The sequence below is a fragment of the Apus apus genome, chromosome 2 (assembly GCF_020740795.1).
Source record: "Apus apus isolate bApuApu2 chromosome 2, bApuApu2.pri.cur, whole genome shotgun sequence".
NCBI lineage: Eukaryota > Metazoa > Chordata > Aves > Apodiformes > Apodidae > Apus > Apus apus.
In genome coordinates this window covers 88,782,218-89,070,575 of record NC_067283.1, presented here as the reverse complement: position 1 = coordinate 89,070,575, position 288,358 = coordinate 88,782,218, and the positions used below count along the sequence as shown (strand labels likewise).

The following is a 288,358-nucleotide window of genomic DNA, read 5'->3' as shown; positions in this document are numbered from 1 at the left end:
CACTAGGTTTAAGTAATGTTGTCTCAAGAGTTCACCCCAGAGTAGAGAGATGTATATGCTATAAAGAAACAAAATTTATTTCCCCACTATGAGCACTCACCTTGCAACAGCCAACATAATGCATTTACTCTCCGTGCAGAAAGGGGAATGTTAAAAGCAGTGACAAGCTGCTCTTGAACAGTTGCTGTTCACTCCTCCGGAGGCAGATGAATATCTCCAACCAGTTTTGTAAATCAAAATCATTCAGGCATAGTCCTGACTACATTTACCCATGTATTTCAATGCTAATCCAGACAAGTTTTTGACCTCCTTCAGGGTTATGGAGAGGAGAGGGATAAACTGCAGCAACTGCAAATCAAACATGCTTCAAATCCTTAGAGGGAAAGCTTTGCACCCTTGCAAACCTCTTTATAATTATAGGTCTTCGTTTCCTACTTGATACAGGTTTACATTAAAAATTTACGTAGCCAGATGCTGTAAATATATATCAGTACATCAGTGCTCTTGTAAGAAAAAATAAACCATTGCAGATATTCCACTGGGAAAGCCAGAGTATATGTTTCAAGATCCCTAAAGCCAAGAAATTCTCATCTGCTTCATTTAAGAGGTAAGATATTTGTTTTTGCTCTAGGAGGCAGAGGCACTAAATCAGAAAGGAATTAGGAGGACTCCATCTTGCAGGACTCAAGGGGATTCTGCATATGTTGCACACAATAAACTCAAATTTAGCACTTTGTAGTGTTGTTTTCTGTTGTTCCCAGGCTGCACCCTGCCTTGATTGAGACACAGCTACCTCTGCAAATGGCACTTTGGGTTCTGTGCCAGGGAACAGTAATGGTAATGACAGGTCTCATTGCAAAGATACAGTAAGGTTAATAAAAACCCAGGTGACGAGATCCTAAACTGTTGTCAAGCTCAGTTGTGTAAATAGTGGTGTAAGGCTCCTGAATTACTGTTTTTCATTATGGCTATTAAAGACAATGAAGGTCAGCAAGGAAGAATAAGCTGATATTCTCCATCTCCTAGAGACTGCTGCTTTGTGACTGCAGTGCAATACAGTCTCCTAACTCTTTTCCTTTTACTGCTTTATTAAACTGAGTTTCAGTGGTTAAAAACATGAAGTAAAACCAATTGTAGTGGTTATTTGCTGTAGGTGGCAAGGTGTTGCCAGCAGGGAGAGCTATTATCTGATAAAAGTCTTGTTAAAAACATGGTAAGAAAAGGTCAGGGACTGCCCTGCACTGGACACAGCCAGTTCCCACCACTTCTGTGGTGGACCCATCAAGCCCATCAGCTTTGGGTGGCCACACTGGATACAGCACAACTCCCTGCACTGCTTAAGGTGGGACATAGAGAAACCAGATGTGATGTTGAGCTTGGGAAAAAAATGGGTGTGTGGGTAAGGAGAAGAAGTTGTTTTAAATTTTTTTTCTTTGTTTCTCAGTACCCAAATCTGTATTAATTGGCAATAAATTAATTATCCCCAAGTGAAGTCTGCTTTGCCTGTGATGGTAGCTAGCAAGCAGTCTCCTTGTTTTTATCTTGACCCACAAGGTTTTTCATCCTATTTTGTCCCCTCACCCGCAGTTAAGCAGAGGGAGTGAGAGACCGGCTGGGTGGGCAGCTGGCTGCTGGCCAGTTAGCACAGGAGAAAATATAGGAAGTTAATTTGCTGAGTCCTTTCTCATTCCAGTCCTACATCTGACACTCCTCCCGCACTGTGCGTCATGCTTTACTCAAGTCCCACCACTAGTTTTTCAGCACCGCTGCCTCAGAGCTCGGAGAAGTCGGATTTCTCAGAACCATAAAGGGAAGAGGAATAATCTGATCTGCCTGTGACAAGGGTGGGGTTTAGGAAGGACCTGCCAAAAGCTGACACGTAGGACATAATGGGGCAGAGAATAAGTGATGCTGTGCACATAGCAGCTAGGGAAGAGGTTTTCTGTGTGGCTGGCACAAATATAAGAGCCTGCCATCAGCTGGCTTGAGGTCCGTGTTCCTGTTCACTGGTAGTGTAGTGGATGTACAGTCAAGCCTTATAGACAAAGTGCCATATTTTGTATCTAAATACTTATTGTATTAAGAAATCCTATATGTGTTTAAAAAATGTATGGGAAGGAGAATAATTTTGATTTAGCTGCTTATCTGCTTGGTATTTTTATAAAAAATAATTGGTATCACAAAAAATTAGTTTTACAATCCAACATACTGTTTTCATACAGACCCATCCAGCTTTTATGTATGGTTTTCCTGAGTCCATTTATTCCACATGATAATGCGTTTGCACATGTTACAGTTGATTGGGGTTTATTGTTAGTTTCTGAGTTTCATTAGAAGAATAGACTGTGACAATCAATTGAGTTACAGTTGATTGGGGTTTTTTGTTTGTTTGTTTGTTTGTGAAAGGTTTTCATTAGATGAATAGACTGAGAGGGGATCTTATTCATGTTTACAAATATCTGAAGGATGGGTATCAAGAAGTGTGGGCCAGTCTCGTTTCATTGGTGCCCTGTGACAGCACGAGGGGCAATGGACAAAAACTGGAACACAGGAAGTTCTACCTCAGCATGAGGGAAAGCTACAGTGAAGGTGACGGAGCACTGGAACAGGCTGCAGAGTCTCCTTCTCTGGAGACTTTCAAGACCTGTCTGGATGTGTTTCTGTGACCTGCCCTAGGTGATCCTGCTCTGGCAGGGGGGTTGGACTTGATGATCTTATGATTACTGATAGCTTCCTGTGAGGTGTCATGTTTCTGTGTGCTAGCTTTTCAAGTGGACTTGCCAATACAGCATTTATCAATATAGAAAATGAAGACATGTTCTGAAATAATTACACAAAGCAAATGACAGACCCATTTTTCCTGAGAGGACCTTTTTGGAAAGAGTTTTTTGCTGAAAACTTGTAAACAGGTTTTCATATACAAGCTCTTAGCTGTTTTGCATCTCCTCCCATTTATTTGCTTTGACAAACATTGCAGACTCCCTGCTGCAGAGAAAGCTGGGAGCCAGTTTCTATGGGCAGGGAGTTCATTGTGAACATTTGTAGTTCAGTGGATAGTTGCTCTTTGAGTGGAAATTGCTTGCCAGAATCAGCTACTGACCATCAGCATTTATTTTTATGGTGTATTTTAAAGAAGAATTTAATCAGAAATAGATTACTCTATCAGGTACATTTTTGACACATTGAGGGCAATATCAGGACATACTCATCCAGGAAGTGAAGAGGGATTAAGACAAAGCTTGGGTCAATATTGACCTCAAGGGGTGATTAAGTTTGTTATTAGAGAGAGAGAGGGAAGTTTACAGATTGACTTTCTATCTACTAAATCTAGAAGGGGGTGAAAAATTTGTCAGTGTGAGCTCCAAGGTGATTTCATCTCTTCCTTTGCTTCCAAGCATAAACAATTTATGATTTAAAGTTAGTGACAAATAGATTACTTAGCTGACCAGATGATTAGCTAGGAGGGCAACTAAATTAATTGAGCCATGTTCAATGTTGTATTCTTCCAACTTACTTGGCAGATACTTTAAATATATCCTCTCCTATGAATAATCTGGCACTGTGAAATGCTTCCACCTGTGAGTTATGAACCCTTTATTCTCTACCTACATCTGTGGAGATATCAGTGTGAACCATTAGTGGAGCAGATGATGTCCCATCCAACACGTGGTGTTTCACACTCCTGTTTGGGAATACTTGGTTTAGCATTAGACCTCCATGCCCTATAGATAAGAGTCCCTGCCATGGAGCTGGAGTCTACAGAAGTGTAGCATGAGATATGTACTGGCTTTTTGCACAGGTAAAATCACGAACAGGTGAATATCTGCTACCACAAATGCAAGCATCTGGATCACTCAGTAAACTCATTTGAGAAAAAGAAAAACAAAACACAAGAGAGGAGATGGGAAGTAAAAAAGAAAAGTACTTACTGAGGTGGTCCAAAGCCATGATGAAGATGATGGGCCAATGTAACTTGCTGTGAGTAGTTCTCATAGCAGAGTTACAAACTCTACTCATTCAGTGAGATGGAACATATTTGACAAAACTCTTTGATTATTTGTTTCAAAACTGATGTGTTAGCAATAATCATGTCATCTTGATTCCTATTCCTATTTTAGCAATGATTATATGAGATTATTGCTTGGGACATTTTTATTTACTGACTTTCTCTGAAAATCATCTAGCAGAAAGCCATCAGCAGTGCTCTGTGATCTTACCTGGGTGCTTAAAGATGGGGTAAAATACTTTCTGAGGTTCCTATAAACATTGCAGTGCTGTGGCAGGATCATAATTTTATGGCAGAAGAGTACCTTGTGTGTCAGATCTATTCACAAGTATAAAACACAAATTTACTTTCAATATTAAAGCCTAAACAATCCAGGGTAGGTTTTGGTATCTCACCACACTGGAATTCCTGGCCTCACTTTTAGAAATAATGAGGAGTTTAGCTGATTTGAGGGAGGCTGAGACTTCAGGTACCTCTTCCAGTAGCACCTGTTAGCCAAGTTGCCATCCTTGTCTGGACGTGCCTCCCTGATCTGTGCAGACAGCAGCAAAACTTATGAGATCATCATAGTTTAACTGTGAATCTGAGCCCTGTATTTCTTGTCAAAATAGCCCATTAGTTTCTTTTGTTGTCCAGGAGCTTTTGACAATGTCACTCTCTGTGCTGCTAAATAGATAAAAACATGGAAGCTTAAAAGCTGCACAACACTTCATGTAGCTCCTGTCTGGAAAACCTTAAAAATCACAAGAAGCATGTCAGAAGGGCCATTTCAAATAAGCATTAATATTGCCCAGTAAAAGTAATTTCCATCTCAAGAAATAGAAAGTAGGTGTTCACTTCATAGATGAGGTTTTTTTTTTTAATTAAGCTCACCATATCATTCCGGGAATGTAAGACCCAATTTTGCCTTCCTCATTCAAGGTCTAATCAAAACCTGTAGAGACAACATTGTGTTATTTGTGTTCCTAGAGATCTGAATGCACCTCCCTTAACTAATGGGCTGGAAGGTTTTATAATGATGTATCTTGATTTCCTATTAGTGGTCATAATGAAGTTAGCAAGACAATGGATTAAAGAACCATGGACTTTCCCAAAGTATAAGCAGAGGGCTTGCGTTGCCTTTGCAGAGTGAGACTTCTGATGCAACTTGTAGAAACACTAGTACTAAATATAAAAGTGGAGCACAGAAGGTTTTATTTGTCATCTTTGCCTGACACGAATCTTATTTTAATTTTATACTTCTTCAAGTGAGGGTCTAACCTAAGCAAATTCTCCGGGTTTCTCCTGCAGTTAGGGAAGAATGGTGGTTAGTTTCAGATAGCATTTATTCTCATCTGAAACAGCTGAGAGTGCCTGTGCCTAGAGCACAGATAGGCTACATGGACTATAGGGAGGAGGGCAAGTAACTTAAGAGTTAGGTGCCTATTTTTTTGACATCTGTAAATCCAAGTGGGATCCATCCTAGCCCAAAATCAAGGGCTTCTGATATAAAATTATTGGAGACAAACACACTGCAGGGTAAGACAGAAAGCATTGCCTACTGCAGTTGGAAACAAATTCTAGAAAGAAAGAAAGAGAAAATCAGAGTGGTTGTGTATAGTGCAGAACATAAGGCTCAGCCCCATCCTTACACACAGACGTCCTGCATTGTTTTAGGTTCTACAAACTACCTAAGCTCAGCTGTTCCCCCCAAAGTGTGTGGATCTCCTTTGAGTCCTGATTCATGTCCTGTCAGTCCTGTCCTTGCTGGATGGATAGTCCTGTACCTATCCAGGAAGCTTTGGAACATCTCAAAAGGCAATAGAACCCTCTCTTTAAATCACTGAATCCCCTCCACAGTATGCTCTATCAGCAAACTACCCCATCTTCAATAGCCTGAGCTCTGGGAGGCTTTGCAAGCATGGAATAGGAGGAGTTATACCAATAGTGTTTGAAACACAGACCCAGATGAGGCTTACAGATGACAGAGAATTGAGAATTTCCAAAGTGTCTATTATTCTGGCACTTCAAGTAAGATGCAAACCATTTTTTTTCCTAAACACAGAGAGTTTCACTTTCATTTCTGTGTCAACAGGAGGTGCCTCCACAATAGCGTTGGAAATCCCAGATACAGCTGCAGCTTGTATTCACGTCTAGTAAGGGATTTAGGCTGAAAAACGAAACTGTGCGTAAGAGTGTCTCTCATCATCTGTCAGAAAAAGCCACATTGCAGCAGGATGCTGAAAAAATGGGATATACTGAGTGAGAGGCTGTGGGAAACCAAAATACCTCCACCATTCTCCTGAACCTCCTGTCCTTCTCATTGATCAGTGATTGGCAATCCTCAGATATTTTTGACACCTGCAATACCATAAAAGAATTAGTAAGTGCTATCTTCCTCCAAAGAAGGTGATTGGAAAAATTCCTGCTGATTGGAAAAAAGGGAACATAACCCCTCTTTTTAAAAAGGGGAAAAAGGAAGACCCAGAGAACTACAGGCCTGTCAGTCTCACCTTTGTGCCCAACAAGATCATGGAGCAGATCCTCCTGGAAAGCCTGCTAAGGCACATGGAAAATAAAGAGGTGATTGGTGACAGCCAGCATGGCTTCACTAAGGGCATGGTGTGCCTGACCAATCTGGTGGCCTTCTACAACAAGGCTACAGAGATGGTGGATGGTGGCAGAGCAACTGACATCATCTACCTGGATTTGTGCAAGGCATTTGACACTGTCCCACATGACATCCTGTTCTCCAAACAGACAAGGCATGGATTTGACAGATGGACCACTTGGTGGATTAAGAGATTGGCTGGACGGCCACACCCAGAGAGTTGTGGTCAATGGCTCAATGTCCAAATGGAGGCAGGTGACAAATGGTGTCCCCCAGGGGTCAGTATTGGGACCAGTGCTGTTTAACATCTTTGTTGGAGACATGGACAGTGAGATTGAGTGTATCCTCAGCAAGTTTGCTGATGATACCAAGCTGTGTGGTGTGGTTGATACCCTAGAGGGAAGGGATGCCAACCAGAGGGACCTTGACAGGCTGGAGAGGTGGGCCAGTGCCAACCTCATGAAGTTCAACAAGGCCACATGGAAGGTCCTGCACCTGGGTCAATGCAACCCCAGGCACAAATCCAGGCTGGGAGGAGAGTGGCTGGAGAGCAGTCCTGAGGAGAAGGACTTGGGGGTGGTATTTGATGAGAAGCTCGACATGAGCCACCAGTGTGTGCTGGAGCCCAGAGAGCAACTGCATCCTGGGCTGCATCAAAAGAAGTGTGGCCAGCAGGGCCAGGGAGGTGATTCTGCCCCTCTGCTCTGCTCTGGTGAGAACCTGCTTGGAATACTGTGTGCAGTTCTGGTGCCCTCAGCAGAAGAAAGATATAGACCTGTTGGAAAGGGTCCAGAGAAGGGCCACCAGAAAGATGATCGAAGGGCTGGAGCACCTCTGCTATGAAGACAGTCTGAGAGAGTTGAGGCTGTTCAGCCTGGAGAAGTGAAGGCTCCAGGGAGACCTTATAGTGGCCTTCCAGTACTTGAAAGGGGCTACAGGAAAGCTGGGGAGGGGCTTTTCACCAAAGAGGGTAGTGATAGGACAAGGGGTAATGGTTTTTAACTGAGAGAGGAGAGATTTAGGTTAGATATTAGGAAGAAATTCTTCACTCTAAGGGTGGTGAGGAACTGGAATGGGTTGCCCAAGGAATTTGTTGATGCTTCATCCCTGGAGGTTTTTAAGGCCAGGTTGGACGAGGTTTTGTGCAACCTGGTCTAGTGGTAGGGTTGCCTGCTCATGGCAAGGGGGTTGGAACTTGATGATCTTTAAGGTCCCTTCCAACTTTAATGATTCTATGATTCTGTTCTATGATTCTATGAAAACTGGCCCTATTTTTCTCTCCCACGTGTAAGAAAAAAAAAGGAAATTATGTTTTCTTTTTTTTGGTTTATGCCTTTTGTAGCTTGTCTTTTCCCAGGCCAAACTAGCTGATATTATTTCAAGTTCACATCAAGTCACTGAAAGAAGAATAAAAGGTAAACAAAAATTATTAGAGAGCTAAAAAGTGGAGAAAGCAGCAGCTTTGGAAGTTCAGCCTGTGCTTGAAGGCACTTTGGTTCTATCAGTACACAGACACAGACACACATTCCTGTTCTACTGAGATGAGATAGCAGCAGCAGAAGCAAAGAAGAAACTTCAGAGAGATTTGCTATCAAAAACACCAGCATTGGAAAAAATGTCACAAGAACACTCAGGAAAAGAAATCAAACCAAAACCAGATCCACTGCTTAAAACATTTATCAGAAAGAGCCAAGCCAGGCAGGCTTGTGTTATAAAGTTTGTCCCAAGATTAGAAAAGCTTTTGAAATGTGAATTACATACTAGGTGGCATCTACTGGTACATCATTAGTGCCAGGAGGAGCTGTGTGGCTTTTCTTGAGCCATAGGCTTTTACAAAGGTTACTTCCCCAGAATCTCCGCCTTCCTTCATTCTGCATTTCTTGCTCAACCACCAGTGATGGAGAGACACAGGTGACACTGCAGGGGCATCTGTGGCTCACTTGATCATTTGTAGTGACTAATATCAGCAAGATCAGTGAATGCCACAGTTGCCTGTGAAGAGCAAACTGCAGTTCTCCTGCCCTGAAACTGAGATCTTCAGGGATAAGCAGCAAATTATTGCAGTCCCTGGCACCCGTTGCTCAGGAGCACACCCACACACATGCTAAGTCACTTGGGTTGCAGGTGACTGCAGTGTCTGTCAGCTGGATATGTTGAACATGAGAATGAAGTCGAATGTTGTGTTCCTGCAAGGAGCAAACCAACCAGCAGATCTTCTCATCCCAGAGCTATGGAAGATCTAGTCTGGACCCAGATCAGTGCTCAATGACTCACCAGTTTCTAAACACTTGCCAATTTCTTCTCTTTTCGGTTTGTTTTCCTTTAACTGTGTGTCAAAGTACTGGAGCAGCTTGTTGCTCTGCTACGATTGCCAGCTGCTCAAGTATACATGGCACAAAAGCAGTTTTGGTGCCTGGGTGGGAAAATATTGTTGGCTGTATTGGATACTGGCAGATGGCAATTTCCCTCTTTCTGTCATCACATCACACATTTCCAGTGAGGTGTTTTAGCTAAAAAATGAAAATAGACCATGTGCTTTAGGTAACCTGAGTTTGTTTGGAAATTTGAGTCTCTTTCCTTGACTTCTTCATCCATCGTTGTGTCACTTCAGTTACCCAGGCACATGGCTTCAGCCCCCAGCAAGCACATTATCTGGGGACAGTATCAACAGCCACCTGGTAAGTGCCCTTGTCACTTACTAGCTTTCACCATTCCGCTGTGCTTGTTTCTATTTCACTTTGATGAAAAATGTCTTCTTGCAGTATTTATTCCTTCAGTGAGCCATGCTGTTTGCATGTCCTGTGCTGAGTCAGAAAATAGTAATATGTAAGGCAATTGTATGCAGCTGACTGTGCTAAAGGGCCAAGATACTCACCAAGTAAAGAACTACAGTGGTAGAAAGTGAGGGGCTATGATCCCACTGTGCAGATGAGGACAACCTTTTGGTTGAAACAATAAGGGCTTGAAGCAACAGGACAAGATGTAATGGCTGTAAACTGGAAGAGGGGAGATTTATGTTCGACCTTAGAAAGAAATCCTTTAGTGTGAGGGTGGTGAGACACTGGCTCAGGTTGCCCAGAGAAGTTGTGGATGCCCCCTCCCTGGAAGTGTTCAAAGTCAAGTTGAATGGGGCTCTGAGCAACCTGGTCTAGCAGGAGGTGTCCCTGCCCATGCAGGGGGGTTGGAACTAGGTGATCTTCAAGGTTCCTTCCAATCCAAGACATTCTATGATTCTATGGTTCCCCTCAGGCAAAGCCTGGCAAAGAGAGATAGAAGTGGAACCCTGCACAAATGCTTGTGTCCTCCTCACATATATGACTCTTTCAAATCCATACACTACAGTGCTGGGCCTTAAACACAATGTCTTTGCTCTAATTTAGTGCCTGAAGTCAAGGAATTGCCCTTCTAGGAAGTTATGGGGTTATTACAGCTCATGTGAGTCATCTTGCATTACTAGGTCAGCAATAGGGTAGGACAGCAGCCAGTGGGGCAGCACCGTGGTGGCACCTCATGGGCAGCTAGATTCCTGTGAAACTTGCCACACAGGACCTGCTCACACTGGTCACAGCATAAAATTCCTGCAGACTAGGAGCTGTGAGACCTGAATAATGGTCCAGCTCATAAATAACTTAAAATATAATTATGTTATGTTTTTCATTTGTCCTCCATTCAAGGCATTTCCTTTTCTCTCTCATTTAAAGATGACTGGAAATAAATAAATAAATCTGTAAATATTTTTTTTCATGTCAGACTTCAGTTTTGTCCAAAATTTTGTGTTCTTTCTTGGCCAGATAAAACCAAACACTTCATTTTATTTCAAGTAGCTACAGTAAATTTTCACATTATTTTTATGACTTCAACCAGTATTTTGTTTCTGTAAAAAGGAATTTTTTTTTTCCATTATAAACGTTTTATCAATTTTTTCCCCTGTTTTATCCCACTCTATGTGCCGTTCTTTTCCAGTCACCCTGACAACAAGAAGACTAAATGCTGAGCATCAAAAGGCTGCTTCTTTCATACTGTGCTATGAAAGGTCTCCTCAGCTAGCTGGAGTGATTACTGTCGGGGTGATTATTGCCTGATGACCAGATTGTTCTGCATCTAAAAAGAAGGTACAAGTATTCTTTTGTGGCCATTCTCCTTAATGAGTCTACTCAGGATGCAGCTGTCTTTGGTGATGTTGTGTTATCGTTGAAGATCTCTGACTTGTCAAGTTTTCTGCTTTGAAATATTTGGATTTTTCTGAGGTTTTAGCTAGGTTAAGATTTTTTCAATTTTCAGTGTGCACTCACTAACCATCCCTTTACCTTTTTTTAATTCTGTGTTCTGTAGATACATATGGCAGCTTACAGCAAGACATCTTTTGTTGACAATCTGTTATATTCCCTATATGTAATAAATGTTAATCCAGATCTAGGAGAACTGGACCCAGCTGTTTAAGGTGTGGTCAGGTCAATTTTTAAAATCTGTGCCAGAACATGCACTCAAATATGAATAAAATACAAATTAAGCAGTTGGACTTTCAAGAATGAAACCAGATACAGAAAATATTCATTATCACTCTATTGGTATTCCGGATGTGTATAAGCATATAACGATACTGGCTCAGGTTACCCAGAGAAGTTGTGGATGTTCCCTCCCTGGAAGTGTTCAAGGCCAGGTTGGAAGGGACTTTGAGCAACCTGGTCTAGTGGGAGGTGTTCCCTGCACATGCAAGGGATTTGGAACTAGATTATGCTTAAGGTCCCTTCCAACCCGAACGATTTTATGATTCCATGAAAATAAAAAAAACACTAAACAAGGCTTTCAAAATCGTGACCATAATACAACAACAGCAACATATATGGGAGTTTTGAAAGCCTCCTTGCTGCATGTGGCAAGTCATAGGAGAATGAAGTGAGCTGTAAAGAAACAGTTTTCTATTTAATTTTTTATATTTATTTAACCCAGCTGTTTATTGTAATGAACCATAGATGCTATCAATGTATAGGAATGCAGCCGAACATGGATTTAATTGCCCAGGCAGAAAAGCTTGCCTGTTTCTAACTAGGGAACATTATAAACATTTCCATGAGATCAAATCCTGTTTTTTTTAGATGGCTGGTATGAGGCTAGTGCTGGGGCACCCTGTGATGCATGTGGAAGAGAGATGGCAGGTGGCTGGCAATTAGGAAGAAGCAGGTTAGGTGAAGCTGTGGACCATCATCTAAGTAGGTTATCCAGGCCTCCTAGAGCCTCCTGAGGGCCTGGCCACACTTCCACTGCAGTGCTGCTCTGTATTCAGGACAACAGCCTATTTAATGATTAGCATCTGGGGAGGACAACCATGTCCCTTGGTCTCTTTCTGACTAACCCCAGGAGGCTGACGTAGTTTTGGCAGTCAAGGAGTGGCAGCTGACTCACTGTGATGCTGGGAACATTGGGGAGAACATGGCAGGGACACCTTAGGGTGGCGGTCCCAACAGCTTCTCCCCATAGCTCCGACAGCTAACTCCAGCAGCACGTCCTGGCCAGCCACAGTGTTTTTACTACTGACACTTTTATTTTTAAAGTTTGATCTATGATCAAGCACGAAGTCCTAACCCCCACAAACAATGCATGATTAACGTCCCAAGCAGGGCAGACTGCTGTAAAATTACTGATTGCATTTTCTGTTTGAAGATCCTCATTTAGTGAGTGAAGTACCTGCCACTGGGATCCCTGATACTCCCATCTGGACTGAGGCAGGGTAAAGAGCAGAGGGCAATAAACTTGTGAGGGGGAAAATGAAGGATGAGGGACTTTGGGAAGTATTAAGTGTCTAAACAGAAAAAGGAAAGAAAAGGCATTTTTTTTTAAATGGTGTAACACTCTCGCACAATTACTTTTTCCACTGTTGTCTTAAGGATAAGCTGCTGTCACAGCTGTGTACAAAATTGAGCAAGACCAGGTTTTTGTATATATACTAGAACAGAAGTCTGATCAAACATTAAGTTTCTTTTCTAATTTAAACACAATTTATTTAGCCCTTTCTTTGGCATTTCATTCTCTTAAACAAAAGAGTTTGTTGTTGCATTATTTATAAAAGCCAAGCAGTTGCCTCTGTGTTTCTCACTCACTGTGGTACAAGCATGTGTGTTACAGCATAACCTTGGTACAGGCCTCTCCTGCTATGTTGGGGAATGGGGTCAGGTGTTTTTCCCCTGGGGCTTTGAAACACAGATGTCTCACAGGGACCAATTCAGATTATTTTCTAATGTTTTCTACAGCTGAGCAAAAAGAAGAAGTGTGACTGCTCCCAGACATAGGACTCTTCAACCCCCCCAAAAAACTTAAGCTCAAACCTCACTGGGGAAAATGAGAGTGAAGCTGAGCCGTTTAATGTGACTTTCTGACTCCACAAAGAAAATGCTATGCTTATACATTCCCCAAGCAGCAAAATGTAAGGGTTTGACAGTTTTTTGTTGTGATTTTATCATAGTTCTTCTGCTATGCCTCATAATGGTGAGAGTATCTTCATTTGTTTACTTAAATGTCCATTGAAACATGTATCTAGCAGACAACTAAGTGTATTTACATTCATGTTCTCTTGTATCAATTCTCTTTTTTTTTTCTGTGAGAACTGTAAACAAAAGCTGGCACAGCATTAATAAGCTACTGTCTGTGTAATTAATATTAAGAAGAGATACATTCCCCAAAGGAACACATAATTCTTTTCATTTCTGTTTATGACAGCAGGTTGCTAGTAAACAAATCTATGTTTATTTTGCTCTGTGTAACCTGTGCACTGGTATTTCCAAACAGGGCTCACTCTCACAAAGGCTTGCTACCATAGCTACCAGGCTACGTGTTCTTAGAGCAAGAACTGTCCTCATTTACTCCTGTAGGGGAAGGTCATTGTTGTGGCCATAAAGAAGCAAGGTCTCAATATCTTACCTAACTGAATGAAAAAACATGATTTAAACATGGCAGAACATTTTAAGAAATAAGAATGTTATCGAGATATGTTGTGATTATTAGTTATAGCATATAGGTTTGATACACAGGAATGCCTAACCTCAGGATTATACCTGTGCCTTGCTGCCCTGCTGTAGCCCATTACTTTTTATAGTGTTGAATAACAGCTGTGCCACTGCCAAAGTGCTTCTTATAACTTTCTGGCAACTTGCATGCTCATGCAAGAATTCTAGAGTCAATAATACATGTCAGTCAAACCCAGCTTTTGCCTTTGTGAAAATAAGCAAACTTAAGCAACAAGGCTGGGAGGTGCCCTTCAGGCACCCTGGGAGTGAGAGGGTGGGTAATCAGTGCTCATATCACTTGGTCCTCTGCTGCAGCCTCTGCTAGCAACCTCTGAAGAAGCTGTGCCTACCTTTTCCCTCAATTCAGGGTGTTAAGGATGAGTAAAAGTGAATGAATAGTGTTTATCTGGACATGGAATACTTATAAATACTGAAGCAGACACAGAAAGCTTAAAAGCAATATATTAAAGGAAAATTTAAATGCAGACTACATAGACAGATTTTTTTATTATTTTTTTTTAATATCAAGAAGTCACTTCTATCAATAAAATTGATCTGTCTGCCGGTCAATCTCAAGATATTAAAAATGCGATTGTAAATATATTATATTGAGACAGCATCTGGTATTTCCGAAAAGCAAGGCAGGGCACAGAGCCAATGTGTTGCAGGACTTTTGTGAGGATGCAGTGCTTGTAACTCATGGATGATGATGGTCAAAGCTTTTGATGTGCTGTTCTACCCAGAAGAGAATCAATATTGGCTTGACTGGGGAAATAACTGTTTCACCCCACATAATTTCATACTGCAAAATCATCACACTGGTCTCCTTTCAAAGGATATTTTCTTCATAGGGGTTGTTCATTGAAGCTTTGCTATGCTGACATTACTGATATTAAAATTAGAATCATAGATAGAATCATAGAATGGTTAAGGTTGGAAGGGACACTAAAGATCATCTGGTTCCAACTCCCCTGCCATGGGCAGGGGCACCTCCCACTAGACCAGGTTGCTCAATGCACCATCCAACCTGGCCTTGAACACTTCCAGTGAGGAGACCTCCACAACTTTTTTTTTTTTTTCCCCTTTCTCTGCCTCCAGTGAACTTCTGGGAAGATGTCTGAAAAGGATAAGAACTTAAATCTGAAGCCCTGAAGGGGAGGGGAGGAGAGGGCCTTGCTTCCATTGAGCTGTCCTGCCTTCCTGAGATGAGAAGGGGTACCCAAGACCTTGCAGAAGATGGCCTGTCCCACTACCACCCAGGCCCTTCCTTTCGATCATCCCCAGAATCAACCCCGCCGCTGGCCTCAGATACACCACCACTTCCTCCTGCCCATGCCTCACCCATCTGGATACTGTGGGATGCTGTGTCACGGGCCCTGCTAAAGGCTGACAGGCTACATGGCAGTCACTGATCTCCTCTTGTCCTGCTAGGACTGTCACCTCCTCAAAGCAAGGCTCATGTTGGTCCTGGCACATCTTGTCCTGGTGAAGCTGTGCTAGATGTTCAGTGATGTCATCTTTAATAGAATCATAGAACGCTTAGGGTTGGAAGGGACCTTAAAGATCATCTAGTTCCAATCCCCCTGCATGGGCAGGAACATCTCCCACTACCATCAGGTTGCTCAAAGCCACATCCAATTTGGCCTTGAGCACTTCCAGGGAGGGGGCATGCACAACTTCCTTGGGCAACCTGTAACAGAATCTCACCACCCTAACACTAAAGAATTTCTTCCTAATATTTAACTTAAATCTTCCCTCTTTCAGTTTAAAGCCATTACTCATCCTATCATTACAAACCCTTGTAAAAAGTCCCTCCCCAGCTTTCCTGTAGAACCCCTCAGGTACTAGAAAGTAGCTGTAAGGTCTCCTTGGAGCTTTCTCTTCTCCAGGCTGAACAACCCCAACTCTCTCAGCCTGTCTTCACAGGAGAGGTGCTCCAGCCCTCCGATCATCTTCGTGGCCCTTCTTTGGACTTTCTCTGACAGCTCCATTTAGTTCCTGTGTTGAAGGCTCCAGAACTGGACACAGTAGTCCAGGTGGGGTCTCACAAGGGTGAGGTAGAGGGGCAAAATCACTTCCCTTGACCTGCTGACCATGTTTCTTTTGATGTAGCCCAGAATATGGTTGGCTTTCTAGGCTGCAAGTGCACATTGCCAGCTCATGTTTAGCTTGGACTCATTATTTACTAATGCAACACTATGCACTTTTTCAGAAGGCTGATTTGATGGTTACTCACAGGCTTGATTCTGCATCTTCTAACACCACCAGTAATCAGCAAATAACTCCCCTGGCAGTACTGGTACCATACACTGGTTTGTGCCTGTAGCACCATGAACTAGCACTTGTGTATCTTCTTATTGCTGCGCATCATCATCTCGGTTTACCTCACGGATATTGATCTACCAGTAAAATGATAGAAAGGTGGAAGACTACAAAACAGTTTGTGTCAGAGGACTACATTTTTATCTTACCAGCCTGTCACACGGTGTCCAAGTATATTTCTAATACTTATTCTCTCCACTGTCCCAAACATGATTCATTAAGTTTAACGATTCTTCTGTCTGCATGCATTAGTCATCCTAAGCTGCATTAGTTCAACTCCAGTGTATTTAAGGACTTATCATTAATTAAATACAGTTCATACTGAAACCTGTAAATGTAAAGTCCAATCTAAGGACTATTAATAATTGTCAGATCCTTGTGAAAATTATAGAAGTACATCTGTATTTCCTCCCCCCCTACCCCCTGCACCTGACATCCTTGAGGGGAATGCAATTTCTCCATCAAGTGTTATCTGAAGAGAGATGGATGTGAGTCCTCTGGAGCAATTTTTGCAAGCTGTGTCTTGCACCACAGGGGCCTGAGAGTCACATAATCCCTTACTCTGTCTGCTGTCTCACTTCTGTGTGTCTTCTCAAGAATAGCTTGCATGATACTGGGAGCTGGGTTTCTCTCCTCAACTTTCTGGAAATATCAAGTACCCTTCATTATGGGCTTTGTGTTTTCTGTGCTGGCATTGTGGTTTCAGACATAATTTTGCCACATCTTGTACATGGAGGGGTAGTGTGTGGCAACTCTGCTTCTCCTGCAGTTCATCTGCAAGTAGCTGGTCAGGCCAAGCATCACATCTGGCTTACAGTGGGCGTTGCATCCGCTTTCCAGCTAGAGAAACAAAGGTAACTGTGAGGCAGAGAGTGGTGGGGAGGAAACCAAACCAACAGCTTATCAGATCACTTCTATGCTTCAGCCCCAAAGATTTCCTATCTTCCATTCAAATAATGCAAAACTTTTAGGAAAAAAAATGGTTCTTCCAAGTATATTAAGGAGAATACTTAACCTAGGTCACTCTTAATCTTGCTGTGGGCTAGCAGGACGCTCCTTTTCCTGGCCATGTTTTCCACTGCAGTGGGGAACACTTCCCAGCAGATTTATGCCAGTGAAGACTCTTCCACATAGAAGGAACCAATGGCAAATAAGTTGGCAAAAGAATAACCAGCAACAAAACCTAGGAAAATAAGATGTTTTCATGTCTGGTTTGTATTCCCTCCCCGCCAAATCCCATCACATATAGATGTTTTGTTCGGACAGCAGATGAATGTATGAGTGTTAAAGTTCCCTGTCTACTTGAGGACAGTTTGGTGGAGCTTTGTTTCTACTTTCAGAATCAATATCAATATCTCTCCTGTACCACACTGCTCATTTCTGTTGGCCATCAAAGGTTTACCCAAACAAATAGAAACATATGTATACACAAATCTAAACAAATATATATACAGTAAGAAAGAAAAAAAGTATATTAAAAAGCAATAAATTATAATTAATGCCATTTACAGGACATATACAAACATTTTTATCATAAGATCATTAAATATTAAAGTGTGGCATTTGCCAGTGATTCATATATTAGGTATGTGTGTACACTCCAACCAGAATCAAGCAGGCTCCCTTTTCAAATAAGGAAAACTTTGCCTTTCTTTGCTGTGTATGCCATAAAGTGTAAAATTCCTTTGTTTACACTTCCTGCACTACTTCAGCTTGAACAAGAACTTTTGATTTGTTGTTCAGTTAGAAAATTGGTGTCTTGTTTGCTTATAGAAATATTACTCTTGATTTAACTTAATAAAAGACATAGTCTATTAAATCTAAGTATCTTCACATTATGGAAAAGAAAGCAAAATAGTCTATTAAATCTAAGTATCCTCACTTTATGGAAAAGAAAGCAAACAGTTTTTTGAGTAGCCCATTACAAATCCGTTCTTAATTAACAAAATATTGTTAGTAGATTTTTTACTAACTTTTGTATATGTGAATTTTATTCTCACTGTTGAAATAACACATCCATTAAGTAGTATATAAATAAACAAACCTTTGATGAAAGTCTAAAGTTCCCATAGATTTTGTGAAACAAACCTCAAGCACATTTGGCCTTTTATTGTCACACGTAAAACTTAGGCCCAAAAAAGAACAGATGATGAGACAACAGAGAAATACAATTGCTGTCACTGAGAAAGTGTTTAAGCTGCAAAGACTGTGAATGAAATAGATTTGACAGAAAGGAAAAATGAAACATTGATGTAGCACCAGGAAAGAAGAAATATGCAGTAAACAACTTCCTGAGGATACTAAAATGTAGTAAATGAGTTTTAATATGGTCTATTTATACATTTTTCATCTTTTTATTACAGTTTTGGTTATGATTTAGCTTCCAGGCCATTTCCCTCCAAAATCAGACAAACCACTTCATAGACTATTTCATAATAAATCTGACCAGGAAAAGTCTTCAGTGAATAAGTTGGTTTAAAAATATTCTTCAGTGGATGGTATTTGTTTTGGTGGTTGTTACTCACTGCTTCTCAAAGACCTTAGGAATTCATTAACACTTTTTCAGCTAGTACTTTTCATCTTTTAACAGCTCCTTTCTTTGTGCCGTGGGTACATGCATGTGTGGGAGTATGCAGAGAATGTTTTAAAAAAAAAATTAGAAAATATTAATTAATCCAAGTGCTCAACAGAAATGGCAAAGTAATCCCACTCTTTCTAAATATGTGATGTGATATCTAAACAAATTTGCTCTTAGAGATACCGTTTCCCTCTTCCACCACCATCACCTTATAACATATTTTGTTTTTGTGGGACTTACCTTGCAGAAATCTTTTCAGATCTTGCTGTTTGCCATTGATCCACGTTTGCTTGGTGAATCCCATTTGATCTTCATCTGATCTCCATAATCTACCCTGCACTTGCCTGCCACCCAGGGTAATTTATCTCTAGCTCCTATCTGTCTCCCGATGCTCCTGTCTAGTAGTAATCTGTCTCTCATCTCCATGTCATTGTTTTTCTTCTGGGCTTTCGTTCCCCCCAGATCATTTCTCCCTGCAACCCTCTTTCTTGTCAAAATCTTTCCTCTCCTCTCTACCCAGTGGCTCCTTGTCTTCCTCTCCCACCAGTTTTAGCTTCTTCTTCCACCCTTTCCATCTTAGGCAGGCCAGGCCGACCAACAGTTGTTGTGTCTTGCTTGACTTCTTCTGCAAGTCCAGCCCTTGTCCCATCTTTTCTTAAACCAGAAATTTCTTTGGCCAAGGGTGCCTAGGATGCATGGAGAGCTTGGAGATTGCCTGAAGCAGGCACATGGGAAGTAATGGAAAGAAAGGTTTTATAATGGGACTTGTGGAACAGTCTTTGTAACAGGATAAGAACCAGCATTTGTATGTTTATAAATTAATTTCTAGAAATATTTTTCCATGATTTCTCAATTGCCTGTATTTTTTTGCTTCTTGGAATAGCATTGCACAACTGTATGTGTGCCCACTGATTCAAACACAAGGGGATGTTTTTGAAGGGACTAGAAATGCTGTTAAGCACACAGGTACGTACATACAAACATGTGCATGTGCTTAATCCTGATTAACTCTTTTAAACAATAATGATGTGGTTTTGGTGTAAGTTTTTATGATAATTCACTGTTTTTTTTATTTATTCAGGTAGTTTCGCTCTGCACCTAAGCTATGACAGATATCTTATATGATGGTAGTTAATTGTGCTCATCCACCAGAAATGCTGATTGAAAATTAAAATGTTCCTGTTCATTTCTTTCTGGAGATATGCACATTGAAGATTAATAGGTTCATTTTTACTAAGTACATTAAAAAATGGCCCTTGTTATCATGTCAAAATGCTTCAATTAATAGTTCTGTGACTAGAAATCCTACCTGAAATGGTTACTTCTTGTTTTAATGGGTGTTCCACTTTAGCCATGATCAGCTCCCTAACAGTCCTGGTAGTTGAACTTTATCTTCATTAGCAGTTAAATGAAATGAAGAAAAAAAGATCAAGCTAAACGCATGTAAATCTTCTCTGAAAATACGCTGAAGCTCATTGAAAGTGAGGTAAATCCATTAAGCAAGGGGTGAACTGCCTTATGAGGCCTTCATGTTGATGAAGACAATTTGTGCATTTTCCTGGGAAAGGAAGAGCAGAGGAGGGATGAGGGATCCCACAGCATGCTGCATTAGAAGAACAGATGAAGGGTGTTGTCATTTTAGCACATCCCACTGCAATATGTTGGTGCCTGTTGAGTGAGTTGAACAGAGGGCAAGGCTAGTTAGGCTGTCCTTGTTCCTCAGTCCCCTCTTCCTGGTCTCCAAGGCTGGCCTCAAGGAGCACTGTGAGCAGGCTCTTATTGCCTCTCTCCTCTGCCTCCTCTCTGGGGAAGTGACATTAGCACCCCCATTCCTTACAGAAATGGAGCATGGGGCTTGAGAGGCAGAGCATGTGCCAAAGCCTCCTGAGAGGAAAAGACCGTGCAAGGCAGGAGTGCCCTGCAGTTGCCCTGGGCTACCTGACAGTGAGAATTGCCCAGCTGATATGTAACAGGGAAGAGAAAAAATGAGGCTGAGATTCACCAGTCTCCCTGCTCCTTCATGGCTGGGGGAAGTTGTATCCCAATTTCACAGGCTCAAAGGCTGGGATTTGTTCACTTTTCCTTCTCTGCCGAAGCTCCAGGGGAGAAACTGTGACTGGGAGGGATTACTAGAAAGACACTGTCTGTAAGGCAAATACATCAGAGAAATATGACCTAATTTCACAACCCACTGAAAATCTGGAGCCCTCCTGAGCACATAGGTGTGGCATTGACAGTTTGGGCTTTGACCCATCCTGCTCTCCATAGTCTGACCGGGTTAGGCTGGGGAGAAGGGAGGATTATTTGACATAGCCACACATTTAACCTTGGGGACAGCGTGGCTTTGACCTTGAACAACAGTTGACAGCAGACGGTTTCATTTCAATTTAATCGGCCTCTTCTCCTTGCAATCTGAATGTTGGGTGTCTTCAGCAGCCATTCATTTCTGCCTGAATTAAAATGGAGTTAACATGGCACATTCTCCCAGGCAGATGCCAGTCCAAAGGCTGGATTTGGTGTGTTGGGTATGCAACAATAGACTCTGAAATCATTACCCTGGGACAACGTTTAGTCCCAGACATCATGTGTTTCCAAGTATTTCCCAGTTTGTATACCTCATATCCTGCAACACGGTCACTGTATTCTTGTGCCAAACCAGGAATATTGGTGGATGAATGGAAATAATTTTGTTGTTCTTCGGATTTCTCTAGCTCAGTTGCATTACAGTCTTACATTAATAGAATTTTTACCAGAAATATAATTCTTATGATTGAAATTAGATTATTATGTGTGAAATGTCTTCTTTTGCTGCAGTAAGTCTGCCTGTTGGCCACAGACAAGGGAAATCGGGAAGAGGAAACCCCCTTCTGAGTTTCAGAATCAAAATAGAGAACACCTGAAAAAAAATGAATGTGTTTCCAGATTTTTATGGTTTGCCCTCAGCTCTAGCATTGGGAATGACAGTCATGCATCAGGTAGAAGCAAAGTCAGGTAAAATATCCTGAGTACAAGACAGAAATGGGTTTGGTAACTTCATTTGAAATTACAGCAAACCACTCAGAGGGAGCATGATACATCTTTGCAAATGTTAAATATTTTACAGTTCAGAGCATCTTTCTTCTCTATATGCACATGAGCCACAGCTGTGAAAAAGTTACATGCCTCATGTTCAACATTCCCCAACTGGCAAGTTTTTAATTACATTAACATTCACATTTGTTTGCTTTCATGTTAGAATAGAACATGTTCCTAAAATTAAGATTAATTTTCATCGTGCCAAAGTTCTGAGTTTCACAGGATTTCTGCAGTCATCATTCACAGTACTTGCCAGGAAGTAATAGTGAAAGCAATTCCAGCTGTTGGTATGGAAGTCTGGCAGCTGATGAGGAATAATTGCACCATCTTTTGAGAAGAACTATGTAGTGCTAACCCACTGCCTTGATATGTATAACTTTATAAAACTTTTGTTTAAAATTTGAAGTAACAGTATGATTTCCAAAAACCATAGTGCATGTTTTATTTCTAATTATTGTCTTCAGTCATTAAAATAGCTGTAGGTAGAGAAGCTAAGTTGCTATAAATTGAAAAAATAATAATTGAAAGTTGTGAGTTCTGAGAACTCTGCTCAGTGGTATAATTTGGGCAGAGTGGGTTCATGATTTACACTGACAATAAAGAAAAGGACTTAAAATACTGTAGCTGCTTTATTAGTGTAGTTATTAATTTATTTTTTATTATGAATATGAAGAAAGATATATTATCTCATAAACTTCCTTTCCTAAAGACTGTGCAATAACTGAGTGATGAACAAAGTGGCTGCAGTCGGTAGGAACAGGAAAAATGTTATGCAGAACAGGATAATGAATGCCTTGAATTGAGCAGCAACATCAGAGACTGTGCATTGCTCTTGTGGCTTTCAGACTTCCTATGCAACTACTTTCCAGTTTCTCCTTGTGTCTTGCTCAAGATGTATTACAGGCAGCTTAGCACGCTCTTGAATTCCAAGTAACAGCAAAGCAGACCAGGTAACAGAATGCTTAACAACTACTACAACAACTCCATGTGTTGATGGATGATGAGCATCTGAGCTGCTCTTTCAGCCACTGTGAGATCTTTCTAAAATATAGCTATTTGCTGTAATTTTTTTTTTTTTTTTTTTTTTTTTGTCAAGGAGGAAGTCTAAATGCCCATGGTGTTGTCTTAAATACCCAATCTTTTCATGGTGAGGAGAAGGCTAGTGACACCATGTTCTGCTAAGGCTTGGATGTGCTGTCAGTGAAAAGCTCATACTTCATTCCAATGACACTGAGGCCTTTTAGCTGCTGCTATGGGGTTTACTTGCCCCAAAGCCAAGCTTAAGCAGACGCAGGCTGTCTGTGTGGAGGTATGAAACCCCACACAGCTCAGGCAGCTTTTACCCCAATAATCATATGTTACTGCCCTGCACCAGCTTTTGTTCTGAGATGACTGAAATGTAGTTCAGGTCCTAAATTACTTTGCCCAGATATGCTCCAGGTGAAGAGAACAGTGCTGCAGGCAGTTCTACTGGAGCTGCTTGCACATGTTAACCCTGTCCCTTGTGAAGCAGAAGCTCATGATTCCTGTGCTTGCTCTGTATGACCCTTTGCCAGAATTAAACTCCCACAAAGGCTTCATCCTGGGGGTGTAGGTGCAAAGCAGAGACACAGCACAAGGAAGTCAGAAAGAAGAACACCAAGGAAGTGGAAAGACATGGCTGCAGTATCAAGTTGTGTAATAGAAGGAAGGCAGAAATTGAACATGTTCCTGGATCAGCCTTGGGAAGAAGATAGCTTAATTTCCTTGTCATAGAACAATTTAACATCATGCTTTGTAAGTGTAGCTTGGATTTTACCTGTTGTTCTTTTCTATGTTGACATGTACACAGGCAAAACCACAACAACATGGTTGTGTTTCAGACATAAATCTTAACTGGCTCTCATTTCTTGACAACAGTCAAGGTCAGCGCCTATCCACTGCTGTTTCATCTCTGCTGCTTCGCTAATACAACTTGTGCCTATCCAGCATCCTCTAGAAAATACAGCACTGTTCAGAAGAGGTTTGTGCTGCCCTGCAGCATGTCCCCTGATTTGTATGGCTCCCATTTGAAAGCTTTCAGTAAGATTCTTCTCTGTGTATTTGATTTCCTTTGGCCCACAGACACCAGAGAACTTCTGTCTTTCCAGGCTGACCCCTCAGCAGGCAGTCTAGGTATTGCTCTGCACCAAACAAACCCCTGTCAGAAGGGGTGCCCCTGCCCTTGTGTTTTCCTGCTCCTTTACTTGCATTGCTGTGAGGCAGGCACAGAGACCTGAAACCAGAAGTTGGAAGAGGGAATAAGACATCATCTGCAGCAGCAACAGGGACTTGGCTCAGCTAAATCTAACATAGAAATAACACCCTCCGTATTGATGCAAGGTTTCATATTGCCCGATAATTAGCACAATTGGTCCATTTGAGCTATTAGGTTGTTTGCAGGGCGAGGTCACACCCTAACAATATGAAGTTCAGTTTTTGATCTGTCCGTTACAGATAACATGCTGGCTTATGACTATCTCACCAATTATCTTCCATCAAGTGTGCTCTGTTCATGCCTAACCACTGTACCAACGTTTCACTGCTGTCACAGCACTGCAGCCCTTGTTACTGTCAGGGACTGCTGAGCTTATTGACACTAATGGACTTCATCACAGCCCCATCTGAAATTCAGCAGTTCCCATGCAAAGGGATTGCCAGGACTGCCTGGATGAGAGCTGACTTTCAAAGCCCACTGCTAGATCAAGATTGGTCTGTGCTGGAAGCAATCTCAGCTGCTGGCTGAAGATCATTTTGTGCTGCTTGCAAGGAGGAAAGAGATTTATAGGGAAGTTGTATATCTTGAGCATTTGGACCGAGGAGAGAGTGAGACAGTAAAGCAGACATTATAAAATCATAACTTTATTAAGCAATTTAGGAGTAATTAACAGCTTACAAGAAGAGCAATTAAACTTTTTCAGGTGCCTCTGTTTTTAATTTGCTTGTATCTGGCAATGAAAACATATAATAATTCGGGGAGAGGGGACATGACTGACAGGCTTGCATTATGAGTTGCTGGAATAGCATAAATGTTTGATCAAGGCTAGTTTACTTAGGTTAAAAAATTGTAAAACATGCTGACTTCATAAAACCAGTCGTAAGCATTGCATGCGTGTAGAACACAAAATCTCTGTATCTTGGAAGGCCCCTTGAGCCTACAATCACAAACTGGTATCATTTGCCCGTGTGAAAAGGCAGCCAGCACAGTTTGTTTGAGACAGATCTGCCCAGAATCTCTTATGGTTTCTCAGAAATGCACTTATTTAATTCCTGGAGCCTGTTTTGGTGAATTAAATTTACTTTAAAAGTATGCCAAGGAAAATGAACATAAAGTATAAAATGCTCAGTGTAACAAGCTGAGAGAGATGGGTATATTATATTTTCCAGAAAAAATTTGGATTCAAGCACATACCACAGACAGGTAAGGTCTGAAGAGCTAAAACTCATATACATAGATTACAAGCTGTTCATGTACTGCAGAAAACTGTTGTAGATACCTAATCAGTGCATCCAAAAATATTGTCCACTTTTCATATCTAAAAATGCCAGTACAATGTAGGAACCCGCCCCAAGGCAAAGGAAAGGAATTTTCTGTAAACCGGTTCCTTTTCATAAGTGATTTGGATGAGTAGAGTGAGTTTTAGTATCTGATCCATTACTGGCAAATAGATGAGCTCCAGCCTTCAGGATAGTGGAATGTTTTTGAAATCTTCCAGCCCATCCCTGTTTGCAACAACATTAAGGTTTTGGTTTTTTACTCTCCTCTTTTTAAAAAATTAGTACAGTTTTTTCCTTTGCAAAAGGACCAATACTGTATTACAAACAGTAATTGCTTCAGTGAGACATTGACTGTGAATGTAAATGCAAAGACACTGAAACTAATGTTTGTTCCACTTGATTGTATTGGTCTGTTAGATTTATTATTGATTTACAACATTCCATCTTCATTTCTCTCTTTTCAGTTACTGTACCACAAAAAGGTTCCCCTCCCCATCTATTATGTCATTACCATCCTCCAAAATGGACTCAACAGGCAAGCTGTACCCCAAAATTAATGTCTAGTGGCAGATAATAGCACAGAGTAGTTAGTTAGTAAACCTTATAATTGTGGCTTGGAAAACTGACTGCTGAGCCAAGCCATGTGGCCTGAAGCTATAGAGATACAGATTTCTTTGCTTCCAACAGCTGGTGAGCACTGAGCAAGACAACTACAGAAAAGATCATTTTTTCAAAAGCCTTCAGCTTGTTATGTTGGGGGGATAACAGAAAGACCTGCAAAATCAGAATTTGTTTAGTAGCCTAATTAATTGCAAGAGGGAATAAAATCCTGGATTCCTGCTGACTTTGGTGTTCAGCGAGGGTCTGTGATCTTGGACGGATCAAGAGTGGAAGGTAGCACTATGTTAGTGCCAGATTTAGCAGGATCCTGCCTGGTGCTGCAAAGAGTAGCAAAAGTGATGAGTTAATTCAGGTGAGACCCTTTCTGCTCAGCCACCAGCGAAAGGCCAAAATCATTAACGGAGAGGAACTGCATGGCCAGATGGTATTGCCTGAGTTATAGGGACAGCTTTGGCCAGCATACATCTAACACTGGGACTATGCTGCTCTCAACCCAAACCACAAGATGGTCTAACCTAGAGGAACAGAAAAAAATGGAGTATGAGACATTTCTGTGTTGAATGTCCACCCTAGTTGCAGGGGAGACAAATTAATGAACCATTCTTGCTTGATAGACTTTTCATTAGTATTTGTCATCAAAGGCATATCCTGCTGGTTAGGTTTTTGCTAGTGTTGATGCAAAAACTTATTTTACCTTTGTCAGACAGTAAATATGATGATAGGATTTTCCCATGCTGCAAGGATGCCTCAGACTAACTTGCTTGCATTTACTTGTTTGGAGACAGGGGGGACACAACCTTAGCTGACATAGACTGGCCATTTTCAGAAGTGAGACAGAAATTCTGGAACTTTTCTCTGAAAAGCTCTGTCATGTTACTAATCATGGACCAGATTAGTCCTGTTCACTGTGTGTAAAAGGTTTTTTCATACCTAACCTACAGTGGAGTTGAGAAAAATCACCTCTGACAGGATGGTTAGTTGGAGAACCACGCCTGGATGGGACTTTCTAGCAATGATGTCATATAAGGCTTTGGTTTAGAAGGTGACCTTGTGCTGTTCAGCATAAATTCACTTCTTGGCTAACACTCCAGCTTTACTTCACTCTTTGAATAATGTTAAGCTGTAATGACTGGTGTCTGGATTTTCCTCTCACAGTGTTGCTCTTGTTGACTGTATGTCCTGAAGACAAGTTTCCTTCCTACCTCATTTTACTGCGTTGCACTTAGCAAGGTTATTTTTTAGAGTCTGGGGTTGGCTCAACACCTTTCCGAGAAACTGCAGGAGGGCCACTCAAGAGGGAACTGGTGGCAAAAGTTCTGCTGATGTTCTATGCAAAATTGTTGTAGAGCACACCTCGCACTGAGATGCCTTTGTAGTCTTTGTGCAATGAGGGAGAAAAATATAACTTTTTTGTCTCCCTAGGTAATGGCAGATTTTAGGTAATACAGCACTCATGAGGAGGGGCAGAGGTTTGATTTGCTTACTTTGGTATGAATTTCCAAGCTAAATGTGCTTTGGTTGGAGTAAGATGTACCTTTTTCTTTTTTTTAAAGGAGGTTGACACCTCTTCACACCATCCAGGTTATATCTGAATTCTGTGGTTCTGAGACTTTGTGCCACCAAAGTTAGGAGTTATTAGAGAGCATCTGTTGTTCATTTAATTGCTGGCCCAGTGCTAAACTGTGACGGAAGCGTATAATCAGATTGTTGAAGATCACAACCTGCTGGAAAAGGCAGCCTGTCATGTAGGAAGGTCAAGGAAATGGAGAGGAGCATTGAGAAAGTTACACAGAGAAGGAATTCAACTCCTAAATCTCGGTTACCTCAGAAAATTATACCATACCCCACTGATTAAAAACAGAATACACAGAGCAAACAGTTTGCTGCAAAATCCATTGTCAGCAGAGAGTTACCCTTAAGACTGTATTTTCCTAATTTCTGAGATAATTGCAAAACTCAAAGTGTTTATTTTTAGTATACTTCTTCCCACCAAAGAAATCCCTTAAGAACAGGAAGTAACACCTGTTTATATAGATGAAATTAGTGCTGATTGCAGTAATGCTACCTGCCAAACTGCTACGTAAAGCTTGCTGGAGTCTCACAAATTGACATCTATTTGTAACTCAGTGGCCTCTGAAGGTCTATGAAGTGACACATAGCATTATGGCAGGAGTACCAAAATGTCCTCAAATTTCTTGGTATAAGAGAGAGAAAAGGCAGTGAATGTTTATCCACTTTCTATGATTTATAACATATCAGACAATACAACATGATTTTTATTATGAAGAGTTGATTGCTGGCAAATCAAATTCTATTATGCTGTACTGGACACCAGTATCTGTAACAAACTGTGGAAAAAAATCCTGGATAAAGGAATGCAAATGGGCATACAAAAACAAAACAGAAAGATGTGGCACATAGAAACAAGACAAAACACATAAAGCAGTAATTTTGAGGAATCTGCTGGCTCTCCAGAACTCAAACAAGAGAACGTCCTGCCACCTGTATGGCCTCAGCCATGCACCTCTGTGGGTCACACTGAAAGCTTGAGGTCTGAAATCAGGCACTGGATCTTTATATTGCACATGTTACTTTTTGCCAGTTTTTAACAAAATAACTTTCATGATTTCACTGTGCATCTGCTGCTATCATGGGGCTAGGATTCATGCTGGAGGGGAGCTTAAGGAAGTAACATGCACAGCCATCTGCCAAGAGTTAATGCAGGCCAGCAAAGGCAGCCGTATGGGCAGCATCTCTGCTCCTCACCCACTGCAGTTTGTTGCTCAAAATCCATGAACAAGCTGAAATCAGCTGTGGTTTATGTCATTTTTGGGTTTCAAACTTCTGGGGCTCTGGGAAAGACACACTGCCTCTGCCACTGGGGCAGTAACGCCTGGTAGAGTCACCAGCTTACGTGCCTAAAAGCCCTGAAATCACAGCCACCTCAGTCTCCTGAGACTGTGAGGCAGAGCCCCAATGCTCATGTGTTGTACAACACAGATGCTGGCCCAAGACCCACAGTGATCTGTAGGAGTGAATGACATACTGAGACCGGGGACAGGGCATGAGAAAAGCATCCTGAGGTACTGTAACCATGTTGGAAACCAAAAGCCGTAGGGCAGGGACAGATGGGGAGACACACACATTGTCCTTGCTAGCTGAGTGGATGTGCTGGTGTTGCCAGTGAAGTCTGGCCAGCAAAGCCATACCCAGAGGAAGCAAGCAGACATGACACAGGTCATCTGGCCAAGCAAAAAGCGCTATGCTGCTCCAGGAAGGACCCTGCAATCCTCCAGCAACATATGTTCATGCTCAGTATATTTTGCTCATTTGTTCTATGCTATGCTATAAAAGTAGTGCTGCAATCCATAAGTAGCAGTGTATTACCATACAGATAACCTCTGACAGATGCTGGCATAGCAACAAAGTGGGAGGCAGGATACTGCTACAGCTGCAGCAGGGAAAGGAGGCAGAAGAGAGGGGACTGTGCTGAAGTCAGTTTTCTTTTCCATTAGGTGCTAGGGAGGTAATCTCTGCCAGGAAGCTGTAAGGGGGGAATCCTCTAGGCAGCCACAGCCCTACCAGCAAATCTGCCTGTGCTGCTTTACCCTATATTTCTCCACATCCATAAACTGATCTTAAAGGCACCATTTGGCAAACAGGCTGTGGTCATGTGGGAGTAAAAGAAACAGTGGGTCATGCACTCATGCATGCCAGTGGCAGAGGAAAGGGTGCATATATGCTTTGAACTGAATGTTTCCTCTTCAGACTGGGGAAAATAAAGAAAGGAGCAAGCTCTCCTGGGTTGCAAAGTGTGGCAGCTCTGTAAGGAGGAAGTCTCCAAAGATGGTGCTTGAACACTTCCCAAAGCCACTTTCCTAACAGAGGAAAAGAGCTCCCGCAGCATCTAAAGACAGGGAGGGAAATCTCACAAAACATGCACTGTGCCCCCCTGATCTCTGGACATTGTGCTTCTCCAAAGCCAGGTTGTAGCGCGACGTTTGGGTGTCTAGGTCACTCTGGTCACACCCTTGCTGATGAGCAAGGTCTCTGTGAGGTTTCAGACCAATTTGCCTCAGACCGGTGGGATGGCCAAAAGCACTCTAAGTTTGAGGTTACTGATCTGTGAGCTGTTCTTTCTGTCTTTCAATCAGCAGCACTGAAATGCAGCTTCTTTTCTCATAGGGGCTTCAAAGGGAGATTGGCAACCTGAGATGTACAGTAGCAAGCTGCCTTAGCACCAACTCCTCTTATCTATTTTCTGAAGAGGAGAGCTGGTTTGAGTTAGTTTATGGCCTGTGTTTCTGGACCAGAGATTACCTTCAGCTCTGTCACTTTGACATTATGCTTTTCTCTTCTGTGAGACATTTGCTAGCAACAAACAGCCTAGTGTTCCCTCTGCATGAAGCAGGTAGGATCCTGTTCCTTCCAGGTACAAGCCCAAATGAGACTCATTTAATGATTCTAGGTAGATCTTAAAACATTGACGGTTTTAGAGGGAAAAATCAGTGTGTAGTTGCTGTTATGGAGACAAGTGAATCTGTAGCTGAATTATTTTTTGCTCTACAGAACCTCACAACTTCTTACAGCAGGATACCTCCTTCCAGAATGTGGACTGAGGGCAGGCAGCTCAGATTAACTAGGCTATCTTTGCCCTGGAAGCAAATGAACAGTGGTAGTTCATCTCCAGCTGCTGTAGTGGAAACAAAGAATCATTTCATTACTTGCAGAGCTTTTGCATATATGTTTTCTCCTTGTCCCTAGCTCTCATTTAGAGTCAGACCTCCTTGTGTTGTTACAACTATTCATTGGGAACTGAAATTAAACCTGCAACCAATTTTAAAATAATTTTGTGCTGCCAAAAAGCCCCAAAGATCAGTAGCAACAGGACAAAAAGTGAGCTTTGCGGCTCGTAATTCACAAGAACCTCTTTGCCTTGGAGAAAAGACCTTTGTGCATATCCTTCCTACACCAATGAGTTAAGAACATCTATTCTAGCCTGACTGAGGAGCTGCAAGTCACCTGCAATCAGCTAATTTTGCACCAGTCAAGTCAGCCAAAGCCTTAGGCACTGACCAGGTGCTACAGGGCAGGAACTCCATCTGCTGTCTAGAACACTGTCATGTTATCTTATTAAAAACCTCCTGAGCTGAGCAGGAGTTGCTCACTGGTAGGGTTTTGCTTGGTTTTGTACATTTCTTTTGTTTTGCAGTTACTGCATAAAATGTAATAGCAGTCCTGAAAGTCCTCATTAATCAAAGGCAACCTCTCAGCTGAATGCTCCCAGTGACACTACAGACTTTTGCATCTTCTCTGTTTTGGTTAATCTTAATCTCTTTTCCAGCAAGTTGGCAGAGTTTCGCTTCCACAGGGAGCTGCACGCTCCTGATTAAGTTGCTGTTGTTGGGAACAGGCTGGGCAATGATGTGATAGAGAGCAGCCCTGCAGAGAGGGACTTGGGGGTACTAGTGAGCGAAAAGTTGGACACAAGCAAGCAATGTGCACTCGTAGCCCAGAGGGCCAAACACATCCTGGGCTGCATCAAAAAAAACATGGCCAGCAGGGAGAGGGAGGTGGTTCTGCCCCTCGACTTTGCTTTCGTAAGACCCCACTTGGAATACTGTGTCCAATTCTGGAGTTCTCAACGCAACAGGGACATGGACCTGTTGGAATGAGTCCAAAGAGGGGCCACAAAAATTATCAAAGGGCTGGGGCACCTTTCCTACAAGGACAGGCTGAGAGAGTTGGGGCTGTCCATCCTGGAGAGGAGAAGGCTCTGGGGAGACCTTATAGCGGCCTTCCTGTGCCTAAAGGAGGCCTACAGCAAAGCTAGGGAGGGACTGTTCACAAGGGTGTGTGCTTTTAAACTAGAGCAGGATAGATTTAGGCTGGACAGAAGTTCTTTACAGTGAAAGTGGTAAAGCACTGGAACAGGTTGCCTAGAGAAGCAGTGGAGGCCCCATCCCTGGAAATATTCAAGGTCAAGCTTTACAAGACTGTGAGCAGTCTGATCTAGTTAAAAAGGTCCCTGTGCACTGAATGGGGGGATGGACTAGTTGAGCTTTAAAGGTCCCTTCCAACCCCAGACATTTAATGATTCTATGAAGGTCTAGGGGCATGGTGAGGGACAGTGCAACAAACAGCTGCCACCATTGCTCTCCGTGGCAGTTGCTGGTTTATGTGCTGTGCCCTATCCCATCAGATCATGTCCAGAACACTCAGGCAATGAAGACTGGAGGCAGCTCATCCCTTCCCATGGGCAGAAGCACCCTCAGCTCTCAGATTTTACTAAGTTTCAGCAGAAACAAAATGTATGATCACAGCTCAGCTGAGAGAGGAGCGCCTTGTGGCATGGAGTAATGCCCACTCTATGAGCAATTTTTTGAGTCAAAGTAGACCCAGGTACCTTCAAGGCAGTGACAGCCAGGGTGTCAGAGGTTTAGTTTTGGCTGTAGCTGGAGTTTAAGTGCTGAAGCCTTTGTTGGTTTTCATTTGTTGGATAAAATGCAAACCCTGTCCCTGTTCCCTTTTGGACAAGTGTGCATCAAAGCACTACTTTGTGAATAGTCAGACCTTTGTGTGAAGCACATCCACAAAATATAATTCAGTGGTAAACTGTGTGTGCTTAGGAGCTAAAGTGGTGAAAATGCCCGATAGGCATAGCTTAAAATGAACTATGCTCCCTCAGTAGTTGCCGTATGCAACTAATCAGGTATTCTTCATTTTCTGTTACAAGATTTCCTGGTTTAATTTTCTCTTTGCTGCTGAAACCTATTAAAAGAAAATGATGGAGAAAGCCATGAGAACTTATAGGTATAATGTTCAGTTGTTTCCATAATCACAAGAAAATAAAGTCCAGAGGATTATGTAATAAAAAAAATATTGAAGAAAATCTGAGCATTGTCTCTAGCTTAATGAATATTAACAGAGTTGACAACAATATTTCTTGTTGCTGGTACTTCATAATGTGATGGGGACTGCATTATGCACAATGTAATTCTGGTGTAGCTTTTTTAATACACTTTTAATGAAGAAATTTAGATCTCCTTGTTTTAAATGAGTGTACTTTTCACTTGCAGATAGAAAGAAAAGGGAGGGAACGACTGGGGGAAGGGAGGAAAAGAGTATCTTCTATGAGAGAATGATGAGTATAAAGGGACCTTTTATAAAATGGGACATTTGAGGCTTCCATGTCTTTTTCCACTAGCCACACAGTCTAACCAACACAGTTCCTAAAGAAAAGACCTTCTAGTTTGAAATCTAGTTTCAAACACTTCTCAGTGAGAACACATTCAGCTGCTGTTTCTTTTTGAAAGATGCTTTTTCAGATCTTCTCACAACCATGTTGTCCATTGGCTATATTCCTGCAGACTTAGGGCTCTGCAGAGACCCAGGGACATCTAAATGCATAAGGTAGTTACTTCTGATTTATTCCTTTGGGCTAATGTAAGCAGGAAACTGAATAAAAAATGTTTGCTGGATTTTTAAAATAAGATTCAAAAGGGATTTTAGTTATAAATTATATTTTTAATATAAAAAAAAATCTAGACCAAATGTTGGTCTTTTTTAGTAGCTTCTTTGTCATTGCTGTGAGTTTTACAACAGGGGCAAGATACACAAAAGTGGAAAATTCACACTGCATTGCCCTCTCTGTTGGAACTGTTGTCTTCCATTATATAAATCACTGAAATTAAGTGTTGAAAGACTGGGTGGGTAGGAAAGGCCGTCTTTTTATTTTAATATAATCTATTATCCTTTAGTTCCTGTTACACATAAAAAATATGTAGGTTAAGATCCTTTCTGAATCTTTTCCCAGAAGTATCAATGAGAAGTTGCTTTTTTGTGTCTTGGTCACCCCAGCTGTGGAATAAAGCAGAAGTCTGCTGCAATTCGTATTCTGTAATATCTTATGCTAATTAATCCCAACCCCAAACAAAGCAAAGCAGAGAGAAGCAATGAATTAAAATAATAAAATTAATGTTTATGCAAATAGGAAAGAACATTCACTAGTGGTTGGCAGGATTAGCAGACAGCTCAGTTTTTCTCCTCCCTGTATCCCCTTTTGCTTCCCTGTTTTATTAATCTTCTCATTTCTTCAGGAATCCTGGATTAAGAGCAAAGCACAAATACAGCTGCTTAAGTACATTGACTGCATGCCTGTGTCCTCAAGCTCATATGGGGATGCTTCATTATGGCCTGGTACATGCTTATCTCAGACAGAAAACTCCTAGCCAGAAGGATGTTTTGATATAAATAACTGTGCGTTATGATCAACCCCAACCATTTTTGCGAGTCTTCCCTGGGAAATAAAAATGAAATATCTGTATTTACTATGTTTTTTTTCTCTTTTATAGACCCAAGTGACTCTGTAGGTGTATTCACAAAGGGACACACTTGAACAGACAACACAAGCCTAGGAGACCAAGCTGGTGTTCCCAAACCTCAAGGAGACTCCTCAACACACTGCCTTCAGGGTAATCCTATTCTCATCTCCTCCTTCCTTCTTCCACACTTCATGGAGGGATTTAAGGGTGTTTAGGTAGCTAATGAACACTCAGGCAATAAAATATAACTAAAAGAGCTTTCTACACTGAGATTGTTACGGATTTAGCCATCACTCCATTTCTTCCTGCAAACCTATCCAAGGCACTGCATCTGCAACCTTGTATGATGTATCTCTCCTGGACAAAGCTAGTGGTGACAACCTGTGTGGATGAAGGGCCACCTATTTTAAAGATGGAGGAAACCTGGATAGCAGAATTTTAAATAACATAATTCACAGCAGAAGGGCCTTATGATTTAAATTCCGAGTACTTCCATTCAAATCAAACAATCCAAGGAAAAAGATCTAGGAAGTGTTTAATGAGATTGTACAGTCAGGACATACCCCAAGAGGAAAGTCCCTTCCCCAAAGAACTGAGTGCAGAAACAGTGTCCTTTGCACATATGTGGGTGGTGCATAGTGCTTGAGGTCCTGATCACAGTTGCTGACACTGCAATATAGCACTTGAAAAATAATATGAGCATGTCTCAGTTGCATAGCTCTGCTCTGCTCTGTCCTGATGTTCAACAGCCATTCTAGCTGATGCAAGTGCAAATTCACAGTGAATTGAAGAGATTGGGACAGAAAAGATCTTTGCCTTGCAATTTTGGGGAACCCAGCAAACCCTGCTTCTCCTATCTTGCAAATGACAGATGTTTTCAAATGTAATAGACTTAAAATGTCAGGTGTAATCAAGAGTGAGACTGTGAATGCAAATGAACTGTTTTGATAAGTGCAATCTAAATACCAAAGCTAAATTACAGCTTCTCTGTCACTGCAGTACTGCTGTGTGAGGAGAAAGCAGCACTAAATCCTGGGAGGTGAGCAGAGGATGCATATCTTCTCATTGCAGCCAGAGTAGAGGCATCTTTTGAAACCTGGGAAGGCAAAGGATCTCCATTAGGTATGGTTATCCAAGAAATCAGGGAAAGCTCTGATAAAAGTGCATGGCAGTTGAACTGAAAAGAAAAAAAGAAATAAATCCATTTCCTGATGTTCTCTTTAATTACAAAATATTGTGTAGCATGCCTTCCCTGGATGGAAGACACTTTTAATCTGAATGAGAAATAAGTGGTCTCAGATTCTGCAAGAGGAGGCATAATACAGAAGCAGGCTGTCTGGTCCTTCTGCTTGACATGTCCCAGCTATTCACCAGAACCTGCCTGTTTCTTTTTTGCATCACTGAATTACTCAGGCTGTCTTCTGGAGACTGCCTTCTCCCCTACTGCCACTTTGAAACAACTACTAATACTTTATTTTACTTTAGAAAGGCAGTCTTTCACAAATGCAGAGATGGAGGCTTCTAAATTATTCAACCACTCTATGCAAATAGTAACTAATTTTTGCAGTGCCCTGGTGAGGTATGTAATTATATGTTATACTTTCTGACAGGCAGAGACATTAAGTTTGAGTCATTGACTCTAGCCCAGAGGAGAACTTTGAACTAATTTTTTTCCTGGGCTCAGGTGAATTTCGGAATAAAGCTCTAGTTTGATCATGATGAAGTTTTTTGGTTTGTATTTTTGTCTCATCAAGAAACTAGACTTGGAAGAATATCCTTTGGCTGAGCTGCTAGAATGTGTTCATAAATGATTCATTTGGACCTTTCACAGTCAAAAATGACACTGGGAGCACCATGGAAATAATTGTTTGAGGGTAGATGAGTTACGTGGGTTTCATTGCGAGTAAAGACAAAAATCAATTCTGTCACTCACCCGAATGTTATCCTCCTTGTCTAAAATGCTATTGTTACATCCTCTATAAGTAATCTGGCTGGATCAGTCCAGCTATCCTGGTTTAGGGTCTTTCTGTAGATGAGGCAGCATGGTTTGAGTGTGTTAGAACTGTGTAGATCTGGAGCAATCAGTACCCATGTTAGGTGCAGGCCCTCAGTAACTCAAAACTGGCTTGTGTTCTGAAACAGATTTTGTATCTGTTCCAAAATCTGCCACCTACAACAGTTCAATTATCTTGTGAATGACTCACTGAGTTCTTGTGTCAGTGAGCTCCCATTCTAAGAGAACAAAAACCTGAACTCTTTCCTTCCATGGCTTTCCTGTCCCCTTTCTATCTTCTCTCTGCCATTCCTTAACTTACTTCCCTTAGATCTGTCCCCACTTGTTTGTGTCTGTGCTGACCTTGCCCACTCATCACATTTGCATGCTTACCATCACCCTGAACCTGTTCTGCATTATTTACGGGTGACAAGAATTGTGTACGGTGCCCCAGGGGCAGCAACTCAGGGGCTAGACAGCAGTGCTATGAAAAAAGCACCATGTCTTCTCCATCATGACATCTTGCTAAACGGCTGATCTTTAGACCATAGGTGGGGTGGGCTTTCACTGGAGATGTCAAAATGTACTTGCTAATGATGGCCACCAGCCATACTATTTGATCTCTGAGTACCTGGGAATAGCTATCTTCATCCCTGAGCACATCCTACTCTGACAACACTGACACTTACCACTACAGGCATCATCTTTAGCTTCAGAAGAAAGCAAGAATCACAGTCATAAAAAAATAAGGGAACTTGCGTAACTTGTCCTGCACTACACAAAACCTTAGCCTGAAAAGTACTCCCAGTCTTATCCTCACAAGGACTCCAGAGCTAGAAAAGTCTTGAACATTTCAGAAAGAACTTTTCATATTCCTTGGCAGGAACATACATTTTTTTCCATGTTTTAAATGCTCATCTAAAAAAACAAAAACAAAAACTCAACAGCATTTCCTAATGAAATGCTGTACAGATTGAGAGCAATTCTTTGCTTTAAACATCCTATGAAAGATCCTGGTTTTTTTAGAGGTGGAGAATATCAGGCAGAAGAAGATGAAGCAATTTGAGAAAAGCCACTCAAAGCCTACTATGACAAATGAGAATCAAACTGAGAACTGTGATATCCTCCTGCTTTTCTGATATGCTCTTCACTAAGCCACTCAGTAGCCACACTACAGTTCTGCTTGTTTATTGTAAATACAGTGTTTAGAAAGCTGAAATAAATTCTTCTGGTGATTAATGCATGTGTGTACAAGCAGTCATGACACATATCTCCTTAGACTTTTTTTTACACATAGAAAACTGCCATCTGCTAACTGGGCAGGTACAGAACCATGATTTTTGCTTCAACATAGCTAGGGTTTATGTTCGAAGCCAGTGTACAGAGAAATGTGCTCTTGCTATAGTGCCCCTCATCCTAGATCTCTAAAATGAAGGATGGAGGCTTCCACTCCAGTATGGCAAGGCTTTCCCCCTATTATAAAAATGCAAACACAAGTACCGTTTAAGATGACAGTCTTATCAAATGGTTCTAAGCCATCCTTTTTTGGTTTTCAGTTCCCATTGACAAAATAGGATCAAAGATCTGGCTGTGACATAGCAACCAACAGGTTAACACAACTAAATATTCATTTTCAAATTCAACAGGTCATGTGGGTCATTATAATAATCCAGGGCTTTAGGAGCGCATTGAAGAGAGGACCTCAGGAGAGGCCTCACACACGACAACTGAACTCATTCATCTGATTTTGTTGGAAGCTCCACAACACATTTGCTGATTTAACAAACACTTTGCTCCTGCTGGCTGGGTTCACTGTTCAGCACAGGTGCTATTTACCTCTGAAATGCCTGATGACTACCAATCAGACTCAGGGAGAGGCACATTCTCTGATAATAGATCAGTGTCTAAATGTGTCAGCAGCTCAGCAATTTTAGCTCTGCATACTTGAGTCTGGCCATACTAACACTGGAAATAAAGGTTCAGTTACTAGATTTAGAGGACTTAGCTAAGACAAGTAAGAGCATATCAATCAAACACAACTTTGCCACTGCAGCCAAGGACTAATTAGCTCTTGGATGGTGATTGTCCCCAGTACTGCAGGTATTCTTCCAGTGATGGGTTTACCCATCTGGCTTCCAATAGCATTCTCTCACATGTGCTGCCACTATCTGAGCACCTCTGTGAGTGTGCACTTGCTACAAGATCTTTCTTTGGACCTATGTCCCAGGGCCACATATAGAACTGGGAACATCATCTGTAAGCAAGGATCACAGAGCTCTCCTTTTCCATACAATCAATTTTCATCCTGGCCAGAGGATAAATAGAAAGCAGTACATAAAATGACTGTGACTTATGAGTAAAATATCTTAAGCATTATGAAAAAGATAGAAATCTCATTTGAAACACATCTGTAGAAAAGATAATTATGCTATGGAGGTTTGATAAGTCCAGACTTGTGCAGTGGTACACCAGCTCAATGTGGTATTCTTGTGGCTTTAGCTATTTACATATATCTAACTTGGCTCAGGCCAGAAAACTGAGGAACTTCAATTTGTTTAAAAAATTGGGAGTCTGAAACTTTCGCCTCTGAACAGAGTGAAAAGAAAATTGTTTTGCTTAGAGAAGAGCCTATAGGCAAAAGGGTGTGAGTATCTCCACCTGAGTACAAACACTAACCTGGAAATTACTCTATGTACAAAACTCAGCTGAATGTGATGATGCCATAAACAAGTCTGGCTGTGGAGCCCACAAGACACATACTTATCAAGAAATATCTCTATCTCCTCCAAAAAACTATCCTATTTAATATAATTAACCAAATATTTATCAGTCTAAAAAGAGATCTAAGAATTTCACCTTGGGTCTCAAGAGAATGCTTTAATCCATGAGCACTGTTTGGTATGAATCTGAGCCTCTTTCACCCCCAACAATCTCCTTCAGCCTTAGTAAGCCTTCCAGATCAATATAATGAGTAAAATGAAGATTTCCATGGAAAGTTGCTGTTTCACCTACTGGAGAGGATTTCTTGGAAAAGACTTACAAAATAACTCCAAAACAGTATTACTTCATTACTGCATGAGAATGTAATCTATTTTGGTGGCCTATTTTCATAAATATACTTGGGTAGACCACAAAAGAACCATGAGGTTTTTTTCCCAATTGCTTTTTCTGATTTTGCTTAGATTTTATACACAAAGGGTAGCTGAGAAATTCCTTGTGCTATATTTCCCTCTGCAGAGATTTGTTTTTTCCAACTCTAAGCTGCTTCTGAAAGGACATGAGCAACCAAACCTGGAAAATACTGAAATGCTGCCCCTACAAAAGGAAAATCTTCTACTAACATAAAACAGTTCTAAACATCACAAAATCTCTCAAAAGAAGTATATAGTGTCCTGATGAGTCCATCTGACTTAGTATGGCACTGGGAAAAGATGACCAGAAAACAGAGTCCCATCATCCTGTCATGAATGGCACTACTGTTTTATGAGCTCTGTTTTACAGTGGTTTTGTATCATCTTCCAAACACTGTACAGGATGCTTTCTAACAAACAAACAAAAGTGAGACCTACATAAATGAGATGGAGATCTTTAGGTGGCCTTTCTCAATAAACTGTAGGATTCACAAAAAAAATATTACTTCCACATAGCATCACAAAACCATAGCTTTTTCCTCCTAATTACGTTCCTAATTGTGCCCAAAAGAAGGATGCAAAATCAGGTGGATGAGGTTATCAGGGTTAATAATGGCGGGTACAAAGAGTAAGAGGCAGCAGAAAGGAGGAAGGAAACTAACTGTGAGAAGGAGTAGAATTGTTTGAGAAATCGTAGTATAGGTAGCACAGGAAGAATAGTAAAAGTAGTAAAGAACTGCAGAAATGCAGAAAGTAGGCTTTGGAATAATCTCTAAAATCCTCTTTGTCTAAAGCAGATAAAGTGCTTGGAGAAGGTATTTCACAATATCTCTGCAAGTCCTTAGTCTCAAATCTTAGGAGCAGAAGGAAGGTATGTTCCCCACATATAAAATGGATGTAGAGAAGTGAATACGGAACAACCCCTTGGCTATGTGTAAGGACTGCTCATGTAGGCACCAAAATAAATTAAAATAGACCATTTACCACCTTTGCAAGAACAGAAGGTAGGATTGCTTCTCATATAGAAGTCAAGGCTCAGAAGTTACAACTCCACAGCTGTGGCAAATTATGCAGAATTAGAATGTGCTTGTAGAAAAAATATTAACAATTACCAACTCTTTCAAAGTCTTCTCTCTCCCCTTCTCTTTCATTAATGTTTCTTAATTAGACTATTTTCAAGTGTGGTCACTAGTTAATGAGAACCTTCAAAAGAAAACAGGGCTAAATTGATGAAGATTGTAAAAAAATGTCTAATTTATTTTTTATTTCTTTTAGTTATTTGAGCCAAACAAATGGATATTTTCCCTACTTATTTTAGAAAAGTTAGTTGTCTCAGAATGAGTACCAGCAGACAAACAAGAAGACAGCGTTTCATATAAATGCACCCACACCCAGCCAAGATTTTGTTCTCAGCTACTCAGCACGGGCATATTAGTTCAGGATCATCAAAAGCAAATCATATCATAGCAAGAGTTCATAACAGAGTTGTAAGTATTAATCACTTGTCCCTTTAAGCACTTTCCCAATTTTGCAAATGCAGAGCTACCTACCAACCTCGTATTCCCTGGTGCACATCTTTATGAACAAATCCATTTACAGTGCTCTTGCTGCCCGTATATGAATGACTTAAATTCTTTAAGCAGGTGTGGATCGGAGCGTTACTGACTAAAGCACACAGAGCAGTGAAGGGAAGCTTTTTATTCCCTGGAGACATTTTGATTGAAGGAAGCCCAAGAGGTATAATGCTGAGGGGCACAGAATAGGCACAGTTTCTGCCACGGGAATACATCCTAAAGCAAATGGATTTACAAGAATTTGAGGGGGAGGAGAGGAGAAAAAAAGGTAAGGTACATGGCAGGAATTAAACTCCCAGGAGGGTGCTGCTGATGTAAAGGGCAGCAGGGAAGAGTGGGGCATCAGTGAAAATTTAGAAAAGACTGGAACAAACATGGTAGAGAACATCATAAGGATGGAAACCTAATTGAACGCTTTGAAGTTACATTTAAAGTTAGACAGAAAATGGAAAACTAGTTTGTGAGCCTAAACTTACCTACGAAATGAAATGGAAAAGTCAATGATGGAAAAGGAAGGGAATCCTTGATGCAGCTCAAATGTCTCAAATGTTTGGTGGTACCACATAAGAAGTTGATGATGGATCCCCTGCTACCAAACCTTGCCACATAAACATAAGAGTGACTTGCATGGATCCCATGCACCCTGTGTGATGTATGTGACAATCCCAGAAAACCACACCTGGAAGCAGTGTGCCAGCATGTAGCAGCTCCACAGTACGTGTGTTGTATTAGAGAGGTCCTAAGAGTAGTCAGGGTGGCTTGCAGCTTGGAAAACCAACTCTCTCCTGAGGTGCATCAAAAGAAGCATGATCAGCAGGTCAAGGGAGGTGATTCTGCCCCTCTACTGCACTCTCATGAACCTCACCTGGACTACTGTGTCCAGTTCTGGAGCCTACAACACAGAAAGGACATGGAGCTGTTGAAGCAAGTCCAGAGGAGGGCTGTGAAGATGACCACAGGGCTGGAGCACCTTTCCTGTGAAGACAGGCTGAGAGACTTGGGGTTGGTGAGCCTGGAGATGAGAGGGCTCCGGGGAGAACTTATAGTGGCCTTCCAGTACCTGAAGGAGCCTACAGTAAAGCTGGGGAGAGGCTTTTTGTAAGTGCACATAGTGATAGGATGAGGAGTATTGGCTTTAAACTGGAAGAGGGTAGAATTAGGTTAGACCTTAGGAAGAAAACCTTAAGTGTGAGGGTGGTGAGACAGTGTCACAGAGAACAGGTTGCCCAGAGAAGCTGTGGATGTCCCCTCCCTGGAAGCATTCAAGGCCAGGCTAGATAGAGCTTTGAGCAAGCTGGGGTAGGGGGAGGTGTCCTTGCTCATTCAGATGAGTTGGAACTAGATGATCTTTAAGGTCCCTACCAAACCATTCTCTGATTTTATGAAGCAGGGACTGCTTTTATCACAACTCAAGCAGAAAAAAAGGAGCAGGCAGGTATTACCTCATCTATATTTGTTGGACCCTGACATTACTGCCATTATAATAGCTGGCATAAAATGCAAAGAGCATCACAGGGTGCAAGTGTCTCCGTGTCTGCCCTGAGCAGTGGGGCACAATGATTAGGATCCTTTGGGGAATGTCAAATTTTGTCTCATTAGCTTGGCTTGCAGGGCAGGCAGTTCAGGTATGAGAAATTGTGGTGGCAAAATACAGGAAGGGCAAAAGACATAGCATGTCACTTTTCAGAGGGATTGTTAGTCATAAGGTAAGATGAATATCATCTGTCAACTTGACACTTTTCTATGCTTTCCTACATATATATAATGTATGTATACATAAATATATAGGTAATCTCTCAAATGCTTGGTTATAATTCAACCATTTTTTAGAAAGTTTCTTCCCTGGTACTTTGCATGTTTTATTCCCAAGACAAGAGAAAAGAGGTGGAAACAAAACTGTTCTCAATACATATCAGATCAGCCCCTTCAGTTTCTTTGTTATGATAATGGGTAATTACAAGGGAAAAAAATAATAAAAAAGTAAGATGAAGATTGCTCCAAGTATCTTCCCTACATATGATCTGCCAGCAGCCCACCTTTCTATGACATCTATACTGGAGGTTAGAACAGGTCACATGAACTCCCTGAACAGCCATGAGCCCTGGGTCTCTGCTCCCCCTTTCCCCAGCACCTGGGAAAAATGACAGCAGTATTGAGACCCAAGACTGCTGGAATAGGATTCAGTGGAAGGCAGTTCCTTGACTTTGTATGTTTTCCCTTCTGTTCATCTCAATGGACTTGAAATGTGTGACAGCACATTTAAGCCCAGTGAAACCATCAGGAAAGCTTTTGGCCAAAATCAAAAGCTTAAAGAGGGTTAGCCCCTCTCAGGGAAGACTTAGAGGCTGCTCAGAGAGGTTGTGGAGTCTCGGTTTCTGGAGACATTCAAAGCCTGACTGGGCATGTTCGTGTGTGATCTTCTGTAGGTGATCCTGCTCTAGGAGTGGGGTTGGACTAGATGATCTTCAGAGGTCCCTTCCAACCCCAGTCACTGTGATTCTGTGAAGACTCACTGCCTGGGTGTCCTCTGATGGTGCCAGACAGATCCTTAAGCCCATAAGGATGAGAGTGGCTGCATGCAGCTGGTGTAGGGCCTTGCATACCTATCACCATGAACGGGACCTTCAGAGCAGTCAAAAAATCCTACCCAGCTTCGTGCCCAACCACCATGCTTCAGCAGGGTGCTCCCTGAGTGATCCCTGTCCTACACTGTCCTCCTCTCTGAATGTCCCTGAGAGGTACTTAATCTCTTGCAGGCACGTTTCTCACCAGCCTTAGGTTATGGTGCATGCACTAACTATCTAATTCAGAGCTGGACTGTGTGTACCCAGTTTCTGTCTTCATCCGAGCTTGAACCCTTGGCTGCAGTTACAAGGTTCACTGCTGGCTTCCCATCACTGCTGCTGACACTCCCCAGCCTGCAGGCAAGCAGCAAGCTGTGCTCCCAGCAATGCGGGGGAACTGCTCTGACCAGTGCCCGGGGGGCTTCGGTGGCAGCGAGGAGGGCAAGGGGAAATGGCTAAGATCTGACGAAGGGCTGTTAGACCTATTTCCCCATCTGCTTGATTATCTGGTTGCCTTCCTGGCTACCTACCCTTGCCTAAATGTGTGCACACATGCATATCTGCACACAAACACAGACATTTCAAGCTCAGATCAGAGGGCTGCTATTGAAACCTTGGATATTTATTTTTTTTTTCCTGAAGTAAACAGGTGATCCATAACAGAGAGGTTAGATTTGGATAAATTAGATGTAAGCCAGACATGAGGCAGTTTTCAGAACAGAACCAAACATTTTGAATATGGTCCTGGAAAAAGGCAAAATATTCCTATTTCAGAAAATTATTTGCTAACACTGCTCAAGGTAGTTGCAATCTGATCCAAGGATAGCCTTGCCTCTGTTTCCTTCTGAATGCTTTCGGGATCTTGCTTTCTATCTTAGCAAAATACATGTGCTTATGTATGACCATTTTATACTGTTGTGTTCTTGGGCTTTTCTGTCAATTATTAAAAAAAAAACCAACCAACAACAAAAAAACCCCCACTAACTTGAAGCATATATCCTGCTGAATTTGAGTGCTTGACAGTGTGTATAGGTGTGCTGAAATAAGAATGCAGGCTCCCAGAAAATGTAAAAGAGAAATTCCTGCACACTTTATGATACTGCACAAACAAATCTGCCAACAGGCAATAAATCAATAATGTTGTTAACTACTGAACCTTAAACAAATATATTTCACTGTTAACCAGGGGATGTGTGAACTCAAATGCAGTCACAGATCCTGCAGCACCATTTCACAGGACATTGTGTTTGTCCGTGGTAGCTTTAAATAGCTTCAAAGGTAGAAGGAACTGACTGTGTATATTCAGTGAAATCATGCCATACCAATAGCATATATTGTTGTCTAGAACAGAGCAAACTCAGGGTTGAACCTTACTTCCATTAAGAGGCTGAGTGGTATTCTATACAGCTCACATGAGAAAAGCTAACAAAATCTGATGTTATCTGGACTTTCTGGTGTGCAGCAAAGACTTCTTTGTAATTTACTGGTAATTTCTCAGTCCTAATTGAGTTAAAATGGAATTGTATCGGTATTATCGCCAACTCTTTTCAATCTGGTTTTGCTTTATGAGATTTTTAAAGAGTTGTTTGGGTATTCCTATGAATTCTTTTCTTTATTGTAAAACCAGTTACAGGGTTGCATTCCTTCACTATAGATTTTGTATATGCTGTGTTTGTATAATACGTTGCATCAGAACTAAAGTAACAATTTGTGGTCAGTGAACTCATGTGGGAACTTTTCAGAGTGTGCACTGCCCATTAAAAAAATAGCCACTCCATTAAAAATAATGTTTATCCCACAGATCTACAGCAGTTCTAAACTTGGAGTCACACGTTCCCTGTTTTCTCAGCTTTTGGCCATTTGAGCCACACATGAGAACTGTTGCCACCTGCACCCTGTATCCCTGAGAGCTGACTCCCTTGGCACTGAACTGCAAAGGCTTTCACTGGAGCCAAGACTGTGGATGGGAAGCACCTGACAAGAACAGCAGTATCTTCCATGGGAACAAGCATCAGTTAGGCAACAAGGAGGGGCCCATGATAAAATTTTCAACCAAGAGCTTCCCTTTGGAGCCCGATTTTCACATTCGCAGCCACTCCCTCGGTCAGGAGTTGCACCTGATGCCCCATCATTTCTGTGTTGGTTTGAAATACTGAGAGCTCAGCCTGCTTTTAAGGGGCAAGTACCAACTCATCTCTTAGGACTCCTGTTGAGAAGTGCCAGTGCCTTCTAATAGCCACAGGCCCAGCTCAGTAACACAGGAGTACAAGTGCTGCTGCCTTCACCACCCTCTGCCAGAGTTTTCTGGGTCCTTCTCCAAGTCCTCTGTTCTTCTACTGACCAGGCCAAAACCTCACTGGCCCCAATAGCTCTGTGACCCTATAAAGATCCCCATGCAGCAGAATGTTAAAACTGAAGCTTTTACTACCTGCCAGCTGCTGCTCATGTCTCCTTGCTTTAGTAGGCCAGGCTGAAAGCCCACAGCCACGCAAGTCACTTCTTCAGGAGCAGCTCCCTTTCCCTGTGGGGGTGACACTGAGGGAGGAGCAGGGCAGCCAGTGCTGGGGCAGCTGCTTCACTCACTCATAATGACAGAATCAGAGAATTGTCAGAGTTGGAAGGGACCTCTAGAGATCACCTAGTCTAACTCTCCTGCTAAAGCAGGATTGCCTAGAGCACATTACTCAGAACTGCATCCAGGCAGGTCTTGAATATCTCCAGAGAAGACAACTCCACAACCCTTCTGGGCAGCCTGTTCTAGTGCTTCGTCACCCATCATATTTTATCTGCTGCTGGTAGGATTGAAGCTGTTTCTCTCTGCCCAGGTGGCCTAAAAATTCACAGGGTGGCAGAGCACAACACCACCTCCTCACACACATGGAAAGAGTCTTGTGGTTTCCCTTGCAGAAGTTTATGCCCTTTTCCTTTGTGGGTTTTCACTTGTCCTCCTTGGCATTTCCTGATGCGCAGCTGCTACCCCGTCCCATATGAAGCCAAGTGTATCCCATTCCAGTCAGACAGCTCTCCCACACCGTTAGTGAACAGGGTGCAGCCATCCATCCAGGAACCAGGACTGCAGCCATAGCACTCCCCATGTTAAGCACGACAGCATCTAGCGGGAGATTTCACACATCATAACTTACTTTTCATTTAGATTGCAGCTCTTCAGTGTTCACACTTGCCTGAACTGTCCCACACGTGCCAAGTCACAAACTCTGAGCAGCATCTGGAGAATCCGGATGCATTGCCCAGCATTATACCTGGCAAACCGGTGGGAGAGGCAGCAGTCGCTGTCACCCTCCTGCAGAGGTCCAGAAAGCCCGGGCAGGCAGCTCTGCTTGCGCTGATCAGCTCACAGGGATGCTGGCAGCACAGCTGATGCTGGCAGGCAGATCAGATGTCCAGCATGTGCCCAGTGCTGCCTGCACCTGCAGCTGAGCTACGGCACTTGAAATGCATTCAGGTCACAGCTCATGCAGAGCATCATGTGTACCCTTGTGTTTTCTTTTCCAGGACTTCCCAGCTAGCCTTATGGCAGCCCTGTTTCTGCGCCCTTGCTCACTGAAGTTGCCTGTGGGCCTTGGCTATGATAGCTGTGCAAAAGCTTATATTTTTAAGGTATAAACAAATGCTGTGCATCAGGTCTCTACTTTTATAGACTCAAATATTTGGTGGAAAATCACATTCACACTTCATTTCCCAGATCCCACAGCTCCAGAGAAATTGGGGGCATTTGTTCCTGACCACGCAAATACAACTGAGAACAGCAATGGATGGCAGCTGGGAGGGGTTATCTGGGTGCATTTTAAAGCCAGTTTACAGTCAATAAATACAGGTATATCTATTACAGCTGTATCTGGAGGCTGCACAGAGAGAGGTGAGTGTATGTTTGTAGACCATAAAGCTTTCTAACGTTATCCAAGAAGCATAACACTGAAGTTACTTCCTCTGCCCTTCATGAAGACGTGGTGTAATGAATGACAGTGGAAAGCCACTGCCTTTGCTCAGAGACAACTTACACTTCCTAAGTGGCTCCTGAGCAGCTGAAGTCAACCAACTCATGTCAATGAGAGCAGAGTCAATAAATATAATTGTATTTGTTTAGCCCAGGAGACTGGAAGTATAGGTGAGTGATACAATAGCAGAGCTTGCTGGGAACCTGAATGTCTTTTCCAAGGACAGTCATTTGAGGCAGGAGAAAAAACCTTCTAAATCAGAACCAAGAGACAAGAATTTCAAATTTCACACTACCTAAAATTTCTGGGAAATGTTGACTTGGTATTTAATTTTCTCACACAAGTCATGTTTGAGCATTGGATTTCTACAAGATAAAACCCTTTGATTTTCTTTATCTTTGTGGTTATTTTCATTTACAAAGATGTCATATGAAATATAATGTAAAATCCCATCAAACATTTAGTGGGAATCATTTCCACCTAAACTTTTTGACCTGTTGCAAACAGAGTCTACTTCAGAAATCACCACATTCACAAAGAATGATATTTTTAATGTGTATTACAGGTACACTTACAGCTTTCTGTGTAGTTTATAGTCAGACAAGAATCTTGCATATGTTAGATTCTAGTTCAGAGGGTCAGACTAATTCCCTGCTGGAGCACATCCTGGGAGGGATAGAAAAGCCACATTACAATACCTTCGGTCCTCTTAAGTTTTCATTGGTATTAATTTGCAATTTCCCTAGTCCCTCCTGCTTCCATTTTTTTTCTTTAATGAGCACTGGGAGAACTGGTCTGTTAGGAAATATCAGCAAGTACAGAAGGGCAGTATCAAAGGAGAGTGTAGCAATCCAAATAGATTTTAGTGAGACGGCAAGAAAGGCCCAAGTTCTACTTCTATTCTTCCCATACCTTAAAACTCTTAAGAAATTTCACAGCACTGTAACTGGGACTTAAAGTAACTGTGAGATCAATTAGGCTGGGCTGTACATGGGGCTGTCATCCACAATACATAAGAAATGGAGAAAAAGACCATCCAAAGCATTCCTGACACAACTTGTCAAATCTGCACGTCTCCTTGAAGGCCAGCACTGGTTTGGTGAATCAGAAAACATTTCAGAGATGTGAAGGTGTTTGCTATGTGGAACTTGCTGTATTTCATATCCAATTCATTTAAAGTGTCATATCTCACAACAAGTAATAATGCACTATCTTACTTTATAAAAATACATTCTCATTTTAATTTGTATTTATTTATACAAACAAACACACATGTATTTGTATGTGTGTGTTTACACAAACTAAATTTAGAGCAGTTTTCACAATAATTCGTTGGATTTTATATTTCATTCCTCTAATTCTAGATCCATGCATGTGTTGGGATTTTCTCAAGTTCACCTTCAGTTAGTTACCTAACATGGGGATGTGATGCCTTTTGAGACTTTTTCTGCTCTCCCACCTGGTCTCCAGCAGATGATCCAGAAAAGCAGAGTTCCAGTGCTGTGTAAACCTCTCTGCAGCCTAAGGGTGCCCAAAATGGCTCTAGACACCTAAACAGCTGAATCTCAGTTTGCAGCTCCTTCACTAGAGGGAAATAACAGAGGGAGCATGAGACACTGGTATGGAAATTCAGGTTTCTAGCTGCTGCTGCCCACATGGCTGCTTTTGCAGCCTTGTAGTTGCTTCCTAAGAGCTGCTGCTGCAGGACGGCTTTGCTTTTTTCTTCTGATCACACTGCAGTTTGAGCTGCCTGTCAGGAGCTGCAGCCCTTCTGTTTCCTTTCTGAGTGTGCTCGTGTGGGGTTGGATTCAGTGAGGCTCCACATGCGAATGGCTTCTAGGTGTTCTCTGTTCCTTCCCCAGCCTGGTTTCTCTCTGTGCTGAAGACGCTGAGATCCAGGTGCTGGGGGGTGTGATTATGTGGAGTGCATTCCTGCAATCCATGCAGAGTGGAATTTAGGATGCTTAACAGAGGCAAAAAGCCTCATCTCACCTGCTCACTGGGTGCAATGTGTTGCATGGGCTGGAAATAGTGCTCTGGTCGCTCAGGGCCCACCTCTCAGGATTACTCCTCAATTCTAACTCATCTCCTGCAGCTTGCTCCTGGCTTAACTCTTTCTTCCTCCCTGTTGCTAGTCAGGACAAAGTTGCATTTACTCACTTAATGTGAGAAAGCCTAATGCTTTGAAAATACTTGGGGGCCACAATACGTGCCCATTTTGGTTTACTTACAGGAGGCTGTTACACTGGCCCATGGAGAAGGACCTCTCAAACATTCTGGAGACAGAAATAGAGGTGCATGAATCACAGGACTTGTCAGGCTGGTTTTAACAAACACTCCCTCTTGTCCCACCTCCTGTGTCCAGTGATGTGGTATCTCAGTTATTCTGGTGCTTTCCAAACAGGAAAATGCATCTTTGCCTTCTCAGATAGGGATTGTTATGTGCCCTAAAACATGAAATCTTAAATTCCTCCTACAACCACATTTCACTTCTGTGAAGAGTTGAGCTCTCTTCCACGTTTTTTTGACCAGGAAAAAAAAAAAGGAGAATTATTAGAAGTAAAATATGTTATTAAAGGGGAACTGGCATGTGTCAGGCTTATTGATGGGAACTTGCATAAAATGTGATATTACTTCATTCCTACCTTAATTGAAGATATTTTCAGCCTAAGTGATGTGTAACTGCTCAGTGATTTAGCTCTCTTTTATGAATAATTATATTGCATGTATTCTCTCTGGATATTTCCATTGATACATAGGATAAGCATCGCTTAGAATAGCCTGTAAAGGGGTCAGGCAGATCTTAACTTCATTGAATCCCTTTAAAAAGTGCATATTTTGCCTTGTTAAAGTCAATGGTTAAATTAACAAACATAATGAGAAACCTTTCAAATGCAAGGAACATTCCCTTCGCTTATGATCTAATTCCCTGGACACCCACTTACTAAAGATTTGACAGGAGTAACATGAAGCTACAGCATTCACTATGTGGTTCATTTCTTATCAAACAAGACAGAAAGAATGAAGCCTTGTCCGTGTTTGAAAGCTATATCATGTTTCTGCCATTTCTTTAGGCATTCTTACCTTTCAGTTCTTTCTTGTCTTCTGCAGGCTGATGTATTAGCAATAGCTTTTCAGTGATGAACAAAAATGATGGTGATTTTTGCATGAGGCATAGGAAGAGCCTCATTCCTACCTGTGTACTCATCAAATAACCAATTTCAAACTGTGATGAAAAGAAAAATAATTATAAACACTTCACCAAATAAAGAAGTCTTCAAGAGATATATTCAATATTAAACACCACACAGAAAATTTCCCAGGCAACAGGCCAAGCTGAGATTAACTGGATCTTTTTTAAGGGCCGTTTGTAATGTAAATTTAAAACCTAACAGTAAAAAACACTTAGCAAACCTTTACATTATTGCCACAATCTGCATCTAGACCAAATAAAATAATAGACAGGAAGGCTGTCAGCATCCAAGGCAGGGGTATGCAAATGTCCTATTCTGTAGCTCATTGATAGCAGCGGGAGAGCTGAATTTAAAAGCACCACTTCAAAGCTTTCCTAGGAAATAATTGAACACTTAATGACTTTGAAGTTCCATGATAGCTCTAACGCCAATTTGTTGTTTAAATTATTTTATTTAACTAATTATCAACACATGTGTCTGGAAGATGCTTCTATGTGTGTGTGTTTGTGGCTCTGCTATCATGATGACTGAAACAAGAAACATGGTGGGTCACGAGGCTTGTCCCATGGACACCAGGGCAAGCCAGGTAGGAAGTTGGCTCTGGATGAGGTGAAAAGTTCCCTTTTCAGACTGCAGAGTTACTTTGATATAATTTATTTTGTGCTAACTGGGTCTGCTCCCAGAGCAAGATAGGAGGGCGTCTTTCTTCAAAAGGCAACAGAAGAGACAGACTTGCCTACAGCAAAGAAGAAACAGCTTTTACTTAGCACATTGCTGGGTGACTTTGGTGTTCCAGCACCAGCTAAGTTGGCTTCTGCCAGTTTCAAGGGAAGAAGATGGGGACGTCAACCAATAACCCCAAGACGGGACAAATGCAGGGATTTCCATCTCTGTCTGAGGTATGGGGCAGAAGGAGCTCCCTGCAGAGCTGTGTTGGGTGGTGGGTGTCCCATGGGGAGGCATCACAGCAGGGAACCCTGCTTGGGCAAGAGATATGGGTGTACATGTGAGGAGGGTTATCCAAAAGATGGATCAAGATCCACAGTAACTTCCAAAGCTTGATCCAGCAAATTGCCTCACACAAGTTTGAGATCCTTTCCTCTCCCAAAGCAGTTATACTATTGCTTGCCTTTTCCCATCCTCTGTCTCTGGCTATTTTTTAGATTAAAAAGTCTGCAACATGTGAGCTGTGCTTCTTTAGGTGAACCCAACAGGCTTAACAGGGCTTTACTCTGAAGTCAGCTAGCTACTGTTTGAAGTGAGAAATAGTAATTTGAGGAAGGACATAAACTGGGTCAGAGGAAGCAATCAATCTCAAACTCTAGTCCCACACTGCTGAACTCCCCCAGTAAAAGTGCAGTTGCATTTTCTCAGTGTACTAATGTCATCAGTGAGCACGTACAAAATTTATGAGGATTCTTGTTGGAGAAGTGAGGGACATGTGACAGAAGCTTTCACACTCAGAAAACATGGGAGAAAGATGCATAGGAAAAGGTAATTCACAGTTTCTTACCGACTGCTAAGGGGCACGCATCAAAATGGTGGGGTAGCCCATTTAAAATAAAAAGCAATACTGTTCCACACCACATGTAATTGAAGTGTGGCCTTCATTGCCATGGTATGTGTAACTCCCGAAAGTCATCATGCGCTTCCCTTGTTTCTGTCCACTTCCTATGTCCTAAGGGAACTCTGTTTGCACCACTTCTAGGTATCCACACTACATTCAGCATGACCTGCCACCTTTGCTTACTGTCTCTTTTGGTCCCAAGGTCTGGGACTCTGCTGGCCTTCTAAAGGTCAAGCTGGAGATGTGCTGAAGGGTTACTGCAAATATGTTCATAATTCCAAGGGCAAAGCAGTACTTGCTTTGTGGATAAATAAGAATTTAAATAATAGCCCCTGGGTCTTTGAACTAAAAACATGGCCTGAAAAGGCTGTAAGTTATGTTGGTGAAAAAATTCTCCACAAAAGCGCTATGTGGAAAAAAGGTTGAGAGCCTTGCTGCATGAAAAGGGGGAAAAGAAATTCCAACCAGCCTGATCGTGTAGAGGGATTAATCCTTCTTTATAAATTAGCCTCTTTGTACCTATGAAACGTGTTTGATCAGATTCCAAATCATGGCAGTGATTTGTGCCAAGTGGGAAGCTGAAGAGTAGAGGAATGTCTGATATTTAGATATTTTACCAGCCCTTCATCTGGGTTAATATTTTATGAGCAGAAAATACGCCTTTCTGCTAAGGAGTCTAAGACTGCTACCCACCATGGTGAGATACAGGTGGCCTTGCACAAACATACTATGAAAGACAAAACACTGATGCAACTGCTTTCTTCTTTCCTAAGGATGCACTGAACCCATCCACGTTGATATGTGTTTGCATTCTCTGTGCCTTGCTTTGCAAGCCTGAGCTACGCAATTCAGCTTTTTCCCCATTCACATTACTTTCTGCAGTACATACCAACCTCTGGCAAGGCAGCTGGCAGGTCAGTAGGATGTAGAGGTTTGCAACACTATGTATCAAAATAGTTCAAGCCTAGCTCTGGGAAAGCGGTTGTTGGTGGGACAGGAATGCCCGCGATTTGTCCTTGTGTGTTCACCAGCAAATGTTTCATTGCAAAGGGTTATGGGCCTCGCCTTCTGTAGGGGACACAAGCATGGTGAGCTCTGGCAAGAGGCACACCACCAGGTTTCTGACAAGATTGGGCATGGGTATGGGGGGACAACCAGCAAGCCCCTTGACCACAGCAGGTATGGGTAAGCACCCTCGTTTGAGGTGATTCTCATTTTTTCTGTGTCCTAAGGCTGTGATGCTAAAGCCAAACTTCCAGTTAGTTTCTTGGAGAGACTGTGCATCCAGAGGGGTGAAACAGGTTGGTGGTGCTGACTCTATAGTCACCCATGTACCAACAAAGGACATGTTGTACACATGACAGTGTGCAGGAGTCTGTGCCCTGCACAGTCTGAGATGTCTCCACTTCTGGAAAAGTAGGATGTTCTCAGTTCACTAGGCACTCCTAATACAATTTCATCTTGCGATGTTTCATCTCTTCTCTTTGCTCTCCTTTCTTTCTTCTGTTTAAAGGAAAGCAATTCCTTGAGTGAAGAATAAGATCTTGGAAGATGCTCAATTCAGTGCTCAGAATGCAGAGCAGGATGCAGGAGTAGACTGTTCTGTGCTGCAACATGATCTGGCCATGAGCAACCATCTTCGTATAGAAAATGTAGATAAATATTTTTTAGAAATCAGGACAGTTTCTCTGGCCAACTGCCTCTGAGGAGTGTATCAGTCAAACAGCATAATAGGGGTGATCTGGCAGGTGGGGAGTATAGGAAGCTGTAATGAGAATGTAAACCATCCACACAAAGTCCACACACTGACACATTATAGTGAATGACTGACACATTAAAGTATCAGTCATAAAGATACTTGTGGGAATTTTCCTGATTGTGTGATGCTACCAACTCCCGAAACTTTAATTTACTTGTATTTCTATGCATGTCTACGAGCCAGCTGCACCCAGTCTTGCTGGTTGGCCAGCTCATAGGAGAATACTTATTCTACCAGGTATACTAAAATTATTTTCTTCCAGTATTTCAGTTGAGAAATAATACCTGGAATTTGCATTAAATGTAGTGTTTATAGAGGTTATGGTAGTGACTAGGGCCACTCTGCCTTAGCTCCTTCCTCCATACTTTCATAGTGTATGTACTACTAAATTAATTAATAAATTGGGGAGCCCTCCAGTGGCTAAAATTATAGAGTCTAAACTACCAGTATGTTAAAGAGATATCCAAACATCTGATGGTGTCTTCAGACTTTGTAAAAATGCCTAAAGAGCTTTACAAAATTTTACCTTTTTACCAAAGAGACAATTTTTAAAAGGTCAATCTGGTTAAGTACACATGGAGGTACTTAGGGAAAATTTCTCTAAAAGTCCTTTTTAGAAAGCATCCCCAAATGCAAAATATAAAATATCAACCTCAAGTTCTTAGACATCCCCTTTTCAATGTAAACTTTGAAAATGTTCTGCATTTGGTAATAAAATTGTTCTCCTACTCCTCAGACTGGTACTTGGTACTCTCTTTCTTATTCCCCAAAAAAACCTAACCTCTGTGTGTACACTAAATCAAACTCTTTACTCTCTGACAATCTGTATATTGATTTTTAAAAGCCTGTATATTGCAGATTTTTCCAGAAAATGTGCCAACAAAGGTTTCTGTTAAAAGAAGGAAGAAAAGTATGCAAAACCTAAATCCAGATTTGCAGCCCAGAGCTGTAGCTTGTAGAGTTAAACAAAAAGTGTTGAGGCACTCTGCTCTGGATCTCTCTTGATCTCTCTTCTAGAATGCTCATAGATTTCCATGAGAAGAGAGTTGGACTAAAAATCTGTGGGGACATTTTGTGAAGAAAAATACAAATTTTTGTCCTTAAGGTAGTGACTATGTCTTACTGCATGCTTCATATTTCTGGTAGATGATGGAATTAAGCAGAGAGGGAAAATAAGTACTAATTTTATAAATGAGGACATTTGAGACCATTTCATCTGTGCCTCATTCCAACAAACAGGAAACCCAATGCAAAGCCCATTTAAGTCGATAGCTTTTGGCTCAGGCTCTTGGAGAAGGATAAGTGGATCAAACTAATAAAAAAGCTAAATCTCCCTTTGAGCTGGGAGCACATCTTTTCATGGGAAGTGACTGGTGGGCTGCTGGCCAGTTTTGTCATCGTGCAGGGTGGAGATGCCCAGGCTGGTGCCTGGGCCCCTGGTCACCTGTGTCTTGTTGTCAGCTGCAGAGCAGCCATGAAGCCAGTCCAATCACTCACCCGAGAAGGGCCTCGTGCACTCTAATTAACTGTGAACTGACACGGTACCTTGAAAGACCTCCCAGTATTTTTTTTTCCCTTCTCTCAAACATGGCAACACATTTCTATTGCCTTACATGCTACTTCACAGGCTACAGGTGATCACAGTACTTCGTAGGCAGATGGACACAATGTCCCATCTCTCAGAGCCTGCACAGTGCGCTGGAACATGCATCATACTCCTACAGTAAAACAAGAGGGCTGCCTCAATCACACTGGCTTATCTCAGGGTACCCATCACCATCCCTGGCAGCACTGGGCTGCAGGAAATAACAGCCACCACAAGAAAGCTGGAGCATGAGTTTCAACCTGATATAAGCATCCTCCTTCCTGAGTATGAGGGTGCCCAACTTCTACACTGCACCATGGGCCACTGCACTGTCACCACCAGCTGATGCTGCTGCTGGTGGTGAAGAGCAGTCTTGAAGGCTCTCTCCTGACTGCCATCAATGCACATGTCCAGCCACTCTTCTCCAAAGACAAGAAGGTGCACAGCACAGCCTTCGATCATCAGCAAAATCACAAAAATAGCATGGGGTGACTACAAGTTGAAAGCGGTCTGTGTCAAGAGCTGTCAAAAGCTGTGGTTGCCACAGGGATAATTGGTTTGTGCCAGCTGTAGCTGATGGATACTGAGCTGATGAAAGGAGACAGGATAATATGCCTTCTGTTTTTTAATTAAGGATTTCCTAAATCTGCATAAACTAAAAGCTCTGGATGCTGAAAACCACCTGAATGCACCCTGATATTCCTAGCAAGGAGAGAAGGCTGGGGAGACAGCGTTCATTCCAAAATATGTGCACACCTATGTAAAGCACCCTCTGCACAAGAAAAGGCCATTTGATGATGCTCTTGCCCTTTATTTCCCGCCGAACGGCTCCCTGCAGATTAATGCTTGTCAGAATCTTCCTTTATCACAGGGGCTGCAATCCTTACTTAATACCCTGAGGGAGGGGCATCTTGGGCTATTTTGTACAGCACAAGTGATTGAAATACGACAGCAAACCGTTAACATGATCCCAAAAGTACTGGCTCACAGCCCAATATCTTTTCTGCAGTTGTTTCCAAGAAGGTGATTAATAGTGTGTCAGAGAGCTGCTCTGTATACTGAACACTACTTGAAGGACTGTAAATAGATAAAAACCAAACGATCAACAACCATATACTGAAATAAGAACAGGTACCCAAAGGGTGTTGGGAATCACAGTTGTTGGATTCTACTTTTATTGTTGTTAATGGTAGGTATCAAGAGAGGATTAATAGCTCCCAAATTAAATTTGAAGTTAATCTCATAGTAGGAGGCAAAGACTCTATCATGCAGGCAGTAGCCTTATCTGGAGGATACAGTAATAAAATCCAACCTGGACAACAGCAGCTAATACACCTAGAAGAAATGAAGAAATGTGTAGCTGTTCGATGGGGCTGGAGGCATTTGGAAAGCAGCAATATTGGAAAAGCACCAGGCAGAATGATGTGGGGCAGACTCAGGAAACCTCGGTTTGCAAGAGCAAGCGTGAGGCTGCCTGCCTGGGCAACATGGAAAGGGTGATGTTCATCTCGCAGGACATGCTGGGGAATCAAAAGACCACTGCTATGCCATCCAGTACTAAACATGTGAAAATGGGGCTAGTGACTGTAGGACAAAGTTTTTCTTTCTCAGACACCTCCCTCTCTGAGTTCTGCCCTTCCCCAGTGCACTCAATTTTGCAGGGAAGGGACCTGGTCCTGAAGGCAGCCCCCTCCCAGGAGGAGCTGTGGTGGCACAACCTTCCACCCCAGCTGGGGCTCCCCAGAGCACTCACTCCTGCTGGGGAGCTGGCTGGTGCCCTGCAGCCCAGATGTGCTATGCTCCTCAGCTGCAGAGGATATGGGCATCATCAGATGAGGTGACAAGAAGGGTATTACAGGCACAGCATCCCCTGCTGAGACCCAGGCAAAGCAAAGCAGCTGGGGCAGAGGAGGAGGAGTAGTAGGGCAGAGGGAGCAGGGCAGGCCTGCACTGACTGGTGCTGGATGCAAGGCTGGTCTTGCAGCTACAGAGATAGTGTTGACACCTCATAACTGTGGTATCACTCAGCAGAAAGCACATCTGTCCCCATCACAAATACGAGAGGATGGGAAAAGATTCAGAGATTGGTAACCAGGATTTTCAAAAGTGTGGAATGGCTTTTACACCAGGAATATCCATGGAGACTGGGTTTCTCCAGCCCAGGAAAGGATATGTCCAAAGATGGATCTGCTAGAGGTCCACCAAGCAGCATGGGAAGGTGGGTAGGGAATGACTGCTGGTTTTCCCATGTGAGCTTGGCATTCTACCAGGCCCTCGTGACACAAGGGTGACCAGATCAGAACTGACAAAAGGAAATGGTTCTTCACAGAGACTGGGGAAAACATTCACACTGGATCAAATACACCTGGGTGAATTCACAAACATCCACTGCAGAATTTTAAATGCCAGAAGAACCCTTTCGGATCAGGAGCTACAAATTTTCAAAGTCTGGAAGAATATGCTAGGAAAACATGCCTAACCTGTTCTTTTGCTTACATGTCAGCAATTACCATGGTCAGAGGCTCGGTACTGGGCCAAACTGACAAATAGGCTGACTTTGTATGGCCACTCTGACGTCTCTTACAATGTATATGTGTCATAGGTTCCTCTGCACATTTCCGCTTGCACAGTCCCTCTTGCCACAGCACAGGAGCTGCACTAGGCCAAACCTCGTGTCTCATTTCTCTCTGCTTTTATTGAGACAGCTGGTCATGAATGAGCTATGTGTTTCTGTGCCTTCAGGGACCATCTCTTCCAGTAGTCGCTATCTTCTCCAAGGTAGGGCAGGCAGAAACTGAGGGGAATGTGGGTATCCAAATTCTAGTAGGAAAGAGAGTTTTTATAAAGATTTTGGCACTTACATCTTCCTTCTGGTAAGAAGTCTTCTTGAAAAGTTAATTTTTGTCTCCTCTGCTGGAGTCACTCTGAAAATCACTTTTGGATCTGGTTGGTGGTACCTTTGGCCACAGTTCCCACAGTCCCAGCCTTGGGGGGCCCAAACATACCACAGTCTGACAGTTTTTCAGGGCCCTCTCTACAACTTCTCTGTGACTAGTTGCTTCAGGTTCTAGACACTCCTCCAGCTAAAAGCAATGGCTCTTGCAGAAGCTCATCTTGTATCAACCTATAAAAACCCTTCTCCCCAAAATGAACATTCGCTGGTTAACTGCACGCTGCTACTGAACGGGGGCAACAGGTTATGACTGCTCTCCTCTCCCCAGTGCACTGGGCTTGGACCAACCTCTTCTCACTTGGCAGCTGGATTGGCATTGACAGCTCCCCAGGGTATGGGCTGCATGTTCAGCTTCTCCATTTCTGCCTCAAGATACACTCTATCTGCTTTTGAAGATTGTAAAAACAATCAATAATAGATTAAACTGCACATTTCCTTCCGACACTGGGTCTGCTTACATGTAACGAGTGTTTATGAACTGAGGAAGGCATCCCAAAATGACAGAAGTGCTTTGGTGAACCTGAACCTAGAGTTTTTTTGTATCTGCAAGCTCCATGATACCAATGTTATTGTGCTTAGGGGATAAATTCAAATTACTAGCACAGTTTTGGATGGGTTTGCTTTTATCACATTTGCAAACATGGAGCTAGTCCCCCCCCTTACACGACTATTTCTTAATTATGTGCTTTTGTCAGTGCAGATGAGTTAGTAAAGACATGAGGATTACATTTAAATTCAGCCGTGTTTGTAGTTTAAACATGCGGGAAATGAGATGAGGGGAGGAAGAGCTTATGCTAATCCAAACAAATGGAAGAGCTTGTAACATTTTCAGTTGGTTTGTTTGAAATCACATTAAATGCTGTTAGCAACCTGATGCATCTGTGAAACTGGGCCTGCCAAATATGCTCACCTGTTGTAATACAACCACACCTGGGCTTTTACTGAGCATGCACAACCATAGGGATATTTAAATAATTTGCTGCATATGCAAAGCAAAATTGAATTTATTAAATAACTAATCCACAAAGCCCATCTTTTAACTTATTCAAGCGCACAAATGAAGGCAGGAAGACAGAATTTACCAGCTTCTGGCCCCATAGCAAACCTGCCAGAGCTGGGACAACAGCACAGGAATTTGGAATTATGCTCCCAAACCCTAACTGTCATCCCAGGGCTGCGGTGAGACTGTACCTTGGCATTCTGAGTGAGTGATTAAGCACTGTCAGCAGTGTGTCTCCCAGCTTCAAAGGCGAGACTACTTGCAGAGGAAAACAACACTGCCAGGGCAGCTAATTAATCACCTCTCTCCTCTTTGAAAGGCAGCATTGGCTCTGCTTCACACCACTCAAAATCTGCTCATGTGCCCCTTTGTCTTGGCTAGTTCTGGGAGGTGATGCTGGCTCCCCATGCCAAGTGCTCTATCAGCCTTAGTCCTACCCCATCCCAGCTGAGCAGGAGGGTTGATCTCAGAGGCACAGAGAAGATGAAAGCCACAGAGTTCCTCCTCCCTGAGCCAAAGGATTGACTTTTCTAGTTGTGCAGCTAGCCAGAGCATTGTTTCTGCAAGTGGAATTACCTGGTTTGTGCTAATTTCTTCCTTCATGCACAAGGTAAAAGAGAAGGGATAAAATAGGGGCACTGGAAGACATCAACCTGCCAGGGATTTGTGGGGTGTCCCTCTTTGAATGGGGAGCTGCTCCCATTCAGACTCTGCAGATGCTGCCCAGACATACAGAAAGAGGATAGTACATACATTAAGCTTTTCAGTCAGCCTAATGAGTGTTTCTGGGAAGAATCAGAGAGGGCAGATCACCAGCTTGCTCACAGGTGGTTTTCACCACTCCCTGGTAAGCCACCCCAACACAATTCAAAAAAATGACACGATGCATACATCCCTCATGCAGCCATTCAAAACTGTGCATGCAAAGCCCTTTTACTGAAAGTGGTGGTTTTTCTCTAGGAAATCATCCTCTTCATCAACATGTGTGTTGAACTGATCATTTGCCTATGAAAAAAAATACACATTTGGGATTTTTTTGGAAGCTTTTAATCCACTTTTGTTTCTTTGCCTCCCCATTACTCCTTTAAAACTGGCCTGCTGGCCTACATTTGAAATGCTGAAAAAGGTTTAACAACATTTGCCATACTCAATATTTTTGTTGAAAGCATCTTGATAAAATAATTTTTGATGAAACATGTCTACTATTTCTCATCTTTGTGCGATCTGTCTGATTTCCTAACTCCTCAAAATGACAAACATTTGACTGTTCAGAGTTGCTGGCCCAAAGCCCATTACACCCACAGGCTGTAGTTTTATGATATGAAATGTTTACCTAATTCTCCATACCATGGAATTATAAACTTAGTTTAATGAAGAAAAAAAATCTGTTACATAAGCAATCCCACCAGAACATGGAATTAAAGGACAAACCCAATCTAGGCAACTCAGGGGAGTGGACATGTATTTACTCTCCGAGTTTGCCTCTTAGGAAGTGCTAAGATACCACAGGAAGAGGTGCTGTTATGAAAAGAAACACAGATTGCTGAAGCTAGAGCTGAACTGCTCCAGAGAATATGAGAAAGTACTTCAGCCTCTGCTTTCTAGCACCTGCTCTCATGTAAGAGTAGCAGGTACCCAATGCAGCATGGGTGGGGAAGGAAAAGAAAAAAAGCCCAGAGTACCTAATTTTGCAAGATGCAAAACAGTTCAGGTAGATGTTAAATGATCTCAACTCTTGATTTCAGTGAAAGCTAAAAGTGCTTTGCTACACCACCAGGCTAGGCAGAAAAAGAAGGAGCATGTACTCAGTGCTTTCAACAAGAAGCTCTGCACAGGTCAGCTTCTTCTGCTATGGATGGGATGTGACACAGGCAGTATTTCTTGGTAAGTTGTGGGTATTTCTGCAAACCACTTTCATGATGTTGCAGCAATTCCAACAGATAACATGACTTTCTCCTCTCCTGTCTTTTATAAATCACTCATTTGTGTCTTGTAGGCTTAGGAATATAATCTTTGCTCAGTTGCACTGCTCAGTACAAGGATATGTATGTTTCTCACTTTCTCTGGTGACCTAGTCTAACAATGTGCAAATATTCCTTGGTTTCACTGTATCTACTTTGTACTTCCTGATACCACAAACTACTCACAAACACTAGATGAACCTTTCTTGTAGCTTTTCTTTTCCACAAAATTTATACAGCAGCTTCATTTTGAATATGTCAGTATTTCCCAAACTGGCCTTTTCTGGGGTCTTCACATCCTGCTTCTCAGCATGCCCTGACATGTTTTTGCCTTGGTGATGCTGAGCAACACAGAGGCTGGTCTCTTATCTTACACCTCAACTCTCTGGGGAGTCATGGGCCAGGTGGTCCTCTGCCTGTCCCACCAGCAGAGCCTGATTCAAAGGTGACATGAAACTCCTGCCTGGGAATGTGCCACAATGGCCAGGTGTACGTGACTACCTTTCTCCAGGAAGGCACAGTTCTCTATTTGTGCTGCTCCCCTTTACATGGTATAAATAAACGTTTATTGAGGGCAAGAAAGAGCACAAGAATGAACTTGCATTTGTAAAGCCATGGTCACAGCTGGTGAGCTTGTACACAGGGAGGTGGGAGCTGAGATGTGCTGCAGGGGAAGGGCTTGGAGCACAGCCCATCCCCTGCCCCCAGAGGAACACTTGTGACTGTGTTATCCCTGGGTCAACCATCATCTCTCTATCTCTTCTACTTGGTGTTTAGCAATGCCATGAAAAGAGGGACAGCTTTTCCAGGAGAAGTGCATGTGTCCCAAGTCCCATCTCTGTGTGTTACAGCCTGGGGAGGCTGGAGACACTGACTTTAGTTTTCTTCAGCAGGGAACAGCCTTTAGCCACCTGTCTACATGAGCTGCCTACTGACATATTCATAACATTAAAATACTTCAAAAATACCAAAGGGAAGAAAATACAAGGATTTTAGGCATCCATCCAAAAGACAGTAAAGACTTGCAAATTTTTAAGAGAGCAGTGGCTGCTGGCACTTTGCCCTAAGATGGGCACGGCTTAAGGCACACCCTATCCTACATGTTTTCTTTGGGCTACTTTGCAAGCCTCCCTGTTGGCACGCTGACTCCTCTGGCTCCCGACACCTCCAGCATGGGTCACCAAGTCACCTCAGGTGCTGGCTCTGTCTTGGGCTTGGGCCCTCTTAAACACAAATGAGCATAGCGGCCGCTCACAGAGGATCCTAAAATAGAAAAGAGCAGCTGATCACGCAGTGATACATGAAAGGAGCCCCTGAGAAGGCCAGCACTGGTCATATGGGCAGCCCTGCGTCAGTGACGGGGGTGGCCAACACAGACAGGATGGAGCTGGTTTTGGCCTATCCGTGCTCCCTGTTTTCCAGCCTGTGGTGAGCACAGCTGCAAGTGGGTGGCCATGCCAGCAGCACCAGCAGCTCTTTAGGCAGGTAGAGCACGTGAGCACATGAGCAATAGGACACACCTTTCTCCAGAGGGAGTTAGATTTCACTGTCTCTGTACCTTTTACCCCTGGACAGCTGGCCACCTGCAGCTGCTTGGCCAGCAAGATGCCGGTGGGCTGCCAAGAGAAGAGGAAGCCCCTGCAGTGTAGCCAAAGCAGGGTGAAGACAGGCCCTTGGCAAGGCTAATGAGAGAAGTAGATCAAATGTGGCAGATCTTGCATATGCCACCAAGCATGCAAGCACTGCCAGGGTAGGAGCCTGCGTTCAACATGAGCCTCACGTGGCAGCTAGCCCGAGGGCTCCTCTCTCTGCTGAGGTACTGCTGGTGCTTCTCTTTGCTCAGGAACTGCTTCCTCCAAAAAACCTACCAAGAATATACACAGCATACACAGCAGGTAACCCACTAATTCCTGACAGCACGTCAATCAGCTTTTAGAAATGGCAGCAACTTCCTTCCCCTGTTTCTTTCATCTGTTAAAGGAACTGAAAAAAAATAGCTACACTGCTGCCTTAAATCACTGATGAACTTCGACAGAGTGTATTTTTGTTGTCCAACACTTGTAGGCAGAGGTGTTATGGTTTGCTAGATCAAATGGGATAGCTTGAAAAGTGGCCAAGGTGTGGGACATATGGTTTCTTTTTCAGATCTAGAGTGGAAGGAGAGTAACTAATACAGCCTCATTTGCTACATTTATGTTGCAATACAGGTGAATCAAAGTGATTTCTCCTCTTTTTTTGACAAAACTTAATCATTTTTTTGCACCTGATTTTCACATCAGAACTATCGGAAAAACCCCACAATGTTTTCAGATTTCATTAGTAATGGAATAAACACAGTCAAAAGAAGTGTTCATAACCAAAAGTAATTCTGCCATGAAGACTATGTATGTCACAAAATATGCATGTTCCAGACTGGAATCAGTTAATGAAAACTCATAGCCATATTCAAAACGTATTGAAATCAGCAGCTATATCTCAATAAGATCCAACTGATCTTTGAATGGGTTCCATTTAAAAACAAAAGAAAACTAGAGGGCTGTTACTAGTGAAGCTTCCCATTCCTTAGCTTGATTAACAATAATGATTGCAAACACTTCATTCCTTTGCAGGCAGTTCTTCATTGGTTCTTGCAAGGACCAAAGTAAAAGTGACCCTGAATACTTACTGTACATCCTACAAGCTCCAAAGAGACATGTCACCAGATATTCAGCAGCTCTGGCAGAGGGATCAGAAATGCAATTGATTCTCACCCACTGCTGTATATTCATTGTTTCTTTCCTGTCAGTCACTGTCAGATGTAGTGTAGGAGAATGGCTGAGAAGCAGATGGCTCCATCTAATAAATTTTGCAGGCTCATTTTTAAACAAGTGAGGCAGTCAGCACTGCTGGTGCTACGTAAAAACTCTTCTGCCTGTCCTAACATCGGCAGCAGCACTGAACATATGCCTTGTCTCCCGGCTGGTTGGTAGGCAGGTCAGGTAGGCAACACCAGCTCCTGCTGGGGCTGGTGATAGTCCATTCCTCAATTCCAGCAACAGTGGAGCATGTGTCTCCCTTGCTAGCAAATGTCTCCCAGGGGTGGGGAGATAAGGAGAAACCTGGTGAACAGGAAGAAATAAAAAGCACAAGGAAAATATCCTTCTTCAAACCATTGGCTTGGGTCTACTTTGATGCCAACTGATACAACCATGTGCAGGATTGCCAAGTGCTCCTTAGCATGCATAAGCAACAAGGACTAATTGGTAGATGGTGCTGCATATGGTTTTGCTGCTCTTGGTGGGACTCCCTGTTTTTCACTGCCTGACATCTCTGGCATCTGTTCTTGGTGCTAGGCCTGAGTAAAATGTTGAATATGCCTCCAGTAGGTTTTCCAAGCAATGGTACTTTATTGTGTGTATATGCATACATGTGCATTACCTATGTGTGCACTATTATTAGACAGACCCGCTTTGCAGCTGTGCCAAGTACCTTTTCTCTGAAGGGAGTGCAGTGAATCCTGTTCTTGGTAGAATCTGGCGGGAGGGGGTGTGTGTGTGTGAGTCTGTCTTCATGGATTCCAGTAAGTGAAATATCTAGCATATTCTGAAGAAAAAAGTTAGTTTTCACAGATTTCTCTCATTTTGTGAAGAAAGTAGTAGTGCATGCATATTCATGAGTATATGAAATTGATGGGGAATAATTATGCTATTCCAGGCAGCAGTAAAAATGGTTGCATTTTACTCACTTTTAGCCTGAGAACCACTGTGGAAATCACTCACATGTTTAGAGAGAATAGATTACTGAAGAACAGAGGATTCCTGAAGTTTCTGTGTGTCAGATCAGTCTCCTCTGTCAGGTCTGCAGACACTGAACTAAATTGTCCATGGATTTTAAAATATTTAACTAGGGTATACTATATACAGATATTAGATGGTGCATATATAATATATTTTATACATATGTAAGATTTTATCGGTTTTTAATAAAACATACAGTGAAGCAGGTAAATGATTATTACACTCGTTTTGCTTCAGGACAGAAAGTCCCAAGCAGTTCTGCATTGCAGGCTATTGTAGATAGTGTGTTGCAGGACACTAGCCAGTGTAACACGGCAGCTCTTTTGCAGGACTTCAGTTACCCATGGGGAGACAGTACACATTCAAAGAACTGCTAACAAAGAATCAGAGCAAAATAACTTCAAGATTTTTTCTTCAGCTCACATTGCAGGTAGGAGAAAATTTTCAATTATTTTTAAGCAATAATTTCCCGACAAAATCTGAACTTCTGGTGGTTTGCTCTCTGCCTACATTTTTGTGTAAAGGCTGAACATCCTTGGAAAACTATTTTTGGTATGTATAGCTAACCACAACTTGCAAATCTTACATATCAGAATGCAAGTCAGCATTTCAAGCGTCATTTAAATACCTTCTAACATATAATCATTGCCAGGTTGCAGAATGCAAAGCTGAACATTTTAAACAGAGAGCCTTTGCTTGTGATATTGGCCTTGAAAAAAAACCAAAGGCTATTGAACACCTGATAAAAGAGCATTCTACTCAAAGACAGAAAGACCAATTCATTGACAGACAAAGCAAAACTCTCTATGCTATCTCCTGCTTGCTTAAAGAAGCCTGGGCTAGTGTCAGATGTAATGACTATAGACATAATTAATGCAAATTATGCACTGCAGCAGGAAGATGGAGTTTCTAGAGCACACATCCATTGCTGGCCTCTGTTTCTTCAGGCTGCACCAATTTGGGGAAACATTAAATATCAATTAAACACGTCCTTTATACTTTGCAATTTGCTTCCAAGTTTCTCTGTTAGAGATCAAAGGCAGCTGATACCTTCCATCTTCCAACAGGTATTAGACAGATGGCAATTTTGGAACAGAGAAAGTAAAGAAAAGGACATCACCTTTCTCAAACTTTATGTTTGGAACTGCTAATATATTAGGTATTAGAGATGTTGTTTTGTGGTAGGCTGATAACTGTCTCCACACACATGCTTTCTTCAGAGCAAGGAAGAGAATCTATGACTTCAGTGACCAAAAGTGCTTAATGTACCCTATATATTCCAGCACAATAGATTTACAGACTTGCACTTCCTTACATAGATCTGCTTTCCTAACTAAAAGTACTTCAGCACGGATATGAAAATGCTATAGAATACAAATAATACTTTTAATAAAACAGTAATAGGACTCAAATTCTGCTGTTGTGTTTGCTTATTGCAAATTTTTTTTTATTTTTTTTTTTTTTGTGGAGAGACAGGTAAGAAATACTACTGTAATATTTGCTTGCTTTCAATATACATCTTAGAAATTGAGAGTGCACTTAATTTTTGCTTATGGAATAAAACTTTGGAAACTGGAACACTTCTAGCAGTACCCAAAGCAGAAGGTATGGAGGTTAGCTATTTCTTTTGTTTAGTTTTCCTACAGCAGGTATTTGGCTGGTGAAATTAGGGCAGTGCAAGGAAGCAAGCTTGTGAGTCTTCCTCCAGATTCAAGAGACTGGTTCTATTACTACGATTTCAGCACAGGCAGAATATCCAATTATGTCAAAAATGCAGATATGCAATCCTTGCCCCAGGAGAAACATGCTTCAAGGCCCTGATCTGACTTCCAGACGTGGGCGATTCCATCCTTGTAGGTGATGCTATTGAGATCAGGGAAACATCTCTCTTGATGCAGTTTCTAGCAGCTGGAAATGTGCTTTTTTGGATTTGGGCCCCTGAATATTATTTGAAGCATATTGTGATGCATTTACTCATGGTGGGTAACACATTACTCTGTGTGGACTCCCACTGACTTCAAGAAGTCTGCTCACAGCGCAAGGGGCCATTCAGCAGTCAAATCCCAGCCTCAGGCACAACGTATGTTATCACAGCCAAAAGTCACTTTGAGCTCTGTTTGGGGAAAACCCTGTGCACCTCTGCAGGTGACAGCCACCAATGTGTGTGCTGCTGCTCCCTCGCTATTCTCGATGCAGGAGGGAGGAAAATCAGTATCAACTCTTTTTTTGAGGCTTCCCAACTCATCAGGAGCAGCAGTAGCACATTTCTCCCCAGCCACTCCCATTTCTTAAGACTGCAGGCTTTTGAGTCCTGACCAGTGAGCTACCCTGCCCTATTTACAAGCTTCAGTTAAGTTATTCCTGTGCTTTTAGTGTATTTTGGGCTTCAGAGTGAGATGCCAGAGGCAGCAGGCTGAAGCTTGTGGCACAAATAAGATCCTCCCAGCTAAATTTAGGGGAACCTCCACAATACTTTATAGATTTATTTTTTTTTTCTTGTCAGTACTAAATTAAATTTGACTTGACTGTAGAAGGATAACAAAACAATACAATTGCATCTCCCATTTACCAGGATGTTAATCCAAGACAGCAATTGCCTGCCTTTAAAAGAACATGGGCTCTCCTCAACCATTTTGTCTGAAGGGGGTAGACACATAGAAGCAGGTAAGAATTTTTGTACTAATTTTCAGTGAAATACTGGTGTTTATATGGCTGTCTCACTGTAAAACTTTGAACAGAAAACACTGAAGCTGAGCTTACCACTGTAGGGAATTCATCCTACTGATGTATTAGTCAACTTGTCAGTGGTATTTTTCACATCAGTTTCACATTGAAACCACAAGATTGTCCAAAACAAACATAACAGGAAACAGCCAAAATTCTTCTTTTGGAAAGGGAGGAGAGGAAAGACAGGATGAGAGTAAGAGCTTCTTACTCCACCTCACTCATGTTGGTGAGGAACAAAAGAGTCTGGCCCCACGCTTGAGACTGAGATATAAATTGTCACTTTTTGGTCTTCAGCAAAACAGACCACATGTCTGCACTGCAGCCACCACAGGTCACCCTTGCAAACCTGCGTTAGACTTCAGCTCACTGGCTGGGTACTGCTCCCAGGCCTGTCTTGGCAGTATGAAGACCAGTGCAGATTTATATCTCTGATCAGCCCAGATCCTTGGAACACATCACTGCTGCACCTATGGTCCAAGCAGTGCCTAAGCCAGCTCACAGCTTTGTCTCTCTGACCCTAACCAAAGCGAAGAAACCGTGCAAACAGCAAAGAAGAGGGCAAAAGGAACAGCAAAAAATTAAAAAAAGAACTGGGGCAGTCACAGCAGCTTCTCTGGGCTAACCAGTAAGCCACAGTTTAGGACTGTCTTTGGCACTCAGGTATATCAGTCAGTTCTTTTGATCAGGCTTCCCTGCTTCATTTCGTCTTTCCACACATGGCAGGAGTGGTTGCCCTGCATGCTTCCCTCCTGCTGATGTAGTGCAGGTGAGAGGAAAGCTGGGAGAGGGAGGAAGGACAGAGATGCAATGAACTCACAAGGGAGTAGAAAGCAGAGCAAGGTCTTTGATGACTCACACTGGGGATTCAGTGAACACCAGTATGTGTGGCTACTGGGACTCTATCATTGGCAGTGTCTGAGGTGTAGGAGGCCATAGACCTGAAGATACATGAGCAAACAGCAGTGTCTGAAGGCAGAACCACATAAGCTTTAGCACAGTATCCCTCATATTTCATTCCACAGGAAAGATCCTTTCATTAACCCAGCCCAGAAGATGCCAGTGGCAGAATAGCCTGGTCTCACTTTTGCCCCTTCCCTGTATCAGTTACACCCAACTGCTCACACTCTCATCCACTGATTTCTGGCAGAGTCCATATCACACTTCTCTCGTTTACCACAAAGAAAACTATCAGTGGGCTAAACAAGTAATTTTGTCTCCCTTTGGCACTTCTTCAAACACCAACATTTAACACGTCAGGTAAGCGGCACACCTGGCCGGTCCTCCCACGGGTGGCTGTGGCTGCAGCTCTTGTGTAAGCCCAGCTGCACACAGGGTGCCTGGGACCCCGCCACAGCACTGCCTGCTGTGCACAACTCCTGCACACGGGACAAAGTAAACACAGCAGAGTATTTTGCAGCTATGCAATATGCAGTTATAGACACAAGCAGATTGATATTAGGGTTATTCCAGCACAGAATTATGGTGCAGTTTGTTACAACAGTCAAAGCCAAATGAGACCCACATTCCTCCTTCACTCACATGGCATACTGATTTCTTGGCTTTGGTGTATGTATAAGTATGAAGGTGAAGTTTAGATCCTGCACTGCACTTTTCTCTTCCCTTTACCCCCAAGCCAGGAAAGTAAGTGTAGAAAGAACTTCACAAGAAAATTTGAGTATTATGTTTCTATAAAAGAAATTCCAGAAAGTAACAGGTGACTAATATTACTAATGCAACATGAATATAGTAGGTGAATTTTAACAGTAAATCATAATCATGATACCTATGCCTTAGGGTATTAAGACGTGATATAAACTTGAGAACCTTAGAGACCTCTGATATGTGCTCTATTACAAGGATCTGAATGCAGTGTCTCATTAAAACAAGGAGGGAAAGGGGGAGTGAAATAACACTTGAGTCTTTAAAAAGCTGGTGCATTCTATCACAAAATAAAGATGTATTCTTATCAGATTTCTCAGGTAATCATGAGGCTGTAGCATGAGACCTTGACACTGTGCTACTTAGCTAAAATCCATAGTGAAAAGTTTCTGTGGTCTTTCTTTTCCATTTTTTCCAATTTTAAGCAGAGGTTCAAACAAAAGAAAAAAATTACTGGGGATGGCCAAAACCACATAAAATGGCACTTCTTCCTAGGTTCCAGCTGGTTCCAGTTGGATTTTGGGGAAAACAAATCACCATGAGGAAAATTAGGTATTGGAGCAGGCTGCCCAGGGTTGTTGAGCAATCTCCATCCTTGGAGGTTTTCAAGACACGACTAGATAAAACCCTGAGCAACCCTATCTGACCTCAGAACTGACCCTGCTTTGAGGAAGAGGCATCCTGAGGTGTCTTTTGACCCAAATGTTCTATATTAATCTGAGTAGCAGATTATGATTGTGCTTTATGGTGCTTTTATTTTTAAACATGTAGAAAGGGGTTTTCCTTTCTTATTGGGAAAAATGAAACCTTTTGAACATTTACATGAAAATGGAATGTGTAGGAGTGTCAGCTGCACCCATCTGAGCCTTCTGGCTAGGGTGGTGGCTCAAAAGGTGGGAGACCCATCTTCAAGTCTCTGCTGCATGACTCAGAACTGAAGTTTGCACCCTGCATCACTCCAGATGGGTTGTAAACAGCTCACCATTTAGATCAATGTTTGCATCAGCTTGCTAACCATCCTCGATATGTCTGTGGTGACCATTATGTTTTTAGCTCAGCAAAGCAGCATGGTTTGGGGATTAAATCTTGAGCCGCCCCCGAATCCCGCAGCGGTCAAAGGTGGTACAGTGCCTGCTGTGGCTTGGCCCAGCCTCAGAGGCTGCTGTAACTTGTTTGCGGCCCCTTTTTGTTCACTGGGCAGCTGTCTGAGACTCCACAAGAGCTGGAGCAAGGTCACATGCTGATTTCCTCCTTCTCCTTGGCACACACCTGGCATGGCTCAGTTCTGGAAAGTAAGTATGGGATAACATGAAATGTCAGCGTTCAGATCAGTCCCTTTGCTGCCTTAGGGCCAGAATACAGAGGCTGCAAGGCAGCCCAAAGAGGGAAGCAGTGTTTTCAGAGCCCATTCGGTGCCTTAAGAGGCTGGATATGTTGCACATAGCAAAGAGCTCTCAATGGCTAATCCTGCACCTAAAACTGTCTCCTACTGCGGCCTCAAGCACAGCATTTCACCTCTCTGTTGCAATTTTTTCATCTGTAAAATTGGGATAATGACATTTTACTAACTCGCAGGACTGCTGTGAACTTTAATTAAGAAAGGGCTTGTAAAATGCTTTAATGAGGGAAAGCATTAAGAATTAGTAGATTATTTGGTTAAGCTGGCTGATGTGGTGCTGCCAGACTTGCCCGGATAACTCGGGATCTGTATGTACACACTACAGACTGTGATTTTGTGTACCTTCAAAGATAAGCATTGCAGGGCTTGGGTCTTGGGCAGGCAAGATTCAGTTTGGGAAGCCTCTTCCAAAGCATGCTGGTGCACAGCACTTATATTCACTGCCTACCTTGTTTTTCTCTATTTTGCAGATGGCAAAAAAATTCAGTTTACCAAGAGCCACCTTAAAATGAGGTGCAAAGCCAGATGGTGGGTTAGTGAACAATAACAAGGACTGAATGCAGAATGTTGTTTCTGATCCCATGTTTCTGAGGACAGGGAAAGCCACAGGTACATATGCATTAAAGCTAGGAAACCAACCCATTTCTGTAATGCAATGGTAGGTATTACAAGAGACAGCATTGCATCCAAATGCCTTCTCCTTAGCAAGTTACGTTTTGCGATGGGGCTGTGTGGCTCTGTTTTGCTGTCACCATGAACCACAGACCCTCCCTCTGCCTTGGGTTGTAACTCACTTATGGTGGGCGAGGCAGTTTCTTGCAGGGAAGCAAGCGGCATCTCTGCAGTGCGCTGCAGTGAGACCGAAGAGATTGCTCTGCCAGCTGCCTCTGACTCCTCACATGCACTCAGACTTCATGTCACTATTTCCCTTCAGGGGGAAGTCAGCCAGCAAGGCTTTGGGCATCTGGCAGTACTCAGCAGAGGGGTGACTATAACATAAATCTATGCAAATACAGTGTCTCGCAGGTAGAAATCTATTCAGATGCTGCCTTTCATTTTGCACCTTACAGCAGGCAGTGGATGATAACTCTGTCATCCTCACATCTTCCTTCTTTTCGGGCCAGGAAAGAATTTACTGCTGTGAGCAGTACTGAACAATTGAGTAAGTGGATGAAGAAAGGCATCCCCACAAGAAGTAAGACTGGGAATGGTTCTTCAAATCCAACAGCCAAAGGTAATTCAGACTCAAGCCGTGTCTCTGGAGGCTCCAACTGCCACAGGCAGACAGTCACAGGAACACTGAGGTGACAATGTGCCTCTCTGTGGGGACCCTTCTCCATCCTCCTACACCTACAGAGGTGCAGCTGCCACTGCAGCCCTGTCTGGGTGGGGACAGTGACCCTGCCCTGTTCTCTGCCTGCTTGCTCACTGCCTACCTGTGTCCCCCAGGAACGTGAGAAAGGGCCAGTCCCTCCAGTTACTCCATCAGGAGCAGTGGTGAGGCCTGGGACTCCATATTCTTCCCTGAGGAAGATTTAATCAGTCTGTCTTTTAATACCACCTCGTTGCTCTTTGATCAAGGATTATTTAAGCTATTACTGGAATATTGTGCTCAGACTTCTATTACAACTGGTATTCACAGAAACAATACTCCTCTCTAGCTGAGCAAATAATGTGAGCTGTTTGTTTTAGACAGAATTCCACATATTCACTTTATGTTACTTTCACACTGCTGGTCAGGAACAATGATACTTATCCACAGCTACAAATAATTACCGGGAGTCATATTTTGGTGACATTTCCAGCAAGCTTCTATGGTGCAAATCAATTTGCAGCATTTCCAGTTCCTAGGCATTTCTTTAGAAATCAGACATTGGACTGGCTTTGGGGTTTTGTATTCTAACAAGTGCCAGATTTCCTCCCTGTGTTTCCATTCTTTAAATTTTAACTATGTTTGCAAAATGTCAGACATCTAAATCAGTTTTTGTTTTGTCAGATATGAAATATTATTGTCTAGAAAGATCAGCAGCCACTAATCTACCTAAATCCATGTTGTTTGTTTGCTGGTTCTACTACAGACACCTTAGCTCCCAGATATTCTCAAGATTAAGCTTTAGCCCAATATCTTGTATTAATTTTTAGGCAAGACTGTTCAGAGCAATGGATACAGAGTCAGAGCAATGACTGCAGACCAAGACTAATGATTTTAAGTGTTTGATGTTCCTGTTCAGTTTAGATACTTGACAAGGTATACATGGGCATTGTTAGCATAGCCTGAAAAATCAAGCTGCTGAAGTGAGCTACAAGTCAGGCATACTGGATTAGTAGATGCTGTTGATAATCATAGACCTAGAGCAAAGTTCTTGACATTTTTTTAAATGCTGCTAAGAAACACCCTATTCCCCTTTTTAATGTGTTTGTTTTTAAAGAAGGTTTCAGGAAGATGTTTACAAGATACAGGAAGAATAAGAGAATTCCAACTGCTACCCCACTTAACAGAGAGTATTTGCACTTCTTGGGATTTATCATGTATTTGAAAACTATTGTGTGGCAAATCCAATAATCCAAATTATTGTTTGCTAATCCAATTAGGCATTTTAATTAAATTGTGCAAAGTTTAGCCCTGCTGCAAGTTTTGTATCTGGGTTTGGTTCACTTCATTTTATAATTTTGGAGTGCCATCAGATGACAGAGCTGTAGCTCAGAAAACCAAAGGTATCCACACATTGGTGTACTGAGCGGGTAGCTCTCAAACTGTCCTGTCACTTTTCCCAGAAAAGCCAAGCCAGATAAAACTGCAGATACTATCATGAGCAAAGGCATCCAGTCCATTGCTCTGCCACCAGGCCACTCCTGGTTGTGTATTTACTTCTGTTTCCTTGTGACCTTCAGCTAGCCTTCAAATTTGGCCAGAATACTTGTATGGAATATGAGCCTAAACAGTATGTGAAAATTTTATTACATAACCTAGCAAAGCCCAGGAATAGACTGAAGGAAGGGGTGCACTTGAACTCTGTTAATTCCACCTAAATAAGGCAAACTGAAAGATACCTAAGCTGTTTGTGCTTGACAAAAGAGCCCTCCTATTCATACCCTTCACTTCATTTGCTATGTCTATTCTTGTGCTTGTGAGAGAGAAGAAAGAGGAGGAGAACAATAACTCCTCTACAGCCATACATGGGTACCCTTTCCTTCATGCAGGAGACTGAGCAACCCACACAACACCCTCTTCTTGCTAAGCAGAGCTGGAGGCAGGCAGAGAACCAGCCTTCCCTGGTCTGACGAGCTGATGTATCCTGCTATGCTGCTTCCAAGGTTGGCACGAGCTTCAAGCTACTGATCAACTTGACTAAAGGCTCCAGAGAGTGCAACCTTTCCTTTTCCCTGTGCACAAATAATGTTGTTTCTGAAACAGAAACTACTAGGAAATCAGTAGGATCATGACTCCTCCTCCGCTTGTAGATGGGATATCAGATCTTGCCCACCTCTACATGAATGAAAGCAATGGCAGTACAGCTCCCTACTGGCAGAGAGAGTAGGACAGGCACCCAGCTCTCCTGATGCTTCTGAGAAAGGAGACCATCATAGCTTTAACTCTCTTCCATGCTGCTACAGTACCAGGTGGACATGCTGGAGAACAGAAAAGCAATCATGTATTTCTCTAATTTTATTCTTTGGAGCTTTACTCTTTCCTCTGTTCATAATGTCAGATTATTTTATTTTATTGTTAATTATTTCAAATATTTTCTTGTTCTTATTTTAAATTTATTTCATTTTGAATTATCTTATGCCTCCAAATGTCTCATCCAAATCTCTGTTTCAGGATGATTAGAATGGGCTTGTTAGACAGGCCTGCCACTTGATGGGTGAAGGGCCAGGTTGTGTGTTGGCAGCGGGGTTCTCATCAACTGCTGACTAAGATTCGTAAAAGTATAAATTGAGGATGCACTTTACTGCAACTGGACTTCCAGGCAACCCACAGATCCCAGCAGACCAGCTATCCACCTGTAATCATGTACTCCTCCTGTGGAAAACTCAGTGCCGGTGTCTCACAGATTGCAGTGTCTACTCCATCAGTGCTTTACTCTGTAGTAAGGTTATGTATGATCTGGACTGTGGCTGCCTCCCTGCTCACCCTTTTCCCTTGCCAGCCACAGAAGCAGCCAGGAAGCATTTCTCACCCCTCCTGACACTCAGTATCTCAGAGGAGGAGGTATTATCCCCGGAGGGCTCCCAGCTTCCCCAGTTGGCTGGGCAGAGATTCAGTTTGGGATCCAGTTGGAGACTGCTGCCAGGCTTATCTTATCTGCTGAAGTTTTTTGCCTGAAGCCAGCCCTGAATGCTTTTTGGTCCTCATGGGTGAGTGGGATTTTCTGATCTGACTTTTTACCAGAGAAGGCTATATCAGTCTGAGATCCCTTTCTTGTTTTTACGTAAACAATTCTGTAGTCTGTGTAGATGTCCCTCCAGGCTGTTTCAGGTACACTTTAAGGAACTCAATAAATGCCTCAACTACACATTTGGTCTTGGCAAGTGGGGAGTAACTTTACTGTGCAAGACGGAGATGACCCTTGTTATGTAGACAGATAAGAGGCAATTTTCCAGAGAACTACATCTCAGTTCTAGTTTATACCGGGCAGTGTTCCTATCTGAATTATCTGAAGCCTCCAAAGTAAAATAATTCTGTTCAATGTGCTTGAAAAATTCAGAGTTTTGATCTGAAGATATGATAAATAACTTAAATTTTCATGATTGGGCCAGAGGAAGAATTAAATGCATGCTTCATTTCAGGGTTTGAGGGAAAGGTGATGTGCAGGAGGCCACAGCACAACATTCAGAGACTGAATTCAAAGTCACACAGTGACTGAGTGACTTGGGCAATAGATAAGGCTATGCACAGTCCCATTCCTTCTGTTGCCCTTGGAAAATAAAATGAGATCACCTTTTCTTCCCATGCGTAAGCAGGTCTTTCACATACAGAGTCCAATTGTCTGAGGGAGCTGAGCACATTCATCCAAAACACAATTTTCTGGTAAGCTTGTCTTTGAAAGAATTTGTGCATCAACAGGTAAACACTGTTCTCTGTTCTTTTTTCTTTTTTCTGTTAACCTGAGAGGTGAGTCTTCCTCCCACAGTGAAGGAACCCTTGGTAAACTACTGCTTGGGAGCCCAACCGCCCCTAGTATTAGCTTGCATCACTATGCAAATGCAGCTCTGGTGTTCCCACATGCTGGGGAGGGAGCTGATCCTGGCTTCCCACCACATCCAACAGCTGCCTACAGCCTGCACTCGGCCACCTTTTTAGACTGGATCACTGCGATCAGCATTTGTCTCTACTTCAGTTCTGACTTGGGTATTGGTGGCTTCTGTCATTTGATGTACTTGTTGTAGCTCTGTGTTTGAGAGTCTTTCTGCTCCAGTTTTCAATGCAATAAAATATTAATTGCTGAGAATACACAAGATCAGCTGCTAACATTTAAGGGACACAGTGAACGCAAGATTTGAATTGTAATGCTTTACCTCAATGTCTACATGTAAACCTAGTTCAATGATGTCATGCTTACCTTTTCTGGATAACTGTATAAACCTGCTCAGCAGTTTGAAAAGATGCTGAAAAACCAGAAAACTCTGTTTTCTTCAGTTTTAACTTAATCCCCAGTAAAGCCTGAGAAGATACTAGAGATCCTGACAAAAAGTAAGCAGTCCATTTCTCCACATTCAAGAGATATACTCGTAGCACACTGAAACTCCTTTTTACTCAGGTCAAATAAAATCTATTTGCTTCAGTTTTCCATTAAGCAAGACTCCAGTTTAAATATACTGGAGGTTGGATGTTATGGGGTTCCAGGTTGGTAGCCCCTAATGAGTGGCTTGATGATTCTGGGATAAGCTTTGTACAAGTACTGCCCCGGCTGAGGCAGTAGCATGCTGCTATACCCCTATGGAGGACCTCTCTTTTTTCACCTCTTTTTGAAAGGCTCCCTCACCTCCCCGGAGAACAGGAGGAGAGCAGCTGATAACCCTCACTGCCTGCCAGAGGCCCTGTTTCGGTGAAGCAGCTAGAAATATTTGCTGCATATCACCGATCCTCTGCATTGCTCCAGGCAGGGCAACCTTGGTGGACAAAAGTTTACAGTCCAATCTATTTTCCCACCTCATTTTGTTCATCTATGATGGTGAGAGTATTCAAATATCCAAATGGAGAATACTTACGGGTGCCTGCCTGTTAGCACAATTCTTTTACACCTGCCTCCAAAACTGTAAACATGGGAATCAAACATCTGCTGTGCTTCCAACAGGAGGAGGAATTAAAGTGAGGTACAACCACTAACATTTTCTATATTTCTGGCTTGGATTTTTTTTTTTTTCTTAATTGCTAAGAGGTTTAACACAATGATCTTACACAACATATAAAAGAACTTACATTTAAATAGGCTTACAATTCTTTTCACTATATATTAATAATTTGGGTGACACATGCCTTACTCTTTCATGAGCTGCCAGGGTAAAAAAATCCCGTCTAGCCCAGCAAACTTCTCTCTGCATGGCTTCACACCAGTGAACAAGAAAGGAATGCTCCCTGAGTCTCATAGCTTCACCTAAAGCCACCCAGTGATTTTGCCATGTCTGCAATTGGTCCCATCGATCAGGGTTTAAGACAGATGTTTTCTACACTGCAGCTGTTAGGAGAGTTCATATGTTCAAACTTGTAAAGGAGTTAGGCCATGGTGTTTGAAATACATCTGCAATCAGTCAACTGAGTTCAGGTGTGGCTGAAAACATGCCAAGTATTTTGGGGAAAATACCTATGGGTATTGTTGTTCTTATAAAAAAAAAAAAACCCACGAAGGTATGTAAGCGGATTTGTTCAGTTCAAGTGAAATTCTCTTTATCCATCATGTCTGATTTTAGAGTGATATAATTCTTAGGCAGATTTCTTCTGTGCTGTAACTTGGACTATGCTTAGGAGAAATCAAGGTGAACAAAAAAGTAGTTGTTTCTGTCTCTTCAGCATTGTGTTACAGTATTACCAAAGCTATCAATCTTTCTTGTGAAAATATAATGAAAACATTTTTGTATAATTAAGTATTGGGATACACATACGTGTTACATATAATATGTATCCAGTGGTTGTGCTGGAAGGGACCTTAAAGATCATCTAGTTCCAACCTCCCTGCATGGGCAGGGACACCTCCCACTATACCAGGTTACTCAAAGCCCCACCCATCCTGAAGAGTTTCAGGAAGGAATATGGCATTCATAATTCTTTGGGTTTTTTTTAACTTTTCCTGATCAGGATGTGGTACCCAGCACTTTGCTGTATGCCATTATGCTGCCATGCCTCCTGAGCAGCAGCAGCAGTCCTTCATCAAATACCTTTCCATATTTGTTTTCTAGAGAAAACATATATTTCTGTATCACTGTCTGACTTTTGAAGGATGAGAAAAATAATTTATTTGTTTGTTTGGGACTCACTGCCTTTGATCCTGATGAAATTCACAGGGTACAAAATTTCCTTCCAGTGATGTAAGGAAGGATTTTTCTGATCTTTCTGCATGCTTCAGCCAGTCTATATAATTCTGGTTTTGGGTTTAGGAAAGGGCTTCTGCAAACCTGCTAGACATTTTGCCCAGTAACTCCAACTGGTAAATTACCATAAGCATGGGAAGATCTCAAGAGAAAGATGAGACCCCTTCTGTGAACAGAACCCTTTTCTATCTTCAGCAGTATCATGTCTCTTCCTGTGGTCTAAGCATCTCCCCACCTTACACTGCCATCATCTGACAGAGGATCTAGAGAGAACAAAAATATTTTAAAATAAAAATATGTCTTTGTGACAAATTAAAGAAAGCATTCTCAGAAGAGCATTAGAGTGTTTTGATGCCATCATTGCAAAACAGCATAGGACAGTGTGCATAGCACAATGCAGGGCAATAAGAACAGGAAAACGATGGGCAAGAAGGAACCTCTATTGACAGTATATGCATGCATCAATATTTGATGGAAGAGTGGAAGGTGAGGAGAAGGATTCAGAAAAGATTTCCTTCACCTGCAGCTGTACTTCTTATGAAACAAAAAACTCACAAACTTAGTAGGAAAACAGCATGTCAGAAAACTAAATCACTTTGTTGTTCTTAAGTCACTTTACAACTTTTAAATATTTTTCCCTCCAGGTCATATATTACAAAGAGACATGGCTCTCCAACACCACCATGGAATTTTTTACTGTAAAATAAACTTGTATTTGTGTCTGACAACCAATTTGGAAACTAAAGTCCATGTACACACAAGAAAGAACTTTACGTTTCCCCATCGATATGCCAGAAACAAGGAGTCAAGCCGTGGGGATGAATAAGTGATTCAGTTCTCCTTCGATTTTCTCCTTTTAACATCAATGCAAGTAGATCATGTTATTTCATTTTATACTCATGTTATCAGACAGATAAAGACTCTATTTTCATTAATATATATTTTATATTCTAAAATGAGCTGTTTGCTGTCTATGAAAACACAGTTTCTAAAAAAACAACAGATCCAGAACATTTCTACTTTATGAATCAGCTTTGTAATAATTCAACAGCTTGGTTCCACATCCCTCATGTTTCAACAAAACCTGTGCTAGATAATGTAAGTTTGGAAATCGGAAATAAAGATTGTATTTTTAAAGTATATATATATTTTTTAACTATTGGCACTGATTTTTCCTTCCTGTTTTCTGGTTAGTGGTAGACACAGGACAAATAAACTGACTTGGCAGCCATGTCAGCAGCTGCATCTTTTTCTTTTTTGTTCTTTTTTTGATCCCTTAGAAATAATTACTTTTCTTGACTCAGCTTTTCATTTGTTGACTATTTTGCCTCCAATGAGTTCTTCCTCTGGCAAGTACAGCACTCTGTCCCTCTTCTGTCCCTTGTTCTCTGACTCTGAAAATGTCCAAAGAGATGAAGAGTCCCAGCCTCCACGTGAGGAGAGGATCTCCTTTGTTCTGCTGGCACTCAAGCATATGACTTGAGCTTCTTTTAATTATCCAAATATAATGTGATGTTTATTCATTATAACTGTCACTTTTGGTTTATTTCTAGGATGATTTTCAATATATGTGGAAGGTTTTCACAACTGATACTTACTCTTGGAATAATTCTATATAAGGATTTCCTTTAGTTATGACTATAACAAAACATATCCCGGCAGAAGCTTGTAAGATAGAAGTCTAAGTTATTCAGTAAAGATAACATTTTTTTTTTGAAAACTGCAGCAAAAAAAAAGAAACTAGCTACTGGTAAATTAAATTTAGATAATTTCTTTGCAGAGGGTGAAAGCCTGGCAGGCCAGGAAAAATCCACAAATGTGATTGCAGTGACAGAAAGTAAAACAAGAAAGAGGTCTCTGATGTCCAGGCTCTGTGTGTCTACCCAGTGTGGGAGAAGTCTCCTCATGGGGTTGTCAGTGTTTTGCTCCCCATTCTCATTAGGTGGCTGTCTCCGTTATGAGGCTTTCAAAAAGCAGCCAAAATAGATTTGAGCAAAACCAACATTCTGAATGAAAGGGCAAGAATAAAACACTTATCATACTTTTATTTAGTTATTTAGCCATGACCAGCAATAGTGTCCCAACTGACTACAGATCCCCCATCTTGCTGCTACTACACAAGTGTCAGTACGGATTTTGATGATACTGTCCCACTTACACACTGCTTAGCATTATGGCAAATCCATTGGTAAGGCTGGTTACTTGCAGGGACTGATACCAAAACTGTGATATGGGTTAGTGCAAATGCTCCATCTTGGTCATCACCTTTCCTGTGGCAGTGTTCAACTCATTACTCCCAGGGGAGACTGGGAGTTAGATGTTACAGTAGAGAGCTACTTTGATAAAGATTTAAAAGTAAGGCCCTTAACTACAGCACAGATGAGGACCACAGCAGTTTCTGCTTGTGTCTTTCAATGGAAAGCAAGCAAGTAGCAGGCACTCTGAGAAGGGACTGCAGGACAGAAGTACCATCAAATCAAATTACTTTAGGGCCTGCCCACCTAAAAACAAAGAGGATGTAGATGGGTGGAATGCACAAGTACAAACCCAAATGTAAATGCCAGTTTAAAAACCTCTCATCTTGCAATAAATGTATCACAGCATCCTCAGTACTCACAGTTGCTCAAGGCTCTTGTTTCAGGGCTAAAGATAGCTCTGCTGGTAACATCAGACAAAATAATGGTGGAATTGTTTTACTTTAAGAGAGGCTGGGTACTAAGGAGCCAGCTTTATTTCCTCCCACCACCAGCTCCTTCCATAAGATCCTTTACGATAAGCTTTATCTCACATTGCTTAATACGAGATGTAATGGGACCTCAGCATCTCTATGACTGTTCTGTAAGTACAAGACTGCCCCTCTGGTATGGCCACTGGCCTGTAACATGTGTACTGCTAATGCAAGACAAGCAAACCTAGGTTTACATATTTTAAAATACCAGACTTCTGTTTTCATGCCAAATGTCCAAAGAGACAAAGGACTGAAGTCTTACAGCTGGGCAAAGAAGCTTTTTAACACAGCAAAAGCTCAGTTTTCTGCTAGACCAGTCCTGAGCCATGCCAGACTTCCCTTCCACCCTTCCCTTCTTTGCACCTGAACTGCTGTAGCTCCCTCAAGAAACAACAGTATTTCTGCTGAATCTCCAGCCCTTAGGATCATTTGTGTTGCTTATGGTATTCAAACAAGCTTCAGCAGACTCTGAGATCTTCAGTGTTCAAAGCAGTGAAAGAAACCCAAGGTATGCTGCACAATTAGGGATCTGAAAGACAATCGAAATCCTGCTTCTGAGGTTAAAAAAAATTATAAATCGGGGAAAAAAAAAAAAAAAAAAAGAGGAGCACCTATAATAAGTATCTAAGATTAGCACCTTGCTACTGTTTCTACAAAAGTTCTTTTACAACACTATACAAGCGCAGAAGGGCTAAGGATGCCTCCCTGTCAAAGATCATGCAGTTCAGTGAGAGTCTTGGCTGATGAGACACTTTGAGACCTGATCCAGTGCACTGAAGAAACATGGAAAAGGATGCAGAAGCAGCAGGCAGTTACCTAATACGATCAAGTCTCAATAAGAAATGACAAGCTGAGACATTTTGGCAGGCTTTCTTAATACCTACTAGAACAATGCTTCTGTAAACCGGCCTGGAAGCAAGGCTAAGGGAAATAAATCCACAGCAGGAAAAAACTTTGGAAGCAGCAAATTATTTCAGTTCAAAGCCCCTTAGATCACATCTGACCATACGGTGACAGAATTAGTCCCGCTGATTGTTTCTGCGATAACTTGATTCACATCCAGTATTTTATAATGGCAATTCAGCAAAAAATGCTCCCACCCGAGCCTGAATACATAAATATTTAACTTATTGGTGGTGTGGCTGTGCGTGAGAGTACTTGTCCGTATAGATTTGCTATAACATCGAAATAAACACGTACTTCAGCCTCGCTTATGGCTGCAGAAACAAAACCCCAGGAAGCTCTGGAGTGTCCCCTTTTTCCACGGGACCGCGTTCTGAGATCTGTTTCCTCAAACCACCAGACGACTGTGACTGCCAAGGCAAACACGGGGCCACTTTCACCCACCGGGCAGATGTGTTTGTGCCGCCCTCCCCTCCTCCAGGCCGGACTCGCTGCTTCGGCGTCCCCCAGCACAGGGGAGACGCGTCCTTCTGCCTGCACCCGGGATCATTAGCTCTTCATCCCCTCCTTGTTTTTTGAATTCATTATTAACTTCCCCCATCCCCTCTCCGGCCCGTCCAAAGGGCCGGGTGCGGCAAATCGGGGGCACAGACGAGGCGGGGAGGCAAAGCAGCCAGCCCCGCTGGCAGGACGGCTCGCCCCGGCCCTCGGGTGCGCAGCCGCCCCGCAGGTGCGACCCGCAGCGCCCCCGCCCCGAGCTCCCCCCTCCCCGGGGGCGGTGGCGAGGGGCAGCCACCGCGCAGACGCCGCCCCGACCGTCCGAACAGCCGCGGGCCGGGGCAGCTGCCGGAGGAGCGGCGGGGCTGAGGCGCAGGGAGCCGGCGGCCCGAGGGCGAGAGCTCCGAGCGCACCGCCCCCGCGGCCGCCACCACAGGTGGCCGCCCCTCGCCCGCCTCAGCAGCACCCCCTGCCCGCGGCTCGGCTTCCCCCGCGGGCAGGCGGGCGGGCAGGCGGGCAGGCAGGAGGAGCGGCGGCGCGGCCCGCCCCGCCGTGCCCGCGGCGGGCGGTGCTGCAGAGGGCGGAGCGGGCAGCAGGGGCGGGCCGGCCGGCGCCCGGCCCGGGCTGGCTCCCGGCGGGCGGCGCTGCTGCGTTGCTCTGGGAGGCGCCGCGGGGCCGGGCGCGGAGGTGCGGGCTCGGGGGTGTGAGCGGCCGGGCAGGGCGCCCCCAGGATGCTGCGGTTCCTGCGCAGGACCTTTGGCCGGCGGTCGATGCAGCGCTACGGGCGAGGAGCCGGGCGCGGAGCCGGGCGAGGTGGGCTCGGCGGCGAGGGGGACGAGCGGGACGGGGGGCTGCGAGGAGCTGCCGCCGCCGTCGGCTCGGGAGGCTTCCCCTCCTCGCCGCACCCTGGAGGAGTGGTCGTGCACAGCGCCGGAGCCCCCGTCCACATCCCGGCGGCCGGCGGCAGTAAGCCGGTGCTGCAGTGCCGCGTCCTGCTCCTGGACGGGACCGAAGTCAACGTGGAGCTGCCGGTGAGTACCGTGCGCTTTCCTCTCTCCTGCCTGCAAAACAGCCCTTGCATCTACCCTCTCCCCTCCTCCGCATCGTCCCCCCTTCCCGGTGACAGCCACCTGCGTGTCCCCTGTCCCCCCCCCCCCCGCCCCCGGCGGCGCGACATGCGCCGTTCTCCGGGCGAGCCTCGCTAGTTTCTTCCTCCCCTCCGCGGGCGGCCTCGCCGCCGTCCCCGCCTGCCTGCACCTGCTGCCAGGTGCGCGGCGTGTCTCCCCGCCATCACCCCGCTCCGCTCGCCCCCCTCCTGCCGGCTGCAGCCGGCTGCATCTCTTTTCCCCGGAGCGAACGTGGAGGCGGGCACCGGCTCTCCCTCCCCCCCCCCGCCCCCCGCAGCCAAAAAACAGCCCCCTGCAGCGATGCCGCTCCGGGGAGCGGAGCCCCTGTGGCGCCGGGCGCTACCTGTGTGTCTCCCCGGCTGCAGGGAGGGTTAGGGGGTGTCCGCAGCCCCCACGCCGCGCCACGCCACGCCACCCCCGGCGGTGGGGGCACCACGGCGTGCCGGGGGTGCGGACCGGAGCCTCTGCGGGGGAGGCTGCCGGTCCTTGGCCCCGCTGCCCTCGGGCTCGCAGCCGGCAGGGGTAGCCCCTGGCCCCGCAGGCAGCACCTGTGGCGCCGGCGGGGGGGAGGCGAGGCAAGGTCTGAGGCGAGGGACTGCGGGGTCGCCTCCTCTGCTCCTTGTTTCCCGACGCCCCCGACGCCTCCCTGTGAGGCTGGCTGAGGGGCGGCGGGGGCCTCGCTCGGGCGTGCGGCGCGAAACCCCGCACAGCCGGCGTTGCCCTCCTCCCGGCGGGGGCGGGGGGGGGGGGATGCCAGAGGCGCTACCCCGGTCCCGCGGGGCGAGCGCCCGCCCGGCGCGGGGAGGGACGCCCGGGAATCGGGCCGCGGTCCCTGGCGACCCCCCCGCGGGCCCGGCCCGGCGCCCGCGGCTCCGCCCGCCCTTGGCTGCGGGCGGCGAGCGGCAGCGCGGCCGCTGGGGGCTGCGGGGCCGGCAGCGCCTCGGGGCGCCGCGGCTGAGGCGGGTGCGGGGACGGGGCCGGCGCTGAACTTTTCCCCCTCCTGCCGTGGTGCCGGAGGAATGAGGAAAGGGCGCGCACACTGTGCCGGCCTGCGGAGCGCGGGTGTGGGTGTGGGTGTTTTCCCTTACTGGTGAAGTTGAGCCGCGTTTGCATGTGTTTCGGCATCCTCAGAGCGTCTTGTCTGTCCTTTACCTCTCTTATAGGGAGCTGCACGGTGTGTGTTACTCATATACAGAGTTTGGGTTTTGCTAGACATTTATTCCCCCAACTCCTAAATACTCGACCCAAGTCGTTTTTGCTGACCCTTTTTCCTCCTTGAAAACCAAGTTTTCCATTAAATAGCATGGAAGTTTGTAATATTTGTGAAACGTTGAGTTTTCTTCCCGTTTCAACCGAAATAGTCACCAGCCATTAAGCTTGGTCTACAAAAGATGGGGGAAATTGCTAATAACAAGTGTAACAACCTGATAAATTGTGTGCTACTTTAGTCTTCATCAGTATGAAAGAGAGTGCTTTTTTCAGAGTACCTTCTGAGTCTTGTCGGGTGCTTTTCATATTCATAATTATCTGTATATGTTGGCATAATTCCACTAAAACATGGGATTTTGCAGCCCTGTGGTTTCTGCTTAAAAGGAACTCAAGAGATGGAGTAAAGACTCTTACAGGTGAATATAGAAATATGTGTGTAGAGCCACCTAGAGATACTTGCTGCAGAATTATCAGGCCTCCCTTGTTTTATAGACTAGATCACGCATTTCCAGATACTCTCCTCAAATCTCCTTCAGAACTTGCTGCAGTCCTTCTAATATCTCAGCACAAATCTCTTCTAAAGAAGGCTTGATGAATGTTATCAGCATGCTAAGGATTTACTTATAGAGGTCTATGTAGATAAGCTCAGTAAATATTTTGCTTAAGGTTATACTCTGATTTATCAGAGTTCAGCTTTTGCTGTAGAGCCTGTTTAAGACAGTCTGTAGTTTTGAAGCATCAGAAAACGAGGTAATGGCACTCTTCAAAATATATGGAACTGTCTGCTTGGTTCAGTAAAGAAGCTGTGGAGCTCTCTTAGGTGAATTTGACCTCCAAATGAAGTCCAGGCTGCCAGTGTTTTCAGAATGTGAGCTGCACAGGCAGTGGCTGTAGTTCATTTGTCCAAAGACAGGGTAAAAAGTTGGGTTTGTTTTGTTTTTCAGTGAAATCCCCAGACTGCTCGAGGACTCTGAGGCACATAATAGTTGTCAGTATTTTGAGGATTAAAAACTGTTCTGTTGAATTGCATATCTGTTCTGCATGCTTTTTCTCTTTGTTTCACAAAAAAAGTAACACCCACACTGAGAGTTAGAAAACCTGAAAGAGGCGTTGCACCATTTATAGAAGTTGATCAGTAAAGTTCCTCTCAGCTTTGCAGCTCTAGGTTTTATGGGATGAGGGCCTGAAAAAGAATGTGCTTCAATACTCAGAAGCTGTGGTACAGGACTGGTTAAGCTTAATTAATTGAATAGCATCTTTTATTTAAAAAAAAATAAAAAAAATGTATGGTGGTTTCTCTCCATTTCAGCTCAAATTTTATGGAAAGGGGGGAAGTGTGGGCTTCATGACTGGTGAGCAGCTTACCCGTGAGGTCAAGTACGTAGATAATTGCAGAGGTTTACTGTGTTGCTGACTGTGTACACAAGCACTTATTTTAGGAGATACTGGCATTTGTAAAATGTACGCTTTTTACTACCTGCTAATGTTACACCCCAGGTGTCTTTCCAGTGGAAAAAGGAATTTGTTGATCTTTGGACATGATACTCTAGTAACTACAGCTTTTTGAGCTGTTATCTAAGACTTGGAAGTAATTGAAAGGTTGATTAGATTTTAAAGACTACGGGGTCTTCTTGTTTGTGAGGAAGAATGGCAGAAAAGACATGACTGAGGGAAAAATGTAGCTACACATGTACAAAAAGAAAGGTTTTGTTGACTTGTTTAGTATTCAAGTAAAGCTAAACCCCTGAAACCTTTGTCCAGGTTAAATGTGTCAGATTCAGTCACCGTGTTTTCTCATATGTAGGGGCTGGTGGTGGTGTTGGAAAAATACATCCTACATCAGTAGGTTGATAACTGTCGTTGAGGTTAAGGTTAGCCTTTATGGGATAGTATCTGTATTAAAAAGTGTATGTCTGGTAAGCTCTTTTCTGCTCATGGTGGTAAGCAGAGATCTGTTCTGATCTCTGAGTCCTGCCTTAGCTTGTCATTCCCTAGGTTGTACAGCAGCTTCACCTTTCTTGTTTATCTGCACTTCCACGCCCATTTGCACTTTATTCTTTTTACTGCATGTCGTCTGCCCTTGGACTACCCCATCTGCTAGCCAGTCCTGCTAAGGTGCTGTGTGTTCTTTCACTTGTAGGAGTTCTCCAGATTTCCTGAACTTGTTTCCTACATGGTTGTTGCCATACAAATGTAAACATAAAATTATTCTAAGCGTTGTAGATACACCCCTGCATAATGGCTTGTATTCTTAGCTTCTTGCATGAAATTTCAAGGGTTGGCTAATGATGCTGGCTTTTTTATTCACTCTTATGGCACGAATCGTGTATTTTGCAAGTATTCTTTCTAACAGAATAATGCACTGGATGGCTTTTTAAACCCACGAGCTCCTCAGGGCCCGATAGTGAATGTGAGATGCTGTTAATGTTGGGTCCGTGTGTAGGAGTGAGTGGCAGTTGCCCAGTTCTGTTGCTGTGGGGTGATTTCTCATGGGAAGGGGGAGCATAAATGGTGTCATTACTTCCTCTTGACCTGACACCACATGTCCGCACATCTGAAATCTAGTTATCAAAATTGATGCAAGGAGAAAAAAGACTTACAGTAGAAACCATCCTTTCTTTCCTCTCACATCGGTGTCAGTGTATTTATTTAATTTTTTTTACCACTGATAACCTGTTTAGTATCTTTTGTGTTGCATCTTCACTTACATTGGAGGCTGTTACTTGTCTAGATTTTTAACTCAGCTGTAGGTAGATGGAAGGCCACTTGCTCACTGCTGTTGAAAACAGTCTTGCCTCTGTTCTTGAGAACTCCTGGCTTTAAGGAAAGAAAAACTGGTTGTGGATGATGCTGTGTTCTTGCATAAAGAATGCAGGGAAAGAGCAATGACATTTACGAAGTGGTGATGATGCCCACCAGTTAATGTGTAAATGAAGCAGTCTGTAGATGGCTTTGAAATGAGGCCAAAAAGCTGAATTGTTGTTGACTATAAGACGTGGTTCCTGGCATTCCTAAAACCTGAGTCTCTGACTTTTAGTTCAGTGCATCTTATGAAAGCTTGAAGAAAGGATATGAAAGATGGCTATATAGTGGGACTCTCCAGAGGAACAGGAATTAATGTCCCTTTTCTTAATGCCACTGAAAACGATACTGTGTGATAAACTGGGGGAGGGCAGTAAGGGAATGAACACATGTAGGGTGTTTTTGGGTTTGTTTAATCTGTGATTAAAAAAGAGGGAAATATTATAAGCTTACTCTGCTATGGAGATCTTTTGTTCTGTAAAGCAGATATAGAATACCTTACATTTTCTGTGACATGAAGTCACAGCAGTCAATGCATTACCTGTCATAAGTATTTCTTTCTAAACATCTCCTTTCTCTGATGTTTCTGTGCAGCCATGAACGTCATTCTAGTACATCACAAAGGTCTCTGTAAAGTAGGTGGTGTTTAATGATTAAATTAATGGAAAAGTTCAAATATAACTCTTCAAATCTCTGAATTGTTTTCAGATGCATAGCTTTTGTATTATTTCATTGCCTGCCTCTTGGTGTATCTGTTTTAATATTGTTTCGGCTGCTATGGAAACACTTCAGAATAGGCATAGTAAATGATCTTCAATACCCTTTTCTAATCTCTAATCTTCTATGCATTGTATCCTTTTCGTGTTGGACCAACATGAACATAACAACATTTGCTATCTGTTCTCTATGCTTACATCAAATGTAAATGTTAGCTCTAGACTAGTCATCTCTATCTTACAATTACTAGTTATTGTATTTGACCTGATAAAGTAGAAAGAAGTACTTAGAAGAAAAGTACGACTAATTTTTTCTTTCTTTGATACCACGCATGGTTTCCTGATGGCATTTCAGGAATATTAACTCTAAAATGCACTAATATGTGTGTAGACACTTAGATTCAAGTCATTATCTGGAGTCTTTGAACTGAAAAGTACTCCCCACCCAAACAGATGGGGAGCAGGATTTTTATTACTCCTCTAAAGCTTTTATCATTTATTAAATTGGTAATAGGCCTTATTTTATGCAGAAGCTACCTTTCAACAACATAAAATGAGAGTACTTGCTGGAAAATGTTAAAAGCAGATTTGCAGCCCGGGAAAGGCCTCTCATGTTCATGAACTCTTGTAGGCACCAGCACCTGTAATCGCCTTCACAAACTGATGAAGCTGCATTTTTTAGAAGGGGTTGGGTATTTTGTTTCTGCAGCTCGTGTTAAAATGCCTTTGCCTTACAGTTCTGATCAAGTAACTGTACCTAGAAGTCAGTGTGTTGTCTTCTGGCAGTAGCCTTTAATTATGTTATGTATGTACTGTATACTTTGATGTATTGCTGTGTGTGCTGAAGGTGTGTGAAGAGCATTCATAGCAGAATCATGTACTGAAAGCCAGGGACATACACAGCCCCTGAGAAACGGGAATTAAGGGGGTTTGCATGCGTGACTGCAGCTCTGCTTTGGAAATGCATCTTATATTACATTGTTGAGAGAGAAGAGGGAATTTTAGGCCCTGGACGTGCTCACCCGAACATCGCCCAAAAATCAGCAGCAGATGAAAGCTCAACAGTACATAGTAGAAGAGGGAGACAATGATCAGCATTTTGTTTTGGCATATGTTACATAAATTCTGCTTGTGAGTTCCAATATAATTTTTCAATGCAATACAGATAGATAGGATAACAGGATCGCTGCTGCAAAGGGTTGACAGCCAGTGAAGGGGAGAAAGCCAATGATGAGGGCAGTGTTACTGCAAAGATGCAAGAATGAATACTTAGGACTACTACTCTGATGGAGAGCTAGTGTGTTTGAAGAGATGGGGAGAAGATAAGGTTGTATGCATTCTTTTGGAAGCCTTTTTGCAATGCGCTAGAACACAGCTGTGCTTAAGGAAAGTAACCAAGGGACATATCAATGTGGCTCGGCCTCTTGTTGCACAGAAATGCATTTTGGCAGCAGCTGTTTGCACTGGACTTAACTAGGTGATCATGAACACTGGAGAAACTCTGAAGACCACCATGGATTTGGGTGGACATGATCAATAACAAGGAAACTTTCAGAAGAGTTAGAAAATGTGTGTTTGTAGACAGTGTACAACTGATATGTTTGGGGTTTTTTTCCCAGTCACCCTGTACCAAACTGCATTGCTGGGTAGCAAACCTGTAGCTTCAGTCTCCTAGAAGTGGTCCAGAGGAAAAAGAATGTCTGGGCATGTAAAAAGTTCTTATGGAGGAGGAAATAAGAGTAAAGAGACTTTAAAAGTGCAGCCCATATTAAAGAGCAAGCAGAGGACTAGTTTTGTTTGCATTGCAGCAGGTAGTATGGGATGAGAAAGGCTGAAATGGTGAAGAAACTAGAAATTATGTATGAGGTGTATTGTCCATCCAGTTCTTTTCTGAAATAGAGGAGACAGATAGCTTTTCCATGCTTTTCTTTCTCCTGTGCTTACTTGTGCTTCTGCTTGTCGCTCCTCTGTAAATATGTATTTTTTATATTTTTTTTTTCCTGTAAATTTCTCTGAGAGGCTGGCTTCATTTAGCATGCCACATTTTCTATGCATAGGTCCCACTTCCCTTCTCGGGGCTTCTGTTTTTAAATTCCCAAGCATTTACACCCACCCTTCTCCTTTGCAGTCTCTTTTCTGAGCAATTCTCCATATTTTTTTCTGTGTGGATATAATCTTCTATCTTCTGTGTGGATATAATACTAGCATGCTGCCTACTGAATTTTCTTATTAAAAAGAGCAGATTTCTTCTAGTTTTGTGTTGTGGTGGTCCTCCTCCCATTTTCTCAGTCTGTAAAGGCAGTTTTCTTTGCATGCCAGGAACAGCTATACAAGCTGTGAAACAGTTCATCTTCGTTGGAGACATGGACAGTGGGATTGGGTGTATCCTTAGCAAGTTTGCTGATGATATACCAAGCTGTGTGGTGTGGTTGACACCCAAGAAGGAAGGGATGCCATCCAGAGGGACATTGACAGGCTGGAGAGGTGGGCTAGTGCCAACCTCATGAAGTTCAACAAGGGCACAACCCCAGGCACAGATACAGGCTGGGGGAAGAATGGCTGGAGAGTAGTCCTGAAGAGAAGGACTTGGGGGTGGTAGTTGATGAGAAGCTCGACATGAGCCGCCAGTGTGTGCTGGAGCCCGGAGAGCAACCCCATCCTGGGCTGCATCAAAAGAAGTGTGGCCAGCAGGGCCAGGGAGGTGATTCTGCCCCTCTGCTCTGCTCTGGTGAGACCCCACCTGGAATACTGTGTGCAGTTCTGGTACCCTCGGCAGAAGAAAGACATGGAGCTGTTGGAAAGGGTCCAGAGAAGGGCCACCAAGATGATCCAAGGGCTGGAGCACCTCTGCTATGAAGACAGTCTGAGAGAGTTGGGGCTGTTCAGCCTGGAGAAGTGAAGGCTCCAGAGACACCTTAGAGTGGCCTCCCAGTACTTGAAAGGGTCCTACAGGAAAGCTGGGGAGGGGCTTTTCATCAGAGAATTTAGTGATAGGACAATGGTGTTAAACTGAGAGAGGGGAGATTTAGGATAGATATTAGGAAGAAGTTCTTCACTATAAGGGTGGTGAGGAACTGAAATGGGTTGCCCAAGGAAGTTTTTGATGCCTCATCCCTGCAGGTTTTTAAGGCCAGGTTGAATGAGGTTTTGTGCAACCTGATCTAGTGGCAGGGTTCCCTGCTCATGGCAGGGGGGTTGGAACTTGATCTTTAAGGTCCCTTCCAACCTTAATGATTATATGATTCTATGTAGGATCTCTTTAGAAAAAGAGTATTAGAGGTCTGCTTCCTTCTGGTTTGGGCCTTGAGCATAGTTCTTTGTCCCACTTACTCCTACCAGTTTAGATAATTTCCATGGTTCTCTGCAGTTTTCAGAAATTTGAAATACTCTTCAGTCCTGTTCCTTCCCCACGAAAATACAATTTCCCAGCTGTGGTCAGGGGTCTGAAAAACAGGTCAGTGACTGGCTCAGCCAGCTTGCCTAGCGAAGTGCTCTGTCAGCACACAAATGGCGCAGGTGGTCACTTGTCTGGAGTGTTCCCAGCTGCAAAGCAGACATTAGGGGAGGATTGGTAGCGATTGATAAAGCACATAGTTCAAAGGTTAAATGTCCTCAATTTTGAAAATGCATGGTTTCATATAAGATGACAAAAATGAACCCAAAACCTCAAATGGTGTGGGAAGGCGATTAACAGAAGATGAAAGAACATGTATGTCATTGTATTGTCGACCCTTCACAAACTAAAATATGAAGATAAGTACAAATAATTTCTTCTAGTTTTTGGTAGAAGGAGGAAATAAACAGCTTTTAAATGTATGTACAGTGTTGCTGGGTTAAAATTTAAATTACTCGAGAAGCACTTTTTTTAGTATTTGTTTTCCAGTGTAGACTATTGTAAATGTTCTTTTTATTCTTTCCATGTAAGAAATGAAAGGGTTGGAGGATAATGAAGTGTTTAGAGTGACCATGTGCTCTTCATTTGACTTGCTATATGCATTTACTTTTGTGCATCAACTTAAATATGTTCTGGACCATTGGCTGTACCATGATGAGATGATTTTGAAATATTTGTTGAAGTTCCCCATTCAGACTAGCTAAGAAGCATGAAAAATATTAACAGTCAATATATATTAGCTGTTTGCTTTTGATCTGTACAGATTCAGATTATTTCCATTCCTTGTTGTTATGGAACCACAGATAGATTATCCAAACAAATACCAAATGTTGTCCTTTTTTTTTTTTTTGGATGCTGACAAACACATTGAATTAATGTTACTGTATTTTATTATTTTAATTCATGTAGTGAAATTTATATGATAAATAGAAAATGGGAATCGTAACAAAGGATTCAATTTTAAGTTTGTGAATTACAACAAATAACACTACACAAATAGGTGCAGAATGTAGGTCCTTTCTTTTGAAGAACCTGGTCTCATATGAACATACCTGTATCAAATATACACTTAGAAAAATGTAGTGTTGTAACTTTGGGTTGTGACCTGTAATTAAATTATTGTAGACAGCAACATTTTTTCAAAGGTTATCTTATCCAAGGAATAATTCTTTAGTGTATTTTTGAAAGTAATGCTTTTCACAGTAGTTCTTCATAGTACTAGTATTTGATTGTATGTGTTATTCTCATTGCTGTTTTCTGTATAGATACATAAAAATAAATGTAGACTTAAGAGGAATTTTGTAGCTTAGCAGTCTTGACTAGGAAAACTCCAGTTTCCTTTTCTGCCTAAATTGAGACTAAACAAGAAAACCACTTACTGTTTTTAAGTTTAAATTTTTTTACTGTGTATATTACACTATGTGAGGTCTTGTAGGTTATGTATCAGACGATAAGCAACTTAACTTGGCTGTGTTAAGCTTTAACGTTACCCTAGACTGTGAACAAAATCTCATTTTAATATTGATGGATAAAATAAACATAACTACATCACATCTTTTTTTTTGCTGGTGTTAAGTCTGAACAAAATTACTTAATGTCCAAATGATACCTGCTTTAATTACGCAAGTGAATGTTAGTACATTTTCTGAGAGAAGGAACAGATCTGTACATTTTTTCCTTCTTCTCCCTTGTTCCCATGCTGAATTGGTCAAGGCTATTTTCTGTCATTGAAATAAATCTTTCATACCTTGTTAGTGGTTACTGCTGTGATATGGTATGGTTTTAAATTGAAGGCTTGCATTTTTGTAAAAAGACCAAACCAAAAAACTTCAATTTTTATAAGCAAGTCTGAATACTCCAGAACTCTGTACAATCATTATGTTGTGACAAAGATGGCTATTCAGTAGACATGCAAATCCTCAGTATGTAGGTTTTGTATTCAGGCTACTTACTGAGTAGAAATTCTTCCTGAATAATGAACCTTCCATGAGTGCTTTGCTTTAAGAGATGATGAATGATGAGTCTGTTATCTCTTTGAATGGAGCAAATAAGTGAAGAGTGGTGGTATTCTTCGAAATAGGTCATATCACTAGCTAGGCGGCACCCTGAAAGTGTAAAGTCCAGTGAGCAGTATCCACTTAACCTTCTCTGATGTTGTGATCTTTGGATGCCAGTGTGTATCTACCTGAACTTACGTGTCCTGCTCTGTGGAGGGAAGAGCTGGTTTAATAGAGCAATAATGTAACTATTTTGTTGTGCAAAAGACTTCTTTTCTTTCCCCCCCTCTCCCTGCTATTTCATATATTTGGCTTGATTTAATGCTTTTTCTTTTCCTGCTGTCCAGCAATGAGGAGAGGATGGCCAGGATGTTTTCTTGTTTGTTACTGACATTCCCTTTCTCCAAGGAGCGTTCCACGCCCTGCTCTGTCACAGTCTTGAGCCTGTGCGTGTCTGCCAAGGCCAGGTTGTGAGCTGCAGCTTGGAACACCTAGCTGCAGGGTGGCACTACGTGTGCCCGCTGTCGGCCTTGCACAATTAATTCTGCACACAGCTCTCAGCAGTGTGCTGGAGTTCTGTTCTTGACTTCCAGCTAGTTAGCAGATGTGTTTTTTTTTAATGGGGGGGACCTGCTTACTAAGACAGCGGAGATCGCTGATTCCTTTTACAGAGGCCTGTAAAGCCATCCAGTGTTGACTGGTAGCACTTTTCCTTTTCTCCTTTAAGCTGATAGCATACAGGTAGATAATAGCTTAAGCAGAAACATCTGATTTTTATTTTTTTTTTTAAGAAAACACATAATCTGATAACATTTCCAGCATGATCATAATCTGAAAAATCGTCAGACAAAGCAAAAAGATGTAGTCTTTCATAAACAGAAAATACTGTTAATCAGAATTTTGTTTCAGAAAGCAGATTATAACTGTGAGTTTCTCAGCACTTGTGTAGTGCCAGGAATGGAGACTTCCCAGCTGTTTCAGTAAGCTTAGTGCTGGAAGCTTTCTGGGAAGGGAAAATGGCCTGAAGAACCTCTATGCGTTCATTGTGACTTTGAGGAGCTGTTTAAAGTGGAGAAGCTGAAGTGCAAGTATTATCTTGAAGGATAGCCCTCAAAATTAACTTTGTTTCTTTTGCTTTCAGGATTTCCAAGGCATCTTACTGTTTACTGAAATCAAAAGTTGTTTCTGAATTTAAGGTAGAGCTTTTAAGTAATACAAAAATCTTCAGCAAGGTCCTCAGACTGTTTTTTGCAAGCTGTGGGGCAAATAAATGGTTATATTGCAAGGAAGATAGAGCAATGTTTAAAGAGTACAAACTCCTCTTTGTTGCAAATGTACTAACCTCATTAACGAGGTAAAGCTGTGAAGACTAGGGCAGCATTAAATGGCTTATGGGAGCTACCAAATATAGATCCAGTAAAAAGTGGCGGGTCTGGGGAGCCCTCCCTATAGAGAACAGCTCTCTGAACCACGCTGCTTGCTTTCCTGCAGGAGTTTTGGGTCAGACTCCAAGAAACAGTATGTATTTGGGAAGAAAGCTTTTCTCCCACTTTTCCTTTTGTGCAGAACGTGGCAAGCTTTTTGTACTAGTTTGTAAAATGGTACAATAGTCTGTCTGCATTGCAGAGCTCATGCAGGTGGTATGCAGAATGAATATTTTTTTGGTGTGGTCTTGTACATAAAGTGAGAGTTCTCATTGGAAACTAACAGCCAGGTAGTTGACTGACCCTGGTATGATCCAACAGCAGTTTGTGGTGCTGAAAAAATGTCCCAAAAGGCAAAATATTAAAATGCTGTTCCAGAGGGACAAGAAGAAACCTCTTTGTCTATTTCCAGGACTGTCACCTGCTTTGCTTGAAAAGTATATTCTATGAAATTCCGAACTTGGGTAACCTCTGCCTCTGCACAGATGGTGGTGGAAGCTCTTTGAGAGATGAACCAGGGGGTGGGAGACTGGTTACCGGGCTGCTGAGGAGCTCTGGAGTGTGTGTTCTGGAGGTGTGTGCTCTGGAGTACACTTCTGTTTCTGCCTTACCTATGACGTAACCTGCCAGAGCTAATAAACTTGGAGTGGTTTTATAGCTAAAGGATGGTTTATAAATGCAGAAACAGGCACCATAGGTAGTGCTAGGAGGCAAGCATGCAGCTTTGGTTTCAGAGCTAAATAAATTTTTGATGTTATTCCAAGTGACTTTTGTATCTCAAAAGCTCTCCTGGGACTGCTGGTTCCTTGTGGCAGTAAGGAATGGGATCAATGTTTGAGGTAGCTGCGTTTTATGATGAACATTTTTATATATTTTTTTCAGTTTTGTGTTGAGTAGGTAGGGAGTGAGATAGTTTTCTTACGGCCTGACTAAATGAATACAAACTTGTATGTAGTAACAGGCCTACTTGTATGTACTAACAAGCAATTATTTTTCACAGGGATTTGTTAGAATGAAGGAATTGCAGAAAATCATTAATGTGATTGTTACCTGTTTGCATCTCCCCCTTCCCCCCTGCCCCAGAAGCCCTGGCAATTCCATCACAAATTCCAATAGAGCTACCACGTTTGCTAACTAAGAAAATTGTCTTTAGGTAAGTGGCTAGCAGAGGTTCTGGCTGTTTCTGTTTCCATATGTTCCTCCTTTTAATGTCTTTTGTTAAGGCTGTTATGACAATGTTACATGGAATTCACCTGAATGTTCTCCTGAGGTATCATTTGGACTATCACTCTTTAGATTATATTGGAGTGTTAGTCATATGGATGACTTGTAAATTAATAGGTTCTGAATGGTAGATTTGTTTCAGTTCAGAAAAGGATCTTTGTGAACATAATCTGTTCTCTTCCTCTGATTAGTCAATCTCTAGAACTTCTTCCATAAACGTATTTTTATTCTGTCGCTTTTTAGCATCAGCTGTTTCCTTGGAACTCATTAGTTTGTCTGCCTTTAAGAGTGTTTAATGAGAAGTGGTTACTTATTCAGGTTGTATGTGGACTCATCAGAATAATAACAGGTCTTTTATTATATCTGGTATTTTTATGGTCCCTTTTATCTCCTGTCTTGGTACCTGAGGAGGCATGCTATGAACAGTCCTGGAACTATGGGGAAAAATATTCTTCACATGAAGGTGTGTGAAATTCACATGCAGGCCACCTCTTAGTCTTATCTTTGGCTGCCAAATAGATAAAACCAAAATTTATTTCCAGATGCTTTTCAAACTTTGATCATTATTTGTAGCTTTTTTTCTGGCTTCGTGCATAATGTGCAGACATTTGAGGTAGGCACAGCAATGTTATAATGGTTTGCTGAATGTTTTATGAAATGGCATTGCTCCTTACTTCATGTTCCCTTGTTACGCATTCAAAACTTGTGTTTAGCTTCTTGGCTATATCATTACACCGAGAGCTAATGGTCAGTTGTTTTTCTGATGTTACACCAGGGTTCTTACAGTGCTGCTGAAATCCAGGGCACTTTTGTTCTTCTATATGTGACCTGTGGTTTCACTGAATTCAGCTACAGTGTGTTGATGTAATTCTGCCTCTCCAAAATATGCCAATCAGTGTGTACAAATAACAAGACCCATCATCTCCTGCTACTGTGCCAGTTTTGTGAAGTTCAGCAGGAGATTTTATTTGTTCCCTCCAAGGGAAAACTCTAGTGGTTGACGGTGAGCAGAACACTTGAGGATTGCACTGGCAGAGCTGGTGGCTCGCTGCTTTCCTCCTTTCCCTTCCTGATTTAATCTGCCTGTCCTGTACTACACACATGTATTTTAAGAATGCTTATGCTTACTTTTGCCACACTGTCTCATACGTTGTGTTTTGAGAGTACAGGTGTTCTGTGCTCAATATAAGTTCCAAGGGTTGTTGGCTTCTTGTTCCCATTCTAGTGCTGTGGGCAGGTAACCTGCCATTTCAGCTGTTTGTGGGGCTGTGTTGCAAGCCAGGTCAGGGATCAGATCCAGGGATGTTTCACTCTCAAAATGTTTTTTGCAGCGTTGAACGTCAGAAATTTGTTAAAGGTGTGGCATAAGTAAGAGGCCAAGCTGTAGGGAAAGACCCAACAGAGCGTGTGGGACTTCTTTTAGGCAAAAGTGCTGTAAAAGCCTCTGTGGTATTGAGTTGGGCCTTGAGGGTATAAATAATCACTTTAGCAATGGTTTGATTCATGTACTTAGTGCTCTCATGGTTCGAGCATGTGAGTGCTCCTTGTCAGCCCTAGTAAAGTCAGCCAGATTAGTATGTACTGCACAAGAAACGCTTAGTTGCCGCAGCAGCGTGGTTTAATGATAGAAATTGTGGCAAGTAGCTCAAGCTAGATCTGCAAGAACTTGTCTGTGCCAGCTGGCTATCTTGCAGAAAAGTATTCTAAGCTTCCTTATTGCTGCTGTCAAATGAATGTGTAGTCTTATGGAGAAAGAAGTTAGACTTGTTTATGATACTTAAGTTTTTGTGAAACCATGATGAGTGATAAAAATTATGCTGCTGTTATTTAATTAATTGGTGACTGGACCCAGACTCTAGTAGGGAGCCAGTATTGCTAAGAATAACAAAACTGATACTGACATTAGGAAGATTCTAGGAACTTTAGAGAAATGTACCTTTTTCTAGGTTCCATCTGTGGAATTTCAAATAAAACCAAGGCGGAAAAGATCCTCTGATGGTCACTCCTTGATGCAGATATCCTGTGATGGTGCACTTCTCCTACATGCCTTAACCCTCAGACGTGAAAGGTGACTACGCAGCTGAGGGGAAAATGATGTTCCATTGAGCAGGGCCTGGATTCCTAACCTGTCAGGGATCCATAAAATTGGTCTCAGTTTAATTGTGTATCTTTATTTGTAGATATTCCAGATTTGAGTCTTGGTCCTAGTACAAATTCAGTAATTCTTGATTGTGAATAAAATGGAAAGAGAAGAAATTCAGTTTGAAATTTCTAATTCCTCAATTCTTTTTAGTTTAAACTCTCACCTGGAAACAGAAGTGTGGATCAGCCTGGCTCCATGTTGCATTTTCCAAATTAATCTTGCAAGGTTTAACAATTATCACATTTATGCAAAGAAACTTTGTTTAAGAACATGGTCTAAATCAACACTCTTAAAGAAGCAAACAGATGATTACTTATGTCTTGAAAGCACAAATGGTCAGTTCTGAATTATGCTGAAAAAGTGCCAGTGGAAAATATGCATTTAGCTCCAAATCCAAAAGTTACATTAGAAGGACAGGTTTCAACTAGAATGACAACTATTTTAAACACTTCAATAAACTTTTTTTTTGTTGAGGGAAAAACCAGGGAAACAATATTTTGCTTCAGTGTTTTCTTCCTTATGACCAACTAGTTGTGTTCTTTGATGGCATGTGAAATAAATCCAGTTTTCAAAATGCTTGAGAAAACAGCACAGTCACAGGCATCATGCTGCAATGGCAGGATGGTGAACATCAACTTGAGTTCCTGGTTTGGGAAGCTAAAGGGTGAGTGCATGCTGACCAGAGAGCTGAGAGGTACTGTCTTTAGTGTTCACGAGTGAAGATTTCCAATTTAAGATTGTGTTAATTTTTATTTCTTTAAACTTCAGGCATTTGCTGCTCCTCTTGTGTTGCTCCCAATGTATCCTTTGGAGGTGTCTTACTCTCTGAGTAACAAGGTGACAATGTCTGTAATCCCCTTCTGGTCAGAAAGATTTGAGGCTTTGATAAACTGCTGCAGATAGATCACTGGAGATTGCCTAAGATGTTACTGCCTTCAGCTGTCTTGGTCTTTGTCTAAACTGGCAGAAGAATGTGTGTGCGCATGTATCTTAGTCTGGCTGTTGAAGAACTAGATACGAGTTTAAGCTGCAGTGCAGCAACTGAGATAAAACTGTGTTCTGTGTTGTGGGAGAAATGGTGATCTCTAGCAGTCACGGCAGCACATGCTATGCAGAGAAGTCTGATCTGTTCAGCAGCTACAGCAAGATAGCCTGTTTGGGCCTCTGTATTAATGAGGAAGAGTCTACTACTCTTCCACACTGGACCAGCAAAGAGTCATCAAATCCCTTGCCTGTGTGTTACCATGAGATGGCTGTTTTTGGTTTACAACCCTGCCCCTCTAGTGTGACATGTAACCGGAGTAAAGCTCTTTTGTACTTCTCTGAGGAGCTTGGAGCAGTGGTTGCGTGCCCTGTCAGGCTTCTTGGTGTGAAAATGGTCTGTTTTTTTGGCATCCGCAGTATTCCAATGTTTTTGTCTGGGATGCCTCTGGAAACTACTGCAAATATACTTAAGGCGCAAATTTTGAGTTTTATACTGGACAAAATGGGATCTGAAACACTGCCTGCAAGAGAAATGGGCTCTTCATTGGACTAATAAACTAGAAGAACTAAGACCTAGTATGTAGCTTCAAACCCTCTTTACTAGCATGAGATTGAGGTTAGTTTAGCTGTAGTGCCTTTTTTTCTGGACTTTGGTCTAGAAACAGAATTTCACCTTACACAAATACTGGAAGTTCACTAAAGGTATTGCAGTGTTACAGGACAAAGTTCTTTTTCCTTTGACATTCCTTATTGGATTGAAGTGACTGTCTTGTGATAACCTTGTAGGGTGTAAAAGATGAGTCTTCCTTGTGGAACACCCAGTAAACCTAAATTTAAAACTTACAGCTTTTTACATGAAGCTGGCCTAGAAGAATTCGGTTAACAGTAGTGATACAGAACAGGCAAATCTGGTAATTTATTTAAAATATGATTCTGTCTCTACTGCAGCTGGTCTAGACACATTATAGTGTGTATTCTAAGTATGTATTAGTGACTTGTTAAACACTTGCAATCACAGAAAACCAAACAATTGTCATGAGCTTTTCAAATTCCTGGATAAAATTTGGTTTGATATTCCCCCAGCCCAAGCACTTTAGATTAAGAGGTGGGGTGGTATTGGGGAGGCAATTAAAAATTAGAAAAATTAAACCCTCTGATTGCTTTGAGACTTCTGTTAAACATTTCTGCTGAGTCTTGAGAGGAAGAGGAGACAAAGTCCTTGTCTGAATTTATAAGTTTCTGACTTACCTGAACACATAAATTGCTAGTTTGTGCGGTCAAATATAAAACAAATCAGGATAGAATCATAGAATGGTTTGGGTTGGATGGGACCTTTAAAGATCATCTAGTTCCAGACTCCCTGCATGGGCAGGGACACCAGGTTTGTCAAAGCCCCATCCAGCCTGGCCTTGAGAATTTCAAGGGAGGGGGCGTCTACAACTTCCCTGGGTAACCTGTTCCAATGTCTCACCACCCTCACACTAAAGAATTTCTTTCTGATTTCTAACCTAAATCTCCCATCTTTCAGTTTAAAACCATTACCCCTGGTCCTGTCACTACGCTCTCTGGTGAAAAGCCCCTCCCCAGCTTTCCTGTAGCCCCTTCAGGCATTGGAAGGCCACTATAAGTTCTCCCCGGAGCCTTCTTTTCTCCAGGCTGAACAGCCCCAACTCTCTCAGCCTGTCTTCATAGGAGAGGTTCCAGCCCTCTGATCATCTTTGTGGCTGTTCTCTTGGCTTGGTCCAACAGCTCCATGTCCTTCCAGGGTTGGGAGCTACAGAGCTGGACACAATACTCCAGGTGCTCAAGAGAGCAGAGGGGCATAATCACGTCCTTTGACCTGCTGGCTGCACTTCTTTTGATGCAGTTCAGGATGCGGTTGGCTTTCTGGGCTGCAAGTGCACACTGCCAACTCATGTTGAGGTCTCATGAAACAACACTCCCAAGTTCTCCTCAGAGCTGTTCTCGATCTGTTGAGTTGTCCACCCAACTTGTATCCTTGGGATTGCTCCGAGCCAGGTACAGGACCTTGCACTTAGCCTTGTTTAAATAGACAATGTTTAAATAAAATACTTGTATCCTGTGGATCATCTAAAATACTTTAATATACTTCCTTTATAACTTTACTTGTCTCCATGAAGTAGGTGTGTATGTTTGTGAATTGTCATGCATCTGCTAATTTCTGCTAGGTTCAGAGTGTGCAGTTCAGATAAACTAGTAGCGTGAGGGCTGTCAGCAGTTGTGATGGAGATGACAAATCAGTCCACTGGGCTATTTGTGTGTTTATAGCTTCATTTTTATATATGTGTGTGTGTGTGTGTGTATAGGTATATCAACTTGTGAGTGGTTGGTAATAACTGTATATTTTGTATAGGGAACTGACTTACTAAATCTCAGTCTACTTCTTTTTGGTAATTGGCCCTAAGGGTTGCTGAAACCCTGTAGATAAGCTCCTTAATTTCCTCTCAAAAGAAAAGGAATGCTTTCTCTGTTTACTGCAGACTGCTTTTAAGCTTCTTCGTTTAACTATGAAACTCTGCTGCCTTTAGTTGGGTGTGCTGTCCCCAGTGTAGAAGCTTTATAGTACCTCCTGCATTGGGATAACTAGCTAATAACAGAGTAGAAAATGGTAAAGTTAGTGTTGCTTCCAGTATTTTAATCTATTATCTTTATATGCTTTTTCAAGGATGGCCTTGTTCTTAAAAGTGCTATTCTGTAGTGCTGTAGAGTTGAATGTTGTTAATTGAATCTTATGTTAAGGAATCTGAGGAGAGGAAGAACAACTTCTTTTCCCTCTGTTCCTCTTCTCCTTCAGTCTCTAAGTTGATCACTCTTCAAATTCAACCTGATATCTCATCCAAATTATATCTTTTCCTTTTTTTTTTTTTTGATACTTTTAGTAGGAAGTTGTCATAGTAAATTATGATGGAGATTTCAGCTGTCATCTGAGTCTTAAATTTGCTATCAGTACCACATGTGTAACCTGAATTGTTAGTGGCTTTGTATGTGGATAACAGATTAACAAAATTTAAAGCATATTCAGATCATGTCCTTTCTCAAAAATACCATGTAAGTAGAGCTGCTGTTCAGGCTGGTCCACTGTTTAGGGTTTTTCTCTAGTTGATAAAGATGGGGGAGGGATACCACCACTTCTTATTTTTCTTAGTATAATTTCTAGTTTCTTCTTGTTCTGCATATTCCTGAGCAGTATTTTAAAAGATATTGATGTTCCACTCTTTTAATATGTGAACCTCTAAGAATTTGCCAAGTGATCGCTGCAGCCTTCTCCAAATTTCATGCGACTGACACAGGAGACAGCTATTTAACTGTGATAATCCTTTCCCACCAGATTAAATAGTGTTGGCAGTTGAATTCAAGACTGGACACTATGTGACTGGTGCTGTAGCTGGATTTTTGTCATGGTATGGCTTTAAGAGAGCTAACTTGTCTTCCCCAGTGATTGTCCTTGCACCAGTTCTGTGTGCTTTGTGTTTCATTCTTTGAATTTCAGATACTCTCTGTTCCGGTTTGCCAAGCTCATAGCATATTGTTTTCCAGCCTCATGTACAGAGGCTGGAATGTATACTTGCATAAGTAGTGTGGGGGATGAGTCAGTCAAATGGTAGTTAGTTACCTTCTCTCATCTCCAGAAACATACTCTTTTCTCCTGATGTTTTGTGTTGAACTTCTTTTGTTAGAAAAGTTTCAAGGATAGAAGTCTTTTTTTATGATGTGAAGCATGTTTTTGATACTTGATGACAGTGTGTGGACAAAGAGTTTACTGCCCATGTCTTAACTATAGTTAGGTTTGAGCAACCTGGCTCCTTCAGAAACTAAACCTGTGGAGTAAATGTCATTTCTGTGGAGGGCATGCCTTATGACTATTTTCTATACAGCATCTTTGAAGAGCAAAGACAGCAGAATGATGCTGCCAACCTAAGACTGCTAGTGTAACTTTAGACAATCCTTAAGGAAAGCAGGGCTATCGTATTTGTTTTGATTAGATGAGGAGAAATGTTGCAAGTTGGCTTCTATGGAGACTTTGCAAGCAAAGTATTATTCAGACAGTCAAGTAGCAGAGACCTTTATGATGCTCTGAAGTTTGGTACTTCAGTGTGCAGAGTTTGTTTGACAGGTTGTTCTGCTTAGGTCCTCTAGTGAGTAAAACCATGTCTTGAGGCTTCGTAAAAAATAACAGTCAAAAGGTGGGTTAAACTGTTTTTTATAACCTTAGTGATACTTGGATTCAGTTAAATGGAATGTTAATCATTAACACATGAAAAGATTAATGGCAAAATAGTGAAGTTAGAAAACGAACAGCTTATAGCAATCCATTCAAAGTGCATCTTTCTAAACAAAGGTGAACTCATATTTTTGTATTAAAGGCAGAGATTGCGTTAACTGTGCTAGAAGTCTGTGTAATTTATCATAATTTGCATATAATAGTAAGAGTGTTACAAACAATGCAACTCAGCAGAGTCATTCTTCTTTTTGACATGTTGAATTTGCATACTCGTGTTGCAGTCTTGACAAAAAATCTCTTCAATTTGCTTTGTGCTTTTAGGAAAATCAAGTCAACCTCAGATTGCTAAGTGTGTTTTATTCCCCACCCTGAAGAATTTGAAAGTGTTTGCTAACTTGCATAGGAATAGGTGCAAATGTGAGATGATGTGAGTTAGGAATGGTGTTGTTTTTTTTTAAATATGTAAACACTTGGTAAATTTGAATAAAATCTGCTGCATTTTTCAGTGATCTTATCCTCACAGAATGCAGTAACTTGGTGTTTTTACTCTAAGAGTGCTAACATGCACTTGTAGTTCCAATAAAACTTCATTATGTATGTTTTGTGACTATCTAATGATCTCTTTTGAGTTAACGTGACTCATTTGGGGATGGGCTGTGATGACAAACGAAACTCATGACACTTAATTTTTGGTTTTTAACATTCACTTCCTGAAGCTGTTGTGCTCTTTACGTGAATTATTAATGCCTGTTTCCTGACTTCCCATTGAATGGTATGTTGGTGTGTTCTGCACTTGTTTTGGGCAAAGGAAACTCCAAGTACAGCTCTGGGACCTAAAGATCTACAGGGTAATAAACACTTCTAAGTCAGTAGATAAATAAACTGGCACCAATACTTGGCGTAGTGTTGGGAAAACTATCTTTGATGTAAAAGCAAACCCAAAGTTGAGAAGATAAATGCTGAGTTTATTTAGATAAAAAGAAGAAAAAATAGTATTGCCTTAGTTCTCTCTGATGAGAGGATATATTTGTTTATTTTGAGAAGTGAGGGAAGAAAAAAGATTTGTGGTTAAAACCTCAGTTGTGTTCCTGAAAGAAAAAGATTGTTTGATAGGGGGAAACTTGACTGCTGTCAGTAGGATAGTCATCTCCTATGGTAAATTAGTAGTTGCCTTTATTACAGAGATTCTGTTACAGGCAGCCAGAGGATCTTTTTCTTTATATAAGTTAGGCAGAACTGTTATGCTTGCATTTTCTAGTGTTTGATTTTTATTTTTATTTTTCTTAAAAATATTATGCTAACAGTTTTTAAAATCGGGATTGACATAAGGTTTCTGGAAACGAATGAGACTGCAGCCTCTGCTGTCAAAGGTGTGGTGTAAAGGTTGGGAACCCTGTGTTAATTTAAAATGTCACATGAATAAAAGAGCAGTAAAAGTGAGAGGAAGGGTAAAGGCAGTAAGAATGTGACTTTGGTTGAAGGCTGCAGCATGTGCTACCCTTTAATGGCTCCAGATCACAAGTTCACTTTGCTAGTCAGCACCTCAGTGCACTTCTGGCAGTGTCACAGAATATGAAGTGGGACTCGTGCCTCCTGACTAATTACACTAAATGTTACACTTTGCTATTAACACGTGTAGGTAAGGTACACACATCTGTAACATATTCCACTCCTGATTGTCCTTCCTACCCCCTACCTCCTGCATTAATTGCAATGTCTAGTAATAAAGGTTTTCACAAGCACTTTGTGCAATTTAAAAGTCCATCAAAGTTAAAATACTGATTATGGTTTTGTTGAGAAACTGGGATGACTGTGCCATCTTTCTTCTGAAATGAAGAATTTTGGCAGCCCAAAATGAGCAAGAAGGAAAGTATGTAGTAGGGTGCAGTATCCAAATAAGATCATTACTTTAACAAATACAGTTCTCCTAAAGTGATTTAGAAAGGTTGAGGCAGCTTATCCAGAAAATGCCAATCATTAAATGTTGTTATTTATCTTGTCCACTTAGCATGAGTTCAAATCTTCAGATAAAGAAGGTTGATGGAAATAGATTTAGGTTTTATTCCTGATGTTTAAGGGATTATGTTTTTTTTTTAGTTCATGTTGCTAAAGCTTTTTTTTTTTTGCCAGGAAGATGCATCAAAGATGAACTGAATCAACAATATTAACTATTCAATAGCTAAAACATCCTTCTTTGCTGCAGTATTTATGTATTAAAATTGAATGCTTGTCTATTTTACACAGGTCTTCCCAAGCTTAAGGAAGCTGTATATATGTGTGATTGCTGGAGCCATTTGTCATTTTAATTGAGAATGAAGCCCATATTGAAACCAAATTAACTGGGAGAGAACTGATACAGCTATCTTATAAATTAGCCTTAGAAATGTGTTCAAGGCCAGTGGTCATTCATACTGAAAATGTAAGATAGCTGCTTGTGACACTGGAAGGATGTTTAGCTGTTACATGATTATTTTATTTACCCAGAGAGTGTGAGGTAAGGAGGTACGAGGCAAGGTGGGGTTAAAACACTTAAGGAAAAGTTTTAGTATGTCTCCTTAGGTAAGCAAGTTGGTCTGGTGATCAGTCTTGATGCTAAATTTGAGTGATCTTAGGAGTGCTATTTAAATAGGGGCTTGTGGAGCAATATGTCATTGCTAAGATCTGTGGATTGTAGTAGTTTTTAAATTTTACTTGCATGGATCAATATTTTTATGTTGTACACTTTGGACATACTGACATTGTGTTCCTTTTGTCCTTTTGCATCAAGCATATAGCCCATATGCTCTTGCATTCCCCTCCTTGAAACCCTGTTTTGGGTCCTGTTTCATTATAGTTCTTTATCTCAGAGAGCTGTTTGACTCCACAACACTGTACTTGAAACTCAGGAAGACACAACTAAAATTTCTGGGCAGAACCAGACTAAAGTGAGCATTTCTGAGTTCACAGTGGTGCCTACAAGCTTGGACCTGATTATTCCAGTGCTCCACCCTTGTAAGGAGGCAAGCAGGCAATGCAAACACTAGTATTTCAATAGGCCTTTCACCTGCCCAGAACAAACACAGATCTGATAGAGTATTTTGGCGCTTGATACGCATCCAACCACGATGAATTTATCTTCCATAGTTCAGATTCGGTGTAGATTTGTTTCTGTCCACAGAAAATATACTTTGTGTTCTGAAGCAGGTATCAAGCTTCAGACTGCCTTTGTTGTTTCCATCTTCTCTGAGCCTGCTTCTTTTTAAGTATGATTTAAGTGTAGGGATTTGAGAGAATGAGAGAAACTTTTTTTTTTGAGAGAGAGAATAGACCAAGACTGGTCCACCATGCAATAGAAACCTTTTGCCATGTTGCATTACTGATAAAAGGAGATGTTGTCCACCTGAGCTCATCCTTTACATTTCACTATTTAAAAACTTATGGGAGCAGTGTTCCATGGTAATTTCAGTTCCTGTGTCTCCAGCAATTTTTGTTTTGCCAATATTACAATATATAGTAAGTAATTTTTGAGCCCTGCTAATGTACTGTCTTCAGTTGCTCATTGCTGAAGCTTGCTCCCTGAAATCAACTCAGCCTGAAGATCTGGGAAAGCCACTGTTTGCTTTAGTTAACTTGGGTGAAGGTGCTGCTGTGGTCCTTCTGTCTCCTTTTCCTTCACTTCCCAGTTGCTTAGCATGTCGATTTTTTCAGTTAAACCAGAAAGTTAGTTGTACTCATTCTTCCTTCAGTCACTCTTTTGCCTGGGAGAACTTTAGGTCCATTAGTTTTGTTGGTAGGAAAAAGCATGAGCAAATGAGGACTTTGTTTCTGGTTTGTCCAAAGAGACTGCTCTTTTCCACTTCAAAAAGAAGTCCCGGCAGCATATGTCTGCAGAAAGAAAGTGTTTGTTTATTGGATGTCTGCAGGGTTGCTGTTTCATCCTGGGTGTTCCTTTCCCCAAAATAATTCAACAGGAGCCCAGCTCTTTTGTTCTTATTTAGGTGGCTAAAGGTAGCTAAGACTCAACCGATTCTTATCTTGCAGATTTTGAGATTTACTATTTGTTGCCACAAGTGGGATGAGCGTAGGCAGAATGTGAGGGAACAGATCTTGCACAACCTGTGGGTGTTTGGGCTCTGTGAGTCTTACTTGGCTTGCATTCCTCCTCTGCCCCTGATTCTTCAGTGCGGTTGATGTTGAGATGAGACATTAACAAGAGAAGTGGAGCAGCGGAGACTAAGCTGCCTTTACATGAAAGCTGCACACATCTCGGGTAATTGAGAAGTTCGGGAGTCTGTGCTCTGCACAGGTGAGCAGTCTCCAAGGACAATGCCAGTTGGATACTGTCTGGAAAGACTTGAGTTGCTCGCCTGGGGGACATGGAATCCACAGAGACATGATTTCTTTACAGAGACATGGTTACTCTAGAGAGGTAATGGTGGGAAGCTTTTTTTTTTTCCTGTGTACAAAATGGCACCATATTCTGCTTTTCCCAAGAGTGAGTGAAAGCAGACAAGCTGCTGTGGTGAGCACAGGTTCAGAAGAGAGGGATGTTCCTGAGCATTGAAACCAAACTGAGTGTTTGAATCCCATATCTCCTGAGTGCCTTCTGATAAACATGGAAACTATAGCTAAATTCTGCAGTTCTGACCTCTGGTATATGCCTTTTCATGTCTTAATATTTTCTATTGTATGATAATTAGCCATCCAGAACATAACAGAAGCACATAATGATTTTTATGCTAATTGTGCTGCAGATTAAATTTTATTTCATGGCTAAATGTGCTTGGAGGGGGAAAAATTGCAGCACTATCCACACAAAATTGATTATCAGTTGCAGATAGCTTTATAACTTTGTCTGGTCATCACAAATGGCCTTTGCAAAAAATTTTGTTATTTGCATGGGTACCCTCCTTGCCTCATGTGTACTTGGAATGTAAGTTTTGCCGTGTTTCAAGCTAAGGTACAGGTTTCTGGTGGTGGTTCTACTTCTGTTGCGCTCTGACAAATCTCCAGCATGTTTGCTGTGCGCTTCTGTTGTGATCTACTGTAAAGGAGCTAGTAGTACAAACACTTCCATCTCTTTAATTTCTTACTTATTTTGCTGAAAGCCTCCAAAAAAATTTTTATTTTTTTGAGTGCATGCCTCACTCCTGTTGTGTAACACAGGTATGTGTGACTTATTGTTCAGTCGCTGAATGAAAGACATAATGAATTAACATTTCCTTAGAAAGATACTCCATTTTCTTGGAATACCTGCTTAAATAAATGAGAGATTGTGTCTTACCCCCTCCTCCCCTCAAAAAAGGCTAAATTAATGGATGCTTTCATGCCGGCCTTTAGTTATTCTGAATCTTAATTTAAACTTGAATGAGGCTGGAATGTTGTTTGTTTATGTGTGTGTGTAATTTGAAAAAGACATTTAAGCTACAGCTCTTGCTAGTGACACCTGTTTTGACTCCTGGCTATGCCAGGAGGGGTTGTTTGTATTTTTATGTAATTTTGAAGAAAATATATTTTGGTGAATTTTTTAATGTAAAGGACCCATACTCTTATGCCACACAAATATTTACATGTTGGTTTTTATTTCCGGATATAGCAATTTTTTTTCCTGAAAGCTGATAGCATTTTAAAAAAACAAAACCAGTTCATTTTATTGGTTTTGGCTTTCACATATGACAACAAATTACTATGACAATTAGAGCCATAGGGATGATGGTGATGATGATTCCCCAAAATAAACTGGAAGGGTTTGGAGTACTTTTCTGCTGCTAAAATCCCAGATAGCAGACAAGTTAGACATTTCAGTAAATTAGAGCATTTTGTGTATGTAGAAGCTGGCCCAATTGCTTGTAATAAAGCAGCAGTGCTTCAGGTTGAAAGCTGAACCTACATTCCAGGATTATCTGATGTGTATTAGCAGGAAATGTTCCTCATATGTTGGAGGAAATGTCAACTCAGTGGAATAAAGCAGGCTTCTACCAGTCATTGCTTGCTTGTAGGTGAGTGTAATACACAGGATAAACTAATGTAGAAAGAATCATTACAAACCTGAATTTTGGGTGTTGGAACAGCAGAGTGATAACTGAGAATTCACATCCGTACTTGGAAGCAGTCAGACACGCACACTATAAGTGATACTGGGAAGCAATGAAGCCTTTTATGAACTATGTTACCAGTTAAATTATTTGGACTTTGTGCAAGCTTAATTGAAAGCAGCATAGACCTCTGCCTGTGCTCTGCATTGTTTACATCTCAAAATTTCACAGGCATCTGTTTAACAAATTGGAAAAATAAGGGACTGAAGCAATAGCAAAATCTAAGGTGTAAAATTGGAAGTCTGCCTCCCAGTGCTGAGTTATTTCTGTAGGTTGTTCCCTTGATTTTTTTATTTACTTGTTCTTTATTTGAACCTGAAACATAGCTGAAGGTTATGTGCTTTGGAGGGTGGTGGTGTGTGCCCAAATTTCACTTCAGTTGAGCGCATGCTCCTTTGGCCTGCCTTATAGATGCCAACCTCCGTGCACATGTGTTTCTTTTTAATCTTGATAGCATTTGTTTTGTTATATTTGATCTTGGCGTGCATGTATATTAGCTCCCTGGTAGAGATGACTCATATCTGAGACACTGTACAAGTGCAGTTATGTTTATCAAGTAGTGATTTCAGACTTCATTTAAATATATTTCATTTAGCTTGAAGGTGTGTGTGCATTGAAGAACTGGCTTGACAAGATCTTGAAGTCTGAATTGTAGTAAGGCAAATGTAATCTGTAAGGAGTTTATAGCTCTGAAGAGCAGTATTAAGAGTTTTTTAAATTATGCAGAGAACAGACAAAAGATTAAGTAGAAGATGAAAAGTATGAAAGAAAATAGAGAATGGATAAAGTATAAAATAAGTTGGGAAATAGATTACTCAAGTCAGTCCTGAGAAAAAGAGTATAACTTATAGAAGGAAAATTCTGCTGTTTACTTTAAAGCTAAGCTACTAAGAAGGATGAAAAGAACAACAACAACAAAAAAGAAATTAACAAGAGGAATATATAAGAAGAAAAGGTGTTTCAGATTTCAGACTTCTCTCTTTTTAAAACATGCCAAAGTGCTGTGTAGCATTGTCCATCTTTCATATATGTGTGAATGACACTTCAGTGGTTTTGAACTGATCTGTCAGAACCTCCTTTGCATTTTGTGCCTTCTAACTCTTTCACTAAAGCGTGGAAAGAGCACATGTCCCCTTCCTCAAGTTCTTCTTATGGCAGTGGTAGGGAGAGAGAATTTACAAACCATTTAATCTTTTATCTTTGTTAGAAGTCGCAGATTAGCTTGTCCTCCGGTTACTTGGTAAGAAGTCTTACCTTCCTGTTCCTGTCCCTTAGCAAAGGAGAGTGCTAAGTCCTGCACCGAGGAAGGAACAACCCCATGCATCACTACAGGCTGGGGCCAAGCAGCTGGAAAGCTGGTGTCAGGAAGCAGGAGCCAAACTCTCTTCAGCCGTGCCCTGTGATAGGACAAGGGGCAGTGGATGCAAACTGGAACACAGGAAGTTCCACCTCAACTTGAGGAAAAGCTTGTTTACTGTAAGGGTCACAGAACACTGGAACAGGCTGGCTGCCCAGAGAGGTTGTAGAGTCTCCTTCTTTGGATACTTTCAAGACCCGTCTGGATGCATTTCTGTGTGACCCACCTTAGGTGGTCTTGCTCTGGCAGGGGAATTGGACTTGATGATCTCCAGAGATCCCTTCCAGCCCCTAACATTCTGTGATTCTATGAGAGCAGCTTTGCATGGAAGGATCTGGAGGGTCCTGGTGGTCACCAAGTGGAACATGAGCCAGCAATGTGCCCTTGCCACAAAGAAGGCAAATGGCATCTTGGGCTGCATTAGGTGGAGTGTTGCCAGCAGGTGGAGGGAGGTCATCTTTCCCCTTTGCTCAGCACTGGTGAGGCTGCACCTGGAGTTGTACTGGGTCCACTTCTGGGCTCACCAATATCTCACCAAGAGATATATGGAACTACCAGAGAGAGTCGAGTCAAGGGCTGCTAAGGTGATTAAGGGACTGAAGCATCTGTCATAGGAGGAAAGGCTGAGAGAGCTTGTTTAATCTGGAGAAGGGAAGGCTCAGGGGTGATCTTATAAATGTATATAAAAACCTGAAGGGAAGGTGCAAAGAAGGCCGAGTTAGACTCTCTTCAGTGATGCCCAGTGACAGGACCAAAGGCAGAGGGCACAAACTGAAACGCAGGAGGTTGCTTCTGATAATCAGGAAAAGTTTTTTTACTTTGAGGATGACAAAGCAGTGGAACAAGTTGCTCAGAGGGATCATAGTCTCCTTCTCACTGAGATACTAAAAAGCTGTCTGGACACAGTCCTGGACAACCTGCTGTAGATGTCACTACATGAGCAGGAGGGGTGGACCAGAGATCCCTTCCAACCTCAGCCATTCTGATTCTATTCATAACATGAACATGTGTTGAATTAAAGAACAAACTCTGAAGATACCAGGGACTTAATACTGCAAAGGCATTTTGAACAACAGAAATCCACATGATGTTGTTCATTTGCCCATGATGCTGGGGTAGAATCAAGTCTCCCTGGAGTATTTGTCTGTCTTGTTCTTTCTAATCATCCAGGGCAAGAGATCGCACAACATCTTTGGGTGTATCTTGTTCCTTTGTTTTAGTGTTCTAACTATTAAAGCTTAATTCTAATCCAAATCATCTCAGCTGCAAGTTTAAACTTTCCTGTTCTATCCAACCGTGCTGGTTACTGCCCTTCTTATAACACACTTCTGTCTTAATTTTAAGAGTATATGTTTATATTGTTGTAGCTGGACTGTGGGTTCTTAAGTGGGAGGCAGGATAGGCTGTTGCATTTTTGAGACAAACATCCAAACAACCTTGTTATTTGTTCCTTATAATTCATATTTGCTAACAACCATTATCCTGGCAGTTCTCTCTTGAGTGCTTTCTCTTTATCTCTCAGCAGTTTAAAACACAGAGCCCTAAACTGAGTATGGAATTCCAACTGTGATTTGTTATTAGCACCAAGGAACTATAATTGCTTTCCAGACCTTACTGTCTAGTATAAGACTCCCACTAGAAATGGGACTTACTTCTTTTGGCAACAATCCAGTATCTGTCATGTACAGTTTTTAATCCACTGTGAGTACCCCGTTCTTCTCTGCTGTACTGCTTCATGGATTTATCTCCTTCATATAGTATTTTATACTTGGTGGGGGTTTGTGTTTAAACCTCTTTTGGTTGATACTTTACTAGAGCCACTTTGAATTTTTATTGTAATCCTTTAAAAAAAGTTGTGATACAGGATTATTTATTTTTGACATTTTTGCCTGAGTTGTTCGAGCTACAGTCTGTCTTGATGCCATCTATGAATGTTTATAAACATACCCATTATGTCATCCAAACCACTAACTGAGCTGTTGGAAAGAATCAGATCTGGGAAATAACATAAAGGGCCCTTCTACTGGTTATTTAGCTGCTGTCTTGTGAGTGCAGCTGATCAACCAGATGAGTCCCCATGTTGTTGTATTTTAGACTATATTTCTCTAACTTGTTTATGAGAGTATTTAGGGAAATTTATGTTAGTAACCTATTAAGATTGAACTGTACTTCACCTGTAGCTTTCCTTTCAACCTTTGAGTTAATTGCTCTGTTGGAATAGAAAGAACAGGCTTTCGAGATGAGGCAATGTTCATCTTACTCCTTCACTCAGTTATATCCTTTGTATTGTGGTCATTTGGACCCTTAAGTTGTAGACCTGGATCCCTGTGGAAACCTTGAATGTAATACATCCCATGGGAATACTTGAAATGCTCTTGTTTGGTGGGGGGGAAGTGACATTTAATACGAACTTCTGTCAAGAGAAGCCAAGTATTTTACCATGACACCTGAAATACTGAGAATTTGCAGAAATAACCCATTCTAAGTGTGAAAACAGGGCACTCCTCTCCTATTCTGATAGAGGTCACAAGCTGGAGAAAGTAGGACTTAGGAGTTTTGGCTTTTTATTTACATAGTAGGATGGAAAAAGTAGTGTATCAGTAGGCTTCTGGCTTGGTAATGCAATTGTCTTCATGCGATTTGCTTCCTAGACAAATCAACTGCCCCCTATGGTATAGAGAGGATAAATAAATAAAATTTTAAAATACTTGTCCACAACCTTTGTTCTAAGGGAATATAGTTCTTTCTTTGTATAGCAGAGGGTTTTTTCTTTGTTGTTTTTAGTGTGGATTTACTTGCTAATAATGAGCAGAGGTAGGATCCAGTACTGTGGAAGGGCTAACTTAAACCACCTTCTTGGAGTGGACCATTTTATATTTTGGGACCTTTTTGCTTTGTATTTATCTCACTAAAGTGCCACTGTATTATTAGGAGGATTTACTTTGGAATTGCTGTTTTCCACTTCAGTGGTAACTTTTCTCATAGAAGAATTGATTATGGAAGCAGCTTTGCTCTTCTTGTATCTTAGGTTTATAAAGGAGAAGAAATAGATGATTTTTCCTTTTTGATAGTAGGAACTCTTGGAAAATGGCATATGGAAGATTGATTTGCATTAACAGTGCAGAGCTTCTTTCTATCCACTGCTTTCTGAGCTGTTCAGACATTAGTGGACTGTCCTCCTGCTTGACCGTGGAGCTGAGCAGTGCAGGTTCCTGGAGTACTCTGCATCTCTGGAAGAAGCAAGCCAGCAGGCATTTTTGAGGCTCATGTTGCTGAGGTATCATTTCATGTGGATCCCTCCATCTGTAATAAAGCAGAAAGATTCCCACCTTGGGTCCTTCTGTGCAGAACTGTAGACACAGTAAAGTAGATCTTTCATGGAGTGTCTCCAAATCAAAAGATACCTCATAAGTTGTTAATTGTCATTTTGAAATGAGTTCTTCCAGCCTCCTGCAGAAAATGCTGTTTCTTCTGTCCACCATAAAAAATGCCATATGCCGCAGAGATCTCTGAGCATACATTAAGCATTGTTCTGGTGACTGTTGGTCACTGCAGCATTTTTATTAGCCTTTCTACCATTGGCAGAAAGGATCAGGAATTGAAAGAGTTCTCCCTTCTCTGTTTGGGGTGGGGAGGTACTGTGGTGTGTGTTCTTGTATGTTTCGTGTTGCAACACATTGACTGTTATTGCTGTACTTTCCAGTATAGAAGTACTTTTAAAGTATTGGAAATATTTTCAAATCCCTTTTTCTATCAGTGGATACAGATACTCATTCTAATTTTTTTTAATTTTGTTTTGGTCATGGAATGACCTTGAACTATCTTGATGTGGAGAGAGATTTTTCCTTCCCTCTTTGAATTTTTCTTCAGTGTAATGTAAGTTGAGAGGCCGTAGTGAAGTGTCGTAAAGTGATACTTCTTAAGCTACTGAATTGTAAAATCCTGAAGTTATGTAACCAGTTGGATTTCTCCAGTGAAGAAGCTTTCTCCATTTTTTTTCCTAGAAAAAATCTGGTATACAGAGGTTAAAGTTGCTGTCCAAACTTTTTTCTTCAGAGGAACTTAAACAGGAAAATGCTAAGGATAACTAGATAATATTCTTGTTGGAGACCTTTCTAGGCGCTTTCAATTCATAGTCATATGGATTGAAATGATACTCCAGACTCTTCCTCGAAGTGGAGTCAGATCTGAATTTAGACCATTTTTTTTGTTTTAATTCAGACTGGGGGCTTTGTCCTGTCTTGAAAACTTAAAAGCATGGAGATTCTATAACTTCTCCCCAGCTAATCATACCCCAGCCTGTACTGCTGCAGGGGTGTGTGTCTTAGGTGCAGAACTTTGTATTAGTTTATTATTTAATTTCATTTGGTTCCTGTTGGCCTATTCTTCCAGCCTGTCTAGGTTGCTTTGAATGCCCTGCCCTTGAATTTGTCAGCTTCATCTCTCAGCTTGATGTCTTCCAAAAACGCAGTGAGGATGCATTGAGGAACTGTACTTGTAACTGGCCTCTAAGTAGAGTATGAACTGATAACTACTGCCTTTTGAGTCCCATCATCCAAGCACTGTTTCACTGTTTCATCCATTTTGGTAGTTAACCCCTCTACACTCTCATACACCAATTTAGATTCAAGGATGCTGTCAGAGGCCATGTTGAAAGTTGTGTAGTCATGGTAAGCAACATCAGCTGCTCTTTTCTTATCCACAGATCTAGTCATTTTGTCATAGCAGTTAATCAGGCTGATGAAGCTTAAAGAAAAACAGTAAATCTTTTTCAAGAAAATGCATGGACAGCACAAGAGCAGACCAGCACATTTTCCAGGTAGAACAGGACTTTGAGCAGAAAGCCTGGTGACTGAGCAAGAGGCTTCTTGATGAATAAAACCGCAGAAGAGGGACATACGAGATGTGGAAACATGCATTATCAACAAATGAGTACAAAAGCATTACTCAGGTATTTAAGGATGAAAACTGGCCAAAGCCCAGCCAGAGTTAGGGCTAATGAAGATTAGCAAGAAGGGCTTCTTCAGGTATGCTAGTAGAAAAAAGACGTTCAAGGAGAGTACAGATCCACTGATGAGGTAGGGGGAGACATCCCAGTGGTAGACAGTGAGGGAAGGATTGTATTCAGTGCCTTTCTTGCATCTTTCTTTGCAGGTGAGAGCCGGTTCCGATCTTTTGTGTGTACTGGTACAGACTGGAAGGAGATGGACAGATCATATTGGAGAGCAACAGGTTAAAGACTACTTAAAGCAACATGGTGCTGAATTAAGTTCACCTTAGGAAGCTGAAAGAGTTGGCAATGTGACTGCAAGGTGAAGAATAGTGAAAAAAGGCTGATGGTACACCATCTGCAAGAAAGCCAGGCAAAACTCAAAATTATATGCTTGTCAGCCTCATTTCACTCCCTGCTAGGATCATGGGTTGTTTCCACTTGAGTTTCATTTCCTGATACATGGTCAGGAAATTAATATTCGATACTCAATGTGCTTTTAACAAGAGTATGCTTACCCAGTCTCATTGTTTTGTAGAAAAATGGCTGGCTAGATGAATGACAGAATAACTGAGTGTATTACCTTCTGAGTTTACTAACATTTTGAGTTCTAAGTTAGCATTTGAGGGAGGTATGGGTTGAATGAACAATCTGCTAACTGGGTTGAAAATCAGCATTATCAAGAGCTCAACATCCAGCTGAGCACTGACTGAGTGCAGTGCACTGAAGGTTGATTCTAGGGTCCATATTTTCCAATATCTAGTGCTTTGGATGATTACATATATTTGCAAACAACACTAAATTAGTGGAAGTAGCTGACATGATACATGACAATGTATAAATCCCAAGGGATCTTGAGAAACTTAACAACTGGGCCATCAGAGGCTTCATGAAGTTGAATGCAAAGTTGTGCACCTGAGGCATAACTATACCATGAATCAGCACAGGCTGGGGACTGGTGGGCTAAGTGGCAGCTTTGCTCAAAAGGACTGGGGGTTGTGGTTGAAACCAACTTGAATGTGAACCAGTAGTGTGCTTCAGACACAAGTGGTGTTCCCCAGGGCTCAGTACTGGAGCCAGTTCTCTTTAATACCTTTACCAATGATTTGGACTAGATGATCGAGTGTGCCCTCGGTAAGTTTGCAGATGACACCAAGTTGGGCAGCAGTACTGATCTGGTTGAGGGTAGAAAAACTGTACAGAAGAGTTTAGACAGGTTGGATCAATGGGCTGAGGCCAATTGTATGAGGTTCAACAAGGCCAAGTGTCAGGCCCTGCACTTCAGACACAACAACCCTATGCAAGGAAGGACCTGTGAGTGTTGCTTGAGAGTTAGCTGAATATGAGCCAGCAGTGCCCAGGTGGTCAAGAAGGCAAACAGCATCCTGGCTTGTATCAGGAATAGTGTGGGCAGCAGGGCTAGGGAAATGATTGTCCCCCTGTACTTGGGACTGGTGAGGCTGCTCCTTGAGTACTGTGTACGGTTCTTGGACCCTCAATACAGGAAGGACATTGAGGTTCTGGATCAAGTCCAGAGAAGGGCAACAAAATCGGTGAAGGATCTAGGGCACAAATCTTGTGAGGAGCATCTGAGGGAACTAGAGTTGGAAAAAAATTGGGCGTAATGATCTTAAATGTCTTTTCCAATCAAAATAATTTTATGAGGAGTGTGGCCAGCAGATGAGGGAAATTATTTTTCTTCTCAGCACTGATGAGCCCACACCAGGAACATTCCTTTTGAGCCCACTAATTTAGAATAAGTGTCAAAGAAACTGCATATGTTTCAGTGAATAATTTCCAGGGTGGTCCACTCACCTGCAAGGGAAGGCTGAGAGAATGAGCTTTGTCTGATGTAGAGTAGGCTAAGGGGTGATCCAATAGCAGTCTGCAGCTCTTTGAAGGGCAGTTACAAAGATGATGAAGTCAAGCATATCTTGGTAGTGGCAGATGATGTAATAAGACGAAAGGCCTGTTTTCAGCTTAAAAGGTTCACACTGGACATTATGAAAAGTTTCTCCACTGGCAAGAGGGTGTAGCACTAGAGCAGGTTATTAATGAGATCTTTACCCTTAGAAATCTTCAGGATTTGGCCTATCTATCTGTCTATCCATCCTTACTTTGTCTAGATCTTCCCGAAAAAGATATATTAGAGCCTCCTGTCCTTTGACATTATTTTGGTTTCTTTTTCTTTTATTTTGCTTGTGTGTAGGTATAGATGTGAAACCTCTCTGAGTTCAGTGAAGATGTTGAAACATGCTCTAGCAGCATGCTTTGCAGTTAATTAACGTACCTTCAGTGTGTAGGGGGAGAGGTGGGGAAAGAAAATACCACAGTTGTGTCCCTTTGAACAAGAATGCTTTGTTCAGCATTGGCACCAGTAGTCATTTGAACTTTGTCCTGGGGGAGCACAGTAATCTTTCTGGCTTCAGGATTACAGTCTGGATTTTCTTCCTATCAAGAGAATGGTGTCTATGCAGTGCTCTCTTAGGCAAGTTCCCTCCCAGTAATGGAATTTGAACAGTGTTATTGGGGAATCCTTCATACCCTTATAGGCTTCATTGCTTTGAATCAGTCTCTTGACTGAAGTGGAGCTGAGAAAGTGGGATCTTAAGTGTGCGTGGCTATTTTCACATATGCACCAATGCACACATTTGACTACTCTGGGGACTTGGGAATTCCTCTGAATCAGTTTTGTCTTAAATTCCTCATATTTCACTAAATTAGCATCTCTGTCATGAGGGCTTTTTGTGTCACTGATGGATGGCAATTGAGGTTCAGCATAATAAGAAGCAAGAAATGTAAAAGCAGTAGAGAGCGTGTGAATTCTTAGAATAGAATCATAGGAGGGTTTGTGTTGGAAGGGACCTTGAAGATCATGTAGTTCCAAATCCTCTTCGTGGGCAGGGACACCTCCCTCTAAATTAGGTTGCTCAGAGTCCCATCTAACCTGCCCTTGAATACTTCCAGGGATGGGGCTTCCATGACTTCTCTAGGTAACCTGTTCCACTGTCTTACCACCCTCACACTAAAGAATTTCTTCCTAATGTCTAAGTGAATATGCATAGTAATCCCTGTTTGTGGCTTCAGGAGTTAGTATAGACTATGTATATACAGTGTATTTGTATATACACTAGAAGACTGAGTTTACTTTTTGAGGGTAAACAGCGGCTTGCTGCAGCAACATCGTCCAAATCTCAGTGCTTAGTATGTTTAATAGGAAATAATCCTCTATTCTGACTGGTACACTACTGATTATCCTGTTACCTTCATATCTAGTTGCTGCTTAATTACTGTATTTCAAAAGGAGCACGCCATACCTCTACACCTGATCTTTTTATCTGGAACTGATAGTAATTTTATAATCATCTTTCATCTAGCTTTTCTGTAGTGAGCATGTGTTGTGAGCACAAAATCCGAGTGAGTTGCTAGTGAGCTAGTGTTTGAAAGCCATAGCAGGGCAGTGGGTTGTGTGAGAACTGTTCTTCCATCGTCTTTATTTGAGGCACTGGCACTTCAGAGTTTGTTGCACAATTTTCTGGAGCTCTTTTCTGGGCATGTGTTGCTTGGGCAATCCTTTGGGTATGGGCTGTTGATGCAGGGCCTTCTGCCAACTGATTGCCCAATTCGTTTCCCTCCTGTACCTTGATTCTTGTCTTGCAGTCTGTTCTCTAGTACAATTATTTACACATGCAAGATTTTTGTTAGTTTTGGAATAGATTTAGATATATTTAAATAGATTTGTCTACTTACCCTCGTTGGGGCCTCCATATTTGGTTTTTACATTTGTTTTTACAAATAAAGAAGTTCTTAAGTAGCTTGAACTTACTATAACTTTGTGTAGGTAAAAGTTAGAATATATCCTCTCAAGTCTTACAGCTGTGCAAGGCCTGTAGCATGAGTATCTAGATCATGTTAATGGTGCCCAGCCAAGCATTAAGCCATGGTTGTACTTGGCATTGTAGGATCAGGCAGCAAGATACATTCATGACCTTAAACAGATCTTGTAAGACTCAGTAAAGTGTGTTTACCATCTGATAGAAAAAAGGTGTTTATTGCATTAATACTAGCAATCCCTCTGCATTCCAGGCTAGTAAATGGTGACCAGCTGGCCTCCCTATCTTTCTCCACATTGTCTCTTCCCCAAGTTGTGTTCCTCAGTTTTACCTCATGTATGCCAAAATTTACATCTGCTTCTGTGGTTTGTTCCCTTCTTCTCAGTTTTACTGCTGTCTTCTCTTAACTCTTAAATGCTCCACATAGTTGCAGCCTTTGCTGCCTTCAGTTAAAACCTTTCTTCTCTACTTCCTGGCAGTGACCTTCTGATGCTTCAGTTTCTGGATCAGCAGTGTATGAAATGTTAGATGTATACTCCTGATATTGCATGCTTGCTTTGACGGGTAGCTGATTGGCCTACTGTGTTTAATGCAGACAAAAATACTCCTTTTGTATTAATACTGTAACATCACATGAGCAAAAGATTATTTGGCTCTGCTAGCTCCTACCCTGTCTGAAAACATCAAAGTAAGATTTAATGAGTTTATAAAGGTGCTGGAAAAAGAGTATATGATCAATAGCTGAGCTGCTGTCAAGTGCAAAAAATACAGATGCTGTTTAGAGCTGTTGAAAAAGAATGTTGTTGTAGTGCATGATAAATATATGGGGTGTGATATCTGTTCCATTACATAGTGTTACAGGTGCGCCAGCTTGTTCTGACATGTGAATAAGGCAGTTCTTGTTTTCTCATGAAGCTTTGTAGATAGTGCAGTGTACCTGCTGGTATCTTTCAAAATGAGTAAGACGCTTGGAATTTTTTGTAAGTTCTCATCTCTAAACATGATGTGAACATCACTAGTGAAAAATACCATTTAGTATGTAGTACATTCAGTTCTTACTTGTCTGGATAAGTCAAATTTGGGACCTTCAGTAGGTTATTTTTGTTAGGAATTTCTTTATTTTGAGCAGTTTTTAGTATGCTTTTTGAACCCTTGTAAATCTTTGGTGAGTCAGTCTCATTATGCAGTGGAAAATGATATGCATTTAACCTAGTTTTTGGTATTTAGGTTTAACAGCATAAGTAATTTAGCCATAGTAGCTCTAGTAGAGTTGCTCTGCTGTGGTTACCTGGCAGACCTCCTATTCTGAAATGGGTGATGAACTTTTTGAGAACTTCCTCTTTCCAAGGTGCAGAAGTTGCTCCAGAATAAATCACTTGTAGCGTAACCTCTCCATGAGCAAAGTGGGATGTCAGTTACCGTACAGAGAGATGCTTTTCCAGGCTTTCATGGTCAGTATCCAAAAGGTAAACAAGCCGTAACTTGTTCCTTCATCCGTGCATCCCTTCCAGGGTCTTGAAGATGACTGGTGGCTCTCTGGAAGATGATGTTTTAATCATGGATTGTGTTAGGTTAAAAAAAATTGGTTAGATATGCACCTTTCTGAAAGCTGTTATTTGATCATGTGTGTCTTGGGAACCAGATGTATCGCACCAATGGATTTTCTTTTTAAAAAGATACTTGCTTTGTGTAGTTAGGCTTCCATTTTTCACGCACTTATACTTGACTAAATTGACATTTTGGAGTAGATTAACAGAGATAATTGTTTAAGTTAGAGCTTGATGTCTACCATTATCCTTGTGCTTCAGCAAATTCCTACAATTTTAACACACCAGTTTACAGTTTATCCTGAAAATTCAAAACAACCAGCAGCTTTAAGAGTAAAAAAAGCTAGAAGACAACTGGAACATAACATGAGAAAATGCTTTGTTTCTTTGTTTTGTCAGTAAAGGCTTATTACCACCAAACTTTCAATCTTAATTCTGTTCACTTGCAGGAAGCTCCAAATTAGGGGATGGGGGAAAGTGGGAGAGTTTATGACTCGCATGGGTAGGGAGGTAATAAATCTAAACTTACATTTACATTTAAAGTAAAATTAAGCTTTAAGAATGCTTTTAAAATATAAAGTATTTGTCATATTGTAGTTTGTAAATTTTGTGCTTTCACGATTTGCTGGGGAAAATGAATTCATGAGAAATGAGATTTTGCAGCTCTTGGATGTTGTGAAAACGAGGCTGGAAAGCATTTAGAGTTGCTTGCAGGCACATGCACTCTCCCCACTGACTGTGGCCCATGGAGCCTTGGCACTTAATTCTGAGTGGAATCTAAGCAGGAATGAGAGAGTGCCCTCACATCAGAATAACCTGTATTTTGGTGGGTTGATTGTGTTTGTGTCAGTAAATATATAAAATCAAGTTGTCTTTTAATTGAATGCCCATGTTAATGAATAACAGAGTAGAGTCATTTCTTCCTCTGAATGCTTCCTCTGAAAGTAGGGAGGGAGGGTAAGAGACAAAGGAGTTGTCCTGTTTCTCAGAGAGTGAAAGAGTTTTTATCACTCATTGGGGATGGGTTCAGTGTGCTGTATTGTGAGTGAAGAGTATTGCCTTTCAGTAATGATGCGTATGACAGATGTGAGGTAACCTTCTCTTCAGCTAGGACAGTGAGTGACTGAGGTCTTACTCTCCCCCTGAACACGGCCTGTTTTGAATCACCTACTGCAGGTCTAGTGATCTGTATGTGATGTGTAAGAGGCCTAGATACTGAGGTCAAGACGGTGGAGTCTGTGAGGGAGGGTAGGCATCTGTCTTGCGTTTACATGGTAAGGTTTTGGTAGCGGAGAGACTGCAGGGATGGATTCTGAGAAGAAATGCCAGAAGCTGCCCCCATGTCAGGCAGAACCAGTTTCAGCTAGCTGCAAGATGGACCCGCCACTGGCTAAAGCTGAGCCCTTCAGCCACGTTGGTCACACCTCTGTGTTAACATCTTTAAGAAAGGGTAAAAAAACACTGCGTAGCAGCTGTGAGAGAGAAGTGAGAAAAATGTGAAAGAAACCGCCCTGTGGACAGCAAGGTCAGTGGAGAAGAAGGGACAGGAGGTGCTTCAGGCACTGGCGCAGAGCAGAGCATGGAGGAGACCACTGTGGGGCAGGCCTGTCCCTCTGCAGTCCGTGGAGGACCACAGTGGAGCAGATATCCACCTGCAGCCCATGGAGGTCTCTCCACACCATTGCAGGTGAAGGTGCCCAGAAGAAGGCTGTGACCCTGTGGAGACCCCACGCTGGAGCAGGCTCCTGACAGCGGCCCCTGGGAGACACTCACTGGAGCAGTATGTTCCTGAAGGACTGTGCCCTGTGGAAGGGTCTCGTGCTGGAGCTGTTCCTGAAGCGCTGCAGACTGTGAGAAGGACCCACACTGGAGAAGCCCATGAAGAACTGTATCCCATGGGAAGGACCCCATGCCAGAGCATGAGGAGGAAGGGGCAGCAGAGACACAGTGTTACGGACTGACTGCTACCCCTACTCCCAAGTGCCACTTGGGGAGGGGGTAAAAGAGTCAGGAGTGAAGTATAGCCTGGAAAGAGGAGGGAAGGTGTTTTTAATTTGTTTTTCTCTCTATCCTGCTGTTATTAATTGGTAATGAATTAAGTAAATCTTCCACAAGTTGAGTCTGTTTTGCCCATCAACAGTAGCAATCTTCCTGCACTTGTCTCAACCCCATGGGGCATATAGTCCAGCCTTATAACACCATTGCAGCCCTTTCCTGATCTGTAGTTTGTCATTCTCCTTGTGAACTGCCTTCATACAGGTCACCGGCACCTCCCAGCCTGGTCTCTTCCAAAAAGTCAATGAAGACGTTCCATCTCTTCCTCCATATGGTAAATGAAGATGTTAAACAAGATAGGTTCCAGGATAGATCCCTAAGGATTTCTCCTTACAGCTGGTTTCACTACCCTTTGAGCCCAGTGATCCAGCTTTCCACAGTAATATACCTATCTAGACTGTAATGTCCCAGCTTGGATGGAGGGATGTTGTGGGAGACCATGCTGAAAACTCAGCAGTTGAGATAAACAAATTTTGCTGTTATTTCCTCCAAAATTTAAAAAGAGGGCATAATTGATGATTTCTAGTGTGCATGTATGGTGAGTGATTGAGCATTCAGCTTATCACTCTTCATCTGGATTGCTTTTTTTTTTCTCCAACATATGGTATTTTCTATACAGTGAAATGAAAAACTGCATCTCTCTTAATCTACATGTTCTCTGGCTGTGTCAGCAGTCATATGTGCTTTGTTGCTCAGCCTGAATAAACTTCAGCACATGCTGTCTTTTTCTGAATTGACACAGCTGAACAAGTGAGTTCACACTTGTTCTTCCTGCATCATTGATACAGTGATGTATTAGATTGCTGTCAGAGGCTCTGCTGGCTACATGGGTATGACTTTGAAGTCAGCTGAGTTGTAGGTGTCATTTAAAAGCCATTAGACAGCAAAATTGTCACTACAGTCAGAGTTTGGCTTGTGTAACTTTGCTGCAACAGAAGAACCAGAGATTGCTCTTGACTTTGTTGTCCAAGTCTGGAAATGAGAAACTTTCTTTCTATTAGTAATAGAATAGGGAATTAGGGCAGCAAGATCTGATCCTCCAGTAACTTAGTCACTTTTCAAGGGTCAGAACACTTTGTATTAATGCTGGTAGTTTAGGTTTACTTTAATATTGATTGAATATTTGGTTCAAGTATTTTGAGTTTGTGGGAATTCTTTGCTCCTGTGTCCACTTTCATTGTGAAATAAAGTTCTTGTGAGACAAAGAGCCCCTCACAGATTTTATTTGTCTGCTTTATAAACAAAGGGTTTTGTTAATACCTGCATGGAGGCTGTCTTGCAACTGCAAATAACTGGTGGTAAAACCTTTGCTGGTGCCACAACAGAATTATTTAATTTTTAACTAGTTAATTATCCCTCCAACTAAAAGCCATGCTATGAAGTGGCTTCATGTTACAGTGGCTTTTGGATGTGGATTTGACTGTGTTTGCGTGGTCTGATATAGTCGTACTGTGACAAAGGAATTGGTGCATATCTTGCCATTTGTTTCCCTAACTTTAAAAAATAAACAAAACCAACCAACCAAAACCCACCAAAACCCACCCAAACAAAAAAAAACCCAAAGTTTTTGTTTGACTCTTCTTGACTGGAAGACCAAGTTACCATTTTAAACAACTGAGATGGTAACTGTTCAGCCCTGTTTGACAGGCCCATTTGTGTTTGATCTGATCTGTCTTGAGGTCCAGACTCTAAGAAGAAAGAACTTTGCAAAAAGTTGTCAAGCATGGCAACATTTCTGTTGAGGTAAAATGCCCAGGTGGAAAGAACCAGTCACAAGGAATGCCACATTAACTTCTCACAGTAAACTGGGAGCATCGCCAGCTTATTGAGTTCTGCTGAATCTCTTGCAGTCACTGTGGTTATAGCAAAGTTTTCCTATGTTTGCATGGTGGTCTGAATCAAGTGTGTAAGCTCCTGCTGTTAATACATGGGTAAAAAAAGCACGCTGAAAAGCTGATACTTTGGTTTTTTTACTATTTTATGATTCTTTGGTTTAATTTTTACTGTGATCTTTTTGATTCTTTTTTATTTCCCTTGATATATAAATGGACAGAATCCGTTTACTGGCATGGTGACAGGCAGGACAGCCAAACCTTAAAGCAGAAGACAAAACTCAAACCTTCGTACAAATTATTAAAAACTGCAGCTTGCTTCAATTGGATTTTCAAATCAAATTATATGCAGGATAGACTTGTAACTATTGCTGACCTGTTTCTACTCTATGGAATGTATGTACATATAGCATGTACCTTCGATCATGTATTTCCTTTTCATCTCTGTCTAAACAATTCTGCAGTCAGTCTTTCAAAGTACATCCAAAGGAAGTATTCTCTCCAAGCAGGCAGCAAAAATTGCAGCTTGCAGAGAATGTGACAGGGAAAGAGTCTGACATATGTATGGATTTGTGATTCCTTTTTTCTGTCTGTCTTTTCTGAAAATGTCACTTTTGCAGATTCTGATCAATGCTGCACTTTTCTGCATGCTAACTGTGGGGTCAGAGGTTTTGTTAATATTCACTGCTTTTATCTTCTCAGCCTCTTACTTTACTTGATTGGATGTTCTCTTGATTGGCATGAAATACAACAATCAGTCTTAGCTATAACCTAGTCTTTCTGCTCCTCATGTTGACACTCAGGACTTCTAACCTAAATGTGTTTTTTCTTTAATTAAAAACCCAGACACATCAGTCCTTGATAATCATCATAATCCTCAGGGTGAAGGTAAGCAGAACATTGTGCTGTCATGCCTGTTTCAGTTCTGCAAGGTCTGAAGGTCTATTTCTGAATATTTATAGCAAAGCAAGAAGTTAAATACTATAGCATGCTGAGAGTTTATCTTGTTTCATACATTCCTTTGCAGCAGTGATATGAGAATGCTGGAGTTATTTTCAAAGAATAAAGCTAGGTCTAGCATTAGGTTTTTTTCACTCAGCAGTGGCATCATCTCAGACAGGTGATTTTTATAAGCTTGAACTATTTTTTATTCTAACTTCTAAAAAACTGTACTAGTAAGTTGTTGTTACTTTTTAAATAAAAAACACATGGCTGTTCCTATTGCATATTTTGTCTTTCTAGAAAGAAATTAAATCTCTAGTGATCTTCCTTAATTGCATATACTTGGCTTATTATGTTTGTGGTTTAAAAGAATTATGCCTTCCCACTGCCCACTAAATAAAATATTTTTAGTGGCAAACTTGCCTGGTCTTTCTCTGTTTTTCAAACTGATTATTATAAACCTGCAGTTTAAGTGGTTTTAATGACTTTTCTGTATCTCTGGATTCCTGGTTCTCTTCAGAGAGAAGCAGGTAATTGGAGTTGTTTCTTTGGAGAGGGTTTGTGACTTAGCATATGAAGAACAAAAAGAGAAGAGTGCTGAAGTCTGTTGACTGACTGAAAAATCCATGATCTACAAGCATTTGTCTTTGCATTGTTAATCTGTAGAGCTTCTGAGGAAGGACCACCTTAGATCTTTGTCCTGAAGTTCTTAAATCCCTTTGTGGTCACTGCTTCTATATATATGTCATATCTTTGAAGTTTGTTCACGGGCTGTAACTTAACTGTCAATGTGATCAATGATTAATATAATTTATATGGAAGGTTTAGCACTTCATAAGACTTTGTTCCAGGTAAGGGAATAGGAAGTTAATGCTAATGCTAGCATGCATGTGAGAGTGATATCCTGCTATGAAAAGTGCCACAAATAGTGTGTATTACTTAAAAAAAAAACAACATAGAAACAATAAAATGTGAATTATATTAACCATATGCAATATATGTGCTGTAAGAGAGGAGTAGTTTTAAGGAATTTCTAGTTTTATCCCAACATAGGTAAAAGTAAATTCCTGTAGCATACGTGATGTGATATTTCTAAAGGAATTTGCATCTTTTTGCTTTTACAGGTCTTGTTCTATACACTAAAAGCAGTGATCTGTAAGGCATTGTGCAAGATACATGTTCTTAGAGCAGCCCTTCAAGGTTTTGCCTCCCAGCCACAGCACAGCTTAGTGCCCTCCTCCTTGGCCCATTGTTTAGCATTTGAGAAACAGCTTCTGGCGCAACAGGCCCTGTATCAGGCTGTAGAGTGTGGCCTGTAAGTGAATGTTTGTGTGCGGAGGGGATTTGAAAGCATCGTTAGCTTAAGTTAGTAGTGATGTTATACTGATGTGACTTACCCTGTAGACAGTTCTTTACTACTACTGTTGGGTAGGAGTCAGAAGCAGAACCTGTAACTGGGCTGCTAGGGACAGCAGGGACCATGCAGGCTTCCTTTATATAAAGTACTTGTGGCTTGTATTATTGCATGTGTGTCTGCTTGGGCATTACAGCTGGTGCTAGCGGCATCTGTGCCAGAGGAAAGTTGCCAGTAGAGCCTTGTCAGTAAACCGTTTTATTGTAACGTGTCCTATTTAAAAACACGTTACAAAAATTGGAAAGAGTTGAGTAAGGCACATTTGTGTAATGTGTATGAAAGGCAAATGTGTATGTCAGGCAAAATGTGTATGAAAGACATGTATCTATATAGAAAATACAGTTTTTACAGTTGGGTCCATTTCATATAATTCCTACTCATGGAACCTTTAAATGCAGGCGTGTAAGAAAGCAAAGAGGTATTTTGAAGTTTTGGTATTGCTGTTAGCATAAGAAAGCGGAGGATCTTTGCTAAACTCTCCTGGGATTATCTTCTAGTAGCATTTGCCTCTTTCTCCTTGTTCACTTTTAGGTCAACTTAGCTTATACTGGTGTTCTGTGTTATTTCTCAAATGCAATTTAAAGTATGTCATGGTTTTAGCCAATAACCAGGTGACAGGTGCTCTGTTATCCCCCCCACTGTCCTCTCAGGGGAAGATAAAAGGAATAGGGAAAGTGACGTTAAGGCTGGGGGAAAAAACCTAGAATAACTTCAGTGAAATAATAATCTTAATAATACTACTGGTGAATTATATACATGTATATAAAGTATGTAAATATATTCAAGGATATAAATGAGTATGCAGCCATGGAACCCACATTCCTCAGTTGGTAATGACATCTGACCAGAAAAGTCCAAAACTGAAGTCAGCAACAGATTGGGGGTGCCTGAGTCCACAGTCCTGGTGACAGTCTGCAAAAAGCCTTGGGACAGCCATGTCGGCCTATCTCAGGGAGGCAGGGGAAGGTCGCCTGTCTCAGTGAACAATGTTCTTGTCCAGTGAGAGAACAGGGTACAGGAACAACAACAGAGGGAGATGACAAATGGACAAACCCCAGCCCAGCCAGCACACCAGCCAGAGAGGCCAGAGAAGGGCTCTCTGAGGAGCAATTTTATACGGAGCCCATGGGCAGGAGCGCTGTGATTGATCCATGTGGGTGAGGGACACAGCTCTGGGTGCTGGGGGGGCCCAGAAGGTCTCAGGTTAGAATGGTGGTAGGCAATTTTTATCCTGGTGCTCTCAAAGCAGGACAAAGTCATTACATACAATAATCTGCAGCTCTCCAGTAAAATGGCATCTGTATCCTACTGTGATTTGAGCAGGAGGCCAATGGGCAAGTCATGGAAGGAAAGTGAAATCTTTTGTGTTTGATGGTATCATCTCATAGAGGTGGCTGCCACTTCAACACCCGTAGTTTAGCTTTTATCAAGTCTTAGCTCTTCTTCTGGTGATGCAGGACTGTAAATTATATCTTGAGTGGAGTCATATAAGTTAAGAAGTTGCAGCACAGGTTTTTTGTGCTTTATTATATTACTCAGCTGTGTGCTTGAACTCGAGATGCATGTAGTATTTCCCGCAGGTCAGGAGAGGGAGCTGGCAGCCTAGGGGTGAAAAACAGTTTACCTTCTGTACAAATAACTTCTTTTCTTTGTTATGCCTCTGAGTGTAGAAATTGGATGGGATAACCTGTCTATATCTGAAATGACAGGGGTCTCGACCGAGTTCTAAAACATAAAGTTAAAAATGAGGATTTTTTTACTACTTTGTTCTGTGGTTGCTGGTAGTCTTATCTGTTGCCTGAGGATGCCATTTCGAAGTGTTGACAGTGGAAAGGAAGAGGTCTATGTTACCAGTAGTACGTGTAGGTGATAGGGACAGTAAACAGAAACTCTCACCTTATCTGACTCTAATAAAATAAAAATGTCAGTGCTGATATTAATGTTGGCAACAGTATTTGCACTCACAGAGTACCCATCGCAGTAGTATCTGCTTGCCTTAATGTGGCTTTTGGAGAGATTAAAGACTCTTCAAAGACAGCATGCCCTTCAGGTGACCACTGGCTTGATCAAAATGTAAAAGTGCCCTACATAAGTAAGTATTCCTCCACTGCGGTGTGTTAGTCTTAGCTAATAGCCAGGCTCCCACCCAAGCCCCTCATTCAGGCCCTCCTGCATGGAGTAGAAACAGGAACAAGAAAGCTCGTGAATCAAGATAAAAACACCTCCTTCCCAGGCTCAAATCCACTGCTTCACTCCCCGTTTTCTGTACCAACTTCACTGACAACACCTCCAGCAGCCAGTAGCTCCACTGTGTGGCTGAAACCAGCTGAGTCCAGCATGGCTCATCCCAGACATCTTCCCTGAAAAAACTGAGCAAGTACTGAAATTCTCCCAGATAGTGTAGGTCTTCTGACATTATAGTTTTATGCTGCTTCTGTCACCAGCAAAATGGACTTCTGTTTCAGAAGTGGGGAAGTGGTGGAAGTGGGGAAGAAGGTGACTGGAAGCAGGGATGTGTGAACTGGCAAATGCAAAGGAAACCCTATATTCATCCTTCGAATCCTACCTAACTTTCTTGAATCTGTTTTAGATTTTAAGTGTTGCTGTACCTGTGACATCTTTCCAGCAGGTTACTTGGCATGGTTTGGGGCTCTTTAGTGATTATCCTCTGTGTAAGGTAATTTTCTCTCTTCTATATTTTTTGTATGTTCTCCATAATGCTGTGCTGCTGGTCTCTTTGATCCATCTCAGTGAGCTTGTACTTTATCAATAATTAAAAATATTTTCTTCATTCCTATTGCAGGGCATGAAAATAGCCTGTTATTCTTCCTCACCCTTAATTCTTTGTGGTTTGGGATTTTTTTGGTTTTTTAAATTTTATTTCATTTTTTTTTATTCAGAAGTCACTGCCCTTAAATAGCAGATAGAAGTCTTAGGTTGATATGGGATACTTGGCCATGCTTAGCACAGTAAAGATACTGTGATCCAACTTAGAAACCCAGTGCCATTTGGGTTTGTATAGTGCCTCATCTGGTACATAGAAAATAAGGCGATTTACTTATTTGTACTTATTCAAGCTTCTCCTCCCATACCAGTGTTATAGACTTTTCTGCCTTCGGTCCTTCCTGTTTTTTGTGAAGAGGAGCAGAGGTGCTACTTGTCTTTTGTAGTCATTAATCCCTATTCTTCTTCAGGAGGGACTGGGCTCTGATTCTTCTTGCCAATAACTGATGGAGAGGTGAGAGTTTGAGTGCTGTTGAGAAATGATGCTGTGCAGCAGTATTAAGGCTTACTGTACCCTCTGTTTGGGCTTTTTTTTCTGTCTGCAGATCCTCATAGGCATCTTAGGCACAGAAACCAAGCTCACTTGCACTGTTATATGCCGATCTACCAGCAGAGAGGATGCACTTAAATGGTAGTGTGCTGTTTCTTTATTTGAGGTTCCCCCTGTCCTCTTGGTGGGATGTGACTTGCAAGAGTCCTAGTTTTTGAGAGTCCTAGTTTTATCATAGACTTTGAGAGTAATTTGAAGGAAGTGGTTTTATCTGTTGAGGTGGGTTTCATTTTTTTTTGCTTTGGTGTTTGGTTAGTTTTTTGGGTTGTGGGTTGTTCGGTTTTTTTGTTTGTGTATTCTGTTTTTTTTTAGCTTTGCTCATGAGCTTCTTTTGCTGAGGAAACAGCAATCCTAGTTTGGGGCCTTGGAAAAAATGTCTGGGAGCAATGTTTGTGCTTTCAAAGTTTGATAAGTAAATGGTGTTAGGGGATTTTTGTCTTCTGTTGAAAGACTGGGGTTTTGGTAGTGTGTGTATGCAGTTGGAATTTTTGGTTGTTTGGGGTTTTTTGCAGGAGGAGGCTAAGGAGATTTGGACTCTTCTCAAAGGGGTTAGAATGAATTTTGTTCTACTTCAGTTAAAGTTCATATGCATCATTAGTTACATTTTCTTCTGAGCATGTTCAGGAATGCTGCTTGTTTCCATGGTCCCTCCTACATTTACACATAATTTGCATGCAGTAGCAAACTCTGAAGCAATGCTGCTGTTACTGCCATAACAGATTGAGAGACTTGGTGGTTATCTGAGCAGTGACATATTTTTAAATGAGCTTGTAGGTAGAACTAAAAACTTGAGTCAGTGGCGGTTTGGTAAGAAAATAACATCTTCAAGGAGCTTAATCAAGTTAATTAGCCCCACGGGAAATACAGTGTATTAAGAAAAAACTTGCTTTTAGTCTTAACATTGTATTTATTGTGTATTGAGTGAAAGCAGTATTTGCATAATTTTAAGCACAAAAATGCAACTCTCTGGTATCCTTATGAATCGGTTCATTGGGTCACTTGAGAGGAGAGAGGGATGGGCACCAAGGTAGTGTCTATTTTGCAGAGAGCAGCGTATCCTCTGAGGAGTGTCATCTCTGGATGGCAGCATGGAAACTCAAACGTGAAAAAGTGTTAGTCTTCGACAAAACTTCCTGTAGCAGTGTTGCTGAGATAAAGTGGTTTTCAGTGCAGCTTTTGCAAGCCCAGCTGTGGCCTCACATGTGTACTTGGCTGAAGCTGTTAGGTGTCATGGCAATTGTGCTGTATAATATACAGGTCTTTTTAGTTAAGAGCTAGCTCTGATGTGTTACGATCCAAAGGATGTCTTCACTGTAGTCACATACCTGCCAGTAATGAAGTTTGGAGGGTGCAGAGTGTGTGTCTGCCCCATGCTCTTCCCAAGGGACCTAATGAAAAGAGTTGCCTCTTTATGCTTAAAATTGTGCAAATACTGCTTTCTTTCGGTATAGGTGAACGTGTTAGAGAAACAGGGTTTGACCATCTAGAAAGCAAGTTAAAGGACAAATTATAATTAGAAGCCCAGGTGGCTTTATGCATGTTTATCCCATAGTATGTCTGAAATGCTGGGAAGCAACATTGCCAGTGACTGTTAAAAGACAAAGCGAGTTCTCATTAGTAAGCAATATGGCCAGCACATAAAGCCTTAGTTGTAGATTTGAAAAATGAGTTAAGAACAATTCAGTTTTAAGAGGACCAATCAGAACATACTGAGCTACCCTATTCCAGGAAACACCAAGGAGAAGAAAGGCTGATGCCACTGGAATACAGCAATATCAGGCCTGCAGAGCAGAGGATTGCTAACTACAAATGCTCCTTTATTAATTCAACCAGAAGCTAAAACCTGGTCTTTGACTATGGGGTCGTGGCAGCCCACTCCACAAAAGTACTTGGTATCTTGAGGAATATATAATCCTGTGCTTTATTTAGAAGGAGCAGCTAAATCTTCCCTACCTATATAATTTTCTGCTACTGCTCACTGTTCAATTTGGGACACTTTACAGTTCATTTGCTTTGGCTTTTACTTGGCAGTAGTTTACTTTCCTCTTTTTTGGTTATAATTTTGCCTGGCCTCTTTGACAGGTTGTTTTCCCAAGACACAGCTTGAAGCTGTTCCTGAAATCTGTTCCTGGTGCATTTGTAATGCTGTAAACTGAACTCTCTAGTAAGGCTCAACAGTTTCAGCCACTCCACTTGGGTTTGCTACATACCACACTTCAGCTTGGGGAAGGTGTGCACAGAAGCTCTCAGTCTTTGCTGTGTGTGCTCCGAGAGTGATCAATGGCATTCTTGCATTATATCTTCACTAAACTGGGACTTCACTGGCTTCGATGTCCCCGTTTCATGCCCTTTGACAAAAACCTTTCAAACAACTCTGGAATAGCTAAAATCAACACTGATCAGCCTGTTTAGGCAGAGCTAGTTGGTGTAAAATGTCCCTGGCTGATCAATTTGCCCTTCCCTTCATGGCCACCAAAAATATGTTAAAAACTCTTGCTTATTAACATGGCAAGTCTGGAAGAGTTTCTAATTTAAAGAAGTTAATCTTTGTTTTGTCAGAATTTCCATAAATTTCCTGAAACCGGAAGTCTTCAGGAGCTGAATATTCAGCCTCCTCAAACTGTGGGCTGTGCATCTGCCACTGCCTGTATAAGGTGCTTTATACCCCTTGCCAATTTGAGTACTTGTAGGAGGACCCAGCAACAAGTCCTCAGTAAATGTAAGCATTTTCTTTGATGCCATGATTTATGGTCTCTAAGAAACGATGGGGAGTTACTTGAGAAGGGCTTCCAGGGTATGGAGTGGAGGAAACTGACATGACTGTCAGGCAGGGCAGGGCTGAGTCACATGAGAAACACCTTTTATTTCCTTTTTTTTTTTTTTTTTTTTTTTCCAGTTTTCAGTAGTAGCTTATTATCACAGAACTCCCCAACCTGCAAGTGTAATTCAGTCTTTCTGTGTTTCTTCAAGAACAAAGAGGCAAAAAGGAACACATATGACTGCCTCATGCTAGTTCAGCTTTACCTTGGGTTGCAGCTACAGTTTGATTGTAAGCCAGACATTTGACATGCCCTCCCATCATTTGCCTGGGTGTCTTCATGGTTTTCACAGAAGTCCTCCTGAGTTGCAGGGAACGCTGCACCAGGAACTTGTAGTGGTTTAGTTGTTGTGGTGTTGTTGTTTATGTTGTGTTTGTTTTTTTAAAAAAACAACAACCAAACAACCCTCCTCCCCAAGCAAAAAAAGGTTTTGCAGCTTGCTTTACATCACTGCTCCCATTTATAGTAACCTTCATAACAACCTGAAAAAGGTGGAAGTCATTCAAGTCTTTTACATCTGACAGTTCGTAACCATTTGTCTAACAAGGTAGGACTAAAATATTCCTAGTTTAAGGTTACTTTTTTTCACATGTGTCTTCCATAAATATGCACAAATTGAGAGTCTGTAGACAAAGTGTGATTTGTTAAATTCAAACTGATTTGATCTACTATGGAAATCTTTGTGTATGAAATCAGTTTCATATTCTTTATGTGGTACAACATTTTGATAAGCAAAGCATTTTTTTTTAGTGTCTGTGCTACTTAGAAGGAAGGGAGGATGAAAAGACCATGAAAATAGTAAGTTTCTCATAATATGGGCTTTTCTCCCTTAGAGACCACTCTTATGCATGTGGGCATAGTAAATCCTGAGGAAAAACTTCTATTTTGCATGTGCCGCCCATTTCGTTCAATGTGCAGATACCAACATCAGTGTGCAAGCTGACTTCCTAGGTTATCAGGCAGGTGAAGAGGCAGAGGCAAGGAGAGCAGGTATCCTTTACTGTTAGCAGAGGAACGGAGTTAGTCACTTTTTTCTCCTCCTTTATTGTAACATCTCAAAGAAAGTGGTTTTTTGTCAGCAATTTGTTAGCTGCAGCAGCTTTATCACCTGCATGGTATGAGTTGCTGGCAAAGCACATTTAGTGACAAGTTAAATGTTATAATTTCCTGTAAGCTATGTATGTAATGCTGCATTTTATGGTCTAACCGTGCAGTGCAGAGCTATTCTCTGTGTAACACACGTGTTGAACATTAACTACTATTTGGGTACAGAAGGTGGAGCGTGCTCCCTTTGATTTCTATTGGGTGTGTGGCAGTCAAAGATAAACATACTGGTAGTTAATGCCATAAAGCAAGCAACCAGGAATAGAGTGATCAGAGGGCATCAAATGAGTTTTTCCTAGTTTTGTGAATTCTTCATATCTTGCCATTTCTTCTTTATTGCTTTGGAGGGTTTTCTTCTCCATTATTTCAGCAGAAACAGTTTACATTTTGTTGTGCTTTGGTTGGCTTCTGTTCATGAGTGCTGAATTGAGATGTTGCTACATATGAGAAAATATGTTCTGGATACTTTTTATCAAACTTTTTCTTTGGTTTATAGCAATTATTGTACATCTAAATAGGATGGTTTCTTAGCAATGTACTGCTTTAAGAAGCTTTTGTATGCTTATCTACTTTCAACAGCATGTTGAACTTTGATTAAGAACATCTGTTACTCACTTCTTGCCCTCCCAAAATAATAAAGCACTATCTTATGATGAGAATTTAATTACTGTTTTATGTTTTTAAACAGCTTGTTTTAATAGAGTTTCTAATGCTGTTCTTGAAATTTGATAAGGTTTGGTTTCTGTGCTTCTACTTGGTTAGTTAAAAAACCCAAACAAACAAAAAGCAAAACAAAGAAACCCCCCCCCTCCCCCCGAAAAAAAACCCAAAAGAACAAAAAAAAACACAAAAAAAAACCACATAGAAAAAACAACAAAGAAATAAAAAGCAATAAAACAAACACCACACCTAAGCTTGCTTGGCCTTATTGGAAAAATAGAGATTCAGCTCATAATCGTGTTTGTTTCTGGAGAAGACAGATTTTAGACAGCTTGGAATCCTGGGCAGGAGTTACGCGAGTTATAATTGATGCTGCTTTTGTGCAGAAGACCAAAGTAAAGAAACTGAATGCTGTTTAGCACTCCATCTGAAATCAGTGAATTTTGCTACAATTTGGGGTAAAATGGAAATACCTAATACATTAGAGGTTTCAAAAATATAAATTAAAAATAATTTAAAAAATACTTAAAAGGCCTTTATGAGGGACAGCAGGCACAAAAATGGTTCCAGATCTGTACTTCCCTGTATAAAGTACATGTATGGTGTCAGTCTTTTATTGAGATTTATGATCATCTCGTGTTTTTAGCCAAGGGTGTTTTTTGCTCAGAAACCTAAAACTTCCTTCCCCAAGTAACACAACAGGGTTTACACGAAAAACGTATTTGTTATTCCCTCCTCCTCCTACCCCATTGTAACCTCCAAGCTTTGCTTCTTCTAGTGTTTGAAGTTGAAGCACTGGATATGTAAATTCTTGGCTTAACCTCAGAAAAAGTACACAGGCCAATATAGCCTAGCTTTAAGATCATCTCAGTTTTCTACTAAGACTCCATTGTCCAAGAATTGGGTTAGTTTAGTTTCCATGCCGATGTGTTTCAGATGGTATGCCAAGTAAGAATGGTAGCCTTTTTTTTTTCCTTGTTTCTCCATTTAAAGGCTGTAAATGTGATTGTAATTAGCAACCTTACTGAAAGATTCTTATCATATCCCATTCGTTTTCCTCACAGTGCTCTTCTAGTATTCAAGCTGTCCAGAATTTATTTTGCAGCTTGAGTAGTGATATGACACTACGTGATTGCAGTTGATACGTGATAACAGCCAGCAGATTTCAGGCAGCGTGTCAAGCAGGGATTTACTGGAGAATTTGGCTTCCTGAGATTTAAAATGTTTGCACTGTGACTTGTGACACTCATTGGACTAAAGCCTTCCCTTTCTTTCCTACACTTGTGAGTTGAAGTGAACTTTGAAAGTTTTCTTTGACAGCAAAGTCTGAAGCGATGGAATAGCTGCAAATAGGAACAACTTGTCACTGTATCTTTGTTGAAGAAAATAAACTGTAAATACAACTCTTCAGAATAAACAGAGTTAGTATTTATATATTATTTTCCATTGTGCAACACCTCTGCATTGTGCAACTCCCTGTTTGAACTTAAAAAAAAAAACACAAACAAATCCACACCCACCCACAAAAAAAATGTAGAAGAAACAGCAACAACAAACAAAACAAATAAAAAACCCCACCAAAACCTTTCTTTTCTGTTACAGAAAAATGCAAAGGGACAGGAGTTGTTTGACCAGATTGTATATCATCTGGACCTTGTGGAAACTGATTATTTTGGCCTACAATTCATGGATGCTTCCCAGGTTACAGTGAGTATAATTTCAGTTAATTTTTATATTCTGCAGTAGTTTGTGTTGCCTATTATAAACATATTACTGGTCCACTTTCATGGAGAGATACAGGCATTAGGGGGCTATGTTGCTGGAACAACTGATACTGTGGTTCTTTCACATAAAGCTAAATCCTCTAAATGAGGCATATATCACTTCACATATGCACATGACTTGATCACACCTAAGTGAAAAAGCAGTAATTATGGGTAAAGAAAAACATGCTTTGTGTTTAGTAGGGTTGTGATATTAAAAACACGTTAAATCTCTTGCAAGCAAAGGTTTCTTGTAACTCCTGCCTTTGCTGTTGCATGCACAGATTAGTTTGTACATGTAGTTTTATTTGCAATAGAGAAAAATTTTCCTTCTGTCCCCTGTCCAGTGACCCCCAGTGTACTCAGGTAAAAGAAGAAAAAAGGGCAATGTATTTAGAGATGCAGGTGGATAGGGTTAATAAGACAAAGTTAAAATACTGCAACCATGTGTTTAAATGGTATTGCTATATATTTAATCTTTTCCTTTGTCTGTTCACCTTATGTGCTGAGGTATTGGTATGGCAGCAACGTAGGTTGTGGATAGAGAACACACAGACTTGGAAATAAGTGTTTCTTCTAGGTATTCCGATCAATATGTTCACGTCGTTTCCATAAAGCAACAAAAGACAAATGTATTCTGTGCTAATAGAAGAAAATAATGGGAAGATGTAGCTACAATATCAACATACTATAAAAAGTAGGTTCTAACTTTACTGTCTCAGAATTCTCAGCTTTATTCTGTAGCAAGCACAGGTCAATGTGATAAGGTCAGATCAGTGTTTTATCAGCTGCACCGTGATCTGTGTTTTACTAGTCACTTTAAGCAACAAATAGGAAGCCTGTCCAGATTTAGTAACAACTTGGTATTGTGAAAGAGAATCTATGCTTTTGGAGAAGAGAAAGCTGGTATTAGCCATTTAAAAGTTATCCGAATATCCCAGTTAATTTAAGCATATGTATTTATTACTGAAAAATGTTGTTTGAATGGCAAATGTCCATAATGAGTTTGGGGCTTTTAAGAAGTTTAGTGTGTACATTTCTGATAAAATTTATATTACATAAATTGTGTGCCCTTTAAGATGGACCCAATCATAAGGACACAGCTTAATAGAGCAGAGCCTGCTCATAATAGGAAAAATGTAGTATTGTCACTGGTTGTCAAATTGCCTAATTAGGAACTTGATAGCTAGGAATAAATACCTAGCAAGGAGTTCTGTAATGTTTTGAAAGAAGGGAAGTGGAATGGGAGAGTGAAACATTCTTTCCTAGCAAGAAAGAGGACCTGGCTGAGGAAGCAGAGAATGATCATTTTCTTGTATATTTGGAAAACTGAAAGGCTCCTTTGAATTGAAAGAAAGATGAAGCACAGATGTGAGCAAGTATATTTTCCCCAGATAGCTCTGTCCCCAGTGTTGTGGGTAAATTGTGCCTTTATCTGCAAGTGTGATAAAAATAACTTTGTATGCTATTTCTTTCCTGTGAATGGAGGGAGGAGTAAACCAGGGGATCTACTGTTACGAGAGGTATAAGGACAATTAATATCTTCTGGGAATGCTGGAAAAGCCAACATGAGTTGCAGGGCTTTTGTAATAGGGTTGTGGTTTCCTGCATCAAGAGGGATGTTGAGGGCAGAGTTCTTCACCTCTGCTGGAGTGCAAGGCTGAAAGGTTTTGTTTGGGGTTTTTTTGGTCGGTCAGAAGCTGAGTAGACAGTAGAGGGCTTCAAGGCATAAGCTTTTATCTTCCCAGTACCCTGTGCAAAGACATTCCATGCTTTTACAGCCTTCCTTGTTCTGTTTTGAACTTGTGACCCACTCATTTTGTTTGCACAGCAATTAATGCGTATCCTCCATGTGCTTCTGCATAGTGCCAGCCCAGCCACGCAGTGGCAGTTGCAGGATTGGAAGATTAAAGTTGTGTAAACTCCTTGAGGCTCTAACTAAGCCTTTGTCTTTATTATGTATTGTTAAGTGCTAAACATTTTTAAGCTACCGTTATAAATAAGAGAGCACAGAACAGTCTTTGAATAGTGGAGATTGGTTCTGTGTGCCCCAAGATCAGCAGCTTTTGAATGCACTGTGTTTCTTGCAGTTCTGTGACTTTGCCAGAGTCGTGAGAAGTGGTGTTGATAGCTGTGGTTTAGAACAGAAAATCATGGTTACAGTTTTATCTGCTTTGAAAGAGAAAAAAAAAAATATTAAAAAAGTTTACTTTTTAATACCCCCAAAACAGTTTTTCAATACAACCAAAAAACAATAAAGGCAGAATGTCAGTAGTAAGTCAGAAAATACTGTCAAGTCTATTCAGTGAACTCTGCATCAGTTTGTGTCTTGTGCTCTTTGAAGTTATGTTAAGTATCATTAGTATGTGGAAGAACTTGATCTAGTAGAGATCCACCTAGCTGAGTAGTGCAGTCAACATCATGGAGGGAAGGGATGTCATCCAGAAGGACATGGATAAGCTTGAGAGGTGGGCCCATGCCAACTTCGTGAAGTTCAGTAAGGCAAAGTGCAAGGTCCTGCTCATGAGTTGGGACAATCTGAAGCATGAACACAGGCTGGATGGAGAATGGATTGAGAGCAGCCCTGAGGAGAAGGACTTGGGATTCTTTGTTGATGAGAAGCTCAGCGTGAGCCAGCATTGTGTGCTTGTAGCCCAGAAAGCCAACCACATCCTGGGCTCCATCAAAAGAAGCATGGCCACTAGGTTGAGGGAGATAATTCTCCCCCCCTACTCCACTCTCATGATATCCCACCTAGAGTACTGTGTCCAATTCTGAAGCCTCCAACACAAGAAGGACATGGAACTGTTGGAGCAAGTCCACAGGAGGGCCACAAAGATCATCAGGGGGCTGAAGCACCTCTTCTGTGAAGACAATCTCAGACACTTGGTATGATTAAGCCTGCAGAAGAGAAGGCTCCAGTGAAGACCTTATATTGGCCTTCCAGTACCTGAAGGGGCCTACAGGAAAGCTGGAAAAGGGGCTTTTTACAAGGGCATGTAGCAGTAGGACAAGCAAAAAAGGTTTCAACATGGAAAAGGGCAGATTTAGGTTAGACATTAGGAAGAAATTCTTCATTGTGAGGACAGTGAGACACTGGCTCAGGTTTTCTGGAGAGGTTGTGGATGCCTCCTCCCTGGAAGTGTTCAAGGCCAGGTTGGATGGGGCTTTGAGCAACCTGGTGGTAGCGGGAGGTGGAACTAGGTGCTCTTTAAGGGCCCTTGCAACACAAATCATTCTGTGCTTCTGTGAATAAAACTGGATCTTAGTGTAGTTGCATTACAATAGCTTTGGACCAACTTTTTTTTTATCTACCAGAGTCATTAACAAAACTGATGTTTAGTTTGTCTACAGCAGTTCTAGTGGTTCTTCTTCCATTGTTCTCACCCTTTTCTAGTTTCTGGTTTTGTGTATGTTTTATAATGTGTGTAATATAGTAGTCTAATGTGACATGTATATAATTTTAAAATAAATACTAAATAATTTATGAATATATAAAGTAACTACACATATGTTGGAGGTTTGTGCTCAAAAACTTCTTTACTTTTTGTGTTATGAATAAAGGTTCAAGGCCACTGCACTAGGACAGTTCTGGTGAGACTGAGAACATTCTAAGGCCCTTCAAATTTTTCCATCATTTTGTAATAAAACCCCTGCTCTGCTTTCCTTGTGCCTACATTTTGCAGAAGGGAAGAAAGAGAGGAAGAGAGAGGGGGAAATCAGGAGTGAAGGAAGGAAATGAGAATCAAAGAAAGAATTTCTTGTTCGCCTCTTACAGGACCTCAACAGGAAAGTAGAGTCTGGGGTGGCTGAAGTGTGTCAGTCTTATGTTAGGAGGTCTTTGCACTGCTTCAGAGGAAATCTAATGTTTATTGGATTTTTAATTACTTTTACTGTTGGGGTATGTGTGTTCTTGCAAAGTAGATTGGAAATAGCAATAATAAAATCTTGTGCGATCATACCATCAAAGTTTAGTTGCCATGAAGAAGTATTTTATTGATCTTCAAAAGAGTGTCCCAGAAGGTCAAGGGAGGTTATCCTGCCTCACTACTCTGCCCTGGTGAAGCCTCACCTGGAGCTCTGTGTGCAGTTCTGGGCAGGAAGGATGGGGCCAGACTCTTCTCAGACAGAACAAGGGGCAGTGGTCACAAACTGGTAACAGGAGATTTAACCTAAATAGAAGTAAATGTTTCTTTACTCTGAGTGTAACAGAACACTAGAACAAGCTGCCCAGGGTGGTGGAGTCTCCATCCCTGGAGACATTCAAAACCCTTCTGAATGTGTTCCTATGTGATCTGCTTTAGGGGATCCTGCTCTAGCAGGGGGGTTGGACTAGGTGATTTCCAGAGGTCCCTTTCAACCCCTACTATTCTTTAATTATGTCATCTTTGCAGAAACAGGTTATGTGCAATATATTCTGTTGTTGGTTTGGGTACTTGACGTTTATTTTAGGGCTATGGTAGCTAATGTCATTTATCTTCAGGCTCATTCTTTCTTCGTTATTCCAGTTCATCATATGAAACAGGGCTTCTATGATTTACAGCTCCTTATGAGCTGCACATACTATAGGATTACCTCAGGATACAGGTTTCTCAATTTCTGCAGTTGCATTCTTTGTTCCAGTTGTCTGTCCTGTGATAGCAAAACATGGATACCCTCCCAGGCCTCTCTCTCTTTTACAGGAATTAAAAACAGAAGAGTTGCCCATGTTTATCAGCTTGGAGTTTGCTTCTGTTTCCTGTTATGGTTTTGTTTCTTATCACAAGAACAATTCTAGACTAACTGGGGGGGGGAAGATTTCAGCTACATCTTTAAATACTTTTTGCTTTTTGCAGATGAGCTGCTGTAGTCTTTGAGGTGTGAAACTTTAGTTGGGAATGCATGGAAGCAAAGTAATGAAAATACCATTTTTCTTACATGCATCTCATTCAGTGACCCTTTAAGTCTCTTAAGTCCAGCCTCTAATGTCACAAAGGCCCCTTTGCTTAAAGAAGATACATGTGGGTAGATATGTGACTGCAGTCAGTTGAGCCATTTTGAGGGTATGGGCACACACCCCATGTATCTGGCATATTGGGAAGCACTGGATTTACAGTGTGTGTATAGCAGGACTTTCAAGCAAGGACAGCCTGTGCCTTCTGCAGGTGCCCATGGCTACAGTGGAGGCCAGAGTTTCCTAGGGAGACGAGAGCCAGGACTGACCTGCAGTGAACTGTCCTTGCAAGCTTCATCTTCATCTGAACTTCTTAATATTGACCAGTTCCTAAATTGGTTTTTAATTTGTTTCCTGTGAGAGGCAAGAGGACAGTGAATGGAGGAGATGGAGAAGAGTGTGTAGAAACTAAAATAGGATGTTGTGAAAGCAGTGCTTGAAATACAAAAATAGAAGGGGAAAAAGAGGGGGGAAGAACTGTGTTGCCCAATCTGGGCCTAAGCAGCAGCTATGTGTCAGGACCCACTGATCCTGACACAGTGCTCAGACACTAAGATCCTCACCTGTATGGGAGGCAGCCTTATGGCCAGGTTTTTCAGGGAGGGTCAGGATCGTGTGTGCTTCATAACACAGGTTTTCAACAATGTAGTGTGTGAGTGGGCAGTGAAACAAGCTGGACAATGAAGAATAATATCTCAATGGTTTTGTTTTCTTTACACATCATGAACTAGGCTCTTGGATGTTTCAGCAGGTCTTCGGTCAGGACTTTGGAGAGACTTGGTGCTTCATGACTGCCTCTGTTGCATCTGTTTTTTCATCTAAGGGTGGGCTCATTGTCATTTGACTGCTTGTTTTTGATGTTACTGCTGTGAATTCTTAAGGGTGTGAGGGATGTGGAAAAATGAGCAACTCAAGCCAGTCAATTAGCCTCATAGTGTAATATTCCTTATGTAGAATCATAGAATCATCAAGTCCAACTGTCTGCCTTACAAACCCTAACCACTAAACATCTCCTGAATCACCACTTCCACCTGTTTTTTTTAACACCTCCAGGGATGGTGCCTCCACCACCTCCCTGGGCAGCCTGTTCTAATGTCTCACCACCCTTTCTGTGAAGAAACTTTTCCTAATATCCAATCTGAACCTCCCCTGGTGCAACTTGACCCCGTTTCCTCTTGTCTTAGTCACCAGGGAAAAGAGGCCAACACCTGCCTCACTACAACCTCCTTTCAGGTAGTTGTGGAGAGCAATAAGGTCTCTCCTCAGCCTTGTCTTCTCCAGGCTGAACAGCCCCAGCTCCCTCAGCCTCTTCTCGTAAGACCTGTTACCCAGACCTGTAATCCAGTTTAGTTGCCCTTCTCTACACCCTCTCAAGCACCTCAATGTCCTTCCTATACTGTGGTGTCTAAAACTGCACACAGTGCTCGAGATGTGGCCTCACTAAGGCTGAGCAGAGGAGCAGGATCACCCTGGTCCTGCTGGTCAGACCATTTCTGATACTCAGGTTGGTCAGGGAAGCTTCAGGTCAACAAAATGTGGTCTTTATGGGAGACTTTATCTCGGCAGACGTGCTGTAGAAGCAACACTGTGTTTCACCTGACATCCATCAAGTTCCTGGAATTTGTAGAAGACTGCTTCCTCACACAAATGTTGGATGTGCCAACCAGGAATGGGGCACAACTGGACTTACTACTCAGTAACCAAGAAAACCTGCTCTAATATCTCTGTTAGTGACAGACTTTGGCTGCAGTGACGACAGTATTGTGGAGTTTGGGATACTGCTGAGCACAATGAAGGATAGTTTCAGGACAGTTTTTAGTTTTTAGAAGAGCAAACTTCAGCTCACTCCGGGTTCAGTTGGAAGGGATCCTGTGGGAAGCTTCCATGGAAGGTAAAGGAGCCAGTGAATGCTGGAAGTTTTTCAGGAACACTTGTAAGCAAAACCAGTTCATCCCCTCTAAAGACAAGGGAAGTAGGTGGAGCAGGGGACCCCCTTGGCTTAACTGAGAGCTTCTGGGTCTGCTTAGAACCAAAAGGGAAGTATACTAAAAGGGGAGAAGTGAAACATTACTGGTTGGAAATTACAAGGGCATTGCCAGGGTATGCAGAGATGTAGTTAGGAAAACAAAAGCTCAGCTTGAGCTGACATTGGCCAGAGATGTCAAAAACTTCAAGAAAGGGTTCTTAACAATAAGCAGAAACAGAGGAATAATATTGGCCTGCTATTAAACAGGAGAGGTGAACTAGTCACCAACAATGCTGAAAAGGCAGAGGTCCTCAACACCTTCTTCACCTCTGTCTTTACCAGTGCTGTTGGGTCCCAAGTCACAGGAACAAAAGTCCGGGTTGATGCAGACACTGACCAGCCATCAGTGAAGGAAGAGATGGTGTGTCAACTATTACAGGAGCTTTACCCATACAAACCAATGGGCCCAGATGCCATCCACCCTAGGGTACTGAGAGAGCTGGCTGACATCGTTGCAAAGCGCCTCTCCATAGTCTTTGAGAAGTCGTGGAGATTGGGAGATGTCTCTGAAGATTGGAGGAAGGCTAATGTCACCCCCATCTATAAGAAGGATCCAAAGGAGGAATCAGGTAATAACTCACTTTAGTCCCTGGGAAAAGTTATGGAGCAAATCCTCCTGGGGACAGTCACAAGTCAATTGAAGCACGTGATTGGGAAAAACCAACATGAATTTACCAGGGGCAAATTGTGCTTGACAAACCTGATTGTCTTCTATGACAAAGTAACCCGCTTGGTTGACGCAGGGTGAGCAGTGGATATCCTCTACCTGGACTTCTCCAAGGCTTTTGATATGATCCCCCACAGCCTCCTCCTGGAGGAGCTGACTCATTGCAGCCTTGACAAGTGGTCTGTGTGGTGCGTGGGGAACTGGCTGACAGATGATACCCAGAGGGTGATAGTAAATAGTTCCTCCTCAAACTGGCAACTAGTCACGAGTGGGGTCCCCCAAGGGTCAATGTTGGGCTCATTGGGCCATTGGTCTGTTTAACATCTTCATAAGTGAACTGGATGTTGGGATTAAGAGCACCCTGATGAAGTTTGCTGACACCAAAATGAGTGGAGAGGTTGACACTCCAGAAGGGAGAGCCACCCTTCAGAATGACCTGGGCTAGCAGAAACCTTATGAAGTTCAACAGAGAAAAGTGCAAGGTCTTGCACCTGGGAACACATAACCTAGGAGTGCAGTCCAGACTGGGATCCACTTGGCTGGAGAGCAGCCCTGTGGAAAGGGACCTGGGGTCTTGGTAGACAACAGGCTCAACATGAGTGAACAGTGTGCTGCAGCAGCAAAGAAAGCCAACAGGATGCTGGGCTGCATCAACAAGGGCATCACCAGCAGATAAAGTCATCATCCCTTTCTACCTGGCATTTGTCAGACCACACCTGGAGTATTGCATTCAGTTTTGGTCCCTGCTCTACACAAAGAATGCAGACAGGCTTCAGAGGGTCCAGAGAAGAGCCACAAGGATGATCAGAGGACTGGAGGAATTGCCATATGAGGAGAGGCTGAGAAAAATGGGTTAGTTCAGCCTTGAGAAGAGAAGGCTTAGGGGAGACTTCGTTACTGTCTTCCAGTACTTAAAGGGTGGCTACAAAGAAGATGGGGACTCCCTGTTTACAAGGAGTCACATGGAAAAGACAAGGGTTAATGGGGACAAGTTGCTCCTGGGGAGATTCCTATTGGACACAAGTAAATTTTTCACCATGTGGACTATCAAATATTGGAATAGTCCCCCAAGGGAAGTGGTAGATTCCCCCAGACTGGACAGTTTTAAGTCTCACCTTGACAGGGTGCTGAGCCATCTCATATAAACTATAGTATTATTTAGATAGGTTGGACCAGATGAGCCTTGAGGTTCCTTCCAACCTGGCATTCTGTGATGGTCTGTGTAATATATCTAATGAGAGTTATGCTACACAGTGCAAGTTTTTTATATAATTTTGTGGCTTACTTTTTTAAATTCTCCTCATCTGGGATATGAGGTTTCACTGCCAAGAAGGGGGAACTAATATTTTGTGAATTATGTATGGTTTTGTGTGTTAGTGATTATCTGTGTTCACGTTGAATTACAAGTTTTGCTTCTGTCACTTAAGGTCTGCAAAGCAAAATATTCCTTGGGCTGAAGTAGGTTATCAGGTGTATACGAATTAAGACAGGATAGTGGTCTTGAAATATGTTGATACAGCTTTCCATTATTGATGTGTAGCCTATCCAGACTGCAGACAAACCATGTCACATATGAGGATGCTTCTGAGATGGCTCTGTGCAGAATCAGGCTGGGACAGGCAAGGCTTTCATGAGCACTACAGCTTGGTTATGTGGCGTTCTGGGATGCTGCTTTGTGTCCAGAAATAATACTGTGTAACATTGTAATTGAGATTTTTCTTTTTCAATTCTGTCTTTCAGTCTTAATATTCATGATGTTGATAAAGAGGTTATGATGACAGGATTTGAAATACACATGATATTAGTTTTATGCTTAATTTCTCTAAAGAGCCATGAAAAAAATGCCTTAAAGTAATCCATACCCGATATGACCCTAAATGTATTTTTCTTATATTAAAGCTAGCTGTTTACTTAAGCAACCTGGCAATTAATTTGGACAGAAAGCTAGCAGGTATATTCTAAAACAATATGAATGTTCTGCAAAAATGAAGATCAAAGGGCAGATCTTGGGAACTTGGCAGAATGGGAAGGAGTTTCAGCAAATAAATTTTCATGTTCTTTTGAACTGCAGGAGGCACAATTTTATTCTCACTAAAAGCAGGTTGTTTTAAAAATCCTTCTAGGCTTTCTGTGATATTAAATCCAACTGAAATCATATGGTTCAGGTACATTTGACATCAATATTTTTTAATTAAACAGAACCTCTTTGTTGCAGTTACAGCTAATTGTGGCTCTATGATTCTAATAGCAAGATAGTGATGTCATCCTGCTGCCTTTGGTGTCACAGTTAGCCAAAAACTCACTCTTATGGTCGAGGCTTTGTTCTTTCACAGGGTGGATGTCATAGAACATTCATATTGCTTCAACTATTAAAGGTTAGAAACAGAAGTAAGCAGGGAGGAAAAACTAAGGCATGGGGATCATAAAACTGGAGTCCACAAAAAAAAATTTCTGTTATGCTATGGCAAAGTTGAGCTGGTACTACACTTTGTCACTGAAGAAAGATTCATGCACTTCAGTTGTTTCAGAAAAGCATGCAAGGGTCAGCAGAGTGTGTCCAGTGAAGATGAAGTGGATTCTTCAGAACAGCAGTGTTTGCAGCAGGATAATAATGGACAGCAAGCCTCAGCACAAATGGGGTGTTTGACACATTCAGAATATGCAGGGAAAAAAAGTACTTCTTCATTTACAATTAATAGAGTTGCTGGACCTACCAGGATCTCTGGAAAGGCAGGAGATAAGACTAGCTGAAATGTTTGAGAGTATTTTCATGAAAAGGAGAACCTTTCACTGGAGTGCAAGCTAGACCTGCATCAGTCACACTGTGGAGGTGAGCAAACAAAGGACCTTCTTATCTCCTGATAACAATGGTCATAGAGACAGGTGTCTCTAGGAAGATGGGGAATTGTGGAGATGGCACAAGACAGCTGAGCACCTAGAATTGCTAGTTCATAGAGGTGCATTTGCAGCAGTCATTGACATTTTATAACAAAGTAGTATTTGTAGGAGTCCTTGATTGCAAAAGGAAGACATGTGGAACTACACACCGTGAGAATTTTGCAAGAGCCAGCTGAAACTAGTAACTGCATTTAAGAGGTTGCTTACATCAAGTGGTGGTGGAATCTGGATGCTGAATGACAGATTTCTTGATGGAATGTGTCAGTATATTGAAAAAGATTCACAAAAGCCAGTGCTTTGACAAGTCCCAAGCTTCCAGGAGCTATTCTGTATTGAAACTGTGAAGAGAGGTACCCCTGCCCACATTCTTATTTTATTCATGTTTATTCAGATGCTGTTTGAATACTAGAAATGGTAAGAACTGGTTTCATAAAGGTTTGTGCAAAACACTGCATTGCAAAATTTTCTGTTGCTTTCAAATGGTTTCTGACATGCTGGTAATTTCATGTGTGACCTGCTTGTGCTTTTTGTGATTTCCTCAGATGGCTGTTTTGTAGGCCTTGAGCATTTTAACTTTATATCATCCTGAGCTTTTCCTGTGGCTACATAGGGTTCTCTTCCTGACTCCTTACTGTCTCTAGAAAAGCACCAAGAAAATGAACTGTATCTGGGCCTCAACACACTGTGAGCAGAAAACAGGACTCCTGGAATAGGGACTAATACATTCCACATGTCTTTTGTGCTCCAAACATGCATGAAAGAGAGACATCTGCTGCCTTTGAGATATACATAATTGTTATGATTTTTGAGCTCTTTTCTGCTGATTATGTTCTAAAGTACTTTTTCACCCTGAATTGCAGACCACAAGATACGCGCTGTTTGTAAGAACATCACAAAACTGAACTAAGCAAAAAACAAAGCTACTGTCAGCAAGTGGGAATTTACTGTCCTAGAGTCTTCATCTCCAATGGAACATTTTTAGAAACTTGCAGAGGGAAAGAGAAAATTGCTGGCATACTGATAGTGCTTTTGTTGTATCACAGGAATAGAAAAACATTTTTTTCCAAACACTGATACAGTTTAAATATATTTCTTAGCACCTGTAACATTAACAGTATCAACAGCTGTTGCAGCATTTTTGGTTTTTAATTCAGATGGAGATTACCTTTACTCATGGTACCAGACAGTGCATTTGGGACGTTCTGTACAGTAGTGATGTGACATAAATTGTTTACAGCTGATGTCATCTTATTTACCTGCAATTCTTAGATCATTATTAATGCCTCTACCGCATCCACCAGTACATCTGAGAAACGTTTTGTACATGTTCCTTCATAGAGAACATAATCCTATGGAGAAGTCCTGTGTGTCTTTACCATTTCTTTACCATCCACCTCGCTGCTCCTGGAAGATGCCCAGATGTGGGAGGAGGTCCTTTCCTGGGGCTTGCTCCTGCCTGCTGTGGTGCTTGCCCAAGAGAAAGGCTGCTCCGCGGTCACAGGGACCACCCTGCACCTCCCTTCATGAGCCCTGAGCTCCAGCCCCCTTCTTATCCCATGTCTGGGGTTTCCTTGATGACACGGTGACAACCATGTTCCAGGAATATTGGGAGGCCTCAGTGGCCCCCATCACGGACCTGGTGTCCTGCAAGTGGTGCAACCCCCCCACCCATGCTTGATATTTGCAGAGAGTGGGCAAAGCCTCCAGTCATCCCTCTGATGGGACAGGGAGGCCCAGCTGGCCTGTGCCAGGTCTCCCACTGCTCCATAGGAGAACAGCCTGCTCACTGTAGGGTGTTGTCTGGATGCTTCGTCCCCATTTCCCAGCCCTGCCCCTGTTGTATGGAGAGGTGTCATCTCTTCCTTGCGGAGCCCTAAGGGTGAGGAGAGGAAAGGTCCTGGTGTCCTTTGGGCTGCTGTGCTACTGCGATGCAAGAGCCTGTCAGAGGCTACCGAGGGAAGTTCCTGGGGCCTGCAGGGAGGGTTGGGTTCAGTCTGAGGTGCACCATTGCTCTTTTCACTAGTATGGAGGACAAAGCTTCTTGCTGCTTTTGCCAGCTCTTGCTTGCCTGTTCCAAGAAAGAGCTGTCCCATTTTCTTGGAAGAATCACAGTCATCTCCTGAACTGGAGCCTTCCAGCAGGTGTCCATGAAGTTCTTACCCTTCTCAGATGTCTGCCCAGAAAAGCATAAGCTTTTTGTGATTCAGGTGTTATGGCAGGAACTGTGACCCCTGTGGGGAACCTGTGCTCTAGAGCACTGTGTTCTTAAAGGACTGCAGCCTGTGGGAAGGAACCACATTGGAGAAGTTTGTGGAAGACTGTCTCCCATGGGAGGGACCCCACACTAGAGCAAGGGATGAGTACGAGGAACAAGGAGTGGCAGAAACAACACATGATGAACTGAACCACTATTCCCTGTCCCCCTGCACCTCCATGGAGGGTGAGGGAGAGCTAGTGAAATTGGGAATGAAGTTGAGTCCTGGAAGAAGGGAGGGGTGGGGGGAAGGTGTTTTAACACTTTTTATTTCTGATTGTCCTGCTCTGATTTGATTGGTAATAAGTTAATTTTCCTAAGTTGAGTCTGTTTTGCCCATGATGGTATTGCTGAGTGATATCCTTGTCCTTATCTTGACCCTCAAGCCAGTCACTATATTTACTCCCCCTGTCCAGTTCAGGAGGGGATTGATAGAGTGGCTTGGTGTGCACCTGGTGGTCAGCTAAGGTTAAACCACCACACCAAAGCAAAAGCTGTCTCTCTCACTTATTTACTTGGACTGTTGCTATATGTTGTGCACCACCACAGAGGGTCTGGCTTAATTTTCTGTCACTCTTTGGGTAGGCTTTATGTCCTCAGACTGAAAAACTCCCACCTCCTGGCTCCAAGGACCTTGGTGGTCCTCTGAGAGTCTCCTCCTGTCACCCTGGCACAGCAGCCCCATGGAAGTCAGGTGCTTCCTCCCCTTTCCCTTGGAGTTCAGCCTCTAATTTGGGAGTGCTTTAATTGTCTGTGTTTATTTTGCAGAATCCTTATTTAAATAATTTCTTCAGTTTAGGAATGCCTTTCTGTGTCCCAGCTCTCTCTGCAGTTTGGAGTCATTAGTAACCCTACGGTGGTGGATTGTGTCCCGTCTCCCTGCTTCCTATTAAATATACTAACCAGTGTCACCACTGGTGTTCATTAAATCTTGAATTGCATCTGAGCATTTTATCTAAGAACAGTTTTTGTCTGCGAGGAAGGTTACTTTCTAGGATGGATCAAAGAAACTTGCATGAGTGTAAAGAACCCCCGTCTCGTCATTTTAAGCAGTGAACTCTTGGAGGCTTATATCATTCGAGTATATCCATGTATTTAAAAGCTGATCTTCAGAAGGAAAGAGGAAAGGGCTTTTTCTCACTTGGTACTTTTTAACTTTATATGTGTAGAGAAGTCCCTGAACTGTGATTTGGCGGGTAGGATTTTTCTTGTCTTGGTTTGGTGATTCCTTCCTCTGATGTGTTACATACATTTTTTTATCCTCTTTGCTTTAGAAGGCCATGTAGCTAACGGAAGATAGCTTGATAGGATTCAGGTGCCTAGGAAATCAGACAGCTAGACAACAGTTGAAGGGATAATTGACTTCTGGTTTTACAGGCGCCAGTTTTTGTTCAACACACCTTCTTTTCTGAATGTGAGCATTTAGCACAGTTCTCCCTCCTGTACCTCCAGCTAAGGCTTGAGAAAGCATTTAAGCAATATTTTTCAGAGAGCAGTTAGGTAAAGCAAGTGATCAACAGGAGAGCACACTGAGATAAATACGTTTTTTTTCCCCAGTATTTTAAGAAATCTTTTTTAATGTTGTTTCTTTCATGTGGAATTGATTAGTGTATGTTTTCAACACATTAATCCAAACCAGTGATTGCTGGTTAATGTCACTTAGTGTAATGGGAAACGTTATTCATTTGGCAAAGCAAAGAAATTTATGCTCTGTGTGCACAGGAATAAATTGAAGTTAATCCAGTTTACCTGAGAGATTTAAAGGAGCAACCTCATACAGCTTTCTGAGGAGAGGAAGTGCAGAAGTAAGTGCTGATCTCTTCTTCCTGGTATCCAGTGACAGGACTCATGGAAATGGTTCAAAGCTATGCCAGAGGAGGTTTAGACTGGACATGAGGTAACATTTCTTTACCGAGAGGGTGGTAAAACACTGAAGCAGGCTTCCTAAAGAGGTGGTGGATGCCTCAAGCCTGTCACTATTTTAAGAGGCTTTTGGACAATGCCCTTGCTAACGTGGTCAGGCAATTGGACTAGATGATCATTGCAGGTCCCTTCTAACTGAATATTCATTCTCTTCCGCTCTTTTCTGTTCCATTCTAAAGTAATAATATAATCTTAATTACCTGCATTTTGACCAGGCTTAGGGTTTTTTTTCTCTTATTGTGGGTGAAGTAGCTTAGACACCATCTCCCTATCATAATACGGTCCTAAAACCATTTATCCCTTTCCTCCTCCTTGTTCTGCACCGATATTTCTGAGTTCAGACTGGATGTGGGGAATTTGGCAATGGATAGTTGAAACTACTGTGGTCAGCCTCAGTCCTCCACTGTGAGATGCAGTGAAGTTTATTTGATGAGTTCAAATCCTGAAATGATGTACAGTTGTTTAGCCAGAGCCGAAAATAGGCAGAGCTACATTCATTGATGGTGAGAAGGCAAAAGTCCTCTCTGGATTTTTTTTCTCCTTCCTTCTGAGAATTCAGAATTCATTCCTTTCACTTTCCTGTTCTTGAGACAGCAAGCAGTATGTAACCAAGTCCAAAACCTTTTTTTTTTTTTGGCTTTAGCTAGAATGCTATGAAATTTTTTGAGCTCAGAGAAACATTTGGAAAGTTGGTGTCATTTCCAGTGTGAAGAAGCCCTCCAACATTATCTGAGGCAAAGGAGTGTTGAAATTCAGCTTCCTTTTCACAGAAGTTACATAAGATACCTGACTTTGAAAGTGGTGTTGGTTCACAAACCTGCATGAAAAACTATCAGGCCTGGGAACTCTGAGCCAATAATGCTGCCAGTCCGCATCCTACCTCCGTATTTTTATTTTGTGGTCTGTCTGGTGGCCACATCACACTGAGCCATAATGTGCACTGTGGGATGGAGGTAAAACAGGAGCTCATTCTTGCTGCTGAAGGGAGATGAGTTTAATGCTTGTTGTGTTTTACCTCCTGAAGCAGTCTGCCTCTGGCTGCTTGAGTACCAAGAGGGAATGATAATTTCCTGTCTAGGCTATAGTCTCGTTTAATGGTCTGCACAAGTAGTTCCTAGATCTAGTAGTTCCTAGATTTGTGTTCCTAGGTCTTGTTAGTTATTTGTTCACAGAAAGGGTTTTCAGGCACTGGAACAGGCTGCCTAGGGAGGTGGTGGAGTTACTAACCCTGGAGGTATTTAAAAGATGTGTAGATGTGACACTTAGGGGCATTATTTAGTGGTGGACTTGGCAGTGCTAGGATAACACTTGGACTTGATCTTAAAGGTGCCTTCCAACCAAAATTATTCTGTTGTTCTATTTTTAAGTACTCTTTGGAGTACACTTACAAGCAATCAGTTTGAAACTTGCTATTATTTGAGTTTTAATACATCTGGAACACCACAATCCAAGACTATGGGACTGTCAGCTGTTATTTCTTTGGCAATTATTGTAGTTCAGGTTGTGAGGTGCTTTTTCTGAAGATGGTACTAATACGAGCCACAGAGGAAAAGTTATTGGAGAATTTTTGCCTGTAGTATAGATGTTATTCAGGTTTGGGTTTATTTAACATGAAGCTAAACTTCTTTTAACTGAATTGGTATAGTTGTCTTTGTGAGTGGTCTATCTTTAGCCAAAATAAAGATATTTTTGTAGCTTGGTGTTTGAAGCATAAAGAATTTATCAGCCTGGAAGTGTGAAAGTAATAGACTTCCATAATTACAGTAAAAAATCCAAAGTTTCAATATTGATATTTTTTCCTTATAAAAAATCAGAAATTTCACAAAGCTTCTGTGAACTGCTGTGGTTTCTGGTGTAATTTTTCATAAGAGAGCAAAGTAGAGGCAGAATAAATTAATTGCAGATCTAAGGAATGTATTTGTATGAGGTGCTATAATGTTTTATTTCCACTGTGGTAGAGTTTTCTCAAATTGTAGGGATGGATTCCTTGGCAGCCTCACCTGAGAGAATCTAGCAAGTCTTCTGCAAATAAAAGCACATTGAGAATGATTGTTCCAGTTCTCTTTGTCTCTTTTTTTGGATGAGATTTATTTACCTCAAGGGTCATAAGTTGTCAAACTTTTGATTTGTACCCTTCTGTACCCATGATAAATAAATGTTTGTCTTGGCTTAGTATATACTTAGTAAATAAATGCAAGCATTACTGTTGAAAACAAAATACTTTCCCACATTTATTTAGCCATGGTAGCATGGTGTTAGTGGAATGATAGAGTGCTTCAGAGATTTTCCTTTTTCTGAAAGCATGGATGCTTTAATAGAGAGGAAGAGCTTTTTTCCTCCTAAGATTTAGTTCCATAGTGTACCTAGTTTATGATTAAAAATATATATATATACATAAAAATAGAAAAACATTAATTTTAAGGAAGTCTAAATACTGTTTTATTACCTTGTGCAACAGGAACATTTACATAGGGTTGCTTCAAATCAGATTGCAGCCTTGTGTAGGACATTGTGCAGAGACAGTCAAAGATTTAAGCTAAATTTACACTTGAAAGTGTTTTTTGCTACTCTTCTGTAGATGCAACTTGTACTGACAAGAAAGTGCATAAACTTTGCTGGGAAGCACACTTTTTGTCATTATAGCTGCATCTATTGAAGATCTTCTGCCATTAGTGTAAAAAGGGAATGGAGATACGCATCAATGTATTAGTTTATTGTGTTGCTAAAATCTTGAAGTGGAACTACTTTTAAATGTGGATTTTCTTTTTTTTTAGCACTGGTTGGACCTTTCAAAATTCATTAAGAAACAAATAAAAAGTAAGTACAGTGTCTCTGCCTGTTTATTTTGTTACCTCCTTTAGAATTTGAACTTAGAGTATTTGAATGTGATTGTGAATGTTTAAATATGTCCTTTAATGGAATAAATAATTCTTAGGAAAGATATTTAGTTTAATGACTAATTGGCTGACTGTATCATGTCTAAATGCAAGAGCACTTATAAGCAATACACCAGCATTTGGTAGCCCTCGTTAAACATTTGCTGTTTGTGTGATGCAGAGTAGGTTGCCAGGTAATTTTAGTCTGATCTGTGAAATCAGGTTGCCTGGACATAGATCTTGATTTCTGTCACTGCTTGTGATCCAGAACACATTTCCTGTTTTGTTTGGGTTTTTTTTTAAGAATAAATGGAAAGCATTTCATTGTATCACGGTTAACCTCTTTTGTTTGTATATTATAAATAAAACTAGCAGAAATACCTGCTATTTCATCAGAGATTTTTAATTGGAGGGGTTGGGTTTGGCCACTGGGTTTTTTTTTTGAAAATTGGCTAAGGCTGGCAAAAGTTGCTTGTGGATCTCTAATAATCTTTTTGCAGGCTTGGGTGCAAGTACAGCACTGTCACTAACATGTTTTGTTAATGTACTGCAGTTGGCAACAGCCATAGGCCAACTGATAATATACCTTCTGTGAGACTAAAATACAACATTTTGCAAGGAAATTGGAGACCTCTTTGCAGGACCTCACAGAGATGGGTCTTGATTGCTTCAGTGGCACTTTGCCTTTCTTTCTGATAAGTATCCAAATATCTGGATGCTTTTTGTAAATGGTGGAGTTCTTTTTCAAAGGCCTCCAGGACAGTTTGCTTTCACTTCATGGTGTGCGGATGTCAGTCTGCTAGAGTAGATGGTAAAGATAGGTGCTATGCATAAGGTTTTGGTGGTTGGCTTTCTTTCACCTTTTCATCACATCACAGACTGCTTTACCTTAAGTGACTCAGTGATTTTGAAGTGCACTTTCTGCGACAGTTTTGTCCTTTCCTTGATTTCCTTGAAAATACGGAAAATAAACAGTTCTGTAACACCTTCAACCAGTTCAGTTGCACTGTTTTGTCTGGGTTTAATCTGAGAATTTCTGAAAGTAAGTTGACCAGGCCCTGCCCTAAGGAACACTGAAGACGGAAGTAATTTGATGAGTGTTGTAAAGGTCTGTCTCACAACAGGATACTTTTCTTTACCTGGCACTCAGCAGGTGCTTTGAGAAGAGTTCCTTTTTCATGCTGGATGTTGCTCACTGCTCTTTTTTTCCCAGCAGTGGGCAGGTAAGGTTCATTATCTTGCTGATGCAGGCCTTAGCGGTGGTGCCTGGCTGTCAGCTCTGGGGTCCTATAACCTGTCTTCTAGGAACTATCATTGGAGACAGTGTCAGAGCTCTAATTACTAGAGTTTTGGCTGCATCTCATTTAGTAGAATTAACCATTAATGGCCACAAGTATACTGTTGATGTGGTGTTACAGAAGACCTTAGAAAGTTGTGAAAAAGAGCCCTTTTTCCAGCATTTACTGTACCAGCACACTGTTGGTCTGGAGGGTGAGGCTTAGGCAGATACGGATGCATTGGTCATAGTCTCATGGTAGCTAGGAAACTTTTTCTTATCTGTATTAAAGAGAGAGTCAGACCTAGCATTCACCTTCTGGCATTAGAAAACAATTCTTGCAGCTCCACTTTGTGGAATTTGTTCACTTTCTGTGTTTGTGGGTGCCTTCCAGAGTCCTCTCCAGCACTTTTTATCTTACTTAGCTTACCTTTTCTCATTCACGTGTATCAATTGAAACTTACTGGGTAAGAGTATTTTTGGAGCTGTGTTTGCGCCTGGTAACAAGAAGCACCACCTGCTCCCTCACTCTCCCTTCTGTCTTCCCTTGCACCCAGAAAACAGCAGTGTACCTTGAACTTGCTCTCATTCACAGCATGCTGTGGGGCACACCTCTTTGAAAAAAAATGTGTTTGCCAAATAGACAGTTGCTTGATTAATGATTAGAGTATCATTATGTATGGTAATAATCTACTATGTTTTTTCATTGCATGCCTTTTTAAATTTAAAAACATTAAATATTTATTTATTTAAAGACTTTGAAAAACATACTTCATGTTGGGTTTCTTGGGTTGTGGGGTGGTGGCTGTTGTTCTGCCTTAGCAGAACTGCAACTAGAGTAAACTTTTTTTTCCCCCATTCAAAATCTCTGCAAATACAGTTGGACCTCCGTACACGTTGCATTTTCGAATTAAGTACTATTCATCAGAACCAAACAACCTTCATGAGGAGTTTACAAGGTAGGAACTATGCATGGTTAACTGGATGACTGGCAGAGGGGTAAAAAAGACATCTAAGATATGTGGGGGTACTGTTAGCTGGTGATTTGAGCTTACTTTCTAAGAGTGGTTATTTTGTCTGATTTCTTAGTTGGTTTTCTACTGTCAGAGAAACATCTTTTTTATTTGCTGCCAAAAAATATTTATGGGCCTCTCCAAGTGTTCTAGTCTTCAGGAGATGCTCTGTTCCAATGCTTGGAAGTTAGCAAAGAAAGGAAGCACTGGGTGAGGAGAGCTGCAGGTGTGAGACAGTTGGACTTCACACCAGTGACACCTGCTGTGCCTCTGAAAGGATTTTCTATCATGTCCTGCTAAAATGCCAGTGCTCTGCTTTGTCCCCCTTGCTCTGAGGCCTGAGGGTGATTTAATAATGGTGCAAAAGCCACAGAGTTGTGGGAATAGACAGCTTGAGTTCTCAGCTAACACTTCATTTATTGAGTCTGTTCCACTTCCCCACAAGTTCTTCGTGGTGCAAAAGCTGTAAAGACTGCATTGTACAAAGTCACCTTAGAATACCTGAAGGTCTCTTGTTTCACTCTGGTGGGCTGTTTTCTGGGCTGGGAGTACTACACCTTGCTGGGTGGTTCATAGCACCCTGGTGTCAACTAGAGGTTATTCTGAAAATCGGGAAAGGAGTACCTGGAGGAAAAAGGTTTAGTTATCTTTTGTAGCTGCCAACTTTGTGTCTTCTTTGTGTGGTAGTCATCTATCTCAATGTTACCTTTTTGTTTATTTGTTTGCTTCTATTTCTCACTATAGGGCACTTTCCTTGTCTTTAAATTTGCAGGGCAATAATCAGTACATTCCTAATCAGCCTAAGGTGTTTAAAGATTGTTGGTTGTTGTAGTTGGGGTGTGTGTGATGTTTACATTAAACTTAGGCCTGCAAGTATATGTTTACTCTCTCCTTTCCTATCTGCTGTGTTGACCATGTACTTTTTTTTTTTTTTACACTGCTGGAGACAAGATCAGAGAGCTAATTGTCATCACCTTATGATACTGACATGGAGGCTTTAATATCCACTATCAATTTAGTGCAGCACTGTTAGTTCAATAAAAGGGCACATTCCTATACAATGTATAATTAACCTATAGAACTCCCTGCCACTTACCATATTGAGTGTAAGAACTTAGAAAATCCAAAAACCTGGATGATTTTTTGACATCTTTTATGAGAAAATGCAGTTAATTAGTAGGAATCATATATATTTTCTGAAAATTGATGTAAGTCTTTGTACATCAAGGTTCATGTCTGACAAGTATTATTATATTTGCCCTGTGGTCAAATTATTCCATTACTGTCTACCACAAGATTTCTTGTTTAATCTTCTGAGGCATATGATCCTTGTCACTGAGAGATGTGGGCTTCTGAGCTATGTGATCACTGCTGTGAACAAGTAAGGCTTTTCCTCTTAAAGTATTAATCTCTGATGCTGTGTGATCTAATTATTACTGAAAGGTGACATTTCAGAAGACTATTTTAATGAGAAAAACACTACTCAGCTAAATTTTCAGAGTTACGAACATTTTTTTTTTTTAGTTATAAGCTTGACAGAAGACCACTATGCAACTATGGAAGGAAAATGAAAATGAGCTGGAAAATTGATTTTACAGTGAACAAATAGTTACATTTTTCTTTTTTGGGAAGGAAAAGTAATTTGAATGTTGCTGGGGTTTTAGGAATCTTTATGCTGGCTGGTTGTGTTTTCCATATAGCATGTTGAGTTACTAGTGAAGTTTAACAACTGTGTACTCAGAAATATTCCAAGTGGAAATGGAATGGGAGTAAGAGGAGGAAGAAAAAAATATCCTTAATAGTAACCATAAGTTCACCTGGTTGGGGGTGTTCAAAATTCCTGGTGGAGACCTGTTTTCTCAAAGGCTCCAGTTTCTAGTGAAGCTGTAAACATCACATTCTCATAATTAGCACAGTAATGGGGAAGTATTGAAACCCTTTGACTGCAGTCTTTTTCAATTTAAAAACACAGATGAAATCCAGCTCATTTTTGGAAGACACCTTCTGTCACTTTTAAGATACCTGATTAGTTAGTTTAGTTAGAAAAACAACAGAGGAATGTTTCTGTACATGCGTGTTCTGGAGAATTTTCTAAGTTATTTTACTGATTTGTAGTATCAAGAACAGAGATGCCAGTGCTCATCAGTCTGCATGCAGAAAAGGAGCAAGAGGAAGTCTTACCAACCAGAGCAGAGTTGCAGGGCTGCACAGGCCAGCTGATGCTGAGAGAAGCCCGGATTTTTCTTCCACATTTAGAAGAGTTCATTGGACTGTGGATCATTAGGGGAAAATAATAATAACAGGAAATATACTTGTCTTTCTTAGTCTATGCACACAAGTATCCAGGTTTGCTTGGCAAGTCGGGTATTTGCCAAGTATGTGACTCAGAGATGTGATACAGAGCTAACTTGGCTAAATCTGATTCTGCTTTAGTGTATCATAAAAAGTCTTTGTAATCTTCCTTTTAATTTCTGTTCTCCTAATTCCAGTTACTCATTCTTGATGTTCACAGCACATCCTCTGTGATGAAAAACACTTTGTCTTTCAAGCACCCTTTATAGAGCTAGGAGAGGTTTACATTCACGTTTACTGGCTCGGCTCTCCCTAGTGCTTCGTGCTTTCTTCTCTTGAGTCGCTCATCACTGCAGGGCTCACGGCGTCCACAGCAGTACAGAGCCTGCCTGTGCCATCCCATCCTGTACAGACCTCTTTCATTGCCTGGGGCACTTCTGCATGCCTCCAACCCCAACTCTTGAGTGGCTATAAGACATGAAGCATGCCTAGAACTATTTTAAGCAAACATTTAAAATACTGTTGCGGTTTGAAGGCTGTGAATTCCTACTTGGCCTCCTAAATAAATGTGTGGGCTTTATGGAATTCAGATTTCTTTTGTTCAGAACTTTTCTGCTATTTTAAGTGAAAATTCAGCCCGAGGTTTTCCCTTTGCCCAGTTTGGACTTTTTTCATGTTCTGTGTTTCTGTCTGGGAAGGTAGCCCTCATGCTTTCATCTGTGTTTTCTCTCTAGATCCTACAGTTCAGTTCTTGCTTGAGTTGGGCAAGACACGGTTGAGGAGAACAGTGGAGTGTCAGTTAACATTTAGATTGCTATGGTGTATGCTCAGATAGAGCACATCTGTAAAGAGCAAGGCTTTGGACAGTGTCCTGAATACAGCCAGTAGGTTAAAAATGTTTTCTTCTTTTTAAATTTAGTGAAAGCTATGGGAGATTTGAAGGATGTAGGGTGTATCTCAGTGATTGCAAAGACCCTTGTTTTTAAGAGGAAGTTAAGGAAAAAGTTGTGACTGCTCAATGAATTGAGATATTTTTCTAGCCATTGGGACTAGAAAGATGACATTGTATATACTTTTGACTTTCTGAATTTTTATTTGCCAGGTACCTGTTTGTATTACAGCTCCGGCAAGATATTCTTTCAGGGAAGTAAGTATCTCTTTGCTCTTGCAGCTGTAATTTAAAGTATTTATAATAGTTAATCTCTCAGTGAGTTAAAAATTTGCTTTAGCTGTGTGGTGGTTTTAATTCTTTATGGTATTAATGCACAGATTATAAACATGATTTACAGTTCCACGTGCGGTTTTTTTCCCTTTAGAATACAGTGATCTATGGCTTTGTGTGCATCATGACTGAATTATTGACAAATAGAATGGGTAAAGACCTTTGGATTGACCAGGTGATGGAAATGGGTAAAGCGAGCAGAGAGTGTCCTTTGACTTTTGTGACTCAAAAATGTAACATGGATTTGCCATATTTTTCATTATGGTAGGTAAAATAGAGGAGAAAAAGAAGTGCAACACTTTCTGTAGAGGTCAACCCTGCAAAAATATTTTGTGTGTTTATAGTCTCACCCTGGCTAATAAACTCACACCTGCTCTATTATTATTTTTTTCATAGCAAAACAAAACAAAAAAAACAAACAACAAAACCACATGTCCTAAAAGACTGTTTTGGAGCAAAAACTATTTCTTAGTAAATTTATTGTTGTGTTTATCAGTTCAAGCTTGTTTTATGGTGGAGCATGTAATGTGTTTATTGCTAACTGGAATGTAGCAACTTTGCAAATCATACAGTCATAATCATACGCAAGCAAAATAATTGTAGATGTTTTGTGTCATTGATAGCTTGTGGATCTTGTGGAAGCTAACGTTTCCTTTTAATATATCAAACTACTTTTTAGCTTTACTGCAAGAACTCACTGAGAAAAAAAAAAGCCATTTTTATAGCTTGCTTTTTTTCTTTTTAAGACTGAAATGCCCATATGAAACTGCTGTTGAACTAGCAGCTCTGTGTCTTCAAGGTATGCAACCTTTTGAAAGCTGTTTGTCTAAATGTACTAAGGAAACACACCTAGTAGTTTCTTCTCATAGTTTGTTACTAATGATTTCTCATTGGTCATATATAAATGCCATTCCTATACCTGAGGAGAAGAATTTTAGGAAGGTTGCTTCCCTGCTGTTGCTCTGTTCGTAACTTCTGAACTGCGTTAGCCAACACTGGCACGCTTGCTGAGGGGAAGGAGCCTGAAAGGCATGAGTAGACAAAGGTTTCATAGAAACCAAAGGCTGACTAGGGAAGAAAGGCCTCAGCTAGTTCCCCACTGAGGAAGAAGCTGTGGCGTGTGCACACTGTTAGCTCTTCAGCCTGAAGAGGCTGAAGCACACGCTTTGTGGCAGGCAGGTCTCTGCGGGTGTAGCTTTGAACAGGGGCTGCCTGCTGCCTGGCCAGTGCTGGGGAGAGCCTGGAGATGGCTGCAGGGCAGGAGGGAGGTGCTGGGGAGGAGAGAGTTACGTGGAAGGTAAGAACTACAATGATTCTGCGTCAGGAGCAAGGGTTACAAGTTAGAAAAAAACAAATCCTAGGACACTAGGTAGTAAAAAGTATTTTTTTAATTGCTGCAAACACATTCATACAAATAAATTTTCATTCCATTTCAGGTGGTTTGTTTTGCAGATAGGGAGGAAACTTGTGTAATGAAGCTCAAATAAAGTTCACTTTTTCTACAAAAAAATGTGCAGTGATCTGGATCATTCTAGGCAAATCAGCAGCAAAATGAATTTATATGAAAAATTCTCTCCTGTTCTGCTGATGATTGGTAACAGTACATGGGGTGCTCAGGCAGAGTCTCTTAGCTTATAACTCAGCAATTATAGATTGACCTGACAGTCAAAACTGGGAATTTAGTTCCAAGCAGCAGCACGTGTAAATCTTAAGGCAGTGGGTTATTTTAGTTTCCATCTGCACTGATCTGGCACAGCTCTGGTAGTTAGGTGTGCAAAAAACTGGTGCAGAGAAACTCCCTTTGTCTTTCTGAGAATATCTGGAGCCCATATTTGATTTGTTGCTTCCATTTTCACAGATAAATACACCAGTAACCTCACCCCTGGTCTAAGCAAGGAGAACCAGCCAAGAATAATAGGTTGATGCCTCAACATTTTGGGTAGTGATTAAAACCTGTGATTACTATGTAAATGCAATACAGTATTCATCCCTCATGTTTTTAATGTCTCCAACTAGGTACCAAAACTAACACTTCTTGGCACTGTCTGTGGGAACATACTTAAATTGTGGTAGCATTTTTATACTCTTCTGCTGGGTTGTTTTGTTTTTTTCAGTTTAAGTTTTCCACTATTTTGACATAATTGCAATAAGTTTTGCCAAAATTATTTCATTATTGCAACTAATGTATTAATCTCTGCTGGCATATGCTATACTTAGCATTTTTATAGCATTTCTTACATTTTATTGCCGTTGGAAGCTTTTAATGAAGCAGAAAAATTTAAAGAAGTCAAATTATTATTCCCTCCTCGATAAGTTCCATGTAGTCTGTGAAATCAAATCTTGCTCCTTGGTGTTGCTTTCCTAAGAGTGAAGAAGCGATAAAGGCAATTTAGGAACTGATGCTCTAACCCTCTGAAAGAAAGGCTGTTTCTCTTTACAGAGCAGCTTTAAACTTCATAGATTTTCTTTACCAAGGAAGTTGTTCTGTTACAGTAATTCTTTCTTGTTTCAAAAAGCAGTTTCATGGGCTGGCGTTTGGTGTGACTCATCTTTCTAATGTTATTTGCTGGTTTGTTGCCAGTCCTGTGAAGGAACTTTTGTAGCAAGTATGGGTAACTTGTGAAGCAGATGCATAATCATATACTTCACTTAGGGTTTATCTATGGAAAAGTTGGAAACAAGCTTGAATCATCATTGCTAGAATAAGGTTTTAACTACCTGATTAGTTTTCCATGGCTTTCCCATTTAACCAGGTATAACTTTTGAAAGTATGAATTGAACTGAAAATTAAACTTTTTCTCTGATCTCCAGTTTCCAGTTCTAATCATAAGGCATCTTCATGGGATGGTGCAAACTTTTTTTTTCCCCCCCTTCTGTGTAAAAGAATCAACAATATATTTACAGATAAACAAATTTTTGCAGTTTTCAAAAACTTTCTGGGAATCTGTTAAAAACATCCCTCAGTTTAAGCAGTTAGTTATTAACACAGATAAGACGAAGCATCTCTCCTGTGAGGAAAGGCTGAGAGAATTGGAGTTTTTCAGCCTGAAGAAGAAAATGCTACAGAGAGAGAATGCTATCTTCTGGTGGTCTTTCAGTACTTAAAGGGGGCCTGTAGGAAAGACAGGGCCTATAGGAAACATACATTTTAGCATGTATATACATAGAATGTATATAAATGAGTTATGTAACACTTTTCCCACCTACCCCCTTTAAAAACAACAACAATAACAACAAAAAAAGACCGCGCAAACAAAAATCCACAAACACCCAGATGCAGGTGTGCCAAAGCATGATACTTTGTCATAAAAACTCATATGAAGAGATGAGTCTTCTGCTGTGCCTTCATGTTAAAAAATACTAATGCTGCTGAGCCCTTCGAGGAACATAATTGCAGGAAAGACACATGTGAGACCATCCCTGCACAGACCCCGTGCTTCCTCTTCTGTTGCTGCCATTCTACCCTGTGTAGGGACCTGATGAGGCTCTTACTACCTCTTACTCTGAAGACCCATTTCTTAGAGATGAAAGTGATGACATCATTTGTTTGCCTGAAAGTGAATAGATAGTGAGTGCAGCTATTAAGAACCAAGAGTGGTATTTTTCTTGTACCTAATACTTCTGCCCTAGCTTCTCTGTGTATCTTTTGTCCTACGTGCTCGTGATTCTTCTCATCCTTACACATCCTTTTTATGGCACAGTCAGCCTTCACTCCTTGCCTTCTCTCTCAGTTAACTAGTAGAGAAAACTCCTGTGTTTTTCCTAGATGGTTGTCAACACATCAAACTTCAGGTTATTTTTTCACCTGAAGGCCTCCTTGCTAATGTGTTCGTTGTGGCTCCCACTTACGTACTGGAGACCAGACTCCCAGTAATTATTAGGAACATCACATTAAATAGGCTTCCAACTTAGATGAAATAGCTGCAGAGCCGAGATACCTCCGTTAAAGAAAAAGACACATAAATAAGAATACTGTAACTCACCAGGGAAGATTACTGTTGAAGATAATAAATGTGTGTGAGGTGGTAGTTAGAAATGAAGATCAGTTACTTCAGTCTGTTTAGTATCCTCAGGAATGGTAAACGTTTGAGTGAAGCTCAAGTGCTCAAAACTACCTAGTAGGTGTATTGATCAATAGATTGGATTTTGACTATAACTTCTGTGTTCTAATGTGTCCTGCTAGGTATTTTTGAAGACTGAGAATTAATTAAATTGTTGCAACTGTTATGTGTAAAATTGCCCTGAAGCAATCCATTTTCTTCAAGGGATTTCATTTCCCTCTGTGCTTTTTTTGAATTATTATTCTTATTTATTAGTAATCATAGTAGTAGTCAAGAAACAGCAACTGACAGAGGCCTGGTTTGATATCACATACCTATGCGATGTGGTATTTCTGAGCAGTTTATTGGCTGCTGATGTTTGTCCCACAGTCCCAAAGCAGTGACATTGGAGGCTCTGGGATATTCCAGGAGCAAAGCATGTTGCCGGCACAAGACAGTTAAGGACATCAGTTGCTGAGATGCTCAGCACTTGCATCTCCTGCTGAGCTGAACAGAGTTTGAAAGTGTTTGGTTCCTAGAAAATAAGATACCAGGCCCTGAGTAAATAAGTAGAAAGTGACACCTCAATTATGTTAATGCTTCAGCGTTTCTTTCCTTGATAATTACTTAATCTGAACATTACACCGCCACTGTGGGTTTAAAAAAACTCCCACAATTGAATCACTGGCTTCTTGATATTAGGTATTATCTTCGTGTTTTGAAATTAACAGTAATGTAACAAAGTGTGTAATACAATGGGAAGTGGTTTGGAATTAAAAGCAGGACCTCATTGCAATGAGAGAAAGTTTAAAGTAATCTCTTCTGAAACAGTAGTGCATTGATTTTTTGTTTTAGTAGAAACTTTATTTCCTTTAAATACTTTACAATCCAGAGAAGCAGCTTTAGTTAAGCAGGGTTAGTTCTAACATTCTTGAATGTCAGAATTCTGTACCATAACTTACACTGCTTCAGCAAATGCATTTGTCTGACTTTTGCTGTAAAATCTGATTTTAATTTGGAGGTGGGTGGAGGGGTTAACTTACAACATAAGCACAATTGTATTCTTCTACAATATACTTAGAAACTCACAAACTATGATTGTCCTTGTGGAGATTATAGCATTAAATGTTTCTCGTTATCCCATGATCTTTATGTTTTTAACTTTTCAACTGATTGATTGCAGCTGAGCTGGGAGAGTGTGAGCACCCAGAGCACACACCAGAACTCGTGTCTGAATTTAGGTTTGCACCAAACCAGACCGAAGCAATGGAATTTGACATTTTTCAGAAATGGAAAGAGTGCAGGTAGGGTACCTGTGTGGAAGTGGTGCTTCTAGCAACAGGAGATTTCTTCTCTTCCAAAGTCAAGTATGTCCATAAGAACATCCATAAGAACAGTGATTATGTTTGTCAGTTGAGAAGTATTGTAGATAGACTTTGAACCACCCCTCTCCCCTAGAAATGGCAAGCTGTAATTTAGGGAAGATCGGTCGGGTGAGTTTTCTTTTTGTTTTTCTTTAGATGATTTCACAACAGTTCAAGCAGTCTGATCTTTATGTTGAAAATAATTCTCTTTTTCTCCTCTTTTCACACATGCACACAGTTTTATGTTCAGGGCAGCAGCAAATGGTTTTTCATGTGTTTTGTTAAGACCTGTGGTACATTTCAGTGATGCTGGCTTCTGAACTGTCATCCATACTTAAAATTTTTAGACCTTTTTCAATTTTTGTCTCTCCAATTTAATTTTTTTTGGAGGGAAGACGGTAAAATGTAAGCTAAGCTTGAAATACCATTTAGTGTCATTGAGGGCCTGAAGAAAAGGGGTAGGGCACAAATTTTGGAACATTTAAAGCAGAAAAAAAAAATTTGTATGGTAAAATATAAAATGTGTTTCATATTCCTAGGGGAAAGAGCCCAGCACAGGCCGAATTGTGCTACTTGAACAAAGCTAAATGGCTAGAAATGTATGGTGTGGATATGCATGTAGTTAAGGTAAGATCCATGTTATACTTTTTTGTATTAATGTGGGGTCAGAATATTGAATGGAGATGCTGTCTTGGGCAAAACAGTCTCAACTCAGGGAATTTCATTTCATTTAATATACTGCAAATGAACATAAACATTTAATTATTGATTTGGGTACTGGCCAAAAGAGAAAAGACAATAAAACAAACACAGAAACATCTTTTCTCTCCTTCTGCAGCTCAGCTTCAGTCCCTTGGTTCTACTATAAGCTTCCCTTGTTTTCCCTGCAGGTTACACTCAGTCCTTCCCAAGGCAGCCCACATGGCTGGGATCATCTGCACAGTAGTTTCTGTGTGCTGCTTCCCGCTTATCAGTTGTTTTCTCTGCTGACCAGCGCTTCTTACCACTCTTCTGCTCCTACATGGGTGGCCCACAGACCACTGTCCCTCAGGGCTCTCCCTGCCCTAGTGTCAGGCACCCTTCAGGGTTGTCCCTGCCAGGGACAGTTGTGGATCAGTCCCTCAGGGTTGTCTCTGCTGTGGTGTGGGTTGCCCTGAGCCATGGTCCCTCAGGAGTACCTCCTCCTGCAAGGGAGAGGCTCCTTCTAAGAGTGCGTCTCCAGCCATGTCCCCCACACTGTCCCTTTCCACATGCCATTTCCTTTGTCTCTCAGGTTTTTCCTTTTGTGTCCCCTTCCCCTGGCAGCTACAGCTTGCTCTTAAACATGTGAGCTGAGGCGTGGGCTTCCCTGGCTGCAGTCTTGGTATGGGGCCATTTCCACAGGCGTCAGAGCCTTGTGGGGCAGCACACAGCCTCCTCCCACCCAGGGAACCCTACAGCCCCCTGTTGCCAAAACCTGCTAGTTTGCACCCAAAGCAGATGCATATTCTTCTTCTCTGTAATGTTAAAAAATGTGCAAACCTTACTGTTTATTTTAAAACCTATAGGTTTTTACATACTACTGTAGTAAGATTCACACGACTAATGGCTCACTGATTACTGATTCTGTGCTTGCTTACAGGGAAGAGATGGTTGTGAATATGCTCTTGGACTGACACCAACAGGCATATTGATCTTTGAAGGAGCCAACAAAATAGGCTTGTTCTTTTGGTAATGTCATTTTGTGTTGTATTCCTTTCTGTTAAAATGTCCTTTCTGCTTTACATAGTGGGATCTTGACTATATTTCTAATGTAGATTGAATCTACAAGGTTAAATCTGAAGGTAGATTAGCCTGGTTAGAAGTACCACTCTCAAATAGGAAGTATTTATTGAAAAATAGTCATATTTCCAGGAAATCATACTTATTATTGTGATTCCTGAAGTATTGCAAGGTTGCACTCATACATTTTGCAGGATCCTCGTAGATTACAAAATGCTGTTTTTCCATTAATTTTCTTTTTTCGCTTCTTGTGTTTAGGCCAAAAATCACAAAAATGGACTTTAAAAAGAGCAAACTAACACTTGTGGTTGTAGAAGATGACGAACAGGTAAATTTCTTCCTTTATTTGGGCCTGATCCAGCAAAGTGTGGTGTGTGCTCAGGCTGGTAAGAACACAAGGGAGGCTCAGCACCACTGTTGGCCCAGGCTGTATTGCTCTTACCAAGGACAGTAATTAATATCATGCTCATGCTTGCCAACTTCCAAAGCTTTTATTTCTGCATTTAGGGCAGAGAGCAAGAGCACACATTTGTTTTCCGGTTAGACAGTGCCAAAACATGCAAACATCTGTGGAAGTGCGCGGTGGAGCACCACGCTTTCTTCAGGTTGCGAGCCCCAGCAGCTAGTAAATCCAGTAGATCCGACTTCATAAGGCTGGGATCACGCTTCAGATTCAGGTATTTAGTGAAGCAATTGGCAATGTATTTGTGTTCATGCAAAGGAGCAGGTACAGCATCCAGCAAAAGGCAGTAGTTAACTGGGTTTATTTCTGTATTTGAAGCGGGCGGACAGAGTATCAAGCGACACATGGGACAAGATTACGCAGAACGAGTACGTTTGAAAGGAGGCCCAGCAAGAGGTATCCTTCTCGAAGGCATTCAACTTTTAAGGGTAAGTGTTTGTATGTGTGTTCACTGAACCGGTCATGCACTTTGTCCTGTTAACTCACATAATTGTCACACTGCAGCCATAAAATCTGTACCACAGTATATAAAAAAAACCAAACATGTCAGACCAGCTAAAAATCAGAACATACCTGTGGGTTTTTTTCTTTGAAGTCAGAGTCGTATCTATCATGTTTATATCTACCATTTTTAATCTCTGTCTTCACTTAATTCTTCCATCCTCATCTGTAGAGAAGGAGGTACCTGTAATTTTTTTGTTGCTCAGTTGAGGAGGGAAGAAAAGGTGCATCAGACTCAGTGAGGGAAAGAATGTAACATTTTCTTTGAAAAAATGCTTTTGTCATGTAGAGTGGAGCAGTGTCTAAAAGCCTCACTGACTTGCTTATCTAGCCAGACAGTTTTATGGTTATTGAGCAGTCTCATTATATAGTTGTTGCTGTTTTGCTGACTATAATGGCATGGTATTCCCCTAGCCAGATTCTGACCTTAGCCTACTTTATCTGGGAGTTGAAATGTGCTGAATTTGAATGGAATGATAGGGAATTGATTTCCCTATGATTTTGTCATTCATCCTTCAAAACTTAAGCTAAGACTTTTATTGCTTGTAGAAAAACCTAGGAAGAAGCAGTGCAAGACAGCCCCCTCAAAATTCTTTATTACTTGAGCCTGGAGGTGTAGTTGCTGTATGGGGCAGGGTGAGCTGGCATTCCCTTAGGAAGTCTTAGCACTCCCTTTGCGTTCCTAGAATATGAACCTCAGTTCCATGAAAGGTCCTTGTGGTATTATGTGGCCACTTTAATTTCTCATGCACAATGTGGGGAAAAGGATAGCAAGCATGCATGCTTTCTAGACACTGTAAAACCCCACCCTGGTATGTGTCAGTTTTTTACAGAAAAACAAATATATTAAATTTGTCAGATGCTGTTATGTGATACATGAGAGTTGATTATATGGTAAGTGTGGATGATTTAATAAGTGGAAGAACATTAATTTTGTTTTTATGATAGCAGGATCTGTTAGACCTGCAGGTTGTACCTTGTGTCTCAGTGCCTTCTTATTTACATTTGTGAGATGGTGGGAGGAGAGAGAAAGTGTGGCTTATGCTCAGTTTTTTCTCTGTGTGTATCAGCCAAGCAGAACTTCTGTCATACCCAGATGATCTCCCTCCAGAGATCTAAACGTTATATCTGTTCAGTTGGTGCCAAAACTCGCTTTAGATTATTGTCTTTTATGTGTCTCTTGGCTGTTAAGACCCATACCTAGTTGCAGCTCACAAATGTTGGATTCTGTCCTAGCTCAGTCTCTTTGAGACTTCTAGCAGTGTTTCATTAAGTTTATCATCCACTTAGGCTGTTCAGTGGAGACTTGCATTTTCAACTTGAATTATCACTCAGCAGTTTTTCAGTGCTATTGAAAAATATGCTCTTTGTCAGGAAAAGAAAAGATATATCCTTCGGCAGCCTTCTTCACCATTCTTTCCAACTGTCCAAAGCACAAGTCAAGGCCTTATTGCCCAAGATTGCTCAGTGCCTTCTACCATCATTCACTGTAATAAGACACAGGCCTTTACCAACTTCAGGAATACTCTGGTTTCTGTAAGATGCAAAATTGCAGTGAGGGTTGGCTTCTGATTTCTGAGGGGCTCAATGGTATTGACATGGTGACAGCAAGATGAGAAAAGTAGTGCTCTGGTTGTGTGGAACTCGCTCTGCCAAAAGTCCTTTGCTTGTGACATTTGGGAAGAATACTCTCATCTGCTGTCATCTTTGACGGGCTTTGACTCTTGCAGAAACAGAAGGAAGTTTGTGTCTGTGTCATCCTTCACATACTCACACAGGAATGCCAGAAAGCACAGGGCTGCACTTGGGATTCTGAGGCATTTGGGCAAATGTGTATGTACGAGGATTCACTTAAGCTGTAGTGTGACTTCCCAATCACAGTAGCTGCAAAATGACCAGTGACTTGTAGTAATTTTTTTCACCTGTCTTAAGGTTTTTCTATTGTTTTTTTCTTTTTTAAGCAAACAATCCTGTGAAAGCAGCACAGCTGTGGTAAGTGACTGCCCAAGTTCTCTTTACCTCTTGTTTGCTGTTGTCAGGCAAATAGGATTGTGAAGACCATTTCTATATGACAGTTTGTCAAAACAAATTCTCTGGTGTGGGATGACTTGCTTTAAGGTCTCTCGTTGTGCAGCACCACATTCTTCTTGGGGACTGCCTGTGAGACTTCAAGTGCTTCAATTTTTAATTTTTTTCTTCTTTTTGTCTTTCTTCCCTGAAGAGTAGAACCCTGAACTAGAGGAAATTGTGACATAGATGTATTGATTACATAAAAGCTATTTTTTTTTCTCCCTTAGTGCTAAAAATACTCCTGAAGTCCATAACTACCAGGTAAGAGCATAAAAATTTATGAGGATAAAATTATATTTTTCTTAAATTATTTTTGTTTTCTATATAGTACAGTTGTTTTGTTCCCCTTTCCTTACTTTGGCGTGAGATCCTCTGAGGTGCTTCAGAAATAAACATCATCATATTGGGATTTCAGGGGAAAGTGGAGGGACTCTTCTGTCTTTCTCCCCCTGTGTTCTTGACTGCTCTGCAAGCCTAATACACTCAATTTACCACCCTCTTTCCCTTCTCTTTCTGTGAAATCATAGGTTAAAAACTTTGGGACTGGGAATATGATGGAACTCAGGAGACTGCTCTGTGACCAAGCTTTTGTCTAGAGCAGCCTCTCACATTGGATAATCCATGACAAGTTCAATCTTGCAGTTATCTTCCCCATCACAATGCTTAAGGAGTTCAGTGCTGGTCAAATGTTTATTGGCTGTTGGTTTGTTTTTTTTAAACAAGCTCATTTGTACACTTCAGGGAAAAGCCTTACCCCATTTTCATCTGTGATACTAGCAGTCAGTGCTACTGAGAAGCAAACTGTGCTTCATCAAAACTGAACGTGTGCATGAGAACTTAAGTCTTAACATTTGTTTTTATTAAAAGCCTCACTGGTGATTTCATTTCACTGTTTCTATTCAAGATCTTGTAGATATATGAGAGAAATGCTGTCACCAAAGACAGGTGACCTTCTGAAGACTGCTATTATAACAGTGACCTTTCTCACTCTCCACCTTTGATTAAAGCTGACATTCTTTTGATGTGTTTTCTATGAGAAGCATTAGATGTGCCAGGTTGTCTCTCAAACAGAAAAAACATTTTCTTTGCATTTTCCCATGAATGGGTCCTAACAAGCAAGCTCATCACAAAGGGGTCTCATGTACATGCTGTATGGCATGAGAGAAAGTCTGAAAATGGGGTTTCTAGGGCTCACAGGGAGCATGTTCTTTGTGTCCCCAGGAAAACAAAAAGTTAAAGTTAATAGAGAGTTTTTATACTATTTCATTAACCAAGTTCACTGTTTTCACTTGCAGCCACAGTATCATCCTAATATACATCCTGCTCAGCCACACTGGCATCCACACACACCTGTGAATGTAAGGTAAGCAGTCTTCACTTCGTGAAAAAGATGATTACTTGTATCTTTATATTCATCTGTTGGCATGAAGCTTTGGTAGACGTATTGGGCAATTTTCTGCACATGAACAGCAAACAGAAGTTGAAAATACATGATGTAGAAACAATATTAAATCACTTCAATTTAGATTTTGCTTTGGAATGTCCTAATCTCCTTGATGAAATTTTTTTCAGGTTGATTTTTAAATCAGAATTTGAAATACAACTTTAGTGCACTTCTGTAGGGAGGATGTTGACTGGGAAGATGCTCAGTAGCTTCAGTAACTCTAATTGCACTTTGATTAGTATTTAATCTCCTAAGACAAAAAAGAAACTTGTTTTAGGGTAAAGTTAAGTTATGAGAGAACAGATTCTTGCATTGTGGCACTTTTTTCATCTTTTGCAGAAATGTATATGGAAAACACGTGGAACAGTGTATCAGGCACTTTACAGATAATTAGTATTAATGAAATAAGAACATTGAGTTTTTAAGAACTGTTTCACCAAAATATTCGTATGTGTGCTATTGTGCTATCATCTCACATACTTTTTTATTTTGTAACTAGTAATGAGAGGAATTTTGTAAGAAATTCAGTCTCTTCAAGCCAGCATGGTGCAGTGCATGGTGGAGGCACACACCTGCTGGTAGATAGGTTGTTGTGAATGTGATAAAAACAGGCTGCTGTTTTATCCTTAAAAAAAAAGTAACCTTTTTAAGTGATGCATTTTTTTAGACAAATAATTACTATCTTGACTGAAAAAGTACCTAATCTTCATTGACATTCATCTTACATTTTTATCTCTATATTCTTACATCAAGATAGATAGACTTCATTCTTAGTGTGGGCAGGCTCTGGAGATGAGGCTGAGCTTAAAGAAAATGAAAAGAGTTTGCTTCGAGATTGAGTCTGAGAATGTTGAAAGAAGTAAATATGTTATTCAAAATGCTTATGAGGCAGAGAATCAGACATTTTCATTGTCACCTCAAAATTCCTAGCATACAGCAGTAAAGCAGTTACTTTATGCTAGAAACAGAAGGCTTCAGATTTGGTTAATCAACTTTACCTGTATTTCATGTTCAAGATTCTTCCTGGTTTTAGGATTTACTTATACATTTTCTGGTGTATCATTTAAAAGGTACAAGATCACATTGCAAAAGAATAATTGCCAGAGATGTTGATGATTTTAGAAATCATTTAAGGTTTTGCGGAATTTTTTTCTGAAGATTTCTCATTATACTAGTCTGTAACTATTTTAAAGCCAAATAGTTCACCCTGGAGCAGAGTGATACTGAAATAAGCACAATGGTGTATTGTAATGTGTGTAGACAACCTCCCCTTCAGGCCCTCTCCACTGCCTGGGCAAAGATTAGGGTCACTGAAATATGAACAATGCCTTTTTTATAGCTAGGCTTGTGAGTCTAAAAACCATACTTAAAAGCTCAGTCGTGCAAGCTTGGTAGAAAAGGTGCTCATAATTTTTGTTCCAGTCAGGTAGAAGCATTTAAATGTGTGATTAAAGCGAAAGCTTCAAGGTTTTCTAACTTAGAGTCAAAGTGGAAGAGTTTGATGCTTAACGTCTTGGATGGCTTGATTTGAGAAAGCTTAATCCACCCAACTCTGAACTTCAGCTCAAACCACAGATGCATGAAATTCTCCCTGCAGGGCATCCCAGCCTAGAATGGGCCAAGAGCTGAAATGAAACTACCTGTGCAATACATGTTCTATATGGGTTTTTTTGTTAAATAATTTGTGAAATAATATGTGGAAATGTGTCTCAGTCTTCTTAGTAAAATCATTTCAGTGAAATCATTTGTTTGCAGTTAACTTAATGTTCAATATCTCCAGAAGAAGGTAAAATCTAAACCTGTCTATATTTCTGATAGCACAAAACAACAACAACCAGAACAAAAAATAAAAAGTGCAGCTTCAGTTTGGTAGTAGGAGAATCTTAAATACTATGGTTTCCTACATACAGTTCAAAATGTTTCATTATTTATTTAGTTATAAACTAGATTGATTTATTTGTATCTCTCTCTCTTTCTCACACACACATAGCCCAGTGATTCAGGAGACACTCTTGGAGCAGTTGAGGTTAATATCTCCAAGCAGCAATAGGTAATGAACAAATAAGGAAAAAAATATTTCCTCATAACACTTCTGGAAGTTTCACTACATAGTCACAGGGAAATAAACACCTGTATTAGCTATAGGCTCATCTTAACTTCACTTTAATAAAATGCAACTGTGTCATTTGTAGGCTGCTCCAGTGTAATTAACTGCACCAGCCCTGAACAAAGAGCAATTTTAATTTTTAATAGAATTGCCTTTCTTAATTTTTTAGGCCTTAGGGAAGTATTTTCATGAGCTCAACTTTTTGCCTTGTATGATTTATTTTACTTGTTTGTTGTACACAGTTTTCCTGTAGCTTCCGCCTCGCTCCCCACCATCCCTCTTGTGATTCAGGAGCATTGATTTTCTTTAACACTTGAAAACACAGAGGGTTTTTAATGACTGAGCTCTGCTTCAAAGCCTTTTGAAATCAGCTAAAAGATTCCCAGTAGCTTCAGTGGCTTCTGCATAAGACCTATAGGTCTGTTGCCATTTCCTTCCCCTACTGATAGCTGCCCATCACAGGAAATGCATGCTTAGCACTTGCTGGATGAACTCATGTTACTGTGTAGTGCTCGTAAGTTTACTTCCATCTCTCACTAACCAATAACTGTGCAAATGGTACAGGCCACCCTATCATGATGACAGGCCATATTGGAAACCCCCCCCAAGTGGAGAGGACAGCAATTTACGATATATCCAAGAACAGAACCAGAAGAATTTAGGAGGAGTCCAGAGTGTGGTGTACCAAGATAAACTCATGACGACTCTCTGAAAAACAGTCATCGTCATTTCATCTGCCATCTTAGACGATCATTGCATTCCATGGTCCTTGTCTGTCTGCAGTACGTTCGGCGTGTATTGTGCGTAACGTGTGTGTCTTTGTATGTACATCCATCCTTGTTGAGTGTTCATGGACATTCTTGGAAAAAGTATTTTCCATATCTTTGTAAAAAAGTCTTGAAAAACCTTTTGTGAAAGCTGGTAAGAATTTTCAGTGCCCCAAGACCAGAAATATTTCTGGGGATTTACATTGTACCATACTTTGGAGTCTGTGACCCTCTGCCTGCTGTTGAAGATCAGCCGTTTGTGCCTTAGGTCTTCTAATTGCCTAGTTTCTTTTGAGTCAAGTTAAGAGGTGAAGTTGGAGAAACTTCGGTTTTTAGCTGATGTGCAAATAGGAGATTGGAGGGAGAAAAAAAAACAGAATTCACACTGGCAAACAAAATGGCTTGTGGACCGCCAAGAAAGGGAGCCTACTGAATTAGTCATAGGTTTGAGTGTAATTTGTTTTTAATGTTTGTGTTCTGCAGCAAAAATGGAGGTGCTTGCCTAACTTTGAAAACAAGTATAGGGAAAGAACACTAATAAACTTCGTGGAGTACATGTATTCCTCTTGACATACCGATTATATTGATAGCATCCCCCAAAACCATACCTGCTGCTATAAAGGCAAGAATGGTAAAAATGAATCCTTGCTAAAAGGGTGCTGCTGTCTTCTTATTTTTAATGTGATTATGGAAGTGAACTATACAATCGCATGAAACTACCTACTGATAACTGTTCTCTGAGTGGATTCAAAAACACAGCTCATGATCAGTACACTGCAAGATGAGGACAATCCCGTGAAATAGCTCTGTTTTTTTAAGTTAGACATTTGCAAAGTTAAATGAATATTTTACAAACCTAGGTGTTTAAATGGGCTTGGCTGATATTTTGATCACTTGCCGATTTATTTTTTTTAAGCTGGAAATCCTAGTGCCATCTTCATTCATACATTTGTTTTAATTAGGCCTTACGTCTGCGGTCTCTCTGAAGTTGTTCAAATGAATGAATCTTCATCTGGGATATTTTAAAAATGAAGTCGTTTCTAACTTGATTTTTATAAATACACATTTATAAACAGCTATAACCATGAATTTTTTCAGAGCAAATTTGATAGTGTATAACTTTTTGTGAAATATATTTGTTTACAAATGCTATCTTTTAATATTTGTTTTGATCTTTTCTGTATGTGCTAAGTACAAATAAAAATTTTCGATCTTCTTATTCTGGTTATGATGTGTTATTTATTTTTGGAAGGCTTTGGGGGAGGGTGGATAGATATGATACACCTTGTACCTGTTTTGCCTTGGAATTAATTACTAATGCTTTGCTGGATCAACATTTTCAGTGCAATCTGTAGAAGGGGGAAAACAATAAAGCAATTGTGCACTGAGATGTGAAAATGCCAGATTAAGAGTGAGGTGGGTAATCACAGATGCTGACCAGTTTCCCCAGGCTAGTCTTTCTCTATTTCAACTGCATTTTGTTTGAGAAAGGAAGAAAGGAAATCTTAGTTGTATCCATTGGAACAAGAGCCTAGTTTAGCTGCTGCTCTTAATGCCCTCCGGTTGAGGTTTTTTTTAATACTGACGTTAAAGTGGAGTATTGTTGCTTCATGGTTCACACACCTACATTCATAATGTAGTATGGTTCTTGTATAACTTCACTGGCCGTTGTGTGGTTTGTAGTCAGTGTTCTTCCTCATCGCTTGTTGTTATCTGTGGTTTGGTTTATTGCTGAAGGTGCACCAAATGAGGGATCTCCCTGACAGATGGCAAGAAAAAGACAACACAAGGCCTAACTGGTCCTTATGTGTTAAAATGTCTCGTGTAGGAGGTCTGTGCATGGGTGAAGAACAGCCTGTGGGACTTGTGTGTTCTGCAGCTGGTTGCTTACCACCTCAAGGGAAGCACTTGTCACTGTGCTGCTCTGGAGAAGCAGCTCATACACTCTGCACTCCCCTTTCTCTTTTTCATCTCCCATCTTCCTTGCTGTCTGCAGATATCTGTACCAGCAAAGTCACCAAACGATCAGATAGGTAAGAGATCAACTGCTCTGTCTTTCCTTCCTCCAGTCTTAGTTGGCTTCTTGTAGTAAATGGTCTGGGATACAGTTGGGAAGAGAAATCATTTCTACCTGTTTCCTTTCTGAGCCCGGCACTGCTCTGACTCACCTGTGCACCTCAACAAAGATGGACTCAAGTGCCCCTGCATTGAACTAGGTAGTACAATAAGTTGCTTTAAAATGAAAAGCACTTCTGCCCCCCCTCCCCACCCAAAATTAGCAAACTTGTGTAGATTTATAACAAATGACTGATACAGGCCTTGTAATGTTAGGAATACAATTTATTGTTTGAAGCAACACAAAACACTGCAAGTGAAAACCAAATTACATGGGGAGAGAGGAGGAAAGTGGAGAATGTTTGGTTAACTGAGTTGTTAAATGTAGTAGCACCTTTTGTTTAAAAAATTAATGGGAAAGTTGTGGTGATATAAACCAATACTACATCCTATATCCATGCTGCTACAGGAAGCCACTGGTAGTTTTTAGATGCACAAGTCAGTACAGGGCCTTGATAGCCCTGGTATGTGAGTGTTTATACATTGTGTTGGATTATTTTAACTAGGACTTCCTCATGGGGAAGTGACACACGATTTTTACCAAAGAGTGTGTTATACAATCATTCTAGGTACAGAGAAAGCAACACATTTTGAGTGTGTTCTAAATATAGAGGAAAGTTTAAAAAAAACCCTTGCAAACTGCCCGGAGGAGGTGCCACCTTCTGAATCCAAATGAAGCATGTTCTTAGGAGTACCTGTTGAAATCTGTGTTTAACTTTCCCCACCCTGTTCTGATTAATTGTGCAAGTCTAAAATCTTGTTTTTACATCTCCAACATACACTTAGAAACTCTTCTGAAGTCTGAGTACAGGTGGTAAACACTATCCTTGTGTCAGTCTGGGGGGAGGCAGGGGCCATGTATGTGAGTGTACAGCACTAGGCATCTGAGAAATTACACCAAAAGTCCAGCCTGTAATCAGCTGCTTTCTTCCACACACTGAAGAATTGCATGGTAGGTTGGCTGAGGGTACCTTCTGATCATCTCTCTGCATATGTTCCTCCCGCTTTTGATGAAGTTGGAAACCCAGTTCTGCCCCAGCAGAGCACAGGCCTGGCTTTCCACTCTTTGTATTTGGATTTGCAGGGGGGTTACTTTTGCCCTGTAATAACTCTGTAATCTTGTGTCCTCTTCCCCCAGAAGTGGTGGGGGAATCAAAAAACTGTTGATATGACATCTGTAACTTGAGCTGAAACACGTCGCTCTTCAGCCCCAGCCAGGCCCTGGCGTGTGAAGTAATGACTAATATTGAATACTGAAATATGATGCTGAAATACAATGCTGAAAGTCTTGGCACTTTTGGTAAATTCTTTTAGTGTGGGATTTTTCTTTAAACTTTCATTTTCAGCTATTTTCCTCTAGCTGATGTGAGTCACAGGCAAAGTGAACAAAAGGATCCAGTTTTATAATGCATTTCCAAAGCTGGCAGTTGGGGGTTTGCACGCTTGAGGAAAAGAATCTACAAGTCCTTCCAGTGAAGCCATGTGCAAATTCACCAAAAGGAGGATTGCTTTCTCACATGGTGGATGGAAACAAAGCATGTGTTGTGACCTTGTGATTTAAAATGTTATTTTTCCTTCCTTCTGGATGAGTGTTACAGAAGATGTTTCTTCAGCCTGATGAGAAAGAGTGTTAGAGCTTGCGGAAAAATTTGAAAATGGAACTTCAGCTGCTGGCAAGGAATGAGCTGTGGAATGTCTAAATCAGGAAAAAAAATTAAATTGAGTATATAATTTGCTTCTTAGGCATCATAGTTGACTAGATGGAGCCCTCTGAGGGGGAGGAGGAAGATGGTTCAGTGCCACAATCATCTCTTCAGAGGAGGTTTTCAGACAATTGTTCCAGTTTGTGTACCAAGCAGTCAGGCTACTATTACCTAGCTCAAAGGAGAAAAGTTTCACTGCACATCCATCCAACCTGATGCATCCAACCAGACCTCTGGGAAGACTGTTGGTGATGAGTGGTTTTCCTCTTATGCTGCAAAGGAGAACCAAGGAAAGCAGACTTGTAGGGGAGGACTGTCATTGCAGAACTGCTAATGGTAGCCAAAGAGATTGGTTGAGCCAGAGCCACTACAGACCAACTGGTATTAATGAACATAAAATAGGAACTCTTATTTTTTTTTAAATTTACCTCAGACTGTGTGTGTTGCACTTTGTAAAGTGACTGATCCACTGGAACCCTAGCTCCTTTTGTTGACTGTGCTAGCCAAGAATCATTTTTGAGAGACGGCTTGAATTCACTGCTGGTCAAGGCTCTACACCCCCTAACCAAACTTGTGCTACAGTGTGAGGATCAAGATTTCAAAACATCTCAGAATAAGTACTATTTCCTACTTTCCAGTCAAACTGCAAATGCTTGCAAGAACACTTTTAGGCATGCCCCCAAGTTTTAGTGTTGAAGGACCTACAGGAAAATCAGCCCTCCTTTCTCAGCAGGCACCAGACACGTAGGAAGGTGCAGCTTTTGCACAAAAACAATAGTAGTCAAAGTAGATAAGAAAAAACCTAATTAAAAGGGACAGACCACACCTTTCTCTCTGTCTCCTGCATTGCCCAAGTACTTTGCAAAGCACTAGATGATAACGATGAAGACCTTGTTCAACTTCCCTTGTTTTCCATGTACATTGTACCTCGAAGTGACTAGCCAAACAGGCTTCCTTTCTGAGTGCATGTTCTGTTGCTCTTGTTGCAGCTGTGTCATAAAAAACAGATAAAAACTTGCTTCAGCTGGAGTTCCTCCCTCAATATGAGTCACTTTCCAGTAATAAAGCTTCTACAGACTAAATGCTGCTCTCAGGTACTTACTAATGACTGCTTCATGACTATCCTTTAAGAAAAACAATTTATTTTCGAACAGTTGGTTTTACAAGCAGTAATCTGAATTTAGTGTTAAAGTTCATATACCAAGCCTTTCTGTGCACTGTCCACTGCACACATTTGTAGGCCACTACAGAACATGCAAACATGTCTGTAATGACCTGCATATTGCATTTAATTTTGGCATGTAGTAATCTCCCGTTTTGAACTGGATGTTTAAAAAAATACAGTATCTGCCATCCAGTTTTGCTTAAGATGGTGATTTGTTTTTTCCAGATAGAATCTTGGCAAGCTTGGCACAAAGGGGAGATTGGTGGAGATGGGAAGTTCCATCAGCCTGCTGGCTTAGACCCAGTGTTCCTTCTTCATTTTGTGTTTCTGGTATAATGGCTTTCTCTGACTCTGTGTGAGATTCCTTTCGGTTTGCTGGTGTCTTATCTCCTGTGATCTGTTGCATGTATCTTTTCAAAAGAAAACAAATTTGTTTTCTTTCTGGCAGAACGAGCATTCATGATGCTTTCAGTCGTCATAACTTCTGAGAACTGAGGAATCTCCTAATTGAAAAATAAGATAAATGTTGAACTAAGGCTATTGGAGAACTGTTGGAAATGCCCCTAGGGCTCTTTTCAAATTGCCACTACAATTACGTTTCCACTTCTGACGTTTTTGGACTTCTTATCTTCTAAGTTTGTCATATGCTTGTTTTTTATGTTTCAATTTCCTTTTCCTAGTTGTAGTATGATCTTTAGTTTTAAACTATCAAACAGTTGAACCTGCAGCTGATCATATCAAGTATGAAGATGAATTAAGAAATAACAGATATTTCAATTAGGAACAGTTAAGAAAACTGGTAGTTCCTGGTTTAGTGGTGTTGTATGTTGAAAGATTATAAAAAATAGTAATTTTTACCCTAAATGAGAAAATGAAAAACAACCTTTACTCCCTGTATCCTGAAGAAAATAAAAGAAGTAGCCACCCCTAATTAATAGTAGGAAGTACTGATCTAATGCAATTTAAACTCCAGATTATAAGCTGCTGTAATTACAGTTGCAATGGTTTACCTGCCATTAGCAATTCCTGCAACTTTGAGAACCTTGGAGAAGCAGAAATACAAAACATTAGCGTGTACTCTCTGTGTAATGCCATAGCAATGAACTCAAGTAGCTGTGTTTGTTTTCCTCTGAGGGGGCCAGGCCTCTGAATTGTGAGAACTTGTTGCCAGGCAGCAGGAGCCATCTTGGTGTCCCTGAGCTGAGCCTTTCTCATCAGTAGGAGTGTAGGAGTCAGACAGGAAAGAAGGAAGAGCTCAAACAAACAAACAAAAAATATATAAGGACCAGGGAATGCTCAAGTAGAGGGTTTAGGAGAAACAGAGCTTTACAGTGGAACTTGCAATGGGAGGAACTGGAAAAGAAATCAATGAAGTCTGCTAGAGACTGTGGAAAGTGAGAAGAGGAATGAAAAAGGCAAGGGAGCTTTGAGACTTCGGCATCTGTGTCTTCAGCACCTGGAGCTCACAGAATCCATAAGCAAGGCTGATTTGAAGCCAGTCTTCAAGAACTTGAGTGTAAAACTGTATGCTGCCTCTATATCAAAATGTTGAGCCCAGCGGGGTTCCATTTGTTGTAACTCATTTTCAGATTCTACTGTTGTATTTTAATGTGTCTCCCTCATTCCCATTTCTGACTTAAAAAACAAGTCCAAAAATTGCTTTTAAGGTAAAATTAACAGTTTGTTTCTGTAATTCAGAGCTGCTGCCCAACTGTTGCAGTGACAGATTGTAAGTTTGTAAATAAGACTTTCCTGTGCCGAGTGATTGATTTTGTGTTACTTTTACCTGTTAATACCTGTTAATACTGTCTTCTGAGCAACTAAGTGAAATATTCTCTTCTGCCATGATAGTTACTACTTGCTGTACACTGGACCTATTACCGGTAACGTGTTAAAAGGCAACCTGTAAGCTAAACAGAAATAATTTCTGTGGCAGTGGTGTCAGGTATGTACACACTGGGCTTTAAAGCTGGGGCAAGTTCGTGAAAATTCTGAAGACTCTCTACAACTACCTGGAAGGAGGTTGTAGTGAGGTGGGTGTTGGCCTCCTCTCCCTAGTGCCCAGTGATAGGACAAGAGGAAATGGGGTCAAGTTGTGCCAGGGGAGGTTCAGATTGGATATCAGAAAAAAAATCTTCACAGAAAGAGTGGTGAGACATTGGAGCAGGCTGCCCAGGGAGGTGGTGGAGGCACCATCCCTGGAGGTGTTAAAAACTGATGACTCTATGATTCTGTATTTCTTGTTAGGGCATTAGCAACATTGAGAATCTGAATATTTTAGATGCATGAAACTTCTACATTTTGATTAATTTCTTTTAAAAACACATGTTGCTTTCAAGGAATTTCAGGTTTTTAGGGACAGAGACAGAGAGGAGATTTTGTAAGATAGGAACATACTGCTAAGGGAAAACAAATCCAGTGAATTTCCTTTAAGGCTAAAGTGATTTCACCTTCCTAATCTGCTAGATATGAGATTGCTGTAATTCCAGGTTTCTGAGCCCAACCTGTAGAGATGCTGAGCCTGTGTTCCAGATAGATCACATATTCAGCCAGCCATGCAGAGCAAAAGAGGTGGAAAGCAGTGCCTTTACCAGCACTTGCTGGCACAGGCAGCAGCACACAAACATGGTGCATCACAGAGAACTCAATCCTGTATGCATACACCCCCACAGAAAGCAGGACTACAGTTAAGAAGATGGCCTAGACTGCAGTGATCAGGGCTTGAACAGCCAAGCATACTGACCAGCGGCTTGCTTCATGTGGCTGCTCCCTTTTCTCCCCCTCCACTCCAATGTCCCATGTTTCTTCTTCCCTGATGCATGCAGATTGTCCCATTCCCTTCCCTTGTCTCCTCTCAGTTACCCCTGATTTTCCCTTGCATTGCTCCCAGTTTTGCTAAGCCCACACTCAGATTTCCCAAGGCTACTTAGGAGTTTTGACCTTAGATGGTATTACGGGTATGGTTTCCTAGGCAGCGCTGGCCTTGCAAGGTTGTTCTGATCAAGAAGTTCCTGATACTCCCCTTCAGTGCTCTGTGAAGTTTAGCCATTTCTCATGCATTTCCCTTAGCTACCTGTGAAATCCAGCAATCCTTCAGGGCACACTGTAACATTTGTTAGCTGCTTTCATCACTCATGTCCAGCGATTTCTTCTGTCGCATTCCATGGCTTCTCATGTTCTCTGTTAGCCAAGCCTCAGGCCTGTCGCTGCCTCCCTGTCTCCGTGCTTTTGCAGGTATGTGATACTGAGGAAGGGAGGGAAAGACAGGCATGTGCTTAGCTCAGAGGAGCTGAGTTATTTAATAGGCTACATGGTGGAAAAGGCTGTAGCATGGGTTAGCAACCCAAGATCAGCTGCAGGGATGTCTCGGAGATGTCAAGAGAGATGTTCATCTCCTGGTTTTGCTTCTGTTTTGACCTGAGTTAGCTTGCTTTAATTAGCCACCCCATGTTGTTTTATTTCCCCAGGCCAGGCATACATTGTCTGCCTGTTACTGAAAGGGGAAGACAGCATTGAGTTGGGGGAGGATTTCATCTGTCTTAGAAAATTTTGCATCTGCTTTTCAGAGTTTTTCTCATCTGCAAGGACATCTGAGACATGATTTTTTTGACAGGTGATTAAATACCATTAGCTATTGTTATCATTAATTAAAAACATTTGTAAAAGAAAAGCAAGTTGAGTTCCCCAGTGGGCGTATTTTGCATGACAGTTTTGCAAGGCAGTATTTTTTTAATGATCTTTATGTAGATAAGGTGAAATCTGTGAGGACATTGGCTTTGTCGAGTTGAGATTTGTTTCTTGGTATTTTATTAGAACATGCTTTGCCGCAGGCTCTGTTCTTGTGGAGAATTTCAGATTACTCCTGCTTCAAAACTTAGTTCAGCATCTTTTAATGCAGGAAGCTGCTATGTACACTTTCATCTCCTACAGGAGAAATTCTCTCCACTCCCATCACCATTTCTGAACACCCACTTCCCCATCACCATTTTCTCCTTCCTTCCAAAGTTGGTTTGTCGGGCTGGGAGAAGGCTGCTGGCTGCCCACTCAAAGTCTTTTGCTTCAGTTCAATTGTTCTGACCATTAATTGATACTCAAGCAGAATAACACCTTTTAATCCCCCTGTTTCCTCTTCATTTCTGTCCACAGGGAAATTTCCAGAATATGCAAAATCCCTAGCCTTTCTGTGCCACTTTACATGCTCTAGCATCACAAGGGGTGTGTGAGATTCTAAAAGTGATTAAAGCAAGTTTGGCTAAAAATTCAGTTGGGTATATTTAGTGTTTGGGGTTTTTTTACTTCCTTTGAAGGACGGGAAGGGAATAACCCCAGTGTCTTCCTAGTTTGGGTTCTGGGGTTGTTTGGTTGTTTTTTTCCTAAAGGGAGAGACTAAGCCCAAAAAATGAGTGTTTGGCTTAATGTAGCTGTTAAGTCTCATATCCCCAGCTGCCACACCGAAGCTTCAAGCTCAGTGGCTGCTTTCATTAGACTTCTGAGAGTCTCCCCTCCATGCATACACATGTACACACATACATGTTAACAAACACATTAATGGTTACACTGAGAGCCATTTGGGAGCACATCTAAAGCCCACTTCTATATTGGAAAAGGTCTTGCTACAATATGGTGATGGTTGAAATGTCTCCTACTAGGTAGTGAAGTGGTTGTGGGAGCCTCTCAACACATTCAGGACAAAGCCTGCAGTGTGGATTTGAGCTGCTGAAAGCTGCAGGAATCACCTCTGGGCTTGCTTTGAGCTGGGGATGGGGAAGGTTTGCTCTAGAGATGTTTGTGCCAAGTTTGAAGATTTTTAAATGTATGAAAATTGCAGTGTTTTGGTGCATAAGCAGTGTTCAAAGCGAAGAATAAGGGTGGGTGTGGTAATAGTTGAAGGTGTTTTATCACAACCAGACCTAGAAGCCTGGGATTTTTTTTAAACCACTGTTCAGCTATAGCAGGGAAGGTCTAAACTCAGTGCAGAGTCATCCAAGAGGCATGATAGTTTGAGCCTGCTTTCTGTTATTGCCCCCTAAGGAGGGCAGAGAAGAGAGCCCCCCACTATTTGGACTCCAAGTATAACTTCAGACAGATGGGAGATGCCTATAGGAAGAGTGTGGAAGAAGGGGACATGCAGAGGGTGCAGGAATGAGCCTGTTCCGGGACACAGGTGAAAGATGTTTATGCAGGTCTACATGGTTATGTCCTACAGGAGATTGAGGGTGGCAGCTGGGAAGATGGCACAGAAAGGTGATGACTTTTTAAAAAAAATCTCTTGTCACTCAAAGGTTACACCAAAATGGGAAGTCCTCCAACACCAGGCCTGTAACAGATGAGAGAAAAGTCCTGAACAGGTTATGATGTTAGCATATGAGAAGGTTTAGGATGCAGCTCAGGAGGCATGACAGTGTGTTTGTGCTGTTAGGTAGGAGTAACCTGCTTCACAGCTGAGGCTGGGGGAGGTGGGAACCTGGCCAGTTTAGGAAAGGATCTGCTATTCTTGACGATCAGAAGTTGAACATGAGTCAACATGATTTAGGAAAAAGCAAATGTCACATTCCAGTGTATAAACAGGAGTAGATGGTTGCATAGGAAGCAGCTGTAGCTTGTTGAGAAAACTACACAGGGAAATAACAGAGAAAAAAAAGAAGAAACCTGGAGGACAGCCAATTGACTATTGAAAGGTAAAACGAAGGTGTAATGTTGACATACTAAGAGGGCCAAAAGGCAAATACAAGAGACAGGATGAAAAAATGGATGCCTGTCCATGTACACACCTTGTCTGAGAGCATTACTTGATGCCTGGGGAGCAAGTACGAAAATGTGGACATGGTCATAAAGTTGCTTCAGTGAAGGCTGTGATTTATTTGCATCAATGGGTTGGAAAGGATGCATGAGCACATTATCTATGCAGGTACATCAGACAGAAACACAGAATAGAAAGAAAATTGAATGGCAGAAAGATGTATCAAGGGGAAAAATCTTGAGCCTGTAGATTTAAGACAATGGAAGAACAGAAAAATAAGTGGAAAATAGATGTGACATCACTGCCAAATAATGATGCCACCTTGAAAAAAATACACTAGGATATCCAACGTGCCCCTAAAAATTATAAAGTGAAAGGTATGCAGAAGAGAGATTTGGACTGCTAATATTGGTTTGGGGGTACTGTCAACTATTTTAGAAGATTGGCTGTGGGGCTGCTGCAAGCCCTGTTGTTTATGGTTTGTCACTAACTGTCAGACTAGTAGGGAATTGATGCAGAACTCTTGGGAGGAAAGGAGGGAGGGAAAGTCTTCCTCACTCTAACCCCCTATATCCATCAGAAGTGCAAGAGTTGACTGGCCACAGAGATGTGTGTCCATTGCTATTAGCCCTGGAAGAGTGCAGGTGACCGTGTCCTTTTTATTGGGCCAGCACTTTCAGTATGGGTTTCACATCAGACTGCACTGCCTGGGAACTGGCATCCTGACTGGAGCTTTGTGGCATACTGTCTTCAAGGATTTCGGTGCACACCTGAGCACCAGCTTTGAATGAATGGTCTCTCTGCATTTTAAATGGCATGAGCACTTGTCTCTGAACAGTCTAGAAATACACGTAGAAAACTTGTTGCATGTTTGTCCTCATGCCAGAGGAGTTTTGGCTCATTCAGGTGCTCAGGTCATTCCCATTTTAGCATGGAAGCTACCTCATGTCCATAGCAACGTGAGGACTCAATATAAGGATTTGGTGTGATTTCATTCATTTTGAAAAGACCAGTCAAAAATCTGCTAAAACTGTCAGCCAGCAGGTTGAAATGAAAGCAACTCCCAAACACATTGGGGTTTTGTGTTTTGAAAAAAAAAATTGAATCATAGACTGAAAAAAAGGATACGTTGAGGCTTCAGCCCAATCTTATTTCCAATAAGGGTTTTAACTGTGTGCACAAAACCAGCTGTCCTCTCAGTCAAAAAAATGTCACTTTGATCCAAGGAGCTTGAAGGAAGAGTGCAGGAGAGCTGTTACAATTAGTGTGCAATCTCATTAGCCTGTACCATTTTCCCCCAGTAGGCACTTGCTTTATTTGATTATCACAGTGAAGATATAGTGCAGTTTCAAAAGGCAGACCAGTCCTGGATTATCTGAGCTCACCAAAGCTGTCCCCTGTGGATCAGACCCCTATTTGTATTGTTTCCTTAAGGCAAGAAAGGCATCAGAACTGCCTTTATTGGCAGTCGGCGCTACGTGCTGGGAACCTGCCAAGATTAATACACGCAACATTCTCCTCCTCACCTCCTGCTTTCAGAAGTAACCAGCATAAAAGTGTTATTCAATTACTACCCAGTCAGAAACCTCATGTTGTCAGAAGTTGTTAGTAAGAAGACTGATTATTAATGATGTAGTGAGTTGCATGCTTTAGCATGTCTGTGGAAATGATACAGATGTGTGTTTATTTGTTTGGTTAATTTTGCTGTGAATCAGTAAGTAAGCTGCAGAGAACATAAGTAGCAAGTAGTTAGGTATAATTTATTCATTGTTCCTTTAATTATTCTGTTTGTCTTTATTCCATATTGTCAGGTTTTCAGCTGCTGTTGGTAATAAAGGCAAACTAAAAACCCAGCTGAAGATACAATTTTTTTACCATTTTTCAAACAGGCAGGGGATTCATCTTTTCTTGGAAGGACCTGATTTATTGCAACTACTGTCTAATGCAATACTGCAGAATAAGTTAAAACCTTATTAAAATTTTAAGTGCTCCTTTGAGGAAAGTACATTCAAGTCATTTGCGATATCTATGTAGAGTTATCTCAGTCTTTTTTGTTTGCTGCCATGGAGAGAAAATATAATTTCTATAAATTTGTTGTAATTACAAGCAATAAACTTGAAACAGCATCAGTTAACTATTGAAGAAAATCAACAGTGTCATTTGACACCTCTAAGTTAGAGATGATGAATTAAAATTTCAGTGTGTCTCCATTTCTCCATATGTTGTAGACTGACAACAGTTAATCTCCTAACTAAACATATGCAAAAAAAATTTCCCAGTTAGTTTACCAGCACAGGTATGATTGATTTTTGACCAAGTGCTATTTTGTATGTTGTTACTGGTGAAAACTTTTCTTTCCAGTGTGATCTTTCTCAATTTTTTCCAAAGTCACAAATATTTCATAGAGCTGTTTTGCACTGTAAATTTGGAGACCCTAATTTTCTAGGGAATGTGATGTTGTTCTGGGACTGTTCCTTGATCTGCTCTTCTGACAGTTTTACTTCAAAGGAGTTACTTTTTGCTGCTTGAGCACTTTCCTATCCCAGATGAAGTTGCAAATTCCTGCAGGACAAAATTCAGTGTTTTTGAGAATCACATTCTATAAGCCAGTCAGAATTGGACTTGGCATAAGAGTCTATCAGAGATTGTGTAGTGTGTAAAATAAAAAAATAATTCTGATATTAAAGTCATGCCAAACAGACAGAGGCATTCTTTTTCCTCACCTTATGAGTCTCCTGTTAACATAAAACTGTAAAGATTTGAGATGCACCTCATTTTTAAAAAATTATATACAAAAAAGCTGTTCATTTTTTCCCAGTAAGGTTTTCACTCTGTCTCTCCAGAACTACAATTTCTCGTACTGTTTACCACTCTAATTCAAAATGAATTTATTTTGTAGCTATCCCTTGAACAACAGTGATCTGCATCAGTTCAACATTGAGGAGAATGGTGGAACACCATATACCACAAAAATGCCTCCAAGGCACCACCACCACCACCGTCATCACCACCACCACGCGAATTACGGCGCTCTTGCACCTGACAGCAAAGATATTGTTCCTGGAGTTCTAAACCCAAACAGTAAGTCCACAGCAGTAAATGTTATTTCAGTAACTGTGCTGCTTTCAGACTTGTGTCTGGCAAGGAAGGAAAGGAAAGGGAAAAGGAAAAGGAAAAGGAAAAGGAAAAGGAAAAGGAAAAGGAAAAGGAAAAGGAAAAGGAAAAGGAAAAGGAAACATCATGCATTTCAGTTTTTCACCTTGAAGAATATCCTTCCTGTTATATTATTTGCTAGCTTTGTAGTATGTGCACGAGACCAGATTTACAGTTTCCTGGCTTTGCTGTGGGTTTGCAGGATTTGGTGTTAGATTGCTGATCCATAGCTTAACAAAATACCCAGTTAGTCACAGATACCGAGTCTCTAGCCCCTTGGCACAGGGTATTTTTTCACTGTTAGTATTTATTTGCATAGTTTCACAAACCTATCCTCATCCACCTTTGTTTTTTGCTGATCTGCCCAGCTGGCCTTCAGCCGTCGTCATTTGGATCTGACTCTTGCTTTCATGTCTGGGCACAAACAGCAGAAATTTTGGAGCACTGGACAAGCAGCATCTTGCTGTCAGTGTGGGTAATGGGAACAATTCCTGCTCTGCCCCAGTGACCATAACTGGAGTATGTGCACTTACTCAGTGGAGAAATTCTTGACATAGAGAAAACAAAAAAGTAGAGAAATTTGTCTGTTGCCAATGCAACCTTGGGGAATTTAGGTGTAAGTCTCTGCTGCTGAACATATATGGGCTTTTTTAAGTGTACACAGCTCAGCCAAATGTCTGAAGGTTTACAAAGGAACTGGAAGAGAACATCCCTGCCATTGAGTGAGTCTACTTCTTGCCCTCCAAATTTATAATCTCTGTACTCTACAGTGTGTGAGATGCTGAAGCAGTGTAAGAATTTGAGGAGATGGGCAAAACAAAGTATGATCTGTTATTTTCCTTGCCGGTAGAGGATGGTAAGTTCTTCCTTTGCCCAGTTTTTGCCTTTATAATTGTAAATCACCCAGAGATGGGCATCCATTACGGAAACTTTAAGTCTTTCAAATTCCTGAAACCAGGATGCCAGGTGACCTTGACTGTAGGCTGTCCAACCTCAGCCGCAATGCACAAGTATTTTAATCAGACTTTGTTTCAGCAACCCAGAAACATTTTCTTTCACAAGGAGAGGGAAGTAACGGTTTTTAGGAGGGAGGTTCAAGAAATAAAATGCAAGATGTTTAAGGAAGGCATCCTTAGCAGCAATTTGAATTGCTTGCTGGGGCTTTCAGTGAAAAGGGGTGTTGGCAAGGGGGAGCTGGAAGCCTCGCTGGGCTGTCAGCCTGGTGCTGCAGGATGTAGTGACCGTTCTGGGGGTGTGCCAACCTGTGTTTTTCTTTCCCAAATTAAGAGTTGAAGCATGGCAGGACATTCAGTCAGAGCCAGCTGCACTGCTGCTGAGTGTCCCGGCCCCGAGGGCACTGCTGGCCCTGCAGCCTCTCTGCCCTGCCCAGGGGTTCCCCCTTGTCCTGCCCACAGCCCAGGATCTCATGTCATTCCCCCGAGGCCTCAGCTTCTGCCCCAGGAATGCTGCAGCAGAGCTCCAGCTTGGCGGGGCTGCTGAGCCCAGCCCTCCCAGAGAGCAGAAGGGGATTAAAGAAACAACAGCAAAGAAACACAGTACAGGGAGTTTATTCCAGCTCTGTGCCTCCTCTTAGGCTGTGCAGCTTTCCTACTCCTACTTTTTTGAGGAAAAAAAAAAACCAAACCAAACCAACAAACCAAACAACAACTTAGAAAAAGCTTTAAAAACCATAAGAACAAACGTAAGGAACAATTGTGTTTGTGCCCCTACCTGTGAGATGAAATACTGGGCCCAGGAGGCTGCATCCCCTCAGGTGTGGGGAGGGTGAGCTCTCTCCCCTATCCCCACACCCCTCACGGGGCACAGGCTCCCCGGCCCGTCTGGCAATTGTAGTGCTCTGAAGGGGACTTTGACAGCCAAGAGATGCTTGTAGCCCCCATTCCTGGAGATAGATGTACCTTTCTCTTTTGTCTGCTTAAGGCTGGTTCACATTAGCTGCTTGATTAGACAAAGGAGAGTTGGTGCTGGTTCCTGACATGGCCTAGAGCCAGTAGTGCCAAATGCCAATTTCCCTGATCCCCTGAGGGAGCAGAAAGGGACAGGGGCAGCTCTGAGGGGAAGCTGTGGTGTGGGCACACCAGCCAGCCCAGCTGAGCTGTTGAGGTGGCTGTACATGGCGTGTGCTGGCTTAACACAGGTGTGCTGCCCACAGCAACCCATCTCTGATCCCCTGAGGAGACATCTACCCATGCAGAAAATGGGGTGGATTTCCTTGAGTTGCTTTCCCTTGGAAGGCCAGTCCATTTTTAGACTTGGCATGTTTCCACCATTAGATCACTGAGGTATGGATAAGACTACTTCCCTTAGAACAGAGCCAAAGTTGCTCCTTTGCTGTTTGACAGGTCTGGGTGCCTTTTCAAGGCTGGTGCTCAGGGGGTTTGTTTTGGATTGGTTTGGTTTAAAAGGGTCCTTTTAAACACTGCTCAGGTTGTTTCAGCTAAGAAAGCCGTCTTGTGGACAGCCTTTGGAAGAGGCTCATAGTTCATGTGCTGAAGCCATGTCCAGTTGTCAGCTCCCCAGTACAAGAAAGACAAGGAATTACTGGAAAGAGCCCAGTGGGGGGGGGGGGGGAGGGGGGCGCGTTATGAAGGTGATCAGAGGACTGGAGCATCTGCCTTATGAGGAAAGGCTGAGAAACCCGGGTCTGTTTAGCGTGGAGAGGAGAAACCTGGCAGGGGATCTTATCAGTGCTTCTGAATATCTAACAAGTGGCTGCTAGGAGGATGGGAACAGATTTTTCAATCCTAGCAACAGGATGAGGAGCAACAGGCACAAACTGGAACACAAGAAGTTTATCTGAACATGAGGAAAAACTTACTTTGAGGGTGTCAGAGCATTGGAACAAACTGCCCAAAGAGGTGGTGGAGTCTCCTTCTCTGGAGATATTAAAAACCTGAATGCAATTCTGTGCAGCCCGCTCTAGGTGAACCTGCTCTAGCAGGGAGGTTTGACTAGGTGACCTCCAGAGGTCCCTTCCAACTCCTAGCATTCTGTGATTCTATGAAATGGTTAGGAGCATGCTGGCTGTCAGTCACTTATCTAGGATGGCACACACGACAGAGCTTGTGGGACAAGAAAATATCAGGCAGAGAGGAGACACAATCAGGCATCTGTGTCAGGAACCTGAGGACACAGGGGAGTCATGTCTGGCTCCAGGCCACATGGAAAGGCCACTACTGGTAAAGTGTTTCTAGGAAGTAAGTGGTCAATAACGTGGGGACACTCTCAGGGAAGAGTGTGCTTGTGACCAAAATATCTCAAGTGGAAATGCCTGGAGAGCCAAAAGATGTAATGCAGAGAATATGCTGTCCTAGTGGAAACTTCCCCGCAAGGCTGACGGAGATGAGGCTATGCACACCTGCATTTCAGTTTGGCTACTTTTTGTTTTTCAAAGGGACGATGGGTATTTTTTGACTTGTGCCAGTTCGAGTGGATTAATCTCTGAGTGCTGAGGTGGTTTTAAATTCATCTGAAGGAGAACATGGAATGAATCACCAATATGTACCCAGCATTGGATCAAGAGAGGGAGAAAGTGCCTGCCTTTCCTCTGCTTACATGTATTCTGATAAATGCCAAAATTCCAGCACAATTTGCAGGACATGGTCAGGAGAGAGAGAAACAACAGTATGCCCAGCCAAGGTTCCCTTTAAATACTAATGTATGTTTCTCAGCAAATCATAGCCTGGGATTTTTTTACAGAAAACAAACTCGGGCCAGACGTGCCTGATTTTTCACATTCCAAGTAATTTGTCTACTTCAATTACTGGAAGAAGTGAAATCCAGTGAAACAAATCTGACGTGTGTGTTTATGAAGGCAGTTCAGCAGAAGATATTGTTTTCCTTCATTCAGCCTGATTATTCTATTTGCAATGCTGCTCTTTGCCTCATAGCTAATGTACATGGATCACATTTTTTTATGAAGCAGATCTTCCCTCTGTGTATTCACAGAATCCCAGTCCCAAGGACCTCTGTATTCCAGAGTAGTTAGCCTTACAGTGCTGGCACCCCTCCACAGGTAGGATGAGCTGCTTGCTAAGCCTAACTGGCATGGCATAATCATGCATGAATTACCAGGTTCACATGGGCAGATCCACCAGCAGCACCTGGGGCTGTCACCAAAAGCAGATGCCCAGCAAGTATGCAATGTAGCTCGCAGAATTTTTATGATGGAAAATAATGAACGAGGGGATCCAGCTTGCCTCTTGAGCTCTGGGCTCAACTTGCAGGTTGTTACTGGAAAAAAGACATCCTTCATTCCTGGACTGCTCACTACAAAAGTCCTTGTACAACCCTGAGCACAGAATGGTGTAATACATTCTGAGTTTCAGGCTGAAAACAGTGCTTTGAAAAACCACAGTGCTGCCAGATCCTTTCTTGAAATAAAAACCTGGTTTTGCCAAGACTTAGTGCTGACTCAGGAAGTGAATGCCTTTTACAGGACTTCCATTTTTTGCCTGTTCAAAAAATCTGCATTCAAGGTTGAGTTACAAGGCTAAACTAACTAACTTGTTTTCTGGAGTTCTTGTTTAATTAAAAAAAAAAAAAAAAAATCAAATAAATGAAAGCAGGATCATGACTTATCTTATGGCCCTTGTAATTTATTCCTAGATCTCATTGGACAGTTTCACGGTCTCACATCTGTGGCAGCAACTGTGATGTGAGAAGTGCTGAACTCTAGCATCACTAACTTGTGATGAGAGACCACCAAGGGGAGGTCAACGCTGATATTGTAACCCCTTCTAGGACATTATTCGATATCAGATGTGTCAGACCTCAGGGTCTGATAATGTTTCACCAGTGCCCAAACCAGCTTTTTGTTAATAATTCAGTAAGTTTTAGCAGTTTGTCTCTAGTCAACAAAGCTCTTAATGTATATTTTAACAGCTGTAGAATTAGATCTTGAGTGAGAAATATTTAATATTCTTAGGACAGCTTAAGAACCTGATCCAAACAAAACAGCAGTCAGTGCAAGGTTTTTATTGATTTCAGTAGGCTTTGAATCAGACTCCAGAGATTACCAGATTGTTCCTAACTGTTATTACCTAGAAACGGTGGCAAACAGGATGACACAGAGATTTGTTAAATCATCACATGATTTAGCTCATTGTTCTCAGAGTACTTGCAGATATATATGCTACACCATCCCCAAGATGTTGGCAGAGACCTTTCAGGGCTGTCTCAAAAATATTTTTCCATGTCTTTCTGTGTTGGTGGTTTGCTCAAAATCTCTGTTGACAAAGCACAGCAAATTCCTGACAACAGTCTTAAGGAGGCTGGCATATAAATAAAGATATCTGAGAGAAGCCAAAAGCTATACTCTGATCTCTTTACACATCACATGTTCTGAGAGTGGCACCTTGGCTGCATAAATAATCCCTTTGGTGTCAACTGAGTTTCAGAATATATTGGTGGGGAGTGCAGGGGGAGAAATGTAAGGGGGAAAGTATCTAGCTCAAACCTGGCAAAAGCTCTGCTGAACTGAAGACAAGGGCAAGAAAGAGGGATGGGGGAGGAATTGTTTGCTAAACCGAAAAAGGAAAAATTACCCGAGAGGCATAATTATGAAACATTTTAGCTGGCTATACAGGGAAGGTGGTTTGCTGACAGCTGTCTCTTCAAATGCAGCTGAGTGTGTTTCTCTGCAGTTCTTCTGTAGCCTCCCTTCAGACTGTGTTTTTCTTTCTTTCTTTTGGGCATCTTTTTAGAACTGAGCTCAGGACTTCCCCTTCTTTATGATGAAACTTCTCATCTGAAGAAAATAGAAACGGAGAGTGTGAAGGTAGTTGGACCATGGCCAGCCTTGCACGTCAACATGAACAAGGTATAGCATATGCATATATACCTTTACACACATATGCCAGAGAGTCCCCTTGTTACTTCATATCCAAAAGCTGCTGCTTTTTCACCTCCAATCAGTATTCATCTGCACCTGGTTTGCTTTTTAATCACCTCTCACCATCTCCTTATGGAACCGGGGTTTGGTTTTCAGATTTAGAATTTCCTTCAACTTTGCCTTTTAAAAATTCAGAAGCTGCTGCAACAATGTTATTATGTAGTTTTAGTTTAGTTTTGAAGAGTTAGTCATCTAGGCAGCCCAGAGCTGTAAAAAAACAACACTTCAAGTGTTAAAAAAAAAAATAAAATCTTGGTTTTCTACATGAGGAGTCTGTGCTATGCCTTAAACCTCCCTGGCATCTGATGTTAGTGGGTGTTTTGTGAGTGAGTTTCTGCAGGGTGGCAAAACAACCATATCCCACTATTCCTGCCAGAGATCAGAGGCCACCAGGTCAGTGGCTCCTCAAATCCACGTGAGGCAAAAGCCTCTGTGCCTGCACTGTGGAGTGCCTTGAGCTGAGTCTGGATAGAGTCACAGAGACCTACAGCTCTGGTTTGCAACCACATCAATCCTTAGCTGAACCCAGTGAAATCAATGAGAGCATTGCCACTGGCTTCAAATGAGGTGGGTCTGGGCCCCCAGAGACTCTACAGACCTGTTAAAAGAAATGTGTTTATTTAGAGTTTTTTGTCAGTTCAAGGGAGAACTCAATTAAATTACTTTAGCTTTGTTTTACAGACAGCCTGTTCTTATTGATATTATTTCAACAAGCATTAGAGAAATTAAAATCAAAGGGGAGGTGACAAAGTATATGCAAAATGCAAGCACAAAGGGTCTGTATATATCTATGTAGCATAATCTTTCTTTTCTCTGGATGGGAGAATCCACGAGATGGATGTCAAGGTTGGAAGTCAGTGACCCAGGTGTTTCTATTAAAAAACGGAAATGCAAGAATATTTTATTTCAACATTCTAGATGTTTGACATTAATCCATAATGCACAGGATTTCCCATAATGAAGATCTGCTTGAAGAACCGTGTTCAGGATATGTCATAGGGTGGTGGTATAGGGTGCCTTATGAATGTGGTCATGAGGAAATTACCTGTGTCATGACTTTTGGAGACTTCTGAATGAACAGATGGAAAGTGGAATATTTTAGACTTTTTCCCAAATCTATTTGGTTATCAGCCGTGAGGAGCTGTCATTGTGTCAAACTAGTTGGTTTGAGTGGGGATAAAAAGTTTAATCATAAAATAGGTAAACTGGGGTGAAATGGAAAATAACTAATCTTTTTCCTGTGGACATTTCTCTAAATTCTTCTTCTAGAAATACTCTTAACTGGTAATAGGTGCAGTTTTTAATAGACAAAGCTAATTAAGCATTGACACAGTTTGCCAAACGAAAATTCTCCGTCTCACAGATTCATCCAGTGAATGCCTAGGTCTTGTGAGAGGAGCACTGTAGTTCAGATGTAATTGTTGATATTCTATCTTAACCCCAGCTGAGAACATTCACTTAGATGCAAGGTCCAAAGTGTGCTTGAAAAGAAAATCCTACAGTATTGAGCTTATTGACATCTCAGTTTGGCATATATGAAGGGCTGAAGGGAAGAAGAGGATTCTTTCCATGTTGACCACAGTGTACAAACCAGTCTGGCCTGTGTTGCTCAAAACATCCAAATAAATTATTTCAACGGTACCCATGTGATCTCAAAATCAGTAGAATTATGGCCTTTTTTCATTCTTTAAATGAAAGCTTAAAATACTTTGGTCATGTATTCCACCATTCTTTGCAACTAGTCCCAGTAGAGTCCCTGTGACTTCTGCCTGGCAAAGTCTGACCTCCGATCCTCTTGCTCTTCTTTCTTCTCTGAAAAACCAGGGAGGGAGAACTCGGTTTTCTGTAATTAGTAGTTTTCTTTGGCTTGTCCTGACAGCTCTTGAATTTTATCCACAATCAGATGAATTATTTATTTAAGGACTAATTAGCAGAACCCAGTATCACAACAATAAATGCAGCTGCACAGCAAATGCAGCCTCTGTCTGTTTTGATAAGACTTCCATCAGTCAAAGTTTAGCTGATGAAAAAGTCTTGTGTTGAGCACCAGGAGCTGATAAATGATTCTGTTTCTAGCAGAAGCTCAGCAGAAGGCAAGGCTGGAGATATGGGCTGTGTAATGAAAACCCTCTCCTGGCAGTCATAGAGGGTTTGGGTTTAAGAGCTGGGTAACAAGGCCATGAGCAGTGGTTACTATGTGAATGCAAAGGAGACCAGTCCCTCAAAATTTATTAAAATTGCCGTTTTGAGCCACCTGAAAAGTGTTCATGCTATTGAAACATACCCAGACTCACCACCAGAAAGCATCTCAGCTATAAAGCCCTCACATTACAGGTGGTGAGTTGTGACCAACAAATCATTCTGAAGTTCTTTAGGCCCCTTGCTTGTGGTTTCTCTTTCAAGCACCATATTCTGACCTAGGTCCTAGTGAAATGTGTACACAGAGCTCATAAAGCTAAACCAAAAAAACCACAAAGCTTTGAGGGGAGCCTGGAGGTGCCTCAGCAGATCACTTCTTCAATGAAAGAGAGGGACATACTGAAAATATTGGGCTAACCCCAGGCTGAAATGCTATAGGCAGTGGGGCAGGTTAGACAGGACTAAACAACCTTAAACTGTGACAAGCCTTTTTTGCAGACTGTGGCCTTTAAAGCTCCTTTTGGTTATGATAGTTAACCAGCTACTCAGCCCAGCAGTGAACAGATATTAATGAGTGGTCAGTGTGTCTAGTTTCTGGCAAAAAAATGAAACCTTAGCAGCTCTCCTGCACCAGGCTATTGATTTCTATTCTACTAAGTGCTTTTTATTCCCTAGTATTGCATCCTCTGAAATATTGTGCTTAAACAAAACCAGCGTAGTTATGCAGCTGCTTCATTTGTTCTGTTTCTGAAGATAAAGCAATGGTTCCCACATCTATTGTGGAGTCCCAACTTCCACTCCCTATCTTCCTGTTGCTAATTATATTTTCAAAGTGTTTTGGGGCTGGATTTTGTCAGGCTTCATAATCAACCCCTAGGAGAATTAACAAGAAATTGGGTACATTAGATTCAGCAGTTAATTAATTTGATTGTCCACTACAGCAAACTTCGTCTCATGGGAATGATGAATAGATGTGTCCAATCTCTTTTTCCAGAGCTGTTTGGTGTCATGAACATGTCTGTCTACCTAGTGAATGATAAACGTCAGTTTCAACATGTGTTTCATGCTGTTTGATGCTAGCAGACTCCTTAATCTCCAGGAGAGAGAAACCTAAGTGTTGTAGCTGTGAATATTATTTGGGATTATTTTTTTTCTTGCATGCCTTTGCTTAGAAAAATATCTTCTCCCATCCCTCCTTGCTCCATGTGTGTACATGTATGCATATATATCATATAAAGCCAAGAATGTATTGTTAGCATTTCTGAAATCTTGGGACTCTAGTAATTATTAGTTCCCATGTAATTTTTACATAAAAAGAAAGAATACTGATACAGTTCACATTGTTTCTACTCCTTTTTCTGGTTGTGTGCTCACCCTTCCCCTACAGCCCTGGCTCCTAAGCTGAGTGATGTCATCCTGATGGGTGTCAGGGGGGTTGTTCCCGAGAGCCCTTCAGCTAGAGGGATAGGATGGTCATGTGTATGGTTTCTTCTTTCTCACTCTAGGATCCACTTCAAGTCCTTTTTGTATATTTGCAAACATGCTTTTACACTTTGCTCTTTGTTGATCTGCATCTTTATGTTACACCCAAATTTACTATACATGATGGCTTTTACATACATTCTGTAGATACTCTGTCTTTGCTCTCTTCATTGCCCCTAAAATAATTTTTGTCCAGCCCCAGGTCTGCATTTCTTTAACTGACCATTGGTGAGTTGTTTTTAACCATGGGGCCTCCAGTGCCTGCCTGTGCCCCTTGTGTTATCACCCCTTTCCCGCCCTCCTCTGCACCAACTCCTGTGTCTCCACTTCTCAAAGCTTCTGTTATCATACCAGCCCTGTGTTCCTTCATACTAGTCATTGAGTTAGAGTCATAAATATCTCATTCTACAAAGCATAACTGCTTGTGTTATTGTTTTCTACGTAAAACTGTTGCTCTTACAGATAAACCTAGTAAGACTGAAGCTGAAGGCAGGTCAAGAAAGGTTCAGAGTGAGCCTGATGAGCCTCAGTGGCCTTGCCAACTGTTCAATGGTGATGACCGTTTGGTAGCATGGCAATACTGTATTTCAGGGCTACCCAGTTACACTAGTGACTGCTTGCAAATGATACCACTTGCAAGAAAGCTGTGGAAGTACCTGTCCCATGCCCAGCTTCAAACTCTAAAGCTACCACAGTTCCAAAAATAATTTGTGGTTTAGGAAAGCAAACAAACAAACAAAAATGAAGCCAAAACCAAAACGAAAGAAAAAACAAAAACAACAAAACCAAAACACCAACCAACCAAAAAACAACACACACACACACACACAAAAAAAAACAAAAACAAAAAACAAGACACACAAGTAAGAAACAAAACACAAAACCAGAAACTGGGAAGCATGGCTACTGTGACCTGGTAAGGCTATCATGAAGACTGGCACTGAGAGAGGCAGGATCTAACAGAAGCATAGGGTCATTTTGTTTGAAAAAAAACATTTAAGATCAAGTCTTAATCCAGCACTGCCAAGTCCACCACTAAACTATGTCCCTAAGCACCACACCTATTTTAACTACTTCCAGGTTTGGTGACTCAACCAATTCCAGTGCCTGACAACCCTTTTGGTGAAGAAATTTTTCCCGATATCTGATTTAAACCTCCCCTGGCACAACTTGAGGCTGTTTCCTCTTGTCCTGTTGCTTGTAAGTTGTGAGAAGACACAGGAGAAGACACCAACCCCCACTTCACTACAGCCACCTTTCAGGTAGTTATAGAGGAAATGAGGTCTCCCCTCAGCTTCGTCTTCTCCAAACTAAACAATCCTAGTTCAACTAAGTCTCTCCATGGGACTTGTTCTCTAGACCCTTCACCAGCTTTGTTGCCCTTCTCTGGACTCACTCCAGCACGTCAGTGTATTTCTTGTAGTGAGAGGGCCAGAACCAAACACAATACTCAAGGTGCAGCCTCACTAGTGCCAGGTACAGGGGGACAATCACTTCCCTAGCCCCACTGGCCACTGTGTTTCTGATACAAGTCAGGATGGTGTTGGCCTTCTTGGCCAACAGCAATAATATAGAGCAATAGCATGTTATAAAATAAATTGGATACCAGGAGCTAAAGGGGTTTGCTCCAAGGATATAAGCAAGACAAGATTTACTGGGAATTATATCTTTCATTAGACCAACTGATGGCTAACCTGAGGAAGATCTTGCTTATCTGACAGCTTAATAAGGTTTTTTTTCTTCTTCGTCTGTTTTTTCCAACTGTATTTTTCTAATAAAAGATGCAACTTCTGCTTGCAAACTTTGCCTCAAATAAGAATAACGCATAATCATAAAGGTCTTACCACTATGGTGTCTGTAATTGGTGTTAGCTATCACATGGAAAAAGTTCAATAAACTACCTGGTGGAAAAGAGGTAAAAGAGTCTGTAAATTTTCATGCACATTTGCAGATGTAGTGGAGTCCCAGGAAGCCAAATAGTTTGACCTTCCATAGCTAATGTGCATTCATAGAATCATAGAATCATTTAATTGTTAAAGCTGGAAGGGACCTTAAAGATCATCAAATTCCAACTCCCCTGCCATGAGCAGGGAACCCTATCTTTAGATCAGGTTACACAAAACCTTGTTCAACCTGGCCTTGAAAACCTCCAGGGATGGGGCATCAACAACCTCCCTGGGCAACTCATTCCAGTTCCTCACCACCCTTATAGTGAAGAACTTCTTCCTAATATCTAACCTAAATCTCCCCTCTCTCAGTTCAAAACCATTAGCCCTTGTCCTGTCACTATCTTCTCTGATGAAAAGCCCCTCCGCAGCTTTCCTGTAGCCCCTTCAGGTACTGGAAGGCTGCTCTAAGGTCTCCCTGGAGCCTTCTCTTCTCTAGGCTGAACAGCCCCAACTCTCTCAGCCTGTCTTCATAGCAGAGGTGCTCCAGCCCTCTGATCGTCTTGGTGGCCCTTCTCTGGACCCTCTCCAACAGCTTCATGTCTTTTCTGTGCTGAGGGCTCCAGGCATATACATACAGTACTCCAGGTGTGGTCACACCAGAGCAGAGGGGTAGAATCACCTCCCTGGCCCTGCTGGCCACACTTCTTTTAATTCACTACCTATATATCTGTGTTGTCTTCATTACAATGTTACCTCCCACTAGTAGTGATAGCTAGCAATGAAGGACAGACCTGCATTCCTAAACAAAATACTAATACTTTTCTTCAGCTGTCTCCAGCCGAATGCATGTTTTAAAGATACCGTTTGGCTAGGAAGAGAATATTGGTACATTTGCAGAAGCAAAGGTCACGAATCCTGCTTTTGGTACAAAGTTTGATGTGGGACAAAGCATGAGCCTTTAAAAGCAGGGAGAATGGAAATGTTAAGTACAGGAGTGGTACTGTTGTGCTTCATACAACTATTTTTATATTCTGCATGTGTACTTAGTATTCAGTTAGTTTTGCAAACTAAAGCCAGTGTCATTGTTATCTAACACTGTACAAATCTGCCTTCAGTTCTAGTATCAGCAAATGTAATTGAATTTAAAGTCAATGTTTGGGAGGAGAAAAGCAAAGCTAAGACCTCAATTATAAAAAGAAAAATGGCATCTAGTTTTATGTGTTTATATATCCCAGCTTGTTCAACCTACTTCTATCAAACCCATTTAAACACAATTCTCCAGTGTTCTTCTCTGGAAAAATAAAGTTCTGCATCACTGGTGAAAGTGATGTGAATACACTATTTTTTAGCACCAGCAGAACTGGAGATGGAAAATTGGAGTGTTATCAGGTATCTTAACTTAATGTTTTTTTTCCTCATTTGTAAACCTGTTAGAATTAGCTTAGATTGCAATTTTAAGGAAGAAGATAATTTCTTTCAAATGCCAGTTTGACTCCCATTCACTTGAAAGGAGCATTGCAGTTATTTTGGAATTACATGTTAAGAAACTATAAAATTGGAAGTTTAATTAACATTATGCCAGGTTTAGTTTTCAAATTACTTCCATATAGAATGCTCTTAGTTTATAAATGAAAATAAAATCTAAGAACTGGCAATGTGGTGCAACATTTGAATACTCAGCTGCTATCTTTATGCTTCACTCCTTACTGCAAGCAATAAGGATTCTGGAAATGTAAGATTTCTTTATTATACAGCAGAATAAAGTAGATTACAGCTTTTTTTTACAGTAGATTGCAGCAATAGTGTATAGAGATTCCTAATGCATGCAGGTTTTAGACCTTTATTTTATTATAGTCTAGGGAAATGAATCATATAAGGTACTGTATGGTTTTGTGTAGTCCTGAAGTGTTGGGTTTTCTTTTGCCTTCTTGATTACAATTGTACTTCGGGAGTAAAACTGGGGGGTGAATGGTGGTGTATGTAAAGATTAGAGGCATTAAGGAACAATAGGAATTTGCATAGATGCTTAAAAGTGCTAATAGTCTGCAGTAAGGAGGTGCTGCTTTGTTCTGTGATTTGAGTTCACTTTTAGTCTGAATCTTCAGTGCCATTGCACATATATGTGTACTTTTCTCAGCTAACCATCTGTGTGAGGCAGAATTCAGTAATGATTCAGGATGTGCTTCACTGTGTCAGAAAAGTCCATCATTGCCAAGGCAGCCTAGCAAAGTGTTTGCTTTTCACCTATCTTCTGAAGTTAGAGGACATCTGGGTCAGGTCGAGCACTCCCAAGCCCCATATGGGATCTGTTGTGCAGTAGCATTACCTTGGAGGAGGTGGTGGCCTTTGGCTGCTGACTCAGTGTCTGGTGAAGAGTACAAAGCCAAGCAGCTGATTGCAGCAATGTCTGCTCTTTGTGTGTGATCAGTCGCTACAGGTACTGCTGCTCCTAGTAGGATGCAAGCAAAGCATATGTTGCTTACTGGAAGATTGAAACAAATCCAAACAAGAACTAATGCAAAACTGAGTGCCCAGGAATGGTTTCCAAGAAGGCTGCAGCCTCCAGCAGTGGCAGCAGCTTTCCCTTTTCAGCCAGATCACTGAGCATCAGCATTTGGACCTCTCAAGTTATGAGAATCTCAGAGAGAGACTTGCACATCAGACCCCTCACAGGGGACAGTCTCCATTACATGGAGTCATCTAGTCTAATCTCACTACAGGAGGAGGTTTAGACCTTCTGTGGATTAAGTGAAGAGGGTAGAAGTTAGACCTTGACTGCGAGGGTGGTGAGACACTGGAACAGGTTTCCCAGTGAAGCTGTGGATCCCCCCTCCCTGGAAGTGTTCCAGGCCAGGATAGACAGGACTTTAAACAGCCTGGTCTAATGGAAGGTGTCCCTGCCCATGGCAGGGGGGTTGGAAGTAGATGACCTTTAAAGTCCCTTCCTACTCAATCCATTCTATTATTCTAGGGTTCCCAGCTGCAGTACAGCCTTGAGGGCTGGTGTGGTGCTCTTCATCAATATGGGCAAATTGGGAAGAGGAGGAAGAACATAAAGACTGAAAAATATCCACACCCACCTGAACAACAGATGGACAGGGCTTATGAACTTTTCAAGTTATGAAACAAGGCTGTGTCATAAACAAACATCAGATATCTTTTTTTAGCTAGTAAAATAGAGTTGCTTAATCTTGCTTGACTGAAATTATATTAAATTAGTATCCAGTGTTAAGACGAAGGTGGGATTTTCCATGGCCTTTAGAAATGTCACTACCTCATGTACTGTTCTTTCGACTGTTAGAAATCAATACACTTAAAGTTGAGAGTAATAGCAGCACTTTTAAAGTGTGTAGTACTGCACTGTGGCTACCAAAACACAGGTCAAGGAAATGTTGTACTTTGTTTACAGTTAATTTATCCTTTTGATTATCTCCACTTCTCAGCTTCATGACTACCCCAGAAAAGCCACCTACGGCAAATGAATATTTCTGGGGTGTTTTTCATACGTTTGCCAGAACTGCCATTAGATTCAAGGCTGAATAGATTATTCAAGGCCAGGTTGGATGAAGCTTTTTGCAACCTGGTCTAGTGGGAGGTGTCCCTGCTCATAGCAAGGAGGTTGGAATCTGTTGATCTTTAAGGTCCCTTCCAACCTTAACCATTCTGATTCTATGATTCTGTGAGTACAGTTCCATAAGTTGCTCACAGCTACATGCTGTCACTTTTAAGTATTTTCTTTTTTCCCTTAGGGGAAAGCGGGGAGAATGAAAAGTCAAAAAATATGTTCTATTCAAAACAGCAAATGTGTTTCAGCAAATAAACATGTATGAATTATTAGAAATTTGCCAGAGAAAAAAAATCTTACGATGGACAGTCCTTTAACAGACAGTAGTTCAAAATCATACCTGGCAGCTGTGATGCTTAAATGCAGAAGTCTGCTAGACCAACTTTGCTCATATAAGAGAAATACCTTGCAATGGGCTTCTGCAGAGGTCTGGCTCTTTGCTTCCCCAGTGCAGAACAGATTCATCAGGCAACTTCATTGTGTTTGTGATTTGCTCCAGTTGCAGAAATTGTCCAATGAATCTTGATGTTCCCTTTTGTCTGTGATTGCTCACAGACCTGAGGGAAGAGTCAGTAAGACTGTCAGTGGGGTGCCATGGGGGAGGGAAGAAGGAAAGATAAAGCAGAGATGACCATTTCTGTCTTGAAATACTTTGCCAGAGTTGAACCTCAAGGATTCACTGGACCTGGTTTACTCATGTTTTGAGTAACGTGTTTCACCTGTTTTGACTGAAATCTAAATGACAGCATCCCTTCTGCCCGGGTGTATATGACCACTCACACTTTGCAGCAGTGAGACTGGAAAATGAATGCATAATCTAGGCTATTACAAGGTTGTAATTCAGGTCTCATTTCCAGGACAAACAGTAAAGTTTGCAACGGCTGTTATACATTGCCTAATTCTTCTTCAGAAATATTTAAGATATTAGAGTTTGATTAAGAGTTCACGTTTACAATCCTGGTCTCGTTCATACCCTGTCTGTTTATACATTAGTACTACATTATCCTTTTTTTTCTCTCTCTTTTTTTTCATTCTGCATGGAAAGTTTATTCATGCTGGCATTTTTGCTGGATTTAGTTTTTTCAAACTACAAAACCTTTAGGTCATGTTTGAACAGGTCACTAAATGAGCTGTCCCAAGGCTTTAGTTTTCTGATTCATATCACTGTATAGGTGAGGGGTTGACATCAAGTGGAAACAGAAGCAGCAATGTTTAAACTCTCTGGGTTTTTCTTTTCTTTCGGATGAAGGAGATTTTGCTTTACTTGCAATTACATGGAGATCTTTTCAAATCCCTCCAGTTAAATTTGTAAAGTTCCTGTTCTTAGGGTGATGTAAGAAACCAATGTTCATTATAACTGAGCTCTATGAACCTTTCCCTCTTCTGCCTGCTGTGGGATATTTTGAGACTGTGTTTTGCTTCCTGAATGTGATCACAGGTTTGGACAACTACTCCCGGGCCTGGCTGGGCTTTTTCCATGTTTCATCACATGAGTTTCTTGCTTCCAGTACTCAGGCTTCCCAGAGGCTTTTCTTGTCTTGAAAATAGTATCAAGTCATTAAATATTTTGAAAACTTGCCATTGTAAGATGTATCTATCAGGGTATGGACATGGAAATTTTATCCAGTATTGCTGAATCAAGTTGTTACAAGTAAAATTTGACCTTTGACCTTTTTGTTAACTTATCTTTCTAATATATGTCTCTGTGCTTGATTTTATATTCAATATAGGGTGAAGACAAGAAAGTATCTGAAAAGACTCTTCATCCCCCTGTGTCACCTTCATCTGTACCTGACCATATGAAATGCAACATCCTTAAAGCTCAAGTGGAAGCTGCTTTTAGAGTAGGCACACAGGTAATCGGTGTTTACTATGTTGCATTTCTAGTTTTGGCATAGCTTACACCAGCTTTCCAAAATCAAGTTATTCCTGAGGAAGCACCTTCTTTTCTCTCAAGTATCCACCTTGACCTAGCTTTCTCTAGCTGCATTTAAGTTTAAAGTAACTCAAAATTATTGATATGATGTAAGTAGGAAATTAGTCCTAGCTGACATGATTAATACAGCCAAGAGAGGCTGAGAAAAGAGGAGAGAAGGCCCCCTACCTTTGGTTTGATTTTTTCACTGTAGTTTTTACTTATTTTGTAGCTGAGAAACAATAACCTCTGGAGTTTTCTGAGGCTACCCAACACTAATGGCAATTGTGATTAAGGGTGTTCTAAAGTTAGTATCTATGCATCCAGATACATTTTAGGGGATTAACTTTTAGATGTCTGAATGTTAAATGTTAGCTAGTCTATTGTTTTCTTACGTATTCATGTGTTTTTAACTGAATTTCAAGCTGCTATTTTCACTGCCTGGTCAGTGTTTACATCAGATACATCCCGTTTCAAGAATACCACAAGTCTTGTCAGGATGCCATACAACTGAAAACTGCTGCTAGATGGCATAACTATGAAAATTTAATTTCCCAATTAATCTAGGTGAAACTAAAATATGTGATTCTTTTCAAGTGTAATTTGTGGACAAAATATAATGACATTGATACCTAAGACAAAGCCAAATAGGCTTTAGAGACAAAAATAGAAGCAGAAAGATTGGTATGACTCTTATCCCAAGTTCCTCTGGTATCCTTGTGCATACTATTCTCTTTTAATACAAATTATGTTGGTGTTTCCATTGTTTTATTGCATTTCACAGTAATATATCAGGTCAACTTGCCCTTCAAAGGATTTTGTTAACAATCATCTTTGTGTATTTGTTGTTCCCTGACAGATCTTTCATGTGAGAGCTAGATTATATATGGCCTAGCTAGACCAAAGGAAGTATCAAAATTTGGTTATTCTGTCTGCCCTATATTTCAAGAACAGAAAGCATAAATCTGACAGCACATGGGGAAGGAGGTTGGGTATTTTTCTTTTAGTTTTTACTTAAAGCAGTTCTCACTTCTCTGAATCCTGTGTTGTATCAACTGTGTTTTATGCAGCACTGTTTCTTGTTTGATTGCCCTTGGGTTTGCCCTTTGTTTTTCTGTGTGTCTTTTCCACAGGATGTCACGGTGTATTTGTCACTTTTGTACTTTCACCTGAATATGTTTAATGGTCATGTTTGACTGGATAGTTAAAGACTGGAAGCAGCGTGTGCTGCTGCATTCAGAACACAGCATTACTAAGGCAAGATGGGAAATGTGCTTAACATATGCATCTCTCAGTTCACCTGCCCTCCCTTACTTTTTCACCCTGGGGCTTTCCAAGGCAGAACATCCTGGGTTGTTTTTTCATGCATGCCATAACGGTATTCTTTAGCTGCTGCTATGCTGTAAATAAGTTTCAGAGCAAGCTGAGCATTCCTTTTTTCCTTCTTACCTGTGATGTTTTGCACAAGGCTTTAGTAGCCTTTAGTAGATGAACTAGGTGTCTATAGACTTGGCCTCATTGAGACAAGTCTTACAGTTTCAGGGAAAAGGAGGGGAAAGAAGACTGTTGCAGGATAGCATGTTTTGTGGAAAAAATAATGGCAGATGGTTCAGTTTAAAATCCCTGAAGCTTTCAGTGCTAACAAAGTATGGCTTCAGAGTTGTAGCCAGTAAACTAGGATGTCATCTTAATCTTGGAAATCCTCATTCAGCTCCCTGCTTAGCCACAAAATTGCCTGTACAACTAGAGATGAGTTCTTCTGCACTCAAGCTCCCCTCCTGTCAAGTACAAAAGATTACCCTTCTCAGATACATGGCAAAAATAATTAAGCAGAGACCAGGCAATGGTCAGCCCTTACAGTAAGAAGCTGTGGCTGCACACTGGAAAGGGTAGGAAAAAGGTTGATGGTGAAGGAATGAGTAGAAACATACCATCTATTATCACACCATCTATCACCTAGACAATGGGAGGAGGGAATGGGGCCCCAGGAGGTCCCAGCATGCCATAAAACCACCCAATTATCTTCTCTACTCTCCCTGCCCAAACAACTAGCTGAATACCAGAAGCTAAGCCATTTCCCACTGGCAGTTCAGTCATCTTCTAGGAGAAGTGAGCCAGGGTGGCATTACACTGCCCAGAGACACAGCATCCTTCTGAGGGAGCAGATAAAAAATAGTTTCTTCATGGAAGACAACCATTTAACTCTATGTATTCCTCTGGGGCCGTCATCCTGCCACTCTTTGACTCCACCTGACATATCCTGCTGCCCAGTATACCTGGAGGACTAATTGTGTTTTCTTTGGCCCAACTCTATCTTTTGATGCCAGTTGCTTTATTAAATCCCTGAGAACTCCTGCCTTCCAGCCTTACTCTTAAAACTCCAATTTCTCATCTCGTGTTTTCTGTTCTGTCATATTTCAACTTCCAAGGCAGCAAGACAGGCTGATTGTCCTTGTGGACAGCATAGATCTTCCTCTATTTCGTGGTATCACAAAAAAGATAAGGCTTTGCTCCTCTCTGCTTTGTAAAAGGAAGAAGAAAGAACCAGACTCTGTCTTATGTACACATTATTTGAAACGAAATGTTCTTTTAAAGGTCCCAATTATCTATGGTTCTACTGATCCTTTATAAAACTTCAAGGGGCATCATTGTACAGTTAGGTGTAAAAGCATAAGAAAAATGTTGGTGCACTGTAGGATCAGATTCAAAATTTAAAAACTGTTGCTTGAAATATTTGTAACAGCTCTCTCTATAAGCAGTAGGAATATTTTCAATACCATATGCTACTAATATCAGGATGTGACAAGTTTATAAAGGCACCTCCTGCATGTAGCAGAAGAAGCAGCTGTTCCTAGTTAATTCTGAGAATGGAGTGAATGTTTGCAAGTGGAAAATAAAAACTGGGACAGGAAATTCTCTCTAGCTTTCTGTCTTTATAGCAACTAGACACCAACAGAAGAGATCACCTTAGAATCTAATTATTCCAATGCTTATGATTTCAAAAATCAAAAAGAGAGAAAATTAGCAATACATTCAAAAAGATACCCTGGAAGATGTTCTATGCACTTCTTCATTTTAGAGTTGTGCTGAAGAGCTGTTTATAGCATTACTGGGGGGGAGTGCACCATCTCCCAGGGCTATAGTCCTGACTTCAGAGACTGAAAAATTGTAAGTTTATGGTGCTGATCACTGAGTCCTGCATGTGGTTTAGAGTTGCAGAGTGGCAGGAAACTAACACAAGTGAGTTTGCTTATTTGGTGAAAATGGAAATATTTATGTGCCATTCTACTAGCTGGAGAATCACACTGCAGTGTGCATGAGGATGCTGGAAGCTGAATCCGGGAGCACACCGCCGCAGACACCACAGGTGAGAAACGTGAGAAACCCACACATGACTGTGGGAACCTGAGGTTTGCACAGGGCATGCCATATAGTATCTCAAGGTCTAGAGCAAACAAGTAGTGTTTCACAACACACCTTTCAAACTGTGCGACAAGGATCTGCCGCCTTCTAGGTGACAGACTGCATATCACAGTTCCCACATAATTAAGCTCCAGGGGAGCACTAAACACTGTGAAGCAATGGACTTCTTTTTTTTTTTTTTTTTTCCTTTTCCTTACATTTATTCCGAACTCTTCATTTGAGAGGGAGCAGTATAAAGCGGCAGTGAGGAGCTGCCAGAATACAAAAGCCCAGCTCTCCCTGGCATTTAAAATCCCTCTGCATCTTGCATGAGTCAATGCTGATATGTTGTGGTTGATCAGACAACTTATTAGTATCACAAAGAGCCCCATTTGCCGAACAGTTCATGGCCCAACTGATGGGGGAAAGATACTAGCAGGTTTCAGTTGCTATTTATATCCACTTTGGCTCTGGGCAAATCCTAATTATCCTTAGAACTAAGCACAGGCTCCTGAGCAAATGTACAGATATCTGAGCAGTGCTTTTCCTTTCGGTGGCCAGTGTGTGTTGTGTTCAAGTAGTTTGTCTTCTACAAGCAGTGTTCATAATCCCCACTCAAGCTTTCTTAAATCCTTGGTTTAATATAAGTCTAGCAGGTTAGCACAAGGAAGGAACTGAGATCCTGGTTCTCATAGATACCCACTGCAGCTGATTTTTTCATTACTCACATCTTTCTCTGCAGACAAGCGAAGGCCATGCCCATTTTTGAGATATATTTTTGCAGTGCAGTTTATGGGAGAAAAGCAGAGGTGACGTGACCACTGAGCTGTTCCTTACTGAGCATTAGGAGTTGTTTGCCAGGAAAACTGTGGTGGGAAAAGGTAGCTTGGAGATGCAGAGTTATTTACAAAGAGCATACAAAATCCCATTTGCCTCTCCTTTATCAATCCCAAGGGAAACTCTTGGCTGATGTGCAGTACCTTCTGTCAGCCAAGTTTGGGTTCTTGAGCAATTGATTCCCCTGCCTTGGTTCTCAGTAGACAAAGGGACATTTACACTAAACAAAGGGACGTTCAATCCTCTAGCCCCTTTCACACACTAATTTTCTTCACAGTTTATACACATGTAAATTTTTAGGCCAGCCTTGATAGCCATCTCTCTCTTTTTCCTCCCTATCCTAGAAATAAGTGCAGACCAATGGTCATGTCATTTTGCTATAAGTATTGCAAATATCTGAGTAATTGCAGGTTGCTTGTGCTGTCTAGAGTTGCCTTGAGGAAAGGACTGGACTGTGGTACAGAAAATGTCTCAGGACATGCAGGGGTACAGGTGTCATCCTGCAGCCTGTGCTCTCTGCATAAATGCAAGCCATGGCTGCAAATGTAAATGAGACTAGGATCTATTAATTATTTACGGTAGAAAAGGTGCATAAGTGAGGTGACTCACAGTGCTAGTCTTTCTTAGCTTTTTCATTATTCTCTGCCTTTTTCTTTGTGCTATCTCCTTTGAGGGAAGTTTCAAGTATAAGGACTTGTCAGTTTCAAAGTCCAAGTGCTTTTGCCATGTATTTCTAGAAAAAATTCACTGTCTTTATGTGAGCTGGGTCCTTGGAGCTTTGTTCATTTAAGGGGATCTGGACTGAAGCCCTAATCAGGTCATGAAAGAAAATAGAGTAGGTGAGGTGAAGACACTTGAGGATTTATAATCTTATGTGATCTTTCTTATAATAGGACTTAAACAAACCCTTCTGGATCCCCAGAGGAGTTCTTATCTTTCACTACATGTTGACTTAAGTACCTTGAAAGGATCAGCTCTTCCAACATTTTAACCTCTTTCCATCATGAATGAGATGCCCTTTTCTGCCCTCTCCTTTCCTGCCTCCCTCCACCCATCCATATTCACAGCACAGAGCTACCTGCTCATTTTGACAGTCTTCACACAGAGATTAGAACTGGAATTGTGTAACAGGCCACAGCTGAGGTGTTCAGGCTGTGGGGGAAGCTTGCACAGCTCCTTATGTACACAATGCTTTGCTAAAGCTGTTGCTGTTAGTCACCCGCTTGGATGAGCAATAAATTCATTGGTAAATTTCAGGCTAAGTAAAAAGAAGCAACTGCACTGGGACTCTGGAGTTGAACAGCAGTGAGCATGACATTGCGTCAGTTATAATTGCTCATAACAATGGAATTTAAAAATGGCTCTGCTTCAAATCCTCTGTGTTCAGTTACTCTGGGGAAGCAGGTTTGCTCCATTTTAAAAGCAGGGCTACAGGAAATGAAGGGTGTCAGGGCATAAAAATACAAGATTTTGAATGTGTGTGGGCCAGGATGATCAATATGTGATGTGTGGCAGCTCATTAGAAGTATTTCATCAGTGATATCTCCAAGTCAGGGAAGGAGCTGAGGAAATGATGTGGCAGCCTTGCTGAGGTACAGAAGGGGAGCAAGGGTTTAGATAAACAGAATTTAGGAAAAGGGAAATCTTTATTCTCTGGGATCCTGGCAGCAAATGTGGCAGTGGTGTCACAGGACTGTGACAGCACATTGTTGATTTGTCAGTTATGCCTCCTAGCTGGCATGCCCGTAAGTGCTAGTACATGATGAGACAAGTATTGTTAATTGCAGTGATGTGTAGAAACCTCACCATAGCCCAGCAGTCTCATGGTGCCAGGCCCTGTTCAGAGAAAAACAGTGCAGTCTGTTCCCAAGAGACCTAACTGTGATGCTTTTCTGGCTCAAAGGATACATTTGATATATTAAATCACCAGGTAGGTTTACGTTGGCAAGGTGTTCTTCCTGATGTTGCTTAGCCTGTATTATCTAATGATACTAGCCAACAATCAGCATAGCTGACAAATGATAAAAACGTTGATGAAGAGCTGAAAAAACAGGTACACTTCAGGCCTCCTCAGTATTGTTACGAGCCAGAAGAGCCAAGATAGACAAGTATTTCCAGGCCACTGCAGTAAGAGCTTCCTTACTTTTGAAGATCTCTGAACACTGGAAAGCTGTGTTGCTCTCCGTTCCTGTCTGTAACTAGAAACTTTGTGAAATTGCTAAATAAGAGAAATAATTTGTTTCATGTGAACTTTCCAGACCCTTGTCTTTCTTAGGTGAGAAACTGACACCCTGCCTTGGCTGCAGTGATCAAATTCTTCCTGCAGTCTTTTTACTGATATAAGATTTTCCTATTGTGGATCAGATGGGGTGAGGAGAGCTGCAGCAATGCCCCTTGTAATGGAGGAGAGGCACAGAGAACACCAGCTCCCCAGGATGCTTGCTTGAGGTTTGAAGAACACAGTCTGCCTTGCCCAGGACCCCACTGGAGGCTCACCAGGCCACAGTCCCAGACAGAATTAGCCATCTGTGCAGAAGGACAGAAGGCTGCAGCCAAAGTTCTGTCTTTCCCACTTGGTACATGTCCAGTGCAACCAGTTGCCTTTTTGAGGTCCTGTTTCCCATCATCCTGGGGCTAACTCTTCCTTCAGAAGAAAACATAAGGAACTGCTGTTCACTAGACAAATCCAGCATCTGGGTCTTATGAATGCACACGTGGAATTGCTTCCACAGGCCAGAAAGCATTCTCACCCCTGCGGGAAAGCTTGGCATGTTCTGATGTGGCATTCCTGGTACATCATTTCCTCTCTCTAAGGCTCCAAATGACCTGACTGCAAGGATAGCAGCAGTGGGGGGAAAAAAAAAAAAAAAAAATTAAAAAAATTGTCTTACTTAGATGCTTTCTGCCTCATCTTTTGGTGAAATGAGTATTTCTTAGCAATCATCTATGAAGAGAGCCTGTACAATGGCATTCCTGTCCAGGCATGTTTCCTGGCTCTAGTATGATAAAATAATGCTTTACCTTTTTTCTAACACCATCCAGAAAGTTAATGGCATATGAAACTAGAACATGAATAATTTTTATTTTTCTCTGGGCCCAGTGCAGATAAGAAAAGAGAATGGCATTTTGTGGATCTATTATATGGATCAACTTTTAATTTGGTTTGGTTTGGAGTCTGGTAGCCAGAAGAGCCAGCTTGTTTCTCTCTGCATAATTATTAAATGAGTCTGCTTTTGTATAAATTAAGCTTCCAGGTCTGCTATGCCCTGAAACGTGTCTCTCTCAGAGCAGCAGCTTCTGGATGAAGGGAGAATCTGCCTTAGTTAAAGAGGTCTGAGCAGCTCCATGCTGCTGCCTCTGTCTTTCTTACACAGCTCAGTGCTGGGCTTTCAGCCTCTGCCCACCTCTCCATATACATGGCAGGTACCTCCTCCTAACGTTGGCTAAACTCTCTTGTTCCACTGATGAAGGGTATCTTACAGTGGAAACCCAAATCCTGGCCCAAGTGCATGCACTTGTTTTCAAGTGAAGGCAAACTATCTGGTAATCAGATTGTGAGAGCCTATGTACAAGTGCAACCCTTGTTTTACTTTCACATCTTTTCAGCAAGGCTGAGGAAGTCCTTGTGTGGTTAGTGAGCGTGATGGGCTGAGTTAGGAGGAAAAATAAAAGAAACATGCTGTCATCTGATGACTTACTGACCTCCTGAAAACAAGCAAACCAACCAAAGCCCAATAAGCCAAAAAGTAAAGTAAGGGCAGTACAGCTCCTGATGGCTGAAGCCCTTTGCAGAAATGTTTGCAGGTTTTAACATGTTCCTATGTCCATCCAGAAGCATGGAGGAGAGGCACAGGGCAAGGAGAATTATCTCATCCTTGCTAATGTGTACCTGCCAATGAAACCCATGGCACCCAATCTGCATGCCTGCATCACCTGAGGTTATTTAGGCCTCTCCATTTCTTTATATGCTCCTTCTCTCCCTCCAGTTTAGAGAGTGGGACTGCTTGTTCACTGGTCTGCAGTACTTACTTGTGGGTACAAGAGTCTTTTCTGTGCTCTAAAGCATGAGTAATAATGGAGAAAATTAATACCAAGAGAAGTTCCTCAGGATGCTCATTTTGCCATTTAGGAATACATCACTTCTTGAGTTACAGGCTTAGCCTTCCAGTGCAGAGAAGGCAAAAGAGAGAGATAATGTTGCCACAGAGCTGAGAAGAAACCAAGAGTCTGCTATTGGGGACTAATACAGTGAAGCTCTCTCAGGCTAGTGAGGTGCATGGCTTATAGTGTTTAAGTAGGTGGAATTTCCATTATTTCATTCCTGGTCACAGCCCCTGCTTTGCATCCCTAATCTTTATACTCTCTCTTGTATTATTGTGTTCAGGTGCATCCTAAAATGCAGCACAATTAATTTGGTGAAAATTGGAATTAAGTTAAATTAATGATTTTTAAAAAGTAGCCAATTTGACAAATAATAAGCAGCCAGCTTGTCAGACTGAACAAAATGTTGTTAAGACATCAGTGTGAAAGAAGATACTGTGTATTAAGTTTCTGACAGCTGGATTCATGTTTACAGTTTTAAGAAACCAAACAACTGTATAAAAAGCATTATAATTTATGTAGAACTAAGAAATTTTACTTCACCGTTAACATCTATACCAACAAAGAATGATTTTCAATGCTTTCTCTCAGTTCCTTAGAAAACATTTTTCCCTTTCAAGAAAGCACTACATTTTGAATAAACTTTATGTTAGAAAGAGCTACTAGAAGATCAGTAGAAAAAAAAAAAAAAAATCCAGAGCTGAGCTCTTAAGTTATGTATTTATTAAAATTTAAAAATTATACTACTGGTCCTTAAATTTTCACAGTGTGATGCTAATTGACCAAAAACCTCAGCTGCAAAACTATTTGGTGGCTGAGTTACAATGGTGGTGATGGTGTGATTGTGTCCCACTTTTGTCTGATTCCTTCATATTTAGAGTATTTGCCCAGGAGTGGGGAAACCTCAAACCTCTGGCTGAGGGAGAGTAAACCAAATACCTAAGAGCACTGTGTTGGAGTGGAGCTTCTCCTGTACCTACTGCAGATCCTGTTCTCTGCATAAACTAGCTGTAAACTAGCTTTCTCTGTGTAAATTAACACTCTAGGAGAGGAACACACCTGCTGGTGAGATTCAGAGGATCCCCTCTCTCTTTTGATGATGGTTTTGTTATCATTATACAAGGTGCAGCAACTCTTAACAAGAAGGATTACAGAGGGACTTACCTCAAAAATGCCCTCTTAACCAACACTTTGGGTATTTGCTGGGACTGGAGTAGGCCCAGGACGGAGTTCACTTTCTGCCAGGCTCCCAGTGGTTCCAGTTTAATTGCCCAAAAAGTTACTTGTGTGTACAAGCTGGAACAGTCTCTTCCCACCATGGCTGATGCTCTGGTAAATAATGACCTGAGAAGTGGCAATGGGAGTCTTGTTCTCTCTGGCATAAAGGGGAAACAAACCTAAAACTATCACAAATTGTGCAATTTCCCCAAGCACTGATCATCCCCAGTGATGTTTTGTAGTTCATTGCTAAGGTGAAGAAGCAACTCAGCTTTCATTTTATTTATTTTACTTATGATTACAACATATAACAATTTGTGTTTAATGGAAGGTCTGACATCAAATTTACAATATTTTTACGTGCCTGTAGAGTCCTTTGACATAGACATGAAGGAACCTGTCTCAACTTTTTTGAAGATTATGAGACTGACACATTTAATTGTATGTTATTTGGACTGATGGCCTTAAATTATTATGGTTCAGATATTGAACACTGAAGAATCACTAGGCCCCTATCAGTTCCCTTCTATCCACTTAGCAGAATGGAAATGTCAGAACCTGCCAAGTACATTGCTAATTTGGAGATACTCTTGTGTCTTCAGCCAGTATTTTCTTTAGAAAGGTGCAGTGTTGCACTGACAATGACGTTAACACGTGGATTGTGGAACCCTGCATCTCAGTTGAAGAGTGTAATCTACCAACACCTGCCTAAATTAGGCATTTTCTCAGTAATCAAGTAATTTTCATGTAAGTAGTTTTTTAATACTAGTATTTTCAACTCTATAGACAAATGGTATGTAAGAAACAGGACTCTGTAATTTAGCAGAGAGCAGTAGTGGGTGAGATTTTCTGTGAATTGAATGTACAATGTGATTATATGTAGGGGATCCCATTTTTAATTTTAATTTTCAAAGATTGAATGAGAAGTTGGCATCGTTATTTTGATTAGACTACATAAATATTTATTCCGCTCCACTGAAAAGGACAGCTCAAATACGGCATGTCTGCCTGGCTTGATTTTTATTATTTATTCTCAAATGCTTTTCTGGAAAAACCATAAATATCAATGTTCCTTCCTTTCTCTTCCTTTATCTGTATCCAATCTCTTGCTAGCACTATTGCTCTGCACGTTTTACATTGTGGCTCATCACAGGGAATCTCAGCTGTAGGAGATGAAATAAAAATTATGTTGCCTTTTAAATCTGGGCAGAGTAGGAGTTCTAGGTATTGCAGTTTTCTCTGGTACTTACAGTAATATTTTTTTAATAATCAGATGTGTTATTGTAAGTGCTGTACTAAACTTTGGCTCCTTCTTTTAACAGGCTGTGAAAGAAGACACCTCTTTTGTAAATACCAGTAAGACCTCCAGCCTGCAGGACCCTAATGTAAGGTCTGTTGCTTCTTGTCTGTAGGGAAAACATCAAATAAATGCATGATATAGTGAGACATTTTCCAAACATTATCTCCATCAGATGTCACAGGTCAATTTGCTCATCCCCACATTGGTGTGTAAAGTTCACTGAGCAATGACCTGAGGAGAAGTAGTCTATGAGATGGCTGCTTATTTTATACACATAGATATAGTTGAAGAATTAATAAAAGCTCAACTTTAAAAATCAGACCAAGTGCCTGTATTTAAATAATTGATAAAAGCTCAAAGTAAAAAATCAGGTCTACTGACAAACTTAGAAAAGCTTTCATAACTTTTGTTTCAGAAACATGCTAGATATCCAAATTGGAATATCCTTGTGTTTGTGTTTCCTGATTTTTGCAAGTTGGGCTTTTTTTTTTTTTTCCTCACAAAAAAAAGGCATTTGGCATATAGCCTTGAGAAACACGTCTCGTTTGCAGGCAGTAGTGACTACTTTGGATTTTACTTTTATTCTGTTGATAGTGGATAGTAGTTTTCCTTTTTTGGGGTGGCCATTTTGAAGAGGTATATTAATTTTAAGTGTTGTTTGAATGGCAGAGTCTTTCAGGAGGTGATTTGAGGGGCTACAGCATGGGTATTTGGAAATTTCCTGCCTAGGTGTGGTAGTGTCGTCGCTTTGGACGTCTCTAGTGTCCAAATCTGAGAGAAGAGTTTAATGAAAAACAGTTACTGATTTAAAGCATGGCAATCACACTGGCTGTTAATCAGCTAATCGTGCTGGTATATATGCTATAGATACATGTTTCTTTATATGTGCTAGAGCACTAGTCATCACACAATCACAGAATCCTAGGGGTTGGAAGGGACCTCGAAAGATCATCTAGTCCAACCCCCCTGCCAGAGCAGGATCACCTGGAGTACGTCACACAGGAACTTGTCCAGGCAGGTTCTCATCTCCTTATTTTATTATCTTATCATTTTATTTGATAACTTTCTGGTGGTGACTCTTGCAACTGAAAGCAGACATTTAAACATCTTACAGAAAAGGCTGGATGAGGGGGGTAATGAATCATGTTTGACAAATCAAATAATTCTAAACTCAAAAAGAAACAGTTATAGTTGTGAGAATCTGTCAACCTTTTTTTCAAATGTGTATCTTTCCTATTAGGTGATAAATCAGCAATAGTCTTAAAAAAAAAAATAATCCAAGGATTACTTTCTGACCAGACTGGACTAGCAGTAGTACTACATTGGCTTAGTGAAAGCAGCTTACTAGAGAGGAACAGTAAGGATAGTTGGTGGTACTGAGGCAGGATGAGACATAAGAGGTGATACCATTGCTTTCCATGGCAGTCCCTGCTGTACAGCTCTGATTCCCAGCTTCCCATTTATCTTTCATCATGGTACATCCTGCAGAGCTGTAATGTCTGGCCTGACAGGCCACAGTTCTCCCATTTGTTTGTCCAAGGAGCTGCAAAGTCTACCTGATACTTAGAATGACCCAATTTTCTCCTATGCTGTTGCTCTTTTTAGACCTCTACAAAACTCTGTTAGGACCACTGAGAAATTTCATCACATACGTTACACAGTGACCTATTTCTTTGTTTAACAGAATGCTATGTATTGTCTTTGCCACAACAGCTTTTGTTGAGTTGCTGTTACTTCCAAAAGCAGTTCAGGAGGACCTGGTTTGTAAAGCCTTGTATGGTTTGGAACATGGCTGAAGACTTGTTTTCCTTAGTTATCTTTGCTGAACTTCTGCATTACATCTGTAGAAAAGCCATTCTAATTCACATTTGGTAAAAGATTCATTCCTTCTTCATCATGCTGCTGTAAATGAGTTGTGTGCTTTATGAGATGAAGTACTCTTCAGAATGAATAAGGATAGAAACCTGGCTGCAAAGCTAATTTTATTGTTCTCTTTTGCACACATCCAAGGTTATAAACTCTTAAAAGCCACCTTGGAATTCTTATGGTATGCAGCAGTCTGGTGTATATTTGTCTAATATTTATTTTTATCTGGTTTATGTCAAGCACTGTTCCCTCCACAGTCAGTTGTGCCAAATCAAGTGGTATTTTTTTATTGCTTTGTGTCTGTGTCCTGGAGGTGCAAATACACAAGTAATCAATGCTTGGGGAGAGATCAATTTTATAGCCTGGTATCAAAACTCAGAGAAAAATGCAAAATAAATTCAGTGTCTTAACTTATTCTCTTTCTCCTTTAAATGGCTTCCCTTTCTGCAGGGACATACGCACCCTTGCAGACAGCCAGCATGTGACCTATTTGCCAATAACATCCCCTACAAACTCTTTTGTGGACTTGGATGGATATAAATGAGCCTTTGCTCTGCTAGGAATTACATCTGAGTAGGGCCAAGGTTCATACGGGTCAGACAAGTTACCTGGGAATTTTTCTCTTCCTTAGTTGAGAAATACACAAGTATCCTTTGTGAAAAAGCCCTTCCCATATAATATAATTTTTATTCCTGCAAGTACCCATGAAGACATCCCTGTAGACAACACCTGTGTGAACATTTGAGGAAAGTTTTTGTGCTGAAAAATCCTGCCAGTTGAAACCAGTATCTGTCACAGCTATTTAACAATACTCCACTCTTTTCATGGAAGGGATTTATAGCAGGGACAGTGTCTTGGTGTATTTTATTACTGATGACAGTACAATGCACTCACAATTTGCTCTGTTTTTTTCCAAACCAAAGACACTGGGAAATTTGTTCAGGCCAGCTAGTAAGCAAACATACACAGTTTTGCTCATTAACTGAAGCATGAATTGTTCATACAAATAGGGAATTAGAAGGTGAGGAAGGTGGGCAGTAGTGTTGGTTTGATTAAAGAACAGTGCTCTCTTTGCTACCATTTTGTCTGCTCATCCATTTCCACTCCGAAGATTACACTTGTAATGAGTTAACTGCTTGGATATGGCCTGTAATCCCCCTGAGCAATTATTTTAGCATCTGCCATGGCAGACTCAATTTGGCTAACAATTGCTATAGCTCTTTGTAGAATTAGTTTTGGTTCAACTAGTAATTAGTCATATTTATGTGTGGTGTAGCTACTTTCACTACAAACAGGTCTCCAGTCATTTTGTCAGGCATGGCCTCGGAATAATGTTACACTTATGCAAAGTCATCATGTGTCAGTCAGTTTAGACACCTCTTTCTGTGTCTGTTGGCAAATTGCAGATCCTTCTGTATCTAAGTCAATTTGTATATGGGGAAAAAAAGCATGGCTGAAGCCAACATTTCACTATTTTGACAGCTTTCAGGAGGGGAAAGCCTGTGAAATTTGCTCTGTCATTTGGTTCACAGGCTGGAAGTGCAAAGTTATCTCTGATCTTCCTGTTAATAGCTAAACTGTACCTGTTGGATTAAGCTGCAGGAGGGTGTGGGACCACAGAATAGTGCAGTCCTCTCTCCTCCCTGCTTTTGGAGACCAGTGCTGTGTGTCTCTATAGCTTTCCCTCCTCTGGATAGGATTTTTTTTTTTTTTTTTCTCCCAGACTGCTTTAAGTGCTGGTTTCCACATTCAGTGAGGAAAAAGCCAATGACTCAGTAATCCAATGCATGCTGCAGTGTCCTAGCTTACCACCCTCCTTATTCCACAGTTCCATAGTCAAGACTGATACTGTGCACTTGGAATTGGGACACAGACATTCCCCTTTCTGACCCTGCTGCTTTGCTGATAACCCCTAGCAGAGCAGCAGTGGACAGTGGCAACAGGAGAAGTTGTATGTTTACCTCATCAGGTTATCCATCCAGGCTGCACATGTCTGTCACGGTTTGACTGGATGGACAACCAGGACAGTGTCTCAGCTGAACTAAGTCAAATGAGAGCCACTAACAGGAGGGGAATTTCAAAAGCGGGTTAAGTAGAAGAGCCAGGAGTTATCTTGATAAGACACGGAAGTCCTACCAAGATGAGTATGATGTGTCTTTATTACAGCTCTGTTGTAACAGACTTTAAAGCACATACATTTTCATCAACATCCAAGTAATATGTACAGAGATGTACAGCCTGGCTATATAGCTGAGGCATAAGTATTTTGGACAAGACAGAATGTAATGGTGGTTTACAGAAGAAGAAATATCTGGAAAATTGTGTTATTTATGTATTTACAGTATTTTGCTTTTAAAACTTCCTGTATCAAATCAAAAAGAGATACAGTTTGTTTGCAGTTACCACCTTGTGTAGAGAGGCATACTGTGTTAAGGTTTGTAGTAAAATGTGTTTGTGTGAACACTGGTCTAGTTTGGAATTTGCAATGCCAGTCATTTTGCAGTGATTTTTAACGATACTTCTTTTTGGGATGTAGGGCCCAGGTCTGCAAGGGGGCAATGGTCATATCAGTTCATTCTGTAACCAATAAGGGGAATCCATCTTCCACTGGAGCTAGAAAAGCCTTTCTACCAGAACGTTTTCTTAGTGTTGACAGAGGAAGAGCTTTCATAGTGCTAAAAGAAGGAATTATAAGGAAGTAACAGAGGTATTTCCCTATCAGTTGGAAACCTGTGTACACCTGGTTGCCTAAGTGTGCAGATGGAAACGTTGAGGGAGAATTGTTCAGGGAGAATTCACTGATTAGATATCTAATTTAATTGAGGTTTGAGATTATTGCATGTTCTTATGTATAGTTTTGGTAAGGCTCTCATCACCTGCCTCCAACTGGGATTTTTTTATTTAATTATTTTAGCCTGGAGAGATCAGGGTTCAGGCTGTCTGCTAAAGCATTTGTATCACAAAGGATGTATAAATTATGGTAGGAAATATAAAGATAAAAATGTAGTCACACAATTTGTTATCTCCAGTGGTCACACCCTTCTCTTGATCAACATCCCTGCCCACCTAGTTATGGGGGATGCAGAGTTTTTTCTCTACAGCTTATCAAGTGAATGTGAATCGCGTAGTCACCTCACCCACTTCTTAGTAAAGGGATGGACTGCTAGAAAGATAACCTCTTGAACTTTCTTTCCAGAAATTTCCCACCTATTTTCCAGCCTGCTTCATTTGTTAAACATATCAAATATGTGGCTAACCACAGAACCTCATCAAGAGAATTCCTTCCATCATTCTTCTCATTATTCAAAGCTTTGTCAAACAGAAGCACCATCTGTACAACTTCCACAATACCTGTACACAAACCTCTCTCTCATTAAAACTCTTTGAAGTGTCTGTGTTCTCTCTGGCTATGACCATCTGGGTAAGCCTATAGTGTGTATGAGTGTGTGCATGTGCACACAGATTCTGACAAAGAGTTTGGCTATATTTAGCATAAAAGTCTACACATTTCTAGTTTTGTTCTCTTCTTCAAGTATGGCCGAATATAACCCCCAATATAACTGCTGCAGGAGTTCCAGTTTGTGAAGAATTAGACCAGATTAATACAGATATGAGGAACTTCAAATACTTTGGAAACAGACAAAATGCTGGGTGTTCTCAGGCACAGCCTGTTGCCTGAATTTTCATCTTGGGAAAAGTCAGGCAGTGGAAAAATTAGCAAAAATGCCTAAAGTTAAAGAAAGTTTGGTAAGCAACTGTTAAAATTTGTAAGACAGGAATTACCTGGCATTTATCAGATTATCAGACCATCTTCATGATTGCTTGGAGCTGAGGAATGTTTATATGATACATGTCTGTTTTGGATGATCTGGCTGAAGGTCGTTAAGAGCTCGTACATGTAAACACTAACACCTTCATCACTGGATAAATGTTAGTCTTCATTTTGTGAACTGCTGTTTACTGTTACACACACGAGACTATCCAGATGTTAAAATAGTTAGATACACTCTTTTGAGGTTATGTTTTGAAAAATTGAAATAGCAGTTGCCATTCCTTCTGAGAAATGTTATTTATTGTAGAATGATATAACTGTTGATTGGAAGGGACATCTGGAGGTCATCTAGTCAAGCTTCCTGCTCAAAGCAGGACTGTCACCAGCACTAAATCAGGTCAATTGTAGCTTTGTCTAGCTGAAGTTTGAAAACCTCTAAGGATAGACATTGCACAGCCTCTTGTGCAACACCAATCAAATGTGTAAAAGCAAGTTCCTACATTTCTGAAGCAGTGTGCAAGTGTTGTCAGCGACGAGCCCTCTTCAGCTGAAGCTCTCAAGTTGGCTGGTCAGTTACTATTGTTCTTGTTGCTGTTGCCACTTGCTGTTATGCACCATGTGGTATGTTTATGGACTGCAATATTTGTTTTCCCTTACAACATGCTTTTGAATGTGACCAGCTTTGGCATGCTTTATGTCGCACATGGTTCAGGGTTTGCCTGCAGATTTCTTTCTGTTTAGACCAACTTCTGCATCACCCTTTGTTGATCCTTGTTATCCAAATTATCTCATTTTTCATAGGATTGCAAATAACAATATTCTTCTTATCTGGCAGTAGGTATAAGCACCAGCTGGTGCTTTGTGCATTCATTCTAATTTTCTTTGTGAATCTTCCCATCCAAAACCAAATTACGCTATTACATTAAGACTAATTACATTAGGAGCTGCTCAACATGTATCATAAAATTAAATGTTATCTCACAGAGCTTGATGATGCTGCCCACCAGAAAAGAAGGGTGGAAAATAATAGATTATATCAGTTATACAGGGTACAGATGAATCAAGAGAAGTAATCACAGGCACTATTCTTGAATGCCCAATGCAGAGTAAGCTTTTCTCATACAGATTTTCAGAATGAGATTCCCCAGCTGTGGCTTGCTCATCCGATGTACACTAGGCTTTGAGTTTGGCTGCCTTTCAATTTGTGTGAATATGTCCTACACCTCTTCTGACCAAAGTGATGATACTTCTTATGTATAACTTTCATGTCTCATCAAGGGAGGAGTGTCACTCAAAGTCTGCATTCTTGTGCTTTTCCCTTTACTTTCTCACCTGCACAGACTAAAATATTTGAATTTTTATTTCTTGGTATCTGAGCTAACATCCTGCTGAAGTATCTGTTGCAGTGTGAATCTCAACCAGTTTCTTCAGAGAATTTTGGTTCTTTGCAGGTGCTCTGAGGATATGACCATATGAGCAAGGTGCCAAGTGTTACGATGTTTGCCAGATCTGTACACATTTTGGATCTGACACTAACACCTTAGTGTCTGTCTTTATACATACACTTCCAGTGAAGGCCAGGGTAGCTTTCAAGAAGCATATAGACACATGCATGGGGAGTTTGTTCTGGCTTGTTCAACATGTACTCTGCACACTGACCTTTCTCCATCAGTGACACTGCCATAGGACTCTTCAGAGCCATAACTCAAGAAAACACTTTTTTGAAAAAACACTAAACTACTTGTAAGGAAAGCTAGGGTTCGGAAGTGGCAGTAGTGTTCTCAGATAAGTGGAATTTATTGTACAGCTACCTCTCAGCTGCTCAAGACTTCAAAGCACATGAACTGCTTTTATTTAGCCATTTCAATTGATAGAGATAGCTATGGCCCACAAAGCCCTCTGAGGCACTGTGTCTAACACCAGGTCTTCCAAAGACTACAAACTGACATCAGGTCGTCAAGTCTGGGGCCTTATCCATGGACAGTTTCTGGGTATATAGTTTTGAAGCATCACAGAGCTGAAGTTTTGGACCAGCCATCCAGGGAGAGCTGTGGCAGGAGATGTCCACATTGACACTTGGGGGCTAAGAATAAGCATGTCACTTGGTTGATTATGAACAGCAGGTTTTCTCGAGTCAAAGACTTCAGTTCCCTAGACATATATAAAAGCACTTTTAGGCATGTCAGAACTGAAGCTGATAAAAAATTATGTGCTTGGTTTTACCTGACCCAAACTTCAGTGAATACAAGCAGGTTGTGCTCTCTTAGAATCAGAATGGACTTAACTTTATGAGGAAGAATCTGAAATACAACATTTAAATATCTCCTTCTAAAGACATTGTGAAATATTCTAGGAAAACTAAAAACGTTATGTTGACTTATTCCTATCAAATATTAATTGCTTTCTAAAAGCTTTTTCATTCAATCTTCATCCTCAAAAATAATGAAAAAACTTCCACATTCCTTCCCCAACTGCAATTTTTTACCCAGCATTTCCAAAAAAACAAAGTGAATAGCTAAATGCATACTAGACATGTCAATCCAGTGGACAGGTTCATGGATCTGCTACTACGGCTTTTTACAAGAACCTCACTCAGTAATTTCTGCATCAAAGTAATAACTTGAAGCTGAACTCTGGCATACCCTTTGCATGCCAGTCTGCATTAAAGATTGCAGACAGGACACCTAGGTATGTTCTTTGACTTCATTCCTAATATTAAAGACCTATTTGACCTGTTGCCTGAAGTCAGATGCCAATGAATTGCTTGCAATTGTATTCTTCATGTCTGAACTACAGAGAAAGGAGCAGTGCTCAGCCCTTTCAGATGAGGTTAAGTTGATGAAATACCCCACTCGAGGTGCATTCCTTTGGCTGTGTCCCTTAAACTGCACCTGTACTCTTTGGAAACCACAGCATTTATAACAGCTGTCCTGGTTGCTGTGTGGAGCAGCAGGATTTGTAGCTCAGTTTGACCTTAAATACTGGGCATTGACCTGCAACAGATTACTCTGAGCTGGGGAAAGAGAACAGTTTCTGTATCATCATTATCTATCTTTTGGACCACAGGAGCACCACATTTTTGTCTAGACTGCAGATACATTTTCATTACAAGGAAAAGGGAGGGGAGAGAATTTTTTCCTTTAATGGAAACAGAACTCAAGTGAGGAGAATAAGGAAGGCCCATAAACTGGTTTTGGATCAGGCTGTCGTTCTGTAGCAAGGAGCTTTGTTGTACATCTGCAATCTATATAGAATCCCAGCTAAGAAAAACAACCAACCAACTAACCAAGAAAAAAGCCTTTATTCAGAAAGTTCAATACTGACAATAGCTTTCAAAAGTCCAAATAACCTTTTGGAAAGCTAACCAGTTTTCTGAGAAAAGCTAGTGTATCAAAGTGAAAAAGCACACATTATTATTTCTTAGCTTCAGAAGGCCAAAGAAAAAAAATAGAAGTGCAAACCCCTTAGAGCGTAGACTGAGAGAAAATCTGTGTGTTTTTCTGTGTTCTCTTAGCTTGTTAGGCTATGTCTTTGATACACAGGAGACTGCACCTGTCAAATATTTTACTTTCCTCCTTGCTTTTTCTATGCCAGATTTCACTACCGTGTTCCCACTCAGAGGGAGTTCTGAAGCCAAATATCAGCCAGTGTTTGTTTTTTTTTCCCATGAGTCAACACCTGAAGGCAGGTCAACCTTCCTGCAGATGGCTGTATCCTTGTATATAATGGAACTTTTAGCCTCTGCCTCTTGGCCTTAGACCAGGAGCATGGAGGAGGAGAGACTGTTCCAGATGGGAAAAAGGGCACAGACAAAAGCAAAGATAAAACCTGCAAAACACAAATGCGAAAAGCAGGTTTCCCCAGCAGACTTTAGTGGTTTTAAACTTCTGGACTGGATCTTCCAGGGAAAGAGAAGTTGTTTTATCCCTTTTGGCTTACTAGGTACACAATTGTTTGCTCCCACAAGGCCCACTTTCCACGTTTCAAACAAGTACGGGAGGCTCCCTGGAGCCAGCTTAGCAGGGGACAGGAAGGCATGCCAGTCTGTGGGAGCCACAGCGCCCAAAGTGGCAGTGCAGGCAGCAGCATGACAGCCCCAGCCGTGCAAACCAGTTGACCCAATACAGGTGAGTCAGGGTGGAATCCTTCTGAGTCCCTCAGCACCAGCACCTACACCACATCCATGCAGAAGTTTCAAGCTAAATCTGTGATCGCTTGAAATGTTGCAGAGTGCATCATTTTTGTGAGCCATTTTGGTTTCGGTGGCCCTGTTGGCTGCCACTCTGAGAACAAATCTGATTTCTTGCTTTTGAGGGGATCTCTCTCTAGGACTTGTTTATGTTTCTGTGCAGGCTTGTGAAACGGGCTGAAAGCTAGTTCAGTAGAGCATGCCAGCTGCTGCTCCCGAGTGTGCCGGGGCTCTCAGTGCACAGGCAGTTTCTGATGACCTGCCACGGCATGCTGACATTCATGGTTGTTATTGTCATTCTCACCAGGAAGTGACAGATTTTTATGTAAGGTGCCAGGTCATTAAGTAACTCTGTCTTGGTTCAGTACCTTCATTTTTATGCTGTAGTGGTTGGCTACTGTTACAGGAAAAAGGTTTCTTATGAATTAATGACATTGAAACAGAACCTTATAAAGGTTTTTTTTTTCAGAGTCCTGCTGATCCTTCCACACTTCAGGTTTTGTTCAAGCTTACATTAGTTACTACATGTAGGACTATAAACTACAAATGGTGATATTTGCACCTAATGTCTCTATTTAAATAGCCAAAATAGTTAAAAGATTTTTATTCAAGGCTCATATCTTTCCAGATAAGAGAATATATTCTGGCTGTGGAATTCAAAGTATAACAATAGAAGTTATTCTGCTTTGTAGATGCTTCTTTTTCAGGAATATCAGTGAGATCATTCCAAAGAGTTTGTGTGATATTAAAAGCCTGCCAATTTTAAAACACAGGTCAGGCTCTGAGTTGATCAAGCTGAGCCGTTCTTGCGTCTGGTTGCTGAAGTGAGAGCAGCAACAGTCTTGAGCATGTTCAGACTGAGGAAGAGTTAGGAGATGAAAGAGCTGTCATAGAGTTTTTTAGGCTGGTGTGAAAAAAGCTCACCTAGCAAGGTTTTAATGAAGGCAAAAATCCACCTCTGCATTTGGTAGGACTAGTCTTAACATTTCATCTCATGTTTATGGTAGACTGGGTTCAGTCAGCCTCTTTGGGTGCAGACATTGCCACTGCTCCTTTTCATTCAGAGGTGACTTCAGTTTATACCCTTATATAACCTTCAGCTTCTCAAAATGTGAAATTAAATGGTGCTTGTCTCTCTCCCAGAGGCTTCATAAAGATCAAGAAAAAGATAGTCAGTGAATCCACTGTAACAAAAATTATATTAAAAAATTATAATAAAGGGAAATAAGTTTTTTCTCTTAACATTTTATTTCTTTTTCAAAATAAGTGAGTGGGATAATAATCTACTGGCATGATACAAAATATATAAAAAGTTTATCTGAGCAGTTACAATCACTGAAATAGGAGTAGGTGTGTCTAGTTTTAAAATACATTGTTAATTTGAAAATTTGCATCATTCAAGGGAAGATAATAGATTTTACATCTATTTGTTGGGTTAGAGAGTAGATCCTGTTTAGTTCTCAAACACTTTTAATCACAATTGCATGAAATTTTTCATGTGAAACTTTTTTTGGACTAATTCAGACTTAGAATGTGAAAATGTTTCATATATACAAATCAGTTTCATAGCTTGCTTTGAAATCATTATAAACTACTTCAGTTCCAAATTTTTTCAAACAAAAATTCGATTTTGGCGATTGAAATAACTGCTTTGAAAGTCTAGCTTCTCCCCTATTTTAAAATTGCAAACTGTAAGAATCAAAATGAGATATAGAGGCTTTGTAAAAAGAGATGTTTAAAGGAACTTAAATTATCATAGAAATATCTGACTTACTTTCCTTACAGATTATAATGTTATCTTGAGAAATTCGAAGGAGCCATGAACTGGAAAGAAATCATTTCATTACCAGCTTTGCTGTTCCACACTGTACTGTTTCTAGAGCCCCTTGATAGTGTTAGTGCACTGCTTATCATCCTTTTGAGCAAACATTTTTCAACTCACATGTAGCTGATGGCACTGCTTTTGTTCCTGCTTTCACTGGGTTGGTGAATAGGTTTTAAACTTGTAACTACTGTATTAGAAAGGTACTGGAGTATTGTGGGGACTGCTCACTCAGAGCAAGAAGTTCAGCTAATGTATTTCAGAATGCTTGAGCTGGAAATCATGACACACATTTACACCCCTTGAAGATTTGACCAACAGATCCAGTCATTGAAGAAGGTCGTAACATACTTACCCTGCTTAGGTTAGAACTTGAATTGAAAATCACTTTGGCTAGATTGAACTAGTAATTCTTTTTTTGTTGCCAAAGCTACCTTTGGTTTAGTACCAGGTGTTTAAAAAAGTATAGCTAGAGCAGTCATCCACTCTGAAGCCTGACTTGATGGAAATTACATGATGGGGGTTTTCATCATGATGTTGATTCACAGATTTCCAGATCAGATATACTGACTTCAAGGTTAAAACTAGATAGTTTGGGCTTTTTTCCTTCCCTTATTGTCCCCTTATTTGCCAGCCTAAGAAACTCAGAAAAAAGTCTGAAAATCTGGCTGGATTTTTCTGCACTAATCTCATTGTAAATCTGGGATACAAATTATTGACTCTCAAATTGGAATTTGGAAAGGGTCAAGATATGAATCTTGCTGCTATCTGTACTGACTTCTTGTAATTAATGGGATCAAAAAGCAGAACAAAATTTGGCAAAAGTTGTTCCATGAGAAGTAGAAATAAGTAGAGTTTGGTTTATTATTTATGTCCTTCATACTCTCCTTCTTCCCATTCCTCGGTCTTATGCTCTGTGGTCTACCCAAAGACTGAAAAAACACACAGGAAAACTGAAGATGCAATCTTCTGAAGGCTATACCATCCCAGTAAGTTCTATTGTAGCTGGTCAGCAGGTTCAGAAGTTATCAGAGAGAGTTAATGAAGCTTAAAACTCACAGGGACATCAGACAGAACTGCAATTGTGAAGGTTAAATGTGCTTATCATGGCATTAGAAGACTAATACGATGCAAGTAGAATAAAAAAATTCAATCCAAATTCATAATACCAGAGACAAGATTGTGCATCTTCTGCCAGCTGCAGAATGTCCCTCAGTGCATGAGCAGTCCCACCTGCAATCAGTAGGGCTGAAGAACTATCTTATTATCTGACTTCAGATTACGTGGCAGAATACCATTTCACAAATTATTAATGAGGACTTTCACATTACTCCTTTAATGTTTGGCACTTGTACTAGGCTTATAGCATTTCTAATACACGTATGATGCATTTCATCATAATGTGTTCCTTCAAACAGAAATAGTATTTAAGATAGTTCATGTGTCTTCATGCCCCTGAAGCTCACAGCTGAAATGGTTTCCTCTCAAAATGATGAAGATCTTGTATTTAGTGTTTATGCTTATGCAAGCCTTAGTTAACTCTGCTGTAAAATGGTTAAGAGAAGATCCTTGTATGTTGATCTTCTCATTCCCATTACTGTCCTTTCTGGATCTCTGCAGGTTTTTTTCACGTCCATGAACATCTGAAACATCCTTGAGTTTTGCTTTTTTTTCTACCAAGTATCCTTCTCCTCGATCAAATCCATTAGTTCATTTACCTTGAGCTGCTCTTTCAAATGCAGAAAGATAATGTTTGATTTCAGGTTCAAAGTATTTCAAGCAGAACTGGTTTCACAATTCATAAAATAGTTTTTGTTAAAGGTTTTTTTTTATAAAAATATTTCTGAAGTGACTGAATTGCTAGGCTGTTATTAAAATGTTGTATTTTGGAAACAGTGACATTTCCATACTGTCTCTTACACAGGCTCTGTATTTGTAATCAGTTGCTGCTTTTATAAATGGCATGCAATGCACAGGAGAGTGAGTTCACACATCCTTTTCTGTTCATGCATGCTGGCCTGTGGACTATAAATGGAACAAAAGGATGAACTTCAATGGGCACTTGCCACTTCGCAAGATAAATATGTGTTGATGACTTAGAAATTTGTTGATATGCCTGAAGTAGTTTAAATAAAGACTGTGCTACATCTATTTTTCTTGTTATTTTTAGAAGTCCAGCTCCCGTGCGACCAGAAACTACGCCATCAACTGGCCCTACAGAAAAGCAGGAGATTAAAGTTTCTCGTGTGAGGAAGTTAACGAGGCAGTACAGTTTGTGAGTAACTTATAGCCCTATCTTTATGGTTTTGCCTACTGCAGCTGAAAATGAAGGGGGATGCTAATTATTGCTCTAGCTATGCCTTCTGAAAGGCATGAGTGCAATTACATTATAATGATCTTACACTGATACCATTCCTTCCATTGCTGAGAATATCTAAGCTTTTAATAAGAAATGAATTTGCCACCCCTGTGCAGTTGCTTCGCCTCAGAACTGCAGGCCCTCTGCCTTTTTCTGAGCTTACAGGTTAGGAATTAAAAAACCTCTTTCCCACACAAAATGTCAAAGACCTGGTGTGAGCTGTGACAAGCTGCTGTCTACTTCCCTATGAGCCCATTTGTAAAATCAGGAAAACAGTCCTTACTTGTTAGGTAGTCAAGCTGTGCTCTCAACCACTCCCTCTCAGAAAGCACACCCTCTCTCTTTTCCTCTCTCTCCGTGATGTTGTCCCATGCAGAAATTGCTGAGCCCAATACAGCTACAGCCAAAGAGGTAGGTCTCTTAGTCCTGGAAAGAGTCATCTGTGCCTATAGGGCTTTGGCATTCCATTTACATGTAATTAATCTGATTTGAGAATCTCTAGAAATGTGAGGTACTAAAGAGATGAAGAAAGAGGGACACTGTTAGCATAAACTTACTAGTACAAGCACACCAATGCCATAATGAAGAGAAAAATATGCACGCTTTCTACATGGAATGGCAACTGTTGCTCCCTCCAGCAATTTACCATCCTAGTGTCACTAAATACATAGCAACATTAGCAAAAGTTTTCCTTCTCTCTGAAAGGATGCTAATAAATAGCAGTGTGTAGTTATTTTCTGTCTCACTATTAAGAACACTGGCTTTTGTTATGGAAAAGAAGTAACAATCTACATTGCCAAAACTGAAAAATTACTTAGGAGAAGAAACAGGAGAATTAATCAAATTTAAACTAGGAAGATTAAAAACAATGAGCCAAGTTGGTGTTTGTCCAAGAGACCAAGGCTGACATATGGGAACACACAGCCACAGCTTGGTCAGGAGGCCACATAGCATGCTCTCTTTTACTGTGATGCATTTACCAGTATGGTCTGGAAATGAGATAGGAGATGGGAAGTGACAAGTCAAGCTGAGAAGAGAACCCAACCTCTCTTACTGCCTGCTAATCCTCAAGGTAATGTGTGACAGGGAACTTGGAAGCATTTGACAGGAGCAGTTTCCCAAGGCCTGAAGGAAGCCTGCTCACTCACTCTGCCCAGCATAGCTCAGACAGCAGTGTGCTTTTCTTAAATGAGGCACCACTTCTACTGCCTCATTTTCTACAGGAGGGAGATCTCCTACATATTTCAAGGTGCATCTGATTTTTCAGATTTTTATATAACACAGGCACTTGTATATAGCAGTCAGGAAAGGAAAAGGCTGTGACACTGAAAAGACCAATGACTGGATGTGTAATAAACAAGATGCAACAGTTGATCCTATTCTTTGAGCAAGAAATTAATGTCCAATTGCAGGTATAGTCATAGATTTTGTACACACACTTGGAAAAGTTTTTGATTTAAGTTTCAACATGAACAAGTTGCTAAACTTGGTCCTCAAATACTGCTACATGGCAGACAAAGAGAACAGGGCTATGCTGTGTAGACAACTTTGGTGTAAGGGTGATGTTATGTATGCAGAAGCAGAAAATTTCCCATGGGATCATCAAAGTAGGGTAGTAGGATAAGTTGGTGTTGAAGATAGCAAGGCTAGAAAGAAATCAGTTTTTAAAATCTAAATGAAAAAAACAAAACTGCTCTAGCATAGGTTAGGGCTGGAGAGGGTCTGTTTACCAATAAACAGGATAGAATAAATAGAAGGTGACAACAAAAGGAGAGGTATAGGTACTAGGACATAGAATAACGAGAACAGGTACATCAAGGAGTCATCACTGAAGCAGAATTAGCTATTCCTAGATCATTCTTGTCTGAGAAAATGTTTAGTCTACCTGTTCTTAAAGGGCAAAGTGAAAATCTTTGTGCTAGAGACTGAGCACCTCCCTTTTCTGTATGTGAGCAGTCAGGCAATACCCTAAAGTTGCTGAGCACCTGCAGAACACCTGAGAATGATACTTAGGAAAGGAGGAGAGGGTAAATAAAAATGAATGACAAGTTGTCTTAGAGAGAAGGGAAGCATGCCAGGAGGCACTGGGAGTAACAGTGCAACAGAGAATTCAGTGTTGTCTGGGAAGAGCAGAACTTGTGAAGGCAAGAGCTGAAGTAACAAGTAGTGCAGTGGGAGGCAAGAGAAGGAAGAATGGAAAGGAGACCAGAGGCAGGGTTATGCTGTAGAAAAGATAATGGTGTTGTTACACACATAGAGAAAAGCAACATTAATAAATCAATCAGTCAATTAATTTATTTATTTATTCAGGAGTTAATTCTCAATTTTTGGTTGGTGAGTTTTTGAGGAACCAGTTTTAAGCATGTCTTTGCCCCATGTGGATTTTCAGTTGTCCAGAGTTAGGCATGAGGAACAGCATCTCAGGTGCACATTAACACATGTAACCACAGGTGTGACCTATGCTATGGCTGTGAAGATCCCACAATTAAAAATATGGGCCTTTTTTATTTATTTATTTTCTGTAGACCCAAATTCTATTAAATTTGAATTATCTTGTGTTTGAGCTACAAATAAGGGAAATGCAAAGAAATACTGAAGAAGTATTGTGAAAGAATGCAGTGAAGAAGGCCAGTTCTCAGACTTGAAGCTCTCATGCTAATAGCTCAATGACTGATAAGACTGGACCCTAACCCTTAGCTTTGGTTCCCAGACACTAAGAAGCCTTTCTGAACTGGCAAGTTCTCAACAATTTTCCATTACCTGGTCTGCAACAGAGCAGCTGTACCCAGCAAGGACGAGGAGGGTGCCAGTGTATTCCTGCTGAGAGTGGGCAGCAAGGACTGAGAAAATGTCAGCTACATGTTTCTGGGAGAGAGATTAACTAGTTCAAGAGTCCAGCTTGCTGCATTAATACAACATCTATTGAACAGGACCGAAAGATTTTACATTTTCTTTCCAGTATAAAAAATGTGTATTGTACATGCTCTAGCACTGAATTCTATGCTTAGCCAGAAGAAATAAATAAATAAATAAGCATTGGAAAAGATAAGGGTAATCAGCATAGCTTTATATTGTAAAAAAAAAAATACTGCTATCACCCAAACACTCCACCATAAGTCTCTGTACCCTGTAAGCCATGTAGTTTTGAAGTACTGTGTTGCCCAGGCATGCTGCCTTCAAGTAGCTCTGAGCCAAGTACAGGTCTGTTCTGGAAGTGTCTGTGAAACTGGCATTGCAGGCATCTGTGCACTGTGACTACCTAATTGGTAGTTAAAATTAGTGTCATTTTATGAACAGAACTCATTCTTCTCATAATTTTTCCATGGGCTTTAAACTGTCAGGCTGTCGTCTTTTGTTCTCACGCATTATTTCCAGCATAAAGGTAGGCCAAATTGTGACTCTGTTTACCTCTGTGCAACTGCAATTAGCAATTGGAAATGTCCTGACTCAGGGCTGACTGATCCAAATGATTTGCAGTTAATGGGGCTCTATATAATGAAGGTATAATACTCTCTAGTGGCTTTCATTTAGTGTTTACAGTAGGTGATAATGAAAGAGCTCAGCTTGATGGCCTAGAGTCCAAGGGAAGCATGCAATTGGTTTCAAATGTTTTCTCTGTAAACAGAATAAATGGGACAGGAAAAAGATACCCTCACAAGTATTTTTCTAAAGAGCTCCTTTTTGGCATTGATCAAAGTATCTTAAAAAGTTTGAAAACACTGCCACAGACTTGCTGCATAATGGATGTCAAACGTTGATCTGAAGCCCACACATGGGTGGATTTAACCAGATCTATTCTTATCAATACAGCCAGCCTCTGTAGAAAAGAAAAAAACACTGAAGCAGAGTCATATCAAATCAGTTAATTTATTCTTATGTACATGCTCCATAGAAGCACTACTTGCACATCATACCCATAAGATTTCTGTTTGCAGAGGAGAGTTACCTGGCCAATCAGGTTTTAAGGAACCTTTCAAGCTTAAAAAAATCTGATTTACTTGCACTATAAATGAAAGTGTAGAAAGAACTTCACTGCAAGGCACTGCAGCTCACATACAGATTTCCGTTGCCTCCTCCAGCACGAGTGTGGTCCAAGTGTGTACAAAGTGACATTTCTAATGAGAAGATCTGTCTGCTTTTATTAATTGCAGTGATGAAGATGACCTTCCTCCAGCACTGGCAGCAGCAGCGGCGGCATCAACACCCGTGTCTTCAGCATCTCCTGTGTCACAGAAAACGTGTACGCCACAGACGTCAGAAGGACAAACACAGGTTTCACCTGGTGGCAAGGTAATGTGCAAAGAGATGAGTGTGTGTCAGTTTGGAGAGTGCTCAGGAAGGGCGGGAGAGAGCTGCAGATAGCATGTTTTCCTTAGATGGAGTAATTCTATGCTTAGGAGTAGTTTTTAATGCAGAGTTGTAGTAATATATTTAACCTGTTGTGTAAGAAAATATTTGGAGCCTGCTCCCAAGACCCATTTTAGAATCAATAATAGTATTTTGTCAATGCTAGGGGGCAGTGGGTCAGGATTAAATTAATATTTACCTTTAGTTCAAAGGTGCATAGTTTTGTTATCTGACTTTCCAGAGTAATCATACTTTAAAAGCGTGATGTGAAATTTTAAATCCATTTGGCAATCTGTGCTTTATGGAACTAAAAAAATAATAGTAACTAAAAAACTAAAACAACTAACAGAACTACGGAAATTAATATATTTTTTCAATGCTTGTTTTCTTCTTTGCCTTTAGAGTTCCACAGATGCTGGAAGTACATTTGCTTTGGAGCCAGGTGACCTTCTGATGGATTTCACAGAGGCCACACCTATGGTAAATAGTTTCAGTTTGCAACCAGGAAAATGTGAAAGTTTTCAGTAATTTGTCTGCAGGTAAAATGAATGGGATACTATGCAGTGTGTTGGATAGTGCACAGGAACAAAGTAAGTTTCCTTGATGTTCAGTGATCCTGAGCATCCATCAAACTCAGCTAAGCATCTCTGAAAACCATTCCACACCAACAAATATCATGGCTGAGCTTCTGAGTGCAATTCTTTATTGTTGGATGACATCTCTTTTCTCTCTTCTACCTGGGTATCTTTACACTGTGCTGGACTGGTTTCACAAGCTGCTTTGTCCCTTCAATGTAGATTCTGAATGTGATCAGAGATTTGTTTAGGGGAGTTTTCTGGTAAGTCCCTTCTCCCCACAGGTTTTGCACAGACCTTGCCCCATAGCCAATCCAAAGACCTGTACCTGCACTTTCATGTTTTGTTAGCAGAGTGCTTTGCTTCACTGTAAGGCAAAAGTCTATAATGTGTTGATTATAACTTCTATTTTTAGAGGTATATGCCTTGTTTTTTTGCTTAAATGCCAAGGAGACATGTTGGTCCCATTGAAGTCAAAATGCATCTTGACCTCAGTGATCTCAGGCTTTCACCTCAGATTCCCAGCAGATTACTTAAGGATCACAGTATGATCCTTAACTTTCTTCAATTCATCCTGCATTGCAAATACCTCTAATGCCAAATAGCTTTTCTGCTGTCCAAAGCCATTTTTGCTGTCTTCTAGGAACCACGTCTGAAGGATATAAAAAGCACAACAGGGACAGCCCTTCGTTTCTGGCACATACATTTTTGTATTAAAGTACTTCTGTTCTGGGCATTCACTATATAGTTAGGTCCTTGTTTACAGTATTGGAATAGGTGCTGTGGGGATGTGCATTTTTGCCTCAGAGACAGTATAGTACTTGTCTGTAAATAACTGCTTGTGTCATGTTATTACTGGATGAAAGAGCAGCTGAAACTGTCACTGATGTGCTGCAGTTTGGGAATGGAGAATGGCCCATGAAGGACAGAGAAAGTTGCATAGCTGTTCTCTCTTACGCAGTTTCAAGCCTGTGGGATTGTTTCTTCACAAAGTCCTTGAGGGCACTTGACAGTTCCTCCATACCTTCAGGACGTTCAATGAGAATGTTCTTCAACCTGGCTCAGCTGAACAGTCCTTGTTCCCCACAACTTTTGCAGAGCAGATACTGAATCTCTGAACTGCAGCAAATTAAGATTTATGGCATGCTCTTGCTCCTTGAGCTGCTGGGTCTCCTTGGTGGGAGAATTGTTCCAGCACTAGTACTTGCAAGGAGAGCACAGTGCTTTTGGCTCTGACATCCACTCTGTAGGAGGGACCTGCTTTTGCTCATGAAAATACCATTGCAGACTGAGTAGTCTATGGAAAGGAGAAGGATTACATGGAACCTCCTTGAAGTGCTGAATGATGAAACTATCCCATTCCAGAAGGTGACAGGAAGAGATGTATTTAAACTGAGCACTTACCCCCGTCCTCCCTCTCCTTCATACATTTCCGGGGGGAAAGGAAAAAGGGAGCAAAGGAAAGAGAGAAAGAGGTGCAGCATTCTGCAGCCTTTGTCTGTAGTTTGGGTTGACAAGACACAGGTAAACTGAAACTGAAGCTACCTAAAACAAGGTTGTGCAAGGTGGGTGCTGGTCTCTTCTCCCAGGTATCAAGTGATAGTATGAGAGGAAACAGCCTCAGGATGCACCAGGGGAGGCTTATATTGGATATCAGGAAAAATTTCTTCACAGAAAGGGTTGTCAGACACTGGAACAGGCTGCCCAGGGAAGTGGTGGAGTCACCATCCCTGCAGGTATTTAAAAGACACATAGGTGTGGTGCTTAGGGACATTGTTAGTGGTGGACTTGGCAGTGCTGAGTTAACAGACTCAGTGATCTTAAAGGTCTTTTCCAACCTAAATTATTCTGTGATTCTATATAAGTTAGGTAAGTTAGGTTGTTCTTCTAGGTATTAGTACATGTTTGTAGCTAAACTGTCAGTAATTATCCTTTGGAGTTTACTAATAGATTTCTTTTTCTAGAAAACATTATGTAATATCTAACTGTATTAATCAGAATTTTAAAAAACTAGTCATGGAGACTTTAACAACTGATTTGCTCTAGCTTTCATTTAATAGACATCAGCATTACAGACTTCTTTTTCTAGTTGTGGATACAAGGTTTTTTCCCCTAAATATTTTACCCAGTCATGCTTTCCCCTTTCCTATCCCACCATCCACTGACATAATTTATCACACTATAATATTAATAAACAAACCTTCCATTATTTTATTGGTTATAATATTTCAGAGAACATGTACTGCACAGCATCAATCAACCCTTTTTGTTTTGTTTAACATCTATAAAGGTCAGCTTGTTCTCTACAGAGCAGTTATTGTTTACAGACCTTTCTCTGCAGTTACACTGGCTACAGGCTGCTCTCAATTGAGGTTTGAATGAAAAGTTTACTCTTCGGGGGAGAGGCTCCAAACAAAAGCCAGCTAAGGGGAAATGCATAATTCTGAGCTAGTCTGATTATTTAATAATTCTGTTGTGATAACATGTGCTGTCATTTGAGGGTCAGGATCATGTACAGCTTAGCATCGTGTTACTGTCAAGTCAGTGGTACTGCACTGGTTCTGCATGCTATGACCTGGCCCTTGGGAAGTTGCTTGTTAATTGCACCCATTTTTTCACATCCAGTGACAAGTACAGTATCTCAAGGAGTCATTTGTGCTGCCTGATTTGGGGCATTTGCCTGAGGTGACAGGGTTGGTGGTTCAGGTTCTTCTATAGTCAGGGAGTTTCCTGCAAACAAGCTGTCTTCTCTTTGTCACCTGAACTAGAGATTAAGGCACCTAAAATCAACTTCTGAAAATTGTGGTCATGATACGTGCTGCCAAACTTCCCCTGTTCACTAGAGAGCTGTTAATTTGAAGCAGTTTCAGACATCCTCTTTTCCCTTCTATAACATTACTGGCAGAGAGTGATTAATAGTCACTGACTCAGCTGCATCATCTTTGTTGTTCATTGTCTAACCATTGATGCTCCTCGATGGCCTTGGGTTTTATCCATGTTTTGCTGCTCTTGCCCATACAATGGAAGCTTTAATGCATGCTGGGAATTACAATTAGAAGTGGAGCTCACAAAACCAAATTAACTTATAAAAATGAGTGCGAATGGATTGGATTAATAGAATTCATCCAGGTTGCCATGCAGGGATCAGAGCAGTCAGATCTGTCTACTCGGTCAGCCTGGAGGAGTTACTGTGATATATGCAGGAACCAGATGAGCTCTAATGGTCACTTAACCATCAGTACTCAGACTGACAGTAATAGCAGGGCAATTGCGAGGCAGACTGATTTCAGGAAATCAATTTGCAGGAGAAATTATATAAATTTACTAATGCAGATAGCCTAGAAGGAAAGGTATCCTATTATGCTCTGCACTCCTCAAACCATGAGGTTTATGCATCCTTCTGTTCATTTTTCAAGAAAATCCTACAACTAATCGACTACAACACATTACTTGTTGTCCTTAAAATGAATATAAAATGTGCAGAAGAAAATATCTGTGTTTTTATAGCACTGCATTATGACTTTAAGCACTGTACCTGGCTTATTTGTAAACAAGATTCATTCCCTACTGCTTCCATGTTTCAGAAAATAACTGGATTGGAAAAAAAAAAAAAAAAAAAAAAGAATTAGAGTAGAATTATATGAAGAATTAGAGTATCACATTATGAGCATCCTTATTGTGGTTTAATAATACTTGTTTTAAGAGTGAAGTAGGCTCTTTCTGCCACTAGTCCCTCTCCCTCTCCTCCTCCGCTTCATGTTTCTAGCATTTATGGCACTGAAAATTAAAGCTTGAGCTTGAAGCTGTTCTGTTCCCATTTACAATTGGTATGATTTGTGGCATGAGTATGATTGCGAAGCTTTCTTGTTTAATTACAGAAAGCTCAGTCCTAAGACCCTGAATGAATGTAACAGCTGCTCTGCCATGCTGACAAATACCTTCTCAACCAAGAACAACAGTGTGCACAAAATTCAGTTTGACCTAATGGAGTAGGACAAAAGAAATATAGAAAGAATGAATAAATAGAATATAGAAAAAGAATAGATAAAAAGAAACTGATCTATAAAAAGAATTAATAATTTTATACACAAAATGGAGCCATTCCTGAACTTGGACTACATTTTATAATGCAAGGTGGATGGGCTAGGACTAAATCATTATTACATCTGAAGAGATATCAGAGAGCACTGACTCATAGCTGGCTACATACTTGCAAACTATGTGTGTTCTTATTTTATGCTAAATCAAGTGAGTACATTTTTAGAGCTTTATCTGCCATCTATTGGTGGGAAACAGGAAGTAAAAAATTATTTGCATCTTCAAAACTTGAGACACAGCATTTAAGAAGTATAAATTATCAGTATGACAGTTTAAAAATGAAAACTAAGTGGGTTTTATTAGATATATATTAGATATTAGATATTTTTATTTGGGAAGAATTGGTAACAAATATTTATATTCAGTAATAACACTGCTAGTGCGGGCAATGTAATTCCTTGAAAGCAATCTCACTGAGTCTGAAAGAGTACAGAATTTAATGTATTAGCACCTGCCACTTGTGGAAAAAAGTGAAAGTAACACGGTGAAAAGCCAGTCCTCTCAGGGTGAAGTTGTGAGAAGTATTAGTATCTTGATGGAGGTGATAACATATCCTTGCAAACTCTCAATAGATGGTTACAGTGAGCAAGGGGTAGTGAATAGAGGAGAATAAGTAAAGAATCTTTTAATTCCACTCCCCTTTAACATTTGCTATATTGATAAAGAAGAGTTTGTTGGATTTTTAAGTGCTGAATTTTAATGACAATTTTACAGGATTGCAATAAGCCAAATAACAGAGTGGGAAATGAATTCAGTGTCTCTTGTCCTCGTTTTGAGAACTTTTCACTTACTGTGCAAATCAGTCTTTCACTGGAAGTAAGGTAAACATATCAAACTCTAATACCTCCATAGCCAGTCCTTTTGATATTGAACTCGAATCGAATGTGGCTATAATGTAACTCAAACCTAGTATTTGATAAGAGGCTTAGATAGTATGTATCTATCATCTACCTAGCTGAAAGTATAGATGAAGTATCTCTGCATGCCCTAGAGATCTTTAAAATGTCTAAATCAGAGACAAATTTATAGATGATTTATTTGTGGTGAACTATATCCTGATTATAAAGTAGGTCTTCTCAAAAAACTTGAGAAGGCTGTGTGATTTATTTCCAAATAAGAAGCTTTCTACTTTTACATTTTCACAACAACAACAGCAAAAGATTTTCTTAGAACATGATAAGTTGGAAGCAATAACTATGGCCTGGATTCAAAGCGGAATGCTCAAAAATGCTATTTTCCAAGTCAGTTTCTCAATTAACAGTATTTGCACATTCTATTTTACATGCAATGGCCAATTATGAGCAAATGAATTTGCACAAAGAAGCAGTTTGTCTGTTATAGGTAAGAATCAAAAGCAATATGTCAAACATACATTTGTTCCCAGTTTCAAGTTCATGCCCTTTCACTCCATATTAAACCAAGAAAAAGCAAAGAGCAGCAATTGCTAAAGCAAACAACTTTAATACAAAAAACTTGTAGCAGCAGGCAATAAATCTAGTTCTGTATGGACTCAGGGAACACTAAATTTACTGATGTTGCAAGGGACCGTTTTCCCTGCGGCAAGAAAAGGGCATCGATCAGGTAAGAATCCAGTTCGAAGGGTCGCTCTGTAACGCCCACTCACATGGAGGACGAGACATTTGACTGGGGCTTTGCAGAAAGCGCTCAGTGCTGCGGGCAGTGCAAGGTTCCCGGGAGCAAAACGTCTGCATCACACAAATGCAAATTACCTGAGCACCATTTAGGTTAGATAAAGAATGCTAATAACTACAGAGGGGACTTAGGACATTTAAAAACAATCATGGCACTTGGGTAGCAAGAATAATGGGTGAATACATTTTAGAGTGGACTTCCACACTCCCTGATAGGTACTTCTTCTAGTCTGGACAAGTAAAGCATTATAAATAGGACTTGTAACTAATATGTAGCACTGCATGTTCAAGCACAGGGCTTTATTTCTTCCTTTCAGTCTCAAAAGCAGTCAACTGAATTACTAATACACAAGGTAACTGAGAATCAGGCTCAGAGACTGCCTCTTGATTCTTAGTTTACCATTCACTGAAAAATGTAAAACTTAGACTGCAACTCAGCTATCTGGGGATTTGCTGCAACTCATCCATTAGAGAAGTACACACAGTCAGTGAAGAAACAAAATGAGAAATGGCTAAGAGATTAACTGTAAACGTCTATATTTACTTTTTATTTTGCCTCTACTTTAAGTGATTTAAATTCATTGACTCAATGAATGTTTTTTTCCCCTTATCTATATGCTGAGCAGAACAACTTGATGTTCTAGGACAAGAGGAAATCAGGTCAAGCTGCATCAGGGGAGGTTCAGATTAGATATTAGGAAAAATTTCTTCACAGAAAAAGTGGTGAGGCACTGGAACAGGCTGCCCAAGGAGGTGGTGAAGGCACTGTCCCTGGAAGTGTTCAAAAAATGGGTGGACATGGTGCTTCAGGAGATGGTTTAGTGGTTAGGGGTTGTAAGGCACATCGTTGGACTTGATCTTGAAGGTCTTTTCCAACCTTGAAGAGTCTGTGATTCTGTGTGTGCTCTGTAAATGTATGACAGATGATTCAACACTTCCCTATTTCTTCAACTAATTGTAAGTGAACTCTGCAAGAGATACAAAGTTCTGCAAGGTGAAATCCATTGCTGACTTTGAACCAGTGAACACTGTGATAAATTGGATGTGATGTGTACATGAGCAAGAAAGGTACCAGAAAGAGGAGAAGGTGTTAAGTGGAAAAAAGTGTAGGCATGCTGCACTGTACCTACTATGGATCTTCTAATTCACTGCTTTTAAATAATGAAGGGACTACAGGACAACTTTTTATAAAACTTGAGATGAAAGTAAGGGTGAAATGTCAGAAGGCAGTTTTATCAACAGGATATAGGCTTTTCATAGAATCATAGAACCATGAAGGTTGGAAGGGACCTTAAAGATGAAGTTCTAACCCCCCTGCCATGAGCAGGGAACCCTACCACTAGACCAGGTTGCACAAAACCTCGTCCAACCTGGCCTTAAAACCTCCAGGGATGGGGCATCAACAGCCTGCCTGGGCAACCCATTCCAGTTCCTCATCACCTCATAATGAAGAATTTCTTCCTAATATCTAACCTAAATCTCCCCTCTCTCAGTTCAAAACCATTTCCCCTTGTCCTATCACTACCTTCTCTGATGAAAAGCCCCTCCCCAGCTTTCCTGTAGGCCCCTTTCAAGTACTGAAAGGCCACTATAAGGTCTCCCTGGAGCCTTCTCTTCTCTAGACTGAACAGCCCCAACTCTCTCAGCCTGTCTTCATAGCAGAGGTGCTCCAGGCTTTGGATCATCTTGGTGGCCCTTCTTTGGACCCTCTCCAACAGGTCTGTATCTATATTTTCTCTGGAAAGGTGATAAATTCTGCCACATACAGCTGTCTTTAGTCATCTCTATATATTTTAAGATGTTGTCTTAACCATCTTCTGGCATTCTGTGTGCCTGCCCTATGTCCCATGAATGTCATGCAAGCAGAGCTGGTCCTGGAACTTAAAACTTTGTCTAGACTCCATCACGGGCCTGCCTGTGATGACATTTACAGCAGAAGACTGGTGGGTCTTCCACTAGCTATGTGCCTGCAGGGAGATACAGTCGGGAAACAGCTTAGAGCTCTGTAACTAAAGCTTGCAAGGTTGGTTTGCAAGGCTGTGATGCTGTGGCAGGAAGTTTGCTGTGCCTGTACAGTGGGTGGTTTAATGGCCATTTACAGACTTGCTTATGGAGCTCAGGGACTGAGGTTGTGATGTCATAACTGTACGCATAGGTCTTTCTGTAGATGGGTGCTGGCTACCTTCCTCTGTCCCAGGTTCTTTGGAGGGGCTGTGACAGGTGCTGGATCACTGATCCAGCTGAACACTAACCCCACTAACAAAGTGCTTAACCTTAGGTCAAATCAACTGGGAAATCCTGTGGTTTCACACATGGTTCTCTGGGCGACCGTGGAAGTCATAAAGTACATTTGCAACCAGCAGTGTTTCTGGGACTACTGTGTCTGTTGAAGTAACTAAAAAATGAAGTTTGATCAATTTGTGAGAGGTAGTCCAGGCTGTGTTTACTGCAATAACAGAGACCTGAGACCACCTGACAAGTGAGATCCTAGGGACACCACGCCCTAACACTCCAGAGCATCTGAAACTGTCAAACACCACAGACAAGGCAGTGCAAAATTCTCTGTGTGCTTCTCTTTTTGTGTAATTAGTGCAACAACCATTTTTAGTCCAAAGCCTTTCTAAGTGCCCCTGAAATGACATAATTGCCACCACTTCAGCTGAGGTCAGGAGAGTCAGAAAACTTGAGCATCATAAACATGATTGTAGCTTTAAAAAGGAAGAAGAAAATGCTACCTGCAATCCCTTTCTCCTGCCTCCTCATCAAAACTGTGATCATTCCATGACAGTAACTGCTTTCTCTTTTGCTTGAAATCAACATCAAAGTGAAGGCAATCAAGTAAATGCAGTAAAAGAGATTTTAAATTGACTGACATCTACCTCCTGCTGCAAGCAGAGAAGGCAAATTTTTAGCTAAACTTCTAGAACCCTCATATTGTTGTACATTAGGTCTGATATACTCAATCACACTTTTGCTCAGTATCTTCTTTTTTCTATTTCAGATTATTACTTTACTTTTTGAGGGAATGTGTTTGATGTCCCTAGCAGCAGTAAGCAGATGTAACATCTGCCTAAGGAGAATACACGTGAGTGGTAGAGACAGGGCTTTTCAGACACAGCATAAACTTTTGGCTATAGTGGCTGAATCGCCTTTTCCACTCTACTGTAATCCATGTAATGGAAAAACATTCAGCTTCTGTGCAAATCCTGCTTGAAACTAGGTGTATCTTTTTGTTTGCTCTCAATGGGACAAATACAGTGATGAAACTACTATGCCTCAAACTCTTTTGATGAAGGCATATTAATCACCTTCCCTTTGGCCAGAAGAGTACATAATTTCTTTTATCTCAGCAGTTGTGAAGCTTATAATCTGCCTTCCTCACTGCGATTAGTGACAATTGCATTTAGTCTCCCGTAAATATTGTGTGTTTGTTTTCTTTCCAACTCACTAATTAATTGATACATGTGTAATTCTAATTCACATTTTTCCAGTGTGATAGCAAATGTGATGTTAACTGCTTGGCTGTTCTGTGGAATTTCAATTGACTGCCTCCAAGTTCCAACAAAAAAAAAATGCAAACATCTCCTTTCCGAGCTGTTTTTTGACTGTCTGGATGACTCACCTTATAAAACAAGCATAAAAAAAGAGGAAGTAAACTTTCTTTTTATTTGTCATTCAATTCAATAATCAGAACTGATAGGGAATCTTTTTTCTTCTTTGATTAAAGTAAAATCAGGTTGTCTAATAAATCTTATTTCAAAAGCCTGTATTTTGGAAAACATCCTGAAGCAAATGTCAGAGTGGTAAGAAGTATAGAGAGAAGGATCTGGCCAGATTGAAATGTTTTGATTTTAGTACTTTTGAAGTGTTTCAGTTTCAAGTAATGTCTGTTAATTAATTTCACTGAACTCATGTCTCCAACCAAAACATCAGTTCTAAATTAGAAACTAAAACTCCTCTGACAAAATACTGAGTACAAAAATTTAAAAGATAATTTTTGAAGTATAGAGAAAATTGAATCAGCACTGATTCTTTTGTAACACATTCTGTTTAAATAGATAGGCATTTTCTGATGATAAATACTAAGCAGTTTTAGTAGCAGCCGTTTCCGATGAACCACAAGTGGTACAAAAGTGACCAGAGGTTTTCTCTCACGATGTGTCTACTGTCCACTGCTTTTACTGTTATCCTCAACAGTGGCAAAATGTCCTACCAAGGCATGATGTCTACTTAATTTGTTGCACTCTGTCTACTAGCAAGCAAAACCAAAGCAGAGGCTCATTGTCTTACGAGGTTTACATCAGGACAGATCTTTTGCTTTGACATTGTACAGAGCCTAGTACTAACCCAGAGGAATAACAATAGTAGAAATAACCAGTAAGTTGAATTGATAAATTGAAGTTTGCATAAATCTCAGCATGTCTGTAGTAATTTTACAGTTTCTGTGCCTTGTCCCAAATATTGTAGATCATAGAGGAAAACTGTAATTTAATTATGGAAGGAAGAAAACAGGAGCTGCTTCATTCCAGCTAATCTACTAATGGTAACTGGATTAAAAACCACTGAACTCAGTAGTAAGGCTCCTCTTCTGTTTACTGTATCACCCTGTGAAAAGCAAAATGTTAGGCTGTTTTGGACTGAGGAAGAAAAGCTCTACAAAGGCAAATGTCCTGTACATCCAATTTAAGCTTGATGACTAGAAAAAGTTCTTGCATACTCCTTAGATTTATTCCATGGAACTTAAACACAAAACCATCGCTATGGAAGAAGTGTGGATTTATGGCTTGCTTTATGGCATGGCACTAATCTCATGCTCAGCAACCCAAGACCAACCCTTGGGTGGGGAGATTTGATCAGGAAAATGAACCTCTACAAAACTCGTTTAGCAAGTTAATGTCATTTATTGTGCCTCTGCCAAAAAGCTGGCTGGAGTCCTGCAAGTGCTCTGATGCTGTGGAATGTCACATAGCCACTTCTGGCAAAGTGGCAGATATTATCAGGATGGATTTTGATGAAGGAGCTGCCCATGCAATCTGGCATACACCAAGCCATGTGCACGTGCTCTGCTGAGAACCCTGTTGGCAGTGCTGGAGATTGGAAGTCGTGTGCCAGGTTCAGTGAGCTTCTGACCACCTGAATTTGTGCACAATTTGGCACTCATCTTGTGCTGCATCTGAATTGAGCAAGCTGTCAAAATCAGTAAACATGAAGCTCAAGTGTTCACATCCAGATAGAGTCCATGTCTTTGCATCAGTGGCTGAGCAGATCAGGCTTCAGACAAAGCTTGTTTTCTTCAAAATGTCTGTGGTCAGCAGAGCCCATGTTCCTGTGTGCCTCAAAAGCAATTTGGTCCTTCAGATCTCTCCTGTCTTGCTGCTAGTGGTTTGGAAAAACAGTTGAAGAAGCTGTGCTTTCTACTTTTTCCCTCACCAAGAACAGCAACACTGAGGCAGTGTGAGTAGAGTATTTTCTTCACATCTACCAAAGTGGGCATATTTCTGCACCAGGAACAGTTAGTTCCCAAGCTCATAGAGAGTGCACTTGAAAAGCAGAAGACACAGGATTAAAACAAACAAACAAACAAATAAACAAAACCAACAAAAACCCCTCACACTAACAACAAACAAAAAACCAGCAACATATCAAAATGTTCCACCCAAAAAAAACAGAGCATCCTGGGTCTTAGCCTCTTGGGGAGAAAGTTAAAAGCAATTGCTGTGAGCCCCCTCATTGTTCTCCAGTTACGAAGTTGACAGGACCATTTTCTGTTTGTCTTACATATTAGAAAGACCTCAGGGTTTCTCTGAATCAAATGAGTTATCTATAATCTTTGCAGGGACCATAACATCAGCAGAGGTTGCCAGACAGCAGTGTGTTTTGGCCTCCTCCATCACCACATGGTGCTGGGAAGGGGCCTTGGAAGCAGTGGTGCTGGAATTGTGCCTTGCAAGAAATCCTCTGCACCCTCTTTGGCTTCCCTGTGAGTTCCTGCTGGGATGGACAGGAAGTCACTGACTGAGGACCAGGATCTGCCTGTGACATTTTATTCCTAGTGTATTTCTTCCCCTGAAGAAGTGCCACAAACAGACCTCCAGGGAGAGGACTGACATTGTTTGGCATCTCTCCCATTTCCCTTTTATTTTCCCTTCACTGCAGCATTATAATCTCCTTCAGTCACTTTCACTGAGATGTCTTTTATAACAGATCCCATGGATCCTTTGCCCAATAAACAAAATATGGGGAAGCAGAGCTCTGCTGAAATTATAGAGCAGCCTTCTGGCACTGAACCTGCTGTCATTCCTGGGCCAAGCAGAAGGCTTCTGGACTTTTCCTCTCCATCCAAAGGAGAAATTTATTCTGTAATTAAGGACGGGCAAGAGTGAACTCTGTGCTAATAGCCCTAATCAATTTGTATTATCCCTTGGCCAGGGCTAATCTCTTTAGGTGTGGAACATGCCCGAGTACAGTGTCTCAGACTAAGAGACTGGCTCTTATGGTAACATCACAATTTTTTCTTGAAAAGTTGGAAATAAGACGAAACAGGGAACAATGCATTTACTTTCATACTGGATTCCTTTAATGAGGGACTCAATAGACACAGGCATCTGATGTGTTTCGTGGCACTGAATCAGCAACATATTACAATGCAGGTGTTTGAATCTGTAATATCTGCCTAAGGAGCTGTTAAGTTGAACACAACAAGATCGCACTTGCAGTCAAGACAGAATCTTTGTGTTTTTTCAATGCTTGGTGGCTGGCAATATGAATGATTTCTTAGTTGAGGGCATGAGGTTATGAATAAGTAGTTGTGGTTTTTTAGTGCAGAGCATTTATCACAAAAGATTTACCAGATGTGGGATTGGATTGTTCATAATCTTAAACCAAGTAAAACATTTTTCCTAATAGACTTCTGGCTTCTGCTCATGTTGGTCTTACTGATAGGATCAAGTAGTTTTTTTATCAACTACTTTTGAAGAAGCCATGCTCTTTTTCCACAATGTGTGTTGGAATAGGTGGCATATTGTGATGGGAAAGGAGTATTGTCATATAGAAGCTAAATTCAGAGCAGACTTGTAGAGTAGTGAGACAGGTAAGCTGCAGCACAGCACAGCAATCAGCACTCCTGTGTGTATTTGAGGAGATCCTAAGCCATGAGAGGTAGGCACAGGCACAGATTAAGGCTGCTGTAGTCACTGGGGCTTGTCACATGCTGAAGTTGAAAATACTCTCAAGTGTCCCTCTGGGTAGATATGTAAGTAGTGCACAGGTTTGTAATTTTAACACTTTTTCTATAGCACCACTGACTTTAATCTACCTGTGCTATTCTTTTCCTTTAGAATAATGAATTCTATAAACTCCTGGGGATTTTGGCAGATCTCAATAGCCTAGAAAAATAGGACACAAAATTAATGCAAAGTATTTCTTACTATCCTGACATTCAAGGAGACCATGATTGGTTGAATTTCTGGACACTTACAGACTTTTGCTTTTGCTTTTACATAAGTAGAGATTGATTACAGTAGAAAGCTGAACTATTTGTTTGTGTTGGACAAGAGTCAGGAAGTGCACTCTTTGCATCAATCTATCATAACTTTTCAATAGAAGACCATGATCCAGATGCTTTTGAAAAAGTGCAGGTATGTTACATGGTGATCAGTTAACCTTGGCTGAAATGTCCCTGGGTTTGAAGTCTCCGTGTTAATAAGGCATGGTGAACCAACAGTTATTGGATGATGAGCTTTCACTGTCTGTGCTTAGAAATAATCAGCTGTGGCCATTGGTGCATTTCCATCTGGTACAAAATGCATGTGCAATCAGCTTGTTAGCAGAGAAATTGGGAATTATATGGCTTACCTGGGGTATTCTCAACTGGCAGGAATCACAATATTCGTTTCCTCCTCTTCATGTTATCCATCTTTAGTGACTTTCTTCTATGACAAAAGCCTCCATCTGCAGAAGATGACACTTGATTTTGTTGGCTGTGCACATGATCTAGGCATCGGGCACCGGATCATCATTTATTTCATTGGTAAAGAACATGGGGAAAAAAAGGTAACTTTGCATTAGCTGTCCTAGCAATGCAGTGAACTTATTCTGCAGCAACGTTGGAGAGCAACTGCATCCAGCAATGATACCTACTGCTTTTTGTTTGCTTTGTTTCTATGTTCTAACAAAGACCAAGCAAATGCTGCAATCTCTTTTAGCCAACACATCAAGACTGTGACATCATTTTGCCTTGCCACATTTTCCTCAGGGGTTGGTGATTGTGTTGACAGACCAGGCTGAAGTTATGGTCTGTATAAGCTTGCTCACCTTCTCAGCATCAGCAAAAGAGTACTGAAAATCCTGAAGACTGTGAGAGCATGGACACTGTCTTGTTTTTGTCACATCTTAATTGTTCTTATTCTCTGTTCTTTTGAAGAATGTCTTCTCAAAAACAGTTTCAAGGCAAGCTACATTGTAAAAGTGATCCAGGACATGCGTTCCATTCCAATGTGCTCTAGAGATGCTGCGCTGACTTAATAACATTACTACCATTATCCTTCATCCCCTCCCAATACCTCTGGAATCATTTTGGTAACAACCTGTAATTACAGTCTTTAGAGTGAAGATCAACAGAGTACTCCATCTTTAAAGACTGCATAAAAGGGACTCCAGCACCAACATGATTTGCTGGGTTACCCTTGAAAATTAGTACAAAATTTGGCATGAAGATTCAGGATTTTATCTAGGGCATCTGCAGCATTGTGGTTTAGGTAGACCTGCTTATAAGTAGTGCATAGCATATACTGCAGCCACAAACAACTATATCTTAAGTGTCTGTGAAATGCTATAGCTGCATCAAAGCCAAACTTCAGCACACTGAACATTGTATATCACTCTCATAAACCTTGCTTGAGCATCCATTTGGAAGCCAGAAGTCACTGGAGCACAGCCATGGAGCTGTGCAGCCACCTCCTGACCCCTACTTGCACAAAGTCACTCTAAGAGGGTGAAGAATATTTGATGGAGAGGAAAGTATTAGCTCTGTTGTATAAGCATCCAGTCAGACATCAAGAACATGGTGTATGCTTCTGGGGCATATTCCATGACAGTTGGACTGAGCCTGCAGTGAGGACCAGAGAAGTCCTGGCATGCATCAGTGAGCAGAGGAATGGCAAGTTCATCATTTGAGAGAACCCCCGAAAAGCTTGACTCAGCAAGGATGTTATGGCATGAACATAACTTTCAAGGTGAAGCTTTCTGAGTTTACCAAAGGGAGTTAAGTGGAACGTCTGGGGAGGGGGACTCTATACAGCAGTCCTGTTGAAACTCGCACCAAGCAGCTAAGTCAGATGAGTCAAACAGTTGAATTCACTTACGTTGGTTCTTGGGTGTCAATGAATGTTGTTCAAAGCATTACCTTGAACTCCAATCTCTGCTAGTTATTTACAAGATGAGCAAGGAAGACCCAAAGACCAGATGGAGCTAGGAGGGGGATTTCACAGTGTTGATCTCCCCACAGGCAGTGACAGTAGGCAGGGAGGTTCTGAACACGTAGTGTCTCCCTGGCTTAGTGGCTTGCTTCTCTTCAGAAACTTCATGTTTGGTGCCTTAGGGTGTTTTCAATTGTAAATTTCTGCGAAACTGCCCCTCCTCCATATGTGTGAATGAAATCTGTTGGCTGGCACTGACACTTGGATTCAATTTCAAGAAGTGGAACAAATCCTGCATGCCATAAGAAGGTGGCCTGTGATGCAATGCACATGGGATTCACACAAAGTGTGGTTCATCACAGCATTTAGTTCACACAGCCTTTTCCAAGATTGATTATCCAATGGTATTGCTGATTTGCATCTCCATCCTGTTACAAATGTATTGGACTGCACTGGTTTAGTCTGATTTTTACCCTGTGCATCCAGGCAGTGATTATGCCTGCCTACTTATCACACTAGTTTTGTTGCCACATACAAAAGGAATGAAATGGAGCTGACATTACCTGAGTGATCGATCACTGGAGCCAGGAACTACACCCACTCAAAAGAATTTGTTTGGCCATGAGGGTATTGCAGAGTGAAAAATACCAGAAACTCCTTGGTTTTACATTTTCTGCCTCATTATTCATTTCAGCCACTAAAACAATATGACAGCAGATAAGGAGCTTTGCTGAACAATTGCAGAGTCCAGAATCATACCACTGGTTTTGGGAACCAGGTCTAATGGTTAACTGGTGTTTTTAAAGTCACGTCATATGTCAGGACTGGGAAATGCTAATGCAATGTACTCCAGACGTACTGATCTTTTCTAATTTGAGGAGTAGAAACAAGTCTCTGTGCTGTATGGATGTGATGGTATTCAACTTATAGCATATATTTTGAAATAAAGCACCACAGAATACTCCTCTGGCTGTATGTGTTAACTGAGGTCTGCATTTATGACACTGATTCAGGTGTTAGCAGCTCTGCTGCTGCAGCCATGCACAGGAATCTAGTGAAGTGTTTGGCCTAAAGTTTGTCTTCCATCTGGCCAATATACAGAGTGACAGTGCAAGCCCACTGAGATCACACATTTTTTTCCTCCATCCTGTTATAAATGCCCCCAGTCATGGTGCAGGGGATAGTACTGAAGCAAAGTGTCAGCAGCAGAAAATGTGACTGGACATTTGTAGAGGGAAAGGAAGTTGTAGCTGGGCATTGGATATACTGCCTACCCCAAATATAAGAGAGCGTATCCAAATTAAGCCCACTTCTCCCAAATGTGATATATTTGTGTCACAGCAAGGACATGTGTAATATTCCCTCTGATAGAAATACCAAAAATAGCTAATTTTATATCAATTAACTTGATAGAAGTACTCTTCCATTGTCTCCCTCCACTTCCATTTGCTTTCATGAGAAAGCTATAGTTGTTTTCTCCTAACCCATCTAAAAGATGTTTCAGGGAAGTACAATTGTTTTTACTGATATTTTTAATTCTGTCCAGAAGAACTCTTTGCACAAATGCAAAGTAAAGAGGGAGCTTCTTTTCCTGTTGTCCCTTTTCTCCCTTCATCCTCCTTCTTTCTCCCTTGCAGTATAAATATCAAGGGAAATTAGTGCTGTTAATTCTTCCTGGTTGTGGCAAAGATACCTTCAAAATATGTCACTCCAATGGACAGCTAATAATACAGCAAGAATCCTTGAGTACTAGCATAAAATTATCCACAGAGGAATAAAATTATACTCACCACAAAATCAATGTGACTGTTACATTGACCGACTTTCAGATTTTTCTTCTTAAAGATTACTCAACCTCTGGAGTTTCCCTGAGTGTGCTGATCCTTTTTGTATTATTCTTTTCTTTTTTTTTTTTTTCTTTCATTTTGTTAATAGTCAACTGTTCTTTTAAGTTCAGTAAATTCTTGGCTTGCCAAGCTAAATATTCCAGACAAGGAGCTACTTGTCCAAAGTAGCTCTGCTATGGTAATTCACCCTGACCTTTAAAGCAAGGGGCATTTGAGGTTGTGAAACAAGCCCTGCAGAATGCCTTCACCCCCACTTTTGTGCCATGCCCCTGTGACATGACAGTTATTTATGGACCTCTCATCAAGGTAGTTTTATGGTTGTCGCTTAGGCTACAAGACTGTTTTCATTCCTGCAGAGAGAGAAGGTATGCTTGAAATCAAGTTTTAGATTTAAGTCTGTCTGTGCTGTTATCAAGAGCACAGCTCTGACCTCTTGTTGCTCATGGTATTTCTGTAGCCCCTCTGACACCACTTAGTCCCTTTTGGTCCTGTGGAAGAGCTTTACTGGGCCAGAACGTGCTGATCTGAGCAGCTCTGTGATGTGGACACAACTGCTGCTCCATCTGCCACCACAGGATTTTCTGTGCTCAGCTGTAAACCTCAAAGCTGTTATTTCTCTTCTTTTGTCTTACACCACAGTGGGCAGAATGCCTCAGCAGCTTGTCTACAGGCGATCCACATGGTAGCAGCTACTGTGTTTTGCTAGTCTGAGCAGCTACCGTTCAGCTTCACGAGACTGTCCTGCACGCAGACCTACCCACCTTCTTCCTTCTTCCTTCTCACCTCATGTTTGCAGTCCTGGCTGCAGCTGGGAAGTTGCTGAAGGTCTCTCAGGTTCAGAGCCTGTGGGAACTGGCAGCAGCCCCATATCAAGGCCTTGGTCAACTCAATAAACTCTCTTTTGCCATTTTTGTAACAGTGGTCTCTTCTCAGAGGGAAAAAAAATTAGAGGAAGAAAGAGTAAATCCTAAAGGCTGAGCAGGATAGTTTCTGTTTGTCACTCTTAAAATGAATACAAGTATGCTGTTGTTTTGTTTTTTTTTTCCTTCTGTTCCTTAATTGCTATTTTCAGTTTCTTTAAAACAGTGGAGAAACACTGATAACTAAGCAAGATTAACCATTTTTTGTCATGTTTTGATATGTAGACTGGCTTCAAGCACATCCACAGATCACAGTAGTGATTTTGGAAGCGAGTATTCTGCATGGCTGTGTGCCACAGCCTGTAATCAGGGCTGACTCCTCTTATGTGCATCTGGTCTCAAAACACAGTGGGTTCTGGAGTATTGTTCTTTGTCGTTTTTCTCTTCTGTTTTCAGTAACTGCACTTTGTTTCCTTAATGAGACCAACCTGCAAAATTTGATTGTGGCTGCAGAATATCACTTGTATATGAGCAACCAACTTCCCATCCCTGTTTGCCTTTGGCCCAAGGATTGTGTTTGTAATGGACAGCACTTGTATTTTTGTGCTGTAACATCATCTTGTAAACTCTTTATAACCTGAGAATGACAACCTGGGCTCATGATTTGCTGTGTCTCAAGAGTGAGACATTCCACAGCTCTCCATGCTTCACGTTGACAGTCTTGGCTGTGGGTGTGAGGTAACAATCGCTTCAATCCAGTTAGTAGGTTCAATTGGCAATGTAGTACAGACACTTAGCTAACAGACATGAATATAGAACTATAAAGAGAGTGTGAAATTTTCTTTTAATATGTTTGCATAGAAAATTGTGATTTAAGTTAATTTCTCCCTTGCACAGTTGTTTGTTCATTTACATCTTTGTAATTGCCTTATAAACACCTTTATTCTGTTAAAAATATACTTACATGCTTAACTGTATCTTTGCTGCCCATACTCCTTGTGTGTAAGAAGCCTGACAATTAATGCCAACATTAAATCCACGTGTTTGCAGAAGTGGACCCACAGATGGCTGTTAATTTCCCTTGGCATCCTTATAAACCAGTATGTTTCTGTTATTTTATTTGCAAAATAAACACTATATATTTACTTAATTATATTTGACTTCATAATTTCAGGTTTTGCTTTGGCCTACAAGGGCTCAGGGCCTTTGGGGTAGCTTTCCTCGTTATTAAACAACAGTTATATAGCTGTAGTCAGTGAATTATGCTTGAAGACATGCATATCAGAGAATGCACAGCAGTTTCTATAATAAAAGGAAAACCACACCTTTCCAGTGAAAAATGTGGTTTCCCAAATGGAAAGCCTGAAGTGCAAAATCGGTACCTTTCTTTGATATTTTCTCCTTTCTTTGAATGAATGAATAATGCCTGCATTCTAAAGAGGAACATTATGAGAAAAAGCATTCACAATGAAGTGGGACAGAGATTGTTGCTGCTTTAAATGTGCAGTTAATGTTTGCAATTATTTTAAGGGTAGAAGTGACTTCCAGCAGGGCCTGGTCACACCAGTGACCGTACGCTCATGGACCAAGTCCTGGGAGCTCTCAGGCTTCTCAGCACATGGATGTGTTCATCTCTCACCTCTACATCTTGAGGTGCTTTTCAAAAAAGCCTCCTAAGGTCATCCTTTATTCACAGCCCTCCTCTCAACACAAGGGCCTTGTAGCTGCCTGAAACCATCAGTTGTCCCAGTGCTTTTTATATATATGATTTTCTTTCAATCCCACCTCACGTGATTGTCTTTGGCAGCAACTGTGAACCTGAAACTTTGGTAGTCTGAAATATGTAAAGCACGAGTTCTTTAGCCAGAGTTCCTGCACTGCAGAATTTGCTCCTGAACTTTATATGATGTATTTTAAAATGTAGTGCTGGCTGAAGGAAGCAGGTGATAATCCCATGGCTATTGACAGAATTGGAAGATACATTGTATGCAATCAGCTCCAGATTTGCACAACAGTTTTAATTACATGGTAAATTCAATTTATCAAGTTTTCATATTTATGCTTTGACTGTTCATCATCAGGTTCCTGTCTGCATTTTTGAAGGGGTCTTTTTTGGTCTGGTCCAAGCTCTGCTGAACTTCTCTGATTTGTTGGCTATGTCACTGTAGTTGCAATGCTTTGCTGCTTTTTTTTTTCTTTTGCGTTTTTATGCTCTGAAAGTAACATCTTTTTCTTTATCTTTTTTAAAGATAAAGACATTCCCTGCTGATACATCTAATCCTTTTTTCGATCCTTTTACAACAGTACCACAGTTTTCTGTAAGTAGAACATGCAACTAAAAAGCTGTGTATTTAACACAATTCCAACTGATTTTTTTCAACAGTGTCAGAAAATTAAGCGCTAAGCAATCCTAAAAAAAAAGATTACTTCGAAGCAGAAATCAGAGTGAGAATCAGTTGAATATTCCCATTGTGCAATAATTAACTTGCCTGCGATCAGACCTTGCTGCTTACTAGACAGAGGACTAAGAGTGAAATGTCAAGGCTCACCGTTAATGTGCTTGGTCCCAAAGTGTTGTTCAGTTCAGGATTGTAGAGGCCATCTGTGAAGCTCCGTAGCATCTTTCCAAGGAGCAATAAGGGAATGGGAAGACTTAGTCCTCTGTCTAGCAGTTGCATGGCCTCCTGCCTGAAACAGCCTGCTGTGCCATCACAAAAAGATATTCATTGAATTTACATCTGAATTTTAAGGAAGAATTATACTTTGTGTGCTGATGACTACAATGGTATCCTTGTATAAACTCCTATGTTTACTTAATAACTTGAATCAAGCATTGAACTTAATTCTTGTTAAACTTTCACAGAAGTTGAGATGTAGGGGGCTGGGTAAGGTAAACTACATACAAACAGGAAACAATTATTTGACAAGCTAAAAACTAAATCCAATCCGAGTCCTACTTTAAGGGCAGAGGCATTCTGCAATAAGTATGACAAAATTATGTACTCTATAAGAAACATTCTTCAATTATTTTTCTAAGCTTACAGTTTTTTAATTGCATTCACAAAATTAAGCATTTCAGACTTCAACCTTGACTTTTACTGGAAGCAGCAATCTGTTTCTGGCATATAATCATAGATAAGTAACCTCAATGACTGTTGGGCCATGTGCAGCAATTACCTGCATTTAATGTTTTAAAGAAAGAGACTTTTCTTTCACAATAAACCTGTTTATGCGCTTTCATCTAAATATTGTTTTTCTCCAAATAGGTATTTTAAAGCCAGACTTAGTTAGGCTCCCCAGGCTGTATCAGTGCCACTTTTGAGCTCTAATTAATGGTATAAAAAAATACACAAAGTAGACCACAGCAACTTTTCACTAGCTCGGCCAATTTCAGATAGTATAATAGTGGTAAAAGCAAAGCCAAAGTTACAGTGTTTGTGTCTTTCATTGTGCTACTTCATATAAGCAGAAAATATGCCCAGAATAGCTTTCCCACAAGTTAGTGATGATTGTCAGGAAATAATTTTTCTGCCTGTGACAGTTATGATGACGGCAAAACTTAGGAGGGCTATAAAAATATTTTTTTATCATTGTGCGGGGACTGAACTTTAAAATCTAAACAGAAGTTTCCCTGACATACTTACTCACAGAAATTTCCATTGTGCAGAAAATGGCTGTTTTGTGGCAAATTCAAATGTTGAGATTTTTGTTATGCTCTGTCAGGAGAGAAGCAGCAAAGTAAAATTCAAACTAATCTTTCTGAAATCCCCTCTTCTCCCATCAAGTCCCATTTCCCTAGGCAGAGTGGAGCACAGAATCCAGATCAGAAATATTTAAATACAATACATTACAATACCTGTGTAGTGGTGTGTGTCATAAGACTCCATACATTCCTTTTAGTGAGTTACATTTGAGTATTTGTGGTAAACGAGCAGTTACCTAGAGGACTGCCTAAAGATGGGGAAACAATTTGGAAGGTTAATTAGACTTGGTCCTGTGTTTCACTGTCCTCCATCCCAGCCCAAAGAGATGTACTTCAGCCCAGCAGCATTTCAGTCCATCCTGATGCTCTGCCAAGGCCTTGAAGGGACCTGCACCACAGGTGGGAGCTGTGAGGGAAAGGTCTAGATCAGTGCTAGGACTTGCAGGCAGACCTAACTCTGAACGTTCTCCCATCGCACACAGTTCCAGATGGTGTGGTATCTGTTAATCTTTTTCCTTGTTTGTTTGGTCTTTTTTCTTTTTCTTTTCCTTTCTTCCCCTTCCCTTTCACTTTTGTTTTGTTTTTGTTTTGCTTGGAACAAAACATCAAGGGGAAAAAAGTTGTCAACAGTGACATCTGAAAGGCTTTGCCTTCTATATAGGGCTTCTAATTTGGTGGTGTATATGCAGTTGTGTTAATTTTGTCAGAGGAAAAATTAGGGAGTGTGGTTGCCTGGAATGTTTAAAAATAATCTTCACACCAGGAATCCCTTTGAATTTCAGAGATTCTGTAGAGAAATGGGAAGCTTGATGACCATATTCTCAGGCTGGTATGAGTCACATAGATTTAAATTAATGACATTATATCTGTTTAGATCAGTTAAATATTTGGCTCAAACATGCTGTGCAAGCATATATATATATATAAACATGCTTTGGATACATACTGTAAAAACATTATCCAGAGCAAATATACTTTAGGACTCAGGGCAAACCTTCAGCAAGTATAATTTGTCATTGCTGTGCTGGTTTCAGTAAGGCTGGGAGAATTTACGTAAGCCTCACAGAATGGTGCCTCCTTCTCATGTCAGAAAGTAAGATCTGGAAGTCCTCAGAGGACAGGGATGCTGTATGATGAACAACAAATTTGATACTTCTGCACCTTGTAAGGTTGAGTTTTAAAAGCTGAATGACAGAGAAGTTTGAACAGGTTGTATTAGCCAGTATTTACACACATCATCGGTCAGGACTAGAGGGAGAGTTTCTTCATTTGGTTTTATGTTTTCCATTTTACTAATTTTGTGGAATTCGTAACATTCCTTTTACTTCAGAGGTTGTTTTGGAGCATATCAGATGTGTTTAGCTGAAATGTGAGCAGATACGTGTTAAAAAGTGACAATAAGCAAGCAAACTTAACAGAGACATTTTTTTCCTGGGCTGAAATAATTGTCCCACTGATTAAACCAAGTTGTTTAGGTTTGGCATTGATCCTGTGTGGCTTGCAGAATTTGAGAAATCATTAAGACAATGAAAAAAATAAAGTTGCTATTCAGATAGCTACTTCCTTATGATGGTGACTTTTCTACTTCCCTGCCTTAAAGTCTGAACCAAGTTCAGAAGAAGAAGTTGTCAAGAAAGAAATGAAGCTGATACCAGTAGAAGAGTTTCCTATGGTCCTGATGCACTGACAACCTGCATTTGCTCTATGCTCTTCCCAGGTCAGGGTCATACGTGTCCCACAGCCACTGGTTTGGCATGAGAAATAGTCCATACCAAAAATCAAGAGAGGGCTGGTTTATTTTCGTGGATCCTCCCTCTCCATTTGTATAGGTTGGCCTCACCTCTGCTGTAACACTGCAGCCCCGATACCCCTCACCTGAAAGACCGGAGATGTTTGCTTGCTTTTTGTCTTAAACTGGTACTTCCAATGTTGCTTAAACATTGCCTGTCACTAGATAGTGCAACAATATTTCTCTCGAGGCTTGTTCCAGTTAGCAAATATGGGAAAGGGGTGGACACTGTGAAAACTTTTACAAGCCTGGACTCCTGGCTGTTAGAAAACACAGGGTAGGCAGAAGACCCAGCAGCAAATAGGGTAGGATTTCTAAAGAACAGTCCAGAAATCACGTGTGGTCAGTGTTCGGTATTATTTTTAGGGAAAGCACAATAATGATAAGCAGCATTCTCCAAGTTTATTATGTATTTTATCCAAATGCTGCCAGTCCTGTATGTGGAGTTTCATCTCACATAGTGCATGCTGCCATCAAGCTTGTCCCTCAGGCACAGCTCTGAAAGAGCCATCAAAAGAAGTGCCTGTTCTACATCTACGGAGGTTTCACTGAGCAGCTATAGCTACAGCCTCCCTTTTGTTCCTGTTAGTAGTTGTTGTTACTGAGTGACAATGAATTGAAGGGGACTAAGAACACTAGAAGTTAATCTACTTTTTTTTTTTTCCTTTCTGTGTCTGTATATATATTTTTGTAGGCAGAATTTACAGACAGCAAATTACAATGCTGTGTGGTGCAGTCGTCTCCTAAGATAACACCGCTGACTCCATCGCCTGTGCTGAGATCTTTGGCAGAGACTATACCAACTCCAACAGTCCAGACAGTGTATACGTCGCATAAACCAGTTTCACTGGCAGACAGGTACTGTGCAGTTCTTTCACAGAAATACCATGATGCTTTCTACATTAAAGGAATCAGCTTTGTTTCTCTTTTTCTGTCATAATTACCATAAAGTGCCATTTCCTTTGATATCGAAAGATTTCTCGTTGCTGCTTGACACCTACTTCAGAATAGATGGGTTGTGTAAAGAAATAGCTATAACTCATATCGCTCAGATTAAAAAAACAGCAACTACCTTCATTAACTGCTGCAGCCAGCAGCATCCCATTTCTGTGCCCAATGGCCTGGAGAGAAAGTGTTGTGCAGATTTTTATCGGGCAACTTATTTTGTCTGAACCACAAAAGTTTTCTTTTAATAATTGCTGTTTCAATTTGTTTTCTGAAGTTAAATATCCATGGGGGAAAGCTGAGGTTGAGAAATGTCTGCTCTTTTAAATGAGAAGCAGGCACTGGTTTTCTTTCATTTTCCTCTTTTTTTTTTCATTTTTTTTTTTTTCTTTCTTTTTTGTGTGATGTCAAGCTACAGTGCTCTTTCTTGGAGTTTCTCAGAGAAACAACAAGCCATCCCATCTTTCCACAGGCAGCCTGCTTTCATTTTTCTGTTCTTCCATCCTACCATTTTTGCATGCTGGCTTCTTATTGTAGAAATTAATAAAAGCTGAATTTCCCATGCTGATAGTATACCGACTACAGCTGTAGGAGTGGATATACTCAATGCTTCTGGAGCACAAAGAGTCCTAGGCTTATGTTGAAGAGAAAAATATTTCTTTGGCATCATAACAAATGAGGTTTTTATAGGTTTACTCACAGTCAATTCATGTTTTCATTTGCTAATCACTTTTTGCAGATGGTTTAACTGCACCTGCACACTTGTTCAATGTTGCTAACTCATCTAAAAATTTATTGGTCCAGTGAAAATAGAATTCTGAAGCTGTAGCATTGAACTCAGCTTCTGTAGGATGTCTTGAGCAGAAGAAGGTGTTTCCAGCCCTGCTTGTCCATGAATGAGCTGCAAGATTTCTGCACTACAGTTTAAATCTTCAAACTGTTTCACAAGCATTAGATACTTAACTCTCAGAACAACACAGTGAATGTTTTATTTTTTTCCCCACACTATTTATTAAGAAATGGAATCCCTAGCCCAGGGCATTCCCAGTGTTGCAGAGCCTGCAAGCTCTGAAATTATTTGGTGTGTGAAAGCAAGGGCTTTGGGCTCTGCTTCCCACACCTTGATGTGTGCAGTACTGTCCCCCAATATCAGACCATGCTGAGGAGCAGAAGGCTGTAACACCAGTGTTTTGTGATGGCATTTACTGTAGCTGTTTCATTTTTAGAGTCCCAGTCCAGCATCATTTGAAGTCAGTAGCCTTTAACAGGAGTGACATTACATCCCAAAACTGCTTTGCCCTGTGCTTCTTTTATGTCCTTTTCCTGCCTCTGTTTGCTCTTCAAAAATATCAAGCAGTACTTGTTTTTGAATCAGCCATCAGTTATCAGCCATTGCACTGAATCGAGTTTGACCTTTTTCTCCCTCCTTTGGTATTTTGAAAATGTTAATTATTTTAAATTGAAATCTGAGACTTGTTGTTCCCATAATTGGCTGTTTGTGCATTCATTACACAGCGCTGAGACTCTGAGGCGTGAACTTGAGAGAGAGAAAATGATGAAAAGACTCTTGATGACAGAATTATGAAATTCGCACTTCTATCAGATGGAGAATGGATTGGGGCCTTTCATGTGCCTTCTGTCTGTTTACATTCCTCTGCTTCTGTGTACTCAACATAACGCATCGGGAAAATGTGTGATATTCCTGACTCGCCTGGATTCACCACGGTTGGTTAAAACTGAGTCTCAGCTAGACTGTAACTTGAAGGAGTTCCTTTATTCGTTTGCTGCTGGGAAATAAACCTTCAATCCTTTATCTCTCCTGAGATTTTATACTATTAACACAATTTCAGGTTTGGTTCTGGTAAATCTAGGGCAAAAAGGATCAGCAAGGAGCATACTGATTTCTATTGGGAAACACTGTTCTGTACATATGTTAATAAGTGCACAGAAATTAATGTTATGCAGAATATTTTGATAGTAACATAGAAAATATGTCATTTTGTACAACTGAAAATTGCAATGAGCTACTGCTATTTGTTAAATAACCATTTTTAAGGCAGAAGAATGATTATTACATGCTAACCCCAGGACTGTTAGTCTCCACAGAAGAATAAACGGTTGTCTTATTAAATTCCTAATCTTAATCTTCACTCAGAGATATAAATAGCTGCAAGGGGGAAAGACACCCCACCATACAGGTATTTACACCCAACACTCCCTATAGTTTGTCATCTTGACCTAAACCTTCAAGTAAACCCTACTGTATTTCCATTAATGAAAAAAATCCGTTGTTTAAAGTAATTTGCTACTGACTTTCTAGCTTGATACTGACTTTTTTTAACTAAGGGACAAGTTTTACCTTCTTCAGATTGCCTAGGCATTAGGGCTTGCCCACACTCAGGCAGCTTCTGCTCCAGCACTGAAGGTTGCAGAGCTTCAGCTGTGTGGATGTAGCTCATCCAGGGAAGATTTTTTTTCCTCCCTGGGTAGATAAACCACCTTCCTGACTGACATGGATTGACCGATCACTTTAAATAATAGTAACGATGATAGTTTATAGCATAGCTGTGTCTATACCCATTTCTTCATTCTACTAACCAGCACGTGTGTACTGGCAAACCTGGGGAGGTTATGCTTGGCCACACGTCCTGCTCACCTCCAGCACACAAGCAGCCTCTACGTTCAGTGGAGCTATCTCAGGCATCAGGTGGGGTGGGTGGTCCAGCACTAGCAGAACCATAGCCCCAAGGAGGGTGTTTATTGTATACAGGTAATGCTACCAACCGTTTCCTAGGGAAAAAAAAAAAAAAAAAAGAAGAAGAAAGAAGTTCTCCATTTCCCCTGGTTCAGTAGTGCACGGTCATCTAGAAAGCTACGAACAACTGACTGTTAGCTACAAGGTACTCTTCCAACAGAAAGCTTTTGTGCATTTTGTATGGCTGAAGATGTCTATTTTTCTGTTACTCTGTACACTTTGTTCTCTTGTTTGTATTAAGATAAAAGATCTGCCCATCATTTGATACTGATTATGATGGCTTTATGTCAGCTTAAGCAGTTTGTTTGTGTGGAGGCTGGGAAGTGACTGCTGTGAGACTGGGTTTTCTTCAGAGTTGGGTTGTGTTCTTTTTCTGAAATGAGAATTCTTGAGAGCACCGTAGGACTGTGGATTGCAATATGGGCATATAAAATGACTCGTCTATTTTATATTTACTAGGACAAGAAACTAGTATTAGACTCGCCAGTTAAATTCACCAAACCCAAACCTGTCTGGTTGCCATAAAATGGAGCAAAATAAACAACACAAGTTTTGGGTAGAAACTCACAATACAAAATGCAATGAAGTAGCTAAATAAAAGCAATGGGCACAAGCAGCCAGAGAAGCACACCTGGAATGCAGGTTCCGGAGTGCTCAGGTGACCCTGCTGGGTAACCAGATATGACTTGTACACTGCCCACCTTTTAGTTACAGTGCCAGGACATTTCTGTTCCTTATGTTTTGATGTACCACTCCATCAATCCAAGGCTATTAAAACTGGATTAAGAACATTAAATCCCTGTGAAGAAATAAGAAAGGAGAGGAAAATGCAACAGACACAAAAGGCTGCATCTTCTATGTCCTCTTTTCTCACCACTTCCCAGAAGGTGTTGGGGGAAGGGAGAAGCAGCAGCACATTTTGTCTGCACCCAAGTAAAAGTGAGCATTGTGAAGAACAATTAAAAAAACTGACAAACAAACAGAACAAAATAAAAGAAGAAATAAAATATTTTTAATTAGAGGTGCTGTTTTGGGAGCAGAAAGCAAAGTAAGGTTGAGAATGGCATTCCACTCTAGCTGAATCTGGTCTTCTGACTGCTGTTAGGCAACCCCCGCTTGTATGTGAACTGGTGGCAGTTTCATAAAATCATTGTCAAGGAAAAACAGAAAAAAACAGATCTGAATGCACACTGCAGTTGTACTGATTGCCACGGAGTGGACTTTGGGAACCCCACAATATGTCTTCACACTTGGGGGCAAAGAGATCCAATTACCCACATTAGGGCAGTCTGGTCATATAAGCAAAAGCCTTTAGCAAAACCAAATGCCTGACTCAGACCAGCCCATCAGATGTTCTGGCTCATAAACAAGCTATCAGTTTATTTAAAATGCAATGTTTTGCTCCTGTTGTATAAAAAATCTTTAGCTGAAATAGCCAGAACTGGAAAACATGAAACTTGAACCAAGGTTACTTTACAGTGCCCAAGTCTTTATAGATGAGGCATGCCTTGACATAGCTGAGGAAGAGCTGAGACTCTTCCCTCCTTGGTTCCCACCAGGAGCCGACCGAAAGGCTTGTGTGCCCACTTAGTTCCTGTGGGATGTTTTCCACAGAACGACCCCAAGTACCTTGCCTTGTCTTGTTTTAGTGTCTTATCCACTGGCTGCCACTGTTCCCTATTCTGCAGTCTAATGGAGCTTTATTAAAACTGTTTTACTGATATCAAACTAAGCTTTTAACTGCAGAATGTCATCACCTTGTTCTTTCTTACTACGTACCTTCTTCAGCCATGCTTAAGCATCTCAGTTTTCACATCCTCTGAATAAACACTCCTGCCTCACCTCTGTTTGGGAATTACAGTGTTAGGACACCTGTTACCCAAAACTACTTTAAACAAGACAATGTCAACATGAACATATACTGAGGGGCAGATAGTCGAGATTTGCCCCTAGACTTTAACTGTACAGGTGTTAAAGGATACTCTGCCTGAGGGTATGTCTGTATAATAGTGCAGAAGTATCTGAGCTAGCTTTAATGAGCTTGCGTGTGTAGTTGTGGCAGCATGGAGCCCAGCACAGGCTATCATTATCATGTACATTGAGATGTGTAAAGACAACGCATTTGAACAGCGGCCTTCTGAAGCATGGTGTCCAGAGCAGGTGACAGGAACAGGTGACTGAAAGGAGTTTGCCTCTTCAGCTTTCCTGAGAAGGGGTTCATCTCACCTAAGGTTAATATGCCCAGCTCTCACCTGAAGAGAGACCAAAGGAACTGCCTTCTGGAGGTGCCTCTGACTTCAATGTCTACCTTTATAATGCTTAAAGTTAAGTGAGATGAATCCTGCTCTCCATCCCTCTGGTTAGGTCTGCATTGCAAACCCTTGCTGACATGGCTACATCGTCCGGGGTGCTTTGAGGTATCGACATAGCACTGCCAGCAAAAGCCTTGCACGTTAGGTGTACGTTTACTGCCAGAAAAACCCTGTTGTCAGAACAGCTTTTAGCCGTCATGGGGTGAGCAGAGAGCTGGGGTAACTTACTGTGGCACAAGCATGGAGGCTTCCCTGTAGTTGTGCCCAGTTTGGGAGCAGCTGGTTGATGAAACCTCCACTGTAGCCCCAGTGGCAGTGCCTATCAGGGGTAGCCCTGGCTCTTGACAGTGCCTCGAGTGATGCTGTGACCCGGTCAGCAGATCCCAGCTTTCCAACGTGAAGTCTGTAAGCACCAGAACGCAATGTTGTCCTGTTTGGGTGATTCCAGCAAAATTTATTGGCCATTTAAATAGCTATGCAAGGAGTTAAATATTTTCTCTTATTGCGGTCTCTCATGACAGCCAACCAGTTGTGCTTCGTTTCTGTGTGGTTCTGGTGTTTTCACTATTTTGTTTTAAAAGGAGAAACCCGATTTTCTTTAGAAATGTTGTTTGAGATCCCACATCTCTATCAAATCCCACAGTGTGTGCAGACTTTTCATGTTGCAAACATGCATAGCCCCTGAAAGTGCAATGTTTGAAAATTAACTCCTCCAAAGTTTCAGTTTGTGGCTTCACAACTCTCTTGCAACAGGAGGCCTATGTGCCCATTTGAAACAGAGCTGGCAATGCAGTGAAGTGCTTCGTTGGAGGCAGCATCATGTTTTGTTTGAACAGTTTACAAATATCCTTTGTTTTTATTTCTTTTTTTTTTTTTAATGAATACATTTCTGGTTCATTGGCTACAAAAATCTTCTCTTAATTATGCAATGGAATATTGTTTCTTTTTTTCTTTTCTTTTTTAAATGTCCTGATGTTCAAGGAGTTTGCAATAAATATACTGAGGGTGATCTGTAATTGCATGTAAGATCAGCCTTGCAACTGTGTTTTGTAAAGTTAAGTGCCGTAAAAGAACCTGCAGATGACGTGGAGAAGGAGGGAAGGGAGAGAGCAGGTGGAGGAGAAGGCTTCTTTGGCAGCTGCAGCTTGGACTGGTGGGTAGCAGCTTTGAAGTAAGATTGCTCGCACCATTACGTTTCATTTGAGTAGCAGCGTGTATCATCAGGCAGTGTATGATGGCATTTTGTTGAAAACATGCCTAGAGAGAAACTTTTACGGCTCAGCTGTTTACCTGTTCCTGTATTCATGCCTGCAATAAATGAGATGAAAAATAAATCCCAGAGTCTGAGCAATTTGTAGTCAAAGCAGTCATTTAGGAGGCATGGGGCCGTGTGTTGATTAAAGGAAACATCTGGTTGCTAATAAAGTGGATCCACATTCATTAAAAATAAATAAATAAATAAATGAATGAATGAATGAATAAATAAAAGCATCCTAAGTTAAAACCAGATAATTTCTTCAAAAATCCCAGAGGGTTTTCTCCAACTTAAAGTTACAGACCAGCATTGTAGGGTCAGTCATCTGTTGGGTCTTTAGTTGGGGTGCGCTTTGCTGAATCCCAGAGCTGGAAAAACACTGGAAGGATTCAAGGTAGAGAAACATGAAACGTGGCGAGTTGCTGGTCTTTCAGCTGGGGCTCAGAAGGTGGCCAAAAGCATAACTGGAGTGGAAGGAGGGGGGAGAAATCTTCCTTTTCACAGAGAGCTGAGAGACCTCAGGTTATTAAACTGCTCCATGAAGGAAAACTTTAAAATAACCCCCCCAAAAAAAATGAACCAACCAACCAACCAAACACCAAACCAACCAACCAAACAAAAAAGCAAACAAATCCTGTTAGTTGTAAATATTTTTTGCTTTAACACAATTAAAACATTTGACTCAGACTTTTGCCCTTGATTTTGCCATTCTTTAAATGTCTAAATGAAAAGTTGCTTCAGAATGAAGCATTTCCATTTTCCTTTGTTGAAAGATCACTAAATCAGGACGTTTTTGATATTAACTTTCCCAGAGCACCAATTAAATGAAATCCCAGTAACATTCACCCCATTTTCTGAGGTTGCAAAACACTATATTCAGAAGGAATACGACCTCATCCCAATTTCTCCAGCTGGGTATTCATCTGTTTTTAATCTCTATGCGGAGAAAGCAAAGGAAGCAACAGATCAAAGTTCTTTCATCAGTACTCAATTTATACCAAGAAAATTGATTATCCAGCCAGCAAACCTAGGTAATTAATTCCCCTTAATACACTGCTTTGCTAAAGAAATAGTGTTCTGGGATGTTGAGAAATGAGAAGCTGTGTGCTAAAAGGCCAGCAAATACTCTAGTAACTTGACTGCACTGAAAAATGTGAGCACTACAGAGGTGTAAATCTGCACAATTTTGAGGTTTATTATCAGATGGCTGATCTACAGGACTGGGCGAGAGGTGGTTGAGGTAAATGCTGTTTCTCATGGGTTGTGCTTTCTAGAGCAGAGAGCAGACTTTGTGTGCAGGCACTATTAATTTGGGGCAGGGGGGAAGATGAGGCAATGGTTACCAACCTGGCTGTATTGCACAAATCCTGCTGCAGCAATGGGGCAGAAAGGTGCCTTCATGGGTGCAGATGCAGGCTGGTGCAAGAAGCTCCAGCCCCCATGAAAGGCCATGGCCATGCTCTTGCCAACTACAGTGAAGACTTTGGGGCTGGGCAGCACTGGGATTCCCATGCCCAAGTGCAACTTGCCCTGAGGGGCAACACTACAGCAAACCCAGCCTCAGGGCTGCCTGTCATCGGGTCTGCTGGACGACACACCAAGGAATGAGGGAAATAAAAGACCACTCGTGGCCCTTCCTCAGCCACCCCAGCACCAGTTCATGGGAGCATCCCCAGCTCCTTGAGTCAGATGAGGAGAGCAGCTTGCACTTTTTTTGTGAGAAACTGGGCATGAGATGGACTTAGCTGTGGCATCAGATGAGCTTGACAAACCTGAACATTGCAGCTGTATCTTCTGTGCTGCCAGTAGCACATATGGTATGTGACGTGTCTTCTTGCCAGGCTTTAGGGTCTGTTATGGTCAGGGAGAGAGGAGGAAATGAAAGGGAGAAAGAGCAGCAAACAACCCACATCAGCACCTGCAGGGCTGCCTGATGGCAAACTGCCTAAAGCAATTTTTGTCTTTTCAGTTTACTTTAAAACTACTTATATACTAATGCATTGTTACGTAGGTCATACGCAATTGATACTAATTATATATATATATATATATAATGGATATTTCTGTAGTGTGTGTGCTGTACAATGCCAGTGACTGCACAGCTCTGCCATCAGAGTATCTGGCACAGCAGTGAGGTGTAAAAGCCACACAGATCTTGACTGCTTCATGCACTGATTGTTCAGCTTTCCAAGCAGAGAGACACTTACCCTCCTGCATCGTTCCTCCTCAGCCTTTCATTAGCAAACTCTTGTGGAAACCCAAAGAAAACAGCATAAATTCTTTTCTTTGAAGATATTTAGTCAGTGATGCTTAGCATCACAGGGCCCCAGTGATGGACAGAACTCAAGTATCTTCTTAAAAAAACAAACCAAACAAACAATTTGCCTTGCTGCTTTTGAAAACAACAACCAGAATTGTGGTTTCTGTGCTGCCTCCTGCTCTGCTCTGGCTGCTGGCCCCCTCCAGCAGTGCCAGGCTTGGCAAGAGCACAGGGTGACTTAGGAGGAGGGCAACAAGGATTGTTTGGGTTTTCTTTCTGGAGAGTGGGCTGCCAAGACCCCCCAGCACCTCCTCCCTCCTGTGGTACACTTCTTGCCATGGCTGATACAAGGGCTGCATCCTCCAAGGTGGGTCCTTTGCTGCTGTGCTGGGAAGTGGGGAGATGTTTGCAGCTCCAGGGTCACCCAGGGAGGGTTTGGGGCCAGGGAGGAGGCTGAGAGCTGTGGCTCTTGTGCGTGTAAGAGGCACATATAAGTGCTGGGGCTCTGGAGATTTTGGAGGCTGTGGTGCTGCAAGGTCCCACTGGCATGAGGAGATGTGCAAGGCTTTGGGGCAGGAGATCAGTGTGAGCTGCCCTCTACCTGGGTGTGTGAAATTGGAGATTTAATGGCAGGGCCATCACTGTGAGACTGGTCACTCCTCCCTCCTGCAAAGGAGTTTTGAACCTGTGCCCTCCAAAGCCAGCTGAACCCTGTGGGGCCAGACTTTGCTCAAGGAGCAAAGCCCACATCAGGGCTGCAGTCAGTGCCTTTGGCAGCACTAAACGAGACTGGCAGCATCCTCATTGCTCTGGCTCATGGCCCTTTTGTTGCAACACAAGGGTGACAGCCCCAGGAAGCACTTCCACCAAGACTGCTGGGGTACAGAGATGAGGAATGGGAGTGCTGGAGCTGACTTAGCTTTGCAGCCCAAGAGCTCTCCCATTTTCTATTTCCAGCCTTAAGAGCAAAGGCTCAGTGTGAGTTCTGGCCAGCTCAATGACTTGCCCTGCTTATCACAAGCCACCAGGAGCAGAAGGTATCTCCTCAAACCACCTGCTCCTAGCCCTTCATGTCTCTCCATGCCATCCTGCTAATACTCCTCCTTCCCCTGCTTGGCACTCACCCACTGACTGGCTCACGGACACCTGCTCCCTTCACCTCACTGAGCATCCTTCCCTTCCTACACAAACACCTCTGGCTTTGTTTGCTTTCCAGATGAAAATATTTTGGTTTTTTCTGAAATCCCTTGCAGCCCTTGCTTTCCCTGACCTTCAGTAGGTGCTTCTCCATCCGCACTTGTCTTCTACCCTTCCCCTGTATATCACTCATCTCTCCATCTCCATCTCCCCTCCAGCTGCTCCACCCCTGAAACCTCTGGCCAGTGCTGCCCATGCCGTAGTTGCCTCCCTGGAGGCATTTGCTCAGTCCTTAAAATGAGTCACATTTTTGGAGGGTTAGACTCCATTTTAACAACAAGGCATTAGTGAATGAAGATACCCTGAAGAAACGTGACAAAAGATACCCTTTCCTTCCTTCTTTCATTCTTTCTTCTTGCTTCAGGTAGCATGTTTCAGCAACCTCCCCCTCCTCCCAGTACTCCTGCAGGGTAGCCATGGCCATCCCTTTGTCCCCCCTACAGTTAGATGAGGTCTTCAGCTATGTGGATCCATATTGCTGTGCCAAACTTGGAACCACTGGAAAGAGATGGGGGAAAAGGTGGAAGAAGGAGAGGCTTCATCTCTTCATAAAGCCAAACTGTCAACTTCACATGCTCTGAAGTGCTTCCTTCCCAAGGCAACACATCTGGAATTAATCTTGTTACTTATGATGTGGTAATAAATCATGAGGGCAGCCCAGTCTGGGTGGTTTTCTTCTTCTCTTTTTTCCTCCCTCGCCCCCTTTTTTTATTCCTCCTTTTTTTTTCTTTGTTGTTTTTTTTTTTGTGTGTATGTGGTTTTTTTTTAGGAGCACAACTTCTTATCTGCCAAATGCAAATTACTCCTCTGGCAATTGAATCAATAATAAAATTCTGGGTTTTCCCACCTGGTCTCACACACCATTAATTCTCAGTGAAACTTTTTTAATTGCCTTTTTTTTTCCTTTGTGTGTTTGTGTGGAGAAAAACAACAATAACAAAACCAAACCAAAATAAAACCCACGTCTGATAGAGCAGCATCTAACAAACCAGAGTTGCTAACTACCCTCCTGGAGCAGAAAATCTCTTCCTCTAATAGTCATAGAATCATAGAATCATAGAATCCTAGGGGTTGGAAGGGACCTCGAAAGATCATCAAAAGGTTGTTTCCAAGCAATTTGCACTCCCTCACCACTTGAGGAAATTCCACCTCCCATCCTCCCCCAGCAACATGGTGCTGGTTCCCTTGAACCCCTGCACCGCTGGTCCTGTGTCCCTCCACACAAGAGCTGTCTCCACAGCTGCAGCTCCATGGCAGACCCATACACTGGGAGGTGCAGGTCAGCTGCTGCCTTCACTGCATCTTGATGGAGCCCATTGAAAGACCCTGGGAAGATCAATTAATTCAGCATAGAATAGTCTAGTTTTCATCAGACTAGACTTGAGCAGGACATGTGCATTCCCTATGAATTGAGTGGCAAAAGCTCCAGGCTTCACTTTCTAGGGACACCCTACTCCTGAAAGAAATCTTTCTGCGACATTAAGATGGCTTTGTTGATCTCCAAGGGTCACCTCTGCCAATCCTGAGCCATTGTCCCCACCAGCCCCTTCACTTCTGCTTGCAGAGCCCTGGCTGTATCGCCATGTCTGCTTGAACAAAGGTCTTGCAGGACAGCTTTGCTTGTTTGAAAACCTCTACAAGGACACTGCATCCAAGTCCCTGAGAGGAACTTTAGGACCTGCAGGACTTGTCCCTGCAGCTGTGGGCCAGCCCCTGTCTCCCTGAGCAGCTCTCGAGCATCCCATTCTGGCACTGCTCTTCAGTGGGGAGAGCGTGGCACAGCTCTGGTTCTGCTTTGGAAGGTCTAGTCCTAAAGTTCAGTTATTGTTGTTTATGCTCATATTGTAACTGAAAGGAAAAAAAGTGATGCTTCAGTAGGTCACATAGTGTGAAGAGATAAAGGTAATTATAATAAATGAAATATATTGAAAGATACTACCATTTAATTAAAAGTATATGAATTATGCATGTATCTCTTCCACAGCCTGTAGCTATGTGTGCTGGAGCAGTAACTGAGTACATCCAGCTCTAGCTACCACACAAATGAAGCATATGGCTGCTTAATTCCTCACTCACTCACCTCACCCACTGGGTGAATTTTTCACTAGGAGTAATGAAGAACACATGCGGGATTTGCAAGAAGTTACCTCTGGCTTTTCTGGGCTCTTGGGGGCCTAACAAAAGACATGAAACTCCTCCCTCCAGTGTGCCCCTCGGGAGGATGGGGACTGGCTTCTGGGCAACTTGTACAATATCAGACACAAAAATCATGCTGTTCAGAGGCACAGAGTTGCTGGGAAGGAAAGCAGTGAGGAAAGGAAGGGTCCTGGTGGGTTACTGATACCTTCCCTGCCATAGCCTCCAGTGGTTTCAGGGTGTAAAGTCTTAGTGGGGCCCACAGGCTGGCCAAGAACTGCAGCAGCCCAGCAGAGAAGGGTCAGGAGGACAGGGCTTGGTGGTAGAAAAGTCCCAGCATCTGCAGCTCCCCAGAACATTCCAGGGCTGGCACTGCTGCCCCCACCCAATGATGTATAATGTCAGACACCTGAAGCTCAGCTCAGCTTTAAGCAAACTTACTGCAAGCTTTTTCATTAATATGGAAGACTGTCTTTTTATAAATGCTGTTCTGTCCTTTGGGGTACACAGAAAATCTTCCCTGTCAAGGCAGATGGTTGCTCTTTGTGGCATTGCTGAGCCCACCCTAGCAGATTGCACACAGGGCTGGGCCACCAATCTTCTGCTAAAGCCTGCTACCTTCTCATATCTTTGTTCACCAAATGTGGTGGAGCAAAGTCCCACAAGAGAAAACAGATCCCATTAGTGTTTGTAGAAAATTCAAACTGTCCATTATGAAATTAAAACAGGAAACGAAGGGATGGGGGGAGAGGGAAGCTCCTCTCCCTAATCACTCCATAGATGCCCATACATCTTATTAGAGGTTGCAATAAATCATGTCTCATTATCAGCCAGATGTGCAAGCATACAAAATATGAATCCAAGTGTTCATGTCTAGCTAGTTTACTGTTGATTTGGTCCTCATTTCCATGCCATATGGAAAAGGAATGGACAAGATTTTTTCCCCATGCTTATACAAATTCTGCTTTTTTCTTCTAGGGAAGCTTTGGTTTGGGCTCAGCAAGGCACTGACACACACACCCAGCTTCAGCACGGGACCGGTCTCCCCAGCTTCCCTCCAAAAGAGCTGGGCTAATTCAAACAGTCGCAGTGAAGGTGCTGGCCTGTGCTGCATGAGGTGCCAAGGCTTTAAACCATGACATATTCTTACCGGGCATTTTTCATAAGTTCTGCCTGGCCCTAGATATGTGGTAAAAGGCTTTTAGGAATGCCCTGGGATATCTTTTGAACACAAGGTAGATAATCAGGCTCAAGGCTTGAGCATAAAATTTGAGTGAGGAAGAGGGGATGCGGAGAGAAGGGAGAAGTGAGGAATGATTGAGAGCTCTCATGAAATGTCTTGTAGAAACTTGAGTTGCTAAAGTTCAATTGCAGAAAGAGGAGCATTTCCCTCTTTGTTGTGTGAGTGTTTCTGAGAGGCCTCAGGAATGGCTGAGCAAAAGCCTAGTGGTAGGAGCTGAGCCACCCAAGCAAGGAGAAAGCGCTTCCTCAGGTCACCAACTGTCTTTTTAGAGGATGCTCCTCGATACCGTTTGGCTGAACCCGCAGTCAGAGAAGAGTAGATGTTCTCCTCAGCCAGCAGAGAAGTATGTAGTGGTACATGTGTCGATGCCCCTCCTGCAAGTGCTGTGGCACAGGGGCTTCATGGCCTCTGGGAAAAGAACCTTGAAAGCGTGGCAGAGGTGTTACCAATCTCCTGTTTTTATAAACTAGGGGAGGGAAGGGAGATGGGAAAGAGAGTTGCACCAAAGTCTGTGTGGGCAGTGAAAATCTTTTGGTTGCTTCATCGGTGATTTTTCTATGTTGGTAGAAACAGATGAGCCCAGCATGCTGTTAACTTGTAGGATTATTTCTTTTTATTATTCATTAAGGTGATACTTTTAAAGTGTGTGTTGGCAAGTGGAAATGGACTTCAGAGACAGGACAAATACTTTTCTGGGCCTTTTTCCAGTTTGAAAGCAATAAAAAATAGCTTGGGCTTACCAAGTTACTCTGCCATACTCTAATTATTTTTGTGTTTCTGAGTTTCTCTTACTTGTGTGTACATGGTTGCAACGGAAGTAGAATTTAAACGATGGGATTTCATCTAAAGCATCTACATGGAAATGGGATCACTTCCAATAGAAGAGAAAGGACATGTAAATGTCAGCTGGATGTTGTAACCAAAGAAGCTCCAGCTCTCAAAACCCCCCCCCCAAAAAAAAACAAACAACAAAAAAAGGCATGTAGGGAAATCTAAAGAAAATCCTGGTACTGGCATTCCTTCAGAGGAAAGACATTGGGAAAATGCGGCAGCCACCTCACAACAGTGCAGTTGTGGCCCAGCCTTGAGCAACTGGACTGCCACTACAGGAGATGGTGTCTAAACAGCTGATCCAGAAAAGTTCTGAGTTGCCAACACGATGAATTTGTCTGAAAGCTGTGAAAATGTGAAAACTGCAGTTGGCTAACAGAATTCCTATTGGGTAAAATACCAGTGAGATATAAAGAACAACATGCTGGTTCAGCTCTTCTCTGGAGATAGGTCAGCTGCAGACGTAGCCCCAGAGAGAGATGCATAAGTAAGGTGCATTGGTGTTGAGGTGCTGGAGATCTTTCCAAAGGCAAAAGCTGGTGATTAACATGGGATCAAGGCTGAAATCCACAGTCAGGGCAGTCCTACTGAATGAGCTTTCCTTTTCTTTAGGCTCTTGAGAGGCAGAAATTGTGCTTACTACTGCAAAACACTCTAAAATGGACAGAAACTGTTGGTAGAACAGGCAACCACAGAGGTACCTGTAGTCTGCAAGGGGGCGAGGAAATTACATCCTGGCAGAACTTCCTCGGCTGAGTGGTTCCAGGGGGATGGAGACTGATATAAATCCTTTTCCTGTGGGCACAAGCTACACTCTGCAGTCATTAGGCTTGTTCAGGAACCTAGAGGAATATAGAGTTGCCTCCACTCTAAAGAAAACCCCCTTTCCAAACTGAAAGAACTCTCACTCCTCGTGAAAGAGCAGACTTGAGGGTTGGCACCAGCCAGGGAAGGTCATACCGTGGCACACCCAGTGTGATTCAGAAACCCTAAAAGAGAGAAACCAGTAGAAAAACTAAAACCCTAGGAAATAAAAGGGCAGAATTAGGCTAGTTGTCCACACAGGAATAAATGCCCATGTCCACACCTGGGAAGAAACCTATACAATACCAATAAGGAATAAACAACTGGGTGCATTTGCTTTGTTGGCTTTCCAAACTCACTAGATAAGGCTTTATCCATTGTGACACCTGTATTCCCTAACCTATGGACTTCCTTTCTGCCTGAAAGGTTTACCCTCAGCATGCTCTGCTTTGTACTTCTCAGAGGTAGCAGGTGATAGTTCAATGACATTTTTAAACTTAAGTTTTCTGCACAGCGGCTGTGTTTCACGTAGGGTAAATACACAAGAGAATAAAGCCTTTTTGCAGGCAGAGCTCTCTGCTCCATGTGAAAGCCAGCAAGGTGCAGCTGCTGCAGGTGCAGCTAATTCAAACGTGGGCATTTGAGGAAAGGTATTTCCTAATGTTACTCAGGCCTCTGCTTTTGCACTGTTCTGGATGCCTCACCAGATCACAGGTTAGGGGAGAAGGAATTCTATGATTCTGTGAATGACTGCCAACTGAACCTCATAGCTGTACTGCTAGAGCAGATCTCTTACTATCTCCTGTAACAAAGAAATGGAGACAAGTAAATCTGCTCTCTTCAAACTGTCAAAAAAGCTATTAATCCTTTTTTCTCCTGTGAAAAAGAAAGTGACACCCAAAAGTATTCAGTGTCTCTAAAACATAAACTCAGAGAAAGAAAGAAATGTGCTAGTGAAATGATTGTCCCACTGTAACCTGTGACAGTTTCAGGCCACCTGGAGAATTGGTGAAATAAGCTGACTGCATCAAACAAGCTGTCCTGGCCAGCAGACAGAGGAACCAAGGTTGCTTCTACCAGCCTTCTACCACTGCCTGCCTTTGTTCTGTCTAATTAGAGCAAGATCAAAACTACGGGCTATGGTAAGCTTAAAGGCACCAGCACAAAGTTGAAGGACTGAGCTACAGCTGGATGGTACCCAGAGTCCACATTAGGTGACCAAGAAGAATGGGCATCTTGGACACACAGACAGGTGAGCTCTTCTCATCAAATAAGGCATGTTTTGTTTTGTCTTCTCAGTGCTCTTGGAAAGGCCTGTAATAAATGAGAACAGGACAAGGAAAGCTGAAAGGATGGAGAGTCATTTAGTGTAGATAATCTTTTATTCAGGCATTTAGACATGGCCAAGTAATCCAAACTGCCTGCATCCAAAGGATTTAATACTGATTTTCTCAGCATCTGCTGATCAGGTTATATGCAGCACTTCATTTTGCACTGGTGAAAGAAATACAGATTCTAGGAAGCTCTTTTTTCACTATCAAAACAAACACCACAAGCAGAGGTGCTGGCCCTTTCCAATCCAGTATAACCATGACAAGTGGGGCAAAGCCATTTGTGTGCAGCCTGTCAGGAAGGGAGGGAGTCACGGCAGCTGTGTGCTACCACACCATATCACAGCAACAAAATCAGATGAGTAGTCTTGGAGCTTGCCTTCAGGCAGCTGTCTGGCTGATCTCTCTCATCTCACTGCAACAAAATGTCAATGTTTTAATACCTTTGACATTTCTTTAGCTTCAAGAGGCAATCTTTTTGGCTATTTAATAGGAGGTGATGATATCAGAAAAAAGCAGCTACTTCTTATCTGAAGAGACAATGCTGGAAAGAATTTAATTTTTTTCATTTAATTTAAGAGTAACCAGCATCAAATAAAAGCCTGGTTAATTGACTAAAGTCATTGAACAACCCTCAAATGGATTTAGTTTCAAATAGATCTAATGCCTAGGAACCATCCAAACACCTCAGCCAGATCCTGACTTTTCTGTTCCTCCAAAAACGTAGGCTCAAGGAAAAGTTGTCTATAATGCACAAAGCAGAACAGGGCAATGCTCAAAGCTTAGTAAACAAGTCTTACTACAGCTCACAACAGGGTACAGGCCAGATGCCTGCTGCCATAAGCTGGCAGAGTTCTATTCAGATCTGTTCAGATCATGGACTGCACAAATACCCTCTAAGAAATGGGAGCAAATACAGCCTGGTGGAAATCAGCATATTTCACCACATTTCTGAAAAAAAATGTAAATGCTAAAGGTAGCAAAAAGGCAGATGCTGCTCTGTACCCACACAGATCTGTAGGACAAAATATACACATATAATATTTTTTAGTGAGATCCAGGAAGCAATCTTGTTCTTTAAAGAGCCCTGGCAGGCAGCAATGTCAGAATGCAGTTGCCATCCAACACATTCTCCTACCCAAACAGGACAGCTACACCAGGACAAAGTTAATGTGACTATTGCAAGTCAGCAAAGCTGAAATGTTTGCTATTTGAAGCTAGCCTTGCAAAGCGTGCCAGGGCTGAGGAGGGTACAAAAGCACCAGGCTGTAGGGATGGGTGGGGACATTTCACCTCATCAAGCAGATGCTTGGTTATGCTGCTGCTCCAGTGCTGCTCAGTACAGGTAAGGGGATGTTTGATCCCTTCGAGCATCATGAGAAAAGCAAGATGCACCATGACATTGAGCTGCTCAAGACATCATGGAGAACATGGGGCACTTTCAAACCTATTTTTAGGTTTTCTGCAATCTGACAAAAGGCTTTTTGCAGAAGCTGTCCAACCAAGTACCAGAGTCAAAGCAAGGAAGCTGAATTAGCACACAGCTATGCTGCTTCTTCTGGATCTGCCAGTTTAGTCAGCATCAATTTGGGAAGGAAGATGGATGCACAGCAGAGACATTACCTGAAAGTGTGAGGAGTTCAAATCAATAGGAGCTTGAGGAGCAAATGATCCTGCAACCTCTTCAGGTCTAGTAACACCAACAGGTGTTACTACTGAACCACTGAACCGCTTCTCAGCTTGTGAGAAATGCCTCTTCACGCTGGCAAAGCTCCATCAGATGGTGATATGTTCCCTGCCTGGGGTTAGATTTCTTAGCTGGCAGGCCTAGCACCGTGTGGTTTCACACATGTCTCATATGCTGCTGTTTGCCTGTAACCACTCAGGTCTGCAAACCCTGGTGGAAAATAAGGGGAACAGCAACCCTTGTCCTGCTCAGGACTGCCTACTTCCATCCAGGTGTTTCCGTGTTGCCGGGTGAAGCATCCCTGCTGTGACCATTCTGTAGGGGCTTTTCTGGGCCTATTCAGCTTTCTCTTGTTCTTCATTATTGTGAGCTAAATAGTTGATAGCTATTTTGGAAGGAAGAGGGAAGCCCAGTGGCAGGCAGGACTTTGAGGCCCTAACTGAGGGAGGGAGATGCCTTGGCAGTCCTCTCAGGCTCCTGAAGCACTATCTTCCCTTTTTGGAGCTGACTTAAAGGCTTTGATGAATACAAGTGCATGGTAATACTCTGGCTGCTTTGCTTTCAGTGCAATGGACAGGCTCCTTTTAAAGTGGTTTGATTCCAAAAGCAAAAGGTAAAAAAAAAAAAATTAAACCCACTGTGAGCTAGCATTGTTTTCTGCAGCTTCTTTAGAGACCCCAGGAAATTTCTGAGAAGAAAAATTTTCCTTGTAGGCTTTCTCACTATTGCTTATGGTCAGAAAATGAAACACTTGGGAAGCCAAAAAGTAAGTTTTGCCTTGAAATACAAGGACAACAGTTCAAGTTAAAATGGAATAGACTAAAAAAATTTTCTCTCAAATATAAGTTTTAATGATGCAGTGATTCGCTGCAAGAAAAAATGTTTTTACTGTTCTTTAAAAAAAATATGGAAAAATAAATTAGATTTTGTCTCACTTTCACTTTAATGAGATTGAATAGGGGGATGTGTTTAATTAAGACAAAAATCTCCATGTTAATAGTCTTGACTAAAGAGCTTTTTAAATAGTTTATCTGCCTGGCTACATTCCATCCTACAGCTCTGCAGAGGAAGATGTCTTTCATGTTGAATTTAAATGCTTATTATCCCTTTGAACTCTGTCAGTCCACTTATTTGAAATATTATTCTTCCTTTCCAGCCCATGGAGTCAGCCCACCAAGAGATTTTTGGTAATGTCACTCTCTGGGGAACTCCACTGGCTTATTTGAACCTTGAGCTGGCAGCTGGGGGTAGTATTTCAAAGCTCTCTGTGATCTGCTGCCTCATTTCAGTGCCAGCCCTTCAGCAGAGACCTGTGACATCTGTGAGGATGCATCACCTGGAACAATGCAGACTTCTTCTCATTTGTGGGCCTCATATGACAATAACCACTGATAGCTTATAAGTAGCAATCTTGGTTCAAGACCAAATTACCCCTGTGGTACCTACTGAGCAGAAATACAAGGGAAGGGAAAGGGAGATGGGATGGGCAGGTTCCTGAAAAGCCACTGTTAGATGTGGATGTGAATCATGACTGGAAAAGATTTTTTTTTTATAAAACCTCCCAGTTTTTTCCATGACCATAAATGTTGTTCTAACTCACTTTCTGTTTTCTTCTATCACATGCTGAAAGCAAGGCAGTGCAGTACTGGCATCACTTTCAGTGTCCTCTGGCCCTGTATACCATTGCATCCAGGGGTGCATTCCTTTTTACTTAGTTGCCATACAATTCAGGGATGTGACAAGGTCAGGTTAGGTGAGCAGCTCACCTGAAGGACACACAGCTGTGCAAACACAGACCACAGGTAGATAGATGTGTGTGTTAGGAAACCAGCTGGCCTCCTCACCCATCATGCCAGAGAAAGCAATGAACCTGCCCAGGGCTAATGAATGGCCTGGTCCTCCGTGATTGAACTGCTCCTTTACTGCCCAGTCATGGAGGTTTGTGGGACTGATCTGTAAACAGGGGCTGACATGAGCAAATGGGAATTTGTTATTCCAGAGCACACATAGCCAAAGGTTCAGTCCCTTGAATAATCCCTTCCTGGAAAGTGGAGAAAGAGCTTGATGAAGGGATCTAAATGCTTGCACTCATGTCTGTGCAAGCATTACATAGCAGAGGCTTCACTGCACATTTCTTTTGCCATAAGGGTACACACTCTGCTGTTCCTGCTGGCCAAGCAGAACACCTGACCAGCCAGGGCAGGCAGCTGGGGGAGCTGCCACCTGCCATGTTCCTGCACAGCCAGAGGAAGATTTCCTGCCTGCAGTAATCTAGCAGCAGGAGCGGGTGGGTGGGCTTGCAGGGGAGTGACAGCCAGGACTGAAGAATAAATTCTGGGGTAGAAGAAGGTACTGAGGGTTTACAGGGAGCGCTCAGATTCCATTCAGGCCCTTCAGGGGTCAAGTACCTGTCAAACTCTCTGTGTAAGGGAACAGTTAGAAGAAAAGAAGCAGAAGGAGATGAGACCTCTGATGGCAGAAGACAACCTCTGAAGAAAAGAGCAAGTGATGTGAGGGTCAACTGCTCAAACAAGGATCAAGGAAGCACCAGAAATGTTTATCTCTGCAGTCCTGCCTACAGACTCATTAAGCACTTGCTGGCACGGCCTGTGCTGTCTGTGTGAGAGTCCCTTGGGCCCGTGGCCAGCTGTCCTGCAAAATGTTTTACATGCAATACCTTTTAACAGTGTTCCTCTGCAAAATGGGGCAGGATGGCTCTCTGTTAAAACTACAGTGGTGTGGAAGAGCTGGAAGAGCTCCCTTTTCCCCCCTGCAGCTGAATTACCAACACTGCATCTCAAGCCTTCACAGGTCTCCCAGTTCCCCTATGAGAAACGCAAAAAGCTAATCAGAAAAGTAAAGCAAAATAGTCTGCTACTAAAAGAGGTGACTTTGCTTAGCTGTAGTTTTGAAGGTCAATTTCATAAGCTTGGGGCCACTGCTGAAAGGATGCATGCAACTTCTTAAAGGTAAGTGGTTAAATATGCTTTTGACAGTTGCTCCCAAAGCAGAACTCAAATAGAAAAGGGAGGATAAAAATAAACATTGCTCAACCTTTCATTCATTGCAGGCTGTCAAATGGGACAGGTGCTGTGGAATATCTCATGTATGATTGTGTCATTAGAAGTTGAGTCACCATGCGAGGGCAGGGAACCAGGTGGAGTGGCTGGTGGAAATGCTGGCAACCTTAACTTTAGCACAAACTGATCAGAGAAGAGCTGGTCAGAAGAAGGAGTTTCTTGTGCTTTGAGAACTTCCTTTGAACTGGGAATGTAAAGCCAGAATTTCCCATGGATAAAACTTTACAAAGTATCCAAATGGTTTTCTGATGCTGCTAAAACGTTTGGATAATGGCAAAAAAATAAATAAATTTATATAATAAGAACTGTATTGTGTCATGAATTTGAGCAAAATGCTAGAATCAAGCTAAAACTCTGGTTCCCTAAAGAAAATAAGAAAACCAAAAGCCTTTATGTTCACTTTGAAAATATTATCAATATTGAAACTTCCTCACATATGAGAATTTTGATGAGTTTGAAGTTTTTTGCTTTGTGTTGTTTTAGTAAATGTAAGTGCTTCTAAAAATACTCCAACTAAATGTTGCGACACTTCATGAGAAGAGGCTTTCTGTACTATGGATGGGAAAAGCTGTGCTGCTTTACAAGCGCTATTGCCACACAACTTTAATTCCATCCTTGAGGGGCTACTTGGAGCCAGGACTGTAGCAGCATCCAGTCCCTGCCCAACAGTTGTCACCTTGTCCGGAACCTGCACAATTAAATCACAGGGTTCCTCAGCCAGTCCTACAGCCCTGTCCATCTGGGACGTCTCTCTTCAGCCTGTCCCAACGTCAAGAAATGCTAAGGGAACAGGCAAACTGATCTCTCCTACGGGATGTTTAGTAGAAAACTCAGAAGGAAGATTTAAAGCATCTACATTGTGTAGCAAAAATCAGGTGAACTGCTTTTTCTGTGTTTGGGTTCAGGGTTTGTGCATGTTTACTTGTACGTAGAAAAAGAACGTGGCCCCAGCGCGGTCCCAGTTCGGTGAAGCTTTGGGTGCCAGCACCGTAACACTGCGACTGCCTGTGAGGAGTGGTGAGAAAGCCTTAGCTCTGTGCTGTTTTTTTGCTATCCACTGCGACATTTTGGGGGTGTTGACATATGTGAATGTTTAACAACAGCAGGGAGAGGGCTCTGTGCATATGAACTGGATGTCAGAACAGGGGCGTTTGGATTTCTTTCCAAGTACCAGACTGATGTCTGGATTTTTTCCCCTTGTTTGTTTTTTTTTTTGCCCCCCACTGATGAACACTGTTTTCATAAGTGCTGTAAAGACTGTTTTCCTGGTTCAAACTGGCATAGCAACAGCATCAGAACCCAACTCAGAAGCATTGACTTAACAACATACTGAAATGGCTTCAGAATTCATAATATGCTCTCATTTATTTGAAGTGTAATGGAAGGGGTTATTACACAGCACACACCTTAAGCTGTTGGAAACCTTTCTTCCTCATGCTGGCTGCCAATGGAGATAAGCCAGTTAAATACCTGTTCTTTAATTAGGTTTATCCTTGTAAACATCTGTATGAAAAACACTGCAGTTGCCTTGAGATATATTACATAGCTGCACAGTAGAAACAAGGAAAGATAAGTTTACTATTATTTATTGCTCTTGAAGATCTCAACAAGAAAATCCCAAGCATTTATCAATGCTACAATCTTTATGGTTAGTAGAAACAAGAGACACAACTGTGGTTAGAGCACCTCTCTCAAGCAGGCAACTTCTCCCCTAACAACCCTTAGATACGATGTTTTTACCCACACACTGACTGCTGTGTTGCTAATCTTGGCCGTTACACAGTGTTTTGTTCAAGAAGTGTTTTTTATGAAACATTCCTGTATTCTAGTATCTCTGGATAAATAAATCATGTTGAACTCTGACTTCACTGGCATCGTGTGAAGTACAGTCTGACTTTGCTAATTTGATTATTAGTAACAACTTGATGAAAATACTGAAAATGCCTCTTTTTTACTTTGTTTACAGACATCTCAAAACAATATATATACATGTTCTCCAAGGCTGCTTGCTGCTCTTACTCCACTGGCAGCCCTATGGGATCTTTTCTACATCAGAGTAAGTTGTTTTATGCCTAGTTCATCCCCACATCCAAGGTTCAAAGACCCTTACGAGCCTTGCAGACGCTAACAAAGCCTGCAGCCAGGCTTTTCAGAGGCTCCACTCCTCTTCATTAGCAGAGGAGCCCTTGGAACTCAAAGCCCTCAGCAGAACGGACTTTCACTTGTTTTAAACACGAAGAAGAGAACACGTTATTTTAAAGTCAGCAAAGCTACCTGCGTCCCCGACTCTCTCTGCCACCCGAAGGAGAGCAGGTACTGGATGCGGACACGCCTGTAGAAAATGACATGCCAAGAGAGAGGCATAAGACAAAGGCCACAATTTGTGCTGCCACTTCCCTCCAGCGCCGCGTAACTCACCCTGCTGCCTGCGAAGCCTTTGCCTCGCTACCGCCTCAAGACAGAGAAGTCTGACTCTCGCAGCCCCACAACTGTTTTGCAGACACTTGGGTGCACGTCTCACTCAGTCCCTTTCTCTACTGGCCGACGGCCTTCATCGGAGCAGTTGATGCTGCGGTTGCTGTAGCATTTGGCGAGGCTCAGGGATGCACAGGGCTGCCTCAGGCTCCCCCAGACGCTCTGTAAGGGCTGTTCTTGCGGCTGCCAGGCTCACTGTCGGTCCCTGGGCAGCGTCCCCGGCATCCCCGCTCCTGCTGGCTGGCGAGGAAAAGCCGCGTTTCCCGCCGGGGTGAGCGGGAGGCCCTCGGGGCCTGGTGCCCTGGTGCCCTGCAGTGGGTGGCTGCCCCTGCCGGAACGGGCCCTGCCGCAGGGCTGGGGGGTCTCTGGGGGCTTGGGAAGATGCCTGGCGAGGGGCAGGAGGCCAGCCCCGAGCAGCGACCGGCAGCATCTCCCCCTGTTTGCAGAACAGAGCGTGTCTTGCAAACCAAGCCCAACACAGCGTGCAGGAGGCACTGGCTGCATCTGGGAAGGGGCCAGAAGGCCTGGGGGGCTCCAGCCCGAAGCGAAAATGGGAGCATGTCCCTGGAGCCTGCCCCTTCGCCTGGGCTTCAACATCCTCGGGAGAAAGTGAAAACTCCCTCTCATCCAGGAGTTTTTCCTCCTGGAGCTTCTACCCAAGTGACAAGGCAATGGCCCCACAGTTCCTTGGCAGGAGCTGCCTCAGTTTGGACATAGAGAAAGCAACTTCACTGCAGAGGAGCAAGCCAGAAGGAGCTCTCTCTACTGATTTCTCCTGCCCGCTTAAATTTACCTGGAAGGTAAGGGCATTATTATTATTAATAATATTATTCTTATAATTAATTATTAAATAATTATTATTAATTATAATTATAACTATAATAAATAATAATAATAATGATAATAATGATACTCATAGCAGTATGAGCATGAGCTGGGGAAAGTCTGTTTGAAATTACTGTTTTCCAACAGACAGAACTTACAAAACTTTGATCCTAACTCTTTGGATGTCGTCTCATGAGGAAACAGAGTTTCATACATTTTTTTTTCTGAGTTCTTAACTAATTAGGAAGAAATTACATTGTCACACATGGAATTAATTGAATTCTGCCTGTGCTACTTAAACTCTTAAAAACATTCCTACCTAAATGAGTTCTTTTCTAATACAAGCTGAATTTTTTCAGCTCTCTGGGCCAATTTTTGCACAATAAGTAAATGGTATTTATGCATGGGGAGGCCTCAAAGTAATGCCCTCTATTGCGAGTTCTAATAAAAGGCTGCTCTGTTTTGGCTCCTTATTAGAATAACACTATAAATAGCCTCTTTGTAACAAGGACTTTTTAAAAAATGTGAAAAGTTTTACTCCAAAACCTCCTGGTGCACATTGTGCCACCATCTGGCAGATCTGGCTTTCAGGGTAGATTTACCTCCCAGCACTGCATTCACGCTGGGATAGGAAAGGGTGCCAGAGAGGTAAAAAAAGCAATCTTGGGAGAAAAGACATAAGCTGCCTGATGTAAACCAACACAAAAAAAAAAAAAAAAAAAAAAGCTGAACAGTTTTAATATACCTTGTGAAGGGTCCATAGTGCTTACTGAAGCAAAACTCATGCTGATTTAGTGTCTATGATTGCTGGACTTAGTCTTTAGATTGGTGCATATTATGTTTTTGGAAAAGAACTTGGAGACACTGCTTTTTTCCTACATTAAATTAATTTTATAGAAAGAGTGCTGTTGTGAGCAGTGTTGGCTGCAAAAGCACGATTGCCCTTGGAGCAAGACCAGATACATAACTCAGTGGAGGCAGAAAAGGAAAAATTTAACAGTGTTGTGCAAAAGATGATCTAATGCAGTTCTTATTTGGATGGTAACATATTTAGAGTTTGTTTTCTTGCTTTTCTCCAGAAGACCCGCAGTAGTACCATGCCTCCAAAATGCTCACTCATCTCTTTGTTCAGTAGCACACATCTTTTTTCCTACATAGTGTTTTGTTTTTTCTAAGGCAATCATTTCGGTTTTATGCTTCTCATAGGAGATATACTTAAGGAATTGGCATCTGACATTTTTTCCTTCATCAGTTTGTTTTGCTTAGCTTGCAAGAAATTCCTAGCATATTTTCTTCCACATCTTATTCTAAGTAACTAACACAGCAAGCATGTTTCTGAAGTTACAGGTAGTTAACTAGACCATGTGATGAATGACTATGAACAAAATCAGAGTGATTTCTCAGTTTCTCAAATGTGTATTTTTAAATGAAGCAAAGCCCAAGATAAATTACTGGTAGAGTAGATACATTCACTGTATTGAACAAGATTGTAATAAGGGTTTGAGAAAAATACATATGAACTACAAATTCTGTTTCAGGTTATTGCAGAGTTATGGTAGGAAAACTGCTGTCTCAGGAGCCATTTTGTTCATCAGCACTGGTAGATACATGGTGATTCTTCAATACATGAGGATTTGATAGAAATAACCAGAAGCACTAAACTTGAAGGAGCTGTTCCTGTGGCACGGATATGCTGAGGAAGCAGCTGGGAAGAGACAGGGCAGTATGAATGTCCTGGTTTGAGCCAGGATGAAGCTAACAATCAGTAAAAAGAAAACTGGCTTCATCCTGGCTCAAACCAGGACAATGGACTTGACCAGCTTCAACTTTCTGGGGTGAATTGGCATGAGCAATAACTCATCAAGAGCTGAGTTAGGAAGTTGAGTCTCTTGTAAGAGGACTACCAAATGGAGAATATCTGCTAGGCCATGCAATGAAGCAGAAAAGCAAATAGATTGGGCAGGAATCCAGGCTAACTGGCCACAGCAGTGGGGAGGGGGTGGAACTTTGACACAGAAAGTCCCAAAGAAAGAGTGGACACAAAGGATGCTGTATTAGGGATAGCCTAATGGTCTGCCAGCATCACTGGCCTTTCTCCACTCCCCTCTTCATTAGTCAGGCCATGCGCTTACACACCTAGTAGCATTTTACCCTGCTCCTTCTGCCCCATTATGGAAGCTGCAGCCACTCCTGAGTAATGCAGTTAGAGACTCTGAGACAAGATTTTTTTCCTAGTGTCCATTATGTAAACAATTACTTACTCCTGAAGCTTTAATTTCTAGTCCATATACCACCGTGTGAGTCTCAGCAGAAAGGTGTATGTTGTGTAACAAACTGAGCCAAGCGAGGAGGTAGGACACGCCTCAAGAGGTGGCTGGGGATAAACCCAGTCTACAGGGCTGGGGAGACACCACTAAACTAAGCACTGCCACCAGAGAATAGCCCAAATTAGGGAAATTAGGGAAACAGCTTTAATTCTGCAAGGAATTTGACTGCTTGATTCCCCAAAGACAGGAGGCCATGGTGCAAGAAGTGGTGGAAATGGCTACATCTCTAATTCACCAAAACGAGAGGAGTTCCCACCGTCAGAGGATGGTGATGCCTTCCAATACTCAGTTCATACATGATGTGGCATGTGTATGTCCTGCCTAAGAAAAAAGCATTACCAGCACGGGCAAGCTGCAAAGTACAGCATTCGGAAAGTACAGACATTCAAGGTTTAAGGCTGCTCATGCAAATGCAGTTTGGACTCCTGCTTGTGCTTTTTTTGATGGCAACCTTAATCACTTGGTCAGGTAAGGAGAACTGATGCCACACGGGCAGTGCTACTAGCTGCAGTGTAGACCTTCCTGTTTGCTGAAAGATAAAGGTACTCATTAGTGCTCCACCAGTCTCAGTATGATGTGGCTTCCTACAAGTAACTAATTTCTGCAATGGGAACAACTTTCAGGAAAAACACAAAAGTTTTAGGGGAAAAAAAAAAAAAGGTGTCTGGAGTTATTTTAAGGATTTACTAGGAGGGAGACACATGCAGCAGGGTCAGTCTCTCAGCCACATCTTCACCTTACAAAATCAATGTAGCTCCACTGTAATTACAGTTAGCGGTCAGATTTAAACTGGTACGTGTCACGTTGGTACACACAATACGTGATAAACATCCTAAGTATTCACTAGTACTGTGAAGCATCGCTTGTCTTACTGTGCTGACGGCTCTTTCCAGGGAGGAAAAACCAGCATGGAGCTGATAGCTGTTTCCTTGCTGAGCAAATGCTTCTTCACAGGCATCACAACCCTGGCTAGCTATTTCAGTAAGAAGCCGGGGGGCCTTCATCAGACTTGGTTATTGCCAGAAAGAATAAGCCACACTCGTATTTTCCTGTTAGCCTGATTTATAAGGTTTCTTCTATTGCTTTCTTGTTTGTTTGTTTTCTACTGGCCTGGCAAAGTTTGCCAGGCTCAGTGAGGTGTGAAGAAGGGACTCATTATCTGCACTTGAGCTTGGTGTTGCTCTCCCCTCACTTTTCCACACGCTACTGTGGAACATGTTGAATTTGCATGCAGTCAAAATTGCTTTTGCAACTCATTTTTTAACCTCTATATAGATGTTCCTATATTTGGAGTGAGAAATAGCATGCTACTCCACTGGATTAAAGCATGGAGATGTAAATGAAAGTCTTTCACCCAGTGCAGCTGATAACAGCCAGGCATTACAAGCAAGAGCCCGAGGGAATGAACTTATCCCTAACGCAGCCTCTGTCTTGGACAGCCTCAGTGGCCCATCAAAAGTAACTCAGTTCAGTCATTGATACTAAAAAATAAAATATTTAAATAGCGGGTTATTTTAGGTCAACTGTTGTATCTTAGTCTGTCTCCCCTCACTCCCCTGCGACGTTTTGGCCAAATTTTCTTCCAGAC

At 41.4% G+C, this 288,358-nt stretch overlaps 1 protein-coding gene across 7 annotated transcripts; it reads left to right on the top strand.

The window, feature by feature from the left end:
* Positions 1-83,172: 83,172 nt before the first annotated feature.
* On the top strand, positions 83,173-266,649 carry EPB41L4B (erythrocyte membrane protein band 4.1 like 4B). Of its 7 annotated transcripts, XM_051609698.1 has the most exons (26): positions 83,173-83,521; positions 137,317-137,421; positions 154,953-154,995; positions 157,211-157,289; positions 160,738-160,782; positions 161,604-161,656; positions 166,081-166,201; positions 166,801-166,888; positions 167,883-167,971; positions 168,281-168,350; positions 168,530-168,699; positions 168,804-168,913; positions 170,948-170,978; positions 171,284-171,317; positions 172,352-172,419; positions 188,997-189,178; positions 194,977-195,092; positions 205,970-206,095; positions 209,447-209,521; positions 217,035-217,102; positions 230,832-230,936; positions 235,172-235,310; positions 235,770-235,847; positions 256,065-256,133; positions 260,002-260,165; positions 261,768-266,649. In XM_051609698.1, the coding sequence occupies exons 1-26, from the start codon at positions 83,222-83,224 to the stop codon at positions 261,835-261,837; spliced, it is 2,598 nt and encodes an 865-aa protein (XP_051465658.1). In that variant the 5' UTR covers positions 83,173-83,221; the 3' UTR covers positions 261,838-266,649. The 7 variants fall into 7 exon arrangements, with proteins under 7 accessions (XP_051465658.1, XP_051465660.1, XP_051465659.1 ...); XM_051609700.1 differs by lacking the exon at positions 209,447-209,521; XM_051609699.1 differs by lacking the exon at positions 256,065-256,133 and having other exon boundaries at positions 83,174-83,521.
* Positions 266,650-288,358: the final 21,709 nt, after the last annotated feature.

What these genes read in the sequence shown, in the direction of transcription:
- EPB41L4B (XM_051609698.1), top strand. Translation starts at nt 83,222, where the DNA reads ATGCTGCGGTTCCTGCGCAGGACCTTTGGCCGGCGGTCGATGCAGCGC. An exon ending in CATTAAGAAACAAATAAAAA is followed by an intron (nt 154,996 to 157,210) that starts GTAAGTACAGTG and finishes CTGCAAATACAG; the next exon opens with TTGGACCTCCGTACACGTTG. An exon ending in CAACAGTACCACAGTTTTCT is followed by an intron (nt 256,134 to 260,001) that starts GTAAGTAGAACA and finishes ATATTTTTGTAG; the next exon opens with GCAGAATTTACAGACAGCAA.